The 288,358-nt window shown below is 39.8% G+C and overlaps 17 protein-coding genes across 25 annotated transcripts; 2 read left to right on the plus strand and 15 right to left on the minus strand.

Moving 5' to 3' along the window:
• Nucleotides 1–825: 825 nt before the first annotated feature.
• On the minus strand, nucleotides 826–2,816 carry LOC117252980 (E3 ubiquitin-protein ligase TRIM35-like). Its single transcript, XM_033620290.2, has one exon. The coding sequence runs from the start codon at nucleotides 2,688–2,690 to the stop codon at nucleotides 1,263–1,265; it is 1,428 nt and encodes a 475-aa protein (XP_033476181.2). The 5' UTR covers nucleotides 2,691–2,816; the 3' UTR covers nucleotides 826–1,262.
• A 4,185-nt stretch (nucleotides 2,817–7,001) lies between these two features.
• LOC144464232 (zinc-binding protein A33-like) lies at nucleotides 7,002–9,033 on the minus strand. Its single transcript, XM_078170493.1, has one exon. The coding sequence runs from the start codon at nucleotides 8,780–8,782 to the stop codon at nucleotides 7,355–7,357; it is 1,428 nt and encodes a 475-aa protein (XP_078026619.1). The 5' UTR covers nucleotides 8,783–9,033; the 3' UTR covers nucleotides 7,002–7,354.
• Nucleotides 9,034–9,165: 132 nt separating this feature from the next.
• On the minus strand, nucleotides 9,166–15,580 carry LOC144464231 (nuclear factor 7, brain-like). The gene has a single exon (XM_078170492.1). It carries the CDS (start codon nucleotides 15,548–15,550, stop codon nucleotides 14,123–14,125), a length of 1,428 nt encoding a protein of 475 aa, XP_078026618.1. The 5' UTR covers nucleotides 15,551–15,580; the 3' UTR covers nucleotides 9,166–14,122.
• A 2,999-nt stretch (nucleotides 15,581–18,579) lies between these two features.
• Nucleotides 18,580–20,760, minus strand: LOC144464234 (nuclear factor 7, brain-like). The gene has a single exon (XM_078170495.1). The coding sequence runs from the start codon at nucleotides 20,507–20,509 to the stop codon at nucleotides 19,082–19,084; it is 1,428 nt and encodes a 475-aa protein (XP_078026621.1). The 5' UTR covers nucleotides 20,510–20,760; the 3' UTR covers nucleotides 18,580–19,081.
• A 132-nt stretch (nucleotides 20,761–20,892) lies between these two features.
• On the minus strand, nucleotides 20,893–27,436 carry LOC144464233 (zinc-binding protein A33-like). The gene has a single exon (XM_078170494.1). It carries the CDS (start codon nucleotides 27,275–27,277, stop codon nucleotides 25,850–25,852), a length of 1,428 nt encoding a protein of 475 aa, XP_078026620.1. The 5' UTR covers nucleotides 27,278–27,436; the 3' UTR covers nucleotides 20,893–25,849.
• Nucleotides 27,437–30,389: 2,953 nt separating this feature from the next.
• Nucleotides 30,390–32,489, minus strand: LOC144464236 (nuclear factor 7, brain-like). Its single transcript, XM_078170497.1, has one exon. The coding sequence runs from the start codon at nucleotides 32,236–32,238 to the stop codon at nucleotides 30,811–30,813; it is 1,428 nt and encodes a 475-aa protein (XP_078026623.1). The 5' UTR covers nucleotides 32,239–32,489; the 3' UTR covers nucleotides 30,390–30,810.
• A 134-nt stretch (nucleotides 32,490–32,623) lies between these two features.
• LOC144464235 (nuclear factor 7, brain-like) lies at nucleotides 32,624–37,498 on the minus strand. The gene has a single exon (XM_078170496.1). The coding sequence runs from the start codon at nucleotides 37,352–37,354 to the stop codon at nucleotides 35,927–35,929; it is 1,428 nt and encodes a 475-aa protein (XP_078026622.1). The 5' UTR covers nucleotides 37,355–37,498; the 3' UTR covers nucleotides 32,624–35,926.
• Nucleotides 37,499–40,385: 2,887 nt separating this feature from the next.
• Nucleotides 40,386–42,566, minus strand: LOC144464238 (nuclear factor 7, brain-like). Its single transcript, XM_078170499.1, has one exon. The coding sequence runs from the start codon at nucleotides 42,313–42,315 to the stop codon at nucleotides 40,888–40,890; it is 1,428 nt and encodes a 475-aa protein (XP_078026625.1). The 5' UTR covers nucleotides 42,316–42,566; the 3' UTR covers nucleotides 40,386–40,887.
• A 134-nt stretch (nucleotides 42,567–42,700) lies between these two features.
• On the minus strand, nucleotides 42,701–47,575 carry LOC144464237 (nuclear factor 7, brain-like). The gene has a single exon (XM_078170498.1). It carries the CDS (start codon nucleotides 47,429–47,431, stop codon nucleotides 46,004–46,006), a length of 1,428 nt encoding a protein of 475 aa, XP_078026624.1. The 5' UTR covers nucleotides 47,432–47,575; the 3' UTR covers nucleotides 42,701–46,003.
• Nucleotides 47,576–51,743: 4,168 nt separating this feature from the next.
• Nucleotides 51,744–53,775, minus strand: LOC144464240 (zinc-binding protein A33-like). The gene has a single exon (XM_078170501.1). It carries the CDS (start codon nucleotides 53,516–53,518, stop codon nucleotides 52,091–52,093), a length of 1,428 nt encoding a protein of 475 aa, XP_078026627.1. The 5' UTR covers nucleotides 53,519–53,775; the 3' UTR covers nucleotides 51,744–52,090.
• A 126-nt stretch (nucleotides 53,776–53,901) lies between these two features.
• On the minus strand, nucleotides 53,902–60,445 carry LOC144464239 (zinc-binding protein A33-like). The gene has a single exon (XM_078170500.1). The coding sequence runs from the start codon at nucleotides 60,284–60,286 to the stop codon at nucleotides 58,859–58,861; it is 1,428 nt and encodes a 475-aa protein (XP_078026626.1). The 5' UTR covers nucleotides 60,287–60,445; the 3' UTR covers nucleotides 53,902–58,858.
• A 4,151-nt stretch (nucleotides 60,446–64,596) lies between these two features.
• Nucleotides 64,597–67,259, minus strand: LOC144464242 (zinc-binding protein A33-like). Its single transcript, XM_078170503.1, has one exon. The coding sequence runs from the start codon at nucleotides 66,375–66,377 to the stop codon at nucleotides 64,950–64,952; it is 1,428 nt and encodes a 475-aa protein (XP_078026629.1). The 5' UTR covers nucleotides 66,378–67,259; the 3' UTR covers nucleotides 64,597–64,949.
• Nucleotides 67,260–69,098: 1,839 nt separating this feature from the next.
• LOC144464241 (nuclear factor 7, brain-like) lies at nucleotides 69,099–71,601 on the minus strand. The gene has a single exon (XM_078170502.1). It carries the CDS (start codon nucleotides 71,468–71,470, stop codon nucleotides 70,043–70,045), a length of 1,428 nt encoding a protein of 475 aa, XP_078026628.1. The 5' UTR covers nucleotides 71,471–71,601; the 3' UTR covers nucleotides 69,099–70,042.
• A 3,677-nt stretch (nucleotides 71,602–75,278) lies between these two features.
• Nucleotides 75,279–99,158, minus strand: LOC117252158 (uncharacterized). The gene is made up of 12 exons (XM_078171068.1): nucleotides 98,848–99,158; nucleotides 97,594–98,568; nucleotides 94,430–94,603; nucleotides 93,086–94,269; nucleotides 89,719–89,970; nucleotides 88,405–88,582; nucleotides 86,996–88,255; nucleotides 85,640–85,795; nucleotides 82,983–83,159; nucleotides 81,803–82,821; nucleotides 76,864–77,095; nucleotides 75,279–76,586 (listed from the first exon to the last, which is right to left on the minus strand). The coding sequence occupies exons 1-12, from the start codon at nucleotides 99,017–99,019 to the stop codon at nucleotides 75,409–75,411; spliced, it is 6,957 nt and encodes a 2,318-aa protein (XP_078027194.1). The 5' UTR covers nucleotides 99,020–99,158; the 3' UTR covers nucleotides 75,279–75,408.
• A 1,780-nt stretch (nucleotides 99,159–100,938) lies between these two features.
• Nucleotides 100,939–111,991, plus strand: grsf1 (G-rich RNA sequence binding factor 1). Of its 2 annotated transcripts, none has more exons than XM_033619024.2 (10): nucleotides 100,939–101,295; nucleotides 103,276–103,420; nucleotides 104,868–105,023; nucleotides 105,275–105,409; nucleotides 107,120–107,258; nucleotides 107,431–107,567; nucleotides 108,184–108,269; nucleotides 108,372–108,507; nucleotides 110,359–110,413; nucleotides 111,884–111,991. In XM_033619024.2, the coding sequence occupies exons 1-10, from the start codon at nucleotides 101,080–101,082 to the stop codon at nucleotides 111,885–111,887; spliced, it is 1,209 nt and encodes a 402-aa protein (XP_033474915.1). In that variant the 5' UTR covers nucleotides 100,939–101,079; the 3' UTR covers nucleotides 111,888–111,991. The 2 variants fall into 2 exon arrangements, with proteins under 2 accessions (XP_033474915.1, XP_033474916.1); XM_033619025.2 differs by having other exon boundaries at nucleotides 108,202–108,269.
• Nucleotides 111,992–114,996: 3,005 nt separating this feature from the next.
• Nucleotides 114,997–140,447, minus strand: rufy3 (RUN and FYVE domain containing 3). 4 transcript variants are annotated; one of them, XM_033619020.2, is made up of 18 exons: nucleotides 139,971–140,447; nucleotides 130,913–131,086; nucleotides 128,945–129,062; nucleotides 128,612–128,713; nucleotides 127,967–128,090; nucleotides 127,201–127,265; nucleotides 126,111–126,176; nucleotides 125,957–126,026; nucleotides 125,782–125,871; nucleotides 123,322–123,405; nucleotides 122,934–123,101; nucleotides 119,612–119,709; nucleotides 117,796–117,915; nucleotides 117,325–117,448; nucleotides 117,151–117,236; nucleotides 117,017–117,047; nucleotides 116,627–116,701; nucleotides 114,997–115,597 (listed from the first exon to the last, which is right to left on the minus strand). In XM_033619020.2, exons 1-18 carry the CDS (start codon nucleotides 140,230–140,232, stop codon nucleotides 115,454–115,456), a joined length of 2,001 nt encoding a protein of 666 aa, XP_033474911.1. In that variant the 5' UTR covers nucleotides 140,233–140,447; the 3' UTR covers nucleotides 114,997–115,453. The 4 variants fall into 4 exon arrangements, with proteins under 4 accessions (XP_033474911.1, XP_033474912.1, XP_033474913.1 ...); XM_033619021.2 differs by lacking the exon at nucleotides 139,971–140,447 and adding an exon at nucleotides 134,347–134,979; XM_033619022.2 differs by lacking the exons at nucleotides 114,997–115,597; nucleotides 116,627–116,701; nucleotides 117,017–117,047; ... (1 more) ...; nucleotides 117,325–117,448; nucleotides 117,796–117,915 and adding an exon at nucleotides 118,087–119,440.
• A 15,866-nt stretch (nucleotides 140,448–156,313) lies between these two features.
• On the plus strand, nucleotides 156,314–234,805 carry slc4a4a (solute carrier family 4 member 4a). 5 transcript variants are annotated; one of them, XM_033619483.2, is made up of 27 exons: nucleotides 156,314–156,450; nucleotides 157,211–157,308; nucleotides 162,822–162,895; nucleotides 172,034–172,207; nucleotides 187,224–187,359; nucleotides 189,515–189,675; nucleotides 192,532–192,711; nucleotides 198,671–198,747; nucleotides 205,299–205,456; nucleotides 207,312–207,399; nucleotides 208,881–209,035; nucleotides 210,920–211,030; nucleotides 211,788–211,962; nucleotides 212,098–212,231; nucleotides 213,519–213,793; nucleotides 215,465–215,535; nucleotides 217,377–217,562; nucleotides 217,690–217,803; nucleotides 219,846–220,007; nucleotides 222,300–222,478; nucleotides 223,947–224,019; nucleotides 225,914–225,982; nucleotides 226,134–226,307; nucleotides 227,511–227,672; nucleotides 229,954–230,047; nucleotides 231,079–231,158; nucleotides 234,554–234,805. In XM_033619483.2, exons 2-26 carry the CDS (start codon nucleotides 157,292–157,294, stop codon nucleotides 231,120–231,122), a joined length of 3,243 nt encoding a protein of 1,080 aa, XP_033475374.1. In that variant the 5' UTR covers nucleotides 156,314–156,450; nucleotides 157,211–157,291; the 3' UTR covers nucleotides 231,123–231,158; nucleotides 234,554–234,805. The 5 variants fall into 5 exon arrangements, with proteins under 5 accessions (XP_033475374.1, XP_033475375.1, XP_078026632.1 ...); XM_033619484.2 differs by having other exon boundaries at nucleotides 192,532–192,684; XM_078170506.1 differs by lacking the exon at nucleotides 229,954–230,047 and having other exon boundaries at nucleotides 234,554–234,801.
• The last annotated feature ends 53,553 nt before the right edge of the window (nucleotides 234,806–288,358 follow it).

The following is a 288,358-nucleotide window of genomic DNA, read 5'->3' on the forward strand; positions in this document are numbered from 1 at the left end:
ATCTCTGCACCCTTCATACACTGTGTCAGCATTATACAGTCCTGCTGACTGACTCAACGTGTTTAAAGAAACAAATCTACAGTGAAAATCTTAATTCTCCTTCAGAGCAAATAACTTTAGACACCCATCACTACATCTGTGTGTGAACAACCCTCAGTGCTCCCTCTCTTCAGTGAGGCTGTCTGTAACAGACTTGAGTATCAACACACTGTTACAACTTCAAATCACAAAGCTCATCAACAGCTGTGATGATTCTGCTGGTTTGATTTATTAGGAAAGTGAATCAATAAATATTTCTTGAGATTATGGTAAATTATTATATTTGACTCTTTTGCTGAACTCTGAACTGAACTTTTCAGACTTTATAATGATGCAGTAAAGTTGTAGGAGGGTAAAGTTTGACCATCTTTTAAATGTGATATCTGAGTGTTATGCCTCACTCGTGAGGTGAACAACACTTTACCACTGACCCAAATCAGCCACATAAGACACCGTAAAAACAATCAAACCAAAGGGGTTCATAAACATAAATCCACTCCTCCTCTGCTGCTGCCACAGGAGCTCCTCAGCTCCTCCTTCTCAGGCCAGCTGCACCTCCTTAGGTAATACAGCACACCTGGGCGGAGCTAAAGGAGAGGAGACAAGAACAACAGCACAGGAACACATACAGCCATAACACTGACTGTTTCTAATTTTAAGATCACACACACACACACACACACACACACACACACACACACACAGTGAGGCACAGACCAGTGTGAGAATCAATACAACTCCTTCATAATGAAACAAACTGCACAACTCTTCTTCAATATACCATGCTTTATTCCTCACATGTTTTCAGCTGTTTCTTAAAAGACAACAAAGAGTATTTACAAAACAACATGAGCCAAATATTAATAAAAAATACCTGAAAAATTAAGCAGAATATCAAAAGCAGGACTCATCATGTTTATACATTTTGGCTAATGATAATATAACTAAATTCATTATGACACAGTTGCATGAGAACAATTAACAGTTCATTTCAGACAGTTGAGAAAAACAACTTTTAAAAACATGTGTTTGTTCGATTATGATCTGATTAAACACAAGATGATGATAACCAGGTTAATAAATTGATCTGTACCTGTATGAGAGTTTATAACCTGATGATGTTTAACCAGGTTTAACTGTTGATTGTCTTGATTATTTCAGTGAGATCTGGACAAACAGTGAAGTCAGAGTAAAGTCTTCATTAACACCAACATGTCTGAACATCACAGAGAAATCTCACGTTGACACATTTTGATATCAGCAGTTTTAGCATCCCCAGCCTTTCCAATAAAGAAATATGGGAAGAGTTTCTCAGTGAAAGTGTCTCTGTGAGTGCAGATGTGAGTCATGTCTTCAGGGTCGTAGAAGGACACCTCCCCCCTGTCATAGTCCAGCTGGACTCTGATCCTTTGGAGACTCTTCTTCACTGTGACAGTCTCACCAACAACATCAGTGTATTTTCCATTTTCATACAATAAACACCAGATTCCATCTTTTGGTACAGCAAAAACCTCTCCTTTCCTGTCAACTGACTCTTTGGCCAAACCTATATTCCAGCGAGGATGGTCTCCCACCTCCACCTCCCAGCTGTGTTTCCCTGAGCTGAAGCCCTCAGAGCCCAGAACATTGCTGTAGTTAGTGTTTCTCTCTGGATTGGCAGGAAGCTGCTGCTTTGTGTCTCCATTTCTCACACTGGTCAGATCATCAGACAGATAGAGCCAACGGTTTGCAGTGTTTGGGTCCAGAATGACAGGACTGAAGTGGACCTTGTCCTTCATCTTCTCCCAGACTCTGAAGGACAGGTTGCCCAGGTGTTTGGCCACATCTATCAGCGCTCCTGAGACCAGCTGTGGATCTGACAGTGAGCACTGGACTCTGGCTCTGCTCTGAGTGGCTTTATAACTGCTGAGGAATGGCACCTTGTGTTTCTGCAGCTCTTCTTCAACAGCACAGATACTGTGTGACAGAGAGGAGATCTGCTCCTCAATCATCTTCATCTCTCTGCTGATAATCTTCCTCTTCTGCTCCTCTTCCTCCCTCACAGCTGCCAGTCTGGACTCCTCTTCCTCTTTCAGGAACTGATGGAGCTTGTTGAACTCTGCTCTGATCTGCCTCTCTGTGGACAACAGCTGCTTCTTGGAGTGTTCAATCACTTCATTGTATGTTTCCTCCACTTGTTTGTATTTGTCCCTCTTGTCCTGCAGAGACTTTAAGTCATATTTCAGCTGGTCCTTCAGCTCACTGACTGCTTCTTCTATAGGAACCACCTTGTGACCAACATGGTGAGGAATCTCACAAACATGACACACAGCTCTATCTTCATTCTCACAGAATAATCTAGGCTCGTCTTGATGTTTACTACACACCACCTCCACCTTCTTCTCTCCTTTTTCTGTCTCAGATGATCCAGCTTTCTGTCTCCCAGCAAAGGAGTCAGCCAGTTGCCTCAGTGCAAAGTTCACTGCTGGGAATTCTTTTGAGGATTTTCTTTTACAAAGGGGACAGTTTTTGTTTTTAGCTTGTTCCCAGAATTTTTGCAGGCAGCTTGAACAGAAGCTGTGGTTGCAGCTCAGAGACACAGGATCTCTGAAAGTCTCTGAACACACATGGCAGCTCAGAAAACTTTCAACAAGAGCAATTTTTTCAGCCATTTGTCTCGATATCTAAATAGTCTTTCAAAAGCAAAACTCACCGAGTTACTGTCTCTTTGTCTGATTACTTCAAATACTCCAAACGTGTGTTTTCCAGCAGAGATCTCACACCCTGTAATGGCGTCTCAGCTCTGATTGACAGTGTCAAAATCTGCTTTCATTTTCACTTATATCTGTTACAGGGAAATGCTGCTGTGTACATTGGTCACCAGGAGATGGAGGTGTAATGATGTGTTTCAGAGCTGAATATTTTCTTCCTGATACAGGATAGTTTCCCTGTAGGGGTACACTGCAAAATGTGTAAAAGATTATGATTTTGCATGTTTTGTTTCACTGAATAAAGAACAGAAATGTTCACAAAATGCCACAAACAAGCAGAGGACTGTAGTGTTTTAGTTTACAGAGGAATGAACATTTCAACAGGCTGAGTGACACTAAACCAGTTTTACAACATTTATTATTTTTCAGCCAACAAGAAATGAACTGTGTTCATTTCATTCAGTTGGTCTAAATATATAGCACTCTTCACCTACACTGACAGGAATCACAGTTTTCAAAATTTTAAGAACACACACAGTGAGGCACAAACCAGTCTGAAAATCAATACAGCTCCATCAAAATGAAACAAGTTGCACAACTCTTCAACAGTATGTAATGCTTTATTACCTCAGCCAACGAGGTTATGTTTTCGGTATGTTTTGGTTGCTTCTTCAGTCCCTGTTACACTGCCTGTTCAAGGGGGGGATTTCGCGTTGTTATTTCGCCTCGTTGTGCTTTATCAGAGATACGATCACGAAATGGGGCGACAGAGATGTCTCGGCAAAAGGTCGGCAGCAGATCAGTGTCTGTGTACCAGGACAACCAGCAGGACAGGACAGGTGTAATGTTTTGACAACATTTTGTGTGCAACCCAGTGCTGGGAGAATTAAAAAGCAGCAACTAGCAGTTAGCAGCTAACTTGAAAAACTAGGGAGATGATGAGGTCTGGGAGCTCCTTATCCTCCGAGCAGAGGACAAGAGAGACTGGACATTTAAAAGAGCCACTTACTAACTTGGACTACAAGTGAAAAAGCACATGGACATAAACACGCTTAAAGTGAAGTTATGTAGATGTACATCAAGAGTAGTGGTGGAAGACATATTCAGAGCCTTGAATAGGGACTGGTGTAACAGTGGGACTGTGAGATGCTGTCCCATTCCTGCATTCCTGGATCACTGCTATAGGCTTCTTTCCTCGTCACCATTACACTTCCTGCCAAAATAGCAAGAAAGCCAACACTTTTGTCAGTGACATCACCAAAAAGAAAAAAAAACAGGATTATGAGGCTTATTACTTGTCGTTCCACTAACGTTATTTACCTTCTTTCATGTCCCTGTGGTCTGCAATATAAAGGCAAAACCAGCCGGTAACTCAGAGCCAGAATCAGTGAACACTGAAGATCTATTCATGGAGCGGATTCAAAATCCCCTGTAGCTACACACTTCAGGAGGCCAAACATCCAGCCACTGCACTCAGTGTCTGTGGCATTGATGTAGTTAACCCTGGCTGCAGACATTCAGATCTGGCAACTAAACTCTTGCAGTGTGAAAGTCGATGAATCTTTCCTCTTAAAACTGAACAGCCTTTAGGCCTCAATGAAACACTTAATTTGTCCTGCTTTTATAGACATCTATAATTACCAGCATGGCCTTTTGGATATGCTGTGTCATGTTTTGTACTTTCTTCTTTTTGTTATTCTGTGTATAGTTGTGTATTTTGTACATTTGTAAAGGCTCTGCTATCATACACTGGTGTTTGAGGATGTTGAGAATAGTACAATACTCAAAGGACAGGTCATTCCTCAGGGTTGATCTCATTTAATTAGTGGTACCAGCTGGCTGATTCACCACACCTGGTAGTAATCTGTCTGTCATGTCATGGTTCTTTTTATTGGAAGTGCAAGATTTGGGGTCTGTGTGTAGTTAATGCATCTGAGGAGGTATGAAAAGTGTTATATAAATAAAGTTTTATTGATTGATTGATTGATTGATTGATTGATAATGTAATATAATATAATATAATATATAATAGAACATGATATGATATAATAGAATAGAATAGAATGGAATAGAATAGAACACAATATAATGTAACCGTACCATATGTATATTATTTCTAAAAGGTGTTATTAGTACTCCTGCTGCTGCTGTACCATTTTGGTCTAGTTTTGTTGAGACAAATATCTCCTTACTAATATGGTAAGGGAAAGATTTAAGGGCTTCCATTAACACCACTTTATTTTGGAAGGATATTATACATATAACCAAGGTCACTTAGATAGCTGGGGAAGGTTTATTGAAGCTGAGGAGGTGTGATGAAGAGTGATGGGTCTCTACTCTGATCTCTTCAACAACGCCTTGTGTTTTCTTATATTTTTCTTTTTTTTTTTTCTTTTGATTTTGTCAACTTGTACTTGATGCAGTTGAGCTAGTTTGGAATATTGTTATGCCAATGTGACCTTTCTGTTGTATGACTGTTTGTCCCTGTGTTGTATGAGGTACTGTGTTTAGTTATTGTCTCTTGTTTTGTTTTATAATGTTATTTTTTAACGACATTTATAATAAGGATTTTGGTGTAGGTATTTTATTAACTTTTGTTGTATATAACAGAATTGTTTGATCTAGTATAGATAAATTGCTGCTTGTGTTTTTTAACAGTGTCTTGTAAGGTGTCCTCCAGTGCTTTGAAAGGCACCTATAAATAAAAGTGCATTATAATTATTATCCACCCATCCATTTTCATAACTGCTTATCCTCTTGAGGGTCGCGGGGGGGCTGGGGTCTATCCCAGCTGACATTGGGCGAGAGGCAGGGTTCACCCTGGACAGGTCACCAGACTATCACAGGGCTGACACATAGAGACAGACAACCATTCACACTCACATTCACACCTACGGACAATTTAGAGTCACCATATGAAAAGCATGGCTTCCATCTGTATGTCTTACAGTACACCATCAGGTACCTCAAGGATCAGCCTCAGGGAACTCTGGATTTTAGTGAAATGAGGTTAGGTTGATTTTAGGTTCTCATTTTCTGAAAGATATCTTATAAATATAATTCAATCTGAATAATGTCTTTGAAATTATTTTACTAAATTGGTGCCTGATGAAGCAACAACAACATCAGGAGCCACAGCAGTGATGGAAGTGTATTGACAAAGGTGTGTCTTAAAATAAGTGACAGAAATCAAATGTTCAGTGTTCAAAATGAGCAGGCTGTGAACAACATGTGGACTTTGTCTCCATCTTGTGACGTTTACAGGAAGTAAAATGTGTCCATGCAATCACATCCTGTATACATACTGTACATTCAACAATGTTGATGACATTATGCACATGTGAGCATGTTGTCCCTGAAAACTGCATTAAGTAGGTTATATAATTAATAAAATGTAACAGTGAAAACATTTCTTAAACCATGTTGTCTTCTTGGAAATGCTTCTCCATCTCTGCACCCTTCATACACTGTGTCAGCATTATACAGTCCTGCTGACTGACTCAACGTGTTTAAAGAAACAAATCTACAGCGAAAATCTTAATTCTCCTTCAGAGCAAATAACTTTAGACACCCATCACTACATCTGTGTGTGAACAACCCTCAGTGCTCCCTCTCTTCAGTGAGGCTGTCTATAACAGACTTGAGTATCAACACACTGTTACAACTTCAAATCACAAAGCTCATCAACAACTGTGATGATTCTGCTGGTTTGATTTATTAGGAAAGTGAATCAATAAATATTTCTTGAGATTATGGTAAATTATTATCTTTGACTCTTTTGCTGAACTCTGAACTGAACTTTTCAGACTTTATAATGATGCAGTAAAGTTGTAGGAGGGTAAAATTTTCTTTTAAATGTGATATCTGAGTGTTATGTTCCACTCGTGGGGTGAACAACACTTTACCACTGACCCAAATCAGCCACATAAGACACCGTTAAAACAATCAAACCAAAGGGATTCATAAACATAAATCCACTCCTCCTCTGCTGCTGCCACAGGAGCTCCTCAGCTCCTCCTTCTCAGGCCAGCTGCACCTCCTTAGGTAATACAGCACACCTGGGCGGAGCTACAGGAGAGGAGACAAGAACAACAGCACAGGAACACATACAGCCATAACACTGACTGTTTCTAATTTTAGGAACGAACACACACACACACACACACACACACACACACACACACACACACAGTGAGGCACAGACCAGTGTGAGAATCAATACAACTCCTTCATAATGAAACAAACTGCACAACTCTTCTTCAATATGCCATGCTTTATTTCTCACATGTTTTCAGCTGTGTCTCAAAAGTAAAGAAAGCTGCATTGTACAATCAGAGTATTTACAAAACAACATGAGCCAAATATTTATTAAACATCCCTGAAAAATTAAGCAGAATATCAAAAGCAGGACTCATCATGTTTATACATTTTGGCTGAAGACAACATAACTAAATTCATTATGACATGGTTGCATGAAAACAATCAACAATTCATTTCAGACAGTTAAGAAAAACAACTTTTAAAATCTGATTACAATAAAAGTGATTGTCTTGATTATTTCAGTGAGATCTGGACAGACAGTGAAGTCAGAGTAAAGTCTTCACTAACACCAACATGTCTGAACATCACAGAGAAATCTCACTTTGACACATTTTGATATCAGCAGTTTTAGCATCACCAGCCGCTCCAATACTGATATATGGGAAGAGTCTCTCAGTGAAAGTGTCTCTGTGAGTGCAGATGTGAGTCATGTCTTCAGGGTCGTAGAAGGACACCTCCCCCCCGTCATAGTCCAGCTGGACTCTGATCCTCTGGAGACTCTTCTTCACTGTGACAGTCTCACCAACAACATCAGTGTATTTTCCATCTTCATAACATAAACACCAATTTCCATATTCTGGTGAAGCATCTATCTCTCCTTTCCTGTCAACTGACTCTTTGGCCAAACCCAAAATCCAGTGAGGATGGTCTCCCACCTCCACCTCCCAGCTGTGTTTCCCTGAGCTGAAGCCCTCAGAGCCCAGAACATCTGAATACTGAGTGAATCGTTCTGGATTGTCAGGAAGCTGCTGCTTTGTGTCTCCCTGTCTCACACTGGTCAGATCATCAGACAGATAGAGACGGGGGTGTGCAGTGTTTAGGTCCAGAATGACAGGACTGAAGTGGACCTTGTCCTTCATCTTCTCCCAGACTCTGAAGGACAGGTTGCCCAGGTGTTTGGCCACATCTATCAGCGCTCCTGAGACCAGCTGTGGATCTGACAGTGAGCACTGGACTCTGGCTCTGCTCTGAGTGGCTTTATAACTGCTGAGGAATGGCACCTTGTGTTTCTGCAGCTCTTCTTCAACAGCACAGATACTGTGTGACAGAGAGGAGATCTGCTCCTCAATCATCTTCATCTCTCTGCTGATAGTCTTCCCCTTCTGCTCCTCTTCCTCCCTCACAGCTGCCAGTCTGGACTCCTCTTCCTCTTTCAGGAACTGCTGGAGCTTGTTGAACTCTGCTCTGATCTGCCTCTCTGTGGACAACAGCTGCTTCTTGGAGAGTTCAATCACTTCATTGTATGTTTTCTCCACTTGTTTGTATTTGTCCCTCTTGTCCTGCAGAGACTTTAAGTCACATTTCAGCTGGTCCTTCAGCTCACTGACTGCTTCTTCTATAGGAACCACCTTATGACCGTGGTGGAGAGAAAACTCACAGACAGGACACACAGCTCTATCTTCATCCATACAGAACAATCTAGGCTCTTCTTGATGTTTACTACACACCACCTCCTCCTTCTTCTCTCCTTTTTCTGTCTCAGATGAGCCAGCTTTCTGTCTCCCAGCAAAGGAGTCAGCCAGGTCCTTCAGTGTAAAGTTCACTAATGGATCACTCTTTGAGGATTTTCTTTTACAAAGGGGACAGTTTTTGCTTTCAGCTTGTTCCCAGAATTTTTGCAGGCAGCTTAAACAGAAGCTGTGGCTGCAGCTCAGAGACACAGGATCTCTGAAAGTCTCTGAACACACGTGGCAGCTCAGGAAACTTTGGAGGAGAGCAGTATTGTCAGCCATTTGTCTTGGTATCGAAATTATTTCAAAAACAAGACTCACCGATTTACTGTCCCTTCATTTGACTGTTTTAAATACTCCAAACGTGTGTTTTCCAGCAGCGATCTCACACCCTGTAATGGCATCTCAGCTCTGATCAACAATGTCAAAATCTACTTTCAATCTACTTTCATTTGTACTCACCTCTGTCACAGTGTGAATAATCAGAAAGGGATGCTGCTATGTCATTCAGTCACCAGCAGATGGTGTCGGGATGTTTTTCAAAGGTAAATATTTCACTCTTCAGTCACTAAAATACAATTTCATTGCACATGCATCTGGAAAAAAAAATAAATAAAATGTCTTTTGTTTCAAGTCTACTTCATAAATAATTTATCTCCTAAAGCTGATGTTTCACAGTTTTATTTTTAAGTCAACATGTATCAGGAAACATGCTCTGCTAACACATCAGTGTGACTGTGTTTATATCATCCAGTTTAATAAACATGTGGTACTCCATTAAAATACAGGTACATGGTTAAATGTTTACGTTTCAGATAATTACAAAGTCAGTCTACTATGACCCTAAGAAAATCCCAGAGGAAAGGAACAATCAAAATAAGATCTCGTCTTTGTCTAACCTAATGTTGCCAGAAAGGCCCCACCTGAGGCTCTCAGGCTGCGAACTGCCTCACATGGGGTCAACATGTTTGCTATGTAGCGTGGGGCCAGACCCAGATGAGCAAAATGTAAAGTTTCAACTTATCTTTTTTTTAAAGATATTTTTTGGAGCATTTTTAGCCTTTATTAGATAGGACACACAAGCGTGAAGTGGGGGAGAGGGGGAGTGACATGCAGCAAAGGGCCACAGTCTGGAGTTGAACCCAGGCCGCTGTGGCAACAGCCTTGTACATGGGGCACCTGCTCTACCACTAAGCCACCGACGCCCCAAGTTTCAACTTATCTGATACAAATGACGTTACAAATCACAAAACACGAAAACATACGACACCAACATTTATTCTGGTGACTGGGTCGCTCTGTTCGGTCACTCATTTCAATAAATGAGCTGAAGTGTCAAAGCTGCAGTGAAACACAAAGTAATTTTTCTTTATTCCTCCAGTGAGGACTGAACACTTCAACAGGCTCACTGACACTAAACCAGCTGAACAACATATTTGTTTTTCAGCCAACAGGAAACATGTTCTGCCAACACATCAGTATGACTGTGTTTATTACATGTAGTTTGATTAAATGTGTCGTACTCCAGTAAAATACAGCTACATGATTAGTTTTAAATTCAACCCTCAAGTCAAGTTAAGTCAATATTCTATAAATAACCTAATATCACAAATCATAAATCTTCCCAAGGGGCTTCACAATCTGTGCAGCTTATGCCACCCTCTGTCCTGAGATGAATCAGATCAGGAAAAACTCCTGAAAAGAATCATAACCAGGACAAAATGAGAGAAACCTCAGTTAGAGCGACTGAGGAGGGAGCCCTCTCCTGGGACAGACAGAGCTTACTCCAGAGGATGGGGGCCTGATAGGAAAGGGCCCTGTGACCTGATGATTACTTTTTAACTGTGGGGACAGACAGGAGTCCTGTATTCTGAGAACTGACAGTCCTCATTGAAATGTAACGTCTCAGCTCTGCTCAACAGTGTCAGAAAAGAATTTGTACTCAGCTCTGTCACAGGGTGAATTATTAGGAGGAAATGCTGCTTTGTCATTTCATCACCAGCAGATGGTGTCAGGATGTTTTTCGACTGTACAATACAAAGCAAATTCTTTGCACATGTATCTGTAGGAAAACAAACAAAAGAACATCATCTTAATAATGGGGGGTATTTTCTATGTCTACTTACTAAAGAATTTAATTTCTACAGCTCATAAAAACACCATAAACATGAAACAGGGAGCTGAACATCTCAACAGGCTGACTGACACTAAACCAGTTCAACAACAGGATCATGCAACAGGAAACATGCTCTGCTAACACATCAGTGTGACTGTGGTTATTTCATCCACGTTGATTAAATGTTGAATAGTCCATTAAGATACAGCTACATGGTCAAATTTCAGTTCAGTTCTCTTCCAACATGGCAGCACGTCTCTTATAACCATCAGGAATGTTCTTCAAATTCTCACTAACATGTCTCTGTTTGGTCACTTGTTTCAATAAATGTAGTGAAATGTTCAAGCTGCAGTGACAGTGATCTGTTTTATGAGTCTGTTTTGTGATCTGTGATATTTGGTTTTATATATATAAGAAGTTGACTTGACTTGGACGTGAAGAGGCCATCTACCATGGAGTTCCCATCATCAGCCTCCCTCTGATGTTTGACCAGGAAGATGACCTGTTCAGGATGAGAGCCAGGGGCGTTGGCAAAGTGCTGGACATTGGCATGTTGAACACAGACAACTTCCTGGAGGCGGTGAAGGCGGTGCTTTATGAGCCGTCCTACAGGGAGAAGATGCAGGAGCTCTCCAGGCTGCACAGAGACCAGCCCATGAAGCCTCTGGACCGAGCCATGTTCTGGATCCAGTTTGTCATGAGACACAAGGGAGCTGCTCACTTAAAGACCCACTCCTACAAGATGTCCTGGATTCAGTACCACTCCATTGATGTGATCCCACTGTTGCTAGTGTCGGTCATGATGATGTCGCTGCTTTGTATTTTAACAGTGAAATGTTTGTGTGTTTAATGGGAGGAAAGAAAAACTGGACTAATACAGAGACTCATGTTGCCCTGTTTGTACTTCTGTTCTGTGTTTTATTGAGCAGTTGAGTTTTTCTGTGACACCAGCAGAAAAGACAAGAAGGAAAAAGAAAGTTGCACAAAATGAAACATGTTTAAAGTCAGTGTGAATCTGTATCTTGGATCTTGATGATGGTACAGCAGCACAAAATAAATGTCGGCCTGTTAAGAGCTGAAAAGACTCATGTTAGAGATATAATTCAGTGCGAATAATGTCTTTGAGATGATTTGACTAAACTGGTGCCTGATGAAGCAACAATATCATCAGGAGCCACAGCAGTGATGGAAGTGTATTGACAAGGGTGTGTCTTAAAATACAGTGCCCTCCAAAAGTATTGGAACAGTCAGTCCAATTCGTTTACTTTTGTTGTAGACTGAAAACATTTGGGTTTGACATCAAAAAATGAATATGAGACAAGAGATCAACATTTCAGCTTTTATTTCCAGGTATTTACATCTGGATCTGATACACAACTTAGAAGATAGCATTATTTGTAATGGAACACAAAATTTTTAGGTGAGCAAAAGTATTGGAACATATAAACTTAAAATAGATTAAAGTGAATGAGACTTAATATTTAGTTGCAAATCCTTTGCTTTCAATAACTGCATCAAGCCTGTGACTCACTGGCATCACCAAACTTTTGCATTCTTCTTTTGTGATGCTTTTCCAGGCTTTCACCGCAGCCTCTTTCAGTTGTTGTTTGTTTTGGGGAGTTACTCCCTTCAGTCTCCTCTTCAGCAGGTAAAATGCATGCTCTATTGGGTTTAAGTCTGGAGACTGACTTGGCCAGTCTAAAACCTTCCACTTCTTGCCCCTGATGAACTCCTTTGTTGTTTTGGCAGTGTGTTTTGGGTCGTTATCTTGCTGCATGATGAAGGATCTCCCAATCAGTTTGGTTGCATCTTTCTTTAAATTAGCAGACAAAATGTTTCTGTGGACTTCTGAGTTGATTTTGCTGCTGCCATCATGTGTTACATCATCAATGAAGATGAAAGAGTCCGTCCCAGAAGAAGCCATGCAAGCCCAAGCCATGACATTACCTCCACTGTGTTTCACAGATGAGCTTGTATGTTTGGGATCATGAGCAGATCCTTTCTTTCCCCAAACTTTCGCCTTTCCATCACTTTGGAAAAAGTTAATCTTTGTCTCATCAGTCCATAAAACTTTTTCCCAGAATTTTTGAGGCTCATCTCTGTACCTTTTGGCAAATTCCAGCCTGGCCTTCCTATTCTTCTTGCTAATGAGTGGTTTGCATCATCTGGTGTAGCCTCTGTACTTTTGTTCATGAAGTCTAGTAGATTGTGATACCTTCACTCCTGCCCTCTGGAGGTTGTTGCTGATGTCACTAACAGTTGTTTTAGGGTCTTTCTTTACAGCTCTCGCAATGTTTCTGTCATCAACTGCTGATGTTTTCCTTGGTCTACCTGTTTGACGTCTGTCGCTTAGTACACCAGTGGTTTCTTTCTTCTTCAGGACATTCCAAATGGTTGTACTGGCTATGGCCAATGTTTGTGCAATGGCTCTGATTGATTGTCCATCTTCTCTCAGATTCACAATTGCTTCTTTTTCACCCATAGACAGCTCTCTGGTTTTCATGTTGGTTCCACCTCTAAATGCAGTCTGCACAGGCAAAACCTATCATACTCAATCTGAAACTGAGCTCAGACATTCAGTGCTATTTATTGTTTGAATAATCAATGTAATTGGGAGACACCTGGGCAACAAAACACACCTGTCAGTCACATGTTCCAATACTTTTGCTCTCATGAAAAATGGGTGGGTTCAAACAAAAGGTGCTATCTTCTAAGTTGTGTATCAGATCCAGATGTAAATACCTGGAAATAAAAGCTGAAATGTTGATCTCTTGTCCCATATTCATCTTTTGATGTCAAACCCAAATAGTTTCAGTCTACAACAAAAATAAAGGAATTGGCCTCACTGTTCCAATACTTTTGGAGGGCACTGTAAGTGACAGAAATCAAATGTTCAGTGTTCAAAATGAGCAGGCTGTGAACAACATGTGGACTTTGTCTCCATCTTGTGATGTTTACAGGAAGTAAAATGTGTCCATGCAATCACATCCTGTATACATACTGTACATTCAATAATGTTGATGACATCATGCACATGTGAGCATGTTGTCCCTGAAAACTGCATTAAGTAGGTTATATAATTATTAAAATGTAACAGTGAAAACATTTCTTAAACCATGTTTTCTTCTTGGAAACACTTCTCCATCTCTGCACTCTTCATACACTGTGTCAGCATTATACAGTCCTGCTGACTGACTCAACGTGTTTAAAGAAACAAATCTACAGTGAAAATCTTAATTTCTCTAACCCTCAACAACAAATCTGGTGAAGTGGATACAGTGTTTGTTATATTATGATCTGATTAAACACAAGATGATGATAACCAGGTTAATAAATTGATCTGTACCTGTATGAGAGTTTATAACCTGATGATGTAATGCAGTTTGAGTATTGAGCACATGAATCTTTTACTGGTTTAACTGTTGATTGTCTTGATTATTTCAGTGAGATCTGGACAGACAGTGAAGTCAGAGTAAAGTCTTCACTAACATCAACATGTCTGAACATCACAGAGAAATCTCACTTTGACACATTTTGATATCAGCAGTTTTAGCATCACCAGCCGAACTAATGCTGAAATATGGGAAGAGTTTCTCAGTGAAAGTGTCTCTGTGAGTGCAGATGTGAGTCATGTCTTCAGGGTCGTAGAAGGACACCTCCCCCCTGTCATAGTCCAGCTGGACTCTGATCCTCTGGAGACTCTTCTTCACTGTGACAGTCTCACCAACAACATTAGTGTATTTACCATCATCATAACATAAACACCAATTTCCATATTTTGGTGAAGTAGATATCTCTCCCTTCCTGTCAACTGACTCTTTGGCCAAACCCAAAATCCAGCGAGGATGGTCTCCCACCTCCACCTCCCAGCTGTGTTTCCCTGAGCTGAAGCCCTCAGAGCCCAGAACATCTGAATACTGAGTGAATCTCTCTGGATTGTCAGGAAGCTGCTGCTCTGTGTCTTCACATCTCACACTGGTCAGATCATCAGACAGATAGAGACAGGGGTATGCAGTGTTTGGGTCCAGAATGACAGGACTGAAGTGGACCTTGTCCTTCATCTTCTCCCAGACTCTGAAGGACAGGTTGCCCAGGTGTTTGGCCACATCTATCAGCGCTCCTGAGACCAGCTGTGGATCTGACAGTGAGCACTGGACTCTGGCTCTGCTCTGAGTGGCTTTATAACTGCTGAGGAATGGCACCTTGTGTTTCTGCAGCTCTTCTTCAACAGCACAGATACTGTGTGACAGAGAGGAGATCTGCTCCTCAATCATCTTCATCTCTCTGCTGAGAGTCTTCCCCTTCTGCTCCTCTTCCTCCCTCACAGCTGCCAGTCTGCACTCCTCTTCCTCTTTCAGGAACTGATGGAGCTTGTTGAACTCTGCTCTGATCTGCCTCTCTGTGGACAACAGCTGCTTCTTGGAGTGTTCAATCACTTCATTGTATGTTTCCTCCACTTGTTTGTATTTGTCCCTCTTGTCCTGCAGAGACTTTAAGTCACATTTCAGCTGGTCCTTCAGCTCACTGACTGCTTCTTCTATAGGAACCACCTTGTGACCGTGGTGGAGAGAAAACTCACAGACAGGACACACAGCTCTATCTTCATCCATACAGAACAACCTAGGCTCTTCTTGATGTTTACTACACACCACCTCCACCTTCTTCTCTCCTTTTTCTGTCTCAGATGAGCCAGCTTTCTGTCTCCCAGCAAAGGAGTCAGCCAGTTCCTTCAGTGTAAAGTTCACATCTGGGAATTCCTTTGAGGATTTTCTTTTACAAATGGGACAGTTTTTGTTTTTAGCTTGTTCCCAGAATTTTTGCAGGCAGCTTGAACAGAAGCTGTGGTTGCAGCTCAGAGACACAGGATCTCTGAAAGTCTCTGAACACACATGGCAGCTCAGGAAACTTTCAACAAGAGCAATTTTTTCAGCCATTTGTCTCAATATCGAAATAGTCTTTCAAAAGCAAAACTCACCGAGTTACTGTCTCTTTGTCTGATTACTTCAAATACTCCAAACGTGTGTTTTCCAGCAGAGATCTCACACCCTGTAATGGCGTCTCAGCTCTGACTGACAGTGTAAAAATCTACTTTCATTTTCACTTGTGTCTGTCACAGGGAAATGTTGCTGTGTACATTAGTCACCAGCAGATGGAGGTGTGACAATGTGTTTCAGAGCTGAATATATTCTTCCTGATACAGGATAGTTTCCCTGTAGGGGTACACTGCAAAATGTGTAAAAAAATATGACTTTGTATGTTTTGTTTCACTGAATAAAGAACAGAAATGTTCACAAAATGCCACAAACAAGCAGAGGACTGTAGTGTTTTAGTCTACAGAGGAATGAACATTTCAACAGGCTGAGTGACACTAAACCAGTTTTACAACATTTATTATTTTTCAGCCAACAAGAAATGAACTATGTTCATTTCATTCAGTTGGTCTAAATATATAGCACTCTTCACCTGCACTGACAGGAATCACAGTTTTCAAAATCTTAAGAACACACACAGTGAGGCACAAACCAGTCTGAAAATCAATACAGCTCCATCAAAATGAAACAAGTTGCACAACTCTTCAACAGTATGTAATGCTTTATTACCTCAGCCAACGAGGTTATGTTTTCGGTATGTTTTGGTTGCTTCTTCAGTCCCTGTTACACTGCCTGTTCAAGGGGGGGATTTCGCGTTGTTATTTCGCCTCGTTGTGCTTTATCAGAGATACGATCACGAAATGGGGCGACAGAGATGTCTCGGCAAAAGGTTGGCAGCAGATCAGTGTCTGTGTACCAGGACAACCAACAGGACAGGACAGGTGTAATGTTTTGACAACATTTTGTGTGCAACCCAGTGCTGGGAGAATTAAAAAGCAGCAAGTAGCAGTTAGCAGCTAACTTGAAAAACTAGGGAGATGATGAGGTCTGGGAGCTCCTTATCCTCCGAGCAGAGGACAAGAGAGACAGGACATTTAAAATAGAACATGATATGATATAATAGAATAGAATAGAATGGAATAGAATAGAACACAATATAATGTAACCGTACCATATGTATATTATTTCTAAAAGGTGTTATTAGTACTCCTGCTGCTGCTGTACCATTTTGGTCTAATTTTGTTGAGACAAATATTTCCTTACTAATATGGTAAGGGAAAGATTTAAGGGCTTCCATTAACACCACTTTATTTTGGAAGGATATTATACATATAACCAAGGTCACTTAGATAGCTGGGGAAGGTTTATTGAAGCTGAGGAGGTGTGATGAAGAGTGATGGGTCTCTACTCTGATCTCTTCAACAACGCCTTGTATTTTCTTATATTTTTCTTTTTTTCTTTCTTTTGATTTTGTCAACTTGTACTTGATGCAGTTGAGCTAGTTTGGAATATTGTTATGCCAATGTGACCTTTCTGTTGTATGACTGTTTGTCCTTGTGTTGTATGAGGTACTGTGTTTAGTTATTGTCTCTTGTTTTGTTTTATAATGATATTTTTTAACGGCATTTATAATAAGGATTTTGGTGTAGGTATTTTATTAACTTTTGTTGTATATAACAGAATTGTTTGATCTAGTATAGATAAATTGCTGCTTGTGTTTTTTAACAGTGTCTTGTAAGGTGTCCTCCAGTGCTTTGAAAGGCACCTATAAATAAAAGTGCATTATAATTATTATCCACCCATCCATTTTCATAACTGCTTATCCTCTTGAGGGTCGCGGGGGGGCTGGAGCCTATCCCAGCTGACATTGGGCGAGAGGCAGGGTTCACCCTGGACAGGTCACCAGACTATCACAGGGCTGACACATAGAGACAGACAACCATTCACACTCACATTCACACCTACGGACAATTTAGAGTCACCATATGAAAAGCATGGCTTCCATCTGTATGTCTTACAGTACACCATCAGGTACCTCAGGGATCAGCCTCAGGGATCTCTGGATTTCAGTTAGGTGAGGTTAGGTTAATTTTAGGTTCTCCTTTTCCGAAAGATATCTTATGAATATAATTCAATCTGAATAATGTCCTTGAAATGATTTGACTAAATTGGTGCCTGATGAAGCAACAACATCAGGAGCCACAGCAGTGATGGAAGTGTATTGACAAAGGGTGTGACTTAAAAGGAAAATCTATCAGAAACTGCCAAGAGGAGCTACTGTTGATCAAACTGTGCTGCAAACAATAATATGCATACGAATAAGTGACAGAAATCAAATGTTCAGTGTTGAAAATGAGCAGGCTGTGAACAACATGTGGACGTTGTCTCCATCTTGTGACGTTTACAGGAAGTAAAATGTGTCCATGCAATCACACCCTTTCAGCACGTTGTCCCTGTAAACTGCATTAAGTAGGTTATAGCTGTGATGATTCTGCTGGTTTGATTTATTAGGAAAGTGAATCAAAAAATATTTCTTGAGATTATGGTAAATTATTATCTTTGACTCTTTTGCTGAACTCTGAACTGAACTTTTTAGACTTTATAATGATGCAGTAAAGTTGTAGGAGGGTAAAGTTTGACCATCTTTTAAATGTGATATCTGAGTGTTATCTTCCACTCGTGAGGTGAACAACACTTTACCACTGACCCAAATCAGCCACATAAGACACCATTAAAACAATCAAACCAAAGGGGTTCATAAACATAAATCCACTCCTCCTCTGCTGCTGCCACAGGAGCTCCTCAGCTCCTCCTTCTCAGGCCAGCTGCACCTCCTTAGGTAATACAGCACACCTGGACGGAGCTACAGGAGAGGAGACAAGAACAACAGCACAGGAACACATACAGCCATAACACTGACTGTTTCTAATTTTAGGAACGAAAACACACACACACACACACACACACATACACACACACACACACACACACACACACAGTGAGTGTGAGAATCAATACAACTCCGTCATAATGAAACAAACTGCACAACTCTTCTTCAATATACCATGCTTTATTCCTCATGTTTTCAGCTGTTTCTTAAAAGACAACAAAGAGTATTTACAAAACAACATGAGCCAAATATTAATGAAAAATACCTGAAAAATTAAGCAGAATATCAAAAGCAGGACTCATCATGTTTATACATTTTGGCTGAAGACAATAAAACTAAATTCATTATGACATGGTTGCATGAAAACAATCAATAAATCATTTCAGACAGTTAAGAAAAACAACTTTTAAAAACTGATTACAATAAAAGTAAAGAATCACAAAGCTGCAAACAAAATATTTGGTGAAGTGGATACAGTGTTTGTTATATTATGATCTGATTAAACACAAGATGATGATAACCAGGTTAATAAATTGATCTGTACCTGTATGAGAGTTTATAACCTGATGATGTAATGCAGTTTGAGTATTGAGCACATGAATCTTTTTCTGGTTTAACTGTTGATTGTCTTGATTATTTCAGTGAGATCTGGACAAACAGTGAAGTCAGAGTAAAGTCTTCACTAACACCAACATGTCTGAACATCACAGAGAAATCTCACTTTGACACATTTTGATATCAGCAGTTTTAGCATCACCAGCCGCTCCAATACTGATATATGGGAAGAGTCTCTCAGTGAAAGTGTCTCTGTGAGTGCAGATGTGAGTCATGTCTTCAGGGTCGTAGAAGGACACCTCCCCCCCGTCATAGTCCAGCTGGACTCTGATCCTCTGGAGACTCTTCTTCACTGTGACAGTCTCACCAACAACATCAGTGTATTTTCCATCTTCATAACATAAACACCAATTTCCATATTCTGGTGAAGCATCTATCTCTCCTTTCCTGTCAACTGACTCTTTGGCCAAACCCAAAATCCAGTGAGGATGGTCTCCCACCTCCACCTCCCAGCTGTGTTTCCCTGAGCTGAAGCCCTCAGAGCCCAGAACATCTGAATACTGAGTGAATCGTTCTGGATTGTCAGGAAGCTGCTGCTTTGTGTCTCCCTGTCTCACACTGGTCAGATCATCAGACAGATAGAGACGGGGGTGTGCAGTGTTTAGGTCCAGAATGACAGGACTGAAGTGGACCTTGTCCTTCATCTTCTCCCAGACTCTGAAGGACAGGTTGCCCAGGTGTTTGGCCACATCTATCAGCGCTCCTGAGACCAGCTGTGGATCTGACAGTGAGCACTGGACTCTGGCTCTGCTCTGAGTGGCTTTATAACTGCTGAGGAATGGCACCTTGTGTTTCTGCAGCTCTTCTTCAACAGCACAGATACTGTGTGACAGAGAGGAGATCTGCTCCTCAATCATCTCCATCTCTCTGCTGATAGTCTTCCCCTTCTGCTCCTCTTCCTCCCTCAGAGCTGCCAGTCTGCACTCCTCTTCCTCTTTCAGGAACTGATGGAGCTTGTTGAACTCTGCTCTGATCTGCCTCTCTGTGGACAACAGCTGCTTCTTGGAGTGTTCAATCACTTCATTGTATGTTTCCTCCACTTGTTTGTATTTGTCCCTCTTGTCCTGCAGAGACTTTAAGTCACATTTCAGCTGGTCCTTCAGCTCACTGACTGCTTCTTCTATAGGAACCACCTTGTGACCGTGGTGGAGAGAAAACTCACAGACAGGACACACAGCTCTATCTTCATCCATACAGAACAATCTAGGCTCTTCTTGATGTTTACTACACACCACCTCCTCCTTCTTCTCTCCTTTTTCTGTCTCAGATGAGCCAGCTTTCTGTCTCCCAGCAAAGGAGTCAGCCAGGTCCTTCAGTGTAAAGTTCACTAATGGATCAGTCTTTGAGGATTTTCTTTTACAAAGGGGACAGTTTTTGCTTTCAGCTTGTTCCCAGAATTTTTGCAGGCAGCTTAAACAGAAGCTGTGGCTGCAGCTCAGAGACACAGGATCTCTGAAAGTCTCTGAACACACGTGGCAGCTCAGGAAACTTTGGAGGAGAGCAGTATTGTCAGCCATTTGTCTTGGTATCGAAATTATTTCAAAAACAAGACTCACCGATTTACTGTCCCTTCATTTGACTGTTTTAAATACTCCAAACGTGTGTTTTCCAGCAGCGATCTCACACCCTGTAATGGCATCTCAGCTCTGATCAACAATGTCAAAATCTACTTTCAATCTACTTTCATTTGTACTCACCTCTGTCACAGTGTGAATAATCAGAAAGGGATGCTGCTATGTCATTCAGTCACCAGCAGATGGTGTCGGGATGTTTTTCAAAGGTAAATATTTCACTCTTCAGTCACTAAAATACAATTTCATTGCACATGCATCTGGAAAAAAAAATAAATAAAATGTCTTTTGTTTCAAGTCTACTTCATAAATAATTTATCTCCTAAAGCTGATGTTTCACAGTTTTATTTTTAAGTCAACATGTATCAGGAAACATGCTCTGCTAACACATCAGTGTGACTGTGTTTATATCATCCAGTTTAATAAACATGTGGTACTCCATTAAAATACAGGTACATGGTTAAATGTTTACGTTTCAGATAATTACAAAGTCAGTCTACTATGACCCTAAGAAAATCCCAGAGGAAAGGAACAATCAAAATAAGATCTCGTCTTTGTCTAACCTAATGTTGCCAGAAAGGCCCCACCTGAGGCTCTCAGGCTGCGAACTGCCTCATATGGGGTCAACATGTTTGCTATGTAGCGTGGGGCCAGACCCAGATGAGCAAAATGTAAAGTTTCAACTTATCTTTTTTTTAAAGATATTTTTTGGAGCATTTTTAGCCTTTATTAGATAGAACACACAAGCGTGAAGTGGGGGAGAGGGGGAGTGACATGCAGCAAAGGGCCACAGTCTGGAGTTGAACCCAGGCCGCTGTGGCAACAGCCTTGTACATGGGGCACCTGCTCTACCACTAAGCCACCGACGCCCCAAGTTTCAACTTATCTGATACAAATGACGTTACAAATCACAAAACACGAAAACATACGACACCAACATTTATTCTGGTGACTGGGTCGCTCTGTTCGGTCACTCATTTCAATAAATGAGCTGAAGTGTCAAAGCTGCAGTGAAACACAAAGTAATTTTTCTTTATTCCTCCAGTGAGGACTGAACACTTCAACAGGCTCACTGACACTAAACCAGCTGAACAACATATTTGTTTTTCAGCCAACAGGAAACATGTTCTGCCAACACATCAGTATGACTGTGTTTATTACATGTAGTTTGATTAAATGTGTCGTACTCCAGTAAAATACAGCTACATGATTAGTTTTAAATTCAACCCTCAAGTCAAGTTAAGTCAATATTCTATAAATAACCTAATATCACAAATCATAAATCTTCCCAAGGGGCTTCACAATCTGTGCAGCTTATGCCACCCTCTGTCCTGAGATGAATCAGATCAGGAAAAACTCCTGAAAAGAATCATAACCAGGACAAAATGAGAGAAACCTCAGTTAGAGCGACTGAGGAGGGAGCCCTCTCCTGGGACAGACAGAGCTTACTCCAGAGGATGGGGGCCTGATAGGAAAGGGCCCTGTGACCTGATGATTACTTTTTAACTGTGGGGACAGACAGGAGTCCTGTATTCTGAGAACTGACAGTCCTCATTGAAATGTAACGTCTCAGCTCTGCTCAACAGTGTCAGAAAAGAATTTGTACTCAGCTCTGTCACAGGGTGAATTATTAGGAGGAAATGCTGCTTTGTCATTTCATCACCAGCAGATGGTGTCAGGATGTTTTTCGACTGTACAATACAAAGCAAATTCTTTGCACATGTATCTGTAGGAAAACAAACAAAAGAACATCATCTTAATAATGGGGGGTATTTTCTATGTCTACTTACTAAAGAATTTAATTTCTACAGCTCATAAAAACACCATAAACATGAAACAGGGAGCTGAACATCTCAACAGGCTGACTGACACTAAACCAGTTCAACAACAGGATCATGCAACAGGAAACATGCTCTGCTAACACATCAGTGTGACTGTGGTTATTTCATCCACGTTGATTAAATGTTGAATAGTCCATTAAGATACAGCTACATGGTCAAATTTCAGTTCAGTTCTCTTCCAACATGGCAGCACGTCTCTTATAACCATCAGGAATGTTCTTCAAACTCTCACTAACATGTCTCTGTTTGGTCACTTGTTTCAATAAATGTAGTGAAATGTTCAAGCTGCAGTGACAGTGATCTGTTTTATGAGTCTGTTTTGTGATCTGTGATATTTGGTTTTATATATATAAGAAGTTGACTTGACTTGGACGTGAAGAGGCCATCTACCATGGAGTTCCCATCATCAGCCTCCCTCTGATGTTTGACCAGGAAGATGACCTGTTCAGGATGAGAGCCAGGGGCGTTGGCAAAGTGCTGGACATTGGCATGTTGAACACAGACAACTTCCTGGAGGCGGTGAAGGCGGTGCTTTATGAGCCGTCCTACAGGGAGAAGATGCAGGAGCTCTCCAGGCTGCACAGAGACCAGCCCATGAAGCCTCTGGACCGAGCCATGTTCTGGATCCAGTTTGTCATGAGACACAAGGGAGCTGCTCACTTAAAGACCCACTCCTACAAGATGTCCTGGATTCAGTACCACTCCATTGATGTGATCCCACTGTTGCTAGTGTCGGTCATGATGATGTCGCTGCTTTGTATTTTAACAGTGAAATGTTTGTGTGTTTAATGGGAGGAAAGAAAAACTGGACTAATACAGAGACTCATGTTGCCCTGTTTGTACTTCTGTTCTGTGTTTTACTGAGCAGTTGAGTTTTTCTGTGACACCAGCAGAAAAGACAAGAAGGAAAAAGAAAGTTGCACAAAATGAAACATGTTTAAAGTCAGTGTGAATCTGTATCTTGGATCTTGATGATGGTACAGCAGCACAAAATAAATGTCGGCCTGTTAAGAGCTGAAAAGACTCATGTTAGAGATATAATTCAGTGCGAATAATGTCTTTGAGATGATTTGACTAAACTGGTGCCTGATGAAGCAACAATATCATCAGGAGCCACAGCAGTGATGGAAGTGTATTGACAAGGGTGTGTCTTAAAATACAGTGCCCTCCAAAAGTATTGGAACAGTCAGTCCAATTCGTTTACTTTTGTTGTAGACTGAAAACATTTGGGTTTGACATCAAAAAATGAATATGAGACAAGAGATCAACATTTCAGCTTTTATTTCCAGGTATTTACATCTGGATCTGATACACAACTTAGAAGATAGCATTATTTGTAATGGAACACAAAATTTTTAGGTGAGCAAAAGTATTGGAACATATAAACTTAAAATAGATTAAAATGAATGAGACTTAATATTTAGTTGCAAATCCTTTGCTTTCAATAACTGCATCAAGCCTGTGACTCACTGGCATCACCAAACTTTTGCATTCTTCTTTTGTGATGCTTTTCCAGGCTTTCACCGCAGCCTCTTTCAGTTGTTGTTTGTTTTGGGGAGTTACTCCCTTCAGTCTCCTCTTCAGCAGGTAAAATGCATGCTCTATTGGGTTTAAGTCTGGAGACTGACTTGGCCAGTCTAAAACCTTCCACTTCTTGCCCCTGATGAACTCCTTTGTTGTTTTGGCAGTGTGTTTTGGGTCGTTATCTTGCTGCATGATGAAGGATCTCCCAATCAGTTTGGTTGCATCTTTCTTTAAATTAGCAGACAAAATGTTTCTGTGGACTTCTGAGTTGATTTTGCTGCTGCCATCATGTGTTACATCATCAATGAAGATGAAAGAGTCCGTCCCAGAAGAAGCCATGCAAGCCCAAGCCATGACATTACCTCCACTGTGTTTCACAGATGAGCTTGTATGTTTGGGATCATGAGCAGATCCTTTCTTTCCCCAAACTTTCGCCTTTCCATCACTTTGGAAAAAGTTAATCTTTGTCTCATCAGTCCATAAAACTTTTTCCCAGAATTTTTGAGGCTCATCTCTGTACCTTTTGGCAAATTCCAGCCTGGCCTTCCTATTCTTCTTGCTAATGAGTGGTTTGCATCATCTGGTGTAGCCTCTGTACTTTTGTTCATGAAGTCTAGTAGATTGTGATACCTTCACTCCTGCCCTCTGGAGGTTGTTGCTGATGTCACTAACAGTTGTTTTAGGGTCTTTCTTTACAGCTCTCGCAATGTTTCTGTCATCAACTGCTGATGTTTTCCTTGGTCTACCTGTTTGACGTCTGTCGCTTAGTACACCAGTGGTTTCTTTCTTCTTCAGGACATTCCAAATGGTTGTACTGGCTATGGCCAATGTTTGTGCAATGGCTCTGATTGATTGTCCATCTTCTCTCAGATTCACAATTGCTTCTTTTTCACCCATAGACAGCTCTCTGGTTTTCATGTTGGTTCCACCTCTAAATGCAGTCTGCACAGGCAAAACCTATCATACTCAATCTGAAACTGAGCTCAGACATTCAGTGCTATTTATTGTTTGAATAATCAATGTAATTGGGAAACACCTGGGCAACAAAACACACCTGTCAGTCACATGTTCCAATACTTTTGCTCTCATGAAAAATGGGTGGGTTCAAACAAAAGGTGCTATCTTCTAAGTTGTGTATCAGATCCAGATGTAAATACCTGGAAATAAAAGCTGAAATGTTGATCTCTTGTCCCATATTCATCTTTTGATGTCAAACCCAAATATTTTCAGTCTACAACAAAAATAAAGGAATTGGCCTCACTGTTCCAATACTTTTGGAGAGCACTGTAAGTGACAGAAATCAAATGTTCAGTGTTCAAAATGAGCAGGCTGTGAACAACATGTGGACTTTGTCTCCATCTTGTGATGTTTACAGGAAGTAAAATGTGTCCGTGCAGTCACATCCTGTATACATACTGTACATTCAATAATGTTGATGACATCATGCACATGTGAGCATGTTGTCCCTGAAAACTGCATTAAGTAGGTTATATAATTATTAAAATGTAACAGTGAAAACATTTCTTAAACCATGTTTTCTTCTTGGAAACACTTCTCCATCTCTGCACTCTTCATACACTGTGTCAGCATTATACAGTCCTGCTGACTGACTCAACGTGTTTAAAGAAACAAATCTACAGTGAAAATCTTAATTTCTCTAACCCTCAACAACAAATCTGGTGAAGTGGATACAGTGTTTGTTATATTATGATCTGATTAAACACAAGATGATGATAACCAGGTTAATAAATTGATCTGTACCTGTATGAGAGTTTATAACCTGATGATGTAATGCAGTTTGAGTATTGAGCACATGAATCTTTTACTGGTTTAACTGTTGATTGTCTTGATTATTTCAGTGAGATCTGGACAGACAGTGAAGTCAGAGTAAAGTCTTCACTAACACCAACATGTCTGAACATCACAGAGAAATCTCACTTTGACACATTTTGATATCAGCAGTTTTAGCATCACCAGCCTTTCCAATATTGAAATATGGGAAGAGTTTCTCAGTGAAAGCGTCTCTGTGAGTGCAGATGTGAGTCATGTCTTCAGGGTCGTAGAAGGACACCTTCCCCCTGTCATAGTCCAGCTGGACTCTGATCCTCTGGAGACTCTTCTTCACTGTGACAGTCTTACCAGCAACATTAGTGTATTTACCATCATCATAACATAAACACCAATTTCCATATTTTGGTGAAGTAGATATCTCTCCCTTCCTGTCAACTGACTCTTTGGCCAAACCCAAAATCCAGCGAGGATGGTCTCCCACCTCCACCTCCCAGCTGTGTTTCCCTGAGCTGAAACCCTCAGAGCCCAGAACATCTGAATACTGAGTGAATCTCTCTGGATTGTCAGGAAGCTGCTGCTCTGTGTCTTCACATCTCACACTGGTCAGATCATCAGACAGATAGAGACGGGGGTATGCAGTGTTTGGGTCCAGAATGACAGGACTGAAGTGGACCTTGTCCTTCATCTTCTCCCAGACTCTGAAGGACAGGTTGCCCAGGTGTTTGGCCACATCTATCAGCGCTCCTGAGACCAGCTGTGGATCTGACAGTGAGCACTGGACTCTGGCTCTGCTCTGAGTGGCTTTATAACTGCTGAGGAATGGCACCTTGTGTTTCTGCAGCTCTTCTTCAACAGCACAGATACTGTGTGACAGAGAGGAGATCTGCTCCTCAATCATCTTCATCTCTCTGCTGAGAGTCTTCCCCTTCTGCTCCTCTTCCTCCCTCACAGCTGCCAGTCTGCACTCCTCTTCCTCTTTCAGGAACTGCTGGAGCTTGTTGAACTCTGCTCTGATCTGCCTCTCTGTGGACAACAGCTGCTTCTTGGAGTGTTCAATCACTTCATTGTATGTTTCCTCCACTTGTTTGTATTTGTCCCTCTTGTCCTGCAGAGACTTTAAGTCACATTTCAGCTGGTCCTTCAGCTCACTGACTGCTTCTTCTATAGGAACCACCTTGTGACCGTGGTGGAGAGAAAACTCACAGACAGGACACACAGCTCTATCTTCATCCATACAGAACAACCTAGGCTCTTCTTGATGTTTACTACACACCACCTCCACCTTCTTCTCTCCTTTTTCTGTCTCAGATGAGCCAGCTTTCTGTCTCCCAGCAAAGGAGTCAGCCAGTTCCTTCAGTGTAAAGTTCACATCTGGGAATTCCTTTGAGGATTTTCTTTTACAAATGGGACAGTTTTTGTTTTTAGCTTGTTCCCAGAATTTTTGCAGGCAGCTTGAACAGAAGCTGTGGTTGCAGCTCAGAGACACAGGATCTCTGAAAGTCTCTGAACACACATGGCAGCTCAGAAAACTTTCAACAAGAGCAATTTTTTCAGCCATTTGTCTCAATATCTAAATAGTCTTTCAAAAGCAAAACTCACCGAGTTACTGTCTCTTTGTCTGATTACTTCAAATACTCCAAACGTGTGTTTTCCAGCAGAGATCTCACACCCTGTAATGGCGTCTCAGCTCTGACTGACAGTGTAAAAATCTACTTTCATTTTCACTTGTGTCTGTCACAGGGAAATGTTGCTGTGTACATTAGTCACCAGCAGATGGAGGTGTGACAATGTGTTTCAGAGCTGAATATATTCTTCCTGATACAGGATAGTTTCCCTGTAGGGGTACACTGCAAAATGTGTAAAAAAATATGACTTTGTATGTTTTGTTTCACTGAATAAAGAACAGAAATGTTCACAAAATGCCACAAACAAGCAGAGGACTGTAGTGTTTTAGTCTACAGAGGAATGAACATTTCAACAGGCTGAGTGACACTAAACCAGTTTTACAACATTTATTATTTTTCAGCCAACAAGAAATGAACTGTGTTCATTTCATTCAGTTGATCTAAATATATAGCACTCTTCACCTGCACTGACAGGAATCACAGTTTTCAAAATCTTAAGAACACACACAGTGAGGCACAAACCAGTCTGAAAATCAATACAGCTCCATCAAAATGAAACAAGTTGCACAACTCTTCAACAGTATGTAATGCTTTATTACCTCAGCCAACGAGGTTATGTTTTCGGTATGTTTTGGTTGCTTCTTCAGTCCCTGTTACACTGCCTGTTCAAGGGGGGGATTTCGCGTTGTTATTTCGCCTCGTTGTGCTTTATCAGAGATACGATCACGAAATGGGGCGACAGAGATGTCTCGGCAAAAGGTTGGCAGCAGATCAGTGTCTGTGTACCAGGACAACCAACAGGACAGGACAGGTGTAATGTTTTGACAACATTTTGTGTGCAACCCAGTGCTGGGAGAATTAAAAAGCAGCAAGTAGCAGTTAGCAGCTAACTTGAAAAACTAGGGAGATGATGAGGTCTGGGAGCTCCTTATCCTCCGAGCAGAGGACAAGAGAGACAGGACATTTAAAATAGAACATGATATGATATAATAGAATAGAATAGAATGGAATAGAATAGAACACAATATAATGTAACCGTACCATATGTATATTATTTCTAAAAGGTGTTATTAGTACTCCTGCTGCTGCTGTACCATTTTGGTCTAATTTTGTTGAGACAAATATTTCCTTACTAATATGGTAAGGGAAAGATTTAAGGGCTTCCATTAACACCACTTTATTTTGGAAGGATATTATACATATAACCAAGGTCACTTAGATAGCTGGGGAAGGTTTATTGAAGCTGAGGAGGTGTGATGAAGAGTGATGGGTCTCTACTCTGATCTCTTCAACAACGCCTTGTATTTTCTTATATTTTTCTTTTTTTCTTTCTTTTGATTTTGTCAACTTGTACTTGATGCAGTTGAGCTAGTTTGGAATATTGTTATGCCAATGTGACCTTTCTGTTGTATGACTGTTTGTCCTTGTGTTGTATGAGGTACTGTGTTTAGTTATTGTCTCTTGTTTTGTTTTATAATGATATTTTTTAACGGCATTTATAATAAGGATTTTGGTGTAGGTATTTTATTAACTTTTGTTGTATATAACAGAATTGTTTGATCTAGTATAGATAAATTGCTGCTTGTGTTTTTTAACAGTGTCTTGTAAGGTGTCCTCCAGTGCTTTGAAAGGCACCTATAAATAAAAGTGCATTATAATTATTATCCACCCATCCATTTTCATAACTGCTTATCCTCTTGAGGGTCGCGGGGGGGCTGGAGCCTATCCCAGCTGACATTGGGTAAGAGGCAGGGTTCACCCTGGACAGGTCACCAGACTATCACAGGGCTGACACATAGAGACAGACAACCATTCACACTCACATTCACACCTACGGACAATTTAGAGTCACCATATGAAAAGCATGGCTTCCATCTGTATGTCTTACAGTACACCATCAGGTACCTCAGGGATCAGCCTCAGGGATCTCTGGATTTCAGTTAGGTGAGGTTAGGTTAATTTTAGGTTCTCCTTTTCCGAAAGATATCTTATGAATATAATTCAATCTGAATAATGTCCTTGAAATGATTTGACTAAATTGGTGCCTGATGAAGCAACAACATCAGGAGCCACAGCAGTGATGGAAGTGTATTGACAAAGGGTGTGACTTAAAAGGAAAATCTATCAGAAACTGCCAAGAGGAGCTACTGTTGATCAAACTGTGCTGCAAACAATAATATGCATACGAATAAGTGACAGAAATCAAATGTTCAGTGTTGAAAATGAGCAGGCTGTGAACAACATGTGGACGTTGTCTCCATCTTGTGACGTTTACAGGAAGTAAAATGTGTCCATGCAATCACACCCTTTCAGCACGTTGTCCCTGTAAACTGCATTAAGTAGGTTATAGCTGTGATGATTCTGCTGGTTTGATTTATTAGGAAAGTGAATCAAAAAATATTTCTTGAGATTATGGTAAATTATTATCTTTGACTCTTTTGCTGAACTCTGAACTGAACTTTTTAGACTTTATAATGATGCAGTAAAGTTGTAGGAGGGTAAAGTTTGACCATCTTTTAAATGTGATATCTGAGTGTTATCTTCCACTCGTGAGGTGAACAACACTTTACCACTGACCCAAATCAGCCACATAAGACACCATTAAAACAATCAAACCAAAGGGGTTCATAAACATAAATCCACTCCTCCTCTGCTGCTGCCACAGGAGCTCCTCAGCTCCTCCTTCTCAGGCCAGCTGCACCTCCTTAGGTAATACAGCACACCTGGACGGAGCTACAGGAGAGGAGACAAGAACAACAGCACAGGAACACATACAGCCATAACACTGACTGTTTCTAATTTTAGGAACGAAAACACACACACACACACACACACACATACACACACACACACACACACACACACACACAGTGAGTGTGAGAATCAATACAACTCCGTCATAATGAAACAAACTGCACAACTCTTCTTCAATATACCATGCTTTATTCCTCATGTTTTCAGCTGTTTCTTAAAAGACAACAAAGAGTATTTACAAAACAACATGAGCCAAATATTCATGAAAAATACCTGAAAAATTAAGCAGAATATCAAAAGCAGGACTCATCATGTTTATACATTTTGGCTGAAGACAATAAAACTAAATTCATTATGACATGGTTGCATGAAAACAATCAATAAATCATTTCAGACAGTTAAGAAAAACAACTTTTAAAAACTGATTACAATAAAAGTAAAGAATCACAAAGCTGCAAACAAAATATTTGGTGAAGTGGATACAGTGTTTGTTATATTATGATCTGATTAAACACAAGATGATGATAACCAGGTTAATAAATTGATCTGTACCTGTATGAGAGTTTATAACCTGATGATGTAATGCAGTTTGAGTATTGAGCACATGAATCTTTTTCTGGTTTAACTGTTGATTGTCTTGATTATTTCAGTGAGATCTGGACAAACAGTGAAGTCAGAGTAAAGTCTTCACTAACACCAACATGTCTGAACATCACAGAGAAATCTCACTTTGACACATTTTGATATCAGCAGTTTTAGCATCACCAGCCTTTCCAATAAAGAAACATGGGAAGAGTTTCTCAGCGAAAGTGTCTCTGTGAGTGCAGATGTGAGTCATGTCTTCAGGGTCGTAGAAGGACACCTCCCCCCTGTCATAGTCCAGCTGGACTCTGATCCTCTGGAGACTCTTCTTCACTGTGACAGTCTCACCAACAACATCAGTGTATTTTCCATCTTCATAACATAAACACCAATTTCCATATTCTGGTGAAGCATCTATCTCTCCTTTCCTGTCAACTGACTCTTTGGCCAAACCCAACATCCAGTGAGGATGGTCTCCCACCTCCACCTCCCAGCTGTGTTTCCCTGAGCTGAAGCCCTCAGAGCCCAGAACATCTGAATACTGAGTGAATCGTTCTGGATTGTCAGGAAGCTGCTGCTTTGTGTCTCCCTGTCTCACACTGGTCAGATCATCAGACAGATAGAGACGGGGGTGTGCAGTGTTTGGGTCCAGAATGACAGGACTGAAGTGGACCTTGTCCTTCATCTTCTCCCAGACTCTGAAGGACAGGTTGCCCAGGTGTTTGGCCACATCTATCAGCGCTCCTGAGACCAGCTGTGGATCTGACAGTGAGCACTGGACTCTGGCTCTGCTCTGAGTGGCTTTATAACTGCTGAGGAATGGCACCTTGTGTTTCTGCAGCTCTTCTTCAACAGCACAGATACTGTGAGACAGAGAGGAGATCTGCTCCTCAATCATCTCCATCTCTCTGCTGATAGTCTTCCCCTTCTGCTCCTCTTCCTCCCTCACAGCTGCCAGTCTGCACTCCTCTTCCTCTTTCAGGAACTGATGGAGCTTGTTGAACTCTGCTCTGATCTGCCTCTCTGTGGACAACAGCTGCTTCTTGGAGTGTTCAATCACTTCATTGTATGTTTCCTCCACTTGTTTGTATTTGTCCCTCTTGTCCTGCAGAGACTTTAAGTCACATTTCAGCTGGTCCTTCAGCTCACTGACTGCTTCTTCTATAGGAACCACCTTGTGACTCTGGTGGAGAGAAAACTCACAGACAGGACACACAGCTCTATCTTCATCCATACAGAACAATCTAGGCTCTTCTTGATGTTTACTACACACCACCTCCTCCTTCTTCTCTCCTTTTTCTGTCTCAGATGAGCCAGCTTTCTGTCTCCCAGCAAAGGAGTCAGCCAGGTCCTTCAGTGTAAAGTTCACTAATGGATCAGTCTTTGAGGATTTTCTTTTACAAAGGGGACAGTTTTTGCTTTCAGCTTGTTCCCAGAATTTTTGCAGGCAGCTTGAACAGAAGCTGTGGTTGCAGCTCAGAGACACAGGATCTCTGAAAGTCTCTGAACACACGTGGCAGCTCAGGAAACTTTGGAGGAGAGCAGTATTGTCAGCCATTTGTCTTGGTATCGAAATTATTTCAAAAACAAGACTCACCGATTTACTGTCCCTTCATTTGACTGTTTTAAATACTCCAGATGTGTGTTTTCCAGCAGCGATCTCACACCCTGTAATGGCATCTCAGCTCTGATCAACAATGTCAAAATCTACTTTCAATCTACTTTCATTTGTACTCACCTCTGTCACAGTGTGAATAATCAGGAAGGGATGCTGCCATGTCATTCAGTCACCAGCAGATGGTGTCGGGATGTTTTTTCAAAGGTAAATATTTCACTCTTCAGTCACTAAAATACAATTTCATTGCACATGCATCTGGAAAAAAAAAATAAATAAAATGTCTTTTGTTTCAAGTCTACTTCATAAATAATTTATCTCCTAAAGCTGATGTTTCACAGTTTTATTTTTAAGTCAACATGTATCAGGAAACATGCTCTGCTAACACATCAGTGTGACTGTGTTTATATCATCCAGTTTAATAAACATGTGGTACTCCATTAAAATACAGGTACATGGTTAAATGTTTACGTTTCAGATAATTACAAAGTCAGTCTACTATGACCCTAAGAAAATCCCAGAGGAAAGGAACAATCAAAATAAGATCTCGTCTTTGTCTAACCTAATGTTGCCAGAAAGGCCCCACCTGAGGCTCTCAGGCTGCGAACTGCCTCATATGGGGTCAACATGTTTGCTATGTAGCGTGGGGCCAGACCCAGATGAGCAAAATGTAAAGTTTCAACTTATCTTTTTTTTAAAGATATTTTTTGGAGCATTTTTAGCCTTTATTAGATAGGACACACAAGCGTGAAGTGGGGGAGAGGGGGAGTGACATGCAGCAAAGGGCCACAGTCTGGAGTTGAACCCAGGCCGCTGTGGCAACAGCCTTGTACATGGGGCACCTGCTCTACCACTAAGCCACCGACGCCCCAAGTTTCAACTTATCTGATACAAATGACGTTACAAATCACAAAACACGAAAACATACGACACCAACATTTATTCTGGTGACTGGGTCGCTCTGTTCGGTCACTCATTTCAATAAATGAGCTGAAGTGTCAAAGCTGCAGTGAAACACAAAGTAATTTTTCTTTATTCCTCCAGTGAGGACTGAACACTTCAACAGGCTCACTGACACTAAACCAGCTGAACAACATATTTGTTTTTCAGCCAACAGGAAACATGTTCTGCCAACACATCAGTATGACTGTGTTTATTACATGTAGTTTGATTAAATGTGTCGTACTCCAGTAAAATACAGCTACATGATTAGTTTTAAATTCAACCCTCAAGTCAAGTTAAGTCAATATTCTATAAATAACCTAATATCACAAATCATAAATCTTCCCAAGGGGCTTCACAATCTGTGCAGCTTATGCCACCCTCTGTCCTGAGATGAATCAGATCAGGAAAAACTCCTGAAAAGAATCATAACCAGGACAAAATGAGAGAAACCTCAGTTAGAGCGACTGAGGAGGGAGCCCTCTCCTGGGACAGACAGAGCTTACTCCAGAGGATGGGGGCCTGATAGGAAAGGGCCCTGTGACCTGATGATTACTTTTTAACTGTGGGGACAGACAGGAGTCCTGTATTCTGAGAACTGACAGTCCTCATTGAAATGTAACGTCTCAGCTCTGTTCAACAGTGTCAGAAAAGAATTTGTACTCAGCTCTGTCACAGGGTGAATTATTAGGAGGAAATGCTGCTTTGTCATTTCATCACCAGCAGATGGTGTCAGGATGTTTTTTGACTGTACAATACAAAGCAAATTCTTTGCACATGTATCTGTAGGAAAACAAACAAAAGAACATCATCTTAATAATGGGGGGTATTTTCTATGTCTACTTACTAAAGAATTTAATTTCTACAGCTCATAAAAACACCATAAACATGAAACAGGGAGCTGAACATCTCAACAGGCTGACTGACACTAAACCAGTTCAACAACAGGATCATGCAACAGGAAACATGCTCTGCTAACACATCAGTGTGACTGTGGTTATTTCATCCACGTTGATTAAATGTTGAATAGTCCATTAAGATACAGCTACATGGTCAAATTTCAGTTCAGTTCTCTTCCAACATGGCAGCACGTCTCTTATAACCATCAGGAATGTTCTTCAAATTCTCACTAACATGTCTCTGTTTGGTCACTTGTTTCAATAAATGTAGTGAAATGTTCAAGCTGCAGTGACAGTGATCTGTTTTATGAGTCTGTTTTGTGATCTGTGATATTTGGTTTTATATATATAAGAAGTTGACTTGACTTGGACGTGAAGAGGCCATCTACCATGGAGTTCCCATCATCAGCCTCCCTCTGATGTTTGACCAGGATGATGACCTGTTCAGGATGAGAGCCAGGGGCGTTGGCAAAGTGCTGGACATTGGCATGTTGAACACAGACAACTTCCTGGAGGCGGTGAAGGCGGTGCTTTATGAGCCGTCCCACAGGGAGAAGATGCAGGAGCTCTCCAGGCTGCACAGAGACCAGCCCATGAAGCCTCTGGACCGAGCCATGTTCTGGATCCAGTTTGTCATGAGACACAAGGGAGCTGCTCACTTAAAGACCCACTCCTACAAGATGTCCTGGATTCAGTACCACTCCACTGATGTGATCCCACTGTTGCTAGTGTCGGTCATGATGATGTCGCTGCTTTGTATTTTAACAGTGAAATGTTTGTGTGTTTAATGGGAGGAAAGAAAAACTGGACTAATACAGAGACTCATGTTGCCCTGTTTGTACTTCTGTTCTGTGTTTTATTGAGCAGTTGAGTTTTTCTGTGACACCAGCAGAAAAGACAAGAAGGAAAAAGAAAGTTGCACAAAATGAAACATGTTTAAAGTCAGTGTGAATCTGTATCTTGGATCTTGATGATGGTACAGCAGCACAAAATAAATGTCGGCCTGTTAAGAGCTGAAAAGACTCATGTTAGAGATATAATTCAGTGCGAATAATGTCTTTGAGATGATTTGACTAAACTGGTGCCTGATGAAGCAACAATATCATCAGGAGCCACAGCAGTGATGGAAGTGTATTGACAAGGGTGTGTCTTAAAATAAGTGACAGAAATCCAATGTTCAGTGTTCAAAATGAGCAGGCTGTGAACAACATGTGGACTTTGTCTCCATCTTGTGATGTTTACAGGAAGTAAAATGTGTCCATGCAGTCACATCCTGTATACATACTGTACATTCAATAATGTTGATGACATCATGCACATGTGAGCATGTTGTCCCTGAAAACTGCATTAAGTAGGTTATATAATTATTAAAATGTAACAGTGAAAACATTTCTTAAACCATGTTTTCTTCTTGGAAACACTTCTCCATCTCTGCACTCTTCATACACTGTGTCAGCATTATACAGTCCTGCTGACTGACTCAACGTGTTTAAAGAAACAAATCTACAGTGAAAATCTTAATTTCTCTAACCCTCAACAACAAATCTGGTGAAGTGGATACAGTGTTTGTTATATTATGATCTGATTAAACACAAGATGATGATAACCAGGTTAATAAATTGATCTGTACCTGTATGAGAGTTTATAACCTGATGATGTAATGCAGTTTGAGTATTGAGCACATGAATCTTTTACTGGTTTAACTGTTGATTGTCTTGATTATTTCAGTGAGATCTGGACAGACAGTGAAGTCAGAGTAAAGTCTTCACTAACACCAACATGTCTGAACATCACAGAGAAATCTCACTTTGACACATTTTGATATCAGCAGTTTTAGCATCACCAGCCTTTCCAATATTGAAATATGGGAAGAGTTTCTCAGTGAAATCGTCTCTGTGAGTGCAGATGTGAGTCATGTCTTCAGGATCGTAGAAGGACACCTCCCCCCTGTCATAGTCTAGCTGGACTCTGATCCTCTGGAGACTCTTCTTCACTGTGACAGTCTTACCAACAACATTAGTGTATTTACCATCATCATAACATAAACACCAATTTCCATATTTTGGTGAAGTAGATATCTTTCCCTTCCTGTCAACTGCCTCTTTGGCCAAACCCAAAATCCAGCGAGGATGGTCTCCCACCTCCACCTCCCAGCTGTGTTTCCCTGAGCTGAAGCCCTCAGAGCCCAGAACATCTGAATACTGAGTGAATCTCTCTGGATTGTCAGGAAGCTGCTGCTTCGTGTCTCCACGTCTCACACGGGTCAGATCATCAGACAGATAGAGACGGGGGTATGCAGTGTTTGGGTCCAGAATGACAGGACTGAAGTGGACCTTGTCCTTCATCTTCTCCCAGACTCTGAAGGACAGGTTGCCCAGGTGTTTGGCCACATCTATCAGCGCTCCTGAGACCAGCTGTGGATCTGACAGTGAGCACTGGACTCTGGCTCTGCTCTGAGTGGCTTTATAACTGCTGAGGAATGGCACCTTGTGTTTCTGCAGCTCTTCTTCAACAGCACAGATACTGTGTGACAGAGAGGAGATCTGCTCCTCCGTCATCTTCATCTCTCTGCTGAGAGTCTTCCCCTTCTGCTCCTCTTCCTCCCTCACAGCTGCCAGTCTGCATTCCTCTTCCTCTTTCAGGAACTGATGGAGCTTGTTGAACTCTGCTCTGATCTGCCTCTCTGTGGACAACAGCTGCTTCTTGGAGTGTTCAATCACTTCATTGTATGTTTCCTCCACTTGTTTGTATTTGTCCCTCTTGTCCTGCAGAGACTTTAAGTCACATTTCAGCTGGTCCTTCAGCTCACTGACTGCTTCTTCTATAGGAACCACCTTGTGACTCTGGTGGAGAGAAAACTCACAGACAGGACACACAGCTCTATCTTCATCCATACAGAACAACCTAGGCTCTTCTTGATGTTTACTACACACCACCTCCACCTTCTTCTCTCCTTTTTCTGTCTCAGATGAGCCAGCTTTCTGTCTCCCAGCAAAGGAGTCAGCCAGTTCCTTCAGTGTAAAGTTCACATCTGGGAATTCCTTTGAGGATTTTCTTTTACAAATGGGACAGTTTTTGTTTTTAGCTTGTTCCCAGAATTTTTGCAGGCAGCTTGAACAGAAGCTGTGGTTGCAGCTCAGAGACACAGGATCTCTGAAAGTCTCTGAACACACATGGCAGCTCAGGAAACTTTCAACAAGAGCAATTTTTTCAGCCATTTGTCTCAATATCTAAATAGTCTTTCAAAAGCAAAACTCACCGAGTTACTGTCTCTTTGTCTGATTACTTCAAATACTCCAAACGTGTGTTTTCCAGCAGAGATCTCACACCCTGTAATGGCGTCTCAGCTCTGACTGACAGTGTAAAAATCTACTTTCATTTTCACTTGTGTCTGTCACAGGGAAATGTTGCTGTGTACATTAGTCACCAGCAGATGGAGGTGTGACAATGTGTTTCAGAGCTGAATATATTCTTCCTGATACAGGATAGTTTCCCTGTAGGGGTACACTGCAAAATGTGTAAAAAAATATGACTTTGTATGTTTTGTTTCACTGAATAAAGAACAGAAATGTTCACAAAATGCCACAAACAAGCAGAGGACTGTAGTGTTTTAGTCTACAGAGGAATGAACATTTCAACAGGCTGAGTGACACTAAACCAGTTTTACAACATTTATTATTTTTCAGCCAACAAGAAATGAACTGTGTTCATTTCATTCAGTTGGTCTAAATATATAGCACTCTTCACCTGCACTGACAGGAATCACAGTTTTCAAAATCTTAAGAACACACACAGTGAGGCACAAACCAGTCTGAAAATCAATACAGCTCCATCAAAATGAAACAAGTTGCACAACTCTTCAACAGTATGTAATGCTTTATTACCTCAGCCAACGAGGTTATGTTTTCGGTATGTTTTGGTTGCTTCTTCAGTCCCTGTTACACTGCCTGTTCAAGGGGGGGATTTCGCGTTGTTATTTCGCCTCGTTGTGCTTTATCAGAGATACGATCACGAAATGGGGCGACAGAGATGTCTCGGCAAAAGGTTGGCAGCAGATCAGTGTCTGTGTACCAGGACAACCAACAGGACAGGACAGGTGTAATGTTTTGACAACATTTTGTGTGCAACCCAGTGCTGGGAGAATTAAAAAGCAGCAAGTAGCAGTTAGCAGCTAACTTGAAAAACTAGGGAGATGATGAGGTCTGGGAGCTCCTTATCCTCCGAGCAGAGGACAAGAGAGACAGGACATTTAAAATAGAACATGATATGATATAATAGAATAGAATAGAATGGAATAGAATAGAACACAATATAATGTAACCGTACCATATGTATATTATTTCTAAAAGGTGTTATTAGTACTCCTGCTGCTGCTGTACCATTTTGGTCTAATTTTGTTGAGACAAATATTTCCTTACTAATATGGTAAGGGAAAGATTTAAGGGCTTCCATTAACACCACTTTATTTTGGAAGGATATTATACATATAACCAAGGTCACTTAGATAGCTGGGGAAGGTTTATTGAAGCTGAGGAGGTGTGATGAAGAGTGATGGGTCTCTACTCTGATCTCTTCAACAACGCCTTGTATTTTCTTATATTTTTCTTTTTTTCTTTCTTTTGATTTTGTCAACTTGTACTTGATGCAGTTGAGCTAGTTTGGAATATTGTTATGCCAATGTGACCTTTCTGTTGTATGACTGTTTGTCCTTGTGTTGTATGAGGTACTGTGTTTAGTTATTGTCTCTTGTTTTGTTTTATAATGATATTTTTTAACGGCATTTATAATAAGGATTTTGGTGTAGGTATTTTATTAACTTTTGTTGTATATAACAGAATTGTTTGATCTAGTATAGATAAATTGCTGCTTGTGTTTTTTAACAGTGTCTTGTAAGGTGTCCTCCAGTGCTTTGAAAGGCACCTATAAATAAAAGTGCATTATAATTATTATCCACCCATCCATTTTCATAACTGCTTATCCTCTTGAGGGTCGCGGGGGGGCTGGAGCCTATCCCAGCTGACACTGGGCGAGAGGCAGGGTTCACCCTGGACAGGTCACCAGACTATCACAGGGCTGACACATAGAGACAGACAACCATTCACACTCACATTCACACCTACGGACAATTTAGAGTCACCATATGAAAAGCATGGCTTCCATCTGTATGTCTTACAGTACACCATCAGGTACCTCAGGGATCAGCCTCAGGGATCTCTGGATTTCAGTTAGGTGAGGTTAGGTTAATTTTAGGTTCTCCTTTTCCGAAAGATATCTTATGAATATAATTCAATCTGAATAATGTCCTTGAAATGATTTGACTAAATTGGTGCCTGATGAAGCAACAACATCAGGAGCCACAGCAGTGATGGAAGTGTATTGACAAAGGGTGTGACTTAAAAGGAAAATCTATCAGAAACTGCCAAGAGGAGCTACTGTTGATCAAACTGTGCTGCAAACAATAATATGCATACGAATAAGTGACAGAAATCAAATGTTCAGTGTTGAAAATGAGCAGGCTGTGAACAACATGTGGACGTTGTCTCCATCTTGTGACGTTTACAGGAAGTAAAATGTGTCCATGCAATCACACCCTTTCAGCACGTTGTCCCTGTAAACTGCATTAAGTAGGTTATAGCTGTGATGATTCTGCTGGTTTGATTTATTAGGAAAGTGAATCAAAAAATATTTCTTGAGATTATGGTAAATTATTATCTTTGACTCTTTTGCTGAACTCTGAACTGAACTTTTTAGACTTTATAATGATGCAGTAAAGTTGTAGGAGGGTAAAGTTTGACCATCTTTTAAATGTGATATCTGAGTGTTATCTTCCACTCGTGAGGTGAACAACACTTTACCACTGACCCAAATCAGCCACATAAGACACCATTAAAACAATCAAACCAAAGGGGTTCATAAACATAAATCCACTCCTCCTCTGCTGCTGCCACAGGAGCTCCTCAGCTCCTCCTTCTCAGGCCAGCTGCACCTCCTTAGGTAATACAGCACACCTGGACGGAGCTACAGGAGAGGAGACAAGAACAACAGCACAGGAACACATACAGCCATAACACTGACTGTTTCTAATTTTAGGAACGAAAACACACACACACACACACACACACATACACACACACACACACACACACACACACACAGTGAGTGTGAGAATCAATACAACTCCGTCATAATGAAACAAACTGCACAACTCTTCTTCAATATACCATGCTTTATTCCTCATGTTTTCAGCTGTTTCTTAAAAGACAACAAAGAGTATTTACAAAACAACATGAGCCAAATATTAATGAAAAATACCTGAAAAATTAAGCAGAATATCAAAAGCAGGACTCATCATGTTTATACATTTTGGCTGAAGACAATAAAACTAAATTCATTATGACATGGTTGCATGAAAACAATCAATAAATCATTTCAGACAGTTAAGAAAAACAACTTTTAAAAACTGATTACAATAAAAGTAAAGAATCACAAAGCTGCAAACAAAATATTTGGTGAAGTGGATACAGTGTTTGTTATATTATGATCTGATTAAACACAAGATGATGATAACCAGGTTAATAAATTGATCTGTACCTGTATGAGAGTTTATAACCTGATGATGTAATGCAGTTTGAGTATTGAGCACATGAATCTTTTTCTGGTTTAACTGTTGATTGTCTTGATTATTTCAGTGAGATCTGGACAAACAGTGAAGTCAGAGTAAAGTCTTCACTAACACCAACATGTCTGAACATCACAGAGAAATCTCACTTTGACACATTTTGATATCAGCAGTTTTAGCATCACCAGCCTTTCCAATAAAGAAACATGGGAAGAGTTTCTCAGCGAAAGTGTCTCTGTGAGTGCAGATGTGAGTCATGTCTTCAGGGTCGTAGAAGGACACCTCCCCCCTGTCATAGTCCAGCTGGACTCTGATCCTCTGGAGACTCTTCTTCACTGTGACAGTCTCACCAACAACATCAGTGTATTTTCCATCTTCATAACATAAACACCAATTTCCATATTCTGGTGAAGCATCTATCTCTCCTTTCCTGTCAAGTGACTCTTTGGCCAAACCCAACATCCAGTGAGGATGGTCTCCCACCTCCACCTCCCAGCTGTGTTTCCCTGAGCTGAAGCCCTCAGAGCCCAGAACATCTGAATACTGAGTGAATCGTTCTGGATTGTCAGGAAGCTGCTGCTTTGTGTCTCCCTGTCTCACACTGGTCAGATCATCAGACAGATAGAGACGGGGGTGTGCAGTGTTTGGGTCCAGAATGACAGGACTGAAGTGGACCTTGTCCTTCATCTTCTCCCAGACTCTGAAGGACAGGTTGCCCAGGTGTTTGGCCACATCTATCAGCGCTCCTGAGACCAGCTGTGGATCTGACAGTGAGCACTGGACTCTGGCTCTGCTCTGAGTGGCTTTATAACTGCTGAGGAATGGCACCTTGTGTTTCTGCAGCTCTTCTTCAACAGCACAGATACTGTGAGACAGAGAGGAGATCTGCTCCTCAATCATCTCCATCTCTCTGCTGATAGTCTTCCCCTTCTGCTCCTCTTCCTCCCTCACAGCTGCCAGTCTGCACTCCTCTTCCTCTTTCAGGAACTGATGGAGCTTGTTGAACTCTGCTCTGATCTGCCTCTCTGTGGACAACAGCTGCTTCTTGGAGTGTTCAATCACTTCATTGTATGTTTCCTCCACTTGTTTGTATTTGTCCCTCTTGTCCTGCAGAGACTTTAAGTCACATTTCAGCTGGTCCTTCAGCTCACTGACTGCTTCTTCTATAGGAACCACCTTGTGACTCTGGTGGAGAGAAAACTCACAGACAGGACACACAGCTCTATCTTCATCCATACAGAACAATCTAGGCTCTTCTTGATGTTTACTACACACCACCTCCTCCTTCTTCTCTCCTTTTTCTGTCTCAGATGAGCCAGCTTTCTGTCTCCCAGCAAAGGAGTCAGCCAGGTCCTTCAGTGTAAAGTTCACTAATGGATCAGTCTTTGAGGATTTTCTTTTACAAAGGGGACAGTTTTTGCTTTCAGCTTGTTCCCAGAATTTTTGCAGGCAGCTTGAACAGAAGCTGTGGTTGCAGCTCAGAGACACAGGATCTCTGAAAGTCTCTGAACACACGTGGCAGCTCAGGAAACTTTGGAGGAGAGCAGTATTGTCAGCCATTTGTCTTGGTATCGAAATTATTTCAAAAACAAGACTCACCGATTTACTGTCCCTTCATTTGACTGTTTTAAATACTCCAGATGTGTGTTTTCCAGCAGCGATCTCACACCCTGTAATGGCATCTCAGCTCTGATCAACAATGTCAAAATCTACTTTCAATCTACTTTCATTTGTACTCACCTCTGTCACAGTGTGAATAATCAGGAAGGGATGCTGCCATGTCATTCAGTCACCAGCAGATGGTGTCGGGATGTTTTTTCAAAGGTAAATATTTCACTCTTCAGTCACTAAAATACAATTTCATTGCACATGCATCTGGAAAAAAAAAATAAATAAAATGTCTTTTGTTTCAAGTCTACTTCATAAATAATTTATCTCCTAAAGCTGATGTTTCACAGTTTTATTTTTAAGTCAACATGTATCAGGAAACATGCTCTGCTAACACATCAGTGTGACTGTGTTTATATCATCCAGTTTAATAAACATGTGGTACTCCATTAAAATACAGGTACATGGTTAAATGTTTACGTTTCAGATAATTACAAAGTCAGTCTACTATGACCCTAAGAAAATCCCAGAGGAAAGGAACAATCAAAATAAGATCTCGTCTTTGTCTAACCTAATGTTGCCAGAAAGGCCCCACCTGAGGCTCTCAGGCTGCGAACTGCCTCATATGGGGTCAACATGTTTGCTATGTAGCGTGGGGCCAGACCCAGATGAGCAAAATGTAAAGTTTCAACTTATCTTTTTTTTAAAGATATTTTTTGGAGCATTTTTAGCCTTTATTAGATAGGACACACAAGCGTGAAGTGGGGGAGAGGGGGAGTGACATGCAGCAAAGGGCCACAGTCTGGAGTTGAACCCAGGCCGCTGTGGCAACAGCCTTGTACATGGGGCACCTGCTCTACCACTAAGCCACCGACGCCCCAAGTTTCAACTTATCTGATACAAATGACGTTACAAATCACAAAACACGAAAACATACGACACCAACATTTATTCTGGTGACTGGGTCGCTCTGTTCGGTCACTCATTTCAATAAATGAGCTGAAGTGTCAAAGCTGCAGTGAAACACAAAGTAATTTTTCTTTATTCCTCCAGTGAGGACTGAACACTTCAACAGGCTCACTGACACTAAACCAGCTGAACAACATATTTGTTTTTCAGCCAACAGGAAACATGTTCTGCCAACACATCAGTATGACTGTGTTTATTACATGTAGTTTGATTAAATGTGTCGTACTCCAGTAAAATACAGCTACATGATTAGTTTTAAATTCAACCCTCAAGTCAAGTTAAGTCAATATTCTATAAATAACCTAATATCACAAATCATAAATCTTCCCAAGGGGCTTCACAATCTGTGCAGCTTATGCCACCCTCTGTCCTGAGATGAATCAGATCAGGAAAAACTCCTGAAAAGAATCATAACCAGGACAAAATGAGAGAAACCTCAGTTAGAGCGACTGAGGAGGGAGCCCTCTCCTGGGACAGACAGAGCTTACTCCAGAGGATGGGGGCCTGATAGGAAAGGGCCCTGTGACCTGATGATTACTTTTTAACTGTGGGGACAGACAGGAGTCCTGTATTCTGAGAACTGACAGTCCTCATTGAAATGTAACGTCTCAGCTCTGTTCAACAGTGTCAGAAAAGAATTTGTACTCAGCTCTGTCACAGGGTGAATTATTAGGAGGAAATGCTGCTTTGTCATTTCATCACCAGCAGATGGTGTCAGGATGTTTTTTGACTGTACAATACAAAGCAAATTCTTTGCACATGTATCTGTAGGAAAACAAACAAAAGAACATCATCTTAATAATGGGGGGTATTTTCTATGTCTACTTACTAAAGAATTTAATTTCTACAGCTCATAAAAACACCATAAACATGAAACAGGGAGCTGAACATCTCAACAGGCTGACTGACACTAAACCAGTTCAACAACAGGATCATGCAACAGGAAACATGCTCTGCTAACACATCAGTGTGACTGTGGTTATTTCATCCACGTTGATTAAATGTTGAATAGTCCATTAAGATACAGCTACATGGTCAAATTTCAGTTCAGTTCTCTTCCAACATGGCAGCACGTCTCTTATAACCATCAGGAATGTTCTTCAAATTCTCACTAACATGTCTCTGTTTGGTCACTTGTTTCAATAAATGTAGTGAAATGTTCAAGCTGCAGTGACAGTGATCTGTTTTATGAGTCTGTTTTGTGATCTGTGATATTTGGTTTTATATATATAAGAAGTTGACTTGACTTGGACGTGAAGAGGCCATCTACCATGGAGTTCCCATCATCAGCCTCCCTCTGATGTTTGACCAGGATGATGACCTGTTCAGGATGAGAGCCAGGGGCGTTGGCAAAGTGCTGGACATTGGCATGTTGAACACAGACAACTTCCTGGAGGCGGTGAAGGCGGTGCTTTATGAGCCGTCCCACAGGGAGAAGATGCAGGAGCTCTCCAGGCTGCACAGAGACCAGCCCATGAAGCCTCTGGACCGAGCCATGTTCTGGATCCAGTTTGTCATGAGACACAAGGGAGCTGCTCACTTAAAGACCCACTCCTACAAGATGTCCTGGATTCAGTACCACTCCATTGATGTGATCCCACTGTTGCTAGTGTCGGTCATGATGATGTCGCTGCTTTGTATTTTAACAGTGAAATGTTTGTGTGTTTAATGGGAGGAAAGAAAAACTGGACTAATACAGAGACTCATGTTGCCCTGTTTGTACTTCTGTTCTGTGTTTTATTGAGCAGTTGAGTTTTTCTGTGACACCAGCAGAAAAGACAAGAAGGAAAAAGAAAGTTGCACAAAATGAAACATGTTTAAAGTCAGTGTGAATCTGTATCTTGGATCTTGATGATGGTACAGCAGCACAAAATAAATGTCGGCCTGTTAAGAGCTGAAAAGACTCATGTTAGAGATATAATTCAGTGCGAATAATGTCTTTGAGATGATTTGACTAAACTGGTGCCTGATGAAGCAACAATATCATCAGGAGCCACAGCAGTGATGGAAGTGTATTGACAAGGGTGTGTCTTAAAATAAGTGACAGAAATCAAATGTTCAGTGTTCAAAATGAGCAGGCTGTGAACAACATGTGGACTTTGTCTCCATCTTGTGATGTTTACAGGAAGTAAAATGTGTCCATGCAGTCACATCCTGTATACATACTGTACATTCAATAATGTTGATGACATCATGCACATGTGAGCATGTTGTCCCTGAAAACTGCATTAAGTAGGTTATATAATTATTAAAATGTAACAGTGAAAACATTTCTTAAACCATGTTTTCTTCTTGGAAACACTTCTCCATCTCTGCACTCTTCATACACTGTGTCAGCATTATACAGTCCTGCTGACTGACTCAACGTGTTTAAAGAAACAAATCTACAGTGAAAATCTTAATTTCTCTAACCCTCAACAACAAATCTGGTGAAGTGGATACAGTGTTTGTTATATTATGATCTGATTAAACACAAGATGATGATAACCAGGTTAATAAATTGATCTGTACCTGTATGAGAGTTTATAACCTGATGATGTAATGCAGTTTGAGTATTGAGCACATGAATCTTTTACTGGTTTAACTGTTGATTGTCTTGATTATTTCAGTGAGATCTGGACAGACAGTGAAGTCAGAGTAAAGTCTTCACTAACACCAACATGTCTGAACATCACAGAGAAATCTCACTTTGACACATTTTGATATCAGCAGTTTTAGCATCACCAGCCTTTCCAATATTGAAATATGGGAAGAGTTTCTCAGTGAAATCGTCTCTGTGAGTGCAGATGTGAGTCATGTCTTCAGGATCGTAGAAGGACACCTCCCCCCTGTCATAGTCTAGCTGGACTCTGATCCTCTGGAGACTCTTCTTCACTGTGACAGTCTTACCAACAACATTAGTGTATTTACCATCATCATAACATAAACACCAATTTCCATATTTTGGTGAAGTAGATATCTTTCCCTTCCTGTCAACTGCCTCTTTGGCCAAACCCAAAATCCAGCGAGGATGGTCTCCCACCTCCACCTCCCAGCTGTGTTTCCCTGAGCTGAAGCCCTCAGAGCCCAGAACATCTGAATACTGAGTGAATCTCTCTGGATTGTCAGGAAGCTGCTGCTTCGTGTCTCCACGTCTCACACGGGTCAGATCATCAGACAGATAGAGACGGGGGTATGCAGTGTTTGGGTCCAGAATGACAGGACTGAAGTGGACCTTGTCCTTCATCTTCTCCCAGACTCTGAAGGACAGGTTGCCCAGGTGTTTGGCCACATCTATCAGCGCTCCTGAGACCAGCTGTGGATCTGACAGTGAGCACTGGACTCTGGCTCTGCTCTGAGTGGCTTTATAACTGCTGAGGAATGGCACCTTGTGTTTCTGCAGCTCTTCTTCAACAGCACAGATACTGTGTGACAGAGAGGAGATCTGCTCCTCAGTCATCTTCATCTCTCTGCTGATAGTCTTCCCCTTCTGCTCCTCTTCCTCCCTCACAGCTGCCAGTCTGCATTCCTCTTCCTCTTTCAGGAACTGATGGAGCTTGTTGAACTCTGCTCTGATCTGCCTCTCTGTGGACAACAGCTGCTTCTTGGAGTGTTCAATCACTTCATTGTATGTTTCCTCCACTTGTTTGTATTTGTCCCTCTTGTCCTGCAGAGACTTTAAGTCACATTTCAGCTGGTCCTTCAGCTCACTGACTGCTTCTTCTATAGGAACCACCTTGTGACCGTGGTGGAGAGAAAACTCACAGACAGGACACACAGCTCTATCTTCATCCATACAGAACAACCTAGGCTCTTCTTGATGTTTACTACACACCACCTCCACCTTCTTCTCTCCTTTTTCTGTCTCAGATGAGCCAGCTTTCTGTCTCCCAGCAAAGGAGTCAGCCAGTTCCTTCAGTGTAAAGTTCACATCTGGGAATTCCTTTGAGGATTTTCTTTTACAAATGGGACAGTTTTTGTTTTTAGCTTGTTCCCAGAATTTTTGCAGGCAGCTTGAACAGAAGCTGTGGTTGCAGTTCAGAGTCACAGGATCTCTGAAAGTCTCTGAACACACATGGCAGCTCAGAAAACTTTCAACAAGAGCAATTTTTTCAGCCATTTGTCTCAATATCTAAATAGTCTTTCAAAAGCAAAACTCACCGAGTTACTGTCTCTTTGTCTGATTACTTCAAATACTCCAAACGTGTGTTTTCCAGCAGAGATCTCACACCCTGTAATGGCGTCTCAGCTCTGACTGACAGTGTAAAAATCTACTTTCATTTTCACTTGTGTCTGTCACAGGGAAATGTTGCTGTGTACATTAGTCACCAGCAGATGGAGGTGTGACAATGTGTTTCAGAGCTGAATATATTCTTCCTGATACAGGATAGTTTCCCTGTAGGGGTACACTGCAAAATGTGTAAAAAAATATGACTTTGTATGTTTTGTTTCACTGAATAAAGAACAGAAATGTTCACAAAATGCCACAAACAAGCAGAGGACTGTAGTGTTTTAGTCTACAGAGGAATGAACATTTCAACAGGCTGAGTGACACTAAACCAGTTTTACAACATTTATTATTTTTCAGCCAACAAGAAATGAACTGTGTTCATTTCATTCAGTTGATCTAAATATATAGCACTCTTCACCTGCACTGACAGGAATCACAGTTTTCAAAATCTTAAGAACACACACAGTGAGGCACAAACCAGTCTGAAAATCAATACAGCTCCATCAAAATGAAACAAGTTGCACAACTCTTCAACAGTATGTAATGCTTTATTACCTCAGCCAACGAGGTTATGTTTTCGGTATGTTTTGGTTGCTTCTTCAGTCCCTGTTACACTGCCTGTTCAAGGGGGGGATTTCGCGTTATTATTTCACCTCGTTGTGCTTTATCAGAGATACGATCACGAAATGGGGCGACAGAGATGTCTCGGCAAAAGGTCGGCAGCAGATCAGTGTCTGTGTACCAGGACAACCAGCAGGACAGGACAGGTGTAATGTTTTGACAACATTTTGTGTGCAACCCAGTGCTGAGAGAATTAAAAAGCAGCAACTAGCAGTTAGCAGCTAACTTGAAAAACTAGGGAGATGATGAGGTCTGGGAGCTCCTTATCCTCCGAGCAGAGGACAAGAGAGACTGGACATTTAAAAGAGCCACTTACTAACTTGGACTACAAGTGAAAAAGCACATGGACATAAACACACTTAAAGTGAAGTTATGTAGATGTACATCAAGAGTAGTGGTGGAAGACATATTCAGAGCCTTGAATAGGGACTGGTGTAACAGTGGGACTGTGAGATGCTGTCCCATTCCTGCATTCCTGGATCACTGCTATAGGCTTCTTTCCTCGTCACCATTACACTTCCTGCCAAAATAGCAAGAAAGCCAACACTTTTGTCAGTGACATCACCAAAAAGAAAAAAAAAACAGGATTATGAGGTTTATTACTTGTCGTTCCACTAACGTTATTTACCTTCTTTCATGTCCCTGTGGTCTGCAATATAAAGGCAAAACCAGCCGGTAACTCAGAGCCAGAATCAGTGAACACTGAAGATCTATTCATGGAGCGGATTCAAAATCCCCTGTAGCTACACACTTCAGGAGGCCAAACATCCAGCCACTGCACTCAGTGTCTGTGGCATTGATGTAGTTAACCCTGGCTGCAGACATTCAGATCTGGCAACTAAACTCTTGCAGTGTGAAAGTCGATGAATCTTTCCTCTTAAAACTGAACAGCCTTTAGGCCTCAATGAAACACTTAATTTGTCCTGCTTTTATAGACATCTATAATTACCAGCATGGCCTTTTGGATATGCTGTGTCATGTTTTGTACTTTCTTCTTTTTGTTATTCTGTGTATAGTTGTGTATTTTGTACATTTGTAAAGGCTCTGCTATCATACACTGGTGTTTGAGGATGTTGAGAATAGTACAATACTCAAAGGACAGGTCATTCCTCAGGGTTGATCTCATTTAATTAGTGGTACCAGCTGGCTGATTCACCACACCTGGTAGTAATCTGTCTGTCATGTCATGGTTCTTTTTATTGGAAGTGCAAGATTTGGGGTCTGTGTGTAGTTAATGCATCTGAGGAGGTATGAAAAGTGTTATATAAATAAAGTTTTATTGATTGATTGATTGATTGATTGATTGATAATGTAATATAATATAATATAATATATAATAGAACATGATATGATATAATAGAATAGAATAGAATGGAATAGAATAGAACACAATATAATGTAACCGTACCATATGTATATTATTTCTAAAAGGTGTTATTAGTACTCCTGCTGCTGCTGTACCATTTTGGTCTAGTTTTGTTGAGACAAATATCTCCTTACTAATATGGTAAGGGAAAGATTTAAGGGCTTCCATTAACACCACTTTATTTTGGAAGGATATTATACATATAACCAAGGTCACTTAGATAGCTGGGGAAGGTTTATTGAAGCTGAGGAGGTGTGATGAAGAGTGATGGGTCTCTACTCTGATCTCTTCAACAACGCCTTGTGTTTTCTTATATTTTTCTTTTTTTTTTTTCTTTTGATTTTGTCAACTTGTACTTGATGCAGTTGAGCTAGTTTGGAATATTGTTATGCCAATGTGACCTTTCTGTTGTATGACTGTTTGTCCCTGTGTTGTATGAGGTACTGTGTTTAGTTATTGTCTCTTGTTTTGTTTTATAATGTTATTTTTTAACGACATTTATAATAAGGATTTTGGTGTAGGTATTTTATTAACTTTTGTTGTATATAACAGAATTGTTTGATCTAGTATAGATAAATTGCTGCTTGTGTTTTTTAACAGTGTCTTGTAAGGTGTCCTCCAGTGCTTTGAAAGGCACCTATAAATAAAAGTGCATTATAATTATTATCCACCCATCCATTTTCATAACTGCTTATCCTCTTGAGGGTCGCGGGGGGGCTGGGGTCTATCCCAGCTGACATTGGGCGAGAGGCAGGGTTCACCCTGGACAGGTCACCAGACTATCACAGGGCTGACACATAGAGACAGACAACCATTCACACTCACATTCACACCTACGGACAATTTAGAGTCACCATATGAAAAGCATGGCTTCCATCTGTATGTCTTACAGTACACCATCAGGTACCTCAAGGATCAGCCTCAGGGAACTCTGGATTTCAGTTAGGTGAGGTTAGGTTGATTTTAGGTTCTCATTTTCTGAAAGATATCTTATAAATATAATTCAATCTGAATAATGTCTTTGAAATTATTTTACTAAATTGGTGCCTGATGAAGCAACAACAACATCAGGAGCCACAGCAGTGATGGAAGTGTATTGACAAAGGTGTGTCTTAAAATAAGTGACAGAAATCAAATGTTCAGTGTTCAAAATGAGCAGGCTGTGAACAACATGTGGACTTTGTCTCCATCTTGTGACGTTTACAGGAAGTAAAATGTGTCCATGCAATCACATCCTGTATACATACTGTACATTCAACAATGTTGATGACATTATGCACATGTGAGCATGTTGTCCCTGAAAACTGCATTAAGTAGGTTATATAATTAATAAAATGTAACAGTGAAAACATTTCTTAAACCATGTTGTCTTCTTGGAAATGCTTCTCCATCTCTGCACCCTTCATACACTGTGTCAGCATTATACAGTCCTGCTGACTGACTCAACGTGTTTAAAGAAACAAATCTACAGCGAAAATCTTAATTCTCCTTCAGAGCAAATAACTTTAGACACCCATCACTACATCTGTGTGTGAACAACCCTCAGTGCTCCCTCTCTTCAGTGAGGCTGTCTATAACAGACTTGAGTATCAACACACTGTTACAACTTCAAATCACAAAGCTCATCAACAACTGTGATGATTCTGCTGGTTTGATTTATTAGGAAAGTGAATCAATAAATATTTCTTGAGATTATGGTAAATTATTATATTTGACTCTTTTGCTGAACTCTGAACTGAACTTTTCAGACTTTATAATGATGCAGTAAAGTTGTAGGAGGGTAAAATTTTCTTTTAAATGTGATATCTGAGTGTTATGTTCCACTCGTGGGGTGAACAACACTTTACCACTGACCCAAATCAGCCACATAAGACACCGTTAAAACAATCAAACCAAAGGGATTCATAAACATAAATCCACTCCTCCTCTGCTGCTGCCACAGGAGCTCCTCAGCTCCTCCTTCTCAGGCCAGCTGCACCTCCTTAGGTAATACAGCACACCTGGGCGGAGCTACAGGAGAGGAGACAAGAACAACAGCACAGGAACACATACAGCCATAACACTGACTGTTTCTAATTTTAGGAACGAACACACACACACACACACACACACACACACACACACACAGTGAGGCACAGACCAGTGTGAGAATCAATACAACTCCTTCATAATGAAACAAACTGCACAACTCTTCTTCAATATGCCATGCTTTATTTCTCACATGTTTTCAGCTGTGTCTCAAAAGTAAAGAAAGCTGCATTGTACAATCAGAGTATTTACAAAACAACATGAGCCAAATATTTATTAAACATCCCTGAAAAATTAAGCAGAATATCAAAAGCAGGACTCATCATGTTTATACATTTTGGCTGAAGACAACATAACTAAATTCATTATGACATGGTTGCATGAAAACAATCAACAATTCATTTCAGACAGTTAAGAAAAACAACTTTTAAAATCTGATTACAATAAAAGTGATTGTCTTGATTATTTCAGTGAGATCTGGACAGACAGTGAAGTCAGAGTAAAGTCTTCACTAACACCAACATGTCTGAACATCACAGAGAAATCTCACTTTGACACATTTTGATATCAGCAGTTTTAGCATCACCAGCCGCTCCAATACTGATATATGGGAAGAGTCTCTCAGTGAAAGTGTCTCTGTGAGTGCAGATGTGAGTCATGTCTTCAGGGTCGTAGAAGGACACCTCCCCCCCGTCATAGTCCAGCTGGACTCTGATCCTCTGGAGACTCTTCTTCACTGTGACAGTCTCACCAACAACATCAGTGTATTTTCCATCTTCATAACATAAACACCAATTTCCATATTCTGGTGAAGCATCTATCTCTCCCTTCCTGTCAACTGACTCTTTGGCCAAACCCAAAATCCAGTGAGGATGGTCTCCCACCTCCACCTCCCAGCTGTGTTTCCCTGAGCTGAAGCCCTCAGAGCCCAGAACATCTGAATACTGAGTGAATCGTTCTGGATTGTCAGGAAGCTGCTGCTTTGTGTCTCCCTGTCTCACACTGGTCAGATCATCAGACAGATAGAGACGGGGGTGTGCAGTGTTTAGGTCCAGAATGACAGGACTGAAGTGGACCTTGTCCTTCATCTTCTCCCAGACTCTGAAGGACAGGTTGCCCAGGTGTTTGGCCACATCTATCAGCGCTCCTGAGACCAGCTGTGGATCTGACAGTGAGCACTGGACTCTGGCTCTGCTCTGAGTGGCTTTATAACTGCTGAGGAATGGCACCTTGTGTTTCTGCAGCTCTTCTTCAACAGCACAGATACTGTGTGACAGAGAGGAGATCTGCTCCTCAATCATCTTCATCTCTCTGCTGATAGTCTTCCCCTTCTGCTCCTCTTCCTCCCTCACAGCTGCCAGTCTGGACTCCTCTTCCTCTTTCAGGAACTGCTGGAGCTTGTTGAACTCTGCTCTGATCTGCCTCTCTGTGGACAACAGCTGCTTCTTGGAGAGTTCAATCACTTCATTGTATGTTTTCTCCACTTGTTTGTATTTGTCCCTCTTGTCCTGCAGAGACTTTAAGTCACATTTCAGCTGGTCCTTCAGCTCACTGACTGCTTGTTCTATAGGAACCACCTTGTGACCGTGGTGGAGAGAAAACTCACAGACAGGACACACAGCTCTATCTTCATCCATACAGAACAATCTAGGCTCTTCTTGATGTTTACTACACACCACCTCCTCCTTCTTCTCTCCTTTTTCTGTCTCAGATGAGCCAGCTTTCTGTCTCCCAGCAAAGGAGTCAGCCAGGTCCTTCAGTGTAAAGTTCACTAATGGATCAGTCTTTGAGGATTTTCTTTTACAAAGGGGACAGTTTTTGCTTTCAGCTTGTTCCCAGAATTTTTGCAGGCAGCTTGAACAGAAGCTGTGGCTGCAGCTCAGAGACACAGGATCTCTGAAAGTCTCTGAACACACGTGGCAGCTCAGGAAACTTTGGAGGAGAGCAGTATTGTCAGCCATTTGTCTTGGTATCGAAATTATTTCAAAAACAAGACTCACCGATTTACTGTCCCTTCATTTGACTGTTTTAAATACTCCAAACGTGTGTTTTCCAGCAGCGATCTCACACCCTGTAATGGCATCTCAGCTCTGATCAACAATGTCAAAATCTACTTTCAATCTACTTTCATTTGTACTCACCTCTGTCACAGTGTGAATAATCAGAAAGGGATGCTGCTATGTCATTCAGTCACCAGCAGATGGTGTCGGGATGTTTTTCAAAGGTAAATATTTCACTCTTCAGTCACTAAAATACAATTTCATTGCACATGCATCTGGAAAAAAAAATAAATAAAATGTCTTTTGTTTCAAGTCTACTTCATAAATAATTTATCTCCTAAAGCTGATGTTTCACAGTTTTATTTTTAAGTCAACATGTATCAGGAAACATGCTCTGCTAACACATCAGTGTGACTGTGTTTATATCATCCAGTTTAATAAACATGTGGTACTCCATTAAAATACAGGTACATGGTTAAATGTTTACATTTCAGATAATTACAAAGTCAGTCTACTATGACCCTAAGAAAATCCCAGAGGAAAGGAACAATCAAAATAAGATCTCGTCTTTGTCTAACCTAATGTTGCCAGAAAGGCCCCACCTGAGGCTCTCAGGCTGCGAACTGCCTCATATGGGGTCAACATGTTTGCTATGTAGCGTGGGGCCAGACCCAGATGAGCAAAATGTAAAGTTTCAACTTATCTTTTTTTTAAAGATATTTTTTGGAGCATTTTTAGCCTTTATTAGATAGGACACACAAGCGTGAAGTGGGGGAGAGGGGGAGTGACATGCAGCAAAGGGCCACAGTCTGGAGTTGAACCCAGGCCGCTGTGGCAACAGCCTTGTACATGGGGCACCTGCTCTACCACTAAGCCACCGACGCCCCAAGTTTCAACTTATCTGATACAAATGACGTTACAAATCACAAAACACGAAAACATACGACACCAACATTTATTCTGGTGACTGGGTCGCTCTGTTCGGTCACTCATTTCAATAAATGAGCTGAAGTGTCAAAGCTGCAGTGAAACACAAAGTAATTTTTCTTTATTCCTCCAGTGAGGACTGAACACTTCAACAGGCTCACTGACACTAAACCAGCTGAACAACATATTTGTTTTTCAGCCAACAGGAAACATGTTCTGCCAACACATCAGTATGACTGTGTTTATTACATGTAGTTTGATTAAATGTGTCGTACTCCAGTAAAATACAGCTACATGATTAGTTTTAAATTCAACCCTCAAGTCAAGTTAAGTCAATATTCTATAAATAACCTAATATCACAAATCATAAATCTTCCCAAGGGGCTTCACAATCTGTGCAGCTTATGCCACCCTCTGTCCTGAGATGAATCAGATCAGGAAAAACTCCTGAAAAGAATCATAACCAGGACAAAATGAGAGAAACCTCAGTTAGAGCGACTGAGGAGGGAGCCCTCTCCTGGGACAGACAGAGCTTACTCCAGAGGATGGGGGCCTGATAGGAAAGGGCCCTGTGACCTGATGATTACTTTTTAACTGTGGGGACAGACAGGAGTCCTGTATTCTGAGAACTGACAGTCCTCATTGAAATGTAACGTCTCAGCTCTGTTCAACAGTGTCAGAAAAGAATTTGTACTCAGCTCTGTCACAGGGTGAATTATTAGGAGGAAATGCTGCTTTGTCATTTCATCACCAGCAGATGGTGTCAGGATGTTTTTTGACTGTACAATACAAAGCAAATTCTTTGCACATGTATCTGTAGGAAAACAAACAAAAGAACATCATCTTAATAATGGGGGGTATTTTCTATGTCTACTTACTAAAGAATTTAATTTCTACAGCTCATAAAAACACCATAAACATGAAACAGGGAGCTGAACATCTCAACAGGCTGACTGACACTAAACCAGTTCAACAACAGGATCATGCAACAGGAAACATGCTCTGCTAACACATCAGTGTGACTGTGGTTATTTCATCCACGTTGATTAAATGTTGAATAGTCCATTAAGATACAGCTACATGGTCAAATTTCAGTTCAGTTCTCTTCCAACATGGCAGCACGTCTCTTATAACCATCAGGAATGTTCTTCAAATTCTCACTAACATGTCTCTGTTTGGTCACTTGTTTCAATAAATGTAGTGAAATGTTCAAGCTGCAGTGACAGTGATCTGTTTTATGAGTCTGTTTTGTGATCTGTGATATTTGGTTTTATATATATAAGAAGTTGACTTGACTTGGACGTGAAGAGGCCATCTACCATGGAGTTCCCATCATCAGCCTCCCTCTGATGTTTGACCAGGAAGATGACCTGTTCAGGATGAGAGCCAGGGGCGTTGGCAAAGTGCTGGACATTGGCATGTTGAACACAGACAACTTCCTGGAGGCGGTGAAGGCGGTGCTTTATGAGCCGTCCTACAGGGAGAAGATGCAGGAGCTCTCCAGGCTGCACAGAGACCAGCCCATGAAGCCTCTGGACCGAGCCATGTTCTGGATCCAGTTTGTCATGAGACACAAGGGAGCTGCTCACTTAAAGACCCACTCCTACAAGATGTCCTGGATTCAGTACCACTCCATTGATGTGATCCCACTGTTGCTAGTGTCGGTCATGATGATGTCGCTGCTTTGTATTTTAACAGTGAAATGTTTGTGTGTTTAATGGGAGGAAAGAAAAACTGGACTAATACAGAGACTCATGTTGCCCTGTTTGTACTTCTGTTCTGTGTTTTATTGAGCAGTTGAGTTTTTCTGTGACACCAGCAGAAAAGACAAGAAGGAAAAAGAAAGTTGCACAAAATGAAACATGTTTAAAGTCAGTGTGAATCTGTATCTTGGATCTTGATGATGGTACAGCAGCACAAAATAAATGTCGGCCTGTTAAGAGCTGAAAAGACTCATGTTAGAGATATAATTCAGTGCGAATAATGTCTTTGAGATGATTTGACTAAACTGGTGCCTGATGAAGCAACAATATCATCAGGAGCCACAGCAGTGATGGAAGTGTATTGACAAGGGTGTGTCTTAAAATACAGTGCCCTCCAAAAGTATTGGAACAGTCAGTCCAATTCGTTTACTTTTGTTGTAGACTGAAAACATTTGGGTTTGACATCAAAAAATGAATATGAGACAAGAGATCAACATTTCAGCTTTTATTTCCAGGTATTTACATCTGGATCTGATACACAACTTAGAAGATAGCATTATTTGTAATGGAACACAAAATTTTTAGGTGAGCAAAAGTATTGGAACATATAAACTTAAAATAGATTAAAGTGAATGAGACTTAATATTTAGTTGCAAATCCTTTGCTTTCAATAACTGCATCAAGCCTGTGACTCACTGGCATCACCAAACTTTTGCATTCTTCTTTTGTGATGCTTTTCCAGGCTTTCACCGCAGCCTCTTTCAGTTGTTGTTTGTTTTGGGGAGTTACTCCCTTCAGTCTCCTCTTCAGCAGGTAAAATGCATGCTCTATTGGGTTTAAGTCTGGAGACTGACTTGGCCAGTCTAAAACCTTCCACTTCTTGCCCCTGATGAACTCCTTTGTTGTTTTGGCAGTGTGTTTTGGGTCGTTATCTTGCTGCATGATGAAGGATCTCCCAATCAGTTTGGTTGCATCTTTCTTTAAATTAGCAGACAAAATGTTTCTGTGGACTTCTGAGTTGATTTTGCTGCTGCCATCATGTGTTACATCATCAATGAAGATGAAAGAGTCCGTCCCAGAAGAAGCCATGCAAGCCCAAGCCATGACATTACCTCCACTGTGTTTCACAGATGAGCTTGTATGTTTGGGATCATGAGCAGATCCTTTCTTTCCCCAAACTTTCGCCTTTCCATCACTTTGGAAAAAGTTAATCTTTGTCTCATCAGTCCATAAAACTTTTTCCCAGAATTTTTGAGGCTCATCTCTGTACCTTTTGGCAAATTCCAGCCTGGCCTTCCTATTCTTCTTGCTAATGAGTGGTTTGCATCATCTGGTGTAGCCTCTGTACTTTTGTTCATGAAGTCTAGTAGATTGTGATACCTTCACTCCTGCCCTCTGGAGGTTGTTGCTGATGTCACTAACAGTTGTTTTAGGGTCTTTCTTTACAGCTCTCGCAATGTTTCTGTCATCAACTGCTGATGTTTTCCTTGGTCTACCTGTTTGACGTCTGTCGCTTAGTACACCAGTGGTTTCTTTCTTCTTCAGGACATTCCAAATGGTTGTACTGGCTATGGCCAATGTTTGTGCAATGGCTCTGATTGATTGTCCATCTTCTCTCAGATTCACAATTGCTTCTTTTTCACCCATAGACAGCTCTCTGGTTTTCATGTTGGTTCCACCTCTAAATGCAGTCTGCACAGGCAAAACCTATCATACTCAATCTGAAACTGAGCTCAGACATTCAGTGCTATTTATTGTTTGAATAATCAATGTAATTGGGAGACACCTGGGCAACAAAACACACCTGTCAGTCACATGTTCCAATACTTTTGCTCTCATGAAAAATGGGTGGGTTCAAACAAAAGGTGCTATCTTCTAAGTTGTGTATCAGATCCAGATGTAAATACCTGGAAATAAAAGCTGAAATGTTGATCTCTTGTCCCATATTCATCTTTTGATGTCAAACCCAAATAGTTTCAGTCTACAACAAAAATAAAGGAATTGGCCTCACTGTTCCAATACTTTTGGAGGGCACTGTAAGTGACAGAAATCAAATGTTCAGTGTTCAAAATGAGCAGGCTGTGAACAACATGTGGACTTTGTCTCCATCTTGTGATGTTTACAGGAAGTAAAATGTGTCCATGCAATCACATCCTGTATACATACTGTACATTCAATAATGTTGATGACATCATGCACATGTGAGCATGTTGTCCCTGAAAACTGCATTAAGTAGGTTATATAATTATTAAAATGTAACAGTGAAAACATTTCTTAAACCATGTTTTCTTCTTGGAAACACTTCTCCATCTCTGCACCCTTCATACACTGTGTCAGCATTATACAGTCCTGCTGACTGACTCAACGTGTTTAAAGAAACAAATCTACAGTGAAAATCTTAATTTCTCTAACCCTCAACAACAAATCTGGTGAAGTGGATACAGTGTTTGTTATATTATGATCTGATTAAACACAAGATGATGATAACCAGGTTAATAAATTGATCTGTACCTGTATGAGAGTTTATAACCTGATGATGTAATGCAGTTTGAGTATTGAGCACATGAATCTTTTACTGGTTTAACTGTTGATTGTCTTGATTATTTCAGTGAGATCTGGACAGACAGTGAAGTCAGAGTAAAGTCTTCACTAACACCAACATGTCTGAACATCACAGAGAAATCTCACTTTGACACATTTTGATATCAGCAGTTTTAGCATCACCAGCCTTTCCAATATTGAAATATGGGAAGAGTTTCTCAGTGAAAGCGTCTCTGTGAGTGCAGATGTGAGTCATGTCTTCAGGGTCGTAGAAGGACACCTTCCCCCTGTCATAGTCCAGCTGGACTCTGATCCTCTGGAGACTCTTCTTCACTGTGACAGTCTTACCAGCAACATTAGTGTATTTACCATCATCATAACATAAACACCAATTTCCATATTTTGGTGAAGTAGATATCTTTCCCTTCCTGTCAACTGACTCTTTGGCCAAACCCAAAATCCAGCGAGGATGGTCTCCCACCTCCACCTCCCAGCTGTGTTTCCCTGAGCTGAAACCCTCAGAGCCCAGAACATCTGAATACTGAGTGAATCTCTCTGGATTGTCAGGAAGCTGCTGCTCTGTGTCTTCACATCTCACACTGGTCAGATCATCAGACAGATAGAGACGGGGGTATGCAGTGTTTGGGTCCAGAATGACAGGACTGAAGTGGACCTTGTCCTTCATCTTCTCCCAGACTCTGAAGGACAGGTTGCCCAGGTGTTTGGCCACATCTATCAGCGCTCCTGAGACCAGCTGTGGATCTGACAGTGAGCACTGGACTCTGGCTCTGCTCTGAGTGGCTTTATAACTGCTGAGGAATGGCACCTTGTGTTTCTGCAGCTCTTCTTCAACAGCACAGATACTGTGTGACAGAGAGGAGATCTGCTCCTCAATCATCTTCATCTCTCTGCTGAGAGTCTTCCCCTTCTGCTCCTCTTCCTCCCTCAGAGCTGCCAGTCTGCACTCCTCTTCCTCTTTCAGGAACTGCTGGAGCTTGTTGAACTCTGCTCTGATCTGCCTCTCTGTGGACAACAGCTGCTTCTTGGAGTGTTCAATCACTTCATTGTATGTTTCCTCCACTTGTTTGTATTTGTCCCTCTTGTCCTGCAGAGACTTTAAGTCACATTTCAGCTGGTCCTTCAGCTCACTGACTGCTTGTTCTATAGGAACCACCTTGTGACCGTGGTGGAGAGAAAACTCACAGACAGGACACACAGCTCTATCTTCATCCATACAGAACAACCTAGGCTCTTCTTGATGTTTACTACACACCACCTCCACCTTCTTCTCTCCTTTTTCTGTCTCAGATGAGCCAGCTTTCTGTCTCCCAGCAAAGGAGTCAGCCAGTTCCTTCAGTGTAAAGTTCACATCTGGGAATTCCTTTGAGGATTTTCTTTTACAAATGGGACAGTTTTTGTTTTTAGCTTGTTCCCAGAATTTTTGCAGGCAGCTTGAACAGAAGCTGTGGTTGCAGCTCAGAGACACAGGATCTCTGAAAGTCTCTGAACACACATGGCAGCTCAGAAAACTTTCAACAAGAGCAATTTTTTCAGCCATTTGTCTCAATATCTAAATAGTCTTTCAAAAGCAAAACTCACCGAGTTACTGTCTCTTTGTCTGATTACTTCAAATACTCCAAACGTGTGTTTTCCAGCAGAGATCTCACACCCTGTAATGGCGTCTCAGCTCTGACTGACAGTGTAAAAATCTACTTTCATTTTCACTTGTGTCTGTCACAGGGAAATGTTGCTGTGTACATTAGTCACCAGCAGATGGAGGTGTGACAATGTGTTTCAGAGCTGAATATATTCTTCCTGATACAGGATAGTTTCCCTGTAGGGGTACACTGCAAAATGTGTAAAAAAATATGACTTTGTATGTTTTGTTTCACTGAATAAAGAACAGAAATGTTCACAAAATGCCACAAACAAGCAGAGGACTGTAGTGTTTTAGTCTACAGAGGAATGAACATTTCAACAGGCTGAGTGACACTAAACCAGTTTTACAACATTTATTATTTTTCAGCCAACAAGAAATGAACTGTGTTCATTTCATTCAGTTGGTCTAAATATATAGCACTCTTCACCTGCACTGACAGGAATCACAGTTTTCAAAATCTTAAGAACACACACAGTGAGGCACAAACCAGTCTGAAAATCAATACAGCTCCATCAAAATGAAACAAGTTGCACAACTCTTCAACAGTATGTAATGCTTTATTACCTCAGCCAACGAGGTTATGTTTTCGGTATGTTTTGGTTGCTTCTTCAGTCCCTGTTACACTGCCTGTTCAAGGGGGGGATTTCGCGTTATTATTTCACCTCGTTGTGCTTTATCAGAGATACGATCACGAAATGGGGCGACAGAGATGTCTCGGCAAAAGGTCGGCAGCAGATCAGTGTCTGTGTACCAGGACAACCAGCAGGACAGGACAGGTGTAATGTTTTGACAACATTTTGTGTGCAACCCAGTGCTGAGAGAATTAAAAAGCAGCAACTAGCAGTTAGCAGCTAACTTGAAAAACTAGGGAGATGATGAGGTCTGGGAGCTCCTTATCCTCCGAGCAGAGGACAAGAGAGACTGGACATTTAAAAGAGCCACTTACTAACTTGGACTACAAGTGAAAAAGCACATGGACATAAACACACTTAAAGTGAAGTTATGTAGATGTACATCAAGAGTAGTGGTGGAAGACATATTCAGAGCCTTGAATAGGGACTGGTGTAACAGTGGGACTGTGAGATGCTGTCCCATTCCTGCATTCCTGGATCACTGCTATAGGCTTCTTTCCTCGTCACCATTACACTTCCTGCCAAAATAGCAAGAAAGCCAACACTTTTGTCAGTGACATCACCAAAAAGAAAAAAAAAACAGGATTATGAGGTTTATTACTTGTCGTTCCACTAACGTTATTTACCTTCTTTCATGTCCCTGTGGTCTGCAATATAAAGGCAAAACCAGCCGGTAACTCAGAGCCAGAATCAGTGAACACTGAAGATCTATTCATGGAGCGGATTCAAAATCCCCTGTAGCTACACACTTCAGGAGGCCAAACATCCAGCCACTGCACTCAGTGTCTGTGGCATTGATGTAGTTAACCCTGGCTGCAGACATTCAGATCTGGCAACTAAACTCTTGCAGTGTGAAAGTCGATGAATCTTTCCTCTTAAAACTGAACAGCCTTTAGGCCTCAATGAAACACTTAATTTGTCCTGCTTTTATAGACATCTATAATTACCAGCATGGCCTTTTGGATATGCTGTGTCATGTTTTGTACTTTCTTCTTTTTGTTATTCTGTGTATAGTTGTGTATTTTGTACATTTGTAAAGGCTCTGCTATCATACACTGGTGTTTGAGGATGTTGAGAATAGTACAATACTCAAAGGACAGGTCATTCCTCAGGGTTGATCTCATTTAATTAGTGGTACCAGCTGGCTGATTCACCACACCTGGTAGTAATCTGTCTGTCATGTCATGGTTCTTTTTATTGGAAGTGCAAGATTTGGGGTCTGTGTGTAGTTAATGCATCTGAGGAGGTATGAAAAGTGTTATATAAATAAAGTTTTATTGATTGATTGATTGATTGATTGATTGATAATGTAATATAATATAATATAATATATAATAGAACATGATATGATATAATAGAATAGAATAGAATGGAATAGAATAGAACACAATATAATGTAACCGTACCATATGTATATTATTTCTAAAAGGTGTTATTAGTACTCCTGCTGCTGCTGTACCATTTTGGTCTAGTTTTGTTGAGACAAATATCTCCTTACTAATATGGTAAGGGAAAGATTTAAGGGCTTCCATTAACACCACTTTATTTTGGAAGGATATTATACATATAACCAAGGTCACTTAGATAGCTGGGGAAGGTTTATTGAAGCTGAGGAGGTGTGATGAAGAGTGATGGGTCTCTACTCTGATCTCTTCAACAACGCCTTGTGTTTTCTTATATTTTTCTTTTTTTTTTTTCTTTTGATTTTGTCAACTTGTACTTGATGCAGTTGAGCTAGTTTGGAATATTGTTATGCCAATGTGACCTTTCTGTTGTATGACTGTTTGTCCCTGTGTTGTATGAGGTACTGTGTTTAGTTATTGTCTCTTGTTTTGTTTTATAATGTTATTTTTTAACGACATTTATAATAAGGATTTTGGTGTAGGTATTTTATTAACTTTTGTTGTATATAACAGAATTGTTTGATCTAGTATAGATAAATTGCTGCTTGTGTTTTTTAACAGTGTCTTGTAAGGTGTCCTCCAGTGCTTTGAAAGGCACCTATAAATAAAAGTGCATTATAATTATTATCCACCCATCCATTTTCATAACTGCTTATCCTCTTGAGGGTCGCGGGGGGGCTGGGGTCTATCCCAGCTGACATTGGGCGAGAGGCAGGGTTCACCCTGGACAGGTCACCAGACTATCACAGGGCTGACACATAGAGACAGACAACCATTCACACTCACATTCACACCTACGGACAATTTAGAGTCACCATATGAAAAGCATGGCTTCCATCTGTATGTCTTACAGTACACCATCAGGTACCTCAAGGATCAGCCTCAGGGAACTCTGGATTTCAGTTAGGTGAGGTTAGGTTGATTTTAGGTTCTCATTTTCTGAAAGATATCTTATAAATATAATTCAATCTGAATAATGTCTTTGAAATTATTTTACTAAATTGGTGCCTGATGAAGCAACAACAACATCAGGAGCCACAGCAGTGATGGAAGTGTATTGACAAAGGTGTGTCTTAAAATAAGTGACAGAAATCAAATGTTCAGTGTTCAAAATGAGCAGGCTGTGAACAACATGTGGACTTTGTCTCCATCTTGTGACGTTTACAGGAAGTAAAATGTGTCCATGCAATCACATCCTGTATACATACTGTACATTCAACAATGTTGATGACATTATGCACATGTGAGCATGTTGTCCCTGAAAACTGCATTAAGTAGGTTATATAATTAATAAAATGTAACAGTGAAAACATTTCTTAAACCATGTTGTCTTCTTGGAAATGCTTCTCCATCTCTGCACCCTTCATACACTGTGTCAGCATTATACAGTCCTGCTGACTGACTCAACGTGTTTAAAGAAACAAATCTACAGCGAAAATCTTAATTCTCCTTCAGAGCAAATAACTTTAGACACCCATCACTACATCTGTGTGTGAACAACCCTCAGTGCTCCCTCTCTTCAGTGAGGCTGTCTATAACAGACTTGAGTATCAACACACTGTTACAACTTCAAATCACAAAGCTCATCAACAACTGTGATGATTCTGCTGGTTTGATTTATTAGGAAAGTGAATCAATAAATATTTCTTGAGATTATGGTAAATTATTATATTTGACTCTTTTGCTGAACTCTGAACTGAACTTTTCAGACTTTATAATGATGCAGTAAAGTTGTAGGAGGGTAAAATTTTCTTTTAAATGTGATATCTGAGTGTTATGTTCCACTCGTGGGGTGAACAACACTTTACCACTGACCCAAATCAGCCACATAAGACACCGTTAAAACAATCAAACCAAAGGGATTCATAAACATAAATCCACTCCTCCTCTGCTGCTGCCACAGGAGCTCCTCAGCTCCTCCTTCTCAGGCCAGCTGCACCTCCTTAGGTAATACAGCACACCTGGGCGGAGCTACAGGAGAGGAGACAAGAACAACAGCACAGGAACACATACAGCCATAACACTGACTGTTTCTAATTTTAGGAACGAACACACACACACACACACACACACACACACACACACACACACAGTGAGGCACAGACCAGTGTGAGAATCAATACAACTCCTTCATAATGAAACAAACTGCACAACTCTTCTTCAATATGCCATGCTTTATTTCTCACATGTTTTCAGCTGTGTCTCAAAAGTAAAGAAAGCTGCATTGTACAATCAGAGTATTTACAAAACAACATGAGCCAAATATTTATTAAACATCCCTGAAAAATTAAGCAGAATATCAAAAGCAGGACTCATCATGTTTATACATTTTGGCTGAAGACAACATAACTAAATTCATTATGACATGGTTGCATGAAAACAATCAACAATTCATTTCAGACAGTTAAGAAAAACAACTTTTAAAATCTGATTACAATAAAAGTGATTGTCTTGATTATTTCAGTGAGATCTGGACAGACAGTGAAGTCAGAGTAAAGTCTTCACTAACACCAACATGTCTGAACATCACAGAGAAATCTCACTTTGACACATTTTGATATCAGCAGTTTTAGCATCACCAGCCGCTCCAATACTGATATATGGGAAGAGTCTCTCAGTGAAAGTGTCTCTGTGAGTGCAGATGTGAGTCATGTCTTCAGGGTCGTAGAAGGACACCTCCCCCCCGTCATAGTCCAGCTGGACTCTGATCCTCTGGAGACTCTTCTTCACTGTGACAGTCTCACCAACAACATCAGTGTATTTTCCATCTTCATAACATAAACACCAATTTCCATATTCTGGTGAAGCATCTATCTCTCCCTTCCTGTCAACTGACTCTTTGGCCAAACCCAAAATCCAGCGAGGATGGTCTCCCACCTCCACCTCCCAGCTGTGTTTCCCTGAGCTGAAGCCCTCAGAGCCCAGAACATCTGAATACTGAGTGAATCGTTCTGGATTGTCAGGAAGCTGCTGCTTTGTGTCTCCCTGTCTCACACGGGTCAGATCATCAGACAGATAGAGACGGGGGTGTGCAGTGTTTAGGTCCAGAATGACAGGACTGAAGTGGACCTTGTCCTTCATCTTCTCCCAGACTCTGAAGGACAGGTTGCCCAGGTGTTTGGCCACATCTATCAGCGCTCCTGAGACCAGCTGTGGATCTGACAGTGAGCACTGGACTCTGGCTCTGCTCTGAGTGGCTTTATAACTGCTGAGGAATGGCACCTTGTGTTTCTGCAGCTCTTCTTCAACAGCACAGATACTGTGTGACAGAGAGGAGATCTGCTCCTCAATCATCTTCATCTCTCTGCTGATAGTCTTCCCCTTCTGCTCCTCTTCCTCCCTCACAGCTGCCAGTCTGGACTCCTCTTCCTCTTTCAGGAACTGCTGGAGCTTGTTGAACTCTGCTCTGATCTGCCTCTCTGTGGACAACAGCTGCTTCTTGGAGAGTTCAATCACTTCATTGTATGTTTTCTCCACTTGTTTGTATTTGTCCCTCTTGTCCTGCAGAGACTTTAAGTCACATTTCAGCTGGTCCTTCAGCTCACTGACTGCTTCTTCTATAGGAACCACCTTGTGACCGTGGTGGAGAGAAAACTCACAGACAGGACACACAGCTCTATCTTCATCCATACAGAACAATCTAGGCTCTTCTTGATGTTTACTACACACCACCTCCTCCTTCTTCTCTCCTTTTTCTGTCTCAGATGAGCCAGCTTTCTGTCTCCCAGCAAAGGAGTCAGCCAGGTCCTTCAGTGTAAAGTTCACTAATGGATCAGTCTTTGAGGATTTTCTTTTACAAAGGGGACAGTTTTTGCTTTCAGCTTGTTCCCAGAATTTTTGCAGGCAGCTTGAACAGAAGCTGTGGCTGCAGCTCAGAGACACAGGATCTCTGAAAGTCTCTGAACACACGTGGCAGCTCAGGAAACTTTGGAGGAGAGCAGTATTGTCAGCCATTTGTCTTGGTATCGAAATTATTTCAAAAACAAGACTCACCGATTTACTGTCCCTTCATTTGACTGTTTTAAATACTCCAAACGTGTGTTTTCCAGCAGCGATCTCACACCCTGTAATGGCATCTCAGCTCTGATCAACAATGTCAAAATCTACTTTCAATCTACTTTCATTTGTACTCACCTCTGTCACAGTGTGAATAATCAGAAAGGGATGCTGCTATGTCATTCAGTCACCAGCAGATGGTGTCGGGATGTTTTTCAAAGGTAAATATTTCACTCTTCAGTCACTAAAATACAATTTCATTGCACATGCATCTGGAAAAAAAAATAAATAAAATGTCTTTTGTTTCAAGTCTACTTCATAAATAATTTATCTCCTAAAGCTGATGTTTCACAGTTTTATTTTTAAGTCAACATGTATCAGGAAACATGCTCTGCTAACACATCAGTGTGACTGTGTTTATATCATCCAGTTTAATAAACATGTGGTACTCCATTAAAATACAGGTACATGGTTAAATGTTTACGTTTCAGATAATTACAAAGTCAGTCTACTATGACCCTAAGAAAATCCCAGAGGAAAGGAACAATCAAAATAAGATCTCGTCTTTGTCTAACCTAATGTTGCCAGAAAGGCCCCACCTGAGGCTCTCAGGCTGCGAACTGCCTCATATGGGGTCAACATGTTTGCTATGTAGCGTGGGGCCAGACCCAGATGAGCAAAATGTAAAGTTTCAACTTATCTTTTTTTTAAAGATATTTTTTGGAGCATTTTTAGCCTTTATTAGATAGAACACACAAGCGTGAAGTGGGGGAGAGGGGGAGTGACATGCAGCAAAGGGCCACAGTCTGGAGTTGAACCCAGGCCGCTGTGGCAACAGCCTTGTACATGGCCACCGACGCCCCAAGTTTCAACTTATCTGATACAAATGACGTTACAAATCACAAAACACGAAAACATACGACACCAACATTTATTCTGGTGACTGGGTCGCTCTGTTCGGTCACTCATTTCAATAAATGAGCTGAAGTGTCAAAGCTGCAGTGAAACACAAAGTAATTTTTCTTTATTCCTCCAGTGAGGACTGAACACTTCAACAGGCTCACTGACACTAAACCAGCTGAACAACATATTTGTTTTTCAGCCAACAGGAAACATGTTCTGCCAACACATCAGTATGACTGTGTTTATTACATGTAGTTTGATTAAATGTGTCGTACTCCAGTAAAATACAGCTACATGATTAGTTTTAAATTCAACCCTCAAGTCAAGTTAAGTCAATATTCTATAAATAACCTAATATCACAAATCATAAATCTTCCCAAGGGGCTTCACAATCTGTGCAGCTTATGCCACCCTCTGTCCTGAGATGAATCAGATCAGGAAAAACTCCTGAAAAGAATCATAACCAGGACAAAATGAGAGAAACCTCAGTTAGAGCGACTGAGGAGGGAGCCCTCTCCTGGGACAGACAGAGCTTACTCCAGAGGATGGGGGCCTGATAGGAAAGGGCCCTGTGACCTGATGATTACTTTTTAACTGTGGGGACAGACAGGAGTCCTGTATTCTGAGAACTGACAGTCCTCATTGAAATGTAACGTCTCAGCTCTGTTCAACAGTGTCAGAAAAGAATTTGTACTCAGCTCTGTCACAGGGTGAATTATTAGGAGGAAATGCTGCTTTGTCATTTCATCACCAGCAGATGGTGTCAGGATGTTTTTTGACTGTACAATACAAAGCAAATTCTTTGCACATGTATCTGTAGGAAAACAAACAAAAGAACATCATCTTAATAATGGGGGGTATTTTCTATGTCTACTTACTAAAGAATTTAATTTCTACAGCTCATAAAAACACCATAAACATGAAACAGGGAGCTGAACATCTCAACAGGCTGACTGACACTAAACCAGTTCAACAACAGGATCATGCAACAGGAAACATGCTCTGCTAACACATCAGTGTGACTGTGGTTATTTCATCCACGTTGATTAAATGTTGAATAGTCCATTAAGATACAGCTACATGGTCAAATTTCAGTTCAGTTCTCTTCCAACATGGCAGCACGTCTCTTATAACCATCAGGAATGTTCTTCAAATTCTCACTAACATGTCTCTGTTTGGTCACTTGTTTCAATAAATGTAGTGAAATGTTCAAGCTGCAGTGACAGTGATCTGTTTTATGAGTCTGTTTTGTGATCTGTGATATTTGGTTTTATATATATAAGAAGTTGACTTGACTTGGACGTGAAGAGGCCATCTACCATGGAGTTCCCATCATCAGCCTCCCTCTGATGTTTGACCAGGATGATGACCTGTTCAGGATGAGAGCCAGGGGCGTTGGCAAAGTGCTGGACATTGGCATGTTGAACACAGACAACTTCCTGGAGGCGGTGAAGGCGGTGCTTTATGAGCCGTCCCACAGGGAGAAGATGCAGGAGCTCTCCAGGCTGCACAGAGACCAGCCCATGAAGCCTCTGGACCGAGCCATGTTCTGGATCCAGTTTGTCATGAGACACAAGGGAGCTGCTCACTTAAAGACCCACTCCTACAAGATGTCCTGGATTCAGTACCACTCCACTGATGTGATCCCACTGTTGCTAGTGTCGGTCATGATGATGTCGCTGCTTTGTATTTTAACAGTGAAATGTTTGTGTGTTTAATGGGAGGAAAGAAAAACTGGACTAATACAGAGACTCATGTTGCCCTGTTTGTACTTCTGTTCTGTGTTTTATTGAGCAGTTGAGTTTTTCTGTGACACCAGCAGAAAAGACAAGAAGGAAAAAGAAAGTTGCACAAAATGAAACATGTTTAAAGTCAGTGTGAATCTGTATCTTGGATCTTGATGATGGTACAGCAGCACAAAATAAATGTCGGCCTGTTAAGAGCTGAAAAGACTCATGTTAGAGATATAATTCAGTGCGAATAATGTCTTTGAGATGATTTGACTAAACTGGTGCCTGATGAAGCAACAATATCATCAGGAGCCACAGCAGTGATGGAAGTGTATTGACAAGGGTGTGTCTTAAAATAAGTGACAGAAATCCAATGTTCAGTGTTCAAAATGAGCAGGCTGTGAACAACATGTGGACTTTGTCTCCATCTTGTGATGTTTACAGGAAGTAAAATGTGTCCATGCAGTCACATCCTGTATACATACTGTACATTCAATAATGTTGATGACATCATGCACATGTGAGCATGTTGTCCCTGAAAACTGCATTAAGTAGGTTATATAATTATTAAAATGTAACAGTGAAAACATTTCTTAAACCATGTTTTCTTCTTGGAAACACTTCTCCATCTCTGCACTCTTCATACACTGTGTCAGCATTATACAGTCCTGCTGACTGACTCAACGTGTTTAAAGAAACAAATCTACAGTGAAAATCTTAATTTCTCTAACCCTCAACAACAAATCTGGTGAAGTGGATACAGTGTTTGTTATATTATGATCTGATTAAACACAAGATGATGATAACCAGGTTAATAAATTGATCTGTACCTGTATGAGAGTTTATAACCTGATGATGTAATGCAGTTTGAGTATTGAGCACATGAATCTTTTACTGGTTTAACTGTTGATTGTCTTGATTATTTCAGTGAGATCTGGACAGACAGTGAAGTCAGAGTAAAGTCTTCACTAACACCAACATGTCTGAACATCACAGAGAAATCTCACTTTGACACATTTTGATATCAGCAGTTTTAGCATCACCAGCCTTTCCAATATTGAAATATGGGAAGAGTTTCTCAGTGAAATCGTCTCTGTGAGTGCAGATGTGAGTCATGTCTTCAGGATCGTAGAAGGACACCTCCCCCCTGTCATAGTCTAGCTGGACTCTGATCCTCTGGAGACTCTTCTTCACTGTGACAGTCTTACCAACAACATTAGTGTATTTACCATCATCATAACATAAACACCAATTTCCATATTTTGGTGAAGTAGATATCTTTCCCTTCCTGTCAACTGCCTCTTTGGCCAAACCCAAAATCCAGCGAGGATGGTCTCCCACCTCCACCTCCCAGCTGTGTTTCCCTGAGCTGAAGCCCTCAGAGCCCAGAACATCTGAATACTGAGTGAATCTCTCTGGATTGTCAGGAAGCTGCTGCTTCGTGTCTCCACGTCTCACACGGGTCAGATCATCAGACAGATAGAGACGGGGGTATGCAGTGTTTGGGTCCAGAATGACAGGACTGAAGTGGACCTTGTCCTTCATCTTCTCCCAGACTCTGAAGGACAGGTTGCCCAGGTGTTTGGCCACATCTATCAGCGCTCCTGAGACCAGCTGTGGATCTGACAGTGAGCACTGGACTCTGGCTCTGCTCTGAGTGGCTTTATAACTGCTGAGGAATGGCACCTTGTGTTTCTGCAGCTCTTCTTCAACAGCACAGATACTGTGTGACAGAGAGGAGATCTGCTCCTCCGTCATCTTCATCTCTCTGCTGAGAGTCTTCCCCTTCTGCTCCTCTTCCTCCCTCACAGCTGCCAGTCTGCATTCCTCTTCCTCTTTCAGGAACTGATGGAGCTTGTTGAACTCTGCTCTGATCTGCCTCTCTGTGGACAACAGCTGCTTCTTGGAGTGTTCAATCACTTCATTGTATGTTTCCTCCACTTGTTTGTATTTGTCCCTCTTGTCCTGCAGAGACTTTAAGTCACATTTCAGCTGGTCCTTCAGCTCACTGACTGCTTCTTCTATAGGAACCACCTTGTGACCGTGGTGGAGAGAAAACTCACAGACAGGACACACAGCTCTATCTTCATCCATACAGAACAACCTAGGCTCTTCTTGATGTTTACTACACACCACCTCCACCTTCTTCTCTCCTTTTTCTGTCTCAGATGAGCCAGCTTTCTGTCTCCCAGCAAAGGAGTCAGCCAGTTCCTTCAGTGTAAAGTTCACATCTGGGAATTCCTTTGAGGATTTTCTTTTACAAATGGGACAGTTTTTGTTTTTAGCTTGTTCCCAGAATTTTTGCAGGCAGCTTGAACAGAAGCTGTGGTTGCAGCTCAGAGTCACAGGATCTCTGAAAGTCTCTGAACACACATGGCAGCTCAGAAAACTTTCAACAAGAGCAATTTTTTCAGCCATTTGTCTCGATATCTAAATAGTCTTTCAAAAGCAAAACTCACCGAGTTACTGTCTCTTTGTCTGATTACTTCAAATACTCCAAACGTGTGTTTTCCAGCAGAGATCTCACACCCTGTAATGGCGTCTCAGCTCTGATTGACAGTGTAAAAATCTACTTTCATTTTCACTTGTGTCTGTCACAGGGAAATGTTGCTGTGTACATTAGTCACCAGCAGATGGAGGTGTGATGATGTGTTTCAGAGCTGAATATATTCTTCCTGATACAGGATAGTTTCCCTGTAGGGGTACACTGCAAAATGTGTAAAAAAATATGACTTTGTATGTTTTGTTTCACTGAATAAAGAACAGAAATGTTCACAAAATGCCACAAACAAGCAGAGGACTGTAATGTTTTAGTCTACAGAGGAATGAACATTTCAACAGGCTGAGTGACACTAAACCAGTTTTACAACATTTATTATTTTTCAGCCAACAAGAAATGAACTGTGTTCATTTCATTCAGTTGGTCTAAATATATAGCACTCTTCACCTGCACTGACAGGAATCACAGTTTTCAAAATCTTAAGAACACACACAGTGAGGCACAAACCAGTCTGAAAATCAATACAGCTCCATCAAAATGAAACAAGTTGCACAACTCTTCAACAGTATGTAATGCTTTATTACCTCAGCCAACGAGGTTATGTTTTCGGTATGTTTTGGTTGCTTCTTCAGTCCCTGTTACACTGCTTGTTCAAGGGAGGAATTTCACGCCGTTATTCCGCCTCGTTGTGCTTTATAAAAGATATGATTGTGAAATGGGGCGACAGAGATGTCGCGGCATAAGGTCAGTAGCAGATCAGTGTCTGTGAACCAGGACACCAAGCAGGACGGGACAGGTGTAATGTTTTGACAACATTTTGTGTGCAACCCAGTGCTGGGAGAATTAAAAAGCAGCAAGTAGCAGTTAGCAGCTAGCAGCTAACTTAAAGGAAAAGAAGAGCGGCTGAAAATGTTAAAAACAAGGGAGACGATTAGGTCTGGGAGCTCCTTATCCTCCGAGCAGAAGACAAGAGAGACAGGACATTTAAACAAGCCACTTACTAACTTGGAATACAAGTGAAAGGGCACATGGACATAAACACGCTTAAAGTGAAGTTATGTAGATGTATATCTAGAGTAGTGGTGGAAGACATATTCAGAGCCTTTACTTAAGTAAAAGTACGGGAAGATCATTAAATCAAGAACCTGTAGGCCTCCTGCAAAGAATCTCAGTGTGTGTGTTATATTATGACTGAAGCGTACATTATTATCGATGCATCAATATGTACTTCACTTTACTTAACACATACAGTTATAACTTATGGTACTGCATAGATTACTATAGCACACTATGCTTCACGGTGAATAGGGACTGGTGTGGGATTCTTTCCCTCGCCGCCATTACACTTCCTGCCAAAATAACAAGAAAGCCAACAATTTCGTCAGTCATAAGAACAAAAAACAAAACAGGATTACGAGGCTTATTACTTGTCGTTCCACTAACGTTATTTACCTTCTTTCATGTCCCTGTGGTCTAGAATATAAAGGCAAAACCAGCAGGTAACTCAGAACCGGAATCAGTGAACACTGAAGCTCTGCTCCATGGATTACCAGAACCATCAGGAAACACAGACAATTATTACGCAGCAGCCAACAGTGTAAGAAGACTAAATTACAGTGCACAAGTTAAAGGAACTGATGGGATCACCATGTGAGTTGTAACTTGTATAATTCCATGTGACAAATGAATGATTGATTGAAGTAGAACTATGTGTGGTATAAAAAGAAAGTAACCATAAAACACCTTAATATTCATGGTTCTTTTTATTGGAAGTGCAAGATTTGGGGTCTGTGTGTAATTTATGCAAACTTAGGACGATTACAGTACTTTCGTACACGTAGTGACATTCCAGCGCTGCGAACATGTCAGAACAGCAGTTTGTTGTCCACACCCCTGTGGGCACTGATGTGTTCATTATTCAGGCTGATTTTTTTGACAGCATCATTTCACATTTGTATATATTGTATTTGTTTATTGTATCCCAGCTTTTTTGTGCCTTGCAGCTTAGTTTGCTCTTTCTATAGTATTTTAGTCCTCGATGACCTGCCTGTACTCCCGTTTTTTTCCTTTTGATACACATCCAATGATGGCTGTATCATCAGAGAACTCTGGAGGTGACAGTTGTCCATGTTGAGTCTGATGTCCGATGCGCACATGGTGAAAAGGAGGAAGCCACGTACATTGAGGGGCCCCTGTGCTGCAAACTACCACATCAGACACACAGTCATGAAGCCTCGCATGCTGTGGTCTGTTGGTGAGGTTGTCGGTGTTCCACACAGCCAGGCGGCAGTCCACTCCTGCTCCTTCTAGCTTGCCTCTCAGCAGTGTTTATGTATTGTGTCGCAGGCACTGGAAAAGTAAAAAACATGACCCTCACAGTGCTCCCAGTGCTGTCAAGATGTGAGAAGGAGGATGAGCAGGAGGTAAATAACAGTGACTTGATCATCCACCCTAACGCCTAGTTGTAAATTGCAAGGATTTCAGTTTAAGGCTCACCAGGTTTCGGATTTGGTTGGGAATGATCCTCTCCATGGCCTCCATCATATTGGAAGTTAGGGCTACCAGTCTGAATTGGCTGGGTTGTCTAGGGTGCACAGTCTTTGGCACAGGAACCACACAGGAAGTTTTCCACAGGGCTGTTATCTCCTACAGACTAAGTCTCAGACTGAAGATGTGTTTTCTGATTGTAGTACCAGGCAGACAATGGTAAGCAAGAACAAGAGAATAAGGATATTTAACATCGTCTCATATCGATCGCAGGCGCCTGAATTAAAGCGAGATGAAATCACATTGTGACAGACTTTGTGATATCAGAAAATGTCGTATTGCTTTCCAAAGAATTGATATGAATTTGTATCACGATAAAACGTGTGATTTAAAGCCCTCTTGGTGAAAACATCTCCATGGCCACAGCATCTTTTCCTGCAGATCTTGCAGAGGTACCTGTAGACACCCTGAGTACAGAAAAGACAACTGTGCAAATAAATACAAGCATACATTTAAAGACACAGTCCTCTATTAGTTTCCTAAAGCACATTCAAGTTTTACACACCTATCCTATATAACTTTAACATCCTAACATCTTTTATCTTTTGTCTCGTCTTTTTGTATTCATATTTTTCCACTGTTATACCTTGTGTGGAATTGTTATAGAAGGCATTTAGGGTGGAAATCAAAGGAAGAATTTCATTGTACAGGAGAACTTGTTTTAATGGTGCACAACAATATACACCTTGACTTGACTACATAAAAAACAGCAGCAGAAATTTAACACATTTTTAAAAATAATAAATTAACACACACAACACAGGCATGTAAAAATAGCAACAAAATATTGTTATTTAAATACCCATGCATTTAAAATGTTATAAACACATGACATCACTCTTAGAGAAATGTAATTTTAAGTATGAAACATGATTGTACTCATACACATTGGCCCCTGTGTGTTACTGAGGCCATGATGTGTGAATACCATTTTTGGAGCAGCAAGTCCTGGTGAATTTCCCATGGCAAGTCTATTTGACAATATCTGTTGAAGCACACATCCTTCCTTGACAAACTAATAGTCCTAGCAGCCTATCAGCAGGCAGACAATGGTAAGCAGCCAAGAAAAAGAAAATAAAGATTTAATATTGTCTCATATTGATCACAGGCTCCTGTATTAAATCAAAATGAAATGGTAATGTGGCAGACTTTGTGGTATCAGCAAATATCATATTGTTGTCCAAAGAATCGATCAACTCAATGGTTTCTCCTGTGTGCGCTGATTCTCAGGTGTTTCCTGCCAAGAACATGATTTAAGTTAAACTTTTTCTTTAAGTGCTGCAACCATGTGGCTCCTCAGTTCTGTAAATTACTGTGTGTTTTGACCATGAACCACGAGAACTGAATCATCTCCCACATATCTGGCAAATACAAGGCTGCTTCCCTTCCCTTTATGTGATCTTTTATGCTTTGCCAAATCAGACGAATCACAGCATCTTTTCCCGCAGATCTTACAGAGGTATGGTTTCTCACCAGTGTGGATTCTTCTGACGTGGACTATCAAGTCACTGTTACGTCCAAAATCTTTCCCACAGGTGGTGCAAGAATATGGCTTCTCACCTGTGTGTGTTCTCGTGTGGCGAATCAAGTAAGTGCTGGAACCAAAATCTTTCCCACATGTTTTGCAGGTATACGGCCTCTCTCTTGTGTGGATTCGCATGTGGCGTATCAAGTGAGTGCTAGTTCTGAAATCTTTCCAACATGTTTTACAAGAATACGGTTTCTCATCTGTGTGGGTTTTCGTGTGGCGAATGAGCTGACTGTTAGATCTGAAACCTTTCCCACATGTGTTGCAAGTACACGGCTTCTCACCTGCGTGGATTCTCATGTGGTCCACCAAGCCACTATTACAATTGAATTTTTTTCCACAGGTGTTGCAAGAGTATGGCTTCTCATCTGTGTGTATTATCAGGTGTCTCTTCAGATTTGACTTGCACTTAAAAGCTCTACCACACATGCCACATTTGAAAGACCTTTTATCTGTGTGAGTATTACCGTAATGACTGTTGCTTTTGTGATGTTGATTCTGTAGTTCTAGCCCTACATTCGTAGGCGACTCTCCATGCTTGTCTCTTTTCTGATCATGGCTCTCAGCCACATGAGAGTTGTGCAAGAGGATTCTGTGGTCTCCGTTTGGTCTGGATTCTTCACAGTTATCACAGTCAGATTTGTCTTTCAGCCAACTGCTACACACGTTAGCAGAAAGCCCTGTCTGTTCTGCACTCAGATATTTTTCAGGATTAAAATATAGAGTCTGATCTTCACCGTGGTCACTTTCCTCGTCAGTAGGAGTCAACATAAAGGCGTCAGTCTCCTGCTTCAGTGCAAGCTGCTCTCTCTCCTGACTGGTGCAAAGTTCCTCCTGCTCCTCTTTAACCTGTGGAGGCTCTGGGTCCTCTTGGTCCACACTGGTGCTAATCTCCTGAATACAGAGCTGCTGGTCAGAGAGAACCTCCTCCTCCTTACAGACATGATGCTGTGGAAGCTCTGGAGGGACACACAACAAAAGGATCAGGATACTAACGTGATGGTTGAGAAACACATATTATCAAATAAATACAACCAGTATGTATTTGAACCATTAAGATCTCACACGTCCTGTGTGAGTACTTAAAAGAAAAGGTGCTACACGCCTATCCTATGTAGCTTAATTTCTCGTTTCCAAATAGCATATTATTGCCAGTCTATATTTAAACAATCGGGATTATATGTGACTGAATTTCTCTGTTTTGTGTCATTAAATTAACGTTAAAGTTTTACGCACCTATCCTGTGTAATTTTATTTCAGGTTTCCAAATTATATCCAACAGTCTCCGCTGACGGTTGATCTCCTCTTCGTACTCCACGATGATTCTCTTAAAAACTCCGAATATTTCTTTAGCAGCAGTCGTTAGTCGCTCGTTGACAAACTCTCCCAAATACTCAACTGAAGGCATTGTTGCTCGGTTATAAATTAAGGAAATTATCTGCATTACGACTGCAATATCATCTTGCGGCTAACAGCTACTACCCTGTGTTGTTTACTTCCGCTGTGTGTCACACTGTTAAGTTCCGGCAGCGGAAATGAGTTCTTCTTCTGTGGAAATTTACGGCAACTGGCCGACCTCGCAGTGCTGCCACCTTCCGGACGTAGCCCATTACTGCGTCATCTTCGCTTCAGATCGGGACCCGCGGGAGAGAATCGGCTCGTCAGTGGCTCGTTCTTCAAATTAAATTGTCCTTTTCTTTTGCCTTGTTTACACAGATACCGATACAAATAAAAATGGATTTCTATTTATCCCATATAAGAAAAAAATCCAGGTTTACACAATCAGTTGTGAAAACGATATCCCTGTTTACACGAAAACGGTGATGTTGCTGCAGCAGTGCTAAGTTCATTTGTAAGCTCGTTAGTAGTCCGAAAAGTGCTAACAAAACATAAACAACCCGGCATATATCCGCCATTGTTGTTGTGGTTACCGGGGGGAACTGCCCATTGGTTCGACATCCCATTGTTCCGAACATATGAAACTCATTGTTCCTAAGTCCGTTCCGAAATCATCATGATGCCCTGTGGTTAAGGTCTGGTTAGGTTTAGGCACAAAAACCACTTGGTTAGGGTCAGGAAAAGATCATGGTGTGGGTTAAAATGAAAAAGATAGTGACAAACACATAAGCCATGAGCCTGCTCCGCCTCAAGCCGGTCGCGGCGCACCATACGCCCGCCGCGAGCCGTTCAGCTTCGCGGACAGTCGGACTAATGGGATGTCGAACCAATGGGCTGTCGAACCAATGACATGGACCCGTTACCGGGTGCCTAATGGGCATGCGCGAACTGGGTTGCAATGTCATTGTTTTCCAAAATCTCTGTCTATCCTGTTTACATGTCTCCACAGAAACGGATATTTTTAAAAACTTACACTTTGGAAGCCGTTTTTGAAAATGTCCGTTTTTGTTGAGAAAAACGGCGGTTACGTGTAAATGATGCGCAAAGATAAATACCCTTTTCAGAAATATACGGAACCGTGTAAACAGGCCCTTATTCTGGCCAACTTGACATATCAGAGGCTCACAATCACCTGTCAGGCAAAAGCTTATCAGTTTTTAAATTCAGCCAATCACCTTACAGTAGTAGGAGTCATCAACATTTCAACTAGCTACAGTAGCTATCTGCGTATCAACTCCCTGATTATACTGGAATATGGTACCTTAAACCACTGCTCATTTTAGAGAGGCCACTGCGAGAAAATGTGTTCTTTGTTTAAATTATAGCACAATTAACAAACAATGAATCATAGTTGTTTGTTTATGGCTGCCAGCATTAGCTAGCACAGCTAGCACGCTAGCTAAGTTAGCTGAAAAGCTGTCTCGACCTCAAAATGTTGATTAAAAACAGAGGACGATGTTTCATTGTATGATTTTACTTAAATGCCTCTCTTTTGAACAGCTGTCCTCGCCACCTTTTCATTGCTTTTCATGCCTCCTACCCGTCACTACCCCTCCTTCTTACTCAATTAAGTGCGAGAAAGATTTCATAAACTAGCTCAGATGACTCTAGGACGCACCAGACCTGATACTCTGATTTGAGACAATGAGTGGCTACATATGAAAATTTTATGAGGATGAACCTGTTCAAGCTGAACTGTCATTAATGTAGCATACAGCTCCAAGATGTACACATTTAAATAGTTTAAAGTTCTTTTGCTGATCTTGACATTCAGCCCCTGACCTATGTGGCTCCTGTAGCATCAATTGCTGAAATCTTTGACCCATGTGTGAGGATTAAAAGCCACTCCCTGTACCAGCTGTCCATAAGGCAGTAATATTAATTTATAAAGTTTACCCATTTATTCTTTACTCTGCCCACATGTAGCTCCGATTCCACTTTTGGGATCTCTGGCAGCCAGATTGTCACTGACAGCCGCAGAACTGCAGAGCAGAACTCCTGACTATGGAGTTGTTTTTTCTTTCTGCTTTAGACTGTTGGCATTTCATTCAAAACTTGTGTGTTCATAATCAATAGTAAAAATATACATCTACCTCAGCTGATTCCACAAGGAAATGTGGCACTGTCTTATACTTTTTTTTCTTTAAACAAGGTATTTTTTTTTTATTAGTAATTCAATAAGGATATACAGAGTATTAATAAACAGACACAGAACCAGTAAGGACAAAAAGACCACCCCACACACCCACCCATCAACCCAGGAACAACCAGAGAAAGCCAGATGAGTCATAGGAAATCTGATAGAGAAGACAAAAATAAATAAATAAAAGGGAAACATGACGACAAATTAATTAGCTTGTGTGACATAAGTAGGGGAGTGTAGCGTGTTAAATTACAGTTTTTCAGCCTCCATATTTGCCACAAAAGTTAAACGTGGTTACCAGGTGGCAAAGAAGCGTGCCAGTGATAATATAATAAAACAACAGATTTTCTCCAGTTGTAAATAATACATAACATCCTTGATCAAATGTCCTTCCATTTACACAGGATGAGCCCTCTGGACGGAAGTGAGCAGAAAGAGACAACGTCTGCTTGGGCTCTACTGAAGTCAACATCTAGAGGAGTTACTCCAAATAATGCTATGTACATAGATGTGACAACCAGCCATCCAAATATTGTTGAAAAAGTTTTTAACATTAAATCCCAGAAATGAAATAGTTTTCACACATGACCAGAACATGTGACATCAAGTGGCTGAAGACTGTTTACACCCGTTGCACGTGGGATCAATATCACAGCTGATCTTAGCCAACTGTGCTCTGGACCAGTGGAGTCATTGTTTGAACAACAATGTATCTCAGAAAAATAGAAGATGGATAAATTTCTTGAATAGCGTAACGCCTCACCTCATCCGATATCTGCTCTCCAATGTCCTCCTCCCATCACTGCTTTAACCTTTGTGCCCTTTTTGGCCAGTTTTTGGTCATTTGAGTTGTTTTAACAAATGTAAATTAGTGGTATATGATACAAACGAGCATGGAAAGGGTTAATATCCGATTACATAATGATTTAACTTAATTAAAAACAAATTAATGAAAAGAATGAAACAAAAATCCCTGGAGGAATTGATCAAAAAATCATAACTTTTGGGTGGGATGACATCTTTTTTGTCATAGGACGAAATTAAGACTTATTAAAATCTGACATTGCACACAAAACTTAAAAAAAATAAAATGAATAAAAACATTTTAATAAAAAGGAATGAAACAAAAAAACTGGAGGAACTGATCAGAAGTTGTGAGTGTGAGTCCTTTGACAATTTGTTGTGGTAAATATGTCGGAAGTTTTTATCTTAGTGCAGCACAAAGGTTAAAGACCCCAAAGCTGCAAGATTATGAGCACTGAGTAATACATAGATTTGACTTTATTACTTTATTACTCAGAATTGTACAGAGTCAGTACCCCTGAAACTGCTCCTGCAATACTAACATTACTGAAGTACCAGAATACATCAATATTGAACATTAGATTCCAGGCATCTCATCAGTACCACACTCAGAATAACAGGAATGCAGAAGTAAATCATTTAATAATAGCCACAACAAAGGTAAGTAAAAGAGATCTGAGTTTATTGAAATAACGGCGATAGTGCATTAAGTATATACAATACAAATGAACACAATCATATCCAGCAGAGTAACTCTTAATAATTGTTTTCACACCACACTACACTGTAAACAGCATCTTCACTGTCCATTTCGAGTGAAAAGAAGTCAGAATGAGTTTATATCATGCCTTAAAGCCAGAGCTCAATAAATACACTTAATCGTTAGTTGCCTTCAGGAGTGTCCACTGAACTTCAGCTGGGCTAAGAGAGACAAGATTGTATTTTAAATGTAACACAAATATCAATAAAAGAAAAAGATTTGTTAAACTGTATTTTGTTCAAAAAAGATCTGACTCTGCGTTTTTTTTTTTATCATATTCCCGTTAGAGTCAAGGCAGGATGTGTTATTACACAGATAATGTATGTCTTTGTATCCTGAAATTAACTGTGGATCACATTGCATGTATGGTGCCATTATTTTCTATAAATAATATTTATGCAAAATAAATGAGAAACACATTAACAATCAAAATAAGTGTGCTACATTAGAGCAATTTAGCATAATTTTTAAACATAATTTTATGTAGTATGGGCAAGTTGGCATGAGAATACTGAGAGAAAAAAAAACAGTTTTAAACAGTAACATATTTATGGTCCCTTCGTCAACCCCACTGGGTAAGCATGATAAGGTGAGCTAACCGTCCTCCTACGGCCAACACGTCGTCAATCTGACGTCGCTGGATCCTAAGACAATGTGTTAAGAATATCCAACTTAAAATTAACCTCACCACACTCAATGTTATACATAAGTACAGTATTTGAGTACATGTAGTTACATTCCACCGCTCAATATGAGGCATCAAACTACCATACAGTATCAAATCATACTTTAACTTAACCTCCAGCCGGTGAGCTGCAACATTAAAACACCTGCATATTATAACTTAACACTCAGAGAGAAATGTTCTTCACTGTAACTTTTACTTTGGATGTCAGTCACACCCATCTGCAGCTTGATGAACAGAATTAGCTCATATTGAGACATCAGGGTGAATTCAGCATTATATACAAAGTCTTTTCAAAAAATTTGGGAGATTATGATTGTTTTAAAGAAATACTGATCGCAGAAATATGAGTAACGCGGTAATACGAAGACAAAGAATTGGGTTAGTGCATTCTTCTCATGTGGTCTTTCAAGGTACCACTGAGTCTGAAATTTTTCCCACAGGTTTTGCAAGAATATGGCTTCTCACCAGTGTGGGTTCTGATGTGGCCAATCAGGTGACCAATAAGTCTGAAAGCTCTCCCACATGTTTGGCATGTGTACGGCTTCTCACCTGTGTGAGTTCTCATGTGGACTTTTAGGTGACTGCCTGATCTGAAATCTTTCCCGCATGTTTTGCACAAATGCGGCTTCTCGCCCGTGTGGACTCTGATATGAGCCTTCAGATCAGATGATCGACAGAATCGTTCCCCACAGGTGTTGCAAAGGTACGGCTTCTCGCCTGTGTGGAGTCTTATGTGAGCCTTCAGTATTGACGGCTGGTTGAATCTTTTCCCGCAAGTGTTGCAGGAATATGGCTTCTCACCTGTGTGGATTTTCAGGTGTCTCTTCAGATCTGACTTGCACCTAAAAACTTTCTCACACAAGTTACACTTGAAAGACTTTTTACCTGTGTGGGTATTATAGTGAATGGTTGCGATAGTGGGGTCAGTTATATTAATGTAGTAACTGTTGCTTTTGTAATGTTGATTCTGTTGTTTTGACCCTGCAATTCTAGTCGATCCTAAGTCTCCGTGCTCGCCTCTGTCCTGATCTTGGCTCTGAGAGTTGTGAGAGAAGAACCAGCTCCTCTCACTGGTTGGTTCTGGTACCACAGAGCTGTTAACTGAAATGTAGTTAAGAGGCCTGTCCTCCACCACATTCTGAGTTTCATCAATGATAAAGTTCAGACCATGATCGTCACTGTGGTCACTTTCATCATAAGTAGGCGTCAACATAAAGGCGTCAGTCTCCTGCTTCAGTACAAGCTGCTTCTCCTCCTGGGCGCTGCGGGGTTCCTCCTGCTCCTCTTTCACCTGTGGAGGCTCCTGGTCCTCTTGGTCCAGACTGGAGTTGCTCTCCTGAATACAGAGCTGCTGGCTAGGGAGAGCCATTTCCTCCCTATAGGCATGGTGCTGTGGGAGCTCTGGAGGGACACAGAACAAAAGGGAACAGGATGCTAACGTCACTGCTATGGCACAGAAACAGACGTCTGAGCAAATAAATACAACAAGCACGTGTATAGACAATTAGTATCATATCAATCACACTCCTCTGATGGTATTTTGACGAACAGGTTTTACACACCAATGCTGTGTAACTTAATTTCAGGCTTCCAGACGATATCCAACAGTCTGCGCTGACGGTCGATCTCTTCTTCGTACTCGACGATGGTCCTTTTAAAAACTCCGAATATTTCGTCAGCAGCAGCAGTTAGTCTCTCGATGACAAACTCTCTCAAATACTCGACTGAAGACATCGTTGTTTAATTAGAAATAAGGAATTATCGGCGCCACGAGACTACAAAATCGCCCTACAGCTCTTCCAGTTGGCAAACCGCAAACGGCTAAAGCTAGCAGCAGTTGGAATGCTGTTTACTTCCGGTGGGTGTCACACTGTTACGCTCCGACAGTGGGAGTGAATTATTTTCCTTTCCGCTTTCAACGCGTGGTATTTTATTAAAACCTTGTGCGCTAAAAACCAAGGGTAAAAATATACAAATTACTTCGGTGGAACTTATACTTTTAACTAGAATGACTGTCACTTTGTGGACAACAATTTTGTAAAAATAAAAGTTGTAATTCTCTCCTAAAAACATACCTCTATTGGAAAGCATATCCTGACTGTATGTCTGCCTATTGATTTTAATGTCCATTTATTATCTTGATTTTAGCTTTGGTATTCCTTATTTTAACTTTTCTAGGTGATATTTTATGACATGCTATATGTTTTATTCTTCTTGTGTTTAGTTTTATTGTACAGCATGTTGTAACTGTGTTTTGAAAGATGCTATATAAAAGTTTCTTATCATTTATTATTTATTTTAGCACACTGTTTTTTTATATGTCTTATTTGATTATTTTTATTGACATTATCTGGTATTATCATCAGTTGTTGCATTATTTTATTTTTGTATTATTCTAACTGTTTGATGTGCAACCTACAGGCTTATCTACTTCAGTGATGGTATTTTATCTTTATTTTTTATTGTTCTTTGTATTGTATTTTTTTTTATGTTAATCTAGGATCAACCATGTAAAGCACTTTGTTTTGAAAAGCGCTCTATTAAAAAAAAAAAAAAAAAGGTTGTATTATTATCATTATTATTATTAAAGTAGAAATACAACTGTGTAATTCATGATGTACTCAAAATGTTACTCCAGTAAAAGTACATGAGCATTATTTGCAAAGTATATATATGTGTTAAGCAGCTGGACCAACTGGAGCTCAGCTCAGTTTACAGCCGCAGGGCTTCCTTTCCGGTGTCACCTTCTTATGTGTTTTTGTCACTTTGCAGATAATGGTTTAGCACCAAGAAAAAACAACGAGAACAACAGCTACAAAAACAAGAACAACAAACAACAAAAAAGCATTGGTGGAGGAATTCATGGTATGTGAAGTGTTACAAGCAAAAATGCTTAAAGAAAGAGGCATTCATAATTAGGCAGAATGTGTAACATGCATGTGCACAGATAGACCCCAGGTGGTGCCCAAGCGCCTGCCCTTTTGCTCTTTGACTAGATAAGTGCCCTTTTTGCAGCTTGTTCTGTTTGTTTATTTTGTATCTTGTGGCAGCTGCACGCAAATTGTGCACCCCGCAGAGCAGCATCATGTCTGTCTCCCTTGATGTGTACCATTTGCATGTGGCAGTTGTTGAGCTCAGTTTTTCACATGGCAGCTGGGGGCTCTCCCCGTGTCAACATCCAGCTCCTCCCAGGTGGTCTGCTGGGGCCAGAGATGCATGGTTTTCCGTGTCAGCCAACACCGTGTCAATCAGTGCCCACAACCATGGCTGGGAAGGTTATTTTTTGAAATATAACAGGCTACGTAATTTAATAGTAACCCTGTTAAAAACGTATACTACACTAATAGGAGCTGATCAGAGTTACAGAGGAATAGAAGTAACTCATAGAGTAATGTTTGAGTTAGATACGTGGTGGCTGGATGACTCTTACTGAGCAGTAACAGCAACATGGAGACGGCTAACTTTCTTCAGCATCATTTTACTCTTCTACACATTTGTCAGCTTCACAACACCTCCTGAACATGCTACTGGGCAAACCAATCAGAAGCTGGGAAGACTTTATCTGAGGTAAAACAACAGCGGCAGATTCAGCAGATTATTGTAACAGTTTTAATGTCACTGTTGAAAGTATTTACACGTCAATAATTAACTGTAAATATAAACATGTAAATACTTGTATGAACATTGGTCATATTAACTTCACACCTGGGCCCTGTTTTAGAAAGTGGGTTTAGTACCCTGAGAAAACAGAAGGTGGGAGATAAAGCAGATTTCATCCATCGATCCATTTCCATCCGCTTATCCAGGGCAGGGTCTCGGGGGCAGCAGGCCAAGCAAAGCACCCCAGATGTCCCTCTCCCCAGTGAGGCTTTCCAGCTCCTCCTGGAGGACCCCAAGGTGTTCCCAGGCCAGATGAGATATGTAATTCCTCCAGCATTATTCTGGGTCTGCCCCAGAGCCTCCTACCAGTGGGACGTGCCTGGAACACCTCTAATGGGTAGCACCCAGGAGGATCCTGATCAGATGCCCAAACCACCTCGAATGACCCCTTTCGACATGAAGGAGCAGCGGCTCTACCCCGAGCTCCTCACCCTATCTCTAAGGCTGAGCCCAGCCACCCCACAGAGGAAACTCATTTTGGTCACTACCCAGAGCTCATGACCATAGGTGAGGGTTGGGACGTAGATGGACCAGTAAATCGAAAGATTCGCCTTCTGACTCAGCGCTCTCTTCACCACGATGGTCCAGCGCAGCACCCGCATCACTACAGACGCTGCACCAAACTGTGTATTCATCTCACACTCCATTCTACCCTCAATCATGAACAAGACCACAAAATAGTTGAACTCCTTTGCTTGAGGCAGCAACTCTCCCACTTTATTGACACAATGACGAAAGTACAGTAATTACACAGCTCCACTGATCAAATAAAAACACAGCATCAAATCATACTTTAAAGTCCCATTTCCACCAAACACTTTCGGTATGGTACCTTCGGAACAAAAAGTAATCTTTCAGATTGTAGATGGTGCCTAGACCCTCGGTCTACTTCGCGTTTCCACCACAAACAGTCCTCTTAAATGTGGGCGGGGTTGTTGTCACTCACTGCTCCGTCCAGCACTCACTGTATTTCCTCATCAGCGGTGACACAGATGGAAGTCTGCACCTTGTTTATCATCCACAGAACAGGACTGCATGATGACATTTTCAGAACAAAATAGAACAGGCTGCAGTGAGAGTTTCTCTCCATGGGATATTTAAAATCGCGGGTTTGTGCATTTAGTCCTTCTCAGGCAAGCTTTTTTTTTGTCCAAGTGAGGATTGGGATATATGACATTTCGGTTGAAATTAATTAGAGCTTGAAAAAGAGGTGTGTTGCATGATTTACGCCGTCAACTCATGCATTGAGTGACATTGCAAGTTAATGTTCCACCTTAAAAGTTGCCGGCAGTCGGCCCAGTGAGTTTAACTATTTTTTTCTCAGACTCCAGCTGCTGTGAGAGGCAGCAAAACATCCTTTCATTTTATAGTTACAGTTTACTAATAAAACTCTCCACAGTGTTAACAGTGGTTACATGAGCCTCAAAACCAGACACAACTCAGCCCTGAGCAGAGTGACCGTCCTCTACTGACCAATCAGACTGCAGTGTTCACAGCTCCACCTTTTAGTACCAGATCTGTGTGCTAGGTACCCCAACAGAGGGGGGACCAAACATGGGGACGGTACGGAATGGCTCCATCGGTACCATCCACAACTTTTCACAGTGGAAACGGAAAACAAGCACACCGGACTGAGCTATACAGTACTGCTCGGTGGAAACGGGGCTTAAGTTAACCTCTAAAACACCTGCATGTTTTAACTTGACTCTGAAAAGAACTGTTCATCACTCATTTTTGATGTCAGTCACATCCATCTGCAGCCTTGATGAACAGAATTTGCTCACAGTTGAAACTTCAGGATGAAATTTGTTTTATATACAAAGTCTTTTCGAAGATTTGGGAGATTTTCTTTGTTTCAAAGAAATACTGTTAACAGAAATATGAGTACTGCAGTAATCATAAAATATATGAGGTTAATGATTTCTTCTCGTGTGGACTCTCAACTCATAGTTACGTCTGAAGTCTTTCCCACAGATGTTGCAGGAAAATGGCTTCTCGCCTGTGTGGATTTTCGAGTGGCTGATCAAATTAGTACTGAAACTGAAAGCTCTCCCACACGTTACACATGTATACGGCTTCTCACCTGTGTGAGTACTCATGTGGAGTTTCAAGGCACTTTTAAGTCTGAAAACTTTCCCACATGTTTTGCATGAATACGGCCTCTCTCCCGTATGGATTCTTGTATGAGCCGTCAACAATGATGGCCAACCGAATTTCTTCCCACAGGCACTACAAGAATACGGCTTCTCGCCTGTGTGGGTTCTCAGGTGGCGTGTCATCTGACCGCTCGTTCTGAAATTTTTCCCACAGGTGGTGCAAGTATGTGGCTTCATATCTGCATGGATTCTCATGTGGACCAACAAGCAACTGTGGCGAGCAAATGCTTTTCCACACATTTTGCAAGAATATGGCCTCTCACCTGTATGGATTCTTACATGATTTTTCAGATCTGATATCCGAAGAAATCTTTTCCCACAGGTGATGCAAGAATGTGGCTTCTCACCTGTGTGGACTCTTGTATGAGCCTTCAGTATTGATGTCTGACTGAATCTTTTCCCACAGGTGTTGCAAGAATACGGCTTCTCACCTGTGTGGGTTAAAAGGTGTCTCTGCAAATATGACTTGCACCTAAAAGTTTTCCCACACGTGCCACATTTTACAGACTTTTTACCTGTTTGAATATCGCAGTGAAATGTTACCATGGTAGGATTAGTTGTACTGTTAGTTTGACTGTTGCTATTGTGATGTTGAGTGTGTAGCACTATCTCTGCATTTCTAGTCGGTCCGGAGTCTCCATGCTCGTGATCCTGATCTTGGCTCTGAGAGTTGTGAAAGAGGAGCAGGTGGTCACTGTTTGGTTCTTGCACCACAGAGCTGTTAACTGAAATGTAGTTTAGGTGCTTTTCTTTCACCACACACTGAGTTTCATCCAAACTAAAGCTCAGAGCTTCACCGTAGTCACTTTCCTCATCAGTAGAAGTCACCATAAAAGCATCAGTCTCCTGCTTCAGCACAAGTTGCTCTCCCTCCTGACTGGTGCACAGTTCATCCTGTTCCTCTTTTATCTGTGGAAGCTCATGGTCCTCTTGGTCCAGACTGGAGTTCCTCTCCTGAACACAGAGCTGCTGGTCAGAGAGAACCTCCTCCTCCTTACAGACATGTTGCTGTGGGAGCTCTGAAGGGACAAAGGACAAAAAGGAACAGGATGCTAACGTAATGGTGGAGAACAAAATGTAGATGTGAGATAATTTTTAACAGTCTGCATTTAAGCAATTCTATGTGAAATAACTGTTTTGTATTGTTAAATAAATATAGTCCACTCACCTATTCTGTGTAACCTTATATCGGGTTTCCAAACGATATCCAACAGTCTGCGCTGACGGTCGATCTCTTCCTCATACTCGACGATGGTCCTTTTAAAAACTCCGAATATTTCTTCGGCAGCAGCAGTTAGTCTCTCGTTAACAAACTCTCTCAAATACTCAACTGAAGACATTGTTGTTTAATTAGAAAATAAATAATTATCCAGGTCTGGAATTCATCACCGTCTTCAAGCTAACTCAAATCGTGCGCACGGCTAACTGTAGCAGCGCCTCTGTTGTTTACTTCCGGTGGGTGTCCCACTATCTAATTCCGACAGCGGAAGTGGAATCATTTTCCTTTCCGCTTTCGGCATTTTATTAAAAACTCGTGTGTTTAACATTAGTAAGAGTAAACATCAGTTTATACCTTAAAGAAATATGGTGCTCTTTACCGACACGCATTTGTCACTGTATTTAGTGAAAGGGTGAATTAAGGGGGGATTGGGACCGTTTTTGAATTTCCTCCCTCTGCACGCTTTCTTGCCATTAATTAAAAAAATGTAGCCCAATAAATTAGACATTCCTGTTATACTTAAGTTGCCTATTAATTTTATTAGGAAAGACAGTTATATAATATGTCAAGGAGGCGTCGCATATCCTTTTTAGTAAACTGACCCCAAACTTCTTTTTTTGGTAACATTTGGGTGATGAGAACAGGACATTTTATCACTGATTTAGGCTTGTATAAGCATATTTATTTCATCATTTATTTCATACCTTGATATAATCTCTCATGCACATTTTTATTTTCATAAATGAATTAAGACTCCATGTGCATTTCTGTTAAACTTCATTTCTGTCCACACACACAATTCATATAAAGCAATATAAAGCTGTCTTTGCTCACTGTCCTCTCCACATCCTCCCATAATTTTCTCCCACCAAATTTCATTGGACACATTTAGTTGAGGTGTAAAAAAATATATAAGTGGATTAGACAAAAATGTTTAAGATTTAAAAAATTGAATGCATTTGGTTGAGGTTAAAAGGAAGTGCTTGTTAGGATGAGTTTGGGTCGGTCCATCAGCACTGGCGCCCCCCAGGGGTGTGTCCCCAACGACTGCACCTCAAGGGACCCTTCTGTGAAACTCTAAAATTTGCGGACAACACCACTGTCATCGGTCTAATACAGGATTGTGATGAGTCTGCATACAGACAGGAGGTGGAGCAGATGGTCGTCTGATGTGCTCAGAACCACCTGGAGCTGAACCTGCTCAAGACTGTGGAGATGACAGTGGACTTCAGGAGAAGCCCCCCTGACACTGCCCCGCCTCACCATCCTCAACAGCACTACTGTGGACACCTTCAGGTTTCTGGGTACCACAGTCTCCACTGGGACCTGAGGTGGACCTCCCATATAGACACTGTCTGGAAAAAGGCCCAGCAGAGGCTGTACTTCCTGCGACAGCTCAAGAAGCTCAACCTGCCTCAGGACCTGCTGATCATGTTCTACACAGCCATAATCTAGTCTGTTATCTGCACATCCATCATCGTATTTGGATCTGCCACCAAACTGGACAGAGACAGACTGAAAAGGACAATCAGGTGTGCAGAGAGGATTATTGGGACTGATCTTCCTTCCATCAAGGACCTGTACAGGTCAAGGGTCAGGAAACGAGCAGGAAACATCTCTCACACCCCAAACACAATCTGTTTAAAGTCCTCCCCTCTGGTAGGTGCAACAGAGCACTGTTGGCCAAAACCACCCGTCACAAAGACAGTTTCTTCCCCCAGGCTGTCGCTCTGATGAACTCCTAAACGGTCACAGAGTGGCAGGAGAAACAACACTTGCATCCTTGTACACTGGATTTTTTTAAAGTATTTTTTTTATATTTGATGTATAGTTTTGTTGTATATTGTATATTCTGTATATTCCACTTCTTGCCTAAATTTGAGTACTAATGTCAATTCTGGTACATTGAGAGCAAGTCGACCGGAGTCAACTTTCTTGTATGTACACATGTACTTGGCGAATAAAGCTGATTCTGATTCTGATTAAGAGGTCAAGGCTAAGTGGTGCTTTTTGCTAGCTGGCTCTCTGGCACCATCTACAGGTAGATTGGCTGCAGAGTAAATGATGACAGGGTGTGGGAGGCTTAAGCTCTTGGAGCTGTTATTAAAACTATCAACAGGTGGGTTGAAACAGAAGCTTTAATTATGTGTTACAGGACAGCAAAGACAGACTGTGCTCCCAGTAAAGTGCAAGTAAAGAAACTGGTTATCATCGATGACAACAATACTTTCAGACTGCATATGAACCATTTACAGTAACATTCACAATCATATAGTAGACTTGGGCCCAGGTGGTTTAACATCTTGAAGAACACTGTAAGAAAATGACTTACTGCTAATCCTCCAGTTGCATTCATTTGACATGCAGAGCTCAAACTAATGACTCTTTTCATGACCAATTACTCTCATTTAATTGAGCACCCACTCTCAAAGAAAATGTGATTAAACTGTATTCCATTCCAAAAGAAAATTGAACTGGCTTTTGTTGTTCATCATATTCCCATCAGTCATACTGCACAGCTCATTTATGTCTTCATATCCTAAAGTCAACTGTACCTCTTGTCCAGTGTCCTGATACATTCTGTTATTGATTAAGAGGCACTGGATCACATGACATGTTAGCGGCCATTATTCTATATAGAAATATTCCTGTAAAATAAATTAATTACACATTAACAAAATAAGTGAGCTACATTAGACCAAGGTAGTGTATATTTTTATTCATAGTTTTCACTAATATGGGCAAGTCAGCATGAGAATACTGAATAAACAGTTTTTAAACAGTAACATATTTATGGTCCCTTAAGCCTAGTTCACATTACACGATCTTTACCACGATTTTGACGTCGCAGAGGATCTTGAGAGCCACTTTGGGTCGGAGGTTAGTCAGCAGATAATCTGCCACGACGAGTCCTCATGTGTGAACAAGCCTACGAGCAAGTCGCCCCCTCGGCTGTGACTGGGACTGGATATCTGGCATGAAAACTGGAGAAGACTGACACGACTGACAAAGAGCATCAGCCAATGAGAGGCGAGATACGCTTACAAATATTGGTAGTCGGGTTGCGGTTTGTTGGGCTTGTTTCTAAAGTGGAGCTGCTGATTTGGGCTTGCTCTACTAAACGTCACCTTTCTCTATATATATCCGTCACTTCTTTTGGGCTTGTTTCCATAGCCCTGGTTGCTTGTTTCTCTCCCAAGATCTGGCAACACCGACAAGCCGGCAAGCAACAACAACAAAGGCGGCGTCCACAGGATCACGGGGAGCGCGTTGTGTTTGGACCCAGGCCCTGGAGGCAGATCTGATTCAACACTGGGAAGAATATCCATGCCTTTACCATGTGTCGTCTCCAAGTTTGGTGACATCATTGCGTTATCTGGGGCTCTGTCAGCGAGGGCTCGGTGGAGAAATCTTGTGGTGTGCACACACAGGTCGTAACGCAGTTGCCGAGACTCCCGATGACAGAAACACACGTCACCAGGTATGAACACTCAAAAAATTACGATAGTCTCCGCGACGCAAAATCAGGGTGAAAATCGTGTAATGTCAACCCCCACAGGTTGAGCATGATGAGGTGAGCTAACCGTCCTCCTGCTGCCATTACATTGAAAATCTGACATCGCTGGACCCCAAGTGAATGTGATGAATATCCAACTTAAAGTTAACCTCACCACAGTCAATGTTCTACATAACTACAGTATTCTAGTACATATGGTTACACTCCACCACTCAATATGAGGCATCTCCACTGATCAAACTATGAAACAGTATCGCATCATACTTTAACTTAACCTCCAGCTGGTGAGTTGCAACATTAAAACACCTGCATGTTATAACTCTGAGAGAAATGTTCTTCACTATGACTACTTTCATTTTTACTCAGACCACTTGAGTACGGTTCGCTTCAAGTCTGCAGTGTGGTTCACTTAACCTGTGCCTTGTCAACACAAAGCGCTCCAGGTTCAATTTGCTCTTTCCCATTTTATTTAGCCCTCTAGATCACATACTGTTGACCTGGGACGCCTGAAAAAACAGACAAAACCACGTCGGCCTGTAACGCTTGTAAGAACACAGGATGAGGAGTAGTTTCATCCACGGAAGATACTGCACGTCTCCAGATGTTGAGTGTAGAATACATCAAACAGATACAGTCTACAGCACAGACACACCAAGGTTTTCCTACAATTATAAGTTCACCTGAAAGTGAGGAGCTTCATAACCACACTGCAGTGCCACGTCAAATTAAAAACAAAACTATATCAATAGATATTATATGTAGTGTGAACAGAAAGAGGACTGAGGCCCCATTATAGGTGAAGTTGACAAGTAAGGAACGACAATGTGAACACAAGAAGAACTGAGTCCCTTTTCTGTTGGTCCGCTTTTTGGTGCACTTTAAGAGGACTGAGTTTGATTTGCTTAAAAAGGACTATATGTGAAAACACCCCTGATGTCAGTCACACCCACCTGCAGGCCTTAGACTTGAGGGTAAGGCTGGGCAGTCAATCCGTGATATGAGACTGGATATCGTAACTGATGTCTTTTCTTGGTTTTAAAGGCTGTGTTATTATTTACTGTACAGTACATTATTTGTGATAAATACAGTAATACAGAGAAAAATATCAAGTTAGTGGTTTCTTCTCATGTGGCCAATCAACTGACTGCTAGATCTGAAATCTTTCCCACAGGTTTTGCAGGAATACGGCTTCTCACCTGTGTGGATTCTTATATGAGCCTTCAATATTGACATCTGATTGAATTTCTTCCCGCAGGTGTTGCAAGAATACGGCTTCTCCCCTGTGTGTGTTCTCGTATGAATTTTCAAATCGGATGTCCGACAGAATTTTTTCCCACAGGTGTTGCAAGAATACGGCTTCTCCCCTGTGTGTGTTCTCATGTGAGCCTTCAATACCGTCGGGCGACAGAATCTTTTCCCACAGGTGCTGCAAGAATACGGCTTCTCACCTGTGTGGGTTCTCAAGTGGACTTTGAAGTTGTAGCCAGATCTGAAATGTTTTCCACATACTTTGCAAGAATACGGCTTCTCACCTGAGTGGATCCTTGTGTGTGCTTTCAAATCTGATGCCCGACAGAATCTCCTCCCACAGGTGTTGCATGAATGTGGCTTCTCGCCTGTGTGGAGCCTAGCATGAGCCTTCAGTATTGATTTCTGATTGAATCTTTTCCCACAGGTGTTGCACGAATACGGCTTCTCACCTGTGTGAATTAAGAGATGTCTACGCAAATCTGATTTACACGTAAAGGCTTTCTCACATGTGTCACATTTGAAAGACTTTTTAACTGCGCAAGTACTACACTGAGGTGTAGACACAGTAGGGCTAGTTACATTAGTAGTGTGACTGTTGCTATTGTGATGTTGAGTGTGTAGCACTGCCTCAGCATTTCTAGTCGATCCTGAGTCTCCATGTTCTCCTCCGTCCTGATCTGGGCTCTGAGAGTTGTGAGAGAGGAGCTGGTGGTCACTGTTTGGTTCTGGTGCCACAGAGCTGTTAACTGAAATGTAGTTAAGAGGCCTGTCCTCCACCACATTCTGAGTTTCATCAATGATAAAGTTCAGAGCATGATCGTCACCGTGGTCACTTTCATCATAAGTAGGCGTCAACATAAAGGCATCAGTCTCCTGCTTCACTACAAGCTGCTCTCCCTCCAGACTGGTGCACAGTTCCTCCTCTTCCTCTTTAACCTGTGGAAGCTCTGTGTCCTCTTGGTCCAGACTGGAGTTCCTCTCCTGAACACAGAGCTGCTGGTCAGAGAGAACCTCCTCCTCCTTACAGACATGTTGCTGTGGGAGCTCTGGAGGGACACACAACAGAAGGAACAGGATGCTAACGTCACTGTGATGGTAGCTACACAGACATCTGAGCATATCAATAAAAAAAGTGTGCATTAAGACTGTAATGACCCTATATGTCATACTCTTATATTAGTATTGCAAAGAACAAGTTCTACGCACCAATGCTGTGTAACTTTATTTGAGGTTTCCAGACGATATCCAACAGTCTCCTCTGACGGTCGATCTCTTCTTCATACTCCACGATAGTTTTTTGGAAAACTCCGAATATTTCTTCAGCAGCTGCAGTTAGTCTCTCGTTTATAAACTCTCTCAAATACTCAACTGAAGACATTGTTATTTAATAAGAATTTAAATAATCATCTGCGGTACGACTACAATATCATCTTCAAGCTAACACATCCATTAAGCTAGCGCTGACAGCGGGTGTGTTGTTTACTTCCGCTATGTGTCACACTTTTAAGTTCCGACAGTGGAAGTGATTTTTTTTTCTTTCCGCTTTCAGCTGATGGCTTTCTATCTATTCAAAACCTGTGTTTAATGCTTTAACATCAAGGTGTTAAACCACATCGGTTAATTCCACAACATAATTTGGTACTCTTTCATTGATATTGTTTCCATGCACACATCACATACATACATTATATGTCATAGTGTGTGAAGCAAAGTTTGCACCTCGACTTTATCTGTGTGAGTATAATGTAGACAATTATTACTACTATTTTTCATTCCCTTTTTTATATTTCATTTTTTCCTAATCAGTGGGTTTGACTATTTACACGTTGGAGTGGATGTCTGTGCTGTTTTCTTCTTATGTTTATGTAATTCTTGAATAAAATGTGTACAAATGTTATGTACAGCTGAAAAAAAAGAAATGTATACACTGTATTGTTGTTGATGAAAACGAATTAAAAAATTATAGGTGGTCTGGGCCACGCAATTTCAGGCAATTCTGAGCAACAAGAGGCAGAATAGGAAGACAACAATAAAGTTGCCATTACAATGTACAGTTTGCATCAGCTGAAGTTTGAACTCACAACCTCTGACACCAAGGAACATCTTGTATCTGACTAAGCTAATTAGCAAGTGATAACTCTTCTGTGGCTGCACAAATTGACTAAGCCAGCCACCAGGATGACAGCAGCTGTCAATGCAGATTTCAGACTGCTGTCATCAATTCAGTTATCAAGACAGAAATCTGAAAATACACATCTTGCATCTAGACAGCATGGAGGTGTTGTTAATTTGTTTTGAACAATGATTGATTTACTCCATAAGTGAAAAACGGATGTGTAAAGATGCTCTATCCCCGTTGACAGCAATGGTTCACATAAGAATTTTTTGATTTCTGATATTTGCCAAACATTATCTACCATGACTGCAATTTTTTTTTTTTCATGAACATTGAAAACTTATTTAGCAATAATTTGCAAGTATATGTTCACAGTACTGTTTACAGTCAAATATCTTGGTGCGCTGTTGGCTCAATTTTTGGTAAATCACAAATCTCTGAGGACAGTTTGTGGAGGACTGTCTGGAGATGCTCTGAAGCAAGTTTGGTGTCAAGTGAGCACAAATTGTGGGAGGAGATAGGTTTAAGAAATTTTACATTTTTTTGAAAAAAAACAAAAACAAAACAAAACAGAGTGATGGACTTCAAAATTTGCAATAGGTTTAAATGTACAAAAGTTTCTTCAGTATTGGGGCTACATTTTGGTAAAAGTTGCGAAGCTGTAGCACATACGTTCAATTTGTTGTGAATTTTCAAAGTTTTGAGCTTTAGGCGCTTGCTGTAGCGCGACCATCAGGACTATTGGCTTGTGTTTGCAATCTGCCATAGGACTGGACCTTTGTGCAAAATTTGGTGATTTTTCGTGCATGGGAAGTAGGATTTCCTCAGAAGAAGAAGAAACAATGAGCAGGAAAACAAGAGGGTCCTGGCAGGACTGCCTGCCCGGCCCCTAATAAGCTCTATGGAAAAAGAATGAACATTTAGATTTAGTATTAAAATTTAATATTTAGATTAGAAAAAACATTGAAATATTATTTTAACTTTCAGATTTTCAGTATTCAGACTTTCAGTATTTACATTAACATTTTTTTTAATGATTAGATTTTGCATTTAGGTTTAATATTAAAATCGAGTTTCCCCATACATTTAGATTTAACATGCCTTTTTTCTACATGTAAACATACTGTTAAACAGTTATATATGTGGAAGTGCATTACATTTACTGAATTAAAATAAATAAAAAAATAAATAAATAAAAAGACACCTTATCCTGATCCTAAGCTCGCCCCGGGTGTTCAGCGGGAGCAACCTCCAGAGCCAACACTACACTAACACTATTCTCACCGTAATAAAAAGCAGTATCAAAAGCAAATTTTCAAGCACCTGAAGAGATGAGGAGAATAACTTGGAAACAGTAGTGGGCTAAATAAGTATTTTCTCATAATTTATACATTTTAAATTTATTGAAATAATGGTGATAGCATTCAAACAACAAAAATTAACTTAATCATATCCAATAAAGTAATTGTTATTCAGTGGTTTTACAAACTACACTGTAAATGGTAACTTCAATAGCAATTTCGAGAATACACCAAAAGATAAAAAAATAGTTTGTATTATTCCTCAAAAACAGATCTCAATAAATACACTTTATAGTTTGTTGCGTTAAAGAGTGTCCAACAAATATGAGTTTACTGGACACCTAAATTTACTTGGGCTTAAAGACACCATTTCATTTTAAAAGTAACACACATATTGATGAAAGGAACTGTGTGATTAAAGTGTATTTCCTTCCAAAAAACTGAACAGATACTGAACAGGTACTGATATGTTACATGTATGCTGCCATTATTTTCTTTATAAACATTTATGTCAAATAAATGAATTACACATTAAAAACCCAAACAAGTGTGCAAATGTTTTTAATCAGTTTTCACTAATATGGGGAAGTCAGCATGAAGGCATTGAGAAAAACAGTTTTCAACAGTAACATATTTATGGTCCCTCAGTCACACCCCACCTGTTTAGCACTTGGAGATGTGCTAACCGTCCTCCTGCTGCCTACATGGCGTGTAACTGACATCTCTGGATCCTAAGTGAATGTGTAGTGGATATCCAATGTGGCAACCGATGTCAGACAGTCACACCCATCTGCAGCTTGATGAACAGAATTTGCTCACAGCTTCAGACTTCAGGTTGAATTCAGTATTATATACAAAGTCTTTTCAAAGATTTGGGAGATTAATATTGTTTCAAAGAAATACTGATTGTAGGAATATGAGCACTGCAGTAATAATAAGAAAAAAATGAGGTTAATGGTTTCTTTTTATGTGAAGTGTCAATTCATTGCTACGCCTGAAGTCTTTCCCACAGGTGTTGCAAGAATATGGCTTCTCACCTGTGTGGATTTTCATGTGGCCTATCAGGTGAGCGCTGACTCTGAAGGCTCTCCCACATATTTTGCATGTATACGGCTTCTCTCCTGTGTGAGTTCTCATGTGGAATTTTAAGGCACTGCTGACTCTGAAATCTTTCCCACATGTTTTGCACAAATACGGCCGCTCACCTGTGTGGATTCTTACATGAGCCTTCAGTAATGATGGTTGAGGGAATCTCTTCCCACAGGTGCTGCAAGAATACGGCTTCTCACCCGTGTGGGTTTTCATGTGGCCTGTCAATTGACTGCTTGATCTGAAATGCTTCCCACAGGTGTTGCAAGAGTACGGCTTCTCACCCGAATGGATTCGTATATGAGCTTTCAGATCTGATGCCCGACAGAATCTTTTCCCACAGGTGTTGCATGAATACGGTTTCTCCCCTGTGTGGATTATTATATGAGCCTTCAGTACTGACATCTGACTGAATGTTTTCCCACAGGTGTTGCAAGAATACGGCTTCTCACCTGTGTGAATTTTCAGGTGTCTCTTCAGATCTGACTTGTACTTAAAAGCCTTCTCACACATGTCACATTTGACAGACTCTTTCTCTGTGTGAATGTCACAGTAAATCGTTGTCGAAGCAGGGTTAGACACATCGTTAGTGTGGCTGATGCTTTCGTGATCATCACCGTGGTCACTTTCATCATAAGCAGGAGTCAACATAAAGGCGTCAGTCTCCTGCTTCACTACAAGCAGCTCTCCCTCCTGACTGGTGCAGAGTTCCTCCTGCTCCTCTTTAATCTGTGGAGGCTCTGGGTCCTCTTGGTCAACACTGGAATTCCACCCCTGAATACAGAGCTGCTGGTCAGCGAGAACTTCCTCCTCCTTACAGACATGTTGCTGTGGAAGCTCTGGAGGGACACAGGAACAGGATACTAACGTTACTGTGGTGGTAGCTCATATATATGTAGAACATAACATTCATGATGTTGCTTTGCATCTTTTCACTGTGCAGGAAAGCCTGATTCTAGCATTGACTTACATTTTAACATCAGTTTGTAACCATTCACATTTATAGGTAACGTTCCCAACACTTAGCATTCAAGTAACAACGTAATATGTTTAAACCATTAACATCATACATGCCATACTCCTCTGTGAGTATTCTAAAATAATAAATTTTTACACACCTGTGCTGTTTAGCTTTATATCAGGTTTCCAAAGGACATCCAACAGTCTGCGCTGACGGTCGATCTCTTCTTCGTATTCGACGATGGTTCTTTGAAAAGCTCCAAATATTTCTTGAGCAGCAGTCGTCAGTCTCTCGTTTATAAACTCTCTCAAATACTCACCTGAAGACATTGTTGCTCACTTATAAAATAGAGTATATCTAATTTAATTTTATCTCATGTAGCCTTTCTTTGAGGGACAACAATCTCTCAAGCTAATTCAAAACGTCCATTTAAGCTAATGCTACCAGCGCCTTTATTGTTTACTTCCGCTGGATGTCACACTGTTAAGTTCCGGCAGCGGAAGTGGGTTAGCCTCTCGTTCCGCTTTCAGTGAGGGTTGTATGATTGTACTTTATTTAATTAATTATATATATACTTATTTGTTTGTTTGTTTAATAGGGATGGTGCGAGGTAACATAGTTCCAGTACGGAGTGTGAGACTGATGCGTGAACATCATAAAAGCACAATACATTATAAACACGGAAGGCACAATAAAATACATATACGTACACCTGATGTTATGAGGGTGTTGTGGCATCCTAACCTCCAGGTGGCAGTGTACATGATATAATGACAAGAGCAGAGACAGAGAGGAAGGACTTGAGGGAGAAGACTGTTGTCAAGTTCACAAGAGTTAGTGGAAACACCTCTTCCCATAGAAATTATTAATTAAAATGAAGTGATAATTAAGGAAGTTTAAAATGCTCAGGAATATGTTACACCTTATTGGATTGTTACACAGATATAATTTGGATTTAGATTCAGCTGTAATTGAGAAACATACTGGAAATGTAAGAATATCAGGCAGACAGATCTTGTCCTTAAACATTTTTTTGTTTATAGCAATTTATGCCAGTGTTTTCTGTTGTGGACAGATTAACTCAGTTTAACTCATTTTCAATATGCCAAGACTTCAGTCGATCCAAAGTCCTGGCAAAACACGTGAAACATGAAAGAAAACAAAATGAATACAGTGAATTCTTGGGGTTTAATGTTTTCTAAACTAGTTGTTAAATATGCCATGTTAAATGAAAATAGTACACTTGCAATGTAAATGTACAGTATGTATTTCATTATATTCTAAAATACTGTTTAAAAAGTTTGTATGCATATTTTATAATTTTTATATAGGACTACATTTTTTTTGCTTGATTTGATTTCAAAGCCCAGGAAAAATTAATTAAATTTTTTTTTTTTAAATTTATTTTAAAAAAAAGAAGTTTGTTTTCTCCTTTTCTCAGTGGCATAAGGAAGTTAAGACAGTCCACAGTGCACACTATTATAATGGGCCCTAATTGTACGCTATCATGCATGTATTGTCTCCACACAAATAGAGACTTGACATTGGACAACATCAACATCCAGATACATATTACCCAGCAGTCATTACTGCATATCTGACAAAAATATTAAAGAAAGTAACACATTAATCATTTAATTAAATAGTTTGTATAGTATATTCGTAGATTTTATAGCTAGTATATAGAAAAAGCACATAATTTCATTGAACAAGTAACTGACTATTTAAAATAAAAAATAAAACCATGATGCAGATGGGTTGGAATTTTCGAGGACATATACAGCAAATGGCTATATAATTCTATGTATTCCTCTATTTATCATTTATGTTTTTACACAGGTATATTTTCAAGGTGGCACTTGCAAGGGCCCGCGCTCCACCCCAGGGGTCCAGTGCAATCTCACTGCCTGCACTGTCTGTATTTACACCCCTGCTTTTTCTGTTTTTGTTTTGTAAAAAAAAATTATAATTATATATAAAAAAAATATAATCACTAATTACTTTATTACATTTATTATTTTTATTATTATTATTATTATAATAATAATAATAATAATAATAATAATAATAATAATAATAATAAATCATTTATGGAAATCATGAGCTCTGTGAGGTGTCTAAAATATAAATCCGATTTCTGATGGTCATGTTTCGGCTTTTATTGTGAAAGCTTAACCGGAAGTAGGAAGTGTTTAGCTGCTAGCTTGTTAGCTCCGGTACTCTTCTGCCCTTGACTGACCCACGTGAGTTAGTTCAGCTTCCTACAACCTAATGCTAAGCAGCTAGCTAAACGAACAAGCTAAATTAAGAGAGAAACTGACTTAAACGTCCATTAATTAACCTATTTAAGCCCAGAACCTGACCTGGCAGCCGACCCTGCTCGGCTAATATGTCTCGTAACAGTAAGTCTCTGTTGTTTTTACTGCAGCGGTGTGTCGCAGTTAGACGGGTAACGTTACCGACAGGTATCCAAACAAGATGCAGCAGCAGCCTGTCGCTAGGCAGGTGCGGGTTCATTCAGCAGCGGACTTGGACATCGACACCCCGGGCAGTCTGTCAGCTTCAGTCCGCAGTGAGAATCAGCCAGTACCGCTTCTGTACCAAGGTTAGTCCCATACACAGAGGAGGGGTGGTGACTGGTAACTGTGGGGTACTTCATGTTATACTCCTGTATATGTCTACTTTACTTTATCATCCAGAGGGGGGAGAAGTACTCTGATATTGTACTTAAGTAAAAGTAGCAATACCGCAGTGTAGATGTACTCTGCTACTTGTAGAAGTGCAAAAGTATCAGCTCCAAAATATACTTAAAGCACCAAAAAAGAAGTAATCATAATGCAGAATGGCCCATGTCATAATAATGTATATGTACCTGTATAATCCAAATTACTGTTGCGATATGCTGGGTATTGTGATAAAATATAATGTGATATATTGCAATTTATTACCTTTATTTCAACTGTAAATTATGTCCTCAAAGAAAACTATGCCAACATCTGTTTTATCTAATAAGATAAAGTTTTTAGTCTGTTTATCTCACCTCAGCCATTTGTTTTGCAGCAAAATGTATCCGGAAGACTGACAAAGCAGTTGATTTGTTATTCTAGTAGGCAACCTGAAGTTTAATTTGTATATGTAATATTAATGATTTATGTAAGACAAAAAAATTGTGTGTGATGACACAAAACTATCTCAATGCTATGCTGTATTGATTTTACCCCCACCCTTAATAATTAGTGATGCATTAATGTGTAGATCACTGTAATGTTGCACTTGGTAAATGTGGAGCTAACTGTTCCTGCATTAGAAGCACTGGTTGGTTTCTGGGTGTGTAATGCAGGGACCATTACTGTACTAACTGGGAAGATGGAGACAGCAGAGGATGGGCAACTCAGACAGTGACCAACAGCACTTACCATCTTGCCCCTTTAAGGAACCGTGTGTATGGTTTAGGGGGGTTTAGTGGCATCTAGGAGGTTCAGGATGTTCTTGCTGCTACGTTTACACTCTGATTCCATCACTGCAGCTCAGAATAACACGTGACACCTGTGTGATGAAAACCAGGATACAACAGATAATATTTTATTGGTAAAATAATTCACACACTGTTAATTTGCTCCCGCTATTATAAATACTTGTCACATAGACCTCATCAGTGATTAATGAGGCTACTTTTCCACCCTTTACTTCAGCAGCAGAAACAGTCTGGCGTCACTTTAAAGTGTTTTATGTGACATATTTAGAGTAGTTTGTCATCATCCAACTAAACAGCAAAAAATACTCCATACTAATGTCACATAGCCACGTGATACCTGCACGTAATTTAAGTCTCAGCTGACGGTGTATTGTTAGATAGTATTGTCAATGTTTCCGTAATAAGATTACAGAGTATCATTTACATCCCACGCCACTGACATTTATCTGTCTCCCAGTCGCAGATTCTTTCAGTCTCCTTTCATCTCATATCATATGAAGCAGCCTAATTCATGGTTCTGATGATGTCGCTTATTACTAACACCCTGCCTCTTTCACGTGAACACGCTCGTGGCTGGATAGGAAAACGGAGAGTTGACTTAACTAGTTGATAACCAGCTTTGTAGTGCCAATGTAGACGGCCAGTGTTAGGGTTAGTCAAACCAGATAACGAAAACATATCCTCCTCTCCAAAACAAACAGACTCTGTGATTTAAACCGGTAAACACAACAATTGCACATTGATTTTCCGTAGCTGCTTGTCGTGGAGGGGCTGTGAACTACGGTGAACAACGTGAAACGAGAATGGCCCTACATAGAGCCAGTGTTTGGTTTGTCCATTCTGGGCTACTGTAGAAACATGGCGGTGCAACACGGCAATTTTAGACGAAGACCCACTCCCTATGTAGATATAAACGTCTCATTCTAAGGTAACAAAAACACACTGAATCTTATTTTCAGGTGATTATACAATTACAAAATACCTGGAAAAACCTAAATATTACCGCTTGTCTTTGTGTGGGTGACTTGATCAGTTTACAGCACCATGTCAGTTTGTCGAATGTTTCCAAGTTTGTGGCTGAATAGTCTTATTTTACATCATGTCTTCCAGGCAGGAACACCTTGTGACGATGAGTACCCTCCGCTGCCAGCCTATCAGTCTGATGCAGAATCGGAGAAGAAGGAGGTGTACATCATGCAGGTGAGAGGTCTCCCGTGGTCGTGCTCCGCTCAGGACCTCCTGCAGTTCTTCTCAGGTGAGAGTTTGGATTTGGGGGGAAATCTGAAAGTGAGCGCCATACCTCAGTATTTGGGTGTGTGCTGGTGATTCAAATAAAAATACAGTATGTAAGAATGTTATAGGCCCTATATTTTTTACGGTGTTTTATTTGTTTAAATACAAAGATTTATTTCTAAGTGAAGTTTGTACACCATGCCACACCACAAAAACTGCTCAGGAATGTTCCGAGGAACGAGACAAAGAGGCTCAAGGCATCAACCTGGCCTCCAAATTTCGTGGATCCTGATCTGATCAAACATCTGTGGGACATGCTGGTACCCCAACTCACAACCCACAGGACTCAGAAGATCTGAAAGTAACGCCCTGGTGCCAGACACCAAGGGATACCCTCCAGAGGTCCTGTGTCCATGCCTTAACAGGTCAGAGCCAAGTCTGGTCAAAGGAGCACCAACTGTGGATCAGGGGTACCTCTGGGGCACCAGCACATCCCTCAAATGTTCGATCAGGTTGGGATCTGGGGTATCTGGAGGTCAGGTCGACACCTTGAGCTCTTGTTCCTCAGGTCAGTTTTTGTGGTGTGACATGGTGCATTGTCCTGCTGGGGGGCCACTGCCATCAGTAAGTGCCATTGCCATGAGGGGAGTTTATTGTGTCTGCAACGGTGTTCAGGTGGGTGGAGCGTGTCAGGTGGCATCCACATGAATGCCAGAACCCAAGGTCTCCCAGCAGAACATTACACTGTAACAAGTGGTTTTAATGTTTTGGCTGATCAGTGTAAATGCAATTTAATTGAAATCGAATTGAATTGAACTGCATTTATGTACAAACTTCACATATTGGATTTCGTCGCCTCAACTCGCCACCAGCCTCTGTTGGTTAGCTGCGATATTTTAGTGGTAGGAGACCACTAAATAAGTGGTTGGTGGATCAACTCTTGTTCACTCCACAACTCCACCAGTTTCTCCTCCTTTTCCACCGTCCACGAGAACCGAGACTTGTTCATGTTCTTGCTCCTCCCTGGAGTCCCCTCCATGTTTAACTGGTTTACTGCCTCCTGTTTGGTGCAGGAGAGAGCACAGCTACTGGTTGTTGACAGTGTTCATGCCATTGAACTTCACTATTTACATGAGACAAGATGTTTCATTTAATGGCATCATCTTGAGAAGAAAAAGTCTGACTTGAGTTTTATGACCACCTTACACCAGACAAGCGACATCACAGGTGCGCGCCACAACTGAGGTTAAACTCATGATTTTATTACGACACTGATAATTTGTCTGCGACAGTGAAAACTTCTCTGAAAATCTTTAAGGCCAGAATTAATGTGCACTGAGCTATAAAACTACTGCGTTTGCTGTCCTGATTGTTCAACATAAAAAAAACTAATAACTAAACTACATTAAGTTTTAATATTGTGTGGAAAAAAATAAATATTGGCCACTGTATTGTTAACTGTGTTTCAGAGTGTAGGATCCGTGATGGGGTGAATGGGATCCATCTCACTGTGGACAAGATGGGGAGACCAAACGGACAAGCCTTCATTGAGATGGAGCACGAGGAGGATGTCTGCAAAGCCCTGGAGAAACACCGTCAGTACCTCGGCCCGCGCTATGTGGAAGGTTTGTCTCTTTGTATTCAGAGCTGGATGAAAAACAGATGCTGATTAGACGTTTTGACATGATGCAACAGCAGGAGAATCACAAAAATAAATGGTTCCACATAGCTGCTTCAGTTTCAGGGTTGTGCTATTGCTACTCAGACACTTGAACAGGACAGAGAAATTGATGAAATAATTGACCATAAATGAGGGCTATCAAGCCATTGTAATTGTTTAAAAAAAAATCTCACGTCCTGCTTGGTGTTTGTGCAGTGTATGAAGTAACAAACAGCGACGCTGAAGCCATGCTGAAGAAAGTCATTCCGGCTGGACCTGATGTCGGGGTGGTGCGGCTCAGAGGTCTCCCCTTCTCCTGCAACAAGGCCGACATCGCCCAGTTCTTTTCAGGTACACTCCTCTTACCTCCACATTTACTGGAAACTCTGGATCTGTGCTGTCACCAGTGGTGGAATGTAAATAAGCACATTACTCGAATAATTAAAGACAAATTTTTTATGCCACTACAATTATCTGAGAGCTTTAGTTACTTTAAACATTCAGATTTTTGCACCATGAAAATGTAAAAGAACAGCTGAGTGATTAATCTATTGACTATTAACTATTTTGATTACTATTTTTTCATGCAAAAATGTGAAGATTTGCTGCCAATGCTTTTGGGTGCTTCATAATTTAAAACCATTCTTAATAATGTTGAGGTTTGGACTGTTGGTTGGACAAAACACACATTGTGAAGGTGTTACTTTGATGTCTGGGTAATTGTGAGTGGTTGCAGATTGCAGCCAACGTGTAGAGAACTACCGCGGCTGATGTGAACATGGGAACGGCTCTATCTAGAGTCAGTGTTTGGTTTGAGCAAGATGGCAGTGCTGGTTACACACTAATGCTTATAGAATGCATCCTGTGGATGCGCTGGGATGCATGGTCAGTGATGTATCCTGGGGTCATCAGGTGTTTTGGGTCTTTTCAAGCAAAAGACACCCTCACCCAAGGCGACCCAGCTGGGTCCACGGGGCTTCCCTCCTCAGCCAGAGCCACTGAGTTGCTCTCTCTGCGGCATTGATGATATTCTTGATGGCCCTCTTCTTAGCCAGCCCCACTATCCCCAGCTCTGTGAGGACCCTGCAGAGTGGCCAGCCTGCAAAGCCCAGACATCCCACCTCGACAGGCTCACAGTTGGTGTTCGAGCCCTGCCTCCTGCACTGCTCCGTCAGCTCCTGATACTGGCACATTCCCGCTCTTGGGTGTCATCTGTGCACTCCTCCCAGGGTACATTGAGTTCTACCATGATCACTTGTTTGGTGTAGTCAGAAAAGATGACCATGTCTGACGGAGAGTTGCTGATGTTAGTCGTGGGATGTTTTTCTCTCCAGCCTTAACAAAGGTGATGACCGTCTTTGGGAGATGGTGTTTGCTGGTGGTAATGGCTGAGGCAACCATCTCTGCAACTGCTTTCAGCATTTGATCATGCCACCAGTGGTAGCGGCCGTCTGCAAGCGCCTTTGGGCAGCTACTTAAGATGTGATCGAGGGATCCTCTCCCACAGCACAGAGCACAAGACGGTGTTTCCCTCTTGCCCCAGACGTGGAGATTATCTGGGCTTGGTAGGCCATCGTACACATCCTGGATCAGAAATCAGACTTGGAAATAGTCTGCCCACAGGATGTTATTCCATGTGACCCTTCGCTGCAGTACAGATTCCACTTCCCACTGAAAATATAGTTATTAATATTTTATTCAGTTTCTGTCCCCATAAATCCTACACACTGGCCCTTTACGCTTTCATAATGTTACATATTTGTAAAATGAAATTTGTAGACAGTTTAATTTAGAGTTGGAGAGTTTGAGTCAAATGTAGTTTTTACATGACTGCAGAGGTAATCCGACGCCTCAATGTATGTTCGATTGGATTAAATTCATCTGTACGTGTCTGAGTGGAGGATGAGTTCGTAAAAAATATTTAACAAAAGGGGCATAGAGAAGGATTTTGATACAAATATTCAAAAATGTTTTTTGAATGATACCACACAGGATAAAAGGTTGAAAAAAGGTTGTGTTTGTTTAATGACACAAGTGAAACTCTGAATCCGTGTCTCTCAGGTTTGGAAATAGAGCATAATGGAATCACCATCGTGTTAGATCACAAAGGAAGAAACTCCGGAGAGGCCTTTGTGCAGTTCTCCTCAAAAACAGCAGCTGATGAAGCTCTGAAGAGAGACAGACAGCTCATTGGAAACAGGTAGGATGCTGCACACACTCACGTGAAGGCTTGTACCGGCATTACAATCAAATGTTTCTCTTATTTCTGACCGACAGAAAGTAGTTTAAAGGAACATAAGTCACTGATTTGTTTCTTCACGGGCATCTCCTTAGCTCACTTGTTGCTCATCCCGATCTGTTTGTGTTTGCAGATACATCGAGGTGTTTCCCAGCAGACTTGACGAGATTCGTTTTAGTTGGAGGCAGAAGACGAGGTCAACTTCTCTTCAAATGGGCGGCCCTCAGTCGGCGAGCAGGGGGGCTGTCCCTGCCTCACAGACCAAATATGGTGAGGAGATTTTAGGGCTCATTTCATTGACTTTTTGGTTTCCTTCTTCCTTTAAAATAACACAGTGTTCAAAGAAGAGTGATCAGGAGTGAATTATGACTGCTGCGATCAAGAAGTGTTTATATATTCCTCTTTTTTTACATGTCCTTTCGGGTGGACAGCATGCAGTAAAGTTTTCATTTTAAGAAATGTACACCAATGAAACAAATAATGTGAAACTAGAAAATTATATTTTTAATGCTGTTTAATGCTGCTCCAATACTGTTAAATGCCTGCGCAAAAGCGTGGAACCTTGCCTTTGACTCCTCAGCCTCTCCTTGTCTCTTTCTACACCTCCCCCTCCCTCATTCAGCTCCTTCCTCTTGACTCCTCAGCCCCCCACACACCTCCCTCTGTGAAAATGTACAAGGAACATTTTCTGCAAAAACACAAATGTCACTGCAGATAAAGTACCAGGTTGCAGTAATGGTATTAATTATAGTTTAAATACTTCCAGTGTTGCATGATGTCCAGTTAAGTGGACAGACGATTAACAACATAAAACCAATACTTGGAAATTTTAACAACTGTATTACTCCTTACATGTTACTTGATACAAATTTTATTTATCTGCAAGGGTCTCCTCCTCCCTCAGCCCTGAGTAGTCATTACATCCACATAAGAGGACTCCCTTTCCAGGTGTCCGCAGAAGACATTGTTCAGGTAAATAATAAATTAAGATAATGCTGATAAGTTGAAGTCAGTTGTGCTGTTAGACGTCGCACTTGCACATGATTTTATACTTAATGTGTTTTTCTCTTGCAGTTCTTCTCTCCTCTGGTCGTGTCTAAGATTTTGATCGAATGCAGTCCTGAAGGGAAACCGAGCGGCGAGGCTGACATTTACTTCAGCTGCCACGAGGACGCCTTGACCGCCATGTCCAGAGACAGAATGTACCTAGGTGAGACTGTCAGAGCTGGGACCAGCTGATGTCTTTGCACATTAAAGCTGGGGTAGGCAGAAATCTGGAAAATTGGAAATCACACCCTCCTGCAGCTCCAGCCTCTCTGTTCTAAGCCCCTCCCACCAGACAACAGGCATATTGACGCTCTTTATACGGGCACCAGGTGTTTCCCATTTATTCAATCTTACTTCATTGTAGAGCCTCCTTTCTGTTTATCACACCATAAATGAGTTAAAAATTAGCTAGCTAGCCCTCCGTAGTCCCCCAGACTGCTTCGCCGGCAGCACCCCCAGAAATTGAGCCTCGGCCCACGGCTGTAGCTGCTCGAATTTGCCCAGTACAAACCCCCTGTTGCCAGTTGTCATATTGGACTGGCGGCCAGTGGCAGCACCAGTTCGAAACTGCCTGGATTCAGTTTGCTGCAGACGCTGACTTGGGGTCAGTCTCCAGAGCTGCTGCCCCTTCTCCTCCCGGTTAGGTGGTCTGTAGTGACAGGTAGTGAGGCAGAGAACAAGCTGTGATTCAAGGCTCTAGCTAACGTTAGCTACATAAACGTGAACTTGGCTCTGGTTAGCAGAAGGCGAAACTATTAGCAACATTTTTTCTCCATCTCTGACACGCTTCAACGATACTGACACATTGTGTTTTATGGTCAGACTCTCTTTTAGACTCTCTTTTTGATAAGTCCGTGTTTTCCTTTTTGCGGTTGCTTTGCAGTGTAGGCAGTTGCAGGATTCTCCACCACTGAATCGAGCTTTCACCATAGTGATGTGCACGCACACCTGCATTTATAGAACAGCCGATGAAACGCCCTCTCTCTGAAATGACCTGTGATTACCAGAGTCTCCCGTCATGGGCTGGATTTTCCAAAGCCTGAAAACGGAGCCAAGAGGAGGTGCAGACGTCTAGTTTTCTCTTAATCCCCTTGAATTACAATATGATCATAGTTTATGTTAGAGCCATTTCTAGCAAGTCCTAGTTTCCTATTATTCTTTGAGTCACTCTAATGCACCACCTGACCTGGCATCTCAGGAACCTTTAATTTAAGGCAGGTGTGCTGAAGTGAGTGTGGAGCGTGGAGGATGCCACAGGGTGTTAGTCTTTAACCGCTGTGTTTTTGGGTAATCTTAGTTTTTATTGTTTGATGAAGTCGTTTAATACCTCATTGATTTGAACTTTGTTTTTGTAAAGGCCTGTTTATTTGGGGAATGTTTTGGGATTTTTGTCAAGACAATCAGTTCATAGCGTCATCTTGCAACTCTCCTCACATCCTGCAAATCAGTCAACTCTAAAACCAACCAAAGCCCCTGTATAATCAAACTTTGAGTAGAACTAAACCAAAGACAGTGAGTTCATCATATCTCCCGTTCTGGCGTCTGTGGGTGGCTATTTGGAAGCTGCAGTAGTTCAGTACAGGACTTTTACCCAATGATGCCTAAATGAAACTGCCTACCCCAGCTTTATGTTATCATTGGTGTCATTATGAATAAAACCAGACAGATGAAACAAACATATGTTCATGTATTTATTTTTAAAGCATCTATAAGTGTAGAAAAAGTTGAGTCCGCACACTAGATACAGCTCCCAAGATTTAATCTGAATATCAAAATCAAATCTTGGGAGCTGTATCTAGTGTGTGGACTCAACTTTTTCTTCACTTATAGATGGATAAGTTGGATAGGATAGGATGTGCATGTCCTTTTGTTCTCTAAAGCATCTATAAGGCCTCAAATTTAATATCAGTCTTCATTTTCCATAATTCCCAGTTTCTGGTCTCTTATGACTCTGTGTTAATATATGAAAACAACAAGAGTTTCACTGAGCATTTGAACCTTCTCTTATTTTTAGGAGGAAGATACATCGAATTATTCCTGAACTCTACACCAGACTTTGATGAAAGGAGGTGAGAAACACTGAATTACAGAATTGACAGAAAAATACTCTTATTTATTCATTTGTTTATTTAGATAAAATAAATAAGAGTATTAGAAAAATACTCTTATAATACTTTTATATTTCTAACTCACATTTTTAAAGCAGCTGTGCGGAACTTTACATTTTCGTTGATTATAGTGCCCCCTTTGGTTGAAGCGGTATGACACCCACAGCCTAGTGTCATAAAATCTCGACTGCAACCGGCAATTACCGCATGCATTTGTTTTGGAGAGCAAGAGGAAAATCATAAATGCTCTGGTGTAGCTCTGAATTTCTTATAAACTGAGGACAACTGCCTGCTTTATATTTGCGTTCATGGTCACAGTCGCAGATAATTTTGTGGCATTTGTTGTAACGTCACTAGACAAAAGCGGTTCACATCAGCTAACGTTACATTTAGCTTGTTTATAACTTCCATGTCGTCATATATTGAAGTGAAACAACGTCTAACAAGTTGCGGTATATTCTCTAAATAAAAACAAAAATTACATACCTGTCGATTAGGAAAAGGGCCAACTCGGGATCATTTTTAAAACCTTTCAAATCTCTCAACTCTCTCCACTTGGTGAATGCCCGACCGAGGTTTACACGCGTTTGGGCTCGAGCCCTATCACTGTCCCGTTTAGCCTTCTTCTGTTCTTTTTCTTTTCAATGGTGCTCCTTCTTTATCCGCCATGACATCGAAAGTACAACCAAGTCCTTATAGATACATCTGGTAAAACTGTTATGTGTTCAGCAATGCCCGTTGCGTACCGCTTACTCGAAGAACACTCTGTAAACACTGCTCTTCTTCTTCTCTCAATTTATTGGCGGATCGCAAACAACTTCCAGGTGCATACCACCACCTACTGTACAAGAGACTACTCCCTACTACATGTCATTTAGCCTGTTTCTTAAATCCTACTCGTAAACATGGCTCCTCCTTCTTCTTCTGTGGTTTAATGGCTGTGGGCCGCTGCGGGCGTGCAGACTTACTTCCGCCTCCGGGTGCCGTATTCTGGTTTGCTGACTTCCGCTGTGTCCGACCCGACCGAGGCTACGCTAAATAGCCATATAGAGAAAGGCTTTTTTGTCGCTGTTGGGTTCAAATAAATATGTGGATCTTCAAGGGGGGGTGATACAAACTAGGGACAGTTTTATGAATGGTAAAAAGTTCTGCACAGCTGCTTTAAGGAAATTACAAAGGAGAAATTCTGCATCTCTTAAAAACAGTTTAGTTGTCGTTTTGGTTTCTCTCAGCTGTAACACAAGAGTCGTAATTAAAACTCACCAGCTTTTTATGGAACAAACAAAAAAACACTGCAGTCTCGTGGCTGCTGTCCTTTTCTTAAAGACTTTTTAATATATTCAAATGCATTTTTTTTTTACTGGTTTTCCCTTCTCTGAGGTTACGTTTCAGCTCCAGACGTAATCTAACATGTTGTATTTTCTCCTGCAGGTGAATGCCGAAACACAGATGCCAAATACACACACACACACAGGAATACTGTATTTATTTTTCAGCCTGACTTGGACATCAAACAATAAAAATTCCTGCTGTTAAAAGAAACACTGCCTTCATTTTGTCTTTCGAACAAAGGCGAGACAACTTCTAATGAAAGGTGTATTTTAACGATTTACTTTAGTGAAGGTTATAAACGTCAAACTATGGCACAAGAGACAGCTTTGTCATGTTTCGTCTTAATGCTAGCAAAGACAGAAATCAGCAGGTAATGTGAAGATGACGGGTGCATAAGGGTCAAGACATTATAATGTCTCATGTTAATTTAGATATCTTTTGTTTGTTCTTCTGACGTGTTATAGGACAAAATGCTTCAATAAATAAACAGAACATTTGTCCTTTGTCGTTTGTTTAGTTACTGTGACTCAAAATCAAATCTCCTCTCCGACTGTGGGTTTTATCTAATATTCCTGTTGATACTTTTTTTATTGACAAACAAAACATTTAAGTCCCAACAATATACCAAAAAAACCCCAGTGAAGGTAAACCTGCTGTGTCCTCAGTGTGAGAGTTTCCACATTGAGAAGAAAAAACAGTTGAAATAATGTAGTCATACACTGTAAAATTTAATAAAAGTTTATTGTTGCTCTAAGAAGCATTTCCATTTCACGTGTTAATTAGCTTCAACAAGAACGACTACGCTGTTTTATAGAGCTTCTATTCTTTCTATTCTTCATATAAATCACCAAAACACAAGAACAGCTGTTATAAAGATGCACTGATTCGCCCACTTCAAACCGGTCAGGCAGAGAGCCATGCATTTAAAAGTGCAGTCATATGTTCAGACGCCCAGAAGAAGAGATTACCCAGAGACAAGACGAGAATCTAAACATCCGAATGTTAGATTTTATGATTTAACTGCAGCACTGTTTGAGATAAACTCTGATGTGACCAAATATTTAAAACCGGGAGATGATTTTAATGTTTGAGCGTTTTTGTTAACTTCTAACTAATACAGAACAAAACGGCAACAGTGAAGAAAGATTTTACCCAGAATATTAAGATGTGTAAACTTAAAGGAATAGTCTGACATTTTGGGATATGCGCTGGGAGTGTGAGCTCCACACCAGGGAACAGTTAGTGAGAGTTGGCCTGCCTGCCCGCACACACACACACACACAGTAACAGGGCTGACTGTTAGCATCACACAGTTAACACTACCTAACAGCTATTAATGAGTTTAATGAATGACTCGAGCTATTGTGGTGTGAGTTTTTTGGGACTGTTTAACAGCTCGGTGTTGGATGTTAGCTGCTGCTGCTGTGTTAATTCATGCTGACCGGGCAGATGGTGAATTGACTGGGAGGAAATTGGCTCGGCATCTGCGCCTAACTTATGTACTACTCGAAAATGGAGGTTACTTAAAATGGCCGTCTCTAACTGATACCACTCTTCTGTCTGCGCTGTAAATATGAAGCTACAGTCCCCCTCCATTTTTTGTGGCATTTTTGTATTTCATATTTTTCTTAGTCACATCCTGACAATGTTTTTTAACCACACTCACTGTTCGCCAAATATTTTTTGACGAATAATTATGTGGTCGAAGCTAAAAATAGAAGGTTGTTGCTAAAACTGGAAGATGACATGGCTGTAAAAGAATCTGCAAGTCATACATCCTCCAAGCTTGTGCAGGTGCACTGTCATAAACACCACAGACATCGTAGTATCTTAGTAGTTTCCCTGCACCTTAGTGTGTCGTTAAATTTCATAATGGCATTTGTAGCCTGTGCGCACTGAATGGCTGCAATACCGACTGTCTCTCACTCGGTCTCTTCTTTACCGTCTCCTGGCCTCAGCATACTGCAGGATGGACAGACATGTTACCTAGGTCCACCATCTAAAAATGCAGTTTCAGAACGTGTTGAAAGGTTGCACCGTCCACCACCATCGGCTAGAAATCACAGTGCTGCTCGGGGCAGTGATGGTGCTGACCTATGGCGGGAGGGGCTGATGCTGGTGGATGGCACCCCTCCTAAACGTCCCATAGCTCCATTTCAAACATTGAGCCTCAGCAACATATCTATCCCTCCTGTTATGGACTGTGACTGGCAGCCAAACGGCGCCTCGTTACTACACAACTGATAGCTGCAGCAGGAGGAGGCAGTAAAGACGAGAGTGAGTCAAAGAGAAACTCAGTGTGATGTGTTAATTGCCGTCTCATCTGTGCTCTGATATCAGTAAATCCATCAAAGTAAGTGCCATATTGCTATTTTACAAACTACTATAGCTGCAGTCTGGTTGCTACGGTTAGAGAGAGCGTTAACCATCAAACAGGAAGTAAAACTGAGTGGAGGGGGGCTTTAAATGTACATAAAGAGTGCCTGGCTCAGTCCAGAGGAAATAAAATCTGCCGCCAGCACCTCTAAGCCGAGCTAGCCGTTTCCTCCTGTTTCCAGTTTTTGCGCTAAGCTAAGCTAACTGGCTGCAGCTTCATATCAAACAGACAGACATGAGACAGGTATCAATCTTCTCATCTAATTCTACTTGAGAAAGAGAATAAGCACAGTACCCAAAATGTCGAACAGCATTATTAACTCTCCTCTCCAGTCTGAACACCAGAGCTCGATGATATGTTCATGAAACATCGATATCAAGATAAGAGACTAGATGAAGGATTTTGGTTATCGCCACAGTTTGATTCGTCTTTTTCTGGTCTTAAATTCTGCATTACAGCTTTACAATTTTCTTTACTCATTATTACTTCATGTATCATTCATGTTTCTGTATATATGATTATTTTTAACAATTTTCAAGTGTATAAAAATCTTCTGACAGCACATATAGGCTTTCCTAAAATACTAACACATGCTTAATATCATAGTATAGTATTTGGTCTGAAGTGTTTGGGATATTTTTTGTCAGTATCGCCCTGAATTAGATGCCACTTTGAGCATACAAGTGTAAAAATTCATGCTTCATTTGAGTGAAATGATGAAAACTTTAATTCATCACTGTTTACATCACACACTGATCTGTGTATGATTAACAGGTGCGTTATATTGGAGCACAGCTGTGGCTTAAACCAGTTTTTCCTTTTTTATCTTTTAAAACTAAATTATATAAAAAATATATTATGTCAGTTGACCTTTTAATCAATAATCCACTTAGTGGACCTTGTGGAAAGTCATTTTTTTAATGCATGAGATGATTCAAGTTGGTTTTTTATATCAGCAATCTCCACTCAGGTGCCATTTTACAGCTTTGTTGAGTGCAGGTTTTCACTAAACAAATACCACAGCAGCTTAACACACACTTTCAGCCAGAGCGGGAGAATTACAGCGACACCAGTATTTGAAAAATGCAAACCTGCACCCGAACAGCGCTCAAGTTTGGACATTCCTAAATTAGAGTAACTAAAATATCGCAAGTCCAAGACTCGCAGGACTCCATCAGATCTTTCGTAACATCATGAAGTCAAAAAGTGCATTTTTGCAGTGCCAGTTGTACAAAATAAATGCCTCTGGTTTCTGTGTGTCTGATCATCGTGTCTTGTAGTAAAATGCGGTTTCATGTTGGCGTTGAAGCGTATTGTTGGAGTAACAGAGAGAAGCAGGCGGTACACACAGTCTCTGGGAGAATGGAGGAAGGCAACGGCAGCTCGTTGGACACACAGCTCTCACAGAAAACCCCGCTGCAGTTCTTACACTGTTTCTAGAGACAGAAAAACAGGATTAGGTGATATATAACACGCTGTAACAGGAAATTAATTTACTGAGTGCAATTTAACATGGTAACCAAGCCTTACTTAAAATGTGACACTCATTCTTCAAACCATACTTTTTGAGGTTTAGATTTTTACTCTTCAATTAGGCTGGAAAAAATATATTTTAAAAAGATCAAAGTCTTGACTGTTTATTGTCACTGTCCCAATGATATTTTTTGAGATAGCATACATGATGGGTGTCATAGGGAACATCTGACGGAGTTAAAATCTTATGGAGTTGACATGTTATGGTTGAGACACACCCAGTAGCAACATTATTTAACAAATTTTTCAAAAAATAAAAAGCTTACCACTACTCATGAAGCATTCCTGCCTATTTAGAAACCAGGAAGTGAGACAAGAGTCCTTATGATATAGCTAATCCCCTTTTATGCCTGATTAAATTACATTTTTGAAGAAATCTGAAACCTGGAACACATCTTTAAAGGGCCGGATTATAGCAGAACATTTTTACACCACTGTTATCAGTATGCACTGTTAGTTTTAGATTTTGGAGGCCATTGACACAATTTTAAATTGTCTAAAGTTGTGAATTGTTGTCTGGGACAAGGCGGTTTTCTGGCACAGGGCAAGTTTAGAAGTTAGAAAAATGAAAGCAGATCAAAATATTTTATAAATCATACTTATTTCATATATATAAATTATTTGAAAACAATATTTCACCGCCAAAACTAAATTGGTGTGTTGATTAGTTGTAATTTTAAGAATTTTTTTGGGGGTAGGACATGATTTGTCTCAGTTCTCAAGAATGGGTTATCAAAAAATTCAATTTGTTTAAACATTTAATTTATCGGTTATCTTTTTTTTTTTTTTGCTTGTTTTTCCCTTTAAAAACATCTCTGTATGTCAAGGTAAAGTTTGGATCACTATAAGCCTTTTCTGATTTATAGAGACATTTAATGTTGTAAACTTTTAATAAGAGATGAGAAGATTGGAATAATTTTCCATCCTCGTACCTTTGTCTTCAGCAGGGAGTCGTCATGTTCACACAGCGTACAGATGGAGGGCTGACTGATCTCCACAAAGGACTCCTACAGAAAATCAATCAATAATATGGTCTTGATTACAGCCATTATGGGATTCATGAGACGAAATATCTAATTGATACTAATGCTACAACATTAGTTGGCTGATACAGGTGTTACTTTTCCTGTATGCACCTTTACAACTGGAACATTAATGATAAGAGTGATTTTTTAATTTTTATTTTAAGTAAATACATGGATTGAAAGTTTTTTTCTGTCTCACAGTATTTTTCTCCTTTTTTTACTGCAATAAAATCATCCAATCATAAGCAGATCACAGTAAAATAATTTAACGTTTATTTAGTGCATCTTAGACCTCACCTGTTCATCCTCATGGTGTGACCTTGAGGACCTTAAAAGGAAGAGAAGGGGATAAATAAATTAATTAAATACAAATATTTCCTCAGATTCTTACTTTATTTTTTCTTCTAAACACTGTCGTTCCTAAAACTTACAGGCTGGAGCTCAGACTTGTTTTATCCTCTGCTGCCGTGTTTAACTGCTCATTCTCCCTTTTGACTGATGGGGATTCTGGAGGATGCTGTTGATAAAATACACACATATAAGCACAACGCAGACAACACCTTTACTTCATCTTTAATTCTGCACTCCTATGACCACAGGTTTACTTTTGGTATGCTCTCTGGGTGTCTCCTCTCCCTCCGAGGAGTGCTGGACTGTCTGGATGCAGCGTCGAGATGATGCTCACTCCTGCGCTCTCGCTCCTTCCTCAGCTCCAGCTCCAGATAAGACCTGAAACAGGACAAACAGTGCAGTGAACACAAGTTTATACTCATAACATTCATAATAATCATGCTTTATCTGATGACAATAGAGAAAAAGGCAAATTAAAAAGGAGAGGACTAAGATGACCTGATCTCTTCTTAAGATAAATATCCTAAAGACATAAGATAAATACAGTAAAACTACAATTTATGCTACATGCAGCATTTTAAAAAATAAATCAGAGGGTTTTTATTTACCATAGACAAAGAGTACTATTGATTATCAAGTTAGCGCCCTCTATAATGACCTTTGTATGTAACAATAAATATCACCCGTCTTATCCTTTAGAAGAACATACATCATATACACTTTACCTGTTCCTCCTCAGCTGCTCCACCTCCACCTGCAGACTCTCGATTTTGTCTCCAAACTCCTGTTTGAAGAGCCGGTTGGCCTCTAAAGCCAGATCCCTCTCTCTGTCAGCCTGTTTGCATCTGGTTTGGGGAGGGGGGGGGGGGGTGTTACACAAACTTATGGCAAAATGAAAACTTGACGAAAAGACACATGGTTGGAAAGGTAAGTAAATAAAAAACACATAAAAATGACAGAAACAGAAACTCAACGAGGACAACAGGGAAACTTTAGCCAAAGAAGATGAAGCAGGCTGTGTTTGTTTATCGTTTTATTAGCCTAATGATTACTACAGTTTACACCAATGTTATGTTCACATACAGTTCAAAATTAATAAATTAATTTTGCCCTTTGACTCCTTACTTTATCCTACTCCTGTCCTGGCCTTCGACACTTGAATGTGGATCACCGAACATTTGATACCAGCTCCCTAAACATCAGTTCAGATTCTCTTTTTTTTTTTATCCTGTCAGTCTCTGTTGGTTGAAAATATTCAAGCACAGTCTCTGGTAGTGGTTTTATTCTTTGGAATAACATTACAGCAAGTCCACTACCTCCCAAATATCCAGGACGTGTTCGTTAGCACATTAATCATCAGTCCATCAAATCTGAAAACTGTTCACAGTGGAATTTTGGACACCATGCCGTCTACTCGTCTTACCTCTGCCTATAAAGCATTAATGCGGTATTTTTAAGAAATGCACAGAGGCTGAGGAAGACCATGCTTGCAATTCATTTTTTTTAAATGAAGTTATCTTGACAGCACAAGTTTATTAATTCATTATCTCAAGAACACAAGATAATCAAACCATTGTCACGAGAAAGCAAAAGTTTGTTTCCTCTTATTACTTATAATGTTTATCAGAGATTATTAGTCATGCCAGTGTGCTTAGATGTAGCGACTGATTAAAGCTGAAGACGTCAGAGGAAAGAGTAGCTACCATTACTGATCAGTGCATCAGACTGTAGGTCTGGCACAGGCAGTTATGAATCAGTCCTGACAGTGATCTTGTAGGCAGAAATCAGGTGTGATAAAATAAACTTCAAACTCATTTTCAAGTTCTCCATAATCATCCCATGACCTCAAAAACAGAAAAACTGTTTTCTCGTGATAAATTATCTCATTATTTCCAGAGAAGAGGCTGTTGTATTTCTCGAGCATCAAAGTAAATTATCATCAGAAAACAAGCTCTGTTCTCTCGAGATAATGAAATAATTACCTCGTGATCTCAAGTTAACAGCATCAAAAAAATAATTGCAAGCATGGCCGTTCTTGGCTCCCATAGAAATGCCTACTAAATAAAAGTATAAATCTGATCTGTCAGAGAACACAAGGATTTAGGGCTGCTAAAAGGATCGACTCAGTCCACACTACTCAAAGCTGATGCTGGAGAGCCACTGCAGGAGGTTGTGGGAAAATGGTTTTATTTTCAACAACAAAAGGAGCATCGTACAGAAAAGATAACATCCTAGTTTGGTTGTTTCTATATTAGGCAGGGTTGTATGTTTGTATTCAGAGTTATGAAAGCGGGGAGCTACTGCTGCAGCTGCAGCAGCTTCCCTGCTGCTGAGTTCAGGTTTCTGGCCTGCTTCACCAAATGCTTCTCACTGGTTAAATGATTAAAACAAATCATGATAATGACAAAATAATGAAAGTGGAGGGAGAAAAATGACAATACAAGACAATAAGATGTTTTTGTAGTTAAGTGATTCTGTGACAAAAAACTGTCGTAATCATTCACTGTGCCAATCATGGCTGCTGTGGGGAACTGCTCTCACCTGGTCTCCATCTGTTTTACAGTCCCTGTCATCTGGTTTATTTTCTCCTCCAGGCGAGCGATGGCTTCACTCTTATGTTTAGAGCTGGCATCTGCGCTCTGTGGAGGATGAGCCACGTTAGTCAACTGGAAACAATAACTCAGTACATGTTGTTCATCTCCCTAAAAGCACCAAACTGGAAAGAGTTTGGTGCTTTTTCAATACAAGGATTCATCTGCATTAGTGTTCACTTTTATTTAATATTAAAGGAGCTGTATGCAACATTTAGAGCATATGTGTGGTTCAGCGTCTGAGCCAGGATCGGCGGAGCTGGCTGAGCCGGCATCTAGAAACTAACGGCGCTAAAGGCCTTCGCAGATCGAGTCAGTTTTTGTCCGAAACTGTTGCACATGTAAAAATAAATAACTTCACGTTGTGTCAATCTCATTTACACACTGAGTCTGAAACTTTGATCCGTCAGTACAATTGGAATCAGTGTGCAAGGTTTCTGACGGGGTTTTTTTTTGGATGACTGATTAAAAAATGCATCCTAAAAAAACAGACTCAATGTGCAAAGGCCTTAACACAGTAACAGTGCTGACAGAGCTTATGGTGGTATCTGTCTGCGGCCGTCTGATACAGAGGGATCAGTATTAAGCTGAGAATGCTTTATAACCGGTTAACAGCTTTGTGTAGTCAGGTTAAATAGCAGTCCACTTGTAGTTTGGCGTATTGTGCCCAGGTATGGTACACGGTGTTCACACCAATCAAACAAACTGGACTTTGGGGTCAAGTGTACTCAGATAAGAGCCAAAGTACCTGACGTGAAAGCCCCTCTAGGTCAGAATAGTTTCAGGCTTTAACTGTAACAGAGTTGTGAAGGTGGCTACAGATGTAAAAGTCCTTTTCTTTTTTCCCATAGACAATGTTGGATGACTGACAGTTGAGCACTTCTACAGCTTAGACTGTCATACAATTCTTCTGGTTAAATTGTCAGTGCAAAATATTAAAAACTGTGCTCGAAAGTATCGGATTCTTTCATTCAAAAGCTAAAGGTACATGCACAGCTAACAGAGGTGAAGCTAAAGATTGAGATTGAATCTGGTTTCTGGGTCAATATTGGATGAGTTCAGTCACTATGGCGCCTCTGACTGACTTCTCCTCCACAGCAATTACGGCTGAGGCTCCTGGGTGTAGTATTCATGAAGTGGGAATACGGAGTGAGAAAAATTACTTGCAGAACCAGCGGTGCCTCACACTTTACAAATGCGTAACTGGGACAGTTGCAGCCTCAAAATGTTGCACTCAGTTACAGGCAGTCTGTTTTTAGTTAGTTAGTTAACTGCGTGAGTTTTGCCCTCAGTCAGAGCTCACCTCGCACAAGTGACTTTTAGCTTTCGAGAAAAGATTTGACACATTAACATTCCACTGTTATTCCAAACATGACGATACTCTGAGTTTGATTCAAGTCATGTGAACAGCATATTCTGTTTGGCCTTTTTCCCAATGTAGCAATTCCGATTAAGACGTGGTAAATGCCGAGATTATTCTGGCTTTAACAGCATTCTGTGGACATGTATATACAGCACATTCTGAATATTCATCTCAATTGGGCTTATTGCCACAGGTTGCAACACACAACCTCTTGTCAGTTCATGGTCAGCTCTGTGCATTGTCATGGATATGTTGTACAAAAACCAACAGTTTGCAAAGCTCAAGTAGAGATGCATGCCCAAAAGAAATCCCCAAATTTCTAGTCAGAAGAAAGACTTGGACAACGACAGGCTTATGTTTATGTGCAGATATTGCAACGCCAACCAAGGAATGAAAGAGGGATGTGTGTTCGTGTGGTCCAACAAACCTGCCACCGTTAGGAAACTCTGAAAAAATTATATTTTGATGCACAGAAGCAAAATGGCACGAGGAATTACCGCTATTCAGCTTTTCCATAATTTGATAAACGACATGTTAAGGTACGTTATTCAGGGTATGCGTGGCTGCATGTAAACAGAAATATTAGTGGAATATTCATAATTACAAGTGTGAAGAATTCCCTCCATCTCTGCTGACCACAGCTGTATCACAGCACGCTCCCGTTCATTGTGCGCTCTATATAAATTGCCTGGATGCACAGGGCGCACTGAATAGAGCTGGATATGAAGAGGAAGCATCGGAGAGCGTATCCTTCTGTCTCGTCCATTCATAATATATTGACTGGCCAATGAGTGATTGCCTCATTCCCTGTTTCATTCATTAGTTTGTGACGCAGGGCACTCGCTTTGTGTTATGAATTGTACTGTTCATGTTGCTAAATGTAGAGAACATTAGCAGTTGTTAGAAACTGATTTCCTTTGTTCAATGAATTAATATTTATAAATGTTAATCGCGGCAGAAGTCGCCAATTAATGCACTGTTAGCACCTTGTTTCCAGCCTTTTTAATAGTGTATTGGGACCACTGTTTAATGCTAATATCACTAATCTGTGCCAATAATGCTGTATTTAGGGTAAATGCCTTTGCTTTCATCCTCTTTTTTTCAACTGTTTTCCAGAAACCAACCATCAGTCAACCCATCAATAATCAATACCTGTCACCTGTCACTTATGGACAAAGACATCATTAATTGCCCGTGTTGTAACCCCTTGCTTATATCAATTTTCAATACAAATTCTGAACTGCAAACCTGGTTACTGCCTGTGTTTGTATAAGTGAAGCCAGTGAGTGGGATTCAAGTTACCCATCTAAAACAAATTGTCTTCAACAAGCCTTATAAACAGCTTAGTAGGAATACTGTCTTTTTGGGAACATTATGTGCCTGTAAACATAGTCAGTGTTTATTAAGGGTCACTATTAGAAAATCTAACAATCAATCAAATTAGAAAATCTAGATTTGGAGGACAACGTCTTACAACTTGAGGCATTATGAGAATTAAGTGATGGAATCTGAAGAAAAATTTATATTGTAGCCAAACCCTTAATCACTGGACCCTCTGCCTTAATGCAGTGCAAATATTCCCTAGCTTAACAGAAACAGTGATGGTAATTTCCAAAGACTTTTCATTGTGGTATTTAAAAAATAATCCACAGACTTTGTCCAGATTTTGTTCGGTAAAAATCTGCTGACATACAGGAACAGACACATTTGATGTTACAAACACAGGCAGAAATGTTTGTTCCAAGTCATTACTGAGAACTGCAGTGTATAAAAAACACAGTAAAGGCTACTTAACACCAAAATTTCACAGGTTTGACACTCTAAACAAAAAAAGTAGCAGACCAGCCCTTTCAAAATGCTTCCTGCACAGACCTGGAGTGAAGTTAAGGGATTAGAAACGCAGCCTCACCTGCGACTTGTGGCTAAGCTGTTGGTTGATGGCACGAAGGTCTTCCAGCTGCTGTCTGAGCTCCACCAGAGCGTCCTGCTTCTCACAGATGTCTTTCTCCAGCATCTTCATGGACAGCTCCATCTCCTGCTTCATCCCGATCTGCACCTCCAGCTCCTTCTCCACATCCTGCACGGAGATCGACTTTAACTTCAGATACACACCTCACGACCAGAATACCACTGACACTGATTATAGACACAGCCTGGCAACCAATCTGACACTGTCCCAATATGGAGTCAAGCACATGTGAATTATGATAACATCTACAAATACTCTCATAATTCCATAACAATATAAAAATCTAAACATAAGAGTAGAGGAGCATCATTAAGAACCTGAAACGCACCAATCGAAGCAGAGTTTCCTCTTTGAGCTGCTTGCGTGTTTCACCCAGCGCTTGTCCGTCTGGTGCTGAGTCGCTTCTTGATGCCTGAAAAACAGGAACACACATTACAGGACAGAAAAAACACAAGATGTTTATGTTCATTGCAAATGTATACTGTACAAATATCTAACTCTAAAGGAACTGTAATATCCTTTGATTCACTGACACTTGGCTGAATCCTGGACAGCGCCATTCAACCAGGTCATTCGTTTTCTATACAGGGTTCCTACATATTTGGAATTTCAAAATTCCATACTTTTCCATACCCTAATTTCCAGACTTCTCAGCATTTTTTTTTTTTTTTCAGAGAATATGCGGCATGGGCGGCACGGTGGTGTGGTGGTTAGCACTCTCGCCTCACAGCAAGAGGGTTGCCGGTTCGATCCTGGGCGTGGGAGCCCTTCTGTGCGGAGTTTGCATGTTCTCCCCGTGTCAGCGTGGCTTCTCTGGCACTCCGGCTTCCTCCCACAGTCCAAAGACATGCAGGTTAATTGGTGACTCTAAATTGTCCGTAGGTGTGAATGTGAGCGTGAATGGTTGTTTGTCTCTATGTGTCAGCCCTGCGATAGTCTGGCGACCTGTCCAGGGTGAACCCTGCCTCTCGCCCGATGTCAGCTGGGATAGGCTCCAGCCCCCCCGCGACCCTCAAGAGGATGAAGCGGTTAGAAGATGAATGAATGAATGAATATGCGGCATCTGAGTAAATATATCAGTGTGGTTGTGGGTTGAACGGGGGTCACAGACAGGAATATGGCGGAGGCTCATAGTGCTCTGCGGCGCAAGGTAACGGCTTACTGGCGACAGAGAAGTCCGACTCCATGGGGGGGGCGCCGAGGGATGGTTCGCCCAGGGCGTAAAACTAGCCAGGACCGCCTCTGCGTCTTCTTGTCGAAGGTGCAGTGTTGGAGTGAAACTTGATACCTGGGGGCTGGAGGAGGGTCATGGGGCAGCGGACTGGACATACCACTTGTCAATCAGGTAAAAGGGGCGGTATGTTTTCTGAGACGTTTGCTCTCACACAAACTGTGCTTGGCCCGGCATAAAACACGATCCGGATTGATTACATTATTTTTGGAAATACCTAATTTTCTATTTTAGAAAACAGTATTTTTAGAACTGTGGTAATAGTCTGGAAAGAAAAATATTTTTCCATACTTTATTTTTCATTTTCCATTCTTTTTAATACCTGGAAATTGATCAAATTTATTTCCATACTTTCCATACTTGTGTAGGAACCCTGTCTATATGCCGATCTGACAAAGCAGGGGACTCTGCCACCACTACATTTGAGCAAGATATATCCTAGCTCATCCTCTACATGTCACAGATGTAAAACATGCACAGGGTCAGTCATTCATGATTTCTGGGAATGCAGAAAACTAAAAAAATTTTGCAAAGAGGTGTGTGGATGCTAGACCCCATGTCTGCAAAGAGGATCGGCACAATATCAGATATAGCAAAGAAGTGCTCAACTCCCAACATTTAATTTGTCCAAACAAATATTGAACAATACACTACAACTGGAACAACATCTTACATATTAAAAAATAAGGGGGAAGTCTTCTGAGAACATGGGAACCTCTTACGGATCTCTGACCATCCACTGAGCCTGCTTACTGTACATGTGCTCTGACTCTATGAAGAAATGAACCATTTCCACTGACCATTATTCTTTTTATTTCTTGACATTATTTCATTTCATTATTTCCTCCCTGTTAGTCATTACTTTTATAATTTTATCTCGTCTTTACTGTCTGTGTACTTATTCTGGGATGTTTGTATAATGTTTAAAACAAATAAATATATTATTGAGAAAAAAAAGCAGGGGACTCCACCAAGAGAAGTGGAGGAGGCGTGTGCTTTATTATTATTATAACTGAATTTTTGTTGTGCGTATTTTGGTCTCAACAGAGTCTTTCATGGCTTCCCAGTTGCATCAAGGGGCACAGAATTTAATGTTTTTTACCGGATCTGGTTAGGGCAAACAGTTTGTTTGTGGCGAAATTTTAATTAAGACATGTATAATAAAATGATTTTGATGAAATGTCTAGTTTAAGCTTAGGTTCGGTTACATTTCCTGACAGGAGAGTTTGTCACACATGATGCTTTCGAGGCTAAATGGTGATAACTGGTGTAAATGGGAGATTTCTTAAAAGAAAAATGTCCATTATTTGCATGTTTTCTTTCTTCTTAAGGTTTCAAAATTTGTAAACAGAACTGATCGGCCTGCTTTAGTGCAATTTTTATCTACTTTGTTTCATCTTGTTGTCTATTTTCTTGTCTTATTCTATTATATTTAAAATATTTGAGCTTTTTGTCTGCATGTGAAGCATGTAAAGGGTGACAAAAACATTATCACACTGCAAGTGATTTTTCTCTTTTATCAGGAGAACTTAACAGTTAAAATGATGATGTGCTCACCTTCCTGGACTCCATCTGATACGAGCTCTCCTCCTTTACTCTCTCCACATCTTCTTGTAAAGTGATGATCCTGTTATTTGCGACTGCGAGCTGCAGAGACAAAGGTCAGCAAACACTTCTGTAAACAAAGTAAACCAGCAGCTGTGTTGAAAGTTCAGCTGTGAACCACTCTCACCTCTTCTGTTAGCTTCGTGTTGGACTTTTCCAGAGCGTCCACCTTGGCCTGGAGGTTATTTACAGATGCACTGTAAGCAGACAGAAGTGTCACATTAGTCGGCAGCTCAATAAACAGCAGAAGAAAGTGAAGAGAGACGGTGAACCGGACAAACCTTAAATGTCTGTTGAGCTCCTCCACGTAATTCTTCTGATCGAGAATTGCTGTGATGTGACCGTCACTGAAGGAGAAGGAGGAGAGGACAGAAAGAAAACATGGTTAGCTGTTAGGTGCCTTGGTTTCAATTAATACATCATTTCAATTGTTTATAATTGACATCAGCCCAATAAAGAATGTCTAATATTTTCTGTGTGAAACATCCGAATACAAATACCCCAAAAATTATTCTTTTTTTTAGCATCTTACTGAGCCTGGAGGTTATTTCCAAACTCAGTGACATGGAGGTAATGAAACATGTATCAGTAGTCCATGTTTAAAAAAAAAATAGGATGCAGCAGATGGTGCAGATATTCAACAAGAGTTACAGCAGATGAAATTTCAAATACTTTTCCTTTATCTAACATTTTAAATCACCAATAACAGCCTGTCTTATACTAGTAGGGACACACGGTGACAGGAAATCAACCTGCAACTACTTTAATAATCAATTAATTGTTCAGTTTTCCAGCAAAAAATTCGGGTGTTCTTGTCTGAATGTTTTCGTAAATTGAATGTCTTTGTTTTCTGGACAAAATAAGACCTTTGATGACATCATCATGAAAACTGTAACCTGCCTTTTTTTTTTACAGTTCTCTTATGTTTTGTAGACCAAACGATATATTGGGAAAATAATTAGTGGATTAATCAGTAAGTCCCGTACCAACTACCCTAATGTAACTACTGTTTTTCTTTATTAATATTTGTATTTCAATTTCCTTACTTCACTCATTTCTCCCTTACAAACTTCAACAAAACGAACAAACCGTGTCTGCTACTTAACATTAAAATAATAAGTGGCCTAATCATTGACATTGATAGCCAGTCTAGAAAAGTAGATCAGATGTCACCCACTACAATCATACCGTATTTAAGGGCTAACATAATGTATTACAATTAAAAATAAAATGACAAAAAACAAACAAACAAATAAGTTCATATATGCGTCCCTACTCCAGGCCCAGGCTGTTGACTTCACTGTGGCTACTGTTAAGTGGTTTGAGAGCAATAAAAATCACCGTGGATAAAGATTAGACAGCGGCACTCACCCCTCTGCACTCTTACTACTGTGTCCACCATCTTTGAGGTACATTGAAAAATCAATCACCCCGACCTGCAGGAGTAATTCAAAAAGAAACAGAAAATCAATCAGAGCTGAAAAGAATGTAACATGACCACATGCGTTCAGATACATTCAGGTCATCTCGTTACATTTTCAAGACATCTTCAATGTCACCATATTTTACAAAATCTAAAAACATTTCCCCAAATATCACTTAACTCGGAAGCCCCATTTCTCACTATATAGGTGAGGTTTTCAAGAGCCAAACTTGCTGTTAAATCCTTCATAGTTCAACCAGCGTTTTCTCTTTCCTTAATATATAAAAAAACTGTCAGGAAACACGCCTAACAAGCACAGCCTAGGACTTAAAAGTAATGGGGATGAGGTCATCCGAGAGACAGACTGCAGCACCGGCCTCCAAAATATTTTGATCTCAGCACACTCCCATAGGCAGAGACACAAGGTGTGTGTTGCACTTATAGCATTGGTCAGGACTATTAAGAACAAATTTGTTTCATGGGTATGATGTATGTTCTTATAAACCTCCTACATATTTTTTTAGTTTCTTGAAAGTCAAGTTACTAAACATCCTGCTGTGTTTTCGGTTATTTGAGGGACAAATTTGACTCTCACTCTTGTTTTACCCACATAAACACGAGCACTATTTTTTTCCCCGTCCTTCCACTACTACAAAAATGTTCTTGTGTTCCTGCTCTGAGTTGTGGAAGAAGTGACAGTGAAAGCAGAATTACCTGAGAGTCCAAGTCCTCTCCCTTCATGCACAGATTGGCGTCAATGACATTTAGTCCGACGAGCAGGCCGGCGATGACAGCTCCCTCCTCCTCCATCATCAACGCATTCGGCTCATAGAATTCACTACAGAGAAGAAATGAGAGTTAGAATACTGTCATTGACCAGAAAACTGCTTTTGTTCAAGCATTTTAAATGTGCATCATGTGTTAAAACAAAAGAAAAAACATAATCAAGACATCATTTTGACGACGGTCTCTTGAACTACTGTAATGTAGGATACAGTATTTTGGGAGCTTGAGCCATAACAGGGACTAAAAATCAGGATCTCAGCCTCTGCTTCTTTGGTTTTTGACCATAAAATTGTCCCAGTATGACAATGCATCTTTATTTTATTGTGACTTTCCCTTTTATTTTCCCCAAAACTCTGAGTGGAATATGTGTTAGGGATACTGCACATGGTCTAAGCTCAGGCTGAGGTGCCATTTTATCGTTTTGGTCAAGCTGGGAGGAAGACTACATGCACACTGATTTTATGAGGTGATTGAAATAAAATACATTTTATGTATAACATTAGATCATATCCTCGCTTCTATACCATTATTCTGGATGCCGGTAGGCCTCAACACAGTGCGACACAAACACACCTGAGCAGGTCCTTTCTGTTGATGATCGTCTTCATGTAGTCAGAGAGTTTCTTCTGCATCAAGGCCAGTCGTAACCAGGCACGCCCTCTTCCTAGAGGAGTTCTGTCACCAAACACAGGAGAGTTAGATATAAATGCACTGAAAAACAACTTCTGACAATCTTTACTAATCAATGGCAGAGTTAACTTTCACCAAAAGGAGTAATTCCTATGCTGTTAAATCTATTCACTGCTTTGCTTTGTGCACAAATCTTGAAAATCACACTGATAATATCATCAACATATCTAGTTGTGACTGAGTGAAATCTTCAGGGAATGGATAGAACAGACTCACTTGAGGCCAGGCAGGTCTTTTACGCTGGCGGTGATCTCTCCTGCCTCAGGCGTCAACTTCTCGACCAGCTCCAACGCCCCCCAGAATGACTTGTTCTGCCCCAGGAAGGTCTTCTTGGCTAATAATTGGGACACATTGCTTGTTGAGCTATGTAATTTTGAGAAATTTTGGTCACTGAGTCATCACACTGGGTATGATAATGAGCGACTGAAACAAACCAGGAATAACTTTTTGAGAGAATTGTACACAAGCGACCATTAAGAACATTTAATCAGCAAATTTGTCATTTTAAACCCTTTTACATGTCTTTGATTTGTTGCTGATGGATGGTGTTAGTGACTGTGATTATTTTTAGAATTCTGGGACTAAACTGTACAAAACATTTTTGTACAGAAACCAAAGTGGTCAAGATCTTAAATTTGCGTTTTCAAATTTCACAGACTTCAGTGTTTCTCCTTTAGTTGCATAGGCCAGGCAACAGGAACCCCAACTGGGCCAAAAAAACAAAAACAAAAAACAAATACATACATGCTACAAATAACGCCAAATATCCATTCCATTGTTTCCCCTATACTATATACTGCACCATTGTTTCCTAACTGGTAGGTCGCAGTCCAAAAAGTGGGTCGCTGTCACTTTGGGTTACTTTATTTTGTATAGTGAATTTCTGGCACAGAGCTTTTATTTTGAGGTGTCCGTTCCTGCTGTAGAGTGAGTGTCTAACGGACAGCTACTTGACAGAAACAGCCAACTAGGTTGACAACATGGCCAAACCCAAGGATGACGCTGAATGTACAGTGTGGATCTTGTACTAATGCATAAGGAGAAATCTGGACCCTGTGGTTGAACCAGTTAGGAACCACTGGGCTACACTGTATTCATTCAGCAGCAGAGCAATGCACACGTGAACTGTAGCTGTGTACAGCTATGAGTCCATGAATGAGGCAAGGGTCTGTGGCCAGTTCACGTCTGTAATAACAGCAGGACAGTCCAGTGTCTGTAGGCTACCAGTTACAAATAGCTTCAGTAATAGTAAGTAGTTTTTGTGTTTTTAGATAAGCCAGACTAGAGAATATTTGGGACAAACAGATCAGTGATGCTGTTTTGCCCCTTGTGTTCTTCACCACTGCTCTGGAAGAAGAAAATTATGGGACAAACACGCCAACTAGCTCAAAAGTGAAGTATTTTCTGCTGTGAGGTGGATCAAATTTGCCAATGTGAAGAGTCGTTCATGTGAATTTCACAGAGTAACTGATATTTGGAAACACAGTCCCACTGTTAAGCACCTCCTTCCCCTCCACCCATTCGCCAGGCCAAAGCTGTCAACCAGGGGGAAACACTGGACTTGTAAGGGTCCTGAAACACCAAGCCAACGGTCTACCATTGGTCAATATCAGGTTGTCGGCGAGCATCTGGCATGCTAGTGTTTGTGGCGTGTCTGGCACTGTTGGAATTAGTCGGATCTTGTCTCTTTTTTCCCCCCAGCTAATTCAGCATGTTAAATCAGTGTTGGAGACAGTGGAGCGCATCGGTGTATGAAATCACTCTGACTGGCAGTTCAGGTCAGTGACCGAGTAGAGACAAAGTCAAGAGGACATGAGATCGAAAAAATCGTTTGTGTTATTGTTCCCTAGCGCACTGTAAATATAATTTGTTCTTTCAACATCGAGTTGTGTTGTTAAGTGCTAACTGGCTAACTAACTAACTCTTGAATCCGTCCTGTTGGTCTTCTGGTTTTCCTTTCTGAACTGCCGCCTGCTGGTATGGAGAGTTATTTCCTCTCATGCAGGCGCATAACGTACGTGCTAGTTGGTCATTGGCTGTTCAAGTGCGACCAGTGAAGTGAAGCGATGCAAGTCAGCCTTCGTCGCCACTACTCCTTTGATGACAGTTTGGTGTGCCTGTGCCTTAAGAGCCACCATGCGGTTTTGAGCAGATGACAGCGTGAATTAAGTGCGCTGTACTTACTTTTTAACCCATGTTTCAGACAGTGTTCCATCACGACAAAGAACTGCTGGAGAGGTGCATAGTCAGAGTCCAGTGTGCGTCCGAGGTTGAGGGCGGACTCGATCAGGCCCTTGATGCTCAGTTTGGCCATGTTCATCAAGTTAAGCCTTTCGATTGCAATGGGGTCCTTGGGATCTACAAGAGAAGAAAACACAGAAGAAGGTTCTTAGAGTACTTGTAGTAATGACACTATAATGGTCAAACAGCAGGAATGACTCAGGAGTTAAATGTATTGAGAGCTGTTGGGGGACAAGATACAGTGTTTTCCAGGAAGTAAAAGTAAAGTAGTTTTAATATGGAAACACAAAATGTAGAGCTTGAGCTGCAAAGTTGGAAAAGAAGACATGTTATGTTTCATCTGTAAATGTGTGAAAACTAAAACTAACTCAAAGACCTAACACAGCAAAACCTTTAATACATATTTCACATAAACTGAAAACGAGTAGCTTTGAAAGAGAAATTGTTGAACTAGTAAAACCCAATACGCCAGCACTTGATTGTTGATATGATCCATCTATATGTGAGCCTACTCCATTATTTATGTAAGTGGATAACAGACAATGAGAGACTTTCGTAGACGACTTCTACAGGGTTATGTTATCCTTCAACATTTGTTTACATTATTAATACATTCATGCATTTGGTCTGCAGTGTGCATGAACCTTAGGTAAAGAATAATCTTGACCTTCCAACACAAAATGACTGCAACTAAAAGGTAATGAATGCACAAAGTTGTTATGTTACTGCTAAAATGTTGTAAATCTACATCAGGAGTATCATTGTAATAGAAAAGCTTTCCTAATTACAAGTTACTGCAACACAAAATTTACATGCCCAGGTTATCAAACACTGAGATAAAACAGGAAAGCTGGTTTATGAGGAATATTCTCTTTTCTGGTTTCTTTAAATTGGCTTCATAGACAAGAAACAACATGACAGCCTGACATTTGATTCAGACTAAAGAGAAAACAAAGTTGAGATTTTAAGCCTGTTACAAGGAAGCATTCATGAATTCAACTGTTACATAAAAAAAGAACAAGCCGGACGTATGAAAAGGGAACTAAAATAAATGTTATGTTACTTAATTGGAATTGCAATATATGCTGCAATATTAATGCAGACAACACTAAGTATTATTACTTAACCACAACATGTATTATTCTGGAGTACAATAGTTGTGTGTGTATATATATATATATACTAGACCGGCTACAATTAATCATACCGTGTCAGTCTGTATCTCTTAACTTTTCACTTACCCCATAACTTGGTCTTTAAAGACTTTATTAAGACTATTTTGTCATGTTTGCTGAAAACTGTCACTACATATACACAGATGCAGCAGACACATGGTCTGCAAAAAACTCATACTCCTCTGCCTACTAGAGTTGTACCAATACCGATACCGATACCAGTATCGGAAATGCCTCCAACACTGCCTAAAATGCGGTATCAGTGAGTACAGCCTATGACCAATCTGATACCACATAATGCCTCACGTCATTACGCATATGCACGCTACGGGCAAACGAAACGGAGCGGAGTTTACAAAGCATTCTACTGTAGCCTTTAAAATGTCTTTTTTACCAAATTGTGTGGCTGCACTTTAATCTGTGTCTTGACACTGGATAATAATAAAAAAAAGTTTTATGGCATCAATTCTACTATTATGTATTTATTTCTTAATATTTTACATAGAGTTTTAGGAGTTGAGACATACAACAATTCATATCCCATCCATTTTTATTTTACGCGCTGGTATCGGATCGGTATTCAGTATCGGCACATACCTAAGGTTCAGGGATCAGGATCGGAATCGGTATTGGGAAGGAAAAAGTGGTATCGGTACATCTCTACTGCCTACTCTATTGCCTCATAGTTCTTCTGATAGCCTTAACGCAGCTGTCATTCATGTCACTGCTCATGAACCTTGGTCAAACTGTCAAATTAGACAGCGCTGATCAAATATGACTTAAGATTCTGTTACCGCATTGCCTATTTCTCTTCTCAGATGTTCTCAGTAACATATTTTAGTGTACTGTTTAGCTGTAAAATGAGAAAGTTTGTGATCCAGCCGCCATGTTGGAAACAAAGCAGAAAGTATTTTCTGAAAACATCTGAAGTGAGACATAGGCAATGCAGTAACAGAATTCATTTTTGATGAGCACTGCTTAGTTTGACAAGAACATTAATGATCAGCCGCAGTAAATTCTAGCCAATGTCTGAGGAAGCAATAGGAAGAGGAGGACGCGCATGATTTTTTCATATTAGCCGTCGCATGTACAACTGTGTGCATGTGATTACAGTTTAAGCAAATGTGACAAAAAGTTGTTTCCATAAAAGTTACCAACTGTGGCTTTCAATGATTGTGTTCAGGTCTTGCTTGCTTCAACTTTTATACTATATAGGTCTTATTTTATTTTTACTTCCCTATTAATCTGTACTTATTTCTGTCTTTGTGCTCCTGCACAAAAACCTGAATTTCCCCTCTGGAGATCAATTAAAGGCTTATCTTACCTAAAATACTTCCAGCAAGCCTCACAGTTTAAGTTAAACAGGTAAAGTCCAGTGGTTGAAACTAGACGTGGTGTTGCAATGAAATGAAAATATCAGCATCCATGATAAGAAACAGTCATCTATCTCATCACATGGGGGGGATTTATCTTACGGTAGCATGACAAAATAAATGTTTCTGTCGGTTACAGCTCCTCTGTAGTGTCATTTCAGTGGAGCTTCAGGTTAAGGAGCTGCAGTGTTGAATTTGCCAACTGGTTGAAGGAAAGTCTTTCTCAGGAAAACCATCAACCTGCTAATCTGCTAGCTCTGTGCTGAGAGAAGGCGTGGCAAGAGATAAGGAAGAGGAAAGCAGTGCTGTAGAGTAAATCATTTGTGTCCCATCAAATTTAAAACCATATTCCTGCAGTGCAGCATGAATCTGCTCAAAATAGGTTACCAGTTCACTGTCAGGTTTAAATATCTGGATTCAGTGGCATCTTGTCTGGTTTTGTTTCAGTGAGAGTAAAAAATGTGCAAATCTATTTCTGCTGTGTGTTAATTTTTTTAGGATTAAAGAAACAGACACAGAATATGATCTATCATTGATATTGATTTGATTCACCGCAAGATAATAAATTGTCACGACAAAACAAGTGGTACTTCCTGGTTGTTTTGTCGCCCAGCCCAGGCTTATTTACAAGCAGCGTCATCCTGCTGTTGACATCAACCCATCTCCCCTGAAATCCATCGTGACACAGCTCAAAACAGGACACATTACCACAATTCACCAGATGAAATGTGTTGTGTCTGGGAACCTTGTGAATCACCACGCCCAAATAGATAGATCACACACTGTGCCCACAGAGCTCCTCAAACGATGAGCTAATCTGTCACATTACCTTCATGGGCCGGCTCTGGGTCTGGAGTGAGGGAGATGTCGTTGAGCTCGCGGAGGCAAAGCCACTCGCCATCGACAGACACGCGAAAGTTGCAGAGATAAATGGTCTCCCGGGCGGCCTGGGTGATCTTGTCGGTGGTGGGAGTGGGGGTTTCGCTCTGAGGCGTCAGATCAGACATGATGACTCAGCTGATGCGATGCAAAACCAACACCACCGAGGGGAAAAAAGGCGAAGTAGCTTTTGTTCCAGACACCAGTGAAGGCACCAAAAAAAATAACAGTTTAGAGAGAAGAGGAAATGAGAGAGGATGGAAAGTGCATCAAAACAAAGAGGATAAAAGGCCAAAGACGAGGAAGGCCCCACAGCAGCTCTCAGCAGGTGTTTGAAAGGGTGCTGCTTTTCCTCCTCTTTATGCCTGCATCCTCCTCCCTTCCTTGTAACAGCTGAGTAAAATACGCTGCTGTCTTGAGAAAGGCTGCCCTGCCTTCTCCTCCTCCACCTCCTCCTCCTCTTCAAACCTCTTGTTATCCCTTTTGTGCAGACTGGGGATTTAAAATGCAAGGGAGCACCGTGCTGAAAATCACAGCCCTCCTCCGGTCAGCTTAGCACCGGTTCACTCTGATTGGACTGCCTGTGCACCGCAGTGAATGCACTGGGTGGGTGTCGACCAAGATGGCTGACAGTAGTGCTGGGTACAGCAACACATTGTCACGTGAGCAGATGGTGCATGCGTAAAAAAAGGGGGTGGGGGGGGGGTCCCCAGAGTACCCAGCCAATGCTAATGATGCAGCAGAGGACTCATCTGTCTCTCTAGCATCAACAGTGTCCCCTGACCTGAAACAGAGGCCTGTTATTTGACAATGCAATTATTGAGCTGGCTGCAGCAAAACAGCAGCGAGCAACAAGAGTAATAAAGCCAAAGGTCCTGGATGTAAATGCTCATTGTGTTATCTTAATTCCCACTTGGGAAAACTAGTTGATGCACATCGTATAGAGTCAGAAACAAAAGACAAACACCCTAATGTTTGTATAGTTTCTACATGCCTAGTGCACAAGGACAAAATTAAAAAGCTACACTTGATATTGATGAGAGGATATTTAGGTGATGACTTTCTGTGCTATCAGAGCAGAGGATGAGAAACATACACACAAAACAAATTTGAGGACAACTAAACAATATACCCACATTACATTTGTAATTGTGGTCAAAATGACAAAGCCAGCAGAGCACTCATTGTTCATTTCTCTCTGCTACCACAGTCACATTAACTGAGAAATTTAAGTGCCTTTGAGTGCTGAGCAGCTTCAAGAACCAGGGAAAGTTAATGTTTAAGCGCAGTCATGTTACATGTGTCCGGCTGTTTACAAACCGCTTATAAATGTTTGAGAGTGTGGTACAAAAGATCTTATTAAAGCTCACCGTACCTAAAGAGACAATCAAAGGATTTCTTCAACTAATCAATTAGCAGATTTAATTAAAGAATTACTGTAGGTTAAATCACTTCATCTGAATTATTCTTACATCACAGATTAATGATAAAGGATTCCTTGAGATCTAATGCTTATTAAAGGAACACTTCATCCCCTATAAGAACAATTACTCATCCCACGTTACTCTGATTTTTGGAAAAAAATGTTGTTTGTGACGCATGCCACCACAATGAAAAAAGAATCCAAAAACTGAGAAATATCTTGATTAATTTAAGTCATGGGGGACGCATTTGATGACACCAAAACTACATCAAAACATCCTTCTACAACAACTCCTGCAGTATAATCCAAGTTTTATTTATCCAGTTGTACCGCTAAAATTTTACAATATAAAATATTTCCACAGAAACAGTGCAAGTACGCGACGACTCTGTAACTGAGACAGGTCATGGGTAATACAAGTTTGGTGGGGTTAAGTATTCCTTTAAAGACCAGTGTTTGTTATTAACCAACATTTATTTTCATTACTGATAATTTGAAGATTATTTTCAAGGGCTAGACAAATAAATCATCTGATATACAGTACAGGCCAAACACACACCTTCTCATTCAATGCGTTTTCTTTATTTTCATGACTATTTACATTGTAGATTCTCACTGAAGGCATCAAAACTATGAATGAACACGTGGAGTTATGTACTTAACAAAAAAAGGTGAAATAACTGAAAAAATGTTTTATATTCTAGTTTCTTCAAAATAGCCACCCTTTGCTCTGATTACTGCTTTGCACACTCTTGGCATTCTCTCCATGAGCTTCAAGAGGTAGTCACCTGAAATGGTTTTCCAACAGTCTTGAAGGAGTTCCCAGAGGTGTTTAGCACTTGTTGGCCCCTTTGCCTTCACTCTGCGGTCCAGCTCACCCCAAACCATCTCGATTGGGTTCAGGTCCGGTGACTGTGGAGGCCAGGTCATCTGCCGCAGCACTCCATCACTCTCCTTCTTGGTCAAATAGCCCTTACACAGCCTGGAGGTGTGTTTGGGGTCATTGTCCTGTTGAAAAATAAATGATCGTCCAACTAAACGCAAACCAGATGGGATGGCATGTCGCTGCAGGATGCTGTGGTAGCCATGCTGGTTCAGTGTGCCTTCAATTTTGAATAAATCCCCAACAGTGTCACCAGCAAAACACCCCCACACCATCACACCTCCTCCTCCATGCTTCACAGTGGGAACCAGGCATGTGGAATCCATCCGTTCACCTTTTCTGCGTCTCACAAAGACACGGCGGTTGGAACCAAAGATCTCAAATTTGGACTCATCAGACCAAAGCACAGATTTCCACTGGTCTAATGTCCATTCCTTGTGTTTCTTGGCCCAAACAAATCTCTTCTGCTTGTTGCCTCTCCTTAGCAATGGTTTCCTAGCAGCTATTTGACCATGAAGGCCTGATTGGCGCAGTCTCCTCTTAACAGTTGTTCTAGAGATGGGTCTGCTGCTAGAACTCTGTGTGGCATTCATCTGGTCTCTGATCTGAGCTGCTGTTAACTTGCCATTTCTGAGGCTGGTGACTCGGATGAACTTATCCTCAGAAGCAGAGGTGACTCTTGGTCTTCCTTTCCTGGGTCAGTCCTCATGTATGCCAGTTTCGTTGTAGCGCTTGATGGTTTTTGCGACTCCACTTGGGGACACATTTAAAGTTTTTGCAATTTTCTGGACTGACTGACCTTCATTTCTTAAAGTAATGATGGCCACTCGTTTTTCTTTAGTTAGCTGATTGGTTCTTGCCATAATATGAATTTTAACAGTTGTCCAATAGGGCTGTCGGCTGTGTATTAACCTGACTTCTGCACAACACAACTGATGGTCCCAACCCCATTGATAAAGCAAGAAATTCCACTAATTAACCCTGATAAGGCACACCTGTGAAGTGGAAACCATTTCAGGTGACTACCTCTTGAAGCTCATCGAGAGAATGCCAAGAGTGTGCAAAGCAGTAATCAGAGCAAAGGGTGGCTGTTTTGAAGAAACTAGAATATAAAACATGTTTTCAGTTATTTCACCTTTTTTTGTTAAGTACATAACTCCACATGTGTTCATTCATAGTTTTGATGCCTTCAGTGAGAATCTACAATGTAAATAGTCATGAAAATAAAGAAAACGCATTGAATGAGAAGGTGTGTCCAAACTTTTGGCCTGTACTGTATATTTGCTATAGCTGTATATGTCGGACAATGGCTAACACAAAATTGCAACATAAGTTTGAAGTAATTTAAAAACAGTGTCAACATCACATGCTGCTCTGCATGTCTGAATGTAATCTCATCTGTGTGTTGGTGCTTCGTGTTTCTTGCATGTCTGCTTGTGCTAACATGCTGTTTGTTGTTGCAGTGTTATTGTACTGTACTGTTGCTTGTTGCTTTGCATGGCTCCTGTTCTATCTTGATGATTTCTAATTGCTTTAGTTTATGCTGTCTTTGTCCTGTGAATTTTATTCTTTTATTGGTTTCAAAACATCTTGCCAAAGGACTGCAGTTGAAAATTAGCCAGCTGGCTAACACTGGCACATTTACAGAAATGTTGATTAATGTGCGTTGTTCCAATAAAATTAGCAATTCAAACATAATTTGTGCATCAGACAGTGATGGCAAGTTGTACCGCAAAACTCTAATATGTCTGTAAAAGGCTTAAAAACAAATCAAAGGGATCAGTGTCGACAGTGTTGTTTATATATATTAAAAACAAACCTATATTGGCCCAAATAGCATTATCAGATGTTTTATACTCCTTGTTATCGATGTAATAGTGGCCTCCAAAATCCACTACTGGTCAGGCACTGTAAAAAGTGCTGACCACGATTTCCAAGACACCAAGATGACATAATCAAATTGCATGTTCTGCCAGAGCAACAGTCCAAAACTTCAACAATATTACACTTAAAATTATATGTAATTGTGAATGGATTAAAAGCAAATCTAAGGGATCAGTGTCAACATTGTTGTTTATATATGTTTTTAAAAATTACTGTCATTCCAAATATTGTTATTAGATTTTAATACTCCTTGATATCGATGTAATATTGGCCTCTAAAATCCAGTACTGGTCAGGCACTGTATAAAGTGCTGACCACAATTTCCCAGAAACCAAGATGACATAATCAAATTGCATGTTTTGCCAGAGCAACAGCTCCAGACTTCAAGGATATTCAATTTACAATTATATATATCAGTGAAAAGCAGCAAATCTTCACATCTGAGGAGCCAGCACCAGTAAATGTTTCGCATTTTCTCATTTCACCAAACTTTCATCTTGTCAAAAAATAGCCTAAATGGTAAAAAAGAGTAAATCTAGTCAGCCAATCGACTAAGAAGAGACAGCTCTAGTTTTGGACCCAAATCCTAGACAATATTTTGTTTTATTTTGCCATTACATAGACAGTCTTCAATGCTTTGGGGCAACACTGACAGGCCAAGTTCACTCATTATTATTTATATCCTTACACATTAGTATGTGGTTACTTCCCTTTTACCTATGATATATGGCAAGGAGATGGGCAATGCTCTTATTATAGTATAATGAAAGTATAACAAAGTAAAGTTAATCACAGAGGAACCTGGGTGTAAGAGCTAGTAACAGTGCTATAATGCTCATATTGTGTCTCTGCCATGACTGTTTGGTTAGTCAATGTGAGATATGGGTGACAAACAACATTTAACACGGACACAAACAGCCTGCTAATGTGTCACCAATCCACCGTTAAATTTATACCATGGCAGCCAGTGGCGTTGCAAAGCAATTCACAAAGTCTGCCAAAACAGCACATGACACACAGGACGTCCAACACAGAGGAAGACTCACAGGACAGCTGGAGGAAGTTTGTTGACATCAGCTATGTTTACAGATTTATTAACTGTGTATGTGTTCAGTTGCCACTTCTGCAAATATTTTAAGTGTGAGAATCAACTGACAAGAGAGTTTACATAATGTATTAGCATCTTAATGTTAGCTCAGTCAGCTATAGAAGTTATCTTGACTCATAAAGAGATAGGAAGTAGTTTGCTTATAGGTAAAGTCAAAAGTTAGCTAACAAGCTAGCAAAGCTAAATGCAGGTACAGTTAGTGAGTAGGTGATATAAGAGGATAATGGTAGCTAGCCGGGTAAATTTCTAAACTTGTAAAAGTTCGTAAGCACTCACTTTTGCGCTTTGAATCGATCCTTTCAATCCTGAAGTCATACTGTCGAAGCGGAGTGGGTGACAGCGACCCAGCCTTCCCAAATCTCAAGTTTGAGGAGTGTAAAGCCTCCTTGAAGTAAATCACCGAAGTCGGAGACAGAGTGTCATCTGGACTATCAACGTGTCCGTTTTCATCTGAGGAATTCTGTCTCCCAGAACTTTCTGAAACCTCCGACGACGATTGCAGAGGGTGGTCTCCCGGTGACATATCCCGCTCCGCCATCCTCCCTCCGGTTAAATTCACTTCATGTGACCAGGCGAGTGGGCTGTCAGTCAGCTGTCAGCTAACGTTAGCTAGGCGCGGTTAGCTACCGCAGCCATACACCGCTGTGGTTAGCAAAGCGAACCAACTGTCGATGGGCCGGTCAGTTTACCCTGAAATCTCTCCAGTAATCACTCCGCCTTTCGTCCTGTCCTCCACAGCCTCCTCCTGACCCGGAAATAGCTATGCATTAGCATTTTGGTCAAATCTGTTGCTAATTCCGCGAGAGTTTGCGCGCTGTGTCAGCGGTACAGCGATCCGTTCACATGACCAGAGATTACTCACACGGAGAGAGATGAGTCACTAATAGTAGGTCCATGATTGAGGCTGAACAATGTGTGCTCCCATGATTCATTGCGATACACGCCGGAGCTCTTGTGCCTCTCATGTTGTTGAGTCTTTGATGAAGTATTTCTATATTTCTGCATTAACGGCAGCAGCGGAAGAAATGCTTATTAGAGATGCAACTAACGATTATTTTCATTGTCGACTAATCTGTCGATTATTTCTTCGATTAGTCGACTAATCATTTTATCAAAAAATATGTTAAAATGTTGAAAAATGTCAGCCTGCCTCTCCCAAACCCCAAAATTACATCATCTAATGTCTTGTTTCGTACTCACGCCAAAGGTTTTTAGTTCACCGTCATGGGAGAGTGTGTAAAGCTGCCAATATTTGAAAGTAAGAAGCTGCAATAAGAGTATTTTGGGGTACTTTTATAGTACTTTTCTATGAAAAATGACTCAAACCGATTAGTCGACTACTAAAATAGTCACTGATTATTTTAATAGTCGATTAGTCGACTACTCTGTTACGAGTAAATATCCTGCATTTAAAAGTTCAAAAGTATTAGCTTTCATACTAAGGAAAAAAATACCTGATTTAATGTCTTTTCTCCACCTAGAAAAAGTACAGTCAGAGAATCTGTAAAAAGATTCCACAAAACTTGGACCCCTTTCTTTCCTATATTAACTCTATAACTTTAAGACAATTAATTTGCTCAGTAACTCTTTTTACCCCCTTTATTTTTAAATTTTTATTTACTCATTTTTATTTTATTTATTCATTTATTGTCTTCTTTATCTCTCCTGGCTTCTACTCAACTTGTTTGTTGTAGTAACAATACCTCTACTGTCTGTTACTTGCTTTGAAGTTTGCTCAATAAATACAGGCTACTAAAAGAAAGAATAAAAACACTCATTGTACAGAATGTCTAATTTCAGAATGATGCAGCCTCTATTATTGTATTATAATTATTGATGCATTAATGTTGATGTTGCAGCTGATAGCCTAAAGGTGGATACTCTACTTTCATTTTTTACTTTAACTACCGCTAATGTGTGAATATCTCCTATTATCCTTATCTATGGCCTAATAATACATAATAATTTATATGTTAATTGTATTCTCCATCATTAACCTTAATCTAGTAAAGTGAAGTAACAAGTAACTAAAGTTATTAAATAAAGTACAATATTTGCCTCTGAACTGTGGTGGAGCAGCAGTGTAAGGTAGTGGAAAATTGAAGTAGTCAAGTAAAGTACAGATACATCAAACTCTTCTTAAGTAGGCTGCAGTACTTGGGTAAATGTACTTAGTTATCCACCACTGGTTACAAGGATACTTTAAACATTCAGAAATAGCGTGGTTTGCTGGATTAGGTTTGACAAAAATGATATGTACAAGACATACAACTTACTTTATTTGTAGTAGGGCACCATTTTAGTAACCCTGCAAGGTGAGGAGCCACATAATATATATATATTCATGAAAGAGAGATGCAAGTTACAAATGACAATGACAACACAGGGATGGCAATCAGGGTGCAAAGTAAAAACTCTAACAGAAAGGCGTTACTATTTAGAGAGAATGTAAAGTATGAATGGGAAATAAATGCATGAGCTGTATTAGGGGTATCATACTGCAAGTGGCGGATATAAAAGAAGAAAAAAACATGTTAAGGAGTTGACAGCAGTGGATTGAGTATACTGACATTTGATATTTAACTCAAATGTGTAAAAAAAAAGACATGAACATGTAAACAAGCAGACAGAAGAATAAAGTAGTATTTACAAATAATGAAAAGCATAATGAAAATCAGTGTACAGTCATTCTGAGTTACACATTCAAAATAGAGTGGGAGAAAGTACAAACTTATTAAATCCCACCCCTTTTTCATAAGTCATTGAGTGAAATGAAAACAGTTTCCTTATATAAATAAACCTATACCTAAGACTTTTCTGAATATATTATTGTTATTACCATTTAACTTTGTCACACAAAAGTATCCCATGTATATAATAGTAATTACCAAATATCTATCTCACAAAAACCTATCTTAGTTTATAATATAAATTACAAATTATCCATGATTTACAAGTATAAACCAGTCCAAATGTATGCTATATAATACCAACTGTCTTTGCCTTACAAAAAATAAATATTAATGTTACTTATATATCTGCATCAACTCGTCCTGCTATCTTTTTATATTTAAATATGTGGACATATGAATTATAATTCTACCAATATATACATGTGTGTACACCCACATACCCATATACTTATTTTCATATTCATACATTGTCAATTACAGAAAAAAACAACAAAATATATCTATAAATAAATCTTTAAGAGTACATTTCACATTTTTAACTAGAATGACTAACTCATAATTATAATTATCATGTGGAAGTGAGGAAACTGTACAAATGAATGGAATGACACACAAATACAAAGCAATATAACATGTGCACAAATATAAAACAGAATAACACGGGTAAGAACAATCACATACATAACAGGATCATAAAATACTAAAATATTAAAACCACTCTGAGCAACCAAAGGCTATTGAAAACATGTTCATCTTAAGATTTGTCTTACAAGATGTAAAAGGAGCGATTAAGCTAAGCTGTTCAAAAATATATGAGTCAGTAAAGAATTTAAGGTTGTACAGTTTATCGGGTTTCAATTTGGTTTTAAAGTTGACAGTAATTTTTAAGTGTGGACCTATAAAACAGGATTTATGTCACTTCCCTCAGTGTTCTCCTCTGCCACACATGCAATACCCAAAATGGACAATAGGAGGAGATGTGGTACTGATGGTATGGACTCACATGGCATCTGCGGGTCTGACATTTGTAATGTTTCAATGCAATCTCAGTTAAAATGGAAAGACATAGACATTAGCTTCCCATTAAACTATTTGAAATGTGTTTACATTTTTTTATGGAGAGTAACTTTATTTAGATCTCACACATTAAGACATGCTGTGTAATGTTTTGGACTCTGTACTGGGAGAAGAGGCCCCACTGTCCAGTGTTAACCAGTATGACGTCACACAGACTTTTCATTGAAGCCCTGTAAATAAATGTTGTACCACTGAGCAACATTAACCACTACAAAACACAGTGTACATTACATAATATCTTTAGAGCAGGGACAGGAACCAGCAGTTCAGATCTACATGTGGCTTTCCTCTGTCACAGATTAACAGTCAAATGTAGACTAAAACGCTGACTCAGTTAGTTGGTTCACAGATTGTGGGGAATACCACCAGCTAGGAGCTTCATGTGCCTCTGCATGTACATCAGTGTACCTCAAGTGTCCTAACATACATTAATGATTATATAAAACCACCCTGTAGGTCATTTGAAACACAATAAATACATTCTTGACTATGACTTTTAAATGTATTTGTGTGTGTTTTTTTTTCTTGAGTATCACAGTGGTGCAGTGGTTAACACTGTCACCTCAAAGCAGGAGGGTTACTGGTTCAAACCCAGGGAGGGGGAGCCCTTCTATGAGGACTCTAAAGTGTGAATGGTTGCCTGTCTCTATGTGTCAGCCCTGTGATAGTCTGGTGACCTGTCCAGGATGTACCCTGACACCCGCCCAATGTCAGCTGGGACCCCTTCGCAACTCATAACAGGATAACCAGTTACAGAAAATGAATGAAAATGAATTCTTTATATTTATATTTTGGCTTCATATGTGGTCTGTCAGTGAGTCCATCACTTTGGTCCAGACTGAAATATCTCAACAACTACTGGATGGAGTGTCATGACATTTTGCAGACATTTATGGTTCCCAGAGGATGAATCCTACTGACTTTGGTGATGCTCTGATTTTTAGTTTTTGCACCATTATGATGGAATACCATGGATGGAATACCATGAATTCTTTTCGGTATGAGTTGTAGTAACTTTGAAGATCCCTTGATTTTTTAAACTAGCTCCATGTTTGAGTTAATTTAAAATCAATTACCTGCAAAACTGATGACTTTCCCAACAGCCTCGGCTGTACTTTGTGCTCAATGCTAAGTTGCATGCTGCCACCCTAAACTACAACGGTGAATATGGTAAACATGACACCTGCTAATCACCAACATGTTAGCATTGTCATTATGAGCACGTCAGTATGCAGGTGAAAGCACATCTGTGCTTAAATACAGGCTCACAGAGCTGCTAACATGGCTGCAGACTTTTTTTTTTTTTTTTTTTTACAGTGCAATGACTGATCAACTACATATGGGATATTCACGCGAATCCAACACATTACAGCAAACTAGGGATGCATGATAACATCAGCACTTCATTGGTACTGGCCAATATTGGCTTTAAAATGAAGTATCAGAATTGGACAATGTGGCTTCTTTTATTTTGCACAATGAATGAATATTAGATACATTGAAAAGTATTGTATTTCATGTCTCCATCTGCTGGTGGGCAATCACGATGCATGTTAATTCCTTTGCAGAAGAGAATTGATGATATCAATATTGGTATCGGTTATTAGCCAAATAAGTTCTTCCATAGCAACGTATTGGATATCGGCAAACAGTCCAACATCATGCATCCCTACAGCAAACTGTACCACCTGGCCAGCTAATCAAAAGACAATAAACTAATCGGAAGAAGGTTAGACCTATGTTATTCTTACAAGTAATGTAAAATGAGCAGCTGACTAAAATCAGACTTTTTATTTGTGTTATGTAAAAACAACACTTAATGAGCAGCTTATCTTTGCAGAGGTTTGCATTGAGAGGTTTTAAAAATATGGTATTCCTGAAATAAAAGGTAGTTTATCAACCCAATGGCCAGAAAATATGTTGGCATTGTGCATTTCTGCAAACCATGCATACGTTACCTTTGTATATCATTATGTAGTGGATATGTTGACACTTCACATTTCAACATTGCTGTGGTTTATGTTTGTTTAGGCTTAGAAACAAAATTCACTTGGCTATAGTTAGGAAAATATTGGTCTTTGGTTTTAAATACCTGCCTAATGTCTCAACAAAAAACAACCACTTTTCATGGCACTATCTAGTGGCAGGTTGCTACAAAACACTCACTTTGGTGCCTAAAAAGCCGTTGAAAACACAACAGTGACTGACTAAATAACTTAGCAGGCATCTTGTCTCGGTGACACACCATCCACCTCTCCAACCCCCGATGATAATGACAGATTATATACTATGTCACTTTAGAAACGTTGATATGATACATTTGTAACCCGCAACTTGTATTGATGGTTATTTGTGGTTTGCAGAAAAATTCAGTGCCAACATTTTCTTCTGGCGACTGTTTTTAAAGCACGCTTAGACGAAGTTGAGCCCAATAAGGGCATCAGGTCACTGCAGGTCAGCGCAGGAGGCTCTGAAGAGGTTTTCCTGTTTCTCCTCACAGACCTCTGCCACATAACTTACTGTAAACTGAAACCTCACATGTGTGTGAGAACATCTGCCCCGTAGATGATGTACACATTAAAACATGTCACTTTTTTCTCACTTATCTAAACAACATAAATTTATAACTGATCGGGACAGTAGTATTTTCATGACCCTCTTATAATTCCCTGTCAAACAATACCAAGTTGCATGATGGTTTTTGAGGCAGTTCCAGACTCTGTACTTTTCTGAAATTCATGGAATTCTTTGTGTTTTCAGTTTTTCCTTCAGGCATCCCTGTTTTTCCTCTCTGTGGACATTAATCTAGCACTTGTCTCGTCATGGGTGTTTATGTCCTGCTTTCGCATAATCCATCTCCATGTCCTTTGCCTCAATTCTGGCCTCCTGTTTGGTTTTATTCCAGGGTTTATCAATGGTTATCCGTCACAGAATGTTCTTCCAAAAGTTGTTGCTTAAGACCCCTAATTTAATGATTTCAGTTTGAGGGACTTGTGTTTAGGCCTAGTAGAAAAGCAGATGTTAGAAAGCAATTTGTCTCAATATGGAGATGACGGCCCGCGTGGCAGAAAGAGATCGAGGTCAGCAGTTGTATCAAAGTGTTTTTTTGTGATCTTGGTAGTAAGATGTGGAAATATTGTACAGAGGATTTTGAGTTTATCTCCAATAACTGTTGTTGTTTATTGATTTATTGTCATTTCATGACAGTGCACTAAATGTACCAGGTCTAGCTCAACAGCTTCTTTGCAACTAAAAACAGAAATAACACACTCAAAACTTTATATCCAGTAAAATCATCTCTAGTGATCCTTAATGGTGTGATCAGTTACCATGAGATCCAGGTAGATGTTAGAATTAAAGAGAAGTAAGGAGGAAACTTGAGGACTATGGAGACAATAAAGATATGTGAAAGGATGGAACTTAAAGGTCTAGAGTGTAGGATTTAGAGGCATCTCACAGTGAGGATTATAGATTGCTCAACTGGTTAAGACTCCTTCAGTGATCATTGTTCATGAAGCTGAATTATCCCCAGAGGTCTCTTCCTCTCCAAAACAAACAAACCCGGTCATTTAAATTGGTAATATCACTGACTCCAGCTGGTGTTTAGTTTGGTCGTTCTGGGCATGGTGCTGCAACAACACATTCTTACTCCAACCTCGCCACGTATCGACATTTGGTCACGTCTATGTCCCGATTTAATGTGAAAGGTACCCTGGGTGCATTAATTATTGACGCTGTGTCAAGTTCTGCATGTTACATACATTGTCTTCTTTCAAAATACACTTCCGTTTTCACAGGAAATTTACCATTTACAGTCTCTCTTTCAAAATAAAAGCACTACGTTGGTACAACAACGTATATTGACATTCTTTTTTCCTCCAACAACAAACGCACATGGTTGGGCTTAGGCAACAAAAGAACATGGTTAGGTTCAGGAAAAAAGAACAGGGTTTGGCTTTATAATCTTACAGGACGCAAACACCACTCTCCCAAGTGAAGGTTGGCATTTGTTGGACCATTCCACCACCCTTCCCACCCTCCCTACTTGAAGTTTCACTGCCTTAACTTTTGTTCTTGTTCAGCTGCTTTTCCCCCTGATGCCGCTGAGTGCCATTAAACTGTAACGGTAACCGGCCGTGTATGATGCCGACGTTAAACCACAGCTTTTTTCGTCAGTGTCTGTCATTCGCAAGTCACCGTCCAAGACCCGGATTTCAAAGATTCGGAGTGAGACCTGGCTCGCTGCAACATGGTCGACTCCATAGACAAGGACCCGCTCCATATGTAGATATAAACGGTTCATTCTGAAGGAACGAAAGACAAAACAATGAAAACACTATTCTTATTTTCAGGTACATTATAAAGAAATCATACTTCCATTTTTGCCACTATATTCCCCAAAAATCCTAGATACTGGACCTTTGACATCCCAACTTTTGATGACACCAATAACACTGAATAAACACAAACATTTATGGTAAACCTTTAAAAAAATTAACCCGACAAATCATTTTTTAAAAAGTTAATGAGGGGGTTGAAGACACAGGGATCCTAGCCTTTTTGGACTGGTTTACTGAAATCAGTAAACTAGCCTTTCATGAGCAGGTGTCTTGTGTCAGATGTCTTCTAGAGGTACCAATAGTGGACAGAAATATTTTGAAAATGGAGAAAATATAATGTATATCTAACTTTGGGCAACCGACATTAACCCATTGTGTTGGCTGTACAATTGGCCTACTTGGAAAATCTGGGGGGTGACAGGGGAACCAGGGTACTCCGGTGCAGGCACAGGGTCTCAGGGAGAGCGTGCAGGCTCCTCACACGTGGGCTTCCCCACCCCGGGGGCTTGAACCAGCAACCCTCTTGTTGTATTTATGTATTGATTTTTGTCTTTTGTAGTTAAGTGGTGTTTGTTATTCATGTTTTGTCTGTACTGTGTTAAAAAATATAGGATGAAGGCAGGTTTGTGGGTTGCCTTTTGTAAAAACGCTCGCCAGTTAAAGTGAAGAAAAAGCCAACCCCAGATTCACTATCATTTGGCATCCCCCCAACTATATTTGAGTAGGTACAGCTGCAGCTGGAGTTGCTATGTGACCCGCCCACTGTACCTACATGTCAGTCCATGATCAGCCTCCTTCGCTCCTTGACCATTAAGTCTTGACAAGAATGATAGGTTAGCGATTAGCTAGCTATGAAGTATTAGGTTAAAGAGAGGCATTAAGGTAATGGTAAGGGTTGGCTATCGTTATTTATAAAGGGAATTACAACTTGATGTATAAAGATTGATCAAGTTAATAATCAATATGTTTGGCCTCAGTTTTATTCACAAGGGTGTCGCATTCATTCAGATAGCCGTTGCGTTGGCGCATTTGTCTTGTACTAGTGCTGGGCGGGTTTGTAGGGGCGTATCATGTACACTGCAAACAGAATGTGTCTGCAACTGCAGCCATACGTGTCTCACTATATGTACATTTTCTCGGCACTGTGCCTCTTGGATGCCTGCTGCTTACGGTCTGGCACCTGGTCACTTCCTTTTTATAAAACCCTGACCTAACTATAGTAAGCATACATTGTCACCCTCCATTTTCTGTCTGTGCTTTGAGCTGCTGTGACATGTGCATTTCCCAAGTGTGGGAGGTACACGCCCATAAAGGTCCTGAACACAGAAAAGAAGAAAATACAAGCAGAGGGCAGAGAAGAAAAAATACACCACCCACACTTCTAGAAGGTCATAGGTGATGATGACTGGGCGTCAATACATTGTTTTTTAAGGAAAATCCTGCAGGATTTTTCTGTATGAAGTCTAAATCATTTAAATAAAAGACAAAAAAAGTTGCTCTATTTAAAAATGTTATGCAAAATGATGATAACACTACAATAAAATGACAGAATAGACAGTATCTCATAATTATTGCCACTGTGAAAATTGTTTATTAATTGACTAACTGGGAGGCCTGCTTAATTGAACTGTTTGATTATAAATCTCATACAGTTTTGTTTATTTTAATTATCATGATATTGCTTGAGGAATTTCAGAGAAAAGGTAAAGGTTAAACTAGGTTTCCTGGAACAATTTTACATCAAAGGCACGAGCTGGCACGAAATAAAACTCAGTGGAAAAACATCAGGGATCAACACAGCAGCATCAGATTCAAACACATTTCAAACTACAAAGGGTCAACAAGCCAATGCAAACGCCTCTCAAATCCTCCTTTAAGGGATAATTGTGGCAAATACTTTATGTTTTGAACCAGAATTTAAAGTAAAGCTGTGGAACTGTGAACTGAAGCAAAACCAGGTCCACAATGTTTTTCTGTCTCCCCATCGCTCTTTCAACTCTGCAGCTTTTTTTTCCACAAATAAGACCTGTGGTGGAAAACATGGAAATGCTGACATGCTTCGGGTTGTAAATGTGTAAAACAGCAGCTGTTTTGCATTATACACTCAAGTATGAGGGACGATCGCGTCTCACACTAACTTGTCTCAGATATGTCATTACTGATGTTAGCCTTAACAATATTTTGTGTTGTGAATAAAAACATAAAACATTGTTTTGAGAACAAATTTCAACTTGTGGAAAATTCAGGTACAATGAAGGAAAGCACAGCAAAAGACAGCAATCTCTTACTTTTGATGTTGGCATGTTTGGGTAGAAAGTGCTGTTTATCTTGAAATGGACACTCAAAGGCATTATGAAAGCATGATAATTAATTCATTCACCAAAGTTCTGTATCTTAGTTTTGACATACAGCCCCAAATACTTTAATTGCACAATTATTACAGATGTTTTTTTGTTATTCACTTCATTATCTTGCCATACAAAAGTTCAGAAAGGTGGTCTTCTAACAATAAGCAATAAAATGCCTCTTGTACATGAGGCATGAGGATCAATTGTTTCATTGTTGTCAAGCACATTAAGACGGTCAGTCCAAATGGCTAATAAGACACAAAAATAGAGTTTAACCACACATTTATTTACATCATGAAAATAATGTTCTCTTTTATAATCATGAATGAATGAATGAATGAAGGCCTTTATTGGCATTGCATGTTCACATACAACAAAATTTGCTGTCTCTCTTAAAAGAAAACTGTTCCAATTTACGCAACACACACTCACATACCCACTTATTAAAATAGGATAAGGCTGAAATATGATAAATAAGGTGCCATAAAAAGGACAAGATAAAGTGCATATGCAGTTCTCGTACATCTGTCCATGGTAGTGCAATTTAAAATTGTTGTTGTGGTGGGGGTGAAAGGAGGATTTGGGGTACGTCTGTGGGGTAAAAACTGATCCTCAGTCCGGAGGTGCGGCATTTCAGGGCCCTGTAGTGTCTTCCAGAGGGCAGCAGTGTGAACAGGTGGTGAAAGGGGTGAGTACTGTTGTTAACAATCCTGCAGGCTCTGCTGTGGCAGCGAGACCTGGAGATGTCTGGAGCTGCCCTGTCTGCTGCCGAACAGTTCCCATACCAGGCCGTGATGCAGTATGTCAAGATGCGCTCCACTGAGCAGTGGCAGAAAGACTCGGGTAATTTTGTAGAAGTTGGTCCTCCTCAGCATCCTGAGGAAGTATAGTCTCTTTTGGGCCTTTTTCACCAGAGCAGTAGAGTTTATAGTCCACTTGAGGTTTTCGCTGATGTGGATTTCCAAGAATTTTAAACTAGGGACCCTCTCCACCCCCTCCTCTCCTATCAGGAGTGGTAGGTGCTCTCATGTTGCCATCTGAAGTCAATGAAGACGTCCTTTGTCTTTTGATGTTTAGTGACAGGTTGTTCACTGCACACCAATGAATCAATGAATATGTTGTTCTCTTTTATAATTATCCATACGAAATTAAGTGTAGTATTCTTTGACTTATGCCCAAAACTGCTTAACATAACTGATAACTATGGTAGTAAAATACTTGTTGTCTTTTATTATGCATCTTTATATCTTGAAAACACAGAAAGATTTATCCAAATATCCCGATACTCACAATTCATTTGCGATCCTGTGTTAATATAACATTAATATTAAAAAATAAACATTATTAATAGAAAATAAAAGCTTCATCTCATTCGTCCAATTATATATCTTTAGTTAGTCTTACATCCAAGGGTGTACATTTTGTTTCAACACTGGGGGTACATATATAAAGCAGGAATTTGGGGGTCTTCTGACAGAAAATCTTGAGTGTCAAAGACTTAATCTCCTGAATTCTGGTGATTTTTTTGCACCAAATTGTGCCTTTTCTGCATTATTATTTCTTTTTTTAATCAAAATAAAAGTCCTCTGGTAGTAAATGTTTTCATATGACAAAATCTCTTTTAAAGTGTATGTTTAAAATACTTTTGACACACAGGACATTTTACAAAATTAAACCAGATATCAAGTCAGTCTGATAACAGATTATGTCACTCAGATAACAAATTCACGTGACAGCCAGAAGTCTCTCTCATGGTCATGTTTTGGCAATAGCTCCTACTTTCCAAAAGGTATCAGGTATCTTACTGTATGTGTCTTACTGTAGATGACACCTGAAATGAGCAAGTAATGTTTAAACCCATTTTTCCTGAGTTACATGTCTGGTTACTGAGTACAGTCCAGTCTAAGTTTAAGAAACGTGAAATCAGCGCAGCGTTACAATAAAATGTTACACAGCAACCAAGGTTAGTGAGGAGAGTTAAGACGTCTAAAGAGCTGTCAGGAATCCCCAGTTGAGAGGAAAAACAGACAATAAAAACCTGAATTAAATGGTGAAACTGAAACCAATATCACACTGTAAAAAATTATTCAAAATCAAGATGGAAAAGTATGCAAAAATCACAAAAAAAGTCAAATCGCAGCTCAGTGCAACAAACAAACAAATAAAAAATTTAAGACATGTAAAACCAATTAGTCTATTTGACCATGTTATCATTGATACAGCTGATTTCATCCATATTACCAACAATCTAAAATTTCTTTTAAAATAAATAATAATAATAAAAGATAATAAATAAAAGATCCAATGACAAGGGGTAATGCAGAGGACGTTGTTTATAGTAACAAAACCAAAGATAGTAAACGCCCTTCTGAAACTCTATGGATCCACTTGGCCTCTTTTAGCTAACTTGTATTATGGCTCATTTACTGTACATTCACTCTCACCGCTGTCAGCATGAAGCTGTTTTCAGCAAACAAGCTCTAATAAAGCCATTAACCCGGGTTCAATGGGTTTATCAGAGCCAGAGTTAGTGACTAAAGAAATGTCTTGGGAGCTGGTGGAGACCAAACCATGGCTGAAAACTTAGTGATTACTGGACTTGGCACGTTTCAGGAGGCAGCAGTGATGGATATTTAGATCCTTTAATGAGGAAAAGGTAACATTTTTAAGTCCTGCACTGAAAATTTTATATCAAAATATTAATATTATTAAGTAAAAATATGTAAGTATGATTAGGAACATGCACTACAAGTATTAATAGTGCTCAAAGCACAAAAAAGCCCCCCCTTGACTGTTTAATCTTATTATTATTACTACGTAATATAAAAGCAAGATTTTGACTATTCTGTATGGGACTGACTACAGCTAATGATTATTTTCATCTGCTTATTATTTTCTTAATTATGCCTAATTGATTGATTGCTTGGTTATTTTATTTATTAAAAAAATCTGAAAATAAAGAGAAATGCTGTCACAATTACACAGAGCCCTATCCGCTGTAACAGTAAGGGGATAACAATAAAAATGGTATATATATGGCATTCAGGTATAATGGGACAATAGAAATTAAGCTAAAATGGGAAAGTTTTGTAAAGTAAAATCAGCAGTTTTTAGGCTACCAGGTGCCATAACATCATGAGATATTATGCTATTGTGTGGCTCCCTGTCACATCATATTTTTGTTGCTTTAAAGATGATGCAGTGAGTCCATGTCAGCCATAATAGGCCAGAATTAGCCATTATGGTTACACGCACGCCCAGGCAGAAAAGTTGGTTGATATTTTTAAATAAGTAGTTTGGTTAGATCAATAATTTAATTATATAGCGACTGAACTGACACATGGATTTAACCATAAAATACAAAATACAAACAAATGTGACTGTCCCATTTTACCTTTCCAGCTGTTCCATTTTACCTGAACATGTCATTGGAGTGATGTAGGGGTTCTTATGTGTTTCCAGGTCCAAAGTTTCTAAAGTAGGGTAACATTTTCTTTATAGAAATACAACAGAGATCCATAACAAGTTGTAAAGGTAAAACTCAAGGTAGTTTTCAGAATCTTGGGTGTTTTCCTTTGTAATCTACCAAAAAGTTACCTGATTTCACTCTGGGCCTACAGTATTTACCTCAAAAATGGAGTGGAAGTAAAAGGTGGCATGAGAAGAACATATTTAAGTTAAAAACAAGTGCAAGTACTCAAGCATTACAATTTTTCACAGAACTAAGTAAATGTAGCCTAATACATTCTACCACTAGGTGACAGAAAAATAACCAATGGGATACTACTGTTGCTCTGTATCTCCTGGATTTGTAGCCTGCGTAGCAAGCATTTAGCCATCAGGGCTGCCTGTCTGTCAACTTTCAGTTCTTTTGCCAGTAACACAGTGTAAAGATGTCACCTTACATTTTACTTATTGATCAGGGTGTTATTTCATTGTTGCCTGCTTCCATGAAGGTGTTGCCGCCGGATGACAGACAGCTGTCTGAGAGCTGAAACACGGAAGCGACATGCGTAATAGTCCGCCACACCTTTACTGAGGTACGCATGCGCGAACGGGTACAGCCATTTAAATTTAATGCAGCACTGCCACACCTATATTGAAGTACGCATGCGCGAACCATTACAGTTGTTTGAAATGAAGCGCGGCACAGATGCTACAAAAGTGCGGCTTTCCGACAATATATTCTGATAAATATTATCACTTAAAACATAGCCAACATTAGCTTACGTTATTATATTTCACAACAGTTGGTCAATGATATCGAGATAGACGCTAGAATTATTTTTGTGCCGAAGGATGTCCTAGCATACTTTACACTAGCTAGCTAGCTTAGGTTAGTTAGCTAAGTTATAACATTAACATTGCTAACATAACTTTAGCAGATAATGTTATATTTGTGTGCGCGGCATCATTAACAACGTATAAACAGGGCTAATGCTATATTCTTAATAACATTAGCTACTTTATTAAAAGGATTGCCCCTAAACTTGTGGAGCATAACAGGTACAGTATTTTTTAACAGCTGTGTTAAGCTAAGCAAAACATTGACCTATGTTAGCTATGGTATGCTAGCTAACTGATGCTGAGTCATTATGCTGAAACTGGCAAGTGAAAGAGAAGTTCAGCAGGCTAATGTCTTTTTTTTCACTTTCCAAGAAAAGTAAACATCTAACCCTCTTTCTTCTCATAATGTCTAATAATACATATGTTGAAAACATGGTAACTGTCTTCTTGTGGATGTTCCTGTTTTGCAATAGGTTAATTCACCTAAAATACATAAGTTAGTTAGTGGTCTTGGCCATTTTTAACCTGTTACGGATAACTAATCTCAAAGGGTCATGGTGGAGCTAAAGACATGGTCAGTTTTCTTAGTTCTTGAAAGTAAGTTTGTAGCTTTAGTATGAGTTTATTTTCCAACATTTGGGAGGGATAAAAACTTAATAACAAATAGAAAGGGCCAGGGGTGCATTTAATTTATTTGTCCAGTCACAAGTTGCCCAAATTTTTTTCTATTTTTAGTTGTAATAAATGAATGGAGCCACAGAAGCTCTGTATGAAAATCTCCCAAATCCTACTAATAGAAAGTCAGAAAGCTTGGGGATAATTTGAGGCTTGAACTGAAGAAATCCCCAAACCATGTGTAATCCTGTAAAGAAAACAATAGGGAGGAGCATGGACAAGTCTCATAGCTTTGCTTCTAAGCATTTAAATATTTTTGGTGTGAAATTATCTCAATAGATCATTGAGTTCTAGTCTTTGAATATTGATGATCTTTGAGGTATTAATGATCTGATGCTGGGTTTAGTGAAAGCAAAACTGATACATAAAGTAATTTCTCAGTCTTTCTTGAGTAATGACACAGCTTTGTTTTGGACACAAACTGAGTAATCATATTTTCATCTGATTACTGTTGCACCTGTTAAGTTTATACATATAAATGATCACTATTGGATGTTTAATTTAAGGTATGCAGGCAATGCCAGCTAATCGTGCCTTGTTGCATCCAACAGATGGCGCTGTAGATCCAAAATACGTAATGCACAGCTAAAATAAATAAACAGTCCCATCAAGTGTCTCATAAAAAGATACTGTAGTAATCCTGTAACTCATTGTAGAGGGTTTTTGAGGAACTATGCGAGTTTAGGAATATTAAAGGGATTTATCTGAACAATTTGAATTAAAAACATCAAATTATCTGTGTGACAGATAGCTTTATGGCCAAAATATATAAAGGTAAGTTTTTACAGGTGCAAGTACCAACATAATAGATAAACAAGAAAAATCAGTGATATTTAAAGAAACATTTATCAGGTATTAGTTGTTTTTTTTTTTAAATTTAAGACGCCTTATTGTTGTATGTATGTTCTTGTATTATTTTTATCAACCTGCTATTTTTGTGTGATTGATTTTCATTTTACAAAACTACAGATGTTTTAGTATTGTTTATGTTTTCAATAACTTCCACAGATTGCTGACTTCATGTTAACTGTGTGTTTAGGCACTGACCCTGCCTGGCATAACTGTGCAATGACTTGGTCCAATTGTGCCGTGGTGGGGGTTGATCTGATAGAGTGATGGTGGTGCAGCCGTGGGGCAGTTTGACCTCCCACCGGAGGAGTGGCGTTGACAGAAGGATGGTCCAGCAGATAGAGGCGGCAGCATGCTCAGCGCAGTCGCCGCACAATGCCACATACAAACTTACCCGAGCTGTGGAAGTAGACATCTTTACCTTCATGCCACCGCAAGGGTGAAAACAGGAGCCAAACATATAGAGCCAAAGATCAGAACTACAGCGGTAAGTCAGTCACTTTTGTTTCACCTCGAAGTTGTTGACAACTGAATTTCCTCAGGCCAGTGCATGTGTGAAGAGGCGTCTCAAGCATAAATCACCATAATATGCCTGCAGCGTGTCACCGGTGCCCTCAGGGATTGAACGGCTTTATCGTGCTTTATGTCACTTTTTAATATATTTCGAGTTATGGTGTCTCCGTTGTCTAAAGTTAATTGGAACAATTTATCACGCGATTAAAGGGGGGCTTGTGCGTAAATGCGCAGTGGGAGGGTGTTTTGTTTATGTTAAGCGCTTCGTTTGGCTAGTTAGCATGATTTATAAGGCTGAACTTCCTTTGCTGTTCATTAGTAGGAACCAAAGCAACTGCATCATGTTATAAAGTCTGCTGTTGCTCTGCAAAGTGTACTGAAATTTATCACAGGATTACTACAGTTCCTTCAAGGTGCACAAAGAAAGTGTCAGCATGATGTTGGTTGTATTTCTCCTTTTTTAAGTGTACCTGTGGCACTGCTGTGATCATATTTTGCTGTATTGTGTTTTTGAATAAAATCAGTTATTAATGTTGGACCAACAACAGACCCATATTAAGTCTTACTGTTACACCTGTGTAGTATAATATCCTTAAGATTTTTTTCATGGTGTTATTGTAGCCCAAAACACTTAATTTTCAGTAAAGCATTTGGGGTGCAAAAGATCTTGTGAATGTGCATTGAATTCACAGAAAGCAGAAAAATGACCTCTTCTCTATTTGTTACTTTGTCAGGTCAAGCATCAGCAGCCGCTCTGGTGATCCGCTCTGCTCAGCACATTCAGTAAGGAGATTTATCACACGCAACCTGAAGAGATGAGCAGCGGCAAGAAGTAAGTGACTTCAACGAGCTTTAAAGGAGTGCTTTTCACTCCACGCACCGATACTTGACCTTACATAAATTGAATAAGACGTGTAGAAGAGCCCGCAAACAGATACTGGTACTTTAAATAAGGAGGAATGAATGCTTAGAGGTCAGGTTCACTTGAGGAACAAGTGATTGCAAACAGATACTGGTACTTTAAATAAGGAGGAATGAATGCTTAGAGGTCAGGTTCACTTGAGGAACAAGTGGTTTGGTAATGAGGCTGACATGTTACAACAGGCTCTGATTGCCAAGAAGGTGAAATGGTCTCAGATACTGATTTCAGTATGTTGGCTCTAGCTGACTTTGCTGTATTTCAAGTTAACTTAAAAGTAAATCATATCTTATTTAAATGTACCACTTACCTGAGGAACGTCTTCTGTATATGCATACGACAGAGCTGGGTGTTGACAGTTCCCTGAAAGGTCATTTAAAGTTTGAACATGTTAAAGTTTAAGCGTCTAGACATGAACTGCTGTGTAATTGCTTTGCAAGGATTCCAGCCTTGGAGGCATACCTCAGATAGTGTAAACAAAAGACACCACCTTTGTAATCACAGCTTATGGTTATAAGACTGACAGGAAAACGGACATTGTTGGTTTATCTATGCATCCTTTAAAGTGGACTACTACCAAACTGGTTAATAGATTTTTTTAAGTTGATTGTGGTTAGTGGCACAGGTGACACATTGTCACTTGCGTTAGTCTGGTTGCTGTCAGAAAGCTATCACCAGAAATTTGCCTATGCTGATGCATAAAGAAATTCGCCAACAAGAGTTTGAATCATTCAATTATTTGGATCCTGTGTAGTCTCAACTAATTTTTCTTATTTTGAGATACAAGATCCTGTTATAAATTCTGAAAATCTATTGTTCCCCTAATAATGCTGATGTCCTCAAGTAAAGTGATGCAAAAAGGGAAAAAAGCAAACATTATAATTCAGTTAAAATCGGTGAAAACAGCCATAGAAAATTATTGAGTAATTTTTTTCAAAAAGCTATGTGTTATTATGATATTGGAGGCACAATTCCAGGATGTTAAATCCCAGTTCAGCCCTGCATTTTGTTTCCCCCCTTAATCACAGAGTAAGCAGTGGGAACTAATGATGCAGAAAGTACAGAAAGTACCAAGAAATAAAGTTTTGAATTTAAACCTTGTTTGCAGTAAAATAAAAAACTGCTGTCAGTTGAAAATCCTGTGTAGCTATCAGTTAACTAAAACTGTAGGTATTCATTTATTGTGTAGAGAAACTCTTTTGAGGTTCAGGGGAATCTGATATCTGATGACATTCTGCCTTCATCGCATGAGGGATTTGACTTTTCAAAACTTGACTGGAGAACAGGTCACCAGCTACATGACCGGGACACATTTACTCATATCTCATGCAATGACTGCAATAAATACTGTACACCATAATAACACAATCTGGATGCCTTAAGGCTGTTTGATGTTTCCATGGTTTGGACACCCTGTCGACACTTGCATCAGCTTGGGTACAGAGAACACACTCACCTCTCTAAACAGATAGTGAATGTAGGCTACATGCAGATTACTGTAGGCCCTACAAGGACAGGGAGAATGATACGTTATCTGTCAAGCGAAAGACAGATAGCAGCTAATATACAATCAAGAGTGCAAAGTAACAGCTTGACAAGTTTTGATTGCTTGCACAGCTTGTAATAAGGTTGAGATATTTCCCGTCCAGCTTTACGGGATCTTGATAGTGGAAACTGTTTCAGTGATCTAAAACATAAAAGGCACAGCTGAGACCAAAAATGTCTCTAAATCACAACAAATCCCAAGTAAATACTACCAATTCCAACCCTGGAATTGACAGTATAAGGACTTGTAACCCCACAAGTTAGTCCTGAACTTTGGCATCAAATCCTAAACATGTAATATATTATAGCCAATATTGTAGTCAGTGTCACTTAACGCAAAACACACATTTGCCTGATTATAGATAGAAGTACATTAAGGTAATGAAGAAGTTGTAAGAAAAATAGAAAATAAAAGTTAGTCCACATCAGAGGCCTTTTGATTTTAGTGAAGAATGAAAGATTTAAATGAACACCTTTGTGTTTTACTTTGTGTTGTGTAGCATAATATATTTCTGAATTAATCCTTTTTCTGCAAGGTACAAACCAATGACAGCAGTCTACAGTGTACACAAGCATCCAAAGATTTTACACCATCATTAGTTTGTAGTTCTACTGCTTAAACTGCTGCTGTTGTATTAAAATGTGGTTGAATAATCAATCATTCATTCACTCATGGTAGCTTGTATTTCATATGCAATTTAAAATTATGCAAAGAGTTTTTGTCTCCAAGTGATATTTTCTTTGTTGATACTGATATAATCTTTAAAGCCAAAGTTAATCATGTTGGTAGCATTACAGAACCACAAAGAACTCTGCCAACTTTGTTTTGTTGTTGGAAAAATGAGGAGTTCTGTAAAAGGTACTACTCTGTAAAAGGAAACTTGGCAATCTGTTGATAGAAGCGAGTTGGAAAAGATATGTTATAAATTGTCTGCTGTGCAGTGTTTTGATTAAGGGTTGAAAAGCATTCTGGGAAAACAGACAACAGGGCAAAAGAGTCAAGGTAAATAAGAAATAAGTACAATTTTATTTTCAAAATCACAGAATTACTCCTTGAGTGCACATAACATCACACTCTGTCAATATGCAGCCATGAAAGTGGATTAATGATTTTAGTCTCACATCATATCCAAAGCATTAGCCTTTTTTATTGCTAATTAAGTTCACTAAAACATAATGTGTTCTAATCCTCTCCTTCTCTGACAACATTGTAAGTTCAGTGTAGAAATCTAACTTGGGTGCAAATGTGTGTAGGCGGCAGGCTCATGCAGTATGGAGCTTGGCCTGTTATTTCCATGATTGTTCCATAGGTGGCAATGGAGGAAGTAGGAAGGCCAGTGTTAGTAGGAAAGCTGGTGAAGTCCAGGAATAAAACAGCTCCCCTTTTTAATAGTGGCCGGATCATGGTGTTGTTTTAAAACTCTTTACAGATTGACCCAGAGCAGACAGAGGTACACATTATTGTTAAAGCTTGATAAGCTGGTTTCTTGTTGAGATGCTTCTGAGTGATCAATCAGCCTACTGAATCAGAATCAGAATCAGAAATACTTTATTGATCCCCGAGGGGAAATTATTTATGTTACAGGTACTGTATCTGAGTTTTAGGTAATATTATTAAATTGATCCAGCTTTAGAAAAATGCATGTTTTAGTAGGAACCAACACTTTCTCCAGAAGCTAAAGGTGGCATTTTGATATCAGTTTACCTTTTTTAAAAACCTTTTTATGAAAGACTTTAAAGTAAGCAATGTTAGTTAAGGATAAAATTACTGTCAGTCACACTGATAAAGCACAGAAACATACTGGTAGTGTCAGTGGGTTGTGAAAATGAAATAAAAGCGGCTTTATTTCTAGAATAATTGTAGCTTGTGAGTTAATAAGCTCCTACAACTTAACACAGGAAGTGTTCCAGTGTTATTTTTTGTATGTACTTACAAAAAATGTACTTAACCTCCTATTCTGTCTTTGCAACCTTTCAAAACAAGACTGATGAATTGAATCTATTAGTATGTGTGACATGAAGATTATGGGGCACGATGCAGTGAGCAGAGAATGTCTTCTCATGAGCAGCACATTGAATCCTGACCATCTGGAGGAATACTGTTGTGCAGCTGACCTTTTGACCTCTGAGACCTCTGTGTCCAGGGTTTCCCCTTGCCATTTTACTTAGCCCATGCTGTGCAGTCCACTTTGACCTAGAATGGACTAAGTTGAGTTGGAGAACATCATTTGTTCGTTCATTAATTTGTTTTAAATTTTGGTGTCATGCCTATTGGCCCATCCACCATTGGCATGAAGAATACAACAAACACAAAACAAAACAATAGTCTAAATGAACTGCTCACACAAGGAGCCACCACCAAATATTCGTCCACCATCTCATTAAAGAGCTCCTTATAATGCTGATGGTATTAATGACATTATCACATCAAATGTACATCTCCTCAATTCAAGGGATTACCAAACACTGCGCTGTAATATTAAATTATAGCCTCATAAATCAATAAAGGAATATTGGTATGTGAATGGGCAAACAACTCTCACAATATTAATCTTTTACTACAACTACTTCTACTAATATAAATAATAATAATAATAATTAATGATATTATCAAACAAGATCTAAATTTCTGTGGCCAAATCTGACTCAAAATTACTGTAGATTTTATTTATTTATTTATTTTTATTTAAAGATAATTATTAACCCTTTAACTTATCTGTGACAAAACAATAAGAATGTGATTGTTTCAGAAAACAAACCAATTTATCTGTGATCCCATTAGGATAAACCCAGGGCTTAAGTATTTCCGGTATTACTTGCAACATGGCACGTGTATTTGTGTGTTTTGGTGAATGAGTGTTGGGTGGGGTCTGTTTTTATGCTTTGATTGGCAGTGGACTGACAAAGTTAAATATGTAAATGAGCTGTTTTGGTGAAAGACTGCAGTGGTTTCCTTTTTCTGTTATTATGGTAGCCACTGAGTGACTGAGAATACATACTCTATCGCCCCCACCACAAAAACAAACAAAACTTCCATTCAGAGCCAGCCTGAATTAAACATTTTTTTGTTTGTTGGGAAACAGTACGGTTTGTTTGAGGTGAGAATGAACGTGTGTTGAGTTGTCTTGAAGCGCAGCGGAGGCTCTGACACGCCGACCTGTAACGGGCTTCAGTGTGTGTTGTCACTTAAGTAAAGCCGGCGTAATCCTGTAAGGGCGGATGAGTAGACAGACATGTGATGCCCCACTTGTTTCTTAGGTGGAGGGTGGTGGAGAGGGGGGCTGGCAGGCTTTACCGACCAGATGGAGAGGCTTTGTAGTGTGTGTAGGCGTGTGACTGATTAGACAACACTAACTGATACTATTTCAAATGTTTTTTTTCCCCCCAGTAATCAAACACAACACCTTGATTGAGTGTCTAACAGGTGAAGTGTCGACAGAGACAGACCCAGATCTCGGTGGGTTCAAGTCTCAGTCAGTCTGGATTTTATCGCGCATGATCAGCACCAGTCACTCTGGCTATCACACTCAGTTAGCAGAGACTTCCTGCCCTCTCCCTCACCCGCCTCTGCCAGATTAAGTCCATTACATCGTACCTATTGACTACGCACTTGGCCCCGCTCAAGGACGACACACATTCTCACACCTGAGGGTAGTTTACTCACTGAAAAGCAGATTTTAAGGCGCTATCTCAGAGCTCTGAGGTAGCCACATAGCGTCTCTGTCAATGAGTCTTTAATGGGTGGAGATGAGCGCTACCAGCAGCACCAGACTGAGCCCCAGTCCGAACCTATTACAGGTGAACGAGCCGAAGCGCTATGGCTCCACGTTGTCTTTGGAGGAGAGGTGTGAGCAGTCTTTCTTCCTCTTTTACTACTACAGGATGGAGGATGAGGCGGTGCTAGACCGGGGGGCGTCCTTACTCAAGCACATCTGTGACGAGGAGGAGGTAGAGGGTAAGTTTGCCTGTTCCCTTCTTTGCCATAACCTCTCGAGCCAGGGTTATGACACTGTATTCTGTTATTTCTTTGCATGTTATCAAAATAGTCTTATTTGACTTTATGTAGATTGCAAAGTAATGGAAACACAAATGGCAGGAAACATCAAATATGGTGCATTATAGATATTTCTCCAAGGTTGAACTTCTTCATGAAATATTTTTCCAGTTCCTAAAACCTCAGGAAAGTTCCTGAAGTTCCTTAGATGTCACTGAATTTAAAAAAACAACCCAAAAACATTTATATGTTAGATTTTTTTCAAATAAGAGATTTTTTTTCTAAAACAACTTTGTTCCTCTGAATTGATTTTTCCAAAGTAAGGGCACTCACTGAGAGAGGCAGGAAGCACATAATTTAACCTTTGGGCAAGTGCCAAATTTCACGCACTTCCTGCACGTACACCTCAACTCAGGTAACGCCTCACCTGTTTACCATGCTGGCATGAGAGAGATGTAGAACACGCAGCACGTCACCCTGTGTTTACCTCACTAATCCTCTCAAAGACCTACAAGACAACAAAGAGAAAGGAAACAAACTTAGTTAAATTTTTGATTTTTTTTAAGGAGTAAATCTAATACAGTAATATTAGTATTATGTTCTGTTGGCATGTTTATGATTGGGCTAATGCCATCAGGGAATGTACACTAGTTGAACTGCAAACATTTCAATTTCTTATCATAGTTTCTATCACAGTTAACTGGAAAATTGTATTTGACAAATGATTTATACATTTTATTTGTAAGGCAGATTTCAAAATTGAGTGAACCTTGCAGACAAGCATGTCAGAGTTTCTCACTTTTATTAATACTATAGTCACAGAAGGCCCTTAGAGTAGTCTTTTTTTTTGTAGTTGCTTTAGTATTTATAATATTTTTATGCTGTTGGTGTAGAGGACCATCTTTTCTTAACAAGTTATTGTAGCTTTTTCTTTCAAACTCTAAAATGTGCTGCATTTCTCTCATTTCAGACAGAGTTGCTGTAGAGTCAGCTAATTGCAAATTAATTCAGAAGCCCATTTACTTTTTTCAAAACTATCCTCACTGCTCATATTGCCTCTTGTTGCCTGGGAGCAAGGTTAGGTTTACATGGTGATGACATTAACCCGCAGCCAACATCATGGGTTTCTTGGTTCTACTCCAGCAGATTAAAGGGCCTGGCACAGAGCCAGTTTAACCATCCAAGAGCCTCATGGTTTGTTGTGATTTTTTTTTTAGGCAGAAGTACTTCAAATGGTTCCAAAACCCGTATTTAAGTTCCTTCAACGACTAAACTGGGAAAACTGAATTTGAGGATTGAAAACTGTGTACACAAATGCAATGTTTGCAATAAATTCCATTATTTTGTTTAAGCGGCCCGCTTTTCCAATCAGACTGTAATACCATGCAGCAGTAATGCAACTTAGAAAAAGATTAATGCAGAGTTAATGTGATAGGTTACACTGTTTAAGCAAGCTTTAAAAGCCTGCTAGTTTATTTTTGCACTGTATAGAAATTCTATTTTATTTACTTATTCATTTCTGGTCAAACAATGTCATGGTTTGTTAACTTTTGTTAAGCTGACAAACCAGATTGTTTTTAACAAAGAACCATCTGAGAAGCTGCTAGCTTGCCTGCTGCATATGCCACTTGCAGTGTATGTGGTCCACTGAATGTGAGCAGTGGTGTTTCTCCCACAGGTCCTACCCGTGAGCTCAAGTAGGCGGGACTAATAGAGTCATAATTGACCTTGTTTGCAGTTTTAGGTGTCCTGTGAACTGTTTTACAGATGTTTCTTTTATTAATGGTAGTCTATGGAGAAAAATGCTTTTTGGGCCAAAGGGGATATTTTGGCTGCAATACCACGAGTGGCCACTAGAAAAAAATTAAAGCAAGGCTTTAGTGATGTTCCTGGTGGCCTAGTTGTTACACACACCTAAACCATGTCTGTGCCTGCTAGTAGCTCCTCTCAGGATGCTGATTGGTCAGAACCACTGGTGGTGCGGACACAAATTAATTACTTGAAGCCTGACAAAATGGATTTTTTTGTGATCTCATAATCCCACAATTCTCGCATGATCTCGTGATATCACAAGAATCCAGCTGCTATGCAAGGTAAAGCTTTTATGTAAACTGTATTTGATTTGTAATAAATGGGCTAAAACATGCAACATCACTGATATAATCCTTAACTTTGTTGTATACATGATGAAAGTACACATAACAGAGTCAACTTTTGAATTGCACAGCAATGACCCTCATGCTGGGGGTCAACATTTTGTCAGGTGTCACCTCAGCTTGAACCCAGCTTCGATCTCTGTAACTTCCTGTGAGTAACCAGCGTCTCAGCTGTGTTTGCATGTGTCCAGGTCTGCTGGCTAAATCTCTATTTTGGAGTCTCCACTGAGCTCAGTCTCCTCCCCGCTGCTAGCCCAGAGCAGACAGCCTGACTCAAAGACTGATAAAAAGAACAGAAGGAGATGAGGTAGCTTGACATTTCTCACATTGTACAAGATAAAAGCCTAGACGAGGAACTTTAGTCCAATGGCTTCAGTTATCTTTATCTGACACTGATAAATCTGTCGTCTCACCCAAGCAAAATATTTGGTATCTGAACTCTGCGTCACGGACGGTGTTAAAGCTCAAGATAGACGATTTAGTTACGTATGCACGTGAACACTTACATGTGGCGTAAGTAGGTTAAATGTGTGTATTATTGTGACATAATTCAGGGTTTCAAGGTATTGCCTGTTACAGCTGAGTCAGAACTAGGGAGGAAGGGTGATAATGTAGTCTGACAAAAAGCTATTAACATCTCTTCCCCCTTATCCAACAGAGTATTTTTTAAAGCTGTTTTGTATTAGCATGCTGTCAGTGCTGCGTGGCGTGTTGCCATCCCTCCCCACTGGTCTGGGCAGATCCCAGCGGCGGGGTTACTGGGGAAACTGGCGGTGGCGTTGCCTCTCCTCAGAAATCTAGTGAGCTAAACAAACCTCCCCGCAAACACAAGGATTTTATTTCATTCAGTGTGCGCTTACAGGCAGCTCCAAAAGAAGTTCTTCTTCCACACAAAAAAAAGAAGAGGAAGTCGTTACACAAAGCTGCTCTGGCAGTGTGCAAATCTTCCTTTCCAGCTCCTTGACTCAACTATTTTTTATTCCTTCTCCATCACTCTCCTCTCATTCTTTCACCTCCTTTCTCGTTGTCGTTCAGCTTATGCAAACGTCTTCACGCTTTGCTTTATTGCTCATCTATCAGCATGGTCGTCTTTATTTCTTTTTGTGTGGCTGTGTCTCTGTTCTTTTTTATTGTCACTGTCCAGCCATCTGCTTCTGGGTCTTGCAGTATGGCAAGTCTGATTGCCTCTTTGGTCGACTAATGTTATAAATGAAGCACTATAAAGGTGAAAGTTTACACAAATAATTCTGGGCATTTATGTAAAGCTGTTTTTACTCCATGAGTTTGTATTTCTTAGAATTGTGAATGGTGGTGCAATACATAGCTTTGGCCTACTTTAGCCTGAGCGTTGATGTAATCTGTTTAAACAAGTGAAAACATCTCCGTTGGTGTACAAGACCTTCGAAATTGTAGTGTAGTGTATACTTCTATGTCAGTATCATACTTCTATGTCAGTATTAAGTTGCTCATAATGATATCTCATTGTTATTCTTAACTGTGTTATTATGACAATGACAAGTAAAGAATTGATTGATTGAATAGTATGTAATGAATAGGGGAGGTTGGTCATTCTGCTTTAACGAGCTGCCGAGCATGTCTTTAGCAATTTGTTTAATCATTTCTGGTGTGTTTTTGTGCGTTTTAGGCTCTGTTTACATGTATACTGTTAAAGACAAATTTTTACCCTCTGTTTAAAAAAAAAAAAAAAATCTGTCTACATGACCTTAATTTTACAAAATATCTCCTCGCTAGAATGCAAAGACGACTCCAAAAGCTTGCAAGCGTCAGCTAAATTCCACAGTCTCCCCTTGTCGCAAAGGTAGTAAAGTAGGGCTGGGCGATGTGGCTAAAAATGTTGTCATGATAAACGTTTTCGTATCAGTCGATATCAATAATTATGGGTATGTATATTATATATGTATATATGTATGTATGTTATAGGGTAAATGTTAAATCATTATTTCTTTTAAGGCTGAGTTTTGTTCCTAAATGAAAATTGAAGAACCCATACGATTTATTGTAGTTTAAACTATTCTTTATTGTCAGAACATGTAAACATTTGCCAAACAGCAGAACATTTCACACATCTTAGGTGGATTCAAAACAATTCTAATCATATTTATGTCAGTTAATTAATAAATAGACAGAAGTCTGGTCAGCAATATGTCAAACTCTTTATACAGACATTGTAAAACATTTTGTAAGTGTTTTCGCTGACAATATATATAGAAAAGAAATAGACAAAAGAAAAATCTCAACTGTGGGCAGTACTTTCTATACGAGCTTTAAACCCGCAGAATGTAATTTCTGCCATTTGTCTTTCAGAACATTAATAAAAGATGGACTTTGATGATGTCGTGAAGTAGCATGGGATCATTTATGTGACAGAAATCACATTCACAGACGAGGATTATGGTTTTATTCATGTTGCCTTTAATCACATTTTGTCATTTCATTCTAGTACTAGAGCATTCTGAGAGCGCAGACCTCTGCCAAGCAGCTCGGATTTCCCGCCATTTTATTATTTCATCCACTTCACTTCAACCGATCACCACCAAAAATGTTATCATCTGTTCCTTGTCCCATTATCAACCCTTCCTGAAAATTTCATCAAAATCCGTCCAGAACTTTTCGAGTTATTTTGCAGACAAACAGACCAACGCCGGCGAAAACATAACCTCCTTGGCGGAGGTAATAATAGCTGGTTTGTTAGTCACGTTAACCTGATAACTTGCTATTAGCATTAGATGAGTCAACTATACAGTGACTATGACTAACGTTATGTGATGAAATAATTGTGAGGTAGCTCAGCGCTGTTATCCATGGTCAAAACAGTCATACTAAAAATAAATTTATGAGCCTGTTGAGTATTGTTATAATGTCATATCATTACCATGCTATTTAGCTTAGTGTCTGGGCTGTCTTCTTCTTTGTCTTCTACTACTACTACTACATCTTCATCTTTATCTTCTTCTTCTTCTGGCTAATGGCGGGTGATGCGGCAACTAGTGTTTAAGGTGCATTACCATCCCCCTCGATGAGCCTGTGGGTGTTTTATCTATATAGAAGATTTATCGAACATTTGTTATATTATTATTGAGAATGATTATATTGAGATAATTGTCATTATTGTATTATTGCCCAGCTCTATAGCAAAATGCACAGGCTAACGTTACCTTTTTTCAAAACACTTACTTGAGCTCTCATCACAGTTGATTTCCCTTCAATATAAGGGTGAAGGAGCTCAGTCAAAGTTACAAGTGTAGAGTAGTCATGGGACCATGCGGTGCGAACAAAACGTAAACACACTTGTAGTCTGCCGTTTTTGTTATTATTTCTGGCCCCTGCTCATCACACAAAGCAACAATGGACATGTGTGAATTGCGGAGATTACATCATTGTTTCCCAAACCGGAATTTTACATGTCCACAAAGTTACGGAGTTTTGAAAAATCCCCACCTTAGAAGGCATTTTAAGAAAGAGGAAAATACACGTTTTCAAAAATATCTGTATGATTAATCAGTTTGGAAGCGATAACGGCCGATTACTCAGCTGTCCCCTTTTCCTTCTCATTATTACATCAACCTTTTTAAAAAACACTATCAGCAAACTTTAGTTTGAAATTGTAATGTGCCATAAAATGGACAAAATTAGGTATGCTAAAAACAGGCACAGAATACGGTGCAAAATCTACAGTTTTAGTACAAAACTGTCAGTATCAGTTCGCAAAACCTCAAACCGATGCAACCATTTGAACATCTGGTATGAAAGATTAAACACAGTCTGCATGTTACACAAGTGCCATGCCATTTGTTTTTATTGTTTCATCTGTTGTCTTCTGGGCTGAACTTTTTGCAGTCTACTCTTGTTTCCTAGAGTAGTTGAATTCTGTCCATTTTTTTTCTTCTTTGCCGCCAGTGCCATCAGGGTTTCAGCAGCTGATGATTGATCTAATGTTTTTATGTTATCCCATAAACATGGGACCGGTACTGTCTTTGTTGAAACAAAAGCCTAGTGGGCAGCAGCTGTGGTGTGGGTGATGCGGGTCTGTCTCCAACTGTTTGTCTGTTTTCTTCTGGAGAGTTCCTCCGTCTCTGTCTGACTTTCATTCATTCATTCTGTGTCATGTGAGAGGGGAGAGTTAGCAAGACAGGCAGACGGACTGAAGAAATTGTAAAATTACCGCCATTAGTTGTTTATATGTATCTAAGCAAATTTCGTGTTTTGGGAGAAAGTTTGATCACATCAACAGCAATGATACAAGCAAACTACAGGCTGATGTCTGATATCCAGTATTTAACAACTGGCTTATATCTGCGTATTGGGTCAGTCTCACTAAAAACTCCTGAAAACTACAAAAAAAATGACCATAAACAGAGAAGCATTAAAGTAAAATATTCTCTCTGATTTACAGTAGCTCTTCATGTTTTAGGTAAGGTAGTTCAAACCTCATCTCCCTCGTCTCTAATGCTCAGCACTAGCTTGGTATGCCGAACTGTCGGTGTCAGTGAATTTAGATGAACCCCTAAAAAAAAAAAAAACACAAGGCATTGTGGTACCAGTGCATAATGAACGCTGTTGTGCTTAAGAGAGATCATTGTTTGTTGTGTTGAGGGGTTCAGCCACTTCCTGGTTGGGTCATGTGCAGTGCTTGGCTCAGCGTTACCCGACATGCTCCAAAAGGCGACGTTTGACACTGATCCCATAGAGCCTTTTGTTTTAGGAGGACTTTTGATGTTTAACCTGAAAGGTTGCTTTTTATAGCCTTCCTCTGAGTAGGAAGGAAAAACTTATGGTAATAGAAACGTGGTCAGGGTTGTGGGTTTCAATTGAACTTCTGAGGGAACTGGACAGTTAAAAGAGAAGTACACAGGTGTTGGGCACAAGATGAAAAATTATTATTTACTTGAAATGCAGTATAACATGACTTAAACAAAACCCTGGCACTGAAGAGCAAACAGTCAGCTCACAAAGTACTGACCACAGTAGCCATGAGCACATTCAATACTGTATGTATAGAAAACTAGCATTGAAGCAATACTCCACCCAAAATCATCCTTCTAATAAAAATCAAATACTCACTTATAGTCTGTACTCTTAGTAGTCTCTTAGTTACACCTTACAAGAACGAATGCAGTCCAGTAATCTGTTTTTACCACCTAGGGATCTAGGAACTGTTTGTGGAACTCCTGAGCCTTACCAGTGTTTTGACAGGAGGACCCGTCCAGGGTCTAAATTAAGTACCTCAGTGATGGTTCTTGATGCCAAAGAAGTCCCAGCTCTGAGATTAGTACTTTCTGATGGTGTTGGAAGCTTGGGCCAAATTTACACTGGTAAAGATTGTAGATATTTGTTAAAGGCACAGTTCACCCAAAAATACATGTATTTCTCTTATCTATAGTGCTATTTATCAGTCTTGCTTGTTTTGGTGTGAGTTGCTGAGGGTTGGAGATAACGGCCGTAGAGAGCTCTGCCTTCTCTCCAATGTAATGGAACTGCCAAATAAATACATTTGAAAAAGAAATCAGTGACCTGGTTACTCAAGATAATCTATTTTCTTTCTACCAAACTACACCCACCAACCGTATCACCATGCCGAAGGAAGCAGGCATCTACTCATGGATGAGAGACTTGTGTAAACATTAATGGCGTCCCCCTCGGCTAAGATGTAACGTTAGCTTGCTCAGTGGTGCTAGGTGAGCTAGCAGTAGATGCACACTTTCTTCTGCATGGTAGACTGATAAATAGCACTACAGTTAGGTGGAAAAATATTTTGATTTTGGTGTGAACTGACCTTTAAATCAAATTGCATCATATTGAGAGGTGTTTCTAATATTCTGTCCAACCTGTTTATCAATGTAGGCAAAGAAAATAATAGAAAAACCTCTCAGTGTCATGCAACACAATTCAATTCCCCTTTGGTTGAAAACAGCAGCTTTGGTCAAGGTGAAGTCAATGATTAATGATGGATTGCATTGCTCAGCATGTTGGTAAAGATTCTCAGTCATCCAGGTCATGGTACTCCTAAGTGCTATGTCGACTTGCTTGAGTTTTTTGAAGACGTTTCACCTCTCATCCAAGAGGCTTCCTCAGTTCTAACTGACTGGTTCAAAGCCTGCAACTCCCCACCCGCCAGTTTGAACTGAAGAAGCCTCTTGGATGAGAGGTGAAATGTCTTCAAGAAATTAAATGAAGTCAGCGAGTTCCAGTGGAGCTCCAGGTCTTTGGTATTATTGAAACAAAAAGCATGTTTGCAGTGGGGTTCAAAGCTTTGTATAAACAGACTAACACAATGTATTACCTGGGCATGCGTGGATTAAATTCCCTACCTACACTAGTAATAAATTAAGTCTGAGAATAAATGCCCAGAACCAGATACCTTACCTTAGCCAAATGACCATAAACAGATGTAAGCATGTTGGCATCCTTGTCCATCTGAGTGGCACATTATCAGCAAACAGTCCAATCTGCTTTGTATTAATGACTCAAAAGCACTAAACTACATGTGAAACTGCACGTCCTATTGGTGTTGTGCCAACATATGTAGCAGGGATGTAGACATGCAAGCAGTTATGGCGTCTTCAATGCTACATCCTACTTCTTCTTCTGACCAAATATTTGTTTTGACAGTGTACTGCAACCTCTATAACCCTGCTCTGCTACACTGTCTTGAGAGTGTGAGAATGTTCCCTGTGTAACTGAATTGAGAAGTGGTCAAGATTAGGTCAGGGTGATGTTGTATTTTACTCTTTTAATCAGTGCTCACGTCATGATTTTCTAAATGTTGATGCATCTAATTTTGCACTTACTGATAGGGGTTGTGATTGCATGTCATCATTTCTCAGGAAGTCACCTGTTCAGGCGCATCACTTGCATTGTAGCAGTCTGAATTTGTCAGGATGTTTAGTGTCAGAGAGTTCATCTCCTGTTCTGCTGTCTGCAGGTCACCACACCATCTACATCGGCGTGCACGTGCCCAAGAGCTATCGGCGTCGGAGGCGTCACCGCCGGAGAGCTGGCCACAAGGACAGAAAGGAGAGGTTGATGGAGAACACCTCTGACAAGTCCGACACAGAAAACAACGATGAGGCCAGCAACAGCATCCTCAAACCTCTCAGTAAGTTCTGATGGACTCCATGTCAGGGCTGATTAGGGCTCATGTCTGTCTTTGCTGAACGCTGCTCTCTTTTCCTGAAAAAAGCCCCTGTAACTCTCTGTGACCCCAAAGAAGTTGCTGAGTCCACTTAGTGGCCAGAAATAGCCATGCATGTCCTACTGAGTGACGAGTCTGTTTCGACATTTTCATTCGAAGTAATGGCTACTCAGATGTAATTGTACTAGTGCTGATATGAGTCTCTTGAGTACAGTGTGTAAGTGCATGTCATCCTGTGCTTTTGTCCTTGGTTGTAGACATAAGTGTTTCTGTCTTTGTGTGCGTGCGAATGGGTTGGTTCCTATATGTGTCAATGCTTACGTTCTTGGTTGACTGGAGCGTCCTCCATCATGTAAAGAATGTAAAGTGTGATATGCCCTCAGGCATATCTGTTTGGATATGCGGATGCTCGGACAAAGAGCTCCAGCCACTTTAAGGGAAACTTGACAAAGAAAGGGAGGAGGAAAGGGTTAAATTGGGTGACTGTGACTTGTGAGTTAAAGTGTAAGCCCAACTCCTACTGATGTCAGCATTTTTTCTCTACCATTTTCAAATTAAGGTTTGAATTGGTGTTTGACTGAAGTCCTATTTGTCCAAATATGGTCACTTCTGGCTTTAAAAATTCACTATATATATCCACATTTTGCTGAAGACATAGGTCTTCTGAAAATGATAACATAGCAATTCTCTGGTTACATGAAGGCCATATGTGATGGTAGTCCTGTGAATAAGGCTTAAAATGTCCTTGCTTTCTGTCAAATCCAATAATGAGGCAGGCCACTGTCATTTCAAGACAATGACGTCTTTTTACACATGCCTGCGAGCACATGAAGTGACAAGAGGAGCAAAATACACCAGAACTGGATTTTAAAATATGTGCACATCAGTTGATGTGGGGGATTTTCTTCAGGACATAAATCCAATCAGAGAATAGATTACAACCAGCCCATCTGGTTTTTGCCACTGACTGTCACGATGCATATACAACAAAAATGGGGAGTTTTATAGATTTTCGGTATGTTCCTTTACCACAGTCAGCCAGCTATTTGATTACACAGCAGTCTGTAATAAACCTGGCTGGAGAAGTGATTATTGATGTTATATTGGTTTTCAGCTATTAAGTAGCTCACTGTTTTGGATGGAAAGCAGAAGAACAGTGTAATTTGAGCGTTTCTGCTACTAATTCTAATGAACTTCCTACATTCAGCTTTAGTCTTACCCTGATATAAAATGCTTGTGGCTATTTAAAGCCATGCAATGCTCACTAATAACCCATTATGATCATGTCCATAATTTTTGAGCATCTGAACTGGAGTGATGTTCACTTCTCACACTATTTCAGCTTAGGCCTGAAGATAAAGCTAAAGTTTGTCTAGCTGAATTCTTCTTCTGTTTATTTGCTATTTGTGTCGCGACCCCTCAGATTTACACTGCTTTGATTAATCCGTGGTGCGTCTCGATTCTCAGAGGGAACCACTGAAGAAACACTACTGCAATCCAGAAAGATATGAAAGAATGTAGGTGACAGATGAAGCAGTTTTCAGTACAGCCTCTTTATCGATATATATTTTTATGTTCAGGAAAGGCTGATCTGTCTGATTGACCATGAAGATGGTTCTTTGCAGCTGGTAGTTGTTGAATGGTTGTATGCATTTCCTTTTCGCAATAGATTTTAGACTATTATGTCCCTGTTGTCCCTCTCGAAAGCCTTACCCAAAACCAAAGTATTGAGACTGAGAAAGTGACTTTCGGGCATTCGGACTGACCTGGCAGATTAAGATGCAGGTGCACTTGACAAAGCTAGTGGATTGTGTTCTTGGGGTCGTAAAGGCTGCGTTTAGGTTGGGTAAATATATCAACCTGTTGTGTGTAAATAGCATTGCTGTTACTCTTCGGCTTTGCTGGTTCATTTGCTCACACTTGGTTTAACAAGATTAGTCTTTTTTGAAATGTCTGTCTATATTTGCAGATAAAATGGATCGCAGCCTGGACACATTTTCGAGGATTGTTTGGGAGATGTTTGGGAGTGTTTTTATTGTGCTGATGATTGATGCTTGAATGTGCAAGATTAACTAGTAAATAACTGCTTAATTGTTTGTTCCGACAAATATGTGCTCTATTGATAGCTGCAGATACAATAAACCAAAAGACCAAAAGGAACATATATTACAAATCAGCCAAATATCCATATTTAATTCTCCATAGTTGAAGAAACAAGTGCAAAACAGAGACTCAAGTAATGTAAAAGAAAATATTAAGAACAGTAAAAGCGAATGGCTGAAGGTATATATATATATATATATATATATATATATATATATACAGTACAGGCCAAAAGTTTGGACACACCTTCTCATTCAATGCGTTTTCTTTATTTTCATGACTATTTACATTGTAGATTCTCAATGAAGGCATCAAAACTATGAATGAACACATGTGGAGTTATGTACTTAACAAAAAAAGGTGAAATAACTGAAAACATGTTTTATATTCTAGTTTCTTCAAAATAGCCACCCTTTGCTCTGATTACTGCTTTGCACACTCTTGGCATTCTCTCCATGAGCTTCAAGAGGTAGTCACCTGAAATGGTTTCCCAACAGTCTTGAAGGAGTTTCCAGAGGTGTTTAGCACTTGTTGGCCCCTTTGCCTTCACTCTGCGGTCCAGCTCACCCCAAACCATCTGGATTGGGTTCAGGTCCGGTGACTGTGGAGGCCAGGTCATCTGTCGCAGCACTCCATCACTCTCCTTCTTGGTCAAATAGCCCTTACACAGCCTGGAGGTGTGTTTGGGGTCATTGTCCTGTTGAAAAATAAATGATCGTCCAACTAAACGCAAACCGGATGGGATGGCATGTCGCTGCAGGATGCTGTGGTAGCCATGCTGGTTCAGTGTGCCTTCAATTTTGAATAAATCCCCAACAGTGTCACCAGCAAAACACCCCCACACCATCACACCTCCTCCTCCATGCTTCACAGTGGGAACCAGGCATGTGGAATCCATCCGTTCACCTTTTCTGCATCTCACAAAGACACGGCGGTTGGAACCAAAGATCTCAAATTTGGACTCATCAGACCAAAGCACAGATTTCCACTGGTCTAATGTCCATTCCTTGTGTTTCTTGGCCCAAACAAATCTCTTCTGCTTGTTGCCTCTCCTTAGCAGTGGTTTCCTAGCAGCTATTTGACCATGAAGGCCTGATTGGCACAGTCTCCTCTTAACAGTTGTTCTAGAGATGGGTCTGCTGCTAGAACTCTGTGTGGCATTCATCTGGTCTCTGATCTGAGCTGCTGTTAACTTGCCATTTCTGAGGCTGGTGACTCGGATGAACTTATCCTCAGAAGCAGAGGTGACTCTTGGTCTTCCTTTCCTGGGTCGGTCCTCATGTGTGCCAGTTTCGTTGTAGCGCTTGATGGTTTTTGCGACTCCACTTGGGGACACATTTAAAGTTTTTGCAATTTTCCGGACTGACTGACCTTCATTTCTTAAAGTAATGATGGCCACTCGTTTTTCTTTAGTTAGCAGATTGGTTCTTGCCATAATATGAATTTTAACAGTTGTCCAATAGGGCTGTCGGCTGTGTATTAACCTGACTTCTGCACAACACAACTGATGGTCCCAACCCCATTGATAAAGCAAGAAATTCCACTAATTAACCCTGATAAGGCACACCTGTGAAGTGGAAACCATTTCAGGTGACTACCTCTTGAAGCTCATGGAGAGAATGCCAAGAGTGTGCAAAGCAGTAATCAGAGCAAAGGGTGGCTATTTTGAAGAAACTAGAATATAAAACATGTTTTCAGTTATTTCACCTTTTTTTGTTAAGTACATAACTCCACATGTGTTCATTCATAGTTTTGATGCCTTCAGTGAGAATCTACAATGTAAATAGTCATGAAAATAAAGAAAACGCATTGAATGAGAAGGTGTGTCCAAACTTTTGGCCTGTACTGTATATATACATTTATGTGTATTTTACTCCATCTTTTTTGTGTTTGCTGATTACCCTTCAAATCCTGTCTGACATGGCTGCATCAAGTCTTTACCTTTGCATTCAGAATACTAGGTTTCCTTCATTTTCTATCTGCTGAAACTTCATTGCATAATCCAAAAGTATTTGTGTCAAAGGACTTCTTTGATTCCTAAAAAAACCTCTCTGAAGTCAAGCTGAGATGAGGAAATGTGAGAAACCCTACACACCTAGGTTTGTTTACAGCAACACTGGTAATCCTCCATTCATGGAAAATGCAACTATGTTGGCAGGAGGCTGTCAGCATTGACATTTTGTTAACAGTCAACACTGTGGTGCTCTGCTGGTTAATATTGGTGGAATAGCATAAATGCTGTTGATGTTATGTAAAGATCTGTCATGGAATTAACAGAGCAGTACAGTTGATATCATTGTACAGTCAGTGGCTCATGTACTTTATTGTACAGAAACAGACATTTGTACAATTTATATTCCATTTGATGTAAACCGTACAGTACACTGATGTAGTACACTGTTGCCACTAGAGCCTTTAAAGTAATGCACTGATTATCTGGTTTGGCCAAATATAACTGTTTTTGTTCCAGGTTTTTCTGATTGCAGAAGCTATCAAAAACAAAGAATCTCAAAGTGAAACAAATATTTTCAGCATGCTTTATGCTTTGAATAAGACTCCAGGCACATTTGTTTTAGCAGAGAACAGATAAAGAGAAACCACTGTGGTGCACATACACATCATATCAAAAAGAAGCCGTCACAACAACAAACCCTCAGCAACAGGACTATTATGTCATTTGCTATTTTAGAAAATGTAAATGAGTCCCAAAAACCCAAAACAAAACAGTTAACTCTCGCTGAGTTTTTGTCCTTTTTTATGGCTTGCAAATGTACATGTCACCAGGTGAAACAAAAGATGGCAGTTTTCAGTGTTACTAAAAATAAGTGCAATTTACAGTTATAGGCAGATTCGATCATGAGAGATGTGGAGAGAAAGAAAAATGTAATGTATTTTATCTGATTGTACAGCTCAAAGATTGACAGGAAAGTAGGGAGAGAGAGGGGTCAACATGCAGCTAAGCGCTGTGGATCGTATGCTAAGGACTCAGCCTTTTAGTGAAAGGGGCACAGGCTTTACCAGGTGAGCTACTGCGCTCGTTCCTGGGCACAGCTTGCAGATGAGGTTGGGACTTTAGAAAAGGTAATGACCAGGTGCCAAACTGTAGCAGCACACATCCAAGAATAAAAATTGCAGACACAGTGCTGGAAATGAACCCTGCAAATACAGCAAACAAGAATGAACTTTCACTTTGCTGGCGATATTGTTTAGAAACTTTATCGACAGTTCCTGCATAGTATACTTTTAAGTGTCTTTCACAAAATAGTGAAAACCTGTCGTAAAAGTACTCACAGTTGCTTTGGACTGAAGCTTAGATACAAAAAGTAACGGGTTAGAGAGAATGAAGCTATTATCATAAACCTTAAGTGAGCACTTAATGATAAATCTGTGACAAATTTCAGTTCTCCTTGTCATAGATTCTCCAAGTCTTTGAACTCTGCTGGACAGATGATCACTATTCTTCCAAAGATAACCTTTCACTTGGTATTTTGATAATGGTGAGGACAGCGCTCCAAAATCTCCTATAGGTGTTCAGTTGGTTTGATCCAGTAACTGTGAAGATCAGAACATAATTTTCAAAATGGCATTTTGTTTAGCTTACAGGACCTCTCAGGGTCAAGCCAGCCATATTAGCCTATAGCTAGCTAGCTGGGAAAGCTAGCAAGCTAGCTTACTGACCTTCTTACATCATGAATGTCAAAGTCATTATAAATCAAATTGAAATCATTGCAGTTTAGAGTTTTAAAATGTTCTCTTTCTCAGTCAGTTTTCCAACCTTTGCTACAAAAAAATGGTTGTTTATTTGTGTTCTTGACTGTTTGTGACTCTTTAGCAGCTCTGCTTTTGAGAAATGTTTGTATAACTAAAGCTGGAATCTGCAGGCAGGCATCGGTCAGGCACGCAAAAATTGACAGGCAAGCAGTGTACCTAATGTCCCACTGTTATTCACTGCCCTCCTCTGTGTTACTCTCTCTGGGAATCATGGCCACCCCCACGGGGACGTCCCTTGTCTGTTGTCTGGATTGAAATCCACTTTGTTTGGTCAGATGGACACTGCAGGGATGAGAGTACATCCTCCTGGTTACATGTGTGTCCACTGCAGGGCCATTTGACCCCTGCTCGTTTTGATGAGCATGTTTTTTTTATTTCAAAGCTTTTCCCCGTCCTTTCAGTAGGATCAAATATTCTCTCAAAGTGGATTACAAAGATTACTTAGAAACTTAGTTCCTATGCAAGTGGTTTTAATTTTCCAAGTTCAGACAAAACGAGCTAAGACTGTTCTGATGTATTCAGTTTTTTGTGACTACATCTGTAATTCAATCTTCTTGCTTCACTGGAAGGATACTGACTTCTCATAGAAATAAAAATACAATCCTGAGATTTATGAAGACTTCCAAAATTGATTAGATAAATGCAAAGGTCGAGGTAGAAACCAGGTTGCTTTTCTTGTGGTTCCTGAAAAGATGACATTTTGGAGGGACCCAGCTTTCACATGGCAATATGTGTTACATCCCTAAATATTTACAGCTATCACTTTGAAAGAAAATTAGAATTCCCTTTTTAAAGCGTCTAGATATACTATAACGAGGAAGGATCCAAACTGTAGAGACATCCCAGAGTTTTTATTTAGATCTTAAACATACTATGTAAGGCTCATTGGCCTTCCCTTGATGATTCTGGATGGTATAAGACATTCAAATGACTATTAACATCTTTTTCATGTATCACAAAGAAAGGGCTAATAGGCCTGGAGTTGCGTGACTAGACTGTCTACAGATCAGCAGACTGTTGGAGATATTCTTCACTGTCATAGGAAAAATGAATTATATCAGTGGAAAAGGTCTGCAGATATTGATTGGATAAACAATTTGAACCCTTGAAAAGCCATCATTTTGCTTGGCTTCGTGTCTTTCTGGACATGAGTTATTATTATGGTGAATTAATCTTCATTGATTGACTCTTAGATCAACAATGTCCCTCAACCATCACATCCACAGCCTCTCTTTATCCCTTTGTTCTTTTGTACATGTGAATCTGCTATATTTATTTTCTGATGCGAACAACCAACTTAGTGAATTTTAGGAGTGTGAGACAAAGATAATCTTATTACTCATTCAAGATGGAAAATTGGATAAATTGGCCCTTCACCAAGACTTTAAGATATGAAATCACATAGTCGCATTGTCAGTACGTTTGGTCGAACTGCCTCATCTCATTTACGTTAGTAAGAGAATTTGTTGTCATCGGTTGAAGGTGGTTTTATGGTTAGTAGGTTGGCTGGTATTGTAGTACACCAGTATAGAAATCCCGAAGGTATGATTTTTGCTGTTGTCAAAAATACATGATGCGCCTCTTTCTATTAAACTGATACAGAGATGCTGTAATGAGGCAATGTAGTGCACAATAAGCACCACCAGAGGTCAGTCTGTGCAGGTAAAACAGACAGCTGAGCTGAGAAACATGACGACTGCGAGTTGTGGGGATAACTGTAACGTCACGGGACTATTAAAAATCCAACCAGCAACGGCAGAGAGAGGCCAAGGGGAAAAACAGCTTTAGAGCCAGCATGTTTCCACATCTGACTTCTTGTCATTTGAGCTTGTGAAACGTAGCAAACTCTTGGCTTGAACACATCTTCAGGTCTAATGGTTAGCCAAGTTTGTGAACATTGCACAGCGCCCATCATGTTTGAAACTGTGGCTCCTCCCTTTATTCGCTGTATTTCATTGAAAAACCAGGAAAATCTGCTGTTCTGAGATTGATTTTGATCTGGTGTGATTGTTGTCATTGATGGTAACTTGTGAGTCTTCAAAGAAGGTCTTGCTGTTTGATTTTTGAGAAACCAAAAGATTTTAAGGACAGATGTTTGGATCATGAAGCATCTTACGTTCAGCTCCTTGAAGTATATGTTGGTACTATTTTTGAAGTGTGTTTGTGGAACTGATAAAACTTTGAATCATTTGGTCCTTGAACAGTCTTTAACAGGCTCTTCTGTTAAATCTTTTCATCCCATTGTCAGACAATAAGCAATCAGACAGAGTCAATACTGACCATTTTCATTTATTAGACTCACTCTCTTCAATTAACTCCTTTTCAGTTCCACCCTCTGCAAAGTTTTTTCCTAGAATGACAAAGGCATGCACTAACCAAATTCCACTTCTCATGCCTTAACCTAATAAATCAACCGGTGAAGGCAACAAGTTCTAGCCAATCTCTCCAAAAGGCAGAGTAGGAAGGGTCTTTCGTTCACCATTCAAGAGAAAAAAACTGGCCTAACCTCTCCTCCGAATATGGTTACTTCTGGCTCACAAAGTGCAAAAATTGAGTCCTCAAAAAGGAAACCCACAAACCAATGGGTGGCAACGCGGTGGCTTTGTCTATTCATTTTATAAGTATACTAAGTATATGTTAGTGAAAGATTTGTTTACATCAACAAAGCCAGTGACTCCTTTCAATGTTGGGAAATTGTGAAATTCAGTACACCATTACTAAGTCAGTGATATTAAGTCACATAGGCTAATACATTTTATTTATAGAGTGCTTTTCAAAAACTCAAAGATGCTTTACATGCATAAAAGTGCAGGGAAATACAATCAGAAGTGCAAAACAGCAGACAAAAGGGCGGGGGGGGGGGGGGGGGGTTTGGATTACAGACAGGAGTGCATTAGGTATAGACAAGGTTGTAGACAAATAATGGTGCTGACAATACAAAGTTAGGTGGGTATAAGGGAAGAGCAAGAAGGAAGTAGGATGGATTAAATTTGTAAGTTAAATGTGGCCAGAGGTGAAATGATTCATAAAAAATACTGGTAATGTTGCAGAGTGTTCCTGGACAGAGTGATGTATTAAGCCCTTTTGTACTGTAAACAAACTTCGAATCATACTTAAACTTGACCCTGCTGTGATGAGTTACATTGTGCTGTTTACAGTGAAAGCACAGAGAAAATATGTCTGTAAATTCAGTACCTTCACCTGCAGAGAGAACAGAGGTCGTTTCATTTCAGGTTATGTCCCCCCAGCTGGTATTTGTTATGTTCTCATCAGAACTTGCCCACCTCAGCTATCACAACAAAATACAAGAGTTAGATGGTCTGAGTATAAATACTGTGCTTTCAATGAATCACCCTCTGGTGTTACTCTGCATTCAGCCCAATCCCTGTCCGCTGCCTGTGGTGCTAGCTGCCCTGCATACTGAACGTGAGACTTTGTGGCATGGAAAACATTTCCTGTACTCTCTCAGCAATCCTCTCTTTGCTTTGAATGAGTGACGCGGAGGTGCATTATTATTGCATGTACAGTCACAAACAATGAATGAGCTATTAGACCCCATGTAGCCTCATACTGTGCTGAGTTTTTCCAAAAAGGTCAAAGGAGATGGGAGGTATTTGTGTAGGATGCATGTCAAGAGTGGGACTAAACAGGCCTTTAGTGGCAGTCACACTAAGCTTTCTGCCGGGCAGCGGGCATTCTTCCTCCGTCCCCTATCCCATGAGCCTCTGCTTCTGGGACAAAGTCCCCTTTGTATGCCCATGGCTCTTGGCTAGAGCACACAGAGCTTTGAAATTGCGTTTGAACGATGGGATTTTCATTTCTATCCCTCCTTTTCGTGCTTGCTCTCACCCCTCTTTGCTTTCACTCTGCACCGAGCTTCACCCCCTAACCCTTCTCACCCACCCTCCCACCTTTCTCTTAGCACCAACACTGTGCTTGTTACCAGCTTCAGTATTTGCTGGATAGCATGGATAGGCAGCATCAGTTTCTCATGGAGATTTGAAGTATTTCTTTGATGAAATCTTGACAGTTTGAAGGACATTTAGACAATGCTTTATTTCTAATTTTTGTTCGTCAAGGGGTTGCTACAGGAATGTTGACGTGTCATGAGTTTTGACATAAAAATATGTTTCTTTCCTGCCTCCTTCCTTTTGCTACTTATTCCTTAATCGTAAAACATTGAGAATGCTAAATTTCAATTGATATTATTAGTGAAATTAAAATATATAGGCTGTAGTTTGAAAACATGCAGCTTCCAGCTGAGCTGTGAGCATGAGTCCAAGTGTTGAACAGGACTAATAAAAAAAAAAAATCTGACATATGGGGTTGACAGTGTCATATACAACACAATATTACTGATGGTAAATAGCTCTGTAACACTACATGCAAGAGATAGACTTACTATTTTTAGCCCAGTAGCTGACGTTAGCCATTGTGTTGCTCCAACAAGGTTTCTGGTGTGATCCTATGCCTTTCAGAAGCTTTATAATCCAGCCTTCAACCGTAGTGTCTTTTTGGAGACCATGATGTACTCTGACACTGAACGTCTTATGTGATTATTTATCTGTTGTCCGATTTAAAATAAGAGATAAAAAATGTTTAAGTTGGGGTAAAATGTTGTTTTTGCCAGTGTCACCAGTCCTCCAATCACAGTGGAGCAGGGGTGGGACAAATACCACAAAGTCCAACCGTAATGTAGGACATTTACAAGTGCTGAACAAGAACTGCCATTTTCAGCTTGGAAAAGAAATGCTTTGGTGAACACACAGCCTTATTAAAGTAACACCAAGTAAGTAGTAAGGATTTGGTTGGACAAGAGCGTATTGGCCAACCAGTCAACCAACTGACCAGAATGTGACAGCCTTACAGTAAACCCTGGGTGTCAGGTAGCTTTTCCTGATCTCATGCCAAAATTTATTTCTGCCAGGATAATGTCTTTCTTCAGCAGGGTATCTTTACTTTGATTTCATGGGGAAGAAAACATTATATTATTGTGCTGAACTAATTCATGCTGTTCTTTGGAAAGAAAACAGCACTGTCCTGCTGTTACTGTGATTCTTTACCACTTTTTATTTAATTGTCTGCACATTTAAGGAAAACGGCAGCGTGAGAGCCAACATCCCCAAGAGCTTTGACCCTCTCATTGCACTGCTTGCTATTGTTTGCATGCAGTTTTGGGCATATAGGTATTTAAAGCTTGTGTTAACTGTTTACTGTAATCAGCATAAATTGCTGTGGATATAAGTGTCAGCTAAATGTGTGAAACGCACATGTAAATTATTCCACCCAAGGTGTTATTAAACAGGTTGCAGTGACTTAAGCTAGTTACAGCTTGTGGAAATGTGTGTGTGTGTGTGTGTGTGTGTGTGTGTGTGTGTGTGTGTGCGCGTATGAATGTGTGCCAGCAGACAGTTTATCCTCCACCTAGTAATCTTACAGCTGCTTGTCTGGCTCGTACCTTCTGCCGTTGTTATTGAGCTGCAGAAAACATAATAGGGGGAAACATTTTTGAACACTTACTGCTGCTGGCTGACTGAATGAATGAATGGATGGCTCAATGTGGTTTCTGGTGTAATGTTAAGTGGTGTGTATGTAAATGTCTAAATTTCACCCGCAAAGAAAGGTCCTGTTAAAGATTCAGCACTGGATTATTGTCCTTTCTCTGTATTGCAGAGAGATTTTAATGAATTTATGTCAGATTGGGATAGCACAGATAATTTCCCTTTTACCAGGTGTGTGGTCACTAACAGAACCTGCTAGTTATTAATTTTAGGAGTCCAAGGGAAACTGAACTGTATAATGGTGAATAAAGATAGATATGTAAGTGTATTCAGTATCTATATTCAGCCTCCTGGTGCCACAGTATTAGCAACCTGTTACGTAATCAAATCAAGCAGCTTTGTTATGATTACTCACACACACACACACACGTTTGTGCTCCTGTACTTGTGAGGACCCTTGCTGACATTGTGCATTCCATAACCCTGACCTCAACCATCACAACTATATGCTCATACTCTTAAGCCAGACCTTATTCTAACCCCAACCCCAACCCTAAAACTAAGTCTTAACCCTCAAAAAGATATGGGGACCAGACAAAATGTCCACCTTTTCCAAACCAAAAAAACTCACTCAAAGTGGTCCTCACAAGGATAGATGTGCAGCACAAGAGCACACAGCCACAACACTACAATGGTCAATTTGCCTCCTAAATCAGTATATTCTAGCAAGTATAGCTAATTGCAGAACATTACAAAACATTTAAAGTTAGTTTTACTGCTGAATTATTGTGTTATTTGTGCAAACTAATACTTCCATCAGATTAAGACAAAATGTGACATAGAAGTTATACAGTTTATTAACATGAAGTTTTGAAGGAGCTGATGCAGTTTACTTCCAGTCCTTTTTAAAAATGACAAAACCCAGATCACTGTCTGGTTCCCTTTGATGGTCCCCTTATTTATATAAGGAAGCAAATTCTTACATCACATGATCAGTATGCAGTTTATAATAGGCATTGGACAACATGAAAGCTTTAATGTCACGGTTATCGTGGCCAAAATAATTGTGATTCATGATATCATCACCATAATCATTAAAATATGCTTAAAACTCCTAAAATACCATAAAAACATACTTGATGACTTTATTTTACATATAGTTAATATTTATATTGTATCACAGATAGGGCGCATCTTTTTCTAGTGGACAACCTGAAAACAACTACTTGAAACTGCATCAGATGTTTCATTATGAAATATGCCAATGCTTGATTAAGAACCTTTGCGTTTTTTGAGGTTGGTGTGTATGCAGTAGGGTTGCAATGGTATGAGATTTTCACAGTACGATAGCCGCCTCAGAAACTATTGCGGTTTCAAGGTATCACGGTATTACAGAATTATTATCATCAGTCACAATGACCCTTGAAGGAATTACAACAAAGGGGTTATATTTGAAACTTGAAAACATTTTTAATGGAAGTATGTATGAAAAGTCTCCCTTTTGAAAATAACTATAATAAAGATGAGATTTTCTGTCCAGTTGCTTTCCCCCCCCCAGTATTGTAGACATGGAAATGTACACAGTATGATAACTGTCAATTTTAATATCACATTAAACCTTGAAACCAGTATACAGTTGCAACCCTTGTATGCAGCTCATTTTTGCAGAGTCTCTCAAAGTTGTTATATACACAATTATCCCAAAAATGATAAACCATCGTGATCAGTTTATGAGTGTTTTTGCAATTCACAATAAAATTGTATATTCTACTATCTCTGTGTATTAGGTTGAGTTCACATGGAATCAGGCAGTCGGTAAACAGCAAAGCGGATATTATTATTTAGAACAAGAACAGGACGGTGAAATTAGGTGAGGCTGACAGAAAATACTTCCATGGTAGCGCTCAATGGCATTGCCCTTCAAAGTTAGAAAATTTATAACTACCTAAATGTTATAACTATAACTTTTTGCCATCCTCTGCCATGGAATTTACAACTGGATGTTGCATAACTGCTTCACACAAGGTGGAAACTCAGCAATCCTGGCACTTACTGGATATTACCAGAAATATTACATAATATAATAAATATGAAATGTATGTATTTAATATGTGTTTTTCCATTTGTTGTAAAAAAAATACAGTATCACCATTGCAGCATATCGTCATGCATGTTTTGTGTTATTGACCTGCCATTCTATCGGATTGTTTGTTTTTCCCCCTGTCATTCAGAAGGTATTGTCTGTGTACCATGTGCCATCAGCCTGGTTCCTTGTGTATTGGTAGTACACATTTGAATTTACTAAGGACTTTGGAATGACTGTATGCTCAGACTTAGAACTGGATTTATGAATAACCGATGCAACCCAATCTAGGGCCTTTAATGGAGTTGAGCCTTCATAAATGTTAGAAGTTACACTTGTGCGTTTCCAGCTGTGATAAGTCAAGATGTCTGCTGTAAAATGTCCATTGACTATTGTTTGGCTGAGCAGTTTGTGCTTGTCAGTTGAATCTTAATTCAATTCAGGTAGAATAAGGGTACGTGGCCAATGTTGGAGGCGCAGCGAACTGTTTCCAAGCTTAGTCTTTGAAAAACTGATTTAACATCAATATCCATCATGTGACATGTGCATTAGAGATGAGCATTTTTTACCCATTAGCAGTCTGTTTGTTTGATCAGATGCCATTGTTTCATCTGTGTAAGCTTTAGCTCCAATGATACCCCATACACTGATGTTGTGTGGCTGTTTGCTGATGATAATAATCTTAGTGTACAGTTTTCTACAGGATGGACTTGCTTTCACTAAAGGGGTTGTTACTTTTTTTAGGCTCTCCATTCAAAGTGCAAATATTGTTACCACTTGTTGGAACAAGTCATGATGGTGTTGACTGTTTGCAACATGTTTGAATAGCTCTGAAAAGTATAGTTTGTATATCAACCATGTTGAAATTCTATTTGTGTTGCTCTCTAAATATTCAAATGAGAAGACAAGGGGAAGGAAAGCCAAGCCTGTGCGAAAGAATAGGCCAGTTTGTGAACCATTTCCTAATTGTTAATGAGGGGCTCCAGGGCAGCTTGCCAAGGCTGGAGGGCCAATGGCGAAAGCCTGTTTGAACAGCGAAGGGGGGGGGGGGGCAGGGAGGGAAAAGGGGCTAGCTGTGGGGACACTGTCACTGAGGGGACCCCTAAACCCCATCGGCCCCCTCCTACCTGGTCCACAAAGTGCTGGAGCAGGCAGCTGAGAGCGGCTGTCACTTCCACCCGAGACTTTAATGAGGGTTTAGCTGCTGCTTTGCGACTCTGATGAGCTTGTGTAGCTCTCTATCTGAGGAGCAAACCCTGGGTCAGCTGATTTGGAGAGTAAAGGGGGGGCACTGAGTTTTTAAAGATGTCCAACAACAACAATAACCAAGAGGAGAAAGAGGAAAAGGAAGATGACACAGAAGAGAAAGGAGAGGAGGTCATGGTGAAAATCCCACCACCTCCACCTCCTCCTGAGGTCAATGGGAAGGGTCCAGCTGAGGAGGGGAAGCCAGTGCCCAAACCTTTGCCCAATGGGCACCATTGTCAGCCTATGAACCGAAGTATTTTTCCTCTCTCCGCAGTCTCACCAGCAGCCGAGAGGATCCGCTTCATCCTCGGTGAGGAGGATGACGGCCCATCACCCCCCCAACTCTTCACTGAGTTGGATGAGCTGCTGTCGGTGGATGGACAGGAGATGGAGTGGAAGGAGACGGCCAGGTAAAGACCTCAATCTCAGACTTCCTCTCAAAGTTCCCGTGTGCATCTTTGATTTTACAGTAATAATGATGTTCTCCATTGCCTTTCACCTAATTATTCAAAATAAGTAACAAACCGAATTCTTGCTCTTGTAAAAATTATTTTCTTCAAATTCACCTCAAAAACTTTTACTTCAGTGCTTATAATAGTTTTTAATAGCCAGCCCAGAGCCAAATAACTGAACAAACATTTGTAAACTTTAGCTAGTTAGCCAGTCTAAAATCAGTTCTTCTAACATCAGGGAATTAGCTGTGTGCATTGAATTTGAAGCAGGGTCAAAAGCGAGCTCACAAGGTTTCACAGGTTTCTCCTGTGTGGCCCACTAGTGGGATGGGATGGGATGGGATGGGATAGAAATGGGCTGATTGTTTATATACATCATTAGTGTTGGATGAGTGAAGCTCTGCCAGGGGGAAACTGGATCCCTGGGCTGCTGTTTGAGGCTCCAAATGAGTTATCCTAACCTCTGACCAATTGTGCTGCAGATAGAAGTTACATTTTGGTTCACTGTTGGTTGAATAATTTGCAGAGGAACTCTTGAGAAGAACTCTGCTGTCAAAGTCTTTCAGTATAGTTAAAAAGTGCTTCTACTCACTCAAGAAAACTTTTTAAGGCCAAGTTTTGATATGTTTATCCAGCTTGTGTTGCAAACAGGGAATTGATACTAGATTGGTGAAGAATTAGCACAGATGACCCTTAACTGAGTCATTCTGTCAAAATTAAAGTGTGCAGGTATGAATGAACCTAAGTTCAACCTGGATTGGACAAAATAAGCATCATTAAAAATGCAAATGTAATGCAAGTTTATTGTGCCGTTTGAGACTGTGGTCTTGAGAATTATTGACTATGACAACCATCTGGAAAAAACTCATTATCAATAACTGACCAACTTTTATCTTTGCATTGTTTTTCAAGGTATGAGGGAGAATTGATTTTTATTCTCATAATATACATTATTCAGCATACAGGGAGAACAAAACTGTGTTTTAGTGTTACTATTTAAATATTAAGGAAAAAAAAAACATTTAAATAAAGGCATAAGACAAGACAGTTTCTCAACCAAATAGGGTATAAGTGATGGTGAAAACTGCAGCAGTTTTTCTGCAGCCAAGAGTTTCTCCTCAAGTACCACAATAAAATTAAACAAGTTAGAAATCAATACAAGAGGATCAGCAGGGTTAAAGAGGTTAAAAGAGGTCTACAGATCCAGAACCTTTAAAAACGAGTCTGCTACTTACTTAATGTGGATATATTGCTTACAAAGGTGAAATAAATCAATCCTGCATCTTTAATGTCAAACTTGTTATTCTGCAAATAGCTGCAGAGATTAAGACTCGGTCCAGTGTCTCACCAAGTGCACTCAGTGGACTCAAAATGAATAAAAGATCTCACAAGTGCTGGGTAGTACTGGCTGTCTGCCAAGTGCAATTTTGGCAGCCAAAAACTGGGCAAATAAAACCCTGGTATAGAAGCAACTTCTCAGTACCGGTTCAGTTTCTCATCTCCCTGACACTGAGGGAGGGGGAGGGGGATTGATTAAATAAATACATGAGGAAAACAGAAATTATAATACTGCTTCTGAATTAACCTTAACCATGAAGTCAAGCAAGAATTGAATTCCCTTTGAATGTATAAACATTTGACAATGTATCACGCCTGTTCTCAGTGATATGATTACCGTATTTTCCACATCTCTTTTCAACTGTCAGGTGCCACATACATATAATCCTTACCCACACAAGATCATTTTCAGATGCCCTCTGCTCTTTCTTTTCAATGGTTGCTATGCAGCTGCAAAACCTCAACTGTATGGACAAAGATGACATACATATGTGCATTGCTTACATGTTGTCATATTTAATTTGAAAGGTGGCGAGTTTCCAGGTAAATTGGCATCAACTCTTTTTAACCTGCTCGTGTATCACAACTCAATACACAAGACACAAGATGCTTTTTATGATTTAGAAATGACTTCAGTTTATTTTATTATTTATGTTTCTTTGATAAATAGAATTGCATGCTAAGTACTAACAAGATTATGGTATATAATATATTAATATTGTCAGCTAGTTCCCAGTTTAATCCAGTCTTTTCCCTCCCTTTTTCATGCCTCTAGGTGGATCAAGTTTGAGGAGAAGGTGGAGAAAGGAGGTGAACGCTGGAGTAAACCCCACGTGGCCACGTTGTCCTTACATAGCCTTTTTGAGCTGCGGACGTGCATAGAGAAAGGCACCATCATGCTGGACATGGAAGCTTCCACTCTACCTCAGGTTGTTGGTAAGTTGGCTGCAGGTCATTAGACAACTTAGATCTGCAACAAGATAAATTGCGTTACATTTGGCTGTAGAGTATTTGGATTAGCACGTGTGTTTTTGGAGGAAATGTAACGATGCCACCCAGGTTATGTTCATGTTTTGGTACATTGTAAGACGTGCTTTGTCATTGGTATACGCTGTAAAAGGTTATTCGTTTTTTGGGTGAAGCAAATGATTTTTATACTTTTTAGCTGCACTTCTATAAAGTTTGGAGACTTGAAAGAGACCACTTTAAAAACAAAAAACTCCAAACCCCCTGGATCCTACACTTCCCATAATGCACCTTGATAGAGAGCACTGTCATTAGACTTTCCCTGCTTCATTTGTCTTTCAAACTCTACGTCATCATTTTGTAACACAGGCTGTCTGTTATTAATTTGTCCTCTTTAAATGCAGACTGAGATTACTTAAGTTTTGTCAGACTTGGCAAAGTCTACCAGAGCCACAGAGGACATTTAAAACAGTTTACATAGACTGAGTATTACTTCCCATGACTACCAAATTAATTTTGACACGTTAAATCTGTGGAGTGTCCTTTTAACCATAACCAAGTGTTAAGTCAGGTAACCTTACCCAGACCTCAGCAGTACAGTACCTTAAGAAGTAATGTGTACGATTTAGGGGGATTTTGTTGCATCTAGCAGTGAGGATTACAGACTGCAGTCAGCTGAAACTTCTCCCAGTAAGAATTCCTTCACATTTCATGGTTCAAGAGGTTTTTACTGGGAGCTATATTATCTGCAGGGATTTCTTCTCCTCCTAAACAAACAGATCTGGTGATTTAAAACGGTTAAAACACTGAATGAAGCAGAAGAGGTTTTTACCAGGAGCCGAATTATCTGCAGAGGCCTCTTCCTCCCCAAAACAAATGAACCTGGTGATTTAAACCGGTAAAAAAAAATGTATAAAGTTGTTTCTTGGAAAAAAATAAACATTGTTTTTCCAATGTTGCTTGTTATGGAGGGCCTGCTAACAACAGTGGCCAACACAAAACACAAGTGGCCCTATCTAGAGTGAGTTTTCTGTGGTGGTTTGACCGTTCTGGGCTACTGTAGAAACATGGCAGTGCAATAAGGCAAACACTGTGGACAAAGACCTGCTTTCAATGTAGATATAAAAGGCTTATTCTAAGGTAATGAAAACACAACGATTCTTGTTTTCAGGTCATTATACACTAAAAAGAACATGATAGGTTATTATATTATATCCCATTTCTGCCAGTACACCCTCCTAAATCCTTCTGATGGACCTTTAACATGGTCATGATGTTTTCCCTTTCTCAACCAAGTGCCTAAACATAATCACATAAACAGCCTTAATAATGCATTACTTCCCAGGAGCAGAAATTATGTAAAACAATTAAACGCCATTGACAAATACATCAATTACAAGATACACTCAGGTAAACATTTTGTTGTTAGATTGTTAAAAAGAAACAGTCTGGTTGCCATTAGGTTCTCAGAAAGATTTAGTTTTAATGTCATAATCATGTAGTGTTCAATTAGTGTTTCAACTATACTGCATTTTCTACATGTTTTTAATGTGTATGCATTTATTTTACTGTTACAGTGACACTGATGAAGGTCAGCTGAGAACCCGTCTGCCAGTTTGATTTGATCTGCTTGATGATGTACAGTATATGCAGAGCTGCTCTGTAGTGTTGCGTGCAGGTTTATGGATTGTTGCACATCACACACAGGGGATCAGAGGTTTCCTTCCTTCCTCTTCTTTGCTTTAAGAGTAGCAAAAGTTCAGAGCCCCAAGTCAAGTCCAGCCTGCACTGTACTTTATGTTAGTACACAGAGGGACTCAAATAGTAGGTTGCAAATGGTCACACAAAAACGTCCTAATTTGAGGACCCCTTCGTTTTTGTCTGCGTGAGGGAGCAGGGGGAAGAGTTATCACTTGGAGTGATTAATGTGAAGTAATTGAGTGCGCTGTGTGGACTGTAGAAGCCGAGCGGAGCTGGGCCTCTTGCTTTGAGGCCAACAGACTTGACTGATGGACCATTAACAGCACTGCCCCTACACAAGAAGAGAAACTCCCCGAGGCTGCTATCTGTCAGCATTCAGGCTTCTGACCTTCTTTTTAAAAATAGGCAGGACCTTTTGATTGAGCTGTTTCATGATGCCATGAATAGACTTTCATACAGGAGCATTACAGTACAGTCTGGGTGGCACTAATTGAGCCCTTACAACTATGAAGAGACTTTATATAGTGACTCAGTTATTTGCTTTGAGTAATGTTGTTGCTAAATTAAGGCTGTTGGGTAAAATGTTGCATGAAGGGAAAAAATAGACCCAAAATGAAAACATAATTTAACGAATAGCAGAATTTAATTTTGGGCAACATGCATCTTTTTTTATGGTATCTGTTCATTTGTTTTTCGTATTGTTTAGTGTAGTCGGCCCTCTGAACTTCAGCTGTTTTTGTCTCAAATTTCTTGAATAATGGAGTTAAGTACTAAAAAATTATTTATAGCAATTCTGATAAATTCTTTATATGCTTATGTTACATGTAAAGTAAAAATACCGAGCATTCAATAATTACCACATGCTGACATCGAGGCTTTGCTGGCTTTCCTTTTCCAAATTAATGCCATTTTATATGAGTAAATAGGGGATTTTAACTGTTGGTCCAACAAAATAAGAAACCGTAAGACGTCTCTTTGGATTCAAGTTGTTTTTGGGTGTAACAGTGTAGTCGGTCCTTTCCTATATTCAGTGTGGTTAAACTCTCAAGTTGCCAAATTTTCTTCTCTCCAGAATAACACTGAAATCATCTTTCCTTCCCTCCCCCTCTTTCTCTGCATCTTCAGAGATGATCACTGACAACCAGATAGAGATCGGCCAGCTGAAACCAGAACTGAAGGACAAAGTGATGTACACGTTGCTACGGAAACATCGTCACCAGACCAAGAAGTCCAACCTGCGCTCTCTGGCTGACATTGGCAAGACGGTCTCCAGTGCAAGTAGGCTGTTTTCCAACCCGGAAAACGGTAATACTGATGCCAGTTTGGTGCAGTCTTCTTTTTTTTTTTAATGATGTTAAAAAAACAAAACAAAAAAAAACACAACATCAGCTATTTTACTTTATAATAGATTTAGCGGCACATTCCTGCAATACAGGGTTAATATAGATTTTTTTTAATCACTTAAATTTAGGACCTGAGGTGTGTAGTGACAGTAGTGAGGAGTGTGTGATAAAGGACACACTGCTGCCCTCCTCTGCATGAACCCACTAATGTGGCACTTGAGAGTCCTAAATAAGTACCAGCTCTCCTCAGTAGATGCTGGAAAACTTTTATTTATTGAAGACATCATCAGAAATTTTGGGCCTTATGCTATATTTTGAAATATTAACATCTGTGCTACTATGGTAATATTAGTTGCTCACTAAACCTGTCATTGAATTAATGAAACTAAAGTTTGTAGATGTCTTTTGCTAATTCATCACAAACATTTTGTGATGTCACTCTAACAGCACTTTTAAAGTACTCACTGTCGAATCCTGTACTAACTGCATTCATAGATGCATTAGACTTAATTGATCTGCCGCTGTAAGAACAAGTAGAGCTAATATCAAATTAACTTTAGCTGTAAATTTTGACACTGTAGAATAAAGTTTATTGCATTAATTTATGACACTAGGTGAGAAAAGTCCAAGGCTGTGGCAGATCATAAAACTGACCAGTAATTGATAGGATATGACAAATAGAGATGACATTTAAAGCAGTCAGAATCTCTGAAGTAGCTGATACATGTTCATTTGATTCTCACTTCATTAACTTTTAATTTTGTTGACATTTTTGAGAACTCATTTTATTTACAGCAGTATGTAACCCTTCTTTTCCTCACACAGGGCGGGCTGTCACTTTGCTTCACTGAAAGTTATCCAAGACAAACTATCACAAAGACAAACTGAGTTCGAATTCATGCAAAAAGTACACAAATAAGTGATAAAACAATTAAAAAGGCTTAACTGACTGTATGAAATGGAATTATTATCTATCTGCTGTATTATGCATGTAAGGCTCACTGAAATTCATTCTGTTGCAAAATCCTTTGTTAATGAAATTGAGCAACTAATGAATATTTTCCTCTGACAGCAGCACAGAACTGGAAGTAAAAACCTTGTTAAACTTTTTTAAACAGCAGCAAATAGAATATTGAATTGAGCCATATTCACACGACACTAGTTTTACCTGGGGACTTCCAGTAATTTGTAATAATTGTGGCGGTCCTCTGGGATCGCAGGGGCCGTGTCCTCCAAAATGTTTTCTCTTTTAACTCTTGGCAATGGGAGCACCGCGTATTTATGCTACGCTACAAACGCCAGCAGCGCGATGTCGCACTGAGCGTCTATTCTGTGCTGAGCACTGCACATTTGCCATTTTTTGCTGAGTGCTGAGAGTTGAAAATGATTCAACCTTGGGTACACACTGCGCTTATTTTTTACTCAGACATCTGATTGCTTCCTTGTGCTGACATTTTTATTCCATGGATATTCTGTATCACACCAACCAGATGCAACCATAGCATCACAGATGGAAAAACGCTGCACCTCCAAGGTGCTCCCAGTTTTCCTAAGGAGCGCCTGGCATTGTCAGCTAGTGTAAGACGTTTTGGTGGACACCTGTGCAATGCAAATCTGCCATGTCCGTTATCTGTCAAGTAGAAACCCTATTGCGCATTCCCTTCCACATTTTGCCAAACACATCGTGGTGTTAGTTGTAGTCCCGTGTAAATCAGAAAATCAGCATCTCTGTGATTTGGGGTAGTATTTGAGTTTTTTGTTTTTCTCCCTGCCTCATTCCCAATTGAGACTTAGGGGGGGGCTGTGTTGGCAAATATAAATGAAAGTTTCGACAGCATTTTGGGTTCAGGAGGCTTCTCTTGCTACACAGCGTGGAGACCAGTTTGCAGAAAAAGCAAGCTCAAATCCATTAAAACAGGAAAAATGTTGAAAGATGGTGAGATGAATGAAGTAAAAATGTGTGGCTGAACTGGTTCTTTTTGTTTAACCCACATTTTATATAATGTTATCGCTGTACATCTCTGCTAATGGTGCTGTGCAGTGTTTCTCTGTTGTGTCGAGTGGCGTTACGTATCTGGGGGATAATGTCAGTACATGTGAGTAAAATGCTGACTTTGCTTTCCTGTATGAATGCACCACACTACTCTCAAATGTGGGTGGGGGTATTTCTAAATCTTATGACGTTCCTGGGAAAGCTAGTCCCGTGTGAGTAGGGCTTTAGTCTCTAAAGAATCGAAATTTAAAGCAAAGTGACAGCCCTGAAACACACTGATGTCTAACTGATGTTAACAACACGTGTATGAGTGCTCTCTCTTACATTGAGTAACTAGATGTTTCACTGTGTTGACAATGTAATTAATCTGTTACCAGACATGGGTCTTTGGAAAGTGAAGTTATTTATTACCTGATTTATGAAACCGGTTTATGACTCTATCAAAAAAAAAGAAGCTCTCTCTCTTCATGATCGACTTTGTGTTCAAATGGAAACTCATAACATAAAAGGCAGAGCCTCTAATCAACATCACAGTTCTAAGATAGAGAGCTTTACTGATAATCATTAATTGATAACAACTTCACAAGGATAAAGTACATTCTTGTCAAAACAAACAACATCCTTATTAAAATTCATTTTGAGTCCTGCCAAAGTATTCCTGTCCAATGACCCATGGTCTCCTGAGTTAATAATGCCACTCCTCTTACCTTACTCCTCTGCACAGCTTGTAAAAATACAGATAAAAATGACATACCTTTTAACCACTTGATTGTGTTCTCCTAACAAATCTCATGCTTTGACTCAATGGGCTTGTCTATCATCTCTTTTTCCTCCTTTTCTGCTTCTCTGGATTTGGTTTGATAACCTGCTGCTGCTACTAAAAGCTCGTAGTCCTCTTGAGACCTCTATGACTTGCCTGTCGACTCGCGTGTCAATGGAGGACTTGCAGACCCAAAGGAGTACCAGCATGGACTGGCTTAGTAAGTTAACTGGACCCAGTCTACGTTCACACTGCAGACCACCTATCACTTTCGAATCACGGCTCGTATTTGTAGGCACAGAAACATTAACCAAAGAGTTTATATTTGAACACTATTTACACTAAACTGAGGCATCTTTAAAAAAACAAACATGTAAATTTTACAACTGGCCACTGTCAGAACAACATCTGCTGGTTTCCAATATATTCGCCCTTAACTTTAGTCCTCAGCTGGGAGATGTGTTCAAGTGCCAAGTTAGCTATATTCCACAAGCTCTTTTAGCTTTTTAAATCAAGAATAAAGAAAATAAACTCACAAAATGTCAAGAAAGGAAATATTTTTAGATGTATTCTCCTTATTAAACAATTGCACACCTTATGAATTTAAGTTACACCAAACTAAGAGTAGCTTAACTGCCGTCTTAACTCATCATAAAACACTTTGGCATTTCATCGTTCCAAGAATCATTTACTCTTATTTGAATTAAATAAACCCTTAACTCACCAAGTCAGATAAGAAAATATGCCGGCTCCTCACGCTGGTTTTCTCTGTTGTCTCTCTCTGCCATTGCTGGCCTCCTTGTGCTGCAGGGTTAGCTTGCTGAGTGAGAGTCTGTCGCTAAGATGTGTTGCATAGCCAGACCATCGCCAGCTAAGCAACTGCTTTCACTTGTTGTTTGGAGGCAGACCATTAAATTAGCAAAATAAAATTACAGAAATTAATCACAAAACCAGCTGGCACATAGTCAGCCAGTCACAGATATATTTGTCCAGTGGTCCGACCCTAGTGCATTTTTCCCAGTTATCTCGCTGTCTTCCATATATGAAATGCTCGCTCATCCAATCTGCCAAGACTAGGGTTGGGACTCGTTAGGATTTTAACGATTCCGATTCCTTACTGATTCCTTCTTAATGGTCCGATTCCTTACTGATTCCTCTTACCGATTCCTACATTATATTCATTATACTTGCTATACTTAAACAAGTATATAATAAACACAAATGCAATCATACAAATACAAAAACTTTATTCTAACTGTTGCACAGTACAATTAGATGAAAATACACATTTGTGTGTGGTGTGTATTTCAGATTTAGGGCTTGTATCATCTCCCTGAGAATATATAACAACAAAAAGTGATTCTCTGATTTCTACAGTAACACTATTAAAATTAACCACAATAATGTAATAAAAAATACTTATATGCATTCATGCTTGGGCACTGTTATTTACGTGACAACACCTGAACATAACACACACAGACACACATTGGCTGTTTGTTTCTACCTCTCCCCTCCCGCCGCCAGCCTCCGCCTTGATTAAACGCTGAAAATTAAATAAAAGAGGGAGACAGGTGTCTCCTATTTTATCTTATTTTGTTTTATTTCTCCCTCTCCCCTCGCTGGAAGCGTCGGACCTCCCGCTGCCCGCTCCCGTCGCCCGCTCCCGTCTCAAACACGGAGGTCTCTCTCCGCTGAGCACCTGGCGCGCGCCCGGCCTGTAACCTGTAACCATGACAACTATGTGACACAAACTCAGTGCTTTAGTGATTAGATAATGTCGGGCTCGGTCGGGTTCGGACAGAAATATGCCCGTACCGCACTCTAATGGAAATGCACGTGACGGTTTATTTATTTATTTTTTGTACAATCTAGGAACCGTTTGCAGGAACCGTTACGCCAAATGTGATGGAACCGGTTCTGGAACCGGAACTTTGAACCCGTTTCCAAAAAAGAACCGGATCCGGATCCCAACCCTAGCCAAGACACCAAAATTATACTTTTTGGTCAGATGCCTCAGTTCTCACTTTGTAGGATAAAGTCATGCCATGTGACTCAGACAGGAATTGGGAAATATCACTGTGCAGCATTTGTGTCACATGTGAGTGAAAACAGAACTGGAACACTTTCAGCTGCAGTTTGAACATAGTCATGACCTGTAGTGTAAAATGTCACCTGTCATTCAGACTTAGTGTGTTGAATGCAGTGGCAGTTCCCATCTGTATGTGCTTTATATAATAGTGTAATTAAATAGTTTTTCATTCCTTTCAGTTTTAGTTTTTTCTCCTCCAATACATAACAGCTATATTTAGCTAAGATTTGATGATTTCCCTTTAGATTTATTTGTTTTCCCCCTTTTATTTCTGTATGTAGTCAATATAAGTACTACAGTGTCATCATATATACTGGCTGCATCATACTGACAAGCAAGTTATTACCCACAATCCTCAGGGGGCAGATTCATGAAAGGCTACAGTGGCATCAGAATTTGCTCTCATTGAGATTTGCACCTCTCTGAATAACGTCTCATACTTCTTGACAGCTCCGGGGCTGCAGTAAGGTCACGTTCTGCTGTCAGATCTCTGATGCTGGAGTTGACGAGCTGAAACCAAAAGTCAGCAGTGCATCAATCACAGTCTGCTGTTCACCTGCCTCACATGAAGAAAGCACTTAGTCTTTGATGTGAAAGATGGACATTAAGATGATCAGATATTCTAACAGGAAAGCTCTTGAATTTTCAGAGTAAGAATGGATGCACCAGTTGTTTTTGAGCTAGTTTTGGCAATGTAGTGCATTAAATTCTATATCAGAAACCACTGAACATGCACATCTGGAAATTGCTGACGTCTAACCTTTAATAGAACAGCTTTAATCTAGTTAATTTGAAATTTTCAGACTTTAAGTTTACTTGACTAGTGAGTAGAGAGTATTAAGGAATTTGTCCTCTGCTGTGCTCCAGCCTTTATTGAAGGTTATTGGTGGCTGAGATCTGTTCATGCTTTTGATCACTATTTTCTTGTTATTCTTTTCGGTGCTGCATGGGGAGCAAACTATCTGGGCCACTGCCTTTTCTTGGGTGTCTGCCATCCTTTTTCCCCCTTCTTAATTTCTTAGATCCTGGTGAAGTTGAAGCCGATCTAACCACACAGACTTGATATGTTCTTATAGATAGTCCTACCACAACTCACCGGAACCTGACCTCCAGCAGCCTGAACGACATTTCTGACAAACCGGAAAAAGACCAGGTGAGTCAACTGTGGAAATCTATTTTTATTACCTCCACCAAGAAGGTTACGTTTTCTGTCTGTTTGTTTGTCTGCAAAATAACTCGAAAAGTTCTGAACGGATTTTGATGAAATTTTCAGGAAAGGTAATGGGACAAGGAACAGATGATAAAATTTTGGTGGTGATCAGTGGAAGCGAAGTGGATAACATAATATAAAATGGCGGGAAATCTGAGCTGCTTGGCGGAGGTCTCCGCTCTCTGAGTGCTCTAGCTTGTCTGTTTGTTTGTCTTCAAAATAACTCAAAAAGTAATGAACGGATTTTGATAAAATTTTCAGGAAAGGTGGATAATGGGACAAGGAACAGATGATAAAATTTTGGTGGTGATCGGTTGAAGCAAAGTGGTAAAATAATAAAAAAAGAGCTAAATAGCATTGTGTATTCACCGAGTTTTAGAATAGACTCATTCCATGACCAGACGTGCACCACCGGTTGGCCGTTATTATTATTAGGGGGGATTAATTAATGTTCTGTGTTTGGAAAAAAGGAAAGTGAAAAATACAAAAAACATATTATATTCTGTGTTGGTACAAAATAAAAACAAAATAAATACACCACAGTGTCTCCATGGTGAAGGCATATATAACTTAATAATGATAGTGATGCAAATAACCTAATTGTGATGCAGGCTGCAAAATCTGATGCAGAGGGGGAGGGAATATCACCTACTTGGTGGAGGTCTGCACTCTGAGTTTATCTTGATTTTGTCTCGATTTTTAAATTATTATTATTATTTTTTTTTTGCTGTAGTGCTTTGCACCAGATATTTATCAATTAAACTCTGTGAGCAGTGCTGGAACTTTTTTATTTCAACCTTAACTTTATTTAATTATATGGCCCCTTTCATACAAACATGCAGCTCAAAAAAAGAAGAAAAAACAACAACAATAAATAATATTTTACAAGACTAAAAATTAAAACAATATTATGTTAAAATCATAAATAAAAGTCAATAGAATAAATATAATAATAAAATGAACACCAGAGACAAAATAATGTTAAAACCAGTGATTTGAAACAGAATTAAAACTAAGGCTATAACATCACTCCATATTAAAAGCCATTCTATGTTTTATGACATGGAATATGGAGCTGATGGGCTTCTGTAGGTCAATTTGTTTTATAAGTCAAAAACACAAAGCAAATATTGTATGAATAGTTTTATCAAGTTACATTTTTCTGTAAGATTTAGGTCTAAAAAACATCTCTACAAGTATTTTTGTAGAAGTCAGATACATATCAGATAAACCAGTAAGTTGCCAATCAAGTCATTTCTTTGGCTCATTAACAACTGTGATAAAGAAAGTACCGTAGATATAAAACTGGGCCTTTCCAGCTTATCTTGCAAATTGTATTCAGACTGAAAATCAAAAGCAAAGTGGTGTATCGGTCCAGTCATATGCAGAAGAGGAACAGTGAGAGTGAGAAGCATCAATCATATATTGAAAAGCCTACTTGAAATGATGTTTGTCTCAAGCAAATGCTTTTCAACTACTGCTCATCTGCAGTCTCGGGGTTGCATTGCAAAGCTAACATGTTAGTGTGATGTAGTTTCTTTCACTGCAGGGATGCAGAAACCAATCAGAGCAGACTATGACTGCTAGTTCAGAATAGAGATAACTCAGAATGGAGATGTCATGAATGACCCGTTTATGATCGGGTTTTTGGAGTATTCTGTTTATGTTTGAGCATGTAAACACCATGTTCCGTTTATGAGAAACCTGCATATGTTAGCTGGAGTACTCTGGAAGAAACAAGGATGTAACTGGGGAATATGAATAACCTGATTTCTCTCCATATCCCGAATATGATTATAACCAGAATAAGCCTCATAAACAGGTTATTCATGTCCATGTCATTGCACTCACAGTCTGAAGTACATTGTTCCAACCACCTGGCCTGCTGCGGTTGCTCTGAACCTGCCACAGCTACATCTGTAAAACTGTATTCAAGTTTCTTATGTAACATCTCTACTCCGCTGAGCAATTTATGGTGAGGCTGTTGAAAATGTGAATAAACTTTCCCTTTAATGGTCAGTGGGGAGATTTTGTTGTAGTGAATGTGACGCTTAGGCCAAGAATCTTTGGTACAGTCAATAACAAAGAGAAACGAGTAATCAGTCAGTGATCAAGTTACATTGGAAAGTACATATCCAAACACACGTGCACTTTCACTACAACTTTACAGTACACTTAGATTATCTGTCAAACCCAGAGAAGAGAAAAATTCTCACTCCGTAAGCAATGCTGAAACACTTCTGCTCAGATGAATGCACCAATTATTTTAGCAGTGCTTGTTAATAGCCTTGTTCACCATTAAATTAATCAATTCCTGTTTGATTGGATTTATGATATTTTGAAAATAAGATTAGCAGCAGAACAAATTAATTGATATTTCACATTCATTTGAAAAGCTGCTGTTTTACAGAGTTACACGCTGTTTGTCTTGGTGTTTTTCTGAATGGTTACATCACGCTGTAAGCTCCACTGATTCTGATTCTGATAGTGGCGTAGTTAGATTACCAGAGTTCATAGCAGCCATTTGTTCATATGGTCCCATCCCAGACCAGGCCTCTGGGAGAAGAGAATTAGGTCAGACCGACCCAGTAAGTCCTCCTGTGGGACAGATAGACAACTGGACAGGAAGCACATCTCCTAAACTGAAGCTCCACCACACCCACCCAGCCTATAAATACCCCTCTGATGTTTCCTCTGTGGGCTGATATGCAGTGATCATTTCCACACTGCCTCTTGTCTGATAACTTAAGCCCATTTTCCACTGCACAAAAAACCAACTAACACCTGCTAACTTGCCTTTTAATGTAATGGGAAAGGTATCAATCAGCATTTACACCTGGGTCAAATGACTCTGCAGTAGTCATGCGTATATATCGGCTCTGGCTCTGATTGGGATTGATGGAAACACAACAACTGGGTAAACATGCTAATTTTAGCCCCTTAACCAGCAAAATGCAGTGACACGCCACCACAAAATACCGTTCATCTCCACCTAAGCATTACTCAAACATCGATCCAAATTAGTTTGCACCAAGTTTGAAAGAGAGACTGATTAAGTAAGTGATAGCCTATACGAAAAGAAGAAACCACTGTAAAGTTTTCAGAGGCTACACAAAAAGGCATACTCGTCTGCTTCAGAGCCATCTATAGCCTTTTCTTTTTTTAGCAGGTTTACCCGTGTTTAAAAAACCTGCAAACATACACTAATTTGGTGGAAAAGGGGTATTAGAGAGAGTGATGGAGATTAGGACAAGTGGCAGTTTCACATTCTGGAGTAAGATCAGGGTGCATAGCTGAATTATGATCATAAAGTTACATGCATTAAAGGCCGAGTCTTCTTCCATGTATTTTTCTGAGTTTTTTAAATGGCAGCTCTCACTTAGCCGTTATTAAAAAGCAGTGCTGATGCCCTCGGCTTCCTCAGTCAGTGCGATGTCGGACTGTCTAGAAGGCCAACATGTGTGAATTTGGGTGAATTGACCCTTTACAAGGGAGGCAGCAATGAGTAGTACCACAACATAAAAAACAAAGACATGTCATTCAAGTAGTGTCATTACGCAGGTTCAACCTCTCAACTCAATCATTTACAGACAGACTTCTTGCCAACATGGCTCAACAGCCTCTGATGGGATCTGTTTGGCTCTTGCTAGTAGAAGGTCACAGGTTTATGGGATTTCAGTCCTCAGAGGTTGATGGCAGCGATCCTGCTAGTGCATGATCTGGGTTTGGCGGGCATGATGACAAGCAATAGATAGCCATTTTGTTCTTTTTAACCTGCCTCTACTTGCTGTGTTGTTGTTTTTTTCCTTCCTTAAAAAAATGAGTCAGTTTTCTTTATTGATAATTTCTTAATTCTCTGACTGGTAGAAAACCTGAGTGTTTGTGATCTAATCCAATTTAAATCCTGGCACAGCTGGTTTTAACGCCACATTTAACATCACCTGACACCCTAACCCTAGTTTGGTATCTTAAAACTTATCAGATCGCTCTCTGGACTAGTGATTAATTTACTGCTATCATATAAAGTGTATATAGTTAAAGAATAGAATTTTATCTGGCAACTTCCATAGCTGTTGAAATCAGGATATGACGTTTCTTTTCAAGAAAAATGTCCCAACACTATAAATGAAACGTAACAAAACAGCAGAAGCAAAACTGATTTAATTAGTCAGTCAGCCAAGACTAAAGTAAAACTGTGGGCTGCTGTTCTTTACCACCTCGCTTTACTGTTTTATTGTTACTGCTCCCTTTGTATGGGGAAAATAAGTGATATATCAAACAGCCATAATGAAATCATAGGATTTCCATGTGTTTATCTCAACGGGCCAAGGAGAGCCAAGGTAATTAAGATCTTGTTAGTACAGCAGTTAATAGATTGTCCTCAGGTGTTGGTACAGAATTAAGGATGAAAATAATCATGTTGTACATCTCTGATGGCATCTTTAATCTGTCATATGATGCAAAACAATCCATTGTGCATGTTCATGTGGTTTTAGAAGCATTGGACGTTCCCATAATATTTACCTGAATGGGCCAGTCTGTCTAGATGACAAGTTATGCCATTGTTTTTGGCTCCTCAGACAGCTTTGCGTCAGCTGGATGATGGCCCGTATTTGACGTCAGGATTTCTGAATATGTTGGACAACAGGCTTAATCCTCAAAAGTGCGTCTAATCCTTCTGCTAATTGAAAGCAGAAAAATCATGAACTGTGAGATTTTTAACACAGATTTTTTCCATGGTGGTCCTATTAGTTGTCCGTCCAAATATAACATAAGGCATTCATGTTTGTTTTGGTTAGTTTGCAAATACACATATTAAACTGAGAAGGTGATGATTATTTGGGGTAAAGAAATCTTTACTGTTATAGTTAAAGACAGTACAATAACAACTCACTTGTTGATAGTAGCTGTGAATGGGCTGTGCACTGAGGAGACTGAGGGGAGAACATTTAATTTAAACCTTTATAATACTCAAACAGTCTCGTTTAATGGGGACCTGATTTGTGGTTTTTGGTTTATTGATTAGTAGATTTATCAAGTAATTTTACATGAAGAGATGTTAAAGATTAAAGTGTTACTTAAACTGACTATGGTGTAAAATGTACTTTCATGTGGTCATCCAGGGCACATATGTCCCATAAAATGTCACTGGCTTTGTCTTAGTAAATGTTTCCTCCCGGCTCGCTGCAGTTTTGAAGTTAATATGTAACACAGTAGTTTTCCATGACAATCTTATCTGAATGTTTATGGCTCTTTGTCTTTGAAGTTTTATTTATTAATGATCTCTATCTGCTCATAAACACTTTTTTATCATATGGAACATCTTATAAAACAATACGATTGTAGAAATGAAATGTGATTGAAAGTGTGTAATAACAGCTCCTGGATTTAAAAACATACAAGAGAGAGTTGTTGAACCCAAGTTGAAGTGTGTGAATGGACATGGTATATATTTTTTTTTTTCAATAAGATGTGACAATTAAACAAATTTGAATCTCAAATCCTGCAACATAACGTCACCTTGTTTACCAGTCATGCTCAGTTTTCTCAGCACAGTACGCTCAGCTGTTGGTGAATTTCTCTTAATTTTACCTTTAGTAAGTTTAGTAATTGCTGTTGCAGTATCAGGAGATACACTAATATATAAATAAAACAAATGCCAACATGCCAAATGAATGCTGCTGAAGAAAATATGTTACCGTCATTGGCTCACAGGTTTGAGATTTTTGTTAAGTGCAGTTTTGTTGCCTATGTCAGCATAAATCTGAGCATGTGCTTCTGTCTTCTCAGTCCATTTCTTATTGCAAACACAAGTACAAAGAGACATTTTTAAGCCACATAACCCTTAATTATATGGAGCACAAACAGTGTATATAGCAACTTCTTGAGTTATATTGCAAGATCTTGCACTGAAATCCAACAAAACATTTACACACACTTCTGCATACAGATAAACCATAACATCAAATACAAGATGCTTCATGAGCTCCATTTAAGTTGATAACCTATATGATGGATTAAACACCACAGCAAGATTTTCATTCAAGTTAATTTTCTCACCAAGAACAGAAACTAAACATTCAGAAATGTAAAAAGGAAAAAAGATATCCTTTCCTTTGAAGAAAAAAGGTCTGCTCAAACATTAATTAGAAGCTCAGAGACTAAAGCATGCACAAACGCTGGTGTGTTCATTAGTTTCAGTTGGAAAACTGTCTTTATGAATGTAAAATGTTGAACCTTTGAAGCTCAGCAGGTGTCTGACTTCCATCTTTACACATCTCACCATCTCCATGACAGAAAGAAATACAGACCTTATGTTACAACTTGTTCCTTACTCCGATACCATGGCAGCCTCCTGGTTTGGTATTTAAGCTGGATGGGATTGTCCTGTTTGATATAGGTTGTTTCATTCAGTGTGCCCTGTAATAGGTGGCTTGCTGGTGTGAACATAACATTAAATGTCTCCTTCTCTTCTCCTCTTTTGTACTTTTTAGCTGAGGAACAAGTTCATGAAGAAGTTGCCGAGAGACGCTGAGGCCTCCAACGTGCTGGTGGGGGAGGTGGACTTCCTGGACGCTCCATTTGTGGCATTTGTTCGTTTGCAGCAAGCTGTGATGCTGGGAGCCTTAACGGAGGTTCCTGTTCCCACAAGGTGGCTGAGATTCATGTCTGAACTCCAGGAATTCATAAATAGGAGATAAAAATTCTATGTAGGACGATGCATCAGTCCAGAATTTCCATTGAGACAGTTTTAACTGTCGAGGTGCAACTCTGGGTGCCTTACAGATTTATTAAGGTGTAATATCACTGACAGAAACCTGCAAAAAACACTGCAAAATATGCAAGGTGTGAACACATTAGAGTGCTCCAGGGATGACGTTTTTCTGTAGGATGACGTGGAAGTTAGTGTTGCCCTGGTTCCCTTGTCAAAAAGCCCATGGGATTTTTCCATTGGATTTTGGGTTATTGCAGAAAATCTTCACAAACGAACACTTATTTAAAATGATTTTTAAAGTGTAAAAGCAGTTGCCAGAAATGAATGTGACGGCTATAAATGTACTACACCACAGTTGTAAGACTTACAGAGTATAAATTCTGGAGCTGCACCAGAGACAATGAATAGTGAAAGATGTTGTACATGACACTGAGAGCACCAAGGGGGTATGTTCTGAGTATATGGGTACATTTCCTGTTTCAGAACTGAGAACGCTACAACAGCATAAAGCTCATTTGGGTATAAAAAAGAAAACACATTCTGTGGGTCCACAAAATCAGTCTCCCATTCATTGTCTGTGGAGCAGCTCCAAACTTTATACCCTATGACATCACAAGTTTGAGACCTACTCCCTTGGTTTCTGGCTTTGAGAGTAGAGAGAGTAGCTCATGTTCACATTGTTTGGTGTTTCCTTGGTCATTGGAATTTTAAATTTAGGTGGTGTTCCCCTTTAACATCCCTAATGCAGTGAGGCTGTAATGCCGTGCTCGGCGTGATGACGTTCTGTAGCCTCATTTAGTCACTTGTTATCAACCGCCTTTTTAAGATATATGAAAGCTTCAAAATTCACGAGAGGAGTATCTACTGGCGTATAGAACGAAACGCTAAAGTCTCTTAAGCTTGTGTTGACCAAAGTCCTTATTATTAACTATGAGATGAGGGAACCAGGAGTGCCAACTTATTTCCGGGTTTTAGGACTCATTTCTGGAGCACTCTATGAAAATGCTAATATTATAAATACAATATGTTTTTCCTGCATTCACTTTAAAATGAGAAAGAAATCCAATACACCATTGTTATTTAAATTCACAAATGTAAATCGAATGCAGAGCTCAAAAAAATATTTGTAATAGCATTTCCTTTATTATATGTCTCCCTGTTTGTTCTCTGGTTGTTGATGAGTGTCATAAAGCAACAGCAGTGACATTGAACTGCTTTCTGCAGTGTTATTGTAACCAAGAAGCCATAAAACAATTCTGGAGAAAACTTGGCAAGCAGTTCTGATGAACTAGTAAATGTCACAATTTCCTTAAGGATTTTCTCTGCTACGGTGAAACATCTTCTACGTCACCATTATGTCAGTACTCGTAGTAAACTCCCTTTCAGGTTTATTGTTATACGTTGGAAAGCACTTGTGAGGTATTTGAATCAATCGCTGGTGTATGTAGCAGCTTCCCTGCAGTCAAATTAAAATGATAACACGTCTTGGAGTAAATATGTCTAGCTTAGACAGGTATGAATAACACAGACACTTTCTTATGAGAGCTAACAGTTTGTGCTGTTGTACAGATAAAATAAAGATGCTGTTAACCTTAATTGAATACCTCACCTGAGGAGATGTAAATATGAAAGGGATGCTAATAATAAAAACTAAACTTGTACTGTTTTTCATGCAGTGAGAATTGTTATCTAATTTTATCTTCAGTTTATACTCTTCTTTCATTCAGAAGTTTATCTGTCACAGAAAAATACAGATAAGTTATTAATACAAATGATTTTGTTCCATTTTCAGGTTTTTATTCATCTTGCTCGGACCCAAAGGCAAAGCCAAATCGTACCATGAGATTGGCAGAGCGATTGCCACGCTGATGTCAGATGAGGTAAAACTGCCATTAACATGCGTCATCTGTTTGTTTTTTAATGTTGACAATGAAACTCTGATACACACATCAAAATGAGATCTTTCATGTGATGCAACATCATTTTCACTCTTAGTATTTCTACCTTTATTTTTAGTTTATTCCCAATCTAAAGTACAGAGCAGACAATATAAGAGGGATCCAGCATTATACCCCCACTATGTTTGTGAACCCATTATTGTTAGATTTTTTCTGACACCCTGTTTTCCAGGCTGTGGTAATTATTTAGACTGTAGTATATGGTATTGTTGTATTGAACTGGATTATGTTGTTTGCTGCTCTTGTATATGTTTCCACTCTGTGTAGGCTGATAATCAGTTTCTTACAAGAATTTTAAAGTTTCAGCTGCCTGCCACTAGTTTTACCAGTGTTTTCCTCCTACTCAAGTTTGTTTCACAACTTTGTTTATGTAATAATATCTCTGGAAAAAAACGTAAAAATCATTCTATGATTTCTAAACCAAGTACTGAAGAGGCACCATGCAAAGATGTGTCAATAATAAGGAGCATTCTTCAAGTTGTCTGACGGGGAAGAAATCGTTATCTTTACGATTATTGTATTATTTGTCAATATAGAGTACACATAGGGATTGTGTATTTTTAGTATTTTGGCCAGGTCTTCTTAGCAAAAAATAAAAACAAGCAAGTATAGAAATGTTGTTTTGAAATTAAAAGTCAGATGTGAGCAGGAGAAAATCATTACAGAATTTTTCCAGACACACAGTTTATTCATGACATGGTTTCTGCAGGTCCTTAAAAGTCTTAAATTAATGTTTTGTTTTTTTTTAAGATAAATTTTAGGCCTTAAAATTTATGAAATAGTCTGAAATTTAAATTTGTGAAGTCTTAATCACCACAATCATTTAATCCAATTTTACTTATCCATCTTTTAATATCTTTTTGTCAAAATGAGTTAAGCTTCTCTGAGTAAAAGTCCACATTTCTGATGTTACAAATGTTTATACCTGCCATACTGAGTTTCACCTTACACTTGCACTTACCTGTTGGCAAAATGTAGATTAACTGAACTCACTCTAATAAACATATTCCTACGTAACACGTCCCTCTGCACGGGCCACATATACTACTTACCTTTATGCTTACCTGCAATGTTTAAAAAAGGACAAGATGATCTGTCCAAAAATCAGTCTTAAATTTAGTTTAAAAATATCTTTAAAATATCTTAAAACGCAGTGACCCTAAGTGTCTGATACCTGTAGACACACTGCATAAACTCTGAAATCCCAGAGCTGTACAGTATATCAACTGAAACTGCATTGCATTCACATTTTATTGACAAGAATGCAGATGTGTTTTATCTCGCTCTCTTCTCTAATAATTAAACCTCAGATCCAATATTAGAGTTTGCAGCCTGGTGACACCACATGCTTTGACAGGTCTCTTTCACACCTGAATGCTTCGTCCCTCTCTGTCTGTGTTCAGGTCTTTCATGACATTGCGTATAAGGCCAAGGACAGACAAGACCTGCTGGCTGGTATCGATGAGTTCCTGGATGAGGTGATCGTGCTTCCTCCTGGAGAGTGGGACCCGGCCATCAGGATAGAGCCTCCGAAATCCCTCCCCTCCTCCGACAAAAGGTCAATAAACATGATTAATATGAAGTCCAACTTACTGATGCTTCTTTGGCTCAGCTGAATAAACAAGAAACACAGATTACTTTGTTTTACATCTCACAAATTTAGGTTATTAAAAAGCAAGCTGCCATTTTACTAGAAGTACAGACATTGCTGTGTCTTTGAGAGAGTAGTAGATGAGTAGAGTCCACATGCAGCATGTAGTTTGTGTCTCCACTCTGTGTTTCCCCTCCAGCAGTGTCCTCTTGTTGAAAATGAGAAAACTATTTCACTTTCTGGGCTTCATCTTCTTATAACTGGAGGATTACAATATAAAGAGTGACAGTAGCCCGGCAGTAACCCCCTGAGGGATTTCCTTGTTGTGATGTTATCTGAAAACACTAGTGTTCACTGATTTTACAGGGACCTCAGGCTTTCTGTCAGTCTGCTGGTCATTTATTAAACTCACTTCCACATACACACAGATGAAACGCTGCATAGAGATATGCAAACTTTAGCTGACACAAATTCTGGTTTACAGTAATTCTGACACCTCAGATATATAAAACAAGAGTTCTAATACAACCAGTGATGGGTAGTGCAACGTGAAGTCTTAGAAGCAACTTAAATTAAACTGTAACGTTAGTCTGTTAAAAGATTTTAACGGTCAAAATACAAATAATCAATGCAGGAGTACATTTAAGAACAAAAAAAAAGAAAGAAAACTATGAAAGTGAGTGCAAGACTGTCCTGCATTATGTAAGATCTGTGCCCTCTCTGAATGCTGTGTGCGCAGTAACTACATTATGTTATAGAAGTGCTGCAGTTGCAAAATCACTGAAGCGCGTCCAGTTGTACAGCGCAGTGTTCAATTATGAAAGAGCAGCTGTGGGTTTTAGTTAAAGCTGCAGTTTTATGGTACAGTCACACATCAGCGTATGCAGGCGAGTGACCATCGCCTGCCGAGGTGATATTCATGCTGAATGTGGGCAGTGCCTTATGTGACGGACATGGAAAGCTAGCATGCTAACAAATATGTGAAATATGATGTTGTTGCAGCCAGGCAGCATCTTTCACATAGGGCAGTTTGTATTTTCCTGGCTAATATCAGACAATATCGGCTGGTTAAACACGACAACAATCACTAGTTGAGGCTGCGACTTTCCCAGTCAAAGTTTACTTAAATTGAACTCCATGCAATACAAGGATACAGATTTGCTGTGCCACTGGAAGTGCGTGTTTTAGTTGCAATCTGATGTTCGCTCGCTCGTTCAAATCATGTCCAGTTAGGAAGAAGTGTAACATGGTCAAGATGGGATGCAAACGAGCAAGCAAACATCATATAATTTCAGTGTTTCCCACTGAAGATCTCCTTACCAGCTCTGTGCCTCAGCAAACAGGCTAAGCGATGCTAGTTTGACAAACCGCTGGCCCTGGCTGGATTTTGGCGACAGTTCGTGCACCTCCAACCTATTTTCAGAGCAACAGCAAGCCGTTTTTAGGCTCGATAGGCTACCTAAATGTTGTTGCTCGTAGAATGTCTGGACAATATATCTCGAGTTTGCCGGCTCACTGTATGTTAGGAAGAGGTGTGACTAGGCAAAGCACTGATGTTGTAGTTATTGACTGCGTGAGCGCTGATGAATCAGGATAATTAATCATGTGACACAGATATCACCATTGCCTGATTGACAAAAATAGAGGTTGTGACAACATGCTGACACTTAAAACTTTATTTTCATGGCATCTTAAGTGCCAAAAACTGCAGGCTGTGTCAGCATCAGTAGATATTTGAGGTGTTTGAATATACGACCTGCATCAGATACCTGTTTTCATGTGTTATACTGAAAATCAGAGGTAAAGTGTCTGCCAGACTGAATAACACAGTGTGTATTTTGTGTCTTTTAGGAAAAACATGTATGCAGGAGGGGATTCCCAGATGAACGGAGATATGCCTCATGATGGAGGTCATGGAGGAGGGGGACATGCTGTAGGGGAGGAGCTGCAGAAGACTGGAAGGTATGAAACTATAATTTAAAACACATATTCGAATAATAGTTTTTATAAGAGAATGGATGTTGTCTTGTTCCTCATATTTTGGAACATTTGCCACCGTGCAAATGATTCAGTGTTAAATATGTCATGTTTGTAAACCAAAAGGAGTCATATATTGTAGTTTTCTTGGTCTGCATACTAATACTTTAAGTACATATTAAGATGTTGGAGCTTAATTTTACTGGTGCATTATTGTGTTTTACTGCTGTAGATGTTTATGTTCCGCTAATCTTAACTCTTTTATACACTGTTGGGTAGTTCAATCGACAGCAATGTTCTGTAATATCATCATATATTTGTGGCACAGCTGTCCTGTGAGAATCACTCATCTTTAGAGAGTTAACTTTTCATGATGACAAAAAGAGAGCCCTGTTCTCAGCTTTGTGACGATGCGTTTTCCACCTGATCTAAGAGGGTTTTTAAAGAGTTTATTCAGCTCAAGTTGTCGGAGAATTTCCTGAACCTAAACATTTAAATTCTAAATGACCTCATTTGAAAACGTTGATTTTTACTGGACAAAAGAGGACAAATGGAGTGGAGTCAAAAGTACAATATTCACCTCTGAGTTGTCGAGTAGAAGTATATATATTATAAAGTGGTAATACTCAAGTGAAGTACAAGTACCTCACATTTGTACTTAAGTGCAGTACTTGAGTAAGTGTACTAGCAGAAGTTACATTCCACCACTTGTGGAAAACCCTGTTTGTTTCTTTGTTTGCAGGTTTTGTGGTGGTCTCCTACTTGACATCAAAAGAAAAGCGCCTTTCTTCCTCAGTGACTTCTACGATGCAATGCACATTCAGGCTTTGTCGGCCATTTTGTTTATTTACCTGGGAACTGTGACAAATGCCATCACCTTTGGCGGTCTGCTGGGCGATGCTACAGAAAACATGCAGGTCAGCCTGAGATTTAAACCTGTTTACCAGTTTGTAGATTGTTGGAATATATTTTTAATACAATATATTCTACATTAATACTATTGTAGATTGTTTACCATTTATGTTCTGAACTGTTCCCCTCCATGTGTGCAGGGTGTGTTGGAGAGCTTTCTGGGCACAGCGATCGCCGGTGGGGTTTTCTGTCTGCTGGCCGGCCAGCCTCTGACCATCCTCAGCAGCACCGGTCCTGTTCTGGTTTTTGAACGGCTGCTCTTCAATTTCAGCAGGTACATCTCCATTTTCAGAGGCCCAGTTACTAATTACTAGATGATTCAGGGCTTGAAACATACCTTATCATCATATTAAATTTCGGTTGGTGATGCTCAAAATGCTCCACACTTTTTTGTTATGAAATTTATCTTTCATGAAAATCATGCAGAGTATCAGGGCCACTATTGTGGGGAAAAAAAATATGAGAATGAAGTTGACATATTGTAAGTCTTTTTATATCTTTACAGTTGAAATATTTTGAGAAAACAAGCCATGTAATTTCAAGATTTAAATACTCAGATGCAGTAAGAAGGTGAGATGACTTTCAGCTGCCTCGTGGCAAATGATGGATTTGATGTTATGACTCTTTCCGTGGAATATTATCCCTTTTTGTAAAGATGTAGATGTGAAAGTTTTGTCTCTCCCCTGTGGCAGTGCCAGTAATTACACAAATACTGTTGACGCGTGCTTATGACTTTTGCCTGCACGCGAGCTCGCAGCATCTTCTGCGCCCCCAGGAGCGCTCTCCTCAATTCTTCCGGTACAAATAATGGCAGAGGTTAAGCAAAGGCAAACGGGAGAAGTTGTTTGGATGCGCGGTTCTTGAGAGAACTATAAGCAGCAAACGGCCGCTGCATTAGTATTTTACAAATACCAACCTATCCAAGAGCAGTAACACGGCATCTGTGTCTGCTCTTAGTTTCTTCTTGTCTCTCAGTGCCTTCCAATGAGGAAAAGCTACACCAATCGTGATCCATGGTTTGCCCCCACCGTCTATCACTTTCTTATTTTGACGTTATACCTTCCTCTTAGCGCCCAGTTTTGTTTTGTTTTTGTTTGTTTTTTTTAAACTGGAGCATCCACTTCAGATTTTTTGCCATAGCTGCTGTCATACTCCCAGCTGCTGCTCCGTCGCTCTTGCTGGTTGATGTAAATCACATCACTCCAGTATGCCAGCCCTGGAAAGTTGCCACAGACACCAGACACCATAACTCCAGTATACTGAGAAATACAGAGCTTTCCCTGGCAGCAGTAGGCTTAATCAGCATTATGTGAACTCATTTGGCAAGAGCTTGAATGTAACAGACGTTCATTTATATGTAAAAGTCCTGCGCTCCAGCTTAAACAATATTGACTTTTTTCCTCAAAACAGCTTTATTCTCATGACATCACTGGTTCTGCTTAAAATATAACAACTGTATTCATTATTCCAAACTGTGCCCCTAACACTCTTTAGCGTATAAAACATCAAATATATTTTTCTGACTAGTTCTGAATATTTGCTTTGGTTTGTCTTCATACAGAGATAATGAATTTGACTACCTGGAGTTCCGCCTGTGGATTGGCCTGTGGTCTGCGTTCTTCTGCCTGGTGCTCGTGGCCACCGACGCCAGCTTCTTGGTTCAGTACTTCACTCGATTCACTGAGGAGGGCTTCTCCTGTCTCATCAGCTTCATCTTCATCTACGATGCCTTCAAGAAGATGCTCAAATTAGCTCACCACTTTCCCATCAACTCAGACTACAGGATCGACTATGTGACACAATATGACTGCCTCTGTATGGCCCCTGCTGTTCTAGGTGAGATGTTGTCTAACCTTCAGGTGTTTAGCTGAAGCAGTGTGTGTTTTTACCCATGGATGCCAATATGACACTCCAGTATTGATTAGGTTGATTAGGTTTCGTCAGCATTTTGTAAACCAAGAGGACATGAGTTAGTTTAATTTGATTAGAAGGGTTAAGGAGAGGGCTTATAAACAAGTTTGTAATGGTGTCATTGTTTACGTGATCATGTTGGCACTAAAGATTTGCCATCTCTCATGGAACGTTTGGTTGTAAAGAGTAATTTCAGCATTATGGGCTGCTGAGTTTTAGTCAAAGACTGTATAAATAATGGACGTAGTAGCTATCGTGACATAACTCAGTGGTATGTGGAATGTTGTTCGAAGCCTCGCTGTTGGCATTTCAGCCGTCACCATCTTGGTTTTTTGGAGCCAGAAGCGACTACATTTGTATAAGACGCTGGAGCTGTGGACAAGCAAGGGGTGGCTTTGACTCATAGACTGTCATTCAAGCAGCCCCGCCCTTAAATATGCATAACTTTGGGCCTTAATAAAGTGTAAGCCTGTCTGTCTTGTGTGGCATGACTGCTAATTTTTTTCTATGTGTGACCATAACAAAATGCGGATAAGTGAGGCTGGTCAGGCTTTAAAAAGACACAGGGTGCCTCTTTTTATTTTATTTTCTGATGGAGGATGGGAGATGAAGTAGGGGGCAACCCTGAATTACTGCTCATCCCCTGCTACTATACTTATTAGGACACTCATTGACATTATGCATTCCCTAGCCCTTTAGCCAAACCTAAACTTTATACTAACTGGGACGTAAAAACCAAGTCTGAACCCTGAAACAGGCCTTAAAAGGTTGTTCTGAAGGGGGGAACAAAATGTCTTCACTTTCCAAAAATGTCCTCACTCTCATGGTCTAAAACTCAAATTGGTTCATGATATAGAATAGATGTAGAGGTACACACAGACACACACACAGAAATATGCCATTCTACGCAGAGCACAGCACATACCAGGGGGTGGGAAACAGCTGTTTGCTTTTGATGGGTGAGCAGGCAGACAAATCAGGTAAATTCTTGGGTGGTGGTTTTGATTCATGGATGGAAATGTTGGTCAGTCGGTCGTTTGGTCTTTTGAATCAATGCTTTGGCCCAGAGTGAAATATCTTCACTCTTAATTTTGTCTTTTGGGCATTTTCCCTCGTTAACTGGAAATGAGGGAAATGCAGCAAAGGTCCCCAGCTGGACTTGAATGTGCACTTGGTGGTTCACAGTCAGCAGGTTAACCACTGAGCCACAGAGACACTCCCAGACTGATATCTCTTTACACCTGGATTGTCTTGAAATGAACTACATTGGTGGCACTGAGATTAGCTTATATGCTTAATGTAAGTGTGATAGGGTGATACCTACACTTGTGTTGGGACAGTAACATGCTGGATATATGCTAAGTAAACATGCATGCTACATCGAACACATTAGCATTTAACTCAAAGCAAGACCAAGCCTGAATGCAGCTGAACAGAAACAGTACAACACAACTAAGATTTATGAAAGTTTAGCAGAGTGTGTCAAAACAGAGCTGAGATTCAGATGTCATAAAATGGACATCCATTCAACAGTGTCGGCCACTGCAGCATGTGAAGTGTTAAAAACTTGCATTTTGTTTTGTCATGTTTTTGCAGAGAATAGTACAGACATCATTGAGGATCCTTTAGAAGGTACCTCAGAATGGATCTGGAACAACACTGATCTGGTAAGTGTTTCCTGTTTTTATAGCTGGAAAAAAAAGATTTATCATCTTTGACATTTTTTTTTCAACATTCACACTGAATAGAAAAGCATTCATATTGGTTGTTAATGTGATATCTCATCACCAGTGGTGGATTAAGTACTCAGAAATTGAGGTTAAGTAAATATAGCAATACTACTTAATGTAAAAATACTCTGTTACAAGTAAACATTCATCAGAAGAGTGGCCCATTTCAGATGAATATATATTATATTACTGGATTATAATTACTGTTGCATTAATGTGTTCATCACTTTAATGTAGCTGCTGGTAAAAGTGGAGCTCATTTCAACTAGTCATTATACTGCTGGATAGATTAATCCATAATAACGCATCATAATTTCATATTTTGCTTTAATAATCTGAATCGGTAACACAACCAGTAACTAATATTGTCAGATAAATGTAGTGTAGTAGCAGTATAGAGTAGCATACAATGAAAACACTTCACCTATTTACAGTAGTTAGTCACATTGTACCACTGTTTATCATCTATGCTAATGTGTGCTGTCTTAACCATAGCTGTAATAAACAGTACTGTAGTTTATATATTTTATGTAAGCATTGTTTCAAACTGAGAGTCTGGATGCTGCTGGAATTCTTTGACAGTCTTGAAATACATCTGGGAATTGGGTCACAAATCACACACCAGCCACAGCTGGCGAGATAAAGACAAAATTAAAGAAGAAAGTTCAACAATGTCACAATGAAAATAGTACAGTCCGATAAGCACATTGATTGCAATTTGAGGTTTTTGTGACCCGCAGTTGGCTCGTCTTTATCACTGTTTACTCCATAACACTGCAAGCCTGAGACAGTTATCAGTCAGCTTTGCTCAGCCTCAGTGTCACCGTCACAGCTTTGGTGGGACACTCAGTAGTATTTATAACTGCTTCATTATAACCTTTTTAATTTTTCTGTAAAATCCAGATAATAAAATATAATGTGTGTGGAGAGGTCAGGAAGCCACAGGTCGCATGAAAATTATCAGGTATTATATAAGAATCTTAGTCACTTTCAAATGGAGACTTTTTCATATACTTCCATGAAATATGGCCTCAAGTTTGAATTACGGTAATTAAGTATTTGTTCAAACAAAAACAAAAAAAACCCCTTTTATTCTCGTTCCTTTGAGGTTCATTGTTAATGATAATTATTAAAATTGTGTATCACTGAGAAATACTGTGTACTGTGACACCGTGATATTTTCTGAGACGGTTATTGTATCGTGTAAATCTCATACTGTAGCAGCCCTACTCTCCTCAATGTAAAGTAAGGAGAAAAACAAAGAATAACCAAATAAGGGAAACATAGATAAATTAAAAAAATAAGGTAACATAAGAAGCACTCAAAATGAAGAATGCAGAAAAACTAAGCAATCAGCAGACAACAGTTCAATAACAATACAGAAAAACATGAAAAACAATATGGGGGAAAAGTTGGGATAAGCGAAAAAGGTATTATATATATCTATAAAATAATTCGAAATAATTAGACATCATTAATCAAATGTGATGACAAGAACATACATTATATTTAAATATACACAAACATCTCATATAAAGATGAAAATGTAAGTCATAGACTGAAAGAAAGAAACAAAGGCCTCGTTAAAGTTTGACAAAGCTACAAAGTCTTACAAATTGTTGTAGCATTAAATAAAGTTTATGAAAATTTATGGGGTACGTATTTGCCCAAACATTATTATTCTAAATCAAATAGGGACATAGAGGCATTAATGAAACTTTGAGTTCATTGATGATCCTCTGTGACTTATCATGATGGTGTTTGTTTCCCCTGTGCAGCCAGCGAACGCCACATGGTCGTCCCTCACAAGGACGGAGTGCTTAAAGTACAAAGGAGAGCTGGTGGGGAAGTCCTGCGACTTTGTCCCCGACATCACCCTCATGTCCTTCATCCTGTTCTTTGGCACGTACACCTGCTCCATGTGCCTGAAGAAGTTTAAGACCAGCCAGTTCTTCCCTACTACCGTGAGTCACACTAAGAGAACTCCACCGGACAGCTCATCCATCAGGGAAATGAATCAGGTGTCCAAATGTTTGAACAGCAGCTTACGGAGAACAACTTTGTCAAGTGTTTGTGTTAACTTTCACCCAGGTGAGGAAACTCATCAGTGACTTTGCCATCATCCTGGCCATCCTCATCTTCTGTGGAGTTGACATGCTCGTAGGAGTCGAAACTCCCAAACTCATTGTGCCAACTGAATTCAAGGTGAGTCCCTCTCCTGCCTCCTAACTGCTCATAGATACAGTCAAGGTGTATTCATAGTTATGGGGTGTGATGAGGGCGGAGTCAGCAAGGGGGAAATGCTGGGAAGGTGTTTTTTTTTCTCACGAGAGACACCGTTACATTTGTTATAGGGATGTTTTTTTAAACTTACCATAATATGAGTGCCCTACAGCCATTAACACTTTGATGTCATAGACTAGCATCATGTTTCAGTAAATTCCATGCATGTTTCGTGACCGCATAGCAGAGCTAACGTTACTCAGTGCCACTACACTATGTTTTGACAATGTGCTTTAACGTTAGCATGCAGGGAATTGCAACCTCAAAGAACTACAGGTCCCTGAAGGCTCACAACTTTTTTATTAGTTGGCTAAACAGTCTAAAAGTTTGGATAAAACATTAGATACTTTTTCTGTAACCAGAACAGCCCCAAAATCTGGGTGAAATAAGGGTTTGTTTCAAACAAAATAGGGCTGGTGATTGTGAAAACAGTGGAAAGATGAACCAAGATAGTTACTGTGAGTTTTGTTTCTACTGACTTTGAATGAAGTATGATAAAATGACTGCGTTTTTTAATGGAATCTGGTTGGTTTGGTGATTTGGGGTCTGTTTCTGGTTAAACAAAGAGAATCTTACTTTAACATAAAGGTCTATCTCTGTAGGGTGCTTTACAGAACATTCTTAGACACTTAATGAACAATCTGGGCCTGTCATTGGCCAAAACAAGCACTTTTAGTGGATGTAAACTGATGGTGTGAACATGCCCTGAATGTTTACATTGCAGCCTGTTTCCTCACTGCTAGCTGCAGCCCTCTTGCTCAGTACTTGACCAAGTTTCTTCTATTAGTCACTTACACACAAAAACATGGAGAAATACAGTCCAGATTGAAAAATACCCTCTAACTTTGGATTTTTAGGTTTGTTTGACGTGCAGCCACACATCAACTCTTCAGCATGGTAGTGAGTGCCTTGTTTTCCCCCTCGGTGTAAAAGGATGTTAAGTTTTGTGGGCGTTACCATAAATACAGACTGTATCTACGCTGCTCTGCTTCATGAAACATAAGATACCAGTTCGCTTGTCAAAAGGTTTTAATGCAAAAGAAATCTTGCATTCACAGTACTATGTGACAACAGCATAATGGGGACCCCTTTATAAGTTAATGACTTACAAATTCATTTGAACCATCTCAAATGATCTCCTTGTGGTGCCAGGAAGTCTGCATCTCTCCTGACCAGAGTAAGTTTGGGGGCAGGGTAATAAACATCTGACCCTGCTGAGGATGGGCTTCTCGATGTGCCCCCACACACATCACAGTAAAATGAACCACAGCCTTTTTGTTTATTGAGTTTTCCACAGGTAACATTCATTCAGTGACAGAGCATACATATGTAAACATGATTACAATTGTTTGTCACAGTTTACGTTGTTGTAAAGTGAGAATTTATAATGATAGAGACAAAAACAGGAACAGTAAAAACATACCCTGAAATAATCGACAAACAAAAACCAAACACATACACAGAAATTCGGAGAGAGAAAAACACAACAACCAAACAAACAATTAATCAAACAATATATTAGATGTGCAGTACCACATCACAATAAAAACACAACCACCGCTCTTTGAAAAAGCTCACTATGTAATCTTATAAAATGTAGGATATCTCCTATCCAGCAGGTATGAGAGGGACAGTGGCTGTTTTTAAAGGCAGGGAATGACAACAATATCTTAGGTGGTGGAAAAGTTGTTTTGTCTTCATATTGAAATTACTTGAGCAACACACTGAGCCCCCAAAGTGCTCTGTGCAGAGAGATTTTAAGTCACTTTGGACTAAAACATCCACCAAATAAATGGAATGTGAATCAGTCTGATGGGTTTGAAAATAAACAGCAGAAATATAAGTTAATTTATAGTTTATGAGCTGAAAGAAACAGTAAAAGACTCTCTAGTGTGTTGAGCACCAATGCCACTTATTTGTCTTGTTGACTAATGTGCCAGAGCTTCTGTTTTCCTCTCTCGCAGCCAACAAGTCCTAACCGAGGCTGGTTCGTGCCCCCGTTCGGAGGAAACCCCTGGTGGGTTTACCTGGCTTCGGCTCTCCCTGCTCTGCTGGTCACCATACTGGTCTTCATGGACCAGCAGATTACTGCTGTGATTGTCAACAGGAAGGAGCACAAACTGAAGGTAAAGAGGAAACAAGTTCTTGATAAAATGTGTATTCTAAGTAGACTTGCACCGATTACAATTTTTTGGGCCAATACCGATTTCCGATTTGCAGAGTGTTTGGATGGCCGATTACAATTTCATTTTTTTTTTTTTTTTTCAAACCACTTTACAGCACACAAGATACTGCAATATTTTCTATCTTTCCTTTATTAGAACATTTTATCCAAGATACAACCAGCTTTTCAATAATCATCTCAAACAAACAAAAACAATGACACAGGTTAAGAAACATTTTCCTTTTTGCTCAAATATAACTTCAGGTACAGTATTTAAATAAATAAGTAATAAAGGCATACATGAATAAAAACATAGATAAATAAAATAATAATTCTTGGTGTATAGCATTTGTGGATAATTTCTTGTATAGACAAAAGTAAAAATATCTCCTGTGGAAAATTCACACAGGTCTTCAGCATGCGCCCGCCAGTAAGTGCGCGGACACGTCCATCTTCGGCACGCGGACACACGCCTCATCAGTTTCAAGTGGCACATTGCAGCAGTGAGAGCTCCGCAGTTCAGTTTAACACGGACAATTAACAACTTTCTCCTTCTCTCTTTTGATGTGTGTGCGTGAATGATTAAGGTGAGAAGCCACCCATGTTTCACTTCTTTACATTGCCCAAGCCCTGAGTTGCACATGTGCGTGTGTGTGCACTTTTGATGTTACCCAATGTGAATCATGCGGTGCGGCGAAAATTTGACCGCCGTTTTAAATCAGCATATTTTAGACTGACGTCGCAGGTCATGGCCAATCACGTGAAAACCAGCCCGATTCTGAGCACTGCTGATTAATCGGTGCAAGTCTAATTCTAAGTCTAATTTGTGAGGAAAGTCTTCAAAATGTCATTGCTGTGTCAATACTTATATAGTTGATGTACTGTACTGTATGTGAGTGAGGCAGCGGAGGGGTGGGAGTCTTTCTGTTCAGTTCTTGTTCTACAGATGGGTGGATCTGTGTTACAACAGTAAGCTGTTCACAGAACTGGATCAAAATTTAGTGCAGTATATGATTTTGCAGCGTAACTTGCATAAAAAAATGCTGTAAAATCCTTGAATATGCTTTCTTTACTTTGTAGAATGCAATGTGTGAATGTTATGCAGCTTTTCACTGTCATGATAAATAATTCAACAACCAAAAAAAAGTTTTCAATGTCTAACTTTGATTTACACCAAGTGAGGATTTTCATGCGTTTCCCACAACATGCTCCAGTTTGTGCAGGACACCGGCTACCTTCACACTGTAGTTAAATATTGATGTCATTCTTCTCATGGGAGTGAGATATGTTTCATGGCAGTGACTGAATACAGTTTAGTTCAAAAAGCAACTGCTTGAAATGTTCAGAAAGTCAAAGCGGCAGTAATTTCTTTGATTTCAAAGGTGTCACTTACCCCTTTAAAAAAAATGCACTCCCTAAAAACTTGGTGTTTCACCCAGATGGATGTGATTTTTGCAGGATGTAGCAGTGCATGCTTTGGCGAGCTCTGTGACTCTCTCCACCCGTGCTCTGGCTCTGAATGCTAGCTCATACTTTGTATGATAACCCTGGTGCACCTTTAAGAATGCGGAATAAAATCCTGAATTATTTTGGTTTGATGACAATGAGAGATTGAACTAAGTGGTAAAGTATAGGCTAGTTTTATTTACAAGTATGAAGACATACAGATTATATTGTTCATGCTTTCCTATAAGTTGTATATTTGGTCTTACACTTACTTACATGGAAATTGATAGTCTGCCTTGTAAGCTCGTTTGGGCATGTGTTGATCCAAGATACTACATTGATATTGGAATATGGATCCACTCCACATCTGAGGAGATTTTTGTTGTTGGACATACTGTAGTCCATTTAAATATCAATATATTTTAGCACTATTAAAGTCTAACGTAAGACACAGTTGCAGCCACGTCAGCAGTACAAGGAGCAAAAATCTAACTGTATCCTTAGAAGTAAAAAATAGGTGTCAGTTGGCTACAGTCTTGGGGTTAAGGCAAATATTACGTTACAAAACAACTTTTAAGGTTACAGTTTTGTGATCCAAAAAGTGACAAGCTGACAAGACACAGGGGGCACACAAGGGCAGAACCAACATGCTCGTCTGCTTCTGTATTAATCAGCTATCATATGATCAAACCACATAAGGGCTGCTTGCTGTGTTTTAAGTTTGCCTGTGTGCAGCCGTGCTCTGTTATTTCCCAAGCATGTCCATACTGTGCATGACTTTTGACCTTGTGTTTGTTGTCTGAACCAGAAAGGGGCAGGTTACCATCTGGATCTATTCTGGGTGGCCGTCCTGATGGTTATTTGCTCCTTCATGGGTCTGCCGTGGTACGTGGCCGCCACCGTCATCTCCATCGCTCACATCGACAGTCTGAAGATGGAGACAGAAACATCGGCCCCTGGAGAGCAGCCGAAGTTCCTGGGTGTGAGGTAAGACTGTTAAAGAGTGCAAACCATAAACTTAGTACTTTATTACAAGATAGTGTTGTGATTTTTTCACCAGGATCCACATGAAATGCAATGTCAGACAATCATAATGATAGCAGGTATGATTTTCAGAGAACAACAAAATTCATGCTCTCAAGTGTTGTTGCTGGGACGCCACCTTTTCAGGTGATGAAAAAGGTTTGTTGCGTTTCCTGTCATGGTCGGCACCAACCGACGACATATCTAGCGGACGGTCTTTGTCCGTGCGTAGTCACCTTTCAAGTAGCCAAACCACTTCCAAATTATTGATGTTGTGTAACCTTTTTATTTAATCCAAAAATTCATCTGTTTTTTGAGGATAACCCAAGCTCTTTCTCAGCTTCGGCGCCTCTTTTCTCCTCACTTCCACGAGTTTTCCCCTCTTTTCGTTATGTCCACGCTAACTTTCAGTTCCTCTTCACCTCAGCACAAACTTTGGGGTGAAAAATGGGCGTGTACAATGACGCACATCCCCAACACTGCAGACTGACTGATAGCTGTCAGTTAACTTCTGCTGCATGACACGCTGTTTGGATCTATCTAGGGCTATCCATATCTAGTAAAAATGACTGTAGTTTATCATCGTCATCGGCATACATTTTATTGTGATACATTATATCGCCCAGCCCTAGGTATATGCACCTGTCACTGAAGTTTGACACTATAATAAGCTGAATATCATATAAAAACAACAATTGACAACCTTGAAGACTCAAGAGTGCATCAGGGATGACGTTCTTTTGACGTCAGCATCACCCTGGTGCCGTCGACAAAAAGCCAATGGGATTTTTCCATTGGATTATTGTATTCTATTGCTTCCGCCTTTTTTAAGACTTCACTGAAAGCACCAGTAAACACATCTCCATTAAATTAAAAAAAAAAAAAAATACTGCATTAATCTGTTATATTAACTGTATTTTAAAGAAGTAGTCAGGAATAACAAATCATCTCTTCTTGTCATCCCCTGTAGGTTTTAAAGAAAAATTCCCCCTGCTGTCCATTAGTGACTGCATGAACTCAATAATTGGCCACATTAAATCATTATTATGTCTTTGTACATGTTCCAGGTTTTGTGTTCATTATTAGATGTGGTTCAGACACTGTGATTTTCTTGCTGTTTTTATTGCAGCTTGTTTTTGTGTTTGGTGATGTCCTCCAAAGCCTCCTGATGTGTCAGCTGTAAGCTGAACTAACAAACTCCTGTTAACATCCACACCAACTTTTGAACTTCCTTCAAATATTGGGTTCTTTTTTTTGGCCAAACTGAGTGAAATTAATACAAATAACATAAAATAATTAATATACTCAAGTAATAACACCATCTTTGAGGCTTTTCTGGGACGTTGTTATTGTAAAGAAAAAAGAGCCGAAGAAATACAGACAATAGAGTTTTGTTCATGTGATAACTGTATTTTTTGTTTTTGTTTTGCAGAGAGCAGAGGGTTACGGGTGTGTGTGTGTTCATCCTGACAGGACTGTCTGTATTTATGTCTCCTATTTTAAAGGTAATTCATCCTAGAATGTTCTCTGTTTTTTAGCCATTGTAAGTCAGTCTAGTTTCTTAAGTTTTAATATTTAAATTAAAAAACTTAAAATTAGTGATATCTGTTAGTTAAAGCAGTGGTGGATAAGGTAACTGAAAGCCACACTTGAGTAAAAGTACGGATATCTTTCCATAAAATTACTTAGAAGTTTAAGTTACCCATTGTAATATGGATTGAGGAAAAGAGTATCTGGGGCCGTATTCACAAACATCCTGGGAACACTCTCAGAGAGTTCCTTACTCAGCCTAAAAACTTGTAGTAAGGAGACCTAGCGTTGGTGTGATTTAGGAAAGTTCTCAGAGCAACTCTGAGCAAGGAAGGGACAGAAACTTGTACCCTAGTGGGGAGGTGTGGTTGACCCTGTTGCTAGGTGTGATGCATTCTTTTAACAGATGTGATTGGTTGTCACAGACACGCCCTTTTGTGATCCTGTAAGGTGTGGACACCCAGTGGAAATGAAATGAAATGCTGACTGTGAAAGTGTTGTCATTGTTAGTGTGATCACTGCTTACTGTTGTGTTTTTCCAGTTTTTCAAGTATCTTAGTGTTGTGATCGTTGTATTTCTGGCGTTATTATGATATTGTGTTAGATGGGAAATGCGTGCATACCCCTAATTAGATTGACCACAATTATTATCCCTGCACAATCTCATCTGTAGCATTTCATTTACTCACTGTCATCCAGTGTTAGAATATTTCTCCAACCTCTTTGTGTTTCCACCATTTTCGCCTCTGATGAAGAAACTCTACTCCTAACAGTTTGCACCTTAGGAGCTCTTTTAAGTGCTAAGATGGGACCTAGCCTTAATTTTAAAGGAAATTCTAAGAGAACATCACAGTTCTAAGAATTTTCTTAGAAATTCATCACCAGGAGCAACTCTTAGTACGGCAAAGCTTTGTGAATACAGCCCCTGATATTTATTGTAGTTAAGTATCAGAAGTCATTTTATAACATTAAATGTAATTGACTATATAAGACAAGTAAATGCTGTTAATAAAACAGCAGGGTGTCAGGATTTTGAGAGTTATGACATTTATTTCTTCATAAGATGTACAACACCTTAAAAATGGAGCCTACGTCACACTTGAAGAAAAACAAGGTGTTTTTCACTACTTAAAGGATTTAAAGAACAAAATCCAGGTTTTACTTCCTCTTCTTTCCTCCATTCTTCTGTCTATCCCCTCCTCCCTCCCTACTCCCTTCCTCCCTTCCTTCCCTAATTTGAAGTAACTAAGATTCTTAGGGGAAATGTATTGGAGTAAAAGTGAAACCTGACAGAAAAGTACAGATAGCCTCAAAAATACTTAAGCACTGTAATGAAATATGACTTTGTAACATTACATCACGAGTTAAGAGTTTTAGGCTGTTCACCTGTAGTGTCTCCATGTAATTAACACACTACATCACCACAAAAACACTACTTAACTTGAAGGCTACATCAAAATGAAATAACCAAAATAGCTTGACACCAAGTGACAAAAAAATACTTGATCTGGTAATAGTGGTTGTACTGCTGAGTACTGGTATTTTATTATGAAGAGGACTTAAAATAAAATTGAAAAAGGTGATTTGCTTCTTCTTACTGTCACTACTGGGTTTATTTTTTGGGTTCTCTTTGAGTAACTGAAACAAATAAAGAGATATGTCTGTAACAGTCAGTTACAAACCTCTAAACTATGCTGTAGTCCATGTGTGAAGAGATCAGAGGAGCAAGAAATTTGAGCATTGATGAACTTCCAATGCCATAACTGACAAAAATGGAATATCTGATTTGTATTTTTTTTTTTTTTTTTTGTCCACATTAACTCAACATTAAATAATCTGCTTTCTTCTTCGTTTTTTTTTTTAAACTAGTTTATTCCCATGCCTGTGCTGTATGGAGTCTTCCTATACATGGGGGTTGCCTCTCTCAACGGAGTGCAGGTAAAAAAAAAATTCTAGTTTGTCAACATAACATAAAATGAGTAGGATGGAGTGTACAGCAATAACCTGAAATAACACCCGCTTACTATTATTATCCCCTAATAGACATGTCATGTTAACAATATTTAAACTGTCTTCTGTTCGTCTGCAGTTTATGGATCGTATCAAGCTACTTCTGATGCCAGCGAAGCATCAGCCAGACCTGGTTTACCTGCGACATGTCCCCCTCAGGAAGGTCCACCTCTTCACCTTCATTCAAGTCCTTTGCTTGGCTCTGCTCTGGATCCTCAAGTCCACCGTGGCCGCCATTATATTCCCTGTCATGGTAAGAAAAGTTTATGTTGAGATTCAGCAAATGAATATTCTATTTTTTCACTGACCTGTATCTTTTAAGATCACAGTTTTTATGCTGCTAAAAGGTCACCAGTCTTTAGTGTCCACGAGCCTAATTAGTAATAGTTTAGTGAGTGAAATATTGATGCCACAGTGAGGAAATTCTCCCACTGCTAATAAACTCATGACAACACAGGTGTTACCGTTTAAACCAGTATGTTAAAACCATTAAACTGGTGAAACATGACCTGACTTTATGAAGTAGTCACAGGAAGTGCAGTGTGTTTGTCAGTGAGATTAGCTCTACAGCTATCATCATCAAGAATGTGTCTACAAAATGGTCATTTTTGGGCAGCGGCTCAGTTTGATTTATTTTAGGGAGCAACGGACTAAGGAGGAGCAGCCACAGTGAGCTGTTAGATAAAGAGCTGCAGGCTACAAGCTACACACCTCCAACTCCTTTTCCCTCATTAACGTCATCAGAGTTTGTAACTGTAACCATCAGTCAGTCTATTTAGAATCTATAATTAGTTTTCTGTCAGTGAACTACAAGAGGAATCAACTTGTCATTTTAAGGAAGCAGTGTTTAAATAAAGTGATCGGAGATAAAAACAGCTCAGTGAATCCAGTCGTCTCAGTGTTATCAGAATGAATTATGGCCACATCGAACCACTCTGTGTACAAATGATAAGCTTAATTTACATGTCAGATGATTCTTTATAAGAGCAATAAACCAGCGGTGACTGCTGTGGTGTTTTTATAATTACGGTTCAGGGTCACAAATCCAGCACTCAAGACTTTATTATGCAGTTTATGGAACTTGTGTACTTTGTGTTGTAGTCATTGTTTTTACACAGGAAGTGCACTGCTTAATTTATCATTTATATTTTATATATTTTAGGTTTGAAACGATCAATAATCATTTTATAATTCTTGGCTTTTGTGCCATTGGAGATTGAAATAATGTATTTTTAAAGTTGTGTATCGAACTCGTTATTAACCTTACTTTTTTACTGAAACTAATATTTCAAAAAAATGTCTTGCATATTGACAGTAAGGTAAACATTTACAATATTAAGAATTGTATTTAAACTCTTGTAATTTAAAGGGCTTCAGTAGATCTGACTGATTATTAATTCAGCAAATAAAAAATTATCCCCCAGTCCACCCTAATTGTCTTGGTCCTCTGTTTTAGATCCTCGCTCTGGTGGCTGTCAGAAAAGCGATGGACTACATGTTCTCCCAGCATGACCTCAGCTTCCTGGACGACGTCATCCCAGAGAAGGACAAGAAGAAGAAGGAGGATGAGAAGAAGAAAAAGAAGAAACGAGGAAGCATAGACAGCGACGCTGAAGACGTAAGAGTTAAGAGGTTACAGTTTCAATTCAACAGTATTGTTCTGGAGCTTCTTATAATCTGATTTACATGACACTTCATTCCCAAGTCTGTGGACCTCACCAACAACCTGCAGCCCTGCTCCCAGTTTTCTCTTCCTTTGCAGCAGCATGTGCTATTTGAATATTTATCCACCAGCAAACTGAATATCCAACTCTACAGGTGCATGTTTGCGTTCCCGAAGTTGAAGATTTCTTTCCCTCATTTTCAGTTGATGTAAAGCAGTTTCCCCAGTCATTAAAGATGAGAAGGTTTGAGGTGTGCGACAGGCTTGAGAAAAAAATAAATAAATAAAATCTAGAAATCTTAAAGACAAAATATTTCATTTTGAGTGATTATCGTCTCCTCAGTGGGAACTGTAAAGATTCTGCAGATTTTGCTTTGTGCTTTGACAACTGAAAGTCAGATTTGACAGGTTTTCATTAGATGTTTTTTTTTTTCAAAATGATATTGCATGAGTGTTTATTTTGTTGCATTTCTAACATTTAAGATGATTGATGACTTTCTTAAGACGTAATATACTATGACTTTAAAATTATTTTTTAAGGCAAACGATACTGCTACTTTTTATAATTACTTTTTATGGCATACTATACAATTAGTTTTTAAAATTATTTTTTATGCCATACTATACTACTACTTTTTTTATAATTACTTTTTATGGCACGGTACTTTGACCTTTTTTTTAAGTTATTTTTTATACCATACTTTACTATGACTTTACTTTTAAGGCATACTATACTATGAGTATTTTAAAATTATTTTTATGGCATAGTATACTATGACTTTTTTTAAATTATTTTTAAAGGCATACCATCCTATGCCTTTTTTTTGTTTGTTTGTTTTTTGAGGCATACTATACTATGACTTTTTTAAGTGTATTTTTAAGGCGTACTATACTATGACTTTTTTCTTTTCTTTTTAAGGCATATTATACCATGACATTATAAAAATATTTTTTATGCCATACTATGCTACTACTTTTTTTTATAATTACTTTTTATGGCATACGGTACTATGACTTTACTTTTAAGGCATTCTATATTCTGACATTTTTTAAGGCGTACTATACTATGACTTTTTTTAAAGTGTTTTTTTAAGGCATACTATACTATGACTGTTTTTAAAGTGGGTTTTTTAAAGGCATACTATACTGTGACTTTTTTTAAGTGGTTTTTTTTAAGGCATACTATACTATGACTGTTTTTTAAAGCATACTATACTATGACTTTTTTTAAATTATTTTTATGGCATACTATATTATAAATTTCATTATTTTTTTGTGGCATATTGTACTATGGCTTTTAAAAGTGTTTTTTTTTTTTAAAGGCATACTATACTATGACTGTTTTTAAAGTGTTTTTTTTTAAGGCATACTATACTATGACTGTTTTTTAAGGCATACTATACTATGACTGTTTTTAAAGTGTTTTTTTTTTTTAAGGCATACTATACTATGACTGTTTTTTAAGGCATACTATACTATGACTGTTTTTAAAGTGTTTTTTTTTAAGGCATACTATACTATGACTGTTTTTTAAGGCATACTATACTATGACTGTTTTTTAAGGCATACTATACTATGACTGTTTTTAAAGTGTTTTTTTTTAAGGCATACTATACTATGACTGTTTTTTAAGGCATACTATACTATGACTGTTTTTAAAGTGTGTTTTTTTTAAGGCATACTATACTATGACTGTTTTTTAAGGCATACTATACTATGACTTTTTTGAAATTATTTTTTATGGCATACTATATTATGAATTTCATTTCACTATGACTTTTTTAGGGGCATAGATAACTTTTTTTCTATTCTACTGTATTATATTGGCATTTTTCTAGAGTCTCGTTGAAATAAGTCATCTCCCAAGCTGATCACTACTGAAGCTGGACAACAATAGGTTAAACTGTTATTAAATTTAAGTACAGATGCTCCTGAAAGAAGCTCTTACCCTTTGATTCTTACAGACAGGCAGAAAGGTTTATCCAATAACTGATTTTCTCACTGCACCAGAAACCTCTCAGTGCTGTGCTGCCTTGTCTCTTTTACCTTTGGGAACCAGGAAAGTCTAAAATGGTCCCAGAGATTCAAGATGCGTCACCAGCAGCTGTTCTGTAATCAGCAGCGTTAGGGAATGCAGGTCATCCCAGGTTTGGTAATCTGAATGTGTGTGCTGATGCTAACTTACCAACAGCCCCAGAGGTCCTGTCTTAGGATGTGTGTTTCCTCTCTCCAACAGTCTGACTATCCTTACAATGAGAAAGTTCCCAGCATTAAAATCCCCATGGACATGATGGAGCAGGAGCCTTTCTTAGGTGATAAGGCCTCTGACAGTGAGTAGACTCAAACTACCTGCAGCACTGGAGGAAAAATACTTCTTCCTCTGGATCCTGACTGACTTTTTTCTGCTCTGCTTCCTCATTCAGTGTCTCTGAAGACTTCCTCTATTACTAAGAGTTGACGTTGTTGTCTGTTGTCTCCAATTCACTGCATGCCATTAACGTTTTTCCCCACCTTTCTCTTTCTTAATCCTCCACTCCGCTCCAAAACATGCATGAAATTAACTCACTTTTTTTTCGTAGATTGTGATGCTATGATATTATTTCTTCCCCCCTTTAAATTCTTGCTTGCTTGACCTATTCCTTTTGTTCTTTAGTTTACTATTTCACTCTACCTGCTTTAAAATATTAATTGTTCATTTCATGGATTTTGTTGTAGACACCACTGATTTAAAACGGACGCAGCTTTACCTAAAACAGCCTGACGATTGGCACACTTACATCTAACTTTTGCTTTTAACATGTAAATATGTTGGTCAAGTAACAGTTAACATTTGTACCACATCAACTCACTGGCTTCTCATCTACTTTATTACTGCATACTAAAGTGAAAACAATTTAATTCTCACAAAGCAACTGCAGAGAATGATCTACTACCAGTAAGTAATAATAAAAATATTTTATCATAAAAGCTTGACTTATAGAAAGACTTCACCAAAACAGTTTTTTTCTTTAAATACATCTGCATACAGTTTTTGTTTATCCCTAGCATGGGAAGCTGTCAGGGCTGGGCGATATATTGACTATGTACGATATATCGATATATTTTCAAGTAAGATATAAATTCAGACAGCACTGTTTCTACAACACTCACAAGTTCTCCATCAACACTCAAACAGTCAACAGTCAAAAATTAAACTTAATAACTTAAGTAGACAATCTAATAGATTCTGTACATGAGTCTGCAGGTTGTCGATCCTTTCAAACCCTCGTAGCAGCTGATGTCACTACCTGATTCAACCTGTCAGACCACACATATAAGATCGGCTAAATCCACATGCTAATGACTGTTTTTTCCTCCACAGGAGACAAGTCCCCATCATTCCTTGAACGACACACATCGTGCTGAGCAGCTTCGCTACTACAAGGCCAACTGCTTGTCCAGGTAAGATGTGTGTGTTGAGTGTGTGTGTGTGTGTGTGTGTGTGTGTGTGTGTGTGTGTGTGTGTGTGTTATTGGCTAACGGACCAAATTAAATGTTAAAGAGGAACAAAACTAAATATAACTGGTACTGAGTGTCTTTTAAATTAATTCTTTGATGACTGTGGCATCAAAGGTCGCAAAACATCAGAGAGCGAGCTAACTAGCTAACATATGATGCTGGTCTGAACTTTAAAGGTCAGCTGGACTAATTACTTTACCTGTGGCTAAGCTGCATGTTTCCAGTGGGGAGCAGAGGCACCATGCTTCAGCTCAGATGTCCATCTGGAGGTTTAACATGCAATAACTCTTTTTTTTTTTTTTTTTTGGCCACTTAGAGGCAGCATAAAAACTTGTGAATACAACATTGATCTGTCATCACCTTTTAAGTTGATATGGTGAAAACAGTTGTCATTTACACGTCCTGTTGTTGTGGAGAAACACTATCATTCATTGTGAGTCTTGTTTTTGTCTACCTGATGAGGATTTTAGACTTTTTGCAGGTTTAGATTTTATCCAGACAAACACAATACGACATTTAGGGGACAGTAGTCTCGCCACCAGACAATCAGAGATCTCCGCCTTCTGATAGTCTGGGGACACTCCTTTCTAAAGTGTGTTTAACACAATGGAGAAAACGGCTGGCATTTCCTCCCGGAAATGTTCGCTCCCCCTTTTCTCGTCCGCAAGGAAACAAACAGACAGTGAGCTTCAAAATGGATGCCGAGAGATTTAACTCTGTTTTATCAAACGTGTGCTCAGTCCACAAGATTGTGGAAATGAAGGACTTACAGCGACTTTGTTTAAAACTTTTAACGTAGTCGGACTATGTTTACGAGCACAAGAGTTCAGCGAGCCACCAAAGGACCGCCCTGCGGATTTACTATTGGTTCTGCAACGTAGGGAGTTTTTTTAAACTCTGAAATTGTATCCGCCCATCTAAACACAAAATCAGGGAGAAAGACATCACTCTTTAGTTAAGCAAAGCGTCTAAAGACTGACTTGTGAGTCTAAGGGGACAGTGAGGAAATAAAAATGGTCCAAAACGATCCGAGTCTTTGATTCATCACTGACCTCGACACCGTCACTGGATCAAGACGAGTGATTGTTGCGTGTTGAACACACATTGTGCCTCACTGATGTGAGCTTTAGAGGAGACAATCAGTCTTAAAGAGGCGGAACAAGCCTTTTTCATGCAGATATTTACAGGGATGATTATGATGCTCAAGAAGAGATTACATTTCTCCATCATGCCCCCAGCCTCCCATGATGACCAGGATCCACTGGTATGGTCCTGTATTAACCCATCTGCTCTACAGTGCTGACAAAAGAGGATTATTTTTTTGGGACAATGTGTGAAAACGCAGCTGTGATCGCAGCACATCTGTGATGCCAACGGACAACTTACGAGATTTGTTTGTTTTTTAATAGAGTGATGGATTGGCTTTTGTTCACATGGCTGGTGACTCAAAACATATTCTGCTGACAGATTTGAATTGTTTGCCTAATATAAGTTAACTGGCTCCATGCTGAATAAAAAAACAGCCTTAATTTCATCCCCTGGCAGGAACTGCAGATAAACGAGAGAATATGGACATTTTATCCATGCTGTTGGACTTTGGGGCTTTTTGTCTATATATTTATATACACACCTATTTCATAATAATCCTGTTTGCTACCTTTACTGCCCTTCTTCTTACCTGTTATGTCTTTTTTGTGTAAGTACAAGAATCTGTACATAAACTTGTCCGATAAAGCTGATTCTCAGTTTGATCTCATGTTACTTTAAAGACCTCAGACATTTCAGTGATCTGGGCACGTGTCCATTAGAGTCAGTGACGTTAGATGGGGCATGAATCTGGTAGTGATGACATTACGCTGCTGCCTCCCCCGCCCCCAAAACTAATCTTGTCCCCAGTACGACTGAAGTCAAATTGCTTTGAGCTCAGATGACCTCAGGAACTATCAAACCTTGATTACTGGTTATATTTCTGCCTTGAGAGACCAAAACTGCTGCAATGCAGACAGTAATGATTTATCTCTATAATGCCTTCATAAACACATCAAATTATTATTAACAGCCCACAAAAGGCTACTTTATGATCCAACCACTGCACCTCTAAGGTTCAGCTCAATCAGTGAGGCTAAGTGACACTAAATATCAGCAGCACTGTCAATGAAATGTTTGTGGATCTACCACTTAACCACTTTTCTGAAGATTGGACACTAACAGGGATTTTGCTTGCCTGAAAGTACAGAGACATTTCAGGGTGCTTTCAGACCTAGAGTTGTCTTTCTTTTGTCTGAATCTGGGACTAATTTTGCTCCAAAGTTGCATAATTGCCTAGGGTTGGTTCGTGTTCTCACGGCAGCATTTACAAGCATTCAAGACCAAATGCGTTCTGCGAGAAAACTGCTCTTGATTGGTCAGAATTGTGTCCTACAGTAACGTTGAAGAGGAGTACACTTGCAAGACAAAGTTGCAGTTTGGTTCAGAACGAGGTCGGAACACGTTCTCACCACAAACAAACCGCACCGGAGTTTGTTACCGGACCGAGACCTTCCGGACCTTCTCTTTTTGTGCACACCCGAGTGTGATTGCCATGTTCACACCTGCCCAAACGAACCGCACATAGAGGGCAAATGAACTTGAGTTAGATTGAACCGAACCAAACAGGGCAGGTATTAACATGTGTCCCAGGTGATTGGATCACAAGTGGACGTGTTTATTTGCATACAGAGCAGAGAAGGTGGATCCGATCACAAGTGGACACTGGAGACGCATGTGGAGGTGTTAACAGACAGACATAGAGCTGTCCACCTATGATCCGATTACCCAAGACGCATGTTAATACCAGGTGTAAAGAGGCTCTAAGACTATTTATCCTCTACTAATGTAAGGAGGAGTCTAAAAGTCTGATTTAGATTTCCAATTGGACACTTTGTGTTGCTTAAAATTCAAAGATATCAAAAAGATGTTTGTCCTGCAGAGCTTTGAGAAAATTCTGAAACTTTATGATGACATTAATAATAAAACATTGATTAAACTTTATTTAAAGGATTATTTTGGTCTGATTTTTACAGTTTGGGCCATTTTGTAGTTTTGGCAAGTTTTCAGTATTGATGTATCCAAGTTGTAGTAAAACAGAATTATCCTTTGAAAGGACAAGCTAGCCAGCTGCTGGCTCTAGCCACAAATTTTACAATAAAGACCCAAGAGTATCAAACCTTTTCTGGAGGGAAATGTGAAGTAGGAAGTGAGTAAGCCGATGTATTTCCCCAAACTGTCAAAGTGTTGCTTTAATTTAACTACCCTATACGTAGCATGCATCGTAACAATGAAATCTCTTTGTGTTTCAGTCCTGAGATGAGTCCGCTGAAGCCTGTGCCTCAGATTAGAATAGACATGGACCCAGACGATGATAATTCTTTCTACTGGAGGGGCAGAGGCTCTGAAACGTCTCTGTAGAGCACCAAACCACCGCCAGGCGACTCCTGCAGAACCCGCAAGACAACTTTTACTTTCCTTTACAACAACAATATCCTTTTTAATCTCAGAATCCTCTTCATGATTTCAAAACTTTGTTCTGAGTTTATCGTACAGAAAAGAAAGGTCTAACACGACACAAAAAAAATTTTGTTTCTAATGATGAAGCCATTTTAAAACCATTTCTTTGCTCACAGTCTTCTCGGTATTTTTTCTCACAGCTTCACAGTAAACAGATAAATGTAACTCCTTACTACTCGTCTATGCAACTCTTCCCACATATCAACAGTAAATGCTGCAGCTCTCTGACCGCGCATGAAATGCCCTCCCTGCTCTTTTTTTTTTATAAATATATATAAATATCATCCGTCTGAATTTTTATATAAATCAGAATTACTCTAATAACATTTTCCTGTAGCAGGAAAATTATGTTTTTATAGCTCTACCTCTTGTTTTAGATTAAATGCTTATGAACAAATGCAACATGTTGATTTTTGATGCAGCATGGGGTTTTGATATTTTCTCTCTGTCTTGTAGAGTTGAAACGATTCAAGAGATTCACTGTATTATAGCTTGTGAAGGAAACGTGTGCAAATAGATTAAGTTAATTAACAGTTAATTAACAATGCACATTTGTATGTGCAGATGAGGTAAATATTTTTATTATCACTTTTTGATGCAGTTTTGATCGCTCCACTTTCTCTTTCTAATTTTCTGAATCTTTCTTTTACGTGTTCACTTCAAAGCTTTTGTTACTCTTTTAAATTCAATCATTTCTTTTTTTTTTTGTTTTTTCTTTTTTTAATGATTATTTTGTGTGTATGTTGGTAACTTTTTCTTATGTCCTTTTCTTCCTTTTTTTGTGGGTAGAAAACAGTTCAGCGATTCATAATCATCTGATTTTCCTCAGCCAAACTTAAACTCTAACTAGAAATGCATATCATATAAATCGCTTGTGCTGCACAAACTACTTTACCGAAGTGGCTTATAAGAGATCGATCCAGACTGAAATTATTATGGTAATGATGTGATAAAGGGATTAGGAGGGAATCAAATCCACGTAAGCTCCACGCAGCAGGTTTGTTTATTTTCGTGTCAGCTGCTGTTGGAATGATCTGATGTGAAAATGGGATCACACATTTCTTTTTGTGTTATGTGTAAAACGATGGGTTTGGATTTTTTATATAAAGAGTCTGTCTATATAACACTCACGCAGTACTGTATGTACACTGAGGAGCTATCGATCACTGTCATCTTTTTTTTTTTCTTTAAAAATTACTCAATCCGATTAATTAATTCTTGAATTAGTGGCTGATTATTTTAAAAGTTGTAAAGCAGTTCTACTTACAAGCCTGAAGTTTGCAGCTTGTTCATGATAATTAACCCATGCTCCAATTGGACAGTTACTTTTTCAAGTTGTCACTATTGCAGTGCACATTGAAGTAGTTGTTGTGTCAAGAAACAGTGTGAGAATTTCGGATTAAACAGACCACAATTTTGGGGAATACCCTCTTGATTTGGCTCAAAAGACTTCAGCTAACTGTAAAATACACTTTTGCGAATTGATTGTAAATTTTGTTCCCCATCTTTTTACAGTGAAGTAACAGTAGAAAGATACTGTTTCACAGCCAGTATGGAGAGGAGAAATGATAACAGCGTACGATAGCTTAATATTTTAAAAATCCAAACTCATCATTAAAACAAAACATCCACAGTTGTTTTTAGTGCTTAATTTCAATCTGCTAAAATGAGGCAGAGGATGTTGTACGAAGTATTTCACTGTATTTCCCACAGAGTGACCAGTGAGTCCACAGTCACAAAGAAGAAAAATCGAGCCTCTTAGATCTGACGACTTTTTCTGGCCAGTATTACTGAAGCACTGTTCATCATGACAGTACCCACACTTTATCCGTAGAGGGCACACTGAAGCACTTTCTCACTTGGATATTTAAGTCTTCAGTGGAAGTCCTCTGTCTTCATCACCACTATAAAGATAAAATTAAACTATGTGATAAACGAGCCGCCTTTGTCCTGTGTAAATCATGTACATAAAGGCATGTGGGCTCAAACCAAAATGCAACAACTTTGTACCCTCACAGTTCATTGTGTTGAATTTGTTTTTGTCAGTTAATTTCAGTTCATTAGCTGAAGTAACGACGCAATTTATTCTCCACATCAGTGTTTTTAGTCGTCAACAGCAGCGAGTGGGAAAAAGTGTGACTTAATGTCTGAGACATATTATATGTGGGGAGTTGTTAGTTTAAAGTGTGTTGTACTGTGTGTCAGCATGTCGGACAAAAATCTACAACATCAAGTGAAAAAGTTGTTAATGATGTTAATTTTAGCATATGGAATAAATACTGATACATTTGTTTTGATTAACTTTTTGTGACTTTTTAGAAACAGGTGAAATGGTTTATTTTAGAATTTATATTTTTCAAATGAAATGTATATTGAAAATAAACAGAATTATCGAACAGTGATTGTGTGCTGCTTTTCATTGTGAGTGGAAAACTGAAGGAAACATTTTCTGAAGTAAGAGAAGAACAAATGAGTCATCGCTGGGACAAACATTGAACTACCACTTGAAAGTTCATGTTTTTCAACATTTCACAGTTGAAGGTTAGCACTCTTGGATGAGGGAATACCAGCTGGACTTACTGCTGGGATGTAATTACCATGCTTTCGGGAAGTATCGAATTGGGCCCCCCAATGTTGAACCGATGTACATAGTAAGGTCATGTATAGTCACACAGTAAAGTCATAGTATAGTATGTCGTCCAAAATGATGAAAAAAAGTCATAGTATAGTATGTCGTCCAAAATAATGAAAAAAAAAGTCATAGTATAGCATGTCTTCCAAAACAATGAAAAAACCTCATAGTATAGTATGTCGTCCAAAATTATGAAAAAAGTCATAGTATAGCATGTCGTCCAAAATTATGAAAAAACATCATAGTATAGTATGTCGTCCAAAATAATGAAAAAACATAGTATGTCGTCCAAAATGATGAAAAAAAGTCATAGTATAGTATGTCGTCCAAAATCATGAAAAAACATCATAGTATAGTATGTCGTCCAAAATTATGAAAAAAAGTCATAGTATAGCATGTCGTCCACAATTATGAAAAAAAGTCATAATATAGCATGTCATCCAAAATGATGAAAAAACATCATAGTATAGTATGTCGTCCAAAATGATGAAAAAAAGTCATAGTATAGTATGTCGTCCACAATTATGAAAAAAAGTCATAATATAGCATGTCGTCCAAAATGATGAAAAAAAGTCATAGTATAGCATGTCGTCCACAATTATGAAAAAAAGTCATAATATAGCATGTCATCCAAAATGATGAAAAAACATCATAGTATAGTATGTCGTCCAAAATGATGAAAAAAAGTCATAATATAGCATGTCGTCCAAAATGATGAAAAAAAAGTCATATTATAGTAGTATGTCGTCCACAATCATGAAAAAGTCATAGTATAGCATGTCATCCAAAATGATGAAAAAACATCATAGTATAGTATGTCGTCCAAAATCATTTTAAAACACACAGTAAGGTTTGTCATTCACAAACCTTTTAAAAAACATCACAGTAAAGTATGTCATCAAATGTCATTAAAAAGAGTCATCGTATATTATGTTGTAAAAATTATGAAAAAAGCATCACAGTAAAGCATGTGTGTTGAAAAACAATGACATAAATAATGTCATAGTATAAAAACAGTCAAAGTATAGCATGTAAAAAATCCTATAGTTCAGATTTTGGAAGTAAAAGTCCTTAAAATGTCATAGTAGAGTTTGTAAAAAAAAAAAACAAAACAGTTTATTATGTCAAAAGAATTAAAAAAAAAAAATGTTATAGTGTTGAATGTAAAAAAATATCATGTTATGTCAACATAACGTTAAAAAAATGTCATGTTATGTTAACCTAATATTCTTTGACTTTTTTATGATATTTTTTGACTTACTATACTATGTTAATTATATATAAAATATAAATAAATATGTCATAGACTAGTATGTCATAAACCTTCAAAGTAAATATAGATAAATTAAAGCTGCTGTATTACACTACCTAAACCCTGTCAGGGTTTTATGATTCGTGATTGACTAGCTCCCTCTAGTGTCAGTCCAGCTGCATTACAACATACAGAAACAGTCAATAAACAAAAAACAGATTTGGTTACCTTTATAATTTTTCTTCAGGACTTGTTCTGAAAGGTTAGTTAAGTTTAAGTTAAGCTGCAGTACTCTTTAGATACAGTATTCACTCCTTAGTTTTCAGTTATTGTGCCTGATAAGATCTCTGCTGTTTATCATGCAAAAACAACAAAATAAGCTGTCGGTAAATCACAGTCCTGCCAAAACAAAGAAAAACTCTGTGTGGATTTACAGGTACTTGGCGTAAGTACTTCCCTTAGAAATACTTCCCTTAGAAATACTAAAAAAAGGAACTCTTCTTCTCTTGGTTATTTTTTTATTTAATCATATAAATGTATGATTTTCACTATTATAACTGAATATTTATATGTTCCAATGTTTGGGAAAAACAAATACCAGCACATCTGCTATACACAGCCTGGTTGTCCAATGAAGGGTCACTTTGCAGTGCACATTTGGAGCTGCCCCCTTAAATAATCATCATATTAACTCAGGTTAGTCAGGGATCATTTACAGGATGTCAAAGTGGTCGATAACGGTCCAAAAATTCCTCTCAATCTAAATGTCATCAAAGCAGAACTTCTAAATATTCTAAATGTCCCTCAGGCAGAAGTCAAACTTAAACGGTGCCATTAAAACTAAACAGACAAATTAAATAAGTGACGGCAGATTTGTTCATATTATTTCTGTCTAATCAGGAGCACTCCAGTTAATTAGCAGATAACCACACGTCAGTAGATTACAGGATTACAGAATGACTTGAAAAGCAGCAAATTAATGAGCCGAATTCAAAGCCATGTTCACACAGATATAAAAAGCTGCTCTGTTTTTCCCCACTAGAGGGCAAACAAGAGCCGTGGATGAGAGATACTGTGTGTGTGTGTGTGTGTGACTGTGTTTGTGAGTGTACCTATATTTTTGTGAGGACCAGTTTGACATTTGGACCTTTAGAAATGAGTTCAGTCTCCCTTCGTCCCCGCTTTTTAACAAAAGGTGTTGGAGGGTTGGGAGTTGGCTTCTGGGCAGAGGTTAGATAAGCTTTCGGTTTTATGCATTTAGTTAAGATGGTTGAAGGGGACTTCATATCTCTTGTGGCTCCGGAGGAACAGAAAGCCTGGGTTACAAACTGGGGGTGTGGAGTTTAAAAGATGTGGACGTTTACCAGACAGGGAGGGTCTAATGAAGGTTTTGGGACATGCAGAGTATTGTTTTCAGCCTCAGGTACACAGGCACCAGCAGGTCAAACTTTTTACTTATCCAGTGGCATCACTCAGCATCTACTTGATGGATTGACATAAAATTTTGTACAGACATTCACGGCCCCCAGACGATAAATCCGTCTGACTTTAATGAACCTCTAGATCAAAATTAGAATATGTACAATGCTTTAGTTTACAACCCAAATACCTGCAACATTAATCAGCCTCAGCCTTATACCTTGTTACTGTTTAGTGTTAATTAGCACAAACAAAAATGGTGAACATATGGTGTGTCTCAGTTTGTGTCCTTCCATACTAACACTTGCTATTTGAAGTGCAGTTCATTTTATATGGTTGCACCAGAGGGAAAAAAGTATACATTGTTGGATTTTAGTTTTGGTTTGGTTCCTGTTCACACTGAGTTTTTGCAAATGATCCAAGAGGAATAAACATGAAGTTCCACTGACTGACAGATTACTCTGACCAGGACCCACGAAGGGAAATCTAATTCTGGTGACATTTATGCAGCAGCAATTTAATGCTTCTGAAGTGTTTATATTTATGTTCTTTGGTATCACAAAGGCATTATTAGTAGGCTATTATTAGACTGCAAATCATTCACATGTTGTGAATAATTACTAACACAGAGACAGGATGAAAAGAAGCCGTCTTGTACGTAATGACTCGGGGCTTCATACTGTGGGATCACTGTCACACACTTAATAATGGACTTAATAAAAAGATAACGTACACAAAGTCAGATACTATCTATCTATCTATCTATCTATCTATCTATCTATCTATCTATGGCAAAAAAAAACAAACCCAATGATCTTACCCAATATAACAATTTTGTTTTGATCTCACTCCCTCTTGACTTTAGCTGTTTGTTTCCTTTCCTCACTTCCTTTTTTGTTTTTGTGCACTGAGCTAAACTGTCAGTCAGAGTGATTTCTCTCACCAACGGGCTCTGCCATCTCCAACACCGATTCAGAATGCTGGATCGACCAAAAAGAAAAAAAAAAGCCAAAAAAGGGCCGTCTAGTGTCAATGCACACACTGCAAAAACTGAAGTGACAGATGTCGATGACTCACTGATGGCCTCTCAGTGTATTAGAGCCCTTACAGCGCAGCTAACACAGCTGTAGACTCTTAGTCATGGGATTTATTTTTTATTTTTTTGATCAGTGAATTCAGTTTCTTTGCACTTATCCCATTAATCACTAAAATACAACAAGGAAAATCACTTTATTTGGAGAGTCTGCAACAGATGAGTGAAAGGGCTCACAAGCAGCTTCATTTTAAAACCTTCAAAAGTCCAAAAAAGGTTCCACATTACAGTTTTAGTAATTAAGTCTGTGTGTGTGTGTGTGTGTGTGTGTAAAGTGGGGATGGACTGTAACAGTCAAAGCGGAGGTATGTGTGCACAATCAGCCACCGATGAATAAAAATGTAAAGAATAGAGAGTGAAGCCCATTCACACTGAAGGAATAAATATAAACTCTGTGGACATACACCGTATCATTAAGCTGTAACTGGGTGTGATTAATCACAGTGCCGCAGCTGCAATCTGTAACTTACTGACGTCACTGACAGGTAGTGTTTATGTAGTGTGTGTTGTGATGTCATTGTGTGGGCTTTTGTCTGAGTTGTTTGTCTACAGCAAGCAGCAGCACAAAGCTCCAATGACACATGGAAGAAAGAAGGATGCTCTGATCGTTCTGGAGGACATTTTGCTCACAAACGAAACATGGAGGCTTTTTTCTTTTCTGTTTTTTCTTCTCAAAGGAACTTTAAGTGTTTATGTCATATATCCACATTTCAGCCTTCATTCGATGCTCAGAGAATGGTGATGATCGTTCTAATGGAAATAGATTTAGAAGTTTTTGACTTTAACTAATTATAAAGTAAATGTTGACTGCACATTGTAATACCACCTCAGAAAACATTAGGCTCTCTGTGTATCACCACTATGAGCAACGTTAAAATAGACATGATTGACCACTGTACCATGTGACCCCCTGGAAGGTCACCAAGCTGACAAAAGGAGAACATTTCTGCTCTGTTCTTGCTCTTTCTCCTGGACCTCTGTAGAGGTATGACATCAAGCAGCCTTGTTGCTACACCCTCCCCCGCTCTCACACCTTCCTGTATGTTCACAGCAGAAAGCTCTCTGATCTGAATGCGGGCTGCTCCTAGCAGACACAAAACTGAAGAGACCAGATAAGTTTGCAAGCTACCTTATCAAGCAACAAGGAGAACAAAGTTGAGTTAGCACTGAGCCTCTAACTCTGCAAGAAAAATGAATAATTGTTTTCCTCTGATTTATACCAGTGAAACACTGCACAGCAAAGACTGCACTCAAACTCCTTCTTGTAGCCAGGCAGGCAACTGACACAGCAGAAAACTGCTGGCTAAGAAAAGCAGCACGCCACAGCATCTCCTTTCCCCTCCATCCATGGACTGGTAACGCAACAACTGGGCATAGCACTATTACAACAGTACAAGCTAATCAAGACTGTATCACTTTGTCAATTATGATTTCATTTTATTCAATGAGTTATTGTTGTGATGATTTTGTAGTGAGGTTATTAGTTAGCTGGCTTTGTCAAAGTTAAGCAGATGTTAGTTTGCTAATGCTTTACACAGAGTCCTGCATGAAACTAGACATCCTTTTAGCTTCTGGTTTTTCCAGTTCAGTTTGGTGTACGAGTATAATCTGGTTTGATTTTATGCAAACCAGCTGCACTGGCATTTGTTGTATGGGACATTCTGGCAAATTTAAAAGTTGCCTACATCAGCAACCTATGCAGACCACGTCACTGCTCTAAATCCAAATCATATCGCATCAGTAATATGCAAAATGATAACAGGATTAGCATTATATATATATATATATATATATATATATATATATATATATATATATATATATATACAGTACAGGCCAAAAGTTTGGACACACCTTCTCATTCAATGCGTTTTCTTTATTTTCATGACTATTTACATTGTAGATTCTCACTGAAGGCATCAAAACTATGAATGAACACATGTGGAGTTATGTACTTAACAAAAAAAGGTGAAATAACTGAAAACATGTTTTATATTCTAGTTTCTTCAAAATAGCCACCCTTTGCTCTGATTACTGCTTTGCACACTCTTGGCATTCTCTCCATGAGCTTCAAGAGGTAGTCACCTGAAATGGTTTCCACTTCACAGGTGTGCCTTATCAGGGTTAATTAGTGGAATTTCTTGCTTTATCAATGGGGTTGGGACCATCAGTTGTGTTGTGCAGAAGTCAGGTTAATACACAGCCGACAGCCCTATTGGACAACTGTTAAAATTCATATTATGGCAAGAACCAATCAGCTAACTAAAGAAAAAGGAGTGGCCATCATTACTTTAAGAAATGAAGGTCAGTCAGTCCGGAAAATTGCAAAAACTTTAAATGTGTCCCCAAGTGGAGTCGCAAAAACCATCAAGCGCTACAACGAAACTGGCACACATGAGGACCGACCCAGGAAAGGAAGACCAAGAGTCACCTCTGCTTCTGAGGATAAGTTCATCCGAGTCACCAGCCTCAGAAATGGCAAGTTAACAGCAGCTCAGATCAGAGACCAGATGAATGCCACACAGAGTTTTAGCAGCAGACCCATCTCTAGAACAACTGTTAAGAGGAGACTGCGTGAATCAGGCCTTCATGGTCAAATAGCTGCTAGGAAACCACTGCTAAGGAGAGGCAACAAGCAGAAGAGATTTGTTTGGGCCAAGAAACACAAGGAATGGACATTAGAGCAGTGGAAATCTGTGCTTTGGTCTGATGAGTCCAAATTTGAGATCTTTGGTTCCGACCGCCGTGTCTTTGTGAGACGCAGAAAAGGTGAACGGATGGATTCCACATGCCTGGTTCCCACTGTGAAGCATGGAGGAGGAGGTGTGATGGTATGGGGGTGTTTTGCTGGTGACACTGTTGGGGATTTATTCAAAATTGAAGGCACACTGAACCAGCATGGCTACCACAGCATCCTGCAGCGACATGCCATCCCATCCGGTTTGCGTTTAGTTGGACCATCATTTATTTTTCAACAGGACAATGACCCCAAACACACCTCCAGGCTGTGTAAGGGCTATTTGACCAAGAAGGAGAGTGATGGAGTGCTGCGGCAGATGACCTGGCCTCCACAGTCACCGGACCTGAACCCAATCGAGATGGTTTGGGGTGAGCTGGACCGCAGAGTGAAGGCAAAGGGGCCAACAAGTGCTAAACACCTCTAGGAACTCCTTCAAGACTGTTGGAAAACCATTTCAGGTGACTACCTCTTGAAGCTCATGGAGAGAATGCCAAGAGTGTGCAAAGCAGTAATCAGAGCAAAGGGTGGCTATTTTGAAGAAACTAGAATATAAAACATGTTTTCAGTTATTTCACCTTTTTTTGTTAAGTACATAACTCCACATGTGTTCATTCATAGTTTTGATGCCTTCAGTGAGAATCTACAATGTAAATAGTCATGAAAATAAAGAAAACACATTGAATGAGAAGGTGTGTCCAAACTTTTGGCCTGTACTGTATATATATAGGTATAGGTGCATGCTGTGGTTGACTGCTAGAAAGTTCTTGTGTTTTTTTGGGGTGACATGATGAGACATGGCAGAGTTAGTTATGTTCCAAGTGCAACTCTAAGCTGTAAAATTCAGTATATCGATCAGGTCCAGTGTTCGGCTTATTGTCCCTCTTTATTCCAGTAAGACAATGCTAAACCACATTCTGCACGTTATTCCATGTATGAGACTGGCCAACCTGCAGTTCACACCTGTCTTCCATTCAAAATGTGTGGCACATTATGAAGTGCAAAATACAATGGAGACCCCGGACTGTTGAGTAAATGAAGTCGTATATCAAGCAAGAATGGAAAATAATTCACTTTCAAAACTTCAATACTCAGTGTCCCCACCTCCCAAACACTCGCTGGGTCTCATTCATGAAACGTGAGCAGAAGGAATTTGTGTGTGAACTGTTCGCAGACGGAAATTTACGTGTATGTCTGCATTCATCAATATTTTAGTAGCTCCGATCTTTTCGTAGCTACTAACAAAATCTACTCCTGCTCCTGACCACTCGTAGTGCTTGTGTAAATTTAGTAAAGCACATAAATATTGCTTGTCACTATTGGAAATTACAATTTTAATTCATATTGCGCTCTGTTATGTACACAATACACAGATACCTTTGAAACACGTTATCTAAACATGACAAAATATTAAAAATATAACACATTTAGTTACATTAGTTGGCAATTAGCAGATTTAAGGTCCAGATTAGGTTCATGATTGTGAATTATTTATGTAAATCGACTCAACAGATTACACGTTCTTTCTACATGTTGAATGATGATAATAAAAATATCCGTAAGGACAGCCGGGTCACAGCCTCTTCGGCCTCGGTGCCTGGGTTCAGCAGGAGCAGCAGGTGGTGGAGCCACAAAGGAGCACACGCCAGCTGAAAGAATTATTTGAGACAACACGTTTTGTTTTGTGGCTTTTTGATCATTTGAATGAATAAATCTGTTTTGAAAAATGTTTAATTTACGTTGTATTAAACAGAGCTTTAGGCTATTAAGATTCAAATAATTTGAAGACGATGCATACAAACTGCTGTAGGCTATATGTTATCTGTATCATTTGTTAAAATAAATGTTAAATAGCTCTACATTCCGACAGCCATCACTGATTTAGAGTTTATCCATTACACACAAAACATCTTTGGTTTCCCGTTCCCACTTCATTCAAAACCCCACAAATGAATCTTCTGTTTGTTTGGTGACCGCTGTATTTTTTTGTGTGTGTGCTTATGCGTTTCTTTGCCTCCAGTTTCATATCAAACCATTTACGCTTCACCTCTGACATGGTTCTTTGTACTACGGAGACAACATTAACAGCATGTGTTACCTCCCTCCAGGCCTTCGCTTTGTCTGTCCCTGTCACACCACTACTAACTGAAGAAAATAAAATGTTTTTTCTTAAGTCCACTTCACCCAAAATTATTTCGATCTCCGCTTCGGAAAGATTCTTTTTTCTTTCTCTCTTTCTTTGTTTGCGCCATGACTGACAGGTCGACAGGATGCACCTACACCTTCTTATATGGTGGTCATTGGCTATTCATGGGCGGGGATTTATGCTAATTGCTGATTACCAGGAGCGCGCTGTCACTTTACGATGGATTGGCATTCATGATCATACACACGTGTTTACGATCAAATCTGAGTTTCCCACGGTGTTCCTGAATCCGGAGTAGGTTTTTAGTAGCGTAGGCTTTTATGTGCAAATCTACACACAGATTTACTCACTTTTCATTAATGAGACCCGCTGAGTTTTGTTTAAAGAAAAAGTGATGTAGCAAAGTGCTAAAAATGCTGCTGTCCTGGCTTTTTTGGAACGTGTTGCAGACGTCAAAAGAATCAGTATAAATTTATTAAAAAAAGAAAAAGTTTATCAGTTTGAACATTAAATAGTCTGTCTTTGTACTGTATTCCATTTTATATATGTCAAAAAGGATTTGCAAATCATTGCATTCTGTTTTTATTTATGTTTAACACAGCGTCACAACTTTTTGAGAATTGGAGTTGTAAGATCCCAATCATGCCCTCAATTCAAAACAAGTATAAACATGTCCTGACCAAATCTGATGCCATTTCTAAATGTAAAAAACAGTAATAGCCAGTAAGTTGTTGTAAAACCGTTGTATGTATGTAGGTATGTTTCCAGACCTTGTCTTTGCTCATACATGGACAGCCTTGAGAAACAGTATACTGTAAGAACAACTATGCAATGTTTGAACTTCAGTGAAAAAATAAGTGAATTATATTTCCTTTTACATAAAATATTTTTTCTTACAAAGAAATTCAATGTCACACACACTATATGTATACATGCATGCATAACACACAAACAGTAAAAACAGTATTAACAATACACCAAGGTGGAGCACCTTGGTAACAAGTAGTGAAAGCGCATACCACATTATTGCAAAACTCTGGGTTCAGTTCCAGCCTTGGAACCTTTGTTGAGTGTCATACACTCTGTCTCTGTAACTCTCTCTACCATTTCTATACTGTCACGTAGCAAGAGGCAAAAATGCCTAAAAAACAGCCTAAAAACAAAACAATACATCAAGGTAAAATCTGATCTGATGTGGACTATTGTCCATGTAGGCTACATAAATTTAAAAACACACCTGAATTACTAAATCACTTTCAAAGTAGGTCAAATAAACTAACAGCAGCTTCACCACAAGCTCAGTCCCAGCTTTTAACAGCGGATACAAACACTGGAGATAAAGTGTGTGAGAAATGTTTTCCTTAATATTCCAGTCATAATAATTCAGCTGCTGTCTTGAAAAGCAGCTTCGCCTCCTTTATCTTCCTCGCTCAGCTCTCTGCCTCTGTGACTGCAAACAACCTGCGGCACACATTATGGAGGAGCTTCATTTATAGAGCTGCATTAACCTCGACTAACAGCCAACAATTAGCTCATTACAGAGTCGAGGGAGCAAGTCTCTACATTCTGGACATACGACTTGTACTGGATCCTTCTTTCACTTTTGTCTAGCATGTCTATTTATTTTGCACTTTTACCTAATTATTCTCTGCGATTCTCTAATATTTCCTCACAGCTGTGTAATAACTTGAGGTCCTACTTTACTTTTCTTCTGTTTGTTGGAGATGTGTTTTGTATGAAAGAGTGATAATGGCAAAACAGAAGTCAAAGAAACACAATATGCACTTCTAAATTTCTGTCCAAAACAGCCCATTTGAATGTTTTCTGCAGGAAGACTATATTATTCAGTGTTCAGGGTGCAACTAATCATTATTTAAATAATCTGGTATTTTATCACCTCGTTGTTTAATCTAAAACAGTGTATAAAAATATATATAAAAAAAAAAACCAATGCCAAAAGTTATTTCTTTTACTACTACTTTATATTACTATTACTGAAGTCTGCTTCTAAATTCAGCATCATGTTTTGCTCAGAACAGTTTTTAATAAATCAGAAGTTAAAAAAACGTGTAAACTGCATCGTTAATGCTGACGAGTGGAGGATTCGCTGGGAAACAGCACATTTATTCACTTTACATGGAGCTACAGTTAATACTGAACTATGTTAAATGCTTGCCGTATGAGTTAATATCTCTTAATAAGTCATCAGAAATCATAACTCATGCAAGGTATCATGGGGGCTAGGAATAAGTGACTTGCAAACATGTCATGTTTGTAAAAAACAAACTTAATTTTCAAGTAAACTGAATTTGCAGCTCTGAGCTTTTATTTTGAAGTGCCATTTCCTGCTGTAGAGTGAGTGACTAACCGACAACTACTTGGCAGAGACAGTTAACTAGTTCGACGACATGGCCAAACACAAGTATGACACTGAATACAAAGAACTTTGTGGACCTTATACTAATGACTAAGGTGAAATCTGGACCCCATGGCTGGACCAGTTGGGAACCACTGATCTAAAAAATGGCAGAAAACTGCTCTCAGATTCCACAAAGACATCTTCAAATTACTTGTTTTGTCTCACTAACGCAAAGATTTTTAATTTACAATGACTTAAAATACAGAAAAGGAACAAATACTTAAAACTGAGAAACTGGAACAAGAGAATATGTCAGCCTGGAAAATAGACAAAATGATCAAATAATTACCAAAAGAGTTGCAAGTTAACTGTGAAGTGACTACTTAACCTAATTGTTTAAGCTCTAAAATTCTAATAAAAAGTTTCTGATTTGTTACCGCTATGGGAAAAGTTTAATTAGGATTAGGCACAAATGCTCACTGGCAGGCATCCAGGGCACTCAAGTGGTTTGCCTCCTATTTATCGGACAGGTCTTTCTCTGTTAAGATTGGTGGCCTCTCCTCCTTTTCTGCCCGAATGTCTTGTGGTGTACCTCAAGGTTCTATCTTAGGGCCCATTTTATTTGCACTGTACATGCTTCCATTAGGCTCTATCTTCTGCTAGCACAATGTTTCCTTTCACTGTTATACTGACGACACACAAATTTACCTTTCGTTAGACCCAGAGGATTCCAGCTCCATCACATTCCGCCTTAACTGCCTCCAGGATGGGAAATCTGATTAATGATAACAAAACAGGAGTTACTGTTTTTGGTACCCTCAACCCCACAGACAGCATAGTCAGCCACCGAGGACCACTCTCATCATACGTTCATACCCATGCCAGGAACCTTGCTGTCATTTTTGACTCTGTTCTCATATTTGACAAACAAATCAACACTGTGGTGAAAGGCTGTTATTTCCAACTAAAAAAACTTAAGTCCATCATCTCTCATAATGACATCACAACTGTAACCACTGCAATAATCACCTCAAGGCTCAACTATTGCAACTCTCTGTACCTGGGTGTCAGCCAGTCATCTTTGTCTCACCTGCAGCTGGTGCAGAACGCTGCAGCAAGACAGTTCACTGTGTTCACAGTGAAAACAATACCAACAAACAAAGTTTACTCCTGCTGAGGAACAGAGAGTGAGCAGTGATCTCCACACCCAACCATTCACCCAAACCTCCTCTATAAGAAGTTTTATGGCACCCAAACAACCTTACACTACATCTGCGGTTTCTTCTGAGAGACAACAGTCGTAATTTATTTACACAGCCACTGTTGATTTTCTGGTGAGGGTGGTCCCTTTATGGCTTGGCTAATGACCCAAGTGCTACAAACATTACCTGAATACACAAGGGTTCCAGGCTAACAAGGTATAAGCTACAACACAAACAAAAACAAACACCAAACAGAAGCAGACTAGTTCAAAGTGCACACTTTCTATAAGGTTTCTCCACTGATGCCTCACTTAATTTTGCAGCATTAAGAAGGAACATATATAGGCTCCCTGCCAAGTGCTACATTAATAAGCAGAATAATGGGTGCTGGTTGAAAAGGACACAGTCACATAACCTCATCTTCTGACATAGATAACAACAACTTCATAGATGCACAGAGAATGAAAGAAGGTATAGAGGGAAAAGGTTTTAAAATCTCTCAAAGTTAAAAACCTTTTCATGTCACTGGAAGAAATATAAGTCAGCACTGAATATGACAACTTCTTTCTCCTGGTAGGCTCACATAGCACTGAGTCAGTAGCATGTCTCTAAATATTTCACCAAAAACGTTGTTGAGAATAGGGGTGTGCCATATCATTTAGTTCACGATAACACTGGTATAATTTCAATATCATATGAATATTAATATATGAATATTTGTATTGTGACATTCGTGATATTTCGACTTGTTGACTTTGCCAAGCAAAGCACCACAGATGTCCCTCTCCCCAGCGACGCTTTCCAGCTCCTGGAAAGCCAGGAGGCTTAGGAACCAAGGTGTACCCAAGCCAGATGAGATATGTAATCTCTCCAGCGTGTTCTGGGTCTGCCCCAGGGCCTCCTACCAATGGGATGTGCCTGTAACACCTCTAACATGAGGCCCCCAGGAGGATCCTGATCAGATGCCCAAGCCATCTCAACTAGGGTGACCATATTTTGATTTCCAAAAAAGAGGACACTCGGCCGGCCACGACATAGCCTACTTAAATGATACTCGCAGTTTACTCAAAGATGCCTTATAATTTTAATATATTTAAAATGTATATGTATGGATAGAAAATTCAGTTATATTACAAAATAATATCACTCAAAGACAGAAATTCAGATAGGCCCCAATAGGGGACACATACACACACTAGAGTGTGGCGATCCGAGCCCGATGGTACCCGACGGGTCGGCCGGGTTTGGTCAGAAATGTAGCTATAAATTGTATTCGGGCTCGGGTCGGATTCGGTCAGCTTTCAGTGAAAATGTAGTGTAAAAATAAATAAAATCCTATTGTCTGTCCTGTTTATTGCTTGGGCACTGTTATTTACGTGACAACACCTGAACATAACACACACAGACACACATTGACTGTTTGTTTCTACCTCTCCCTTCTCTGGAAGTCTCGGACCTCCAGGCTCCCGCCTCCGCCTTGATTAAACGCTGAAAATAAAATAAAAGAGGGAGACAGGTTTTTCCTATTTTATCTTATTTTATTTCTCCCTCTCCTCTCGCTAGAAGCGTCGGACCTCCCGCCTCCCGCTCCCGTCTCAAACACGGAGGTTTCCCTCTCCGCAGCTGAGCACCCACGGCGCACGCCCGGCCTGTTAAATAGCCTGTAACCACTGTGTGACACAAACTCAGTGCTTTGGTCATTAAATAATGTCGGGCTCGGTTCGGGTTCGGACAGAAATATGCTGCCCGTGCCGCACTCTAACACACACACACAAACACAAGGAAAACCGGACATTATCATCAGTTTATAAAAACCCCCCGGATGCCCCGGATGGGACGTAAAAAGTGGACATGTCCGGGCAAAAGAGGACGTTTGGTCAGCCTAATCTCAACTGACCCCTTTCGACATGAAGAAGCAGCGGCTCTACTACGAGCTCCCTGCAAATGTCTGAGCTCCTCACCCTATCTCTAAGGCTGAGCCCAGCCACCCTACAGAGGAAACTCATTTCGGCTGCTTGTACCCATGACCTCATTCTTTTGGTCACGACCCAGAGCTCATGACCATAGGTCAGGGTTGGGACGTAGATGGACCAGTAAATAGAAAGCTTCTACATCTACAATTTTGACCTTTAAATCAACACATCCATGTTCACTGGGTGCAAATCACAAAACTACAAACTCACTATGTCTACAAACGGTTAAATGCCCACTGAAAATATACATTTCAGGTAGTGCACCACTTTCCCCAGCATCTCCTCTGTGCCACAGGCCAGCTAAGACCAACAAACAGCTTCATGTGGCCTCAAGCTGTTCATTATCAACAAGCTGGAGAAATTACTCACATCACATTTCCACAGCTCCCAGTGACATTTAGCTCAACTAATCTGATTACAGCAGCTCTGCCTGAGAAGTGTAACATAATGTCACCTGTGATGTGCTCAGGTAAACACAACTATCATATTTCAATCTAACAGAAAACGTCTGTGTGATTTGATCAGGGACAGACGTCTTACAGTTTGTTTGCTCATGTAAAGAAACCTCTCTCTGCTCCTGAACCACTTTTCTCTTGAGCATTTCCTTCTGTCTATGCCCTTCAGAGCTGTGCATTTTGGAAAGATGCACAGATATTCAGCTCGTCCAGGGAATCCAGATGGCAGTAGTCGAAATTACATTTACTCGAGAACTGTACTTAAATACAAATTAGATTAGATCAGCCTTTATTGTCTCTCCTAGGAGACATTTATCTTGGGCATTCTAGAGAAACAGGTGACAAAACAGCACACAGTGTCTTCATACACACAGTATATCTGTTTTTATACACACCAAAAAAACTGCACAGATGCCCTACACCAGATATTGCACATATCTGCCAATAAAAGCCGTATATTGCACATATGCCTTAGCTCAGTTCATACTCTTTGTGAATCATTTGTGTCACAGCTGTGAGGTACTTGTACTTTACTTGAGTGACGTCACCCATAAAAGGGTCTATAGTTAGAATAGTAATTATAATTCTGCACAATGAGTAGTTTTACTTGTCATACTTTAAGTACAATTTGCTGATAATACTTACACACTATATTTAAGTAAGTTTTTGAATGCAGGACTTTATCTTCACAGTGTGGTATTTACGAGCAGCACCATGACTTCTCAAAGCTCCTGATGCTCTGTTATGCTCTGAAGCAGCTTGTTTTTTCAGGTCAATGTCACAACAACCAAACAAACAAAACAACTGCTTTGCTCCTTGTGCAGCCTCTGTACAGGATGCTTCATCATCTTTGTCCTCCTCCTCCTCCTCAGTTCATTGTTCATTTTCTCTGTAGCTTCAGTTTGCTGTCATACAACGTTTGTTACGGCAGAATAACCTGAGGAGACGCTGAGGGGACAACAAACAAAAATGTTTACAGCTCCACAACCGCAAAAAGGTGAAATGCCAAAGAGACAAATACGATGTTTACCTGCTCCAGGATGTACAGTATATCTCCAGGGATGTATAGGACTGCTGATCAACAGAAGTGAAGTGATTGCTTGTTTCCAATCCTCCAGGCCTGGAGTTTTCTACTCCAGAGGGGTATTCCAGGTAGGAGGTTCAACAAACTCTGAGTCTATCCCTGAACTCTGAGTTGACTTACTCTGAGATGGGAAACTCCGAGTATCCGGTTCCAGAACAGCTGATCTGAGTTAGTTCAATCAACTCTGAGTATGTTCACTTTGAGTTAAACCGACAATAAAAAGCCATCATCAATGGAGCTCTGACTCCATGATTCACCATGGCAACAGGTAAATAAAAGACAGCACCTCCATTTTAATCCAGTGGATGTAGAGATATTAATGCATGTGTAGCAGACGGTGCACGTTTATCTTTAAAAGAAGAGCCTGAGTCAGAGCGAGGAAAGTGTAAATAAGTTAACCATAAAGTTAATAAAAAAAGTTTTATTCAGTGTTGTCCGTTTATTCATCATTTATCAGACTTACATTTCCTTAATGAAGATAATGTGGTGGAATCTGACTGTGTATCAGGCTGTAGATATATTACATTACATTATATTAATAATATATAATAATATATTTGTTCAGATTTGATCTGATGGGGAAAAACACAGGAGGCAGCAACTGAAAAATAGGAAGATTTAAAACATATAGGCTAGGCTATAGATCAAAGACATAAAGACATGACTGTAAACTCACAGTCTGACCCAGTAATAATATGTTGATGGTGATTTGCACTTGAAAAGACGCTGAGGTTAAAATACAGTAGATTTGAAAATGTTGGACATCTATTTGCATTCAGTGACTTTATTTCAGCTACAAATGTAGTAAATTTAAAGACACTGAAATGCTGCACCATTGCTCACTCAGAAATATTAACACATAATCCCCAATATTAGGCTATAGGAATTATGTTCCATCAGTGTGACCAATGACATCAGTGATAGAGATCATTAGTCATTGATACTACTTGTCTAAAGCTTCATACCGATTTTTAAAATTTAAATAATTAGACCTACACATTATGTGCAATAAACATTTGGGAGCTGCTCTAGTAGGCTGACAGTCTGATCCTTGTGCACAGTGTTATAAAAAATAATAAATATAAAAAGGACAGAGGTTTGATTCTGAGTTGAGGGTGAATTCTCGCTGTGTAATATTTGAATGTAAAGACAAAAACCGATGTCCAAAGAAATGATTGATGTGCATAAATTCAGTAACTTAAGACAGTCCTGAGTAACAAACTAATATCCAGCAGGATTTAGACTGTGACAGACGGTAAATCTCTGCTAATTAACGCGCTTCGATACAAGCTTTGACACGGACTGAATGAATGAGGAAATGAAACAGCGTGTAAGAGGGAGGAGACAGAGAAAAACTCAGGGTTTATTGAAGAAAACCTGCCAGTGAGCAGGTTATGTTCACAGACTCAGTTGTCATGGTGATTGACTCAGAGTTTGATTTACCTCTCTTTCTGGAACTGAAAACCCAGAGTTTCCCTCATTTCAGGGTTAACATACTCAGAGTTTTCACTAAACCCGCTTTCTGGAATACCCCTCTGTAGTGAAGCTTCATCTCTGTTGTTGTTTATATTTATTTTAGCATTCTACTGTTTTCTGACAGTGGAGGGAACAGGAGAGATTGCGGGAAAGCGTGAGTAACAGCATGCAGTGGAGAGTAAGATTTGAACTGTTGTGATGTTTTTGCAGTTTTGCAGGACTGTGACTGATGATGGAACATCTTTATGCAACACTAAAGCGGACAACGTGTCCTAATCTTCAAGCTGAGATACAAAAAGCTGTAGTTCTACATAAAGCTGGGCAATAAAATGAAATATCACTGTAGAGTGTTTCAATAAAAACATGACATTTAAGGCCTCTGAGGGGCGAACAGGGAGAACTTGTTCCGACGTGTGTTCTGGGGAACAATAAACCAGTGTCCAATTCGTCAGGTTTCTTTGAGTGTAGTGACCCATTTATTTCCACATGTGCTCACCTTCACACAGGTAACACATTTTATGTCCATAACTCATCTCAGGTAAGTCTCTACTTAACAGTTTCAGAGTCCATCACAAGTAAGTGTCCATTCAACAGGTCAGTTTCTGAGTTTCCATGCATCAATTTCAGATTCAACACGGTCAAAAAATGGTTTGCTTACCCTGTCACACACCTGCTGCTCATCACCTGCACCTCACCTGTATTATCTGCGTTTTCCTGTTCTAGTGCGCCATCCTGTGTCCTACCAACAAAACCGCATCTATTTACATGTAGTCACCATTAGTTAAACATGAATCAAAACAAATACAAAGAATGTTATTGTGGTTTGTATCCAAATACCTCAATATGTCTCTGTGTGTCAGCCCTGTGATAGTCTGGTGACCTGTCCAAGGTGAACCCTGCCTCTCACCCAATGTCAGCTGGGATAGGCTCCAGCCCTCCTGTGACCCCCATCAGGATAAGCGGTTATGGAAATATTAGAGTTCTCCAAAATTTGTGGAAGGTTGCTTACGGACTCAGTACCTTCACTTTGCCTTTTGTGTTCGTGTGTTAGTTGTTTCACAGATTTTCATGAAATGCCATAAAATGTTAAGTCATGGCCGAAAGAAAAACAAAATTGTTGACAGAGCACCTTGCATTTGTGTCATCAGTCCTGAAACATATGGTGGATAAATTATTTTTTTCCTGGATTCTTTGATTGAGGGTGAATATTTTTTTTAGCACAGGCCAGGACCAGTTCTACATAGAAAATTAGTTGTTTCTCCAACTCTCCTGCTACTATTTTCTTATCCTTCAATTCTTAATTTGGTATATAAATTATTTACATGAGCCAAATTTTTTTTTTTTTCCAGACTTTGTGTCCTTTCCCGAACATTGTTTCAAATTATTCTAGGTGTGATGAACTTAAATAAGCCACATATAATTACGGGAGCATACCCTCTACTCTGATGGGAAAATTCACAAATATTGGTTTGCGGCAGCTGATGAAATGTGCATCACTTGCAATCAATATCTGCTCCATCTAGAGGTGCAATTCACAAAACATATTGTGCTGATGACATTACAGCGCAAACATGCTCATAAATTTTTGCCATTTTTTTCCATCTGAGTGCAATTATCCATGTGGCAAAGTATAAATGTTGCCTTTGCGCCAAGATAAAGAAGGCAGACGGAAAAAGAAAGTTTAAATTTCCAATGCAAGCTACAGGTCCTGACTGACAAGGTGCAGAGGCATTTCTTAAAACTGCAGGCAAGGAATATAAACGTGACAGAGAGAAACCATACTGGAGATTTTACATCCCAGTCTGTCAGTGCTGTTGGTGTTTTTAAATAAACACCTTCAGACTTAGACTTTATTGTCCCCAAGGGAGATTCTTTTTCCCAGCACTGTACATTATCAGACAACAGCAAATACACAGCCCACAGTAACAACATGGACAACATCATGTATGTGATGTGTGTGTGTGATGTCCTGTTCTAATGAGGTAGCAATGCGTGTAATGGCCCTGGCAAGTGTGGCCCAACTCACACGCTGTAAAAGAAGATGATCTGAGGCAGAGGACAAAAGGAAAACATCACTCAGTGCTTCACAAAAACCTCTCACTGCTGCCATGATCACTGGAAACTCTGAGTCACTGCAGTTCAGTCACCACCAACCCTCTGAAGATGCTCATAATGTCACTATAACTGTGTTTGTCTGTTAATGCTGATCTTTGTGAAATGGACTGTTTTGCAACAAGGCTCATCACGTAGAGGGCGGGCATCTTTGTGCCAAATGTAGGTATGTTACTAGGGGTGTAACGATCCATCAATCTGGATTGGTACACAGATTCTATGATTAATGATCTAGTATCATCGATGCAAAGTGAAAGCATCAATCCATATCGTCATCTTAAGGATACGGTTTTATTTTGAAAGTCTGTGTCACCATTAAACAGCAGCATGCAGATGGCAAGCAGCCAAGAGAAAGACAATGAGGATAGCCTTCGTTGACTCAGGAATACATCATTCATTCATTCATTCATTTCCATAACCACTTTTCCTATTAGGGGTCGCGGGAGGGCTGGAGCCTATCCCAGCTGAAATTGGGCAAGAAGCGGTGACAGGTTGGATAGGTTGCCAGACTATCACAGGCCTAACACATACTTTGATAATTTAGAGTCAACAGTTAACTCAACAATGCTCGGCTGACAGAAATGTGCATGTAGGCTGATATTCAACTGTACTGTTCTGTCAGGAAATGCAGTGAGCAAACCAATGGTAATTAAGGAAAATTATGACGTAATGTAATTTGTTAAGCTACGAATAGAGGAAACAAAGTATTTTAAATATGTGCAAATAGCACAAGAGCACTGAGACACCAGTTGCTTTGCAGCTGTGTAGACGGCCTCTTTTTGTCTTATTTGTGCAGGTCTAGCAACCACAAAATCCACGAAGAGTGGCCTGCAAACTTTGCTGGCATTTACCTTCAAAATACAGCAATATGATAAATTTAAAAAGCCACAACTCAACAGTCGGACACACTTGAAATTTTGAACTTTTCATCCTTTTGCAAAATGTTCCCAGACAGGATTTAGGTACACTGCATTTCGTTTTTTTATGCCCAATCCAGACACATGATAAACTTTATAATCTTTCTCCACTCTTAACTGAGAGGATTGTAACACCCTGGTCTCGAAGAAGTAGAAAGCAGTCAGAGATGTCTTCAGACTGAATTTACCGACTGAAGAAAACATTTTCTATTTGGTTCTATTCAGTTTGGATCTGAACGAAAGTGAAAGAATCTGAGAGGTTTTTAAAGTTAAGAAAATAAATCCTTAGCTGTAATTTCTATGCATGTCACACTGAAGGAGAAGGTTTGTAAAGTGTAAACTGTGTTGTCCTGGAATAAAACTCTTATTTCAGCTGTAATGGTTTCTACACACAGCTACAGCTGTTTGAAAACGCTGCTTACTGCACTTTTCAGAAGAGTGTAAGTAAAAGTATACTATTATGTGTCTTTAGAGCATTTCAGTTCAAAATACATCTGCTACAGACGTCTGTGTTACATCCCCTCAGGACCACTCAGGTTATCTCGAGCTGCTCTGCTTACTGGTCCTTTGAGGCATCAAACAAAAGTCGCAGCAGCTGCAGTGAGGCAGATTTTACATCCTGTGCTCCACATAAAGTAACTGCAAGAACTTTCAGAAGATCTCAGGTCTGCTGCCACATCAAGGCTAAAAACCTTTCCAGTTTTGTTTTTTGAGGAATTTATTACTGCACTGAAACTGCACTATAAACTTTATTCCTATCTTTATTAGTCTTTTGTATCTTTATTTTGTTTTATTTTATTGCATTTTGATTTATTTTATTTCCCTTTTAATGTCTTTTATGCATTTTAATACCTCATAATATCCTAAAACCACAATGAGTCAACATGTTTTTGCAGTCAAATCACATCAAAGTAATTTTCAAATATATTGATATAGACAGAAACTATAAACTATAAACTATAAAACTAGAATTACTGCATCACAGTTTTATGTCTCCACAATGAGTGAAGTTACAGTTTATGTCTGTGTAAACATGGATGCTTGCGACACATCTTCAAGAAGATCTATAAAATCAGTATCAAGAGTACTGTTTCTGAGGTATGACTAGAGGTGTGCCATATCATCTTGTTCACGATAATACCTGTATAATTTTTAATAACATGAAAAATTCATAGCATGATACTCATGATATTTTGAGTTGTTGACATATTGATGTCATACTATTACCAACGGCAACAACAAGCATGGCTGAAAGCGAAATAATTACTGACCCCGCGGTGGTTCCAAAAAGAGGAGCAGCTTCAGTAGTGTGGAATAAACTGTGGCGTCCTGAATGTTTTATGAACAGCCCCGGACTTCTCAGACTCTTTTAGCGACTTACTGCTCAGAGGGAACTCATTCAGCGGCTCCTCTGGCAGCAGCACAGCGTCTCTCCCTCTCCTCTCTTGCTGTGCGCACACGAGAGTTGGTGTCGTCAAGTGATTTTGTCATAAAGCTTTGATAATGTAAACCTACGTGACGCTCTTGGCTCGACAAAAAACTCCATATATGTGAATGTGTGATAGTTGTGGTATTATAACAGCCTGTCACAGGTTACAACGTGATGATTAGAGGAGAAATGGCAGAGCAAAAAACAACAACAACCCAATCATTTAGGATTTTACTAAAAGAAGGAAATGATCTGTTGATTTATATGTATAGATCCCAATAATCCCAATAATTTGTGGTAGATTTTATTTTGTTGAGCTATTAATATTGTATACAGAATCTGAATCTCACTTTGAGTTACTGTTGTTGTTCACAAACTAAAGAAATGAGAGATCATTTTTGTTTAGTTTTTACTGAATATTTGAAGCAAACTGTAAAACTTCATCACTTATTTTGTCGCAATTTTATGTTCTTAAACAGATCAATTTTTTAACGAATTTTCATATTGTCTAGAATATCATTATTGCAAAAATACCCTGAAATATCGTGATATTATTTTAGGGCCATATTGCCCACCCCTATTTATGATGTTCAGTAATGGCCAGAAAATTGTTCTTGTAGAATATTATGATATCCCAGTGAAGGTGACCTTTGACCTTTTGGATATAAAATGTTGTCATGTCATCATTTTATCCTATTGGACATTTGTGTGAAATTTTGTCATATCTACCATTTAAATTCTTGAGTTAAAAAAAAAAGTTTTTTGAGGTCACAGTGACCTTGACCTTCAACGAGCAAATTCTAATCAGTTCATTTTTAAGTCCAAGTGGACATTTGTGCTAAATCTGAGGAAATACCCTCAAGATCTTCTTGAGATATCATGCTCACAAGCAGGGGCGGGCTGGCCATAGGGAGGTTCGGGAGTATTCCCGAACAGCCGGTCTGTTCCGGTCGGAATGTTTTTTTACCCCATAAAATGCAGCCTGCCCTCGCAGCCGCAGGTGGCAGTGGCACAGAGTGGAACGTCAGACTGGGTCAATCTAATATTTTGCATATTAAGGGAGGATACGAGCGGTTAGCAAGCACTGCCTACATGGCCCTATCATCCCAGAGGGGTCGGGCCGAAAAAATATGCAAATGACTCGGGTCGGGTCGGGCCTCGGGCTTCCTTTTTTCGGGCAGACAATTACGCTAATGCTGGTGTATCGGCTGTGTCGGGTCTGGGCTTAAAAACCCGCAGGGTCGGGTTGTAATTTTCAGGTCCATTGAGAACTCTAGTTTGTGTTTTTGGATGTGTTCAGGGCACACAGAACATTAAAGGTAGCCTATCAGCAATGTTACACCATACGTGCATAAATCATTAATCTGCTTTATCAATTAAAAATAAAATCCATACTGGCTGACCAGAAAAACGCACAAATTTCTTTATTGCAAAAGAAAACATAGCCTATTTCAGGAGAGAGTCTGTGTTCAAAGTTAAAAAGATAATATTGGAATATATAGGCTATACAGATGTTTTCCTGTTCTGTGTCTACATTAATATACTATAGCCATTTTTACCAGCACAAGAAAAATACATTAAAGTGAGTGTGTGTGTGTGTGTGTGTGTGTGTGTGTGTGTGTGTGTGGCGCTTTTGTTATGTTGATTTTTATATTGTATTTGTGTTCTAACACTGTGAATTCTTTGCAATAACGTTTATCATTGTTGCTGTTATTGTTATTATTAGCTGACAAGGCCAGTGTCAGTCGTGGAGTTGATGCAGAGGGACAGGATAATGCCAGTCATAGGAGTGAGGAGGATGAAGAGACAAATGAGGAGGGACAGGAGAAGGAGGAAGAGGAGATGGAAGAGGAGGTGGAGGAGAAGAAGGAGGAGGAGGAGATGGAAAAGGAGGAAGAGGAGGAGGAGAAGGAGGAAAGTGTAGCAGGAACCACCAAAAAAACAGTGCCAGGTAAAGGTGCAGTGTGCAGGACTGGGTTGGCAATAGGTCTTTGCATAGAATTATATTATATTCAATACACTCTACTGACTGACTAATCTGTGTGTGTTGTGTTTAATATCATTAGATTGTTTATACTGCAAATAAAGTATTTGTGTTAAAATTACGGTTCCACTTGCATCCGTCATGCGATCGGAAAAAAGGCCTCTCCAAATCAAGCTCCCGGGCTGAATTTCAACCCCAGCCCGCCCCTGTTCACAAGAATGAAGTGGGTGCAAGGTCACAAAGACCTTTGACAACCAAAGTCAAATCAGTACATTGTTGAGTCCAAGTGTACATTTGTGCCAAAATTAAAGAAATTCCCTCAAGGTGTTCGTAAGAGAATGAAACGGATGTACAGCTGGGTAACCTAAAGACATAATGCCTCCAGCCACAACTGTTGCCAGTGCAGAGGCATAAAAGGCTCTTCAGAGATGCATCAAGGTGTGAGTCAGTATATTACATTATATGTATATATGTGTATTATATGTGACAACTAAGCCGGCAGAGTCTGAAACAAAACAAACTTTTAACTGAAGCTTACAAGCTCAGGGCTGTTTTGGTCAGGGGTGAAAGTAGTTTTAAAATTCTTGCCGGTACTATTACCAATACCTTCATTGCTTCATACTGTTCACCTCTCCTTGCTTCATGCATTTTTAAAAAGCAAAGTCAAAAACCAAACAAACAAATAAAAACATTTCAATATTTAGTCAGTTTTTTACTTAGCCATTTTTTTTAGTCTATTTTTAAAGCAACGCTTACCTAATGTAATTGTTTTCTTGACGTGTGGGAAAGTGTAATGTGAATTTTATACAATACTCTGACATTTTATAGAAGCAACAACTGATTTATTAAATAACAGATTAAATGATTATGAAAAGAGTTGCTGTTGTTAATATACCAACAGGAGGGTGGCATGAAACAAGCAAATGCTAAATGTTAATTTCTTTCTTTTGGTATTCATTTTTCTCGCAAAGGAGGCATCGCACATATAATTGAAATAGTAGCTCATCATTAGCATCATTATCAGAATTAGCACATGTTCAAATAAGGGGAACAAAAATCACTCCTCAACATTACTCATCTGGTTCAAGTGCACTCAGGCACTTACACACTGTTCCAGGAACAGTCTTCGGAAAGACAGATAGAAATAGATACACAGCTGAAAACAAGAACTGCAAAGCTGAACAAAGATAGGTAAAAATAAAACAAATGATGGATGATTGATGTACATTTCTTCCTTTTGGTAACGGATTATTTTTAGTGTAATTTAAATAGCAGTTCACTACACAATCTAATTTAGGGAAACATGTAACACAATGCCAGTAAAAGTTGCTTTAAAGATAAGCCTGTTCCAATGCCCTCTAGTCCTCTGAGAAAAAACACCATTAAATCTATCAAATTTAAATTAAGGAGAAAACAAATCCTCACTCCTGATTTCATGCACAATTAGTGCCGAAAAAAAAAGAAGTCTGAATGATCCACCTGTGTGACTATATTAGTGTGACAGCGTCCGATGTTCATATTTAAAGTAACAAAAAGCTTAAGGCCATTCTGAATACTCTGTTTGCAACTGTTGATTTCTACTTTTGAAGCTGACGACAGCTTGTGACAGATTTGTGTATATGATCATCTGCTCGAGTTTGTCGTCTACACAGCTACATGTAGCAACATGCTAACTTCAGAGAAACATCAACTTGGCTGCCAAATTTCTGCCCAATTTCAGGGTGCTTTCAGACCTAGAGTCGTCTCCTTTGGTCTGAATCAAGGACTAATTTTGTCACAAAGTTGTATAATTGCCTAGAGTTGGTTCGTGTTCTCACGGCAGCATTTACAAGCGGACCAGATCAAATGCCTGTGTGAGCAACCTGCTCTTGATTGGTCAGAATTTCCATGTGGGAAAAATCCAGGAAGTAAACAAAACGTTGAAGAAGAGATAAATGTGACACTTTCTAATGTCACAATGGAGGGACAACTACGCAGGTTGATTTTAGCGCTGCTCATCGTGGACTATATTGCTGTCATTGTTCATTTTAGTCAAACCATACAGTTTGAAAACGAGGCGCGGCTCCAACTAGAAAACAATGTTTTGATGCATTGGATGTGCTGAATGTGCATATTAAGGCAGTACAGGAGGAGGTGCACATTAATAATCCTCCAGGACTGTAACATGCTCATGTTCAACCCAAACAATGTGTCATGTGACTGCAGTTGCTTCACATCCAGGTCGGAACGCGCTCTCACCACAAACCAACCGCACCAGAGTTCGTTTGTAACCGGACCGAGATCACCTCTTCAAGAAGGTCTTGGTCCAGTTGTTCTGGTGCACCTGAGTGTGATTGCTGTGTTCACACCTGCCGACACAAACCACACTTGAGTTCAGTTTAACCGAACCAAACAGGGCGGGTGTGAAAGCACCCTTAGATCATATTCCTGCTGGAACATGTGTGGTTTCATTGGCGAGTTTTCATGGTAGGTTACAGTCATTGCCCAGCCCAACAATGGTGTTTGGTGAGATACAAACACCTGGAAATGCTGACTAATCAGAGCAGACTTTGTCTTTGTCTGGGGGGGGCTTAGGCCCTGATCAGATGGAGCACTTTTTGAAGCTCCATCCGCCAGGCAACCACCGAATAACCTGTCCTTAGCTTAACTGCTATTTTGCTGTGAAGTAAACTCACAGATCTGTACCGTGTAATCTGCATAAAGAATGGTCACACGGAGGGCACTTGGGGACTGGACACAAGGAAACCGAGATCTATGTGGGTACATGAAACCCTAAAAAAAAGACAAGAAATCACAGGGAGCACTACCAGATGGCCCAGGAGCTTCGCCTCGATGATGGTTGGTTCAAGGCTTAGTTTAGGAAGAGGCGGGGAAAGATTGACAATCTGCAGACCATCATCAGGCCTAATGACAGATGATGCTAGAAAGTGGTTGAGGCTACAGTTTGTTCAGATATGTCTTGCAGCTTGCCTTGTAGGGCAATGATTAAAGTGAAATGAGGTTTAACATAAACCATGTACACTATGAATTCGCCACCACAGAAGAAAAAGCAAGAAAGAAGAAAAAACATTTTATTTTCTTCAGTTAGTAGTGGTGTGACAGGGACAGGCAAAGCGAAGGCCTGGAGGGAGGTAACACATGCTGTTAATGTTGTCTCCGTAGTACAAAGAACCATGTCAGAGGTGAAGCATAAATGGTTTGATATGAAACTGGAGGCAAAGAAACGCATAAGCACACACACAAAAATTACAGCGGTCACCAAACAAACAGAAGATTCATTTGTGGGGTTTTGAATGAAGTGGGAACGGGAAACCAAAGATGTTTTGTGCGTAATGGATAAACTCTAAATCAGTGATGGCTGTCGGAATGTAGAGCTATTTAACATTTATTTTAACAAATGATACGGATAACATATAGCCTACAGCAGTTTGTATGCATCGTCTTCAAATTATTTGAATCTTAATAGTCTAAAGCTCTGTTTAATACAATGTAAATTAAACATTTTTCAAAACAGATTTATTCATTCAAATGATCAAAAAGCCACAAAACAAAACGTGTTGTCTCAAATAATTCTTTCAGCTGGCGTGTGCTCCTTTGTGGCTCCACCACCTGCTGCTCCTGCTGAACCCAGGCACCGAGGCCGAAGAGGCTGTGATCTGGCTGTCCTTATGGATATTTTTATTATCATCATTCAACATGTAGAAAGAACGTGTAATCTATTGAGTCAATTTACATAGATAATTCACAATCATGAACCTAATCTGGATCATAAACCTGCTAATTGCCAACTAATGTAACTAAATGTGTTATATTTTTAATGTTTTTGTCATGTTTAGATTACGTGTTTCAAAGGCATCTGTGTATTGTGTACATAACAGAGTGCAATATGAATTAAAATTGTAATTTCCAATAGTGACAAGCAATATTTATGTGCTTTACTAAATTTAAACAAGCACTACGAGTGGTCAGGAGCAGGAGTAGATTTTGTTAGTAGCTACGAAAAGATCGGAGCTACTAAAATATTGATGAATGCGGACATGCATGTAAATTTCCGTCTGCGAACAGTTTACACACAAATTCCTTCTGCTCACGTTTCATGAATGAGACCCATTGTTTATAGATGAGAAGTTAGCAGCTTTCTACCATACATCACAGCCTTCAATTCATTTTAATGTAACAGTGGTTTCTCTCTAAATGCATGTGGTCGTCTGATCAGATAAAAGCCAATATTCTCCTCTAAATGCTTTCAGAAGATGTCTCAAGTGCTGGATGTGGTGTAGGAGGAAACTCGCCGGGCAATAATGTTCTGGTCTTTGGAAAATCAGTGTCCTCTCTTATGTGAAATGCGACACGCTATGAAGCAAGGCGTCTTTCAATTCCACTCAGATTAAGCTTTCATATCTTTGTGCAAAGAATCCATTTCATCGTAATTTTACCTTGAAATGCCTTTCTCCCAGATACATGCTGACGTGTGTTGCTATCATTATTGACAATTGTGTCAGATTTAGGCTTTGGGTTCAGGAAATGCTCTGTGTTTATAACAGTTATTGAAATTCTTGCTACTTGGACATGTCTCACTGCTCTAAAGAAAGCAACTACAAACTTTTCTTGGCCTCCAGACAATCCTCTGTTTTTCTGTGATAAATATCTGGCAGCAGTCCTCTTTGTAGAATGAATTAATATTGTTTTGCCTGGGTCAACCTTTTCATCAGGCTGGATGTGACAGAGCCATTCTGTTACTTAACTGTTCTGCTGCAACCTGCTGGACATCATCAGGTCTGAGTTATTTAACACACTCACTTCAGTAACAAAGTTTTGGTCGTCCTAAGACCTTCATCGGTGATTTAAAGTGATTAATTTGCATATTTGCACATAGAAATATCACAAAAGAAGTTTTTACACTTGGCTAAGGTTAAAAAGTTAATGTTGCGACATGCGACAAAATGCAATGGTCAACAGTTAGGATTGTGCTTTGCAGCTGGAATAAGCCATGTCCTGAGAGACAGAGTTTTTCCTGCACAAAGAATCATGAAGCGGCCTGCGGCTCACGACAAAATTCTGACGGGTGTCTACATGGAAAACACTATTTTCAAACGAACATTGCTCTTGGTGGATTTTTGTCATTCACAACTGCAATTGCGGCATTACGCAGACATTGTGGAACTGTATTGTAATCAGCACAGTGCACCGAGAAAGGTGTTGCCAAAGAGGAAGAAAAGAGCCGCCTGGTCTGGACTGCAGCACAGTGAAAGCACCTGGTCAGGCATCCAGGAAGTCACATGTTGCCCTGCAGACCTTATCCTATTGACTTACATGGTGAAATAGATGTTTGTAAATCAGTGGATAAAATATTGAGCATTACAAACCCTGTGAAATGACTCGTTCAGTGTCAGGATTTATCCATTCTGTCCAATAACATTTGGAAAGTCTAGACGAGCAGCACAATTGAATCATTTTATCCCCATTCAGTCAACAGAGCGCTCTACAGGCCACACATTTCATAAGCAGTGGCAATCATCGAGGTAATTTTATACGTTTTTTTGGCGTCATGCACCTACGGGCAACCTTATTAGGAACAAACCAGGCCCTGCCTCCAAGTTGTATCCAGTTTTCTTTATAGATCAATGAACCCAGTGCACCACTGTTTCTCCTGATAACATCTTTGCCACCACAGCAAAAAACTAAACACTACAGAAAACAAAATGTATCTTCCCTACCAACTGACATTTTAATTATAAATGCTGTTACAAACGGCAGCTAGACTGTGTGTTTGTGAACGCTGCTCCATCTGCCTCTACATGTGTGTCTGAACGATCGCCCTGCAATGAGACAACGAAGTTGACACCAGTGAAATCCATCCACCCATCCATTTTCAACCGCTGATCTGAAGCCGGGCCGCAGAGGCAGAAGGCTGAGCAAAGTATTCCAGACGTCCCTCTCCCCAACTTTCCAGCTCATCCTGGGGGACCCTGAGGTGTTCCAAGGCCAGATGAGATATGTAATCTCTGCAACTTGTTCTGGGTCTGCCCTCAATCACAACCCACTGGGCCAAATGGATGCGCTGCCGACGCAACTGGTGCCAGACACTGCAGGACACTCCCAGAAATCCTGTGTTCATGCCATGACAGGTCAGAGCCAAGTCTGATCCAAGGAGGCCCCACCTTGGATTAGGGGTACATCTGGGGTAGCGGCACATCATAAGAATCCTTGAGCAGATTGGGACCTGGGAAATTTGGGGCCAGATCTACTAAAGGTTTGCATGTACAGTACAGGCCAAAAGTTTGGACACACCTTCTCATTCAATGCGTTTTCTTTATTTTCATGACTATTTACATTGTAGATTCTCACTGAAGGCATCAAAACTATGAATGAACACATGTGGAGTTATGTACTTAACAAAAAAAGGTGAAATAACTGAAAACATGTTTTATATTCTAGTTTCTTCAAAATAGCCACCCTTTGCTCTGATTACTGCTTTGCACACTCTTGGCATTCTCTCCATGAGCTTCAAGAGGTAGTCACCTGAAATGGTTTTCCAACAGTCTTGAAGGAGTTCCCAGAGGTGTTTAGCACTTGTTGGCCCCTTTGCCTTCACTCTGTGGTCCAGCTCACCCCAAACCATCTCAATTGGGTTCAGGTCCGGTGACTGTGGAGGCCAGGTCATCTGCCGCAGCACTCCATCACTCTCCTTCTTGGTCAAATAGCCCTTACACAGCCTGGAGGTGTGTTTGGGGTCATTGTCCTGTTGAAAAATAAATGATTGTCCAACTAAACACAAACCGGATGGGATGGCATGTCGCTGCAGGATGCTGTGGTAGCCATGCTGGTTCAGTGTGCCTTCAATTTTGAATAAATCCCCAACAGTGTCACCAGCAAAACACCCCCACACCATCACACCTCCTCCTCCATGCTTCCCAGTGGGAACCAGGCATGTGGAATCCATCCGTTCACCTTTTCTGCGTCTCACAAAGACACGGCGGTTGGAACCAAAGATCTCAAATTTGGACTCATCAGACCAAAGCACAGATTTCCACTGGTCTAATGTCCATTCCTTGTGTTTCTTGGCCCAAACAAATCTCTTCTGCTTGTTGCCTCTCCTTAGCAGTGGTTTCCTAGCAGCTATTTGACCATGAAGGCCTGATTCGCGCAGTCTCCTCTTAACAGTTGTTCTACAGATGGGTCTGCTGCTAGAACTCTGTGTGGCATTCATCTGGTCTCTGATCTGAGCTGCTGTTAACTTGCCATTTCTGAGGCTGGTGACTCGGATGAACTTATCCTCAGAAGCAGAGGTGACTCTTGGTCTTCCTTTCCTGGGTCGGTCCTCATGTGTGCCAGTTTCGTTGTAGCGCTTGATGGTTTTTGCGACTCCACTTGGGGACACATTTAAAGTTTTTGCAATTTTCCGGACTGACTGACCTTCATTTCTTAAAGTAATGATGGCCACTCGTTTTTCTTTAGTTAGCTGATTGGTTCTTGCCATAATATGAATTTTAACAGTTGTCCAATAGGGCTGTCGGCTGTGTATTAACCTGACTTCTGCACAACACAACTGATGGTCCCAACCCCATTGATAAAGCAAGAAATTCCACTAATTAACCCTGATAAGGCACACCTGTGAAGTGGAAACCATTTCAGGTGACTACCTCTTGAAGCTCATGGAGAGAATGCCAAGAGTGTGCAAAGCAGTAATCAGAGCAAAGGGTGGCTATTTTGAAGAAACTAGAATATAAAACATGTTTTCAGTTATTTCACCTTTTTTTGTTAAGTACATAACTCCACATGTGTTCATTCATAGTTTTGATGGCTTCAGTGAGAATCTACAATGTAAATAGTCATGAAAATAAAGAAAACGCATTGAATGAGAAGGTGTGTCCAAACTTTTGGCCTGTACTGTATAAAAACGTGTGCAAACTCACTGCACACGCAAAAAAAATGTACAAACTGATTTACTAACAGTGTGCACTAAGGGATGCGTCTTTCAAAGGTGCAAAATAGCGCGTCTACATCCAGTTAGTACGTTTGCTGCAATGAATATGCAATATGGGGCGTTAAGATGTAATTGTGCGTGTGCTGGGAGGAGAAAATGTAAATATATCAATTTAGCACACGCAAAGTGATTTATCAAACCTGAAAGCAATTTTGCAAATAGAAACTGCGTCTATATTTAACATGTGTCAAAGGGAGGTGCAAATGGTTTGTATGCATAATTGCGCACACATGGCTGTGGTTATTGTTGCAAGAAGGAGACATCGAAACGATGAAAGAAGACGCAGAGAATGTATTTTTCACCCTCGTGTGAAGCAAGCAACACGGGCTGGAGCAGAATGCCATGCCAGAGGAGAATGAATGAATGAATGAACATTGGAAGCGGTTCAGCCGCAGTCCCGCCGGCTGGCGTGGTCACTGTTGAGATTGTATTTGTTTTTTATTATTAACAAAATGTTTTTTTATTGACGTATGAGTGGTTTTGTTTTCAAATAAATATTTGGAAACGAAAATGTATGCTTTGGTGTACTTTTACAGAGTTTTGCAATATGTATAGTCTACCTGTATGTATCAAAATGTATAATTTCCGCTGCTGCGGTCGGAGGTATAAATGCTCCAAGTCTTAGTGTGTTTCATTTTTGTAACTTATAGGCTTCAGAAAACATACAAGACACATTTTTAGGAAAAGTCATCGGAAGAGAAACTTGTAGGTTTTATCCAAACAGAGTTATTTGCATTATAAAAACGCAAACAGACCATCGTGGCGGTTCTAGTGTTAAACATAATGCTGTAGATTAGAACACGAGTGCTAGTGTGACCCAATAAACTGCAGAGCATTGCAAAGTTAAGCAAATCAACATTTATTGAGAAAAAGATGATTGAAATCACTTTTTAGATTCCAAACATTATTATCAAACAAAATAAACAGTCTCATTAACGTCTAATTATGTTAAGCCACACAACATCATATTAAAGACACATTGTTTCAGTCACAAAATATATTAGGCTATAACTCTAACATTTATCGTGGCAAAAAAACTAAACTAAACTGTTCTTTATCGTATACCCTATTTTACACAAAATGAATATTCACAGCCAGTATAAGAAAACTTAAACGTGACAGTTGAGTGTATTATTTGTGTTTCCTTTTACGCAGGTGGAACTTGCCTGCCGTGCGCACCTCTCCTCCCTCTCTGGTCCCTGACTGTTGGTCACACATTTCTTCCCATATAGCATTCCTTTGTGAGAAAGTCAGGTTTCTTTGCTGTAGCTCATTTAAGTGTTTATTGGCCTCATCTACCAACAACAGGGTCGAATTTCACTTTGCGCTTTCTCGCCAAACTCGCCATGCTGCAAACCATAAAACACGCAAAACCCTCATTTAAATAGGGTGTCTCCAACACGTTTGCACCTGTTGTCATTTGCGCAATCACTCTAAATCACCCGCAAACCGCGGTTCAGCCCTGCACGCAAAATTCTAGATTGCGCAGGCAAATCAGTACACGCAAATTGGGATCTTAGTAGATCCGGCCCTGCTTTTTGTCACGCTTTTTGTCACGCTGTTGCCATGAGGGGGGGTACTTGGTCTGCAGCTGTGTTTGAGTGGGTGGAACACGTCAGGTGGTATCCACATGAATGCCAGAACCAAAGGTCTCCCAGCAGAACAATGCATTGGAACAAAATAATCAAAGTTATTCACTTCAGTGGTTTTAATGTTTTGGCTGATCGGTGTATATATATAGTATATCCTCAAAGGAATGGAGTGAAAAGATGGTGTAAATTAACTGTCTGTGACCTTCAACTGTCTCTCTCTTCCACTCTCTTCTCAGAAGTAATTCAACCTACAGACAGTTCATGAAAGCTTTCACACCTGCTGCTTTACCAGACATTGTGTTTCAGAAGTGTCAAAGATTGTTTCATGAACACAATAACAGCCTGGTTCACAGTAACTGATGCGTTGTATGTTTCTTGCTGAAGCAAAAGTCGTTTGTTTTAACAGAAAAATGGCATTACAGATGCTATATTAGGAGTGTACTGTGAAGCGTCAAAAATCGGTGCCTGGAAGTGGGTCTGCAGGCTCCCGACCTTGAACCTCTTGTCTCTTATCAGTTGTTCTCAGATGCTGATTTGGTACCTTAGGCTCAGCTGGCAAATACTTAAAGAAACACTGGAAACAGGCAAAGTCCGATGCAATCAAGTTTAATGTGTCAACAGGCTTTAACACATACAACTTAGCGAGTCAGACTCCGGAGTGTGACTGAAAACCTGCTCTCAGAACCCTGGCTTATATGCTGGTGGAGATTCAAATGAGTCTCCACCTCTTTTTGCTAATCTTTCCCTCTTAAGTCCAATTCTATTGGTGGAAAACCTTTCTTTGTGTCCAATTCTGATTGGGCCCATTTTTAATGGTGTAATGCAGCCTGGAATTTCCCAAGTTTTCCACCCTTAGGTTTGGTTTCGCTTTCACTCTATTTTTAAAAAACATGTGAATTTTGGGGACTTTTTATACAGTCCTCAGTGCTCTCATTCATACAAGTGAACCTTTAGAATACAATATGTGAATGTGTGTGTGTATTACAACATTTGAGTATGTTTCATCATTAACCAAGGCATAACGTGTTCTTTCCGGAGGTGCATACAACATGATTACATAGTCTAGTGCTATGAATACTTTGACACATACAGCAATGTTTTTATCATAATTAAATGTAGATCAAAGAGCTTTATAATGCCTTGTACATAAAAACATGATTATATAAGTTTCTTAATCAATTTACACATCTTAACCTTGCTGCTTGATTTGTTGGCACAAACTTTTACACTACAACTGACGCCACTCCTTCACACAATACCACTCCCTGTAACACCACCTGAGCGAGTGTAACTGTGATAAAAGCAGTAAGACAGCAGACAGTCAGTGCTCTGGAAGAAAACATTAACTATTGTAATTTTATTATGATTATTTTAAATAATCGTGTTTCTTGTTAGTTAACATTACACAGACCCTTACGCACTGTTTTGACAGTCTGGAAAATAATTAGCTTTCATTTTTCCTTACTCTGTGTCGGAGTCTGTGTCATGGTTGAGAGCACAAAATGTCTTTACTATTTTAGCAGTGTAGTCCAGTGTAGATGCTGAGTGCTGCCCTTTGCTACTCAGAGGGAAGTGGAAACTTCAATGTGCAGCAAAATCATGTACAATCAACCCGCTTTTAAATGATTACCAGAGTCGGCAATCAATGGATGGACCCCTCTAGAAACAGAACCACCAGAGCAGTGGGCACGAGCAGTGACAGCCAACACGGCTGAACAGATAAAGGAAAGTAAAATAAGAAAAATCTACAAACACTCAAATCTTGCCCACAGAAAATGCAAAGCTGCTGTTACAGTACTGCCCACACTGTTATATTGACCAGAGAAAAACAGTTATGAAACAAAGAAGCATCAGGAACTCCTCAGAAACTGAGGAGAGATAATATGAGATGGTGGATGGATAAATGAGGAAAATGTGATCCCTACAGGAAGAGCTGGAGGAAAATGAAGAAATGAATCCTGCTTGCACACATAAGGTCAACTTAAGGATTCCAGTCATGAATAAAACGGCTCCTTGGCTCAGATTGGCGCTTATTAAAATCTGCACAATTAATCCCACAGTCAGAAACACAGCACTTTACTGCTGTTAAAGGTAATGAGAAATAAAATAAGATTATAAGATGCTGAGAGCTATTCACACATTTAAACCCACTTTTACGTTCAGGCGTGATGTTGTGGCTCATTTACATAATTTAATATAATTCTGTACGCAGCAAGGGCCTGAGAGAAATCTGAAAAAAAAAAAAAAAAACTTGCTATTTGAGATTCAAAGATTTCTTGGTACATTTCTTAAACAGAGGCTGAATAAATGCTGTGCGATGAAGAAAACAGAAAGCAGCCCTGAGCACGACAGAAAATGGTTCTGTCACTCAGTATTTACTCAGTCTGTGTAGTTAATTAAGTTTTACACGTGTTAAGTCTCAGAGTTCTGGTCCACAAGCCACAGGTTTATCACCCATAATTCAACTGGGACAAATCCTGTCCTACCAGAAAAAAAACTTTAATTATTAAAAAAATATATAATTCATCAGCACACTAATTATATTTCTGGGGTGAAACTTAATTTTCACAGGATTTATATGAATTTAAATGAATATTTGATCTGCTTCAAATAATTAAAAAATGTTTAAAGCCTTCAAAATCTAAAACAGCACATTGGTGTAAAAAGGTACTGCTACAATCATCTTTGTTTTTAAGATATGTCCTCAGGTTGTTTTTGTCATAGAATGTCATCAAATCCTGCAAAAACATCATTTAAGCTATATCACAAGGACTCCTGTCTCAATTCCTGGTTTCCATAAGGGTTGGTCAAGCACTGGTGAGCCTTCTATTTTTTGATAAATTCATTAAATAATAGTACTTTAAGGTGTGTCTCAACCATTACAGGTCAACTCTGTAGCTCTACTAAATCAAAGCTAAATAAGAATTTTGTTTTAAAAACAAGGTTTTTTTGATAAGTATTAAGAGAACTCTTAGCAACTTTGAAAATAAAATTGCTATTCAGCACAAGTGCGTGTGAAATTTAACAATATTCAACTTTTTGTCAACTCTGTAAGACGTCAACCCCCTTAGATTTTACCTCTGACATCCATTTTGTATGCTATCACAATTTTTTTTTTTAAATTACTGTGAGGTTGGTCCACAACCAGGTTTGACAGTCAAGTCTTTGATCTTTTATAATATACTTCCCATGTTAATGTTGCAGTTCTGTTTACGCTACTAAAACCAGCAAGTTAGGTTTTCAAAAAAAACATTTGGCAGAGTGAAATACTTCAAACAAGTACGGCACAAGACTGGGCATGAATCTGAGTTTAGGGTTAAAATATAATAGTAATTTCCAGAGGTCAGGGATGCGTTCTGATGAAGGTAGGGAAGCTGAAAATGTTGAAGGAATGGGGCGGAGTGTGCTTTAAGGGTTGTGGGAATCACTGTGTGTTCTTAAAGTTGTGACGAGTAGCACTAGGTTGGTTGGAGGAAAGCTCAACTATCATTAGGGGCTCATTCATACTCAGTGTTAGAGACAGACGGAGCCTGCTGTCTGTACTCTGCATTCATTTCATCCACATTTGTGCGTGTTTCAATGGAGCAGTACCATCGGAGATCGTGGAGGCAGTGATGCACAATTTAATCTAGATACGAAAATAGGCGACGACGAGCAAATTCAAATGATGGTGGAATGGAATGAATCTGTAATATAGTGAAAAGAATCCTCCGTCCACATGTTGGGACGTAACATTATATGGCTGTACAGACCAGTGGCATAAGGAAGCTGTGATTGGCCCTAGTGCACGCTATTATGATGGGCCCTAGTGCACGCCACTGTGCACGTATTGTCTCGTCACATGATCAGAGACCTGACATTGGTCATTGCATATCTGTATATGACAAAAATACCAAAGAAAAGACATTTTTTTATTTAATTTGACAATTTTAACAGATTATGATTGTTTAACTGGAATGAGCATATCATTTTATTATCGATGCTGTTGACTGTTTCACAATAAAAAGAAAAATACACACGAGCACTGTTTTAATTCAATGAAAGTTCCTCTTTGAACACAGGCATATTTCCAAGTTGGCAAAAGGGCCCATTCTCCATCCAACACATTGTTGGAGGGCCCACTCTCTTTATGGGCCCCCCTCCACCTCATGGGCCCCAGTTCAACCACACTGCCTGCACTGTCTATATTTACGCCCCTGGCACAGACCACCACTGTCTACAACGCTGCTTCCCTTTAAAGGTACACTATTACGACCTCCTTCACTGTCGCCTGGTTTGTTGTGTGAAACTTTTGACTCTGCCCTTTGATGCAGTCTATTGGCTGTATCTGTGCCATCAATCAATGGATGTATCTAGGAGTATAAATGAGCCTTAAGAATAATTTTGGACGATAAGATGGAAGCTTTATGCTTATTTGAATACTCCTAATGATAAGAAAAGCCTACACTGTATATCCTGCATGTCAGACATTTTTAGATTTCACAGGTAATCCTTAATATTTCTTCGCAAACAAAAACTTTGACCGTTTAAGGGGCTGGGAAACTTTGGCTGATGAATGTATCTTTAAAGTAAACTCAGCTCAGATGCAACTTAATGCATACGGTAGTATTGTTTGCTGAAATTATATCTTTATAAAAAAGGATTTCATTTAAACCCAAACTAAATAAAGCAGATGCAGATTTTGCGCTACAACTATATTGTAGCAGTCACTAGATCTGAGCACAGCTTTCTTGGTGTGATTTGTGAAGTGTTTGTAAGGTTGTGCAACTGCATGTCACAGTCTGCTTCTCTGCGGCTTTTTCATGGCTAAATTTACACAGCCTCGTGTCACTGTCACTGCCCGAGAACATGTGCTCAGAAACAAACACATTCAGGGAAACTGAACTGTCTCTTTGCTCTTAAATCCTCAAGCAAGGACACGTTGCTTGTCCCGAAAGTCTGACTGAAAATCAAGAGGTGACTTTGCTGTCCCAACTTCTTGAATATGGGACAACATTCTTGTTTTAATTAGCATCTTTCTAAAGTGACTCACTTCTTCTTCTTCTTCCTTTTTAATTAAATTTTTGTTTGTTTGCTTGTTTTGTAATGCAACCAGCTGTATTTGAGACTGATGGTGTCATTATTTCCTACTTATTATTCTGTGCACATGTGGTCGTCTAATCTGAGCTGCACCTTACAGAACATATTGATGAATAATCCTCCTGTGTGAGAGCACATATCAGAGAACGACGGGAGCTTCCTGTGGGACTGAGGTGCCTTATGTGAAACAGCTCTTACTTATTAATTGGCTTCCCAGTTCTTCACATTGATATTTCCATTTCAAAAGGTTCCCAGCAGGTCTGCCGGGGTTGCAGCTGGGCAGCTATTAAATCCAAGTACTGCCGTCACTTCCTCACACCTTTGCTGTTTGCAGTTTGGCTTCAGATGAAATATGAGCCTGTTTTTTCGTCATGAGACATAGACATAATAGCTACTTCAAACAACCCGTAAAGTACTTGGCAGCACAATTTTACCTCTTTGATAAATTAAAATGTATGCGCTGATATGTTGTGAGCACAGTGCATTTCCCTTTTCATATGTGGGTTTGTGTGTGCAACATAATGCCAGCTTTGTTGAGCGAGAAATAATATTATCTAGCAGATGTCAACGTGAGAGTTTGGGGGAAATAGACCCTCAGGTGATTAGTCTTTTTAAGCTTGAGAGCACACTCAAGCCTTTGAAGGAATAATCCCACAAGGAGCCCCAACTTACTGTCAATCAGACATACAGTTTTGCTTGTAAAGGTGAGTCTAGTGATATTGTATATTTTTCTTATTGCCAGTACATTTCACGTAAAGACCAAAACCAACTATGTATTTATTCTACTGACAAGTGTTAGTAGCAAGAGTGTATCTACACTCTGATGTATCTTCCTCCTCTCTGTGCCACAGAGCTCCAAAAACTATTAAAAATGATTCAATGAGTCACGCTGTTGCACATGGTGACATGTTCCTTCATTACCAGGAACACACACACTGTTGTTTATTTTGAGTCTGTCCGTCATAAACCATCCTGCTGCCAGAGACACTAGAGCAGCGAGTGTGTTCTAATTTGCGGCAGAAAATAATCCTATTTGAGAAACATTTGATAAAACAGCTTCGCTGGCACACGACGTCAACTTGATGTCAGAAAGACGTTGGACTCTTACATCGGCAAAGAAAGTGTGCTCAGCACTGGCAAGCTGGTTAAATAAAAGAAGACTATTGATTTAACTCCATCACAAATGGGGTTAGCGCAGATATAGATAGAACCAAAATTTGTGATGCTGATGAGCCCAATGCCCCGAGCAAACAGCCTTTCAGGTGGTGAGTGGCAGACGTGTCAGTTGGTATCGGCTGATCTCGACCCTGATGTCTCCGTCGATCAGGATTCAGGGCTTTACTCCTGCTGTGCACTTATCCCACTTCTCTTCAGCACCCATCACCCCAGAGTTACTTCACTTAACATCACGGTTTGGTCACATGAACTGTCGGCTCAGGAGTGAGCTGTTGAGAATACTTAAAGAGGTAAAACAGATGTGAAATCCCAAATGCAGCTGACTCGCATAATGGCAGAACAAGAGATACAGACATGAACATCCTGACGGACAATCATCATCCGTTATCTACTCAGAGTCTTTGGCAACCAAGAATATCTTAAGAAATCTTTTGTTTCTGGTGCCATCTGCATTTTTAAGACTTAGTATAATACAAAATGCATTTTCCAAAATGTAATTATCTGTCCCTGTGTCATTTCATCAGTCATGCTCGGTTTAACTGTTTTACGTATAGCTTTGTTGAATGACCGTGACCATAGTGACCGTGGCAACGGGGTGTAACAATTGACTAATCTGGATCGATATATCAATTCAATGATCGATGATTCAGTGTCATCAATGCAAAGTGAAAACATCATCTATATCGTCATCTTTAGGATATGCTTTATTTTTAAAGACTATGTGACTGTCAAACAGCAGCAGGCAGACAGCAAGCAGCCGAGAGAAAGCCGATGAGGATAACGTTATTTACTCGGGAATAAATCAGCAGTGTGGAAATATTTTGGATTTTGAAGAAAATACACATCAACAGACAGAGCTCATGGCGTACAAAAACAATGCTGCTTTGAGATAAGACAAGACGTACCTGCCTGGATGGGCATCTCACTCCGCTAACGTCTTGCTACGGCAACATAAGCAACTCTATTTCAACAACGTTGGGCTGAAAAAACGTGCATGCAGACTGAAATGCAACTGAGCTGTTCTGCCTGGACATGCAGTGACTTAGACCAACAGTGAGGAAGAAAAATGAAAAAGTTACCTGTCGTTTAAATTAGAGGTAGAAGAAAAAAAGTCTGCTAGGTGCTAGGCTAATTCATACAATGTAAACATGCTAAAGCTAACAATGGGGCACTAGCAAAATACAATTATTTTGTCTATGAACCTTGACAGGTATTACTAAGCTGATTGTGATACTTTTGTTAAATGATCTCATTGTTAATTTACTTTATGGCTGTTTGGAGAAGTTTGCCTTCTGAGGACTGGTGGTGCTCCTGTGGTTGCTGTGACTCCATGCCCACAGAGGAAGCATGTCTGTGTTGCAACGAGTGGGACCTGTTGCCCAAAATTCATGGTCTCGATGTGTCCTGGGATGATACAGAAACTACTAAACGCTGTGTAACTACGTTAGAGGATTTCCCCCCTCTGATCAACAGGGCAGTGCTGGATACCTTTTTTCATGTGCCCAAAATAAATTGGAGGAGGCAGCCAAAACCACAGGGACCAAATGGTCAACTATCCATCAAGTAAGTATAACTAATATGTCTTTATGCATGTAATACTGATACCTAGAATTGTCTCCGAGACACACATTTACTGTTGCATACTTTGCCCTCGTATATATCGTACCCTGTTTTCTTCCGGCAACAAGCAAAGCTCTCGCAAGATGATGTCACACACAGCCCACAGAAGTGAAGAGTAAGGGAAACGCTTAGTATGCTATTTACAGAGATAGCACTGGCGATCTGAACCAGTCAGTGGCGAAAAAAAGCACTTTTAATGCGCAAACTTATACGGGACGCATTTGTCCCCATATCTACCTCGTGGCTGCCAGCTGCTGCATCCGCCTCCCTCAATACTGAACCAATTTTAAAACAAGTTGTACCTATGAATCATACGCACACATACACATGGGGAAATAGGGCCCAGGTTGAAAAATACCAAAGATATCCTTTAAGACAGATAGACCTGAAGTTTTAGGAGAAAGATGATGGTTTGGGTTCAAATGAAAAGATTTCCCTCAGAAAGGTCTCTCTGACAGAAAGCCCTGAAGATTAACTAAACCCATGTGCTTTTTTATGTGTGTTAGTGGAGTCAATTATGGTAAACTTTACTGAACTTACTGTTTATGAGTTGTTTTTATCTTTTATGGTCAAAAGCAAAAAAGAAAGGGGTGGCAGCATCTTCTGTAATTGATTGTGTTAAATGGGCATTTAATATTATCTAATATCGATGGCAGATCCCTGAATCACATCGAATCAAAACCGTATCGTGGCAGACTTCAGACAATAATATATTTTCCGATATTACAAATTATAGATATAATAACTTGTCGTCATGAAACTGGTGATTTACACCCTTATTATTTGTGTATGGAAACGGTAAATGGACTGCACTTGTATAGCGCCTTTCTAGTCTTTCGACCACTCAAAGCACTTTTACACAACATGTCACATTCATCCATTCACACACATTCACACACTGGTGGCTGAGGCTACCGTACATGGTGCCACCTGCTACTCAGTAACCATTCACTCACATTCACACACCGATGGAACAGCCATCAGGAGCAATTTGGGGTTCAGCATCTTGGCTAAGGAGGAGCCAGGGATTGAGCCACCAACCTTCCAATTAGTGGACACTAAATGGAAGATTGGTGGCTCAATCCCTGGCTCCCACTGTACCTCTGAGCCACAACCGCCTCATGTATGGTATTCATGTATATACTGTGATAATTGCCATATTCATTCATTGTTGTATTTAATGTTTACTATTACTAACTGCTGTCTGTGAGCCAGATTGCCCTTTTATTTATGACATTAAACTTTACTTTAAGTTACTCTGCCTGGGTTAAATTCAGAGATCACATTTCTGTAAGTTAATGAAACACTACATTTATGTACCATAATGGAATTGTGGGGAGGTGCTCACAGTGGATGACTTATACACAAAGTGCAGGACTGTGACAGCAGGATCCTGGGCTTGCATCCAGACTCTTGTCTTTTTGGTTTACGGCAACAAAAGCACTTCGGTTTGGGTGAAGGGGAAAGAACCATTTTGCTGATACATACAGTATCAACTTTTTTGCAACTTGCCAGGTTCATAATTTAGCAACATTTCCTCATTATGTTAATAGACAAAGTAATTCACCTGCAGTTAAATTCCCCTCAAACGTATATGCTGTAAAGCTGGGGGATATTCATCTTCTTCATCTTCTAACCGCTTCATCCTCTTGAGGGTCGCAGGGGGGCTGGAGCCTATCCCAGCTGACATTGGGCGAGAGGCAGGGTACACCTGGACAGGTCGCCAGACTATCACAGGGCTGACACACAGAGACAAACAACCATTCACACTCACATTCTATGGACAATTTTTAGAGTTATCAATTAACCTAGTCCCCAATGTGCATGTCTTTGGACTGTGGGAGGAAGCCGGAGTGCCCGGAGAGAACCCACGCTGACACAGGGAGAACATGCAAACTCCGCACAGAAGGGCTCCCACACCCGGGATCAAACCGGCAACCCTCTTGCTGTGAGGCGAGCTGGGGGATATGGAGGAAATCAAATACCATGATATTTTTTAACTTTTTTGATTTTTGATTTCGTACTGTAGGGTTGACTATTGGCCCTTCTGCAAAATATTGACACAATGTAATGTGGATATATAGACTAAATGGGTAAGGGCTAATAATAGAACAGCTGGAACAGTCTGGTAATTTCAGAAAATTACACCAGGAAAAAGTAAACACTTATGAAATCAATCTCAATAACATGATATTGATCTACAGATTTATTTTGCTGTTTCAAATTCATTGTATATAATTGTAATTTCTAGGAGACAGGGCTGCAGTGATGGACCTCGCTAATGCTCTTGCGGCTGAGTGAGAGAAAATAATTGCAGCCAGGTTTTCTGGTAGAAAGCCAGAAGAGTGGAGGCTGATACAGCAGCAGAAAAATGCCTGTGTGACATGTTTAGCAATCACATGTGGGTGTAATGTTCGGTTCTCCATGTAAATTAGGTTGTATAGCATATGTTCTTTCTCCCATGGAATATGACGTATTCTATTCTGTTCTATTGACACAAAAGCTATTTATGTTTATCACTTACATGCAGTTAGCAAAAGATGGCCCTCACATATCACTGCCATGATGCGCTGAAATGACTGTTGCTCACAAACTGCAGATAAGTCATTGAGTCCCTTAAGGCTCATGCACGCATCAGTCGCAAGTATGGCATGTGTTTTGATTAGGGCTGTAAGTGTTAACACGTTAATGGATTAAGGTCTGATGATAAAACGTTATTTTTTAAAATCGCATTTATCACATGCTGCTATTTTTGTTGCTTTGACGCACCCTGGCCAATCTTCGACAACAGCTCTCTGCTTCCTGCTGCCACAGTGATGGAAAATAAGACACCCCTGTGCTTTTTTAATGACTCAGTTCATTTAAAAAAAACTCACAGACAGTTCAGTTTAAAAAGTCAAAAGTTATATGCACCTGCAGAGAAAAAACTGTTAGTGTCTCTCAGAGCCCCCGCTGCTGTTAGTCAGTGAAGAAGAGTATGCTAGCTTTACATTCAGCACGAGTCCATTCTGAATGGACCACAAGTGACTTGGGAATGTGTTTAGGAATTTCCTGCACAGAGCTTTTATGCTGAAGTGCCATTTCCTGCTGTAGAGTGAGTGACTAAGATACAGCTACATGATAGAGGCAGCAACCTAGCTTGTAGACATGGCCGAACTCAAGTATGAAGTTGAACATATTAAACTGTGTTGACCTTGAACTAATGACTAGGGAGAAATCTGGACCCTGTGGCTGGACCAGTTGGGAACCACTGGATTAGTCAACTTGTGGAAACCACCCGGTATCAGTAAGAGAATCATTGCTGTGGATGTGTATTTCCCTGTCGGAGATTCTCCAAAAGTTGTAGTCTTGGAAGAGTTAAGTCCAACACTGTAAACCGGACAGACTAAATGACTGACTGACTGGTCAGTGGTACCAAGAGTACCAGGTGTACATTTTGTAAATAATTTCCTGTCATTGAACCGCAAAGATAGACGCTATTTTGTATTTTGAATTCCTGATTTGTTTTGTGGGGATCAGCAGTAAACCAAAAGGGAATTTTAAGTTGTAGTTTGTTATGGTGATTAAAAACTGGACTGGAACTGAACTATGAAGGGCTGTCAGGAAAACCAAAGTCGGACTCAAGACTGAACTCTTGAGACTGTGGGACGATTGTTGACACGCACACACTCACACACATAACCAAATGTCTAATGCTAGGTTCTAAATATGCGTTAAGGTTGGATCACAAACTATCTCTCTCCCTAAATGATACTGATATTGAACAGGTCAGGGAGGCTAAACTGCTCGGGGTTACTATAGACGAAACACTGTCATAGACATCTCATATTGGTAGTATAGTCACGAGGATGAGTAGGGGTATTTCCATCATTAAAAAAAGTGCTAGTCTCTTAGATGAGTCATCTTTAAAAACTGTAACTCAGTCTCTAGTCCTTTCACATCTGGACTATTGTCAATCAATCAATCAGTTTTATTTATAAAGCCCAATATCACAAATCACAATTTGCCTCACAGGGCTTTACAGCATACAACATCCCTCTGTCCTTCGGACCCTCGCAGCGGATAAGGAAAAACTCCCCCCAAAAAAACCCTTTAATGGGGGAATGTCTGACAGTCTGGTCTTGTGCATCACAAAATGAAATGTCAAAACTCCAGTTAACTCAAAATAGAGCAGCTCGCCTTGCACGTCAGTGCTTCATAAGGGAGAATGTGTTAGAAATGCATGACAGACTATCATGGCTAATGGTAAAATACAGACTGACAGGCAATCTTATTCTGTTTGTAAAGAATATATATACTGTTAATAAACCTAACTGCTTATATTTACAACTAGTGCCAATCAATAACAGACATAACCATGAGACAAGACAAGCAGTAAACCACAGATTCACATTACCTCTGCTGAGAACCAACACACTTAGGAGAACAGTTATGTACAGAGCTGTTGCAGAGTGGAACAGGCTTCCACCTGAGCTCTTATTACTGGAAAGCAGAAGTAGTTTTAAAAACAAACTGAAAAAGATGATTTTAGAAAGGTGAGTGTATAATATCTGACTCATTGGTTTCTTTTGTTTTGTTTTGTTGTTTGTTAGTTTTTGTTTTTTTCTGTTTCATAAACCTAGGTATTGATTTGGTGTGTTTGCAAAACTTTAGAAACTGTTTTTAACAATTTCTTCCAATTGCAATTAGTAGTCCACATTGTGGTAAATTATTGAATTTAATATTGTAGTTTTTTTCCTTGTAACTATCATATATGATTCTAGATTGTTATTGTTATTCTGTATGTGTTTACTATGTATATAATTGTGCCCTGTGTGAGGACCCCAGGAAGAATAGCCATTACTCCCACAACGGAGTGATGGCTAATGGGGATCCTAATAAATAAACAAATAAACACACACACACTAAGATTGCTTCGTTTGTTTGCTGCTTGAATACACCTTTTGTACTGGACTGAGCAGTGTGCTTTGTTGTTTTGTGGCCTATGGTTTGACAGAGCTTATTCAGAATGCTGCTGCTCGGGTCCCAACAAAAACTGGGAAATATGACCACATTACTCCAGTTCTAAAATCCTTACACTGGTTACCTGTCACTCAGAGAACTGATTTCAAAATCATGCTGCTTGTGCGTAAATCACTCTGTGGCTCAGCGCCCAAATATATCTCTGACATGCTTGTGACATATGAACCTTCTAGGACCCTGACGACATCTGGTTGGCCTATTGACCGTTCCGAGAGTTGGAACAAAACATGGTGAGGCACCGTTTTGTTATCATGTAGCATAAACCTGGAATAACCTCCCAGATGATGTAAGACAAGCCTGGACTCTGACCACCTTCAGGTCAAAGCTAAAAACATTCATTTTTTACACTGTAATGACAGCAACCTCATTTTTAAACTCAGTTTTATATCATTTTAAATATATTTTTTTTTATCATTGTACCTCGTCTGCACTATTGCTATGCTATTTTTAATGGGGATTTTTTAATTGTAAATCATCAAATAACTAATTTTACCTTCTGTATCTTTTTTTCCTCTTCACTCTTTACTGTATCCTTTATTATGTTTTATATTTTATTGCTCTGGAAAGCACTATAAATCGCCCTTGTGTATGAAATGTGCTATAAAACTAAAGCTGCCTTGCCTTTTGAAATAACATAACAGAATTTTAAACATGCGGTTAAAAAAAAAAAAAAGTGATTAATCGCGATTCAGTAACAAAATGCAGCAATTAATTGCAATTTCCAAAACGAATCATTTGACAGCCCTAGTTTTGATAAATCAAACATGTCAAAATGAGCAAGAGTAAATAATTTGAACACTGCCAAGTTGCCAGCTTGAATGCTACAGATTTGGTGTAATGGGCCCACACACTCATACCAGGGGAAACTATCCAACACAAATGCCTCATTTACAAACAGTGTTTAGATGAATAAAATGAATTCAATTCTATAATCACAGTAATACTAAATAGTTTGATGGTTTTGGAACAATGGCCTCTAGTTTCGCAGACAGGGTGAGGTGGAGGCGCAAGCGCACCTGGGCTTCGCCAACTGGGTGTGGCCAGGCGGATTTTGCAAGTTTGGCACAGTGTGCGCCTGGCGCAGCTACTCCTCTTTCCCACCTCCGTCCCTCCTACCTGCGCAAGTCGGAAAGAGGGAGGAGAGAAAGCGTGGAGTGGGTTTTACACAGCAGATTCACATCACACCAATCAAATGAGCCCCTCTCCTCGCCCTTAAATGCACCGCACGAAGGCGTAATGAGAGTTTACTCAATTCGCCATGGCAGAAGAGAGCAGCAACGTCAGATGGCCAAACTTGTCCCAGGAGGAAACTGATGTTTTGGTCCGGGAGGTCCAAGCTCGTAGTGTCCGAATATACGGAACTGCGAGCAGACCTCCACGGGCTGATGATGCAAAGGTAGCCTGGGAGGAGGTCACCACAATTGTAAATCATTGTTGCGTTTCTCTCGTGCGCGCGTGCTCTCTCCTTCTCTCTCGCAGTCTCACTCTGTTTCTTTTCTTTTGACTTTTCTAAGATGACAGATGCTGAATATATACTCCCTATCTGATGCTGTGGCTGTTTGTGGTTGGCTGAGACGGATGTGAACTCATTAGTTTTGTTAATCAAATCAGGTTGGGTTTCCATTACACGTGCCAAACGTGCCAAATGGTGCCAATCCCCTTTGATCTGACATCAGATGTGACGGAACAGTCGATACAGAGATACATTTATGTGCTGATTGCAGATAGTTGCATTGAATAGTGGTTTTTGTGGGTATACATTGCATCGTTTATGTGCCTGACATTCTGGAATCCTACCTGTGAGGTTTTGGTGACATGTGCGCACTGTCCGCCGGTCAGCCAAACTGCCACTTACACCGGCTACGCTCCGCCAGCACTGACAGTAGACCTGGTTTCAGCTGGCGAGCTTTTAGCGCACCTTCGGCAAAGCCTTTTGGCACGAAACTGTCACTGCGCCAAGCTGGATCTGTCAACACCTCCCCCTGCTGTGCAGCCACACCCATCTCAGCGCACCTCGTTCTGCCAAACTACCAAACTGAGCACGCCTCGGGTTGCACTGCTCGAAACTAGCTCTGTGCAGGGTTCGCCACCCTGCGCCGCACCGGGAAACTAGAGGCCCAAATGTCGTCACGTTGGGAAATCTCAGCAACTGGAAACAGTTGAACATTTACCGAATAACACTAAAACTTGATACAAACACTTCAAATTTTAAAAACCCCTCAAATCCCCTTTGAGGATGAAGTTTCCTGTTTCCTTTGTGTGAAGGCTGATACAACATTTGGAGGCCTACCAGCTCAGAGGACTTGTGTGAACACTATCCAGCCAGAGACAAAAGGATTTCTGAGTCAATGCCCAACCCATAGGAAAACTCACAACTCATGAAGTGACCCCGGGGTAAAGCAGTCACTGTGACTAGCATCCTGTCTGCACTGTCACTGGAGACAAACACCCTGCTGTCTGAGCAATACTTCAAAGAGGAGAAAAAGTCTTACAAAAGCTACAACTCTTCGACCACCCCTGAGGAAAAAAATCTTGCTCTCAGACTTCTTTAAGGTCCCTGTAAGATAGGACGCAATTAGCCTGGCATCACCAGACCAATTCACAAATGTGAATCTGCCAGAGCAAATAACACATGAGCTCGCTGATACATCTGGTTCCCAAGCTAGGATTTAATGTTTTTTAACCAATAACACATAATTCTGGTTTCAAATTACTTTTCCAAACCAATTGACAACATCCTCTGCTCAGTCAAAAGGCAGAAAATTGCTCTCCGAGGACCAAAGATGCAGCAATAGGGAGATGAATAAGACTAAATCAACACTTCTAATTCAGTTCACTTTTAATAATCTACTGACAAATGCTCTTGAATAGAAGCATAAATTGAACCAAATGAAGCAAAGTCTCTTTTTCCTTGCTTTAAAGGTTAAAAGTAACATGTGTAGATTGAGTGCTGCAAAGTTTAATGACACTTCAAGGTTGTTTCTTTTAACATCTATTCATGTCGACATGTTGAGTCCGACACTCTTTGCATATTGAATAATATAACTAATTCCACAAGGACGTAAAAGTAAAACATGAAACACTCCAAAAAAGCACAACTTAAATCTCATGTTCGCAGCTTCTATCTGTCACTTACACATTTCATTTCTTCTACATAGATCATCAGCAGGTGAGGATGCTGACTGAAAAATGTAGCTTCAGCTTCAGTCTTTCAGCTCAATATCATATATGTAACCATCATTTATATTTAAGACCATTTTTTCTTGGTTCTCAAAATGAGTCAGCTGGAGATGTTGTTTTCCATCAACTAACTGCATTCATATACTCCTAATTTACCAGATAGCTACAGCTGATAAAATAAACCATTTAAATAAATGAGTGAGTCTGTGCAAATTTGTGACATTCCTGCCCTCAATCATATAAAATGTGATTTTATTTTTTTTTTAGTTTGCAGTAATATTTTCAACCAGACAAATGAGAATGATTGGATTTGGTCTGGGTGACATAAATTATAATGAATTCACATCTGCTCCCATCAAAAATATTTATGTAAAGACTCAAGTTCATGAATGTACAAAGAGAGGAAGAGACTATCTGTGGGCTCCTTTATGCTCAACGTTAGATAAAGAGACAGACAAAGCCCTCTGTCTATACTCTGTGTTCATTTCCTCCTTATTTGTGCATGTTTTCTGAGTGCTGATACAAGCTAAATGGAACAGGTCCCTTGGAGATTGTTGGAGGCATTGTAGCGTTGCTTAAGCAAGATATGGCCGTAGGGGACGACGAAGAAATTTACATAATGGCGGAACAGAGCAGATTGGTAATATAGTGAAAAGAATTCTCTGTCCACATGTCGGAAGTATATAATGGCTGCACTTTTTCTGTGGCACTACCCCACTGGGAAAACAACAATGAGTTGCGACAAAACACCCAAGTGTGTTGCCTGAAAAGCAGCTGAAATCACAGCAATGACTCGCTAAAACACAACCGGTATTGTTGTGTGTTGGTTTCTAACAGTGGTCTGCAACTTGGCAGGCATCTCACCTAGGTGCCATGCCGTCCACCATCCAATCCACCTCAAGTCAGTTCATATACTTTATTAGGGGTGTGCCATATCATTTCATTCACAATAATACCAGTACAATTTTTTATTTTCATATGAAAAATTCATAGTGATACTCATGATATTTTGACTTTACTGACTCCGTGGTGGTTCCAAAAAGAGGAGCAGCTTCAGTAGTGTGGAATAAACTGTGTTGTCCTGAATGTTTTATGAACAGCCCCGGACTTCTCAGACTCTTTTAGTGACTTACTGCTCAGAGGGAACTCATTCAGCGGCTCCTCTGGCAGCAGCACAGCGTCTCTCCTCTCTCCCCATGCATACATGGCGGTGTTATGAAGTGATTTTGTCATAAACCTTTGGTAATGTAAACCTATGTGGCGCTTACGGCTCAACAAAAAACTATATGTGAATGTGTGATAGTTGTAGTATCATGATACAGCGTGATGATTAGAGGAGAAATGGCAGAGCATAAAGGTCCAGGTGGGAAAAAAACAAACAACTCAATCATTTGGGATTTTACTAAAAGAAGGAAATCACCTGTTGATTTATATATATAGATCCCAGGGGACATTTTTTGTATTTGGGAGCTGTTTAAACATGTAATCTATGGTAGATTTTATTTTGTTGAACTATTAATATTGTAACAGAATCTGAATCTCACTCTGAGTTACTGTTGTTGTTCACAAACTAAAGAAATGAGACATTTTTGTTTAGTTTCTACTGAATATTTGAAGGCAAACTGCAAAATTATATCACTGATTTTGTTGCAATTCCATGTCCTTAAATTT

The sequence above is a fragment of the Epinephelus lanceolatus genome, chromosome 9 (assembly GCF_041903045.1).
Source record: "Epinephelus lanceolatus isolate andai-2023 chromosome 9, ASM4190304v1, whole genome shotgun sequence".
NCBI lineage: Eukaryota > Metazoa > Chordata > Actinopteri > Perciformes > Serranidae > Epinephelus > Epinephelus lanceolatus.

Excerpts from the sequence above, each read along its gene's own strand:
- LOC117252980 (XM_033620290.2), bottom strand. The coding sequence starts at position 2,690 with ATGGCTGAAAAAATTGCTCTTGTTGAAAGTTTTCTGAGCTGCCATGTG.
- LOC144464232 (XM_078170493.1), bottom strand. The coding sequence starts at position 8,782 with ATGGCTGACAATACTGCTCTCCTCCAAAGTTTCCTGAGCTGCCACGTG.
- LOC144464231 (XM_078170492.1), bottom strand. The coding sequence starts at position 15,550 with ATGGCTGAAAAAATTGCTCTTGTTGAAAGTTTCCTGAGCTGCCATGTG.
- LOC144464234 (XM_078170495.1), bottom strand. The coding sequence starts at position 20,509 with ATGGCTGACAATACTGCTCTCCTCCAAAGTTTCCTGAGCTGCCACGTG.
- LOC144464233 (XM_078170494.1), bottom strand. The coding sequence starts at position 27,277 with ATGGCTGAAAAAATTGCTCTTGTTGAAAGTTTTCTGAGCTGCCATGTG.
- LOC144464236 (XM_078170497.1), bottom strand. The coding sequence starts at position 32,238 with ATGGCTGACAATACTGCTCTCCTCCAAAGTTTCCTGAGCTGCCACGTG.
- LOC144464235 (XM_078170496.1), bottom strand. The coding sequence starts at position 37,354 with ATGGCTGAAAAAATTGCTCTTGTTGAAAGTTTCCTGAGCTGCCATGTG.
- LOC144464238 (XM_078170499.1), bottom strand. The coding sequence starts at position 42,315 with ATGGCTGACAATACTGCTCTCCTCCAAAGTTTCCTGAGCTGCCACGTG.
- LOC144464237 (XM_078170498.1), bottom strand. The coding sequence starts at position 47,431 with ATGGCTGAAAAAATTGCTCTTGTTGAAAGTTTTCTGAGCTGCCATGTG.
- LOC144464240 (XM_078170501.1), bottom strand. The coding sequence starts at position 53,518 with ATGGCTGACAATACTGCTCTCCTCCAAAGTTTCCTGAGCTGCCACGTG.
- LOC144464239 (XM_078170500.1), bottom strand. The coding sequence starts at position 60,286 with ATGGCTGAAAAAATTGCTCTTGTTGAAAGTTTTCTGAGCTGCCATGTG.
- LOC144464242 (XM_078170503.1), bottom strand. The coding sequence starts at position 66,377 with ATGGCTGACAATACTGCTCTCCTCCAAAGTTTCCTGAGCTGCCACGTG.
- LOC144464241 (XM_078170502.1), bottom strand. The coding sequence starts at position 71,470 with ATGGCTGAAAAAATTGCTCTTGTTGAAAGTTTTCTGAGCTGCCATGTG.
- LOC117252158 (XM_078171068.1), bottom strand. The coding sequence starts at position 99,019 with ATGTCTTCAGGTGAGTATTTGAGAGAGTTTATAAACGAGAGACTGACG. Across the intron at positions 88,256-88,404 it reads TATAAGGTTACACAGAATAG|AGCTCCCACAGCAACATGTC; the intron begins GTGAGTGGACTA and ends TTGTCCCTTCAG. Across the intron at positions 85,796-86,995 it reads CCACACGAGAAGAAATCATT|TGGGAGAGTTGCTGCCTCAA; the intron begins AACCTCATATAT and ends GTGTCAATAAAG.
- grsf1 (XM_033619024.2), top strand. The coding sequence starts at position 101,080 with ATGTCTCGTAACAGTAAGTCTCTGTTGTTTTTACTGCAGCGGTGTGTC. Across the intron at positions 108,270-108,371 it reads CCGCAGAAGACATTGTTCAG|TTCTTCTCTCCTCTGGTCGT; the intron begins GTAAATAATAAA and ends TTTCTCTTGCAG. Across the intron at positions 108,508-110,358 it reads CAGAGACAGAATGTACCTAG|GAGGAAGATACATCGAATTA; the intron begins GTGAGACTGTCA and ends TCTTATTTTTAG.
- rufy3 (XM_033619020.2), bottom strand. The coding sequence starts at position 140,232 with ATGGCGGAGCGGGATATGTCACCGGGAGACCACCCTCTGCAATCGTCG. Across the intron at positions 131,087-139,970 it reads GATCGATTCAAAGCGCAAAA|ATCCCAAGGACCCCATTGCA; the intron begins GTGAGTGCTTAC and ends CTTCTCTTGTAG. Across the intron at positions 129,063-130,912 it reads TCTGAAACATGGGTTAAAAA|CCAAGAAGACCTTCCTGGGG; the intron begins GTAAGTACAGCG and ends CCCAATTATTAG.
- slc4a4a (XM_078170506.1), top strand. Across the intron at positions 213,794-215,464 it reads TATGGCCCCTGCTGTTCTAG|AGAATAGTACAGACATCATT; the intron begins GTGAGATGTTGT and ends ATGTTTTTGCAG. Across the intron at positions 231,159-234,553 it reads AAGGCCAACTGCTTGTCCAG|TCCTGAGATGAGTCCGCTGA; the intron begins GTAAGATGTGTG and ends TTTGTGTTTCAG.